The 288,358-nt window shown below is 39.8% G+C and overlaps 2 long non-coding RNA genes across 2 annotated transcripts; one reads left to right on the top strand and one right to left on the bottom strand.

Moving 5' to 3' along the window:
* The first annotated feature begins 125,823 nt into the window (after positions 1 to 125,823).
* LOC117886695 lies at positions 125,824 to 264,164 on the top strand. Its single transcript, XR_004648027.1, has 3 exons — positions 125,824 to 125,948; positions 236,160 to 236,338; positions 264,125 to 264,164. It is a non-coding gene; the product is annotated as an uncharacterized LOC117886695 (long non-coding RNA).
* LOC117886694 lies at positions 238,456 to 249,066 on the bottom strand. The gene is made up of 3 exons (XR_004648026.1): positions 248,789 to 249,066; positions 239,070 to 239,116; positions 238,456 to 238,553 (listed from the first exon to the last, which is right to left on the bottom strand). It is a non-coding gene; the product is annotated as an uncharacterized LOC117886694 (long non-coding RNA).
* Positions 264,165 to 288,358: the final 24,194 nt, after the last annotated feature.

Raw genomic sequence — 288,358 nt, 5'->3', positions numbered from 1 at the left:
TATGTTGGGAGGAAGTGGATAGTACTACCTACACTAACCACTCGCATATGTGAATTGTGTATAAGACTTTGGGACATGATGGCATGTTTAATCATTTACAGTGGCTTCCTTGATTTTAGAACATACTACTACTCCATGAGGATGGAGCATGGTCCAATAGATAGAAAACTGGACTGGGAGTCAAGAAGTCTGTGTTCTGTTCTCAGCTCCACCACTGACTTTCTGTATCACCTTGGGCAAGTCACTTTTACATTTACATTTATACATTTGTCACACTGTACTGATCACTTCCATGCTTGTTCGTGATTGTTTACTCACAATTGCTGTAATATAACTCTTTGATTACATTTGTATCAGTAAATAAATCATCTCAAAACTAAACACCTCCTTTCTTTTCTTCTTCCTTGTACACTTTTTTATTGACAGTGTAGAGAGTAAATAGACTCTGCCTCAAGGAGTATACAATTTCAATTAAACAGAGAATGAAGATAGGGATCTTTATCTGGTCCCTATATGTATTGATCATATGTTCCATCATTTCTGGATACATAATATGGTGTGGCAGTGATGGGTGCCATACAAGAAGCCTAAGCTAGATAATACAAATATGGTCTCAAGTGGCAGATTGCAAGATCAATGGGGCCATAATTAATATCCCCCAAGATAGATATGTGCTTAAAAGGCTAAAAGTGAAGGTAGGGGTGGGGAAGAAAGAGGGAGAGGGCACCACCATTTAGTTAAAATATAGAAAACCACGCACTTGGGAGCCAGGAACCTGTGCTAGAGGAAAACCAATGTTGTTTTGCACTGAAGGTAAGTGAGGTCATAATGTGCCCCCCCCCCCCTTTTTTTTTTTTAAACTTACTGGGATGGCTACTTGGTGAATAGCACTATGTTTACATGGTGAATTTTATATCTCTACCCTTCATAGGTCGAGGTGTCTGAAACAATATGAATAACATTTGAAGTACATTTTTATGCATTGATTTATGTTTAAGTTATGTGAAGATAAAAGTGAATTTTTTATTAAGGTAAGTAAGGTGAAATAATATATTAGGCTTTGTTAGCTGGGTTGCTGCATGCCTATGCCATATAATATAGTCCACAAATGAGTTTAAGGCTAACTATTACCTACTTTCTTTTTTTGGTTAAGCAGCAGTATTGTAGCTAGCCTGTCAGGTGCTGCTGTGCTGAATGGAATTCGATGTTAGGACTCATCAGGGAGCCTCTTGCACTGTATAATGTGCAGAACAGGAATTTTTCACATCAGCAGTCTATCCATACCAAACACAAAAAAGAGAGAACAAATCTTGCTGACTAGAATCTAGTAGAGGAGGGAAAGAAGGAATAGGAAGGAATAAGTATGAAATTGCATATGAAAGTATTTTTGAGGAGTGTAGTGAAGAGATACTGCTGTGATGTAGACTATCCAGGATAAGCATTTCATTTTAGGGCAAATCACCCTTCACACAGACACAAATATTAGAAAGTCTGAAATGGATGGCATGTCTGCTCCCCAACAGAATTACAACTGTGTGAGTTTTCATCAGTTACCCTCACATTTTTGTAATGTATGGGCACTAAAGATGGGAGAGTAATAAAGCAGATGAAACATTTGAGTATACAAATACACACTGATGTGGACAGGACAGCAAAATGAGGACAGACACATGCATGAAATTAAGTGGTGGCCACAACTCTTATTAAAGACTTGTGAGGGGTGCTACCTGCCCATCTCCCATACTCCTATACCAGGCATTTAACTGGTTCCAGTACTGGGGTTATAGGGCTCCTTGTCATGTATCCCCTAACTTGGGGTAGGCTCTCTTCAGCCTATGCCCAGGTCTCAGCTCTGAGTTTTAGCATCTTCCTCCCGTGAGGGGGACAGAGGGTGCAGAAGGGTGGGAACCTCAGCCTATGAGGGCCACAAGGTCTCATCCTATCCCATGACCCCAAGGCTCATCACCAAAATCCCAGGTCTTTTACCTCTGGGTCCCATTCATTTTATTCTCTTAAACACACTGGAAACCAGCCGCAACCTGCAATGAATAAACAGCTCAACTCAAGTACCTCAGTCAGGTACTAAATGCATTCCTACTTAACCCACTGTGGCTTGAAGGTGGTTTGTCCTTGAAGTCAAAAAACTCCCTGGTCTTCTGCCAATTGGCTAATGGGAGAAGTTGTTCCTTCCTGACATGCGAACAGCTAGACCTGAAGCATCTGTCATGCTGGATTCCCATTCCTGGTTTGGGGTGGGTAGGGCTGTGCTTCTGGAATGGAGCCATAAGAGACTCCACATGAGTTAAATGCTGGGAGCTGGGGAATGCTTGCCAATCAGCACTCTCCTCCCTCAGCTGGCCCCTGGAAGCCAGAGACTCCTGGGGGAAGGAGCTAACTACTGTCCCTTTAACGAGTGTCTCCCTCCCTTGCTGCTGGGACTGTTTCCGGTCACTACTGGCTTCATCAAGTTCCCCCACTCATTGAGGCAAGTTGCATATGTGCGATCTAGTAACATGACCTGATTGTAATCTCAATAAGGAAAGTCAAACTTTAAAAAATACACTACTCTACTGTAATGGTCGAATATCGCTATCAATTTATTGTGACCTGTAACGTTTCAGATCCTTAAAATAGGCTACTATAGTATTTCTTAGTATGGGCAGGTATCTATTAAGAATTTATCAAAAAATGGTCCAGTGACCTAGCAATTACTCTTTAGCTTTTACATTTGCTGACTTATTACTAGTGTTATTTAGACTTATTTCCAGAGTCACAATGGTTGTCTGAACCTTAGCGGAACTATTTGAACCTCCATGACAATGCAAAATTAAATTTAAAAAAATTGACAGTTTTTGTTTGTTTTTTGTTTTTTTCTTCTTCGCTCAGGACGGAAATAGGAAAAGTGAGTTCACATGAAATAATAAAAAGGGAGGGGGAAGGAGAGGAAATGGTAATCCATATATTTTAAAAAAACTCTAACAGTTGGAGGAATTTCAAGTCAGTTGTTCTATCTGTACTGGTTGAATCAGTCTTAATACATATCCTATGCTTTGCTTTTATATATACATCATTCGTAAAGGATAGCTAGTTAGAATAGATCATCGCAATATGGGCCATTATCTGGTAATAAGATCTGTGCAGGGATCCATGTGAACATATCTTGTTGCAGGATCAGGGCCACAGAGTTGAATTTAATTCAATAAATCATAAATTGCATATAGAACAAATGTCCGATATTCTTTAAAAGTGTTACTTATTTGACAGTTATTTGTAGTCCAAAAAAACCTTGGAATTCATTTTGAGTCCAATATGACAAGAAACAAATCCCTTCTGTTTGGTATTTTGAATGACAGTACATTGTGGAGTAGCAGTATGGGTTTGTCTTCTGTAAGATTTGTGACATGCAAGTGAAATGGAAGCTGTATGTGCCCAAACTTTCAAAAGTGAAGCGCATCAAGCCTATTTATTCAGATTATGATGTGGCAGAACAGTCATGTTCAATTTGTCCAACTTTCCTTAAGAAAACATTATATGAAGTGTTGTCATTTTTATCGACATGACAGATATGTTATAGGATTTCTTCATGTGCATCTTCTGAAGTCCTATGAATGTATGTGCTGATAACAATCTTGGGATTCCTGCCACAAGAGTTGGCAATCAAGGTGACTACTCTAAAAGCTTTGGGTTTGGTTTTGAACATTATGGGCCCTATATTAGGTTGGACAGTACTGTATTTTGGCAAATAGACTGGAATTTAGCCATTAGGCACAGTACCTTTCCTAGTTCTGTTGAATTCACAGGTATGTTTAATATAGCTTGTCCTATTGGTTTTATAATGGTTAGTTACGGAAATGTGTATTTCTTCTTTTGTGGAAAAATATATTTCTTACGTGTAAAGTACGATTCTACCATCTACAGCAGCTATATCAGTTGTATCAATAGAGTAATATGCATATGGACTACAATCATATCTAATGAAATAAAAATGATCTTAATACATATGATGTTTTATTAGTATTGATAAATGAACCACAAATGTGTCATACCATAAACTAACTTTGTCTTACTGGTTTGCATGAGTAAAGTAAAATAATTAGAGGGAATTGATATTACACATGTGAAAAACAGTCAAATCAATAAAAGACTCCAATCTTTCAGAATATAGACAGATTTTTCTTTACATATAACAATCTGTTTGATTCACACCAACCTAATCCTCATTAGCAGGTATGCATTAAATCTGAGAAATGGAAAAATATACTTAAGTGAAATGCTGATAAGGAGTTAAACTGGTTGGTGCATATATGGTAGCTCTTTTTAGTAAGCTAATTTTTACATGTAGGTTACTTTAGTAATGTGGTAAGTGTGAAAAATTGATGATGGGAATAGTATAAATATTTTGGGTAATATAATATAGCGTTTGTGTATTGGCTATATATTAGCTAATTTGTTAAATTGCTGCATTCTGGATAAGGGAAAAAAAGAAGACACTATAAATTTTTTACTTAAGCAGCACATGCTAGACAGAATCAATTAAAAATTGACTTCAAGCTCTGTCTCAGACATAGTTTAATTCATGTCTGAGTGCTTTAAAACCCCACTGACCAGTTTATAAATAATTAAAACACTTAGACCTCAGGTATGCCACAAGGTATTTACCATGATATCCATTTGACAGTTCAGTTGTATTGACAGGGTGGACTATTTTGAGAAGGGTAAATATCAAATGGCCTCCCATCAGTTGTGCTGCTATATAATGGAAAAATGAAACTTTGTTAATATCATTTTGTTTATATATGTAAGATAACCTTGGCCAATCACCACTAATTGGCTTGCTTCCTGTGAGATGTAATACTGAATCAAATGCGTCATCAGACATAAAATATCATAGATATTACTTTCGGACCATTCATAATTAACATTAACACTGGCTTGGATTCATCACCTGAAATAAATATAATTATAGGCTGATAGCTGTAATCCTTGCTCGCTATGCCATTTTACAATGAGCAAAAATAAAATAATTGTCTGAAAGAAGAATCATCATCATTGTGCCCAGTTCAGAATTTCTGTTAAACCAGGAATGTCCTAGAATCACAGAAATGTATGGCTGGAAGGGACCTCAGGAGGGCACCCAGTCCCTCTCCCCATAAGGAGGTGGCAACAAGTATACCATCCCTGATGGGTGTCTGTCTAATCTTTTCTTAAAAATCTCCAAGGATGAGGGTTACCTCCCTTGGTAACCTATTCCTATACTTACCTATCCTTAGAGTGACGTAAGCACTGTGGCCTGAAATCTTCTATTGTCCCCTGTTGGTGAAATGAGAAGATTGGCCAGAGCTGCTTGAGAACCACAGATGGAAGGGGCTTCAGTGCGGAGGGAACTCTGCCAGCATCTGTTGGAGTGCAAAGGGAATTGATGGAATGGCTCAGGCAATTGACAATTTGGAGCACTTTTGTTAAAAGACAGTTGAATTTTTGAGTTTGGGGGCAATAAAATGGTGTTGACCATTGTTGGGAAATGCAAAGGCAAGACACTGGTATCGAATATACCCGGGGTCGCCCTGACAGAGACTGCTGTCAGCACAGTTGGGTAAAGGAGCCTGACAGAGCTAAGAAGGGAAAGAGGTGCATATCTTCTAGGGCCTCTCTGGAGGTGAAGTCTCAGTTAAGGGTCTTTGCTACCACTGAGTTCACTCTAAAGCAGTGGTTCCCAAACTTGTTCTGCCGCTTGTGCAGGGAAAGCCCCTGGCGGTCCGGGCCGGTTTGTTTTCCTGCTGTGTCTGCAGGTTCGGCTGATCGCAGCTCCCAGTGACCGCAGTTCGCTGCTCCAGGCCAATGGGAGCCACTGGAAGCGGCGCTGGCTGAGGGACGTACTGGCCGCCGCTTCCAGCAGCTCCCATTGGCCTGGAGCAGTGAACCGCAGCCAGTGGGAGCCGAGATCGGCCGAACCTGCGGACGCGGCAGGTAAACAACCAGCCCGGCCCCGCCAGGGGCTTTCCCTGCACAAGTGGTAGAACAAATTTAGGAACTACTGCTCTAAAGAGCTGAGACTACTGCAAAGCAGCAAATAGTGCAGAATGGTGGCATCTTTGAGGCGATGGACAGCATAGAGGAGCAGTGACAGATGGCGCAGAGTGGCAGTGGCTGATGCAGAGCTAGGCAGCCTAGGCTGAAGCCACAGAGAGCAGCAGCTTACCTAAGGGACTCTGCTGTAGGCCACCCTACCCAGCAATTAAATCTGAAATTACCCTGGCTGGCCCAAGTGATAGAGTGCCCACAGCATCCTAGTCAGCACTGGCCAGTCAGCATCCTTGGCCTTCTCCAATGCAGGACAGCTAATTGTGAGTAGGGACGAGGGAAGTGACTAGAATGCACCAGCCACTCTCAATTTCCAGGAGTACTGAGGCTGGGACTATTGTTAAGTCCCCGTGTGGGGTGGGAGTCTTGTATCAAATTTGTTAATTGATCATTGTTTTTTTTTTTCTTCAAAATTCATTCTCTTTTTCCCCCCCCCCCCCTTCTGCCTCCCCAATAACATTCTCTTTGTTTAACCCCTGGATTCAGTGCTTGCAAGCGGGGAAGTATTGCCCATCAAGGGTGCCCAGGACAGTATATAGGGTTTCCCAGGTTTCTGGGTGGGAACTTGAGACAGTGTCTTTAGAAAGACCCCTAGAAAATTGAACCCGTCCCTTTTTGCTGCCAGCACCTGTCAGAAACGTTAGTTATAAAGGTTTTCCTAATATTTAACCTAAATCTCCCTTGCTGAAAATTAAGCCCATTAGTATTTTTCCCACTCTCAGTGGACCTGGGCAACAGTTGATCACTGTCATTTTCCATAATAACCCTTAACATATTTGGTCTGAAGACTAGTATGCGGTCTCCCTTCAGTCTTATTTTCTCAAGACTAAACACACCCAGTTGTTTTTTCCCCTCATAAATCAGGTTTTCTAAACCTTGTATCATTGTTGCTCTCCTCTGAATTCTCCCCAATTTGTCCACATCTTCCTTAAAGTGTGGCACCCAAAATTGGACAAGTACTTCAACGGAGGCCTCACCTGGGCCAAGTAGAGTGGATTAATTACCTCCAGTAATGTATTACGTAGGACACCCTTGTAGGCTCATGTTCAAACTGTGCTCCTCTGTAACCTCCAGATACTTTTCAGTAGTACCACTACTTAGCCAGTTTGATTTTTTTTCCTTCCTGATTGTAGTATTTTACACTTATCTTGCTTGAATTTCATCATGTTGATTTCAGACCAAATTTCCTATTTACCAAGGTTCTTTTTAATGCCAATCTTTTCTTCCAAAGTACTTGCAACTGCACCCAGCGTCATGCCGTCCCACATCTTATTAGTGTACCCTCCACTCCATTAACCAAGTGGTAATGAAAATATTTAATACCAGATCCAGGACAACACCTCCTGGGGATTCCTATTATATATATCCTCCCAGTTTGTCAATGAACTATTAATCACTATTCTTTGAGTATTTGTTTGTTTGTTTGTTTTTGTTTGTTTTCAAACAGTTGTGCACCCACTTTATAGTAATTTCATGACCACATTTGTCGTCTTCAGAGTACTTCAGCAGAAAACTTTGAAGGGTCAGAATAGTGTAAAACAGGTTCCAGATACCTCTTATTCCAAAAACTCTGTGTGTGTGTGTGTGTGTGTGTGTGTGTGTGTGTGTGAGGGATATTAAGGATGAGTTCATGCATTGATATGGGGAGGAGTGTTCAAGAGTAGGCTATAAATCAGGAGAGATTAACATTAAACTGAGTTCTGGGAAAGGTACTAAATATATAATATAAAAACATTGGTGTCATATAGTTCCACATTTGACCGTCCAATATTTGGCTATATTAACCCCTAGAAGAACGGTGGTGTAAACAAAGTTCATTATGTCATCTACTTCTTTCCCTCTACTCGGGTCTAATCTCTCTGATTTTATATCAGGTCACTTGATCCTCCCCTTACCATTGTGAGATTGCTTTCTATGGTATCTTCTCAAGAGCTAGGTTCCATTTAGTTTTCAGTTGGTGGCCCATCCTCCATGCTCACCCAGGAGAGTAAGGTGCTCCTGTGAGGTGGAGTTGGGGATTGGGTACAGTCTTCAAACTGTCCCCACAGCACTCTGAGTAGAGCAGCTGTGCTGGCACATTGGTATATGTATGTTGTGTCAGGTGTAGGGATTGCATAGGATGTCTCTCCCTGGAGCAGAGGGATACCAAGAGTCAAACTGTGATTCTAGGGCACATCCTGCTTCCTGGACTGCTCTTGGCATGTCATAGTGCATGGAACACTTGTGGCAAACACTTCCTTACATGGAACTTTGGCAAAGCCACAACTGAGCCCGCAGTTTGGATGTTTTTCTCCAATATGTTGCATAAAGTTACCTTTTCTTTATTTCATTCCATTACTCCTACTTTGCCTTCCATTTCCCTTCTGCTACTGTTTGCAGGCCAAGTACATTTCATGAAAAATACTATTCTCAATCAGAATATGTGCAAATACTAGGAAAAAATATTTCCGTTTACAAAAGAGGAATAAGGGAATGATTCCATAAACAGCAACTGAAACACCATCACTACCACAAACTGTTAGTGCACCATTTATGAGAGCAATTAAACATATGGATAGCTTAGCTTTTGTCGTCAGCCCAGAATGGGACAGCACTATCAAGGCAGATTCAGTCTAAATCTATAATGGTAAAATTGGTCTAAAATGTAACCCTTTATTATGCTTGAAAATGAGAACTTGTCTGAGTGTTGCTAGGTTTGGTAACATTTGCTAATTAAAGAATGCCAGTTAGTGCTGTTAGTAGAATTATCACTGACTAATAGACCTGCTCTATGAAAGACAGTAAATGCCTCTGATTTTATGAAAAATAATCTATGGGGGAAAAGGCAGCACTATACTTCTGATTGAATTACCCCTTGGAGGATGAAGCAGAAAAGGAAGGGAATAATTATGTTTACATGATTGGAACAAATTCTTCATCAACTGCATACATGGTAAATGTTGAATGGAGGGATTCCACTAAAAATATTGAGTGCATAAAATTAATAAATCAGCATTTGGTCCCTACAAGAGTTCTGTCCTTCCTTATGCCAATGCAACCAATTTGATCTCAAAATTTGAGTTGTTAAATACCGATAGCCCACATGAATTTTTAAAAAGAAAGCATTGTCTTTGAGGAAGGGCATAACAACAGAACATCTTCTGTATGCTAATGGTTAGTAATTTGTATCTTAAGGTATAAGTAAATAAATAGAACGCCTTTTCCACTCATTAACTGATTTCTTAATTCGCTTTTTCTTTTTTTAGTTAAAGGTCTTGTACTTTTGAATACTAGTACCTCATCTTGGCACCGTTATTGAAAAAGGCAAAGTTCACCTTGGATTAGCATGCATATTTAGCAACTTTAGTAACTGAGGATCTGCATCTGAAGAAGTGAAGTTTTTACCCACAAAAGCTTATGCCCAAATAAATCTGTTAGTCTTTAAGGTGCCACCAGACTCCTTGTTGTTTTTGAGGATCAGATTGTGTCAGAGAACATCTAAGGGGGTGGATCCCATAAAAATTAGCTGCTGGCTGGAGTAGAAAATTAGTATAATCAACAATAAGACTGTCAAATAGAGGCATGGGTTCAGTGGGTATTCTGTTATGACCACCATCCTTTGCAATAAATCTAGGGCAAAATGCCTTTCAGGAGCAGTATTTTCCAATCAGCAACATTGAAGTATTCCATATAAATAGATAATTTTGTGTTTGTTTGGTACTGTACCTCTAAAATTTCAGATCTATAAAGGCCAATGTTCAGTATAATAGTTAATAAATTCTCTGGTTGGTAGCCAAATTCGTTCAATTATCTCAATTACTCTTCAGCTAATTTTATTTTTTCTTGCCATTCATCCATGTCTCATTTGAATAAAAAATCATTCTGCTCAAATTCACTGCTCTCCCAGATACATATTTGAAAGCAGCAATGGACACATCTTATATATCAATATGAATAGGAACCATAGAGAGTCCAACTGGGTAGCAAAAACCAAAACCAAAAACCACATCAGTGGTTCATTAGATGACCAGATAATTTGTCAGAGGAATTCAGTAGATGTGACCAGAATAGAAATTCAGGCTTTAATAAAAAGACAGCCTGTTTCAGTGCTTCCCTTTCTGATTTTCATAGCATTATCACAAGAATCTATAAGATAATGAAACGCTTCTGGTTTCAACTAGCTTAATAATGTTGGAATCAACAATGCCATAATATTTAGGCAATGGTGAACTAGTTGAAATGGTGTATCAGTGCTTTAACCACAATGTACAGAATTACTTGTAAGAACAAAACAAACCTATTTAATCATAATTATAGGCCAGGTCTTCATTTTTTTTTTTATATATTTACATGTCAAAAATGACTTTGCTGTCTGAATGTGTACAGGTGGAATGTCTGCTTTTACTGTCAGCTTTTTTTTTTAGTAGTTTGCTCAAATTTCTGGAACTTTGTTTTCAGAATTGTCAAGTGTTTTGTACTTCTGAGTCATCAGTTATAACAGAGTCAAGAACTCAGCTTTGTCTGTGCAATGAATTAAGATGATTCATGGAAGCAAGGTGTTAATATTTTGTCTACACAGTGGAAGAATCATTGGGAATCTAGCTCAGTTGATATGAGAAGTTAGTCATAACATAAAATCGATGCATTCAAAGACCTTTTACATTTGCTGCAATTTTTAACTAATTAATTATAATTAATGCATGGGCAATAGATTAGATTTGAGTTGTAGGTTTGTGGTAAATTGTAAGTAGGATTACACCACAAGGAAATAGGGCTAATAATTAGATATCACTGATGAGTATGTATTAGATAGATATATAAGTAAAATAAGGCTGTAATGCAAGGTCTACAGGTTTTAGGTGTGTACGATATGTAGTTTGGCCATAGAAGGCCTCTGGCCTGAACAAGGTTGGCATGATTAGTTGACCAAGAGATAATCCTGTACCAATAAAGTATAAAATTACAGTAAAATATATGTTAAGTGCTGATGGGGAAACTGTGCAACAATAGACTGGAAAATATGCTGCAATGTACCAGTTCATACCACAAAATGCCAGATAGTAATATTCTGGGGGATTCTGTAATAACCTCAAGTTGCTATGGTAACTCATTAACATAGATGTTACTGAGAATATGGGAAACTAGGGCAGCCTATGAGAAATGGGGCACCCTAAAATTCATGGGGCGTGCAAGTGCAATTAAGGAAAAAGGGGCTAACACCCCTATGCGTATATGTGAGTCTTAGTAGGAATAAGTGTAATACAGGATAAAAGGTGTTGGCCAGCCTGTGTGCTGGGGAGAATGCATGAGGACATGCCAGGATGACAACCATGGATGATGATAATGACCGTCATCCCGTCCCGGGCCAATGGGGGAGGCGAGAAGTGGCACGGGCGAGGGATGTGCTAGCCACGGCTTCCCACCGCCCCCATTGGCCCTGGACGGTGAACCGTGGCCAGTGGGGGCCGCGATCGGCTGAACCTGTCGTGTCAGAAGGTAAATAAACTTGCCCGGCCTGCTAGGGTGCTTACCCTGGCGAGCCGCATGCCAAACATGGCCGACCCCTGCAATACACCGATTCATCAGTCAGACTACAGATTAGCAATGTTTTCTTGCTAAGGGCTTGTCTACGCATGGAGTTATTGCATATATATGTACATGGAGGTGTGTATAATATTGCATGGATTAAGTTAAACATGAACAAGACACTCTTATTGTGTCCACCCATGGAGTTATTCAGGAATAGCCATTGTGCTTTAAATTCATACCCTACCTCAATTCAAATTAAGTTTGATGTGTAGACAAGTCTGAAAGGAATCCCTTTTCCTCCCCAAATCCTATTATCTAGTTCACAAAACTATAGTTAGTTGTTGGTTGTTCATTCATTCTAAAGTCATTTAATTCAGAAAATAATTCATTAGCCATTTATAAGGACTGAGAGTTGACATAGTGAGAATTTTTTTAAAAAAAGAAATCACTAGCATTGCTCTTTCCCCAAACATAGGCATTATAGTTTTTTGCATTTCATAGGAAATCTGTAAGCTTGTGAGCCCAGTCCTATGGTCTATAGTCCAAGAACCAGATTTTCAAACTCAGGTCTTGTTTAGGAAAATGGCCAGATCTTCAAAAGTGTTCAGCAGTCAGCAGCTCCCACTGTTCTCAGTAGGAAGTGTTAGGTGCTGAGCATTTCATTTAGGCTCGTAAATGGGAGCTAATATTTTTGAAAATCTAGCTTTATTTTTAGGGGCCTAACTGGCAGCTGTATGTTTTTGGGTTTTTGACAATTTTGGCTACAGTATCGGGTCTGGTAAAGCAATGACTACCTGGTAGAGGTTGCTGCTATAATTGATTTAGTTGAAGTGCAACAATCCCTCTAGAGTGGATGCAACTATACCAGTATCAAGGTGCCTTGTACTAGTATAGCTTAGTCCTGCAGGAGAAGGGGACTAAGGCCTGGTGTAGTTAGACTGACATAAGTCACTTTGCATCGACCTGGCTGTGCATGTGTCTACACTTAAATTTGTCTCCCACTGATGTAAATGCCCTGTTACACTGACATAGTAACACAACCCCCCCAAGCAGCAGCGTTACTCATAGACTTTAAGGTCAGAAGAGACCATTATGTTTAGGCTTGAAATTAGACTAAGGTTTCTGACCGTCAGAGCGTTGAGCCATGATTGATGTATTGAGGTTGATGAAGTGAGAGTGTAGACACAGACCCTAACAGGCATCGCAGGACAGTTGCTGGAGGACTGACATGGACCACTCTGGTCACACTTGTGAACAAAGCTGTTCAGGTTTCAGGGAGACTGGAAGGCACCACTCCCTTTTAAAGCCCTGCACATTTAAAAAATGCCATTTCCTGAATTGTCCAACTTACTGAGCACACCTACCGATTTGTCATTTTTGTGCCCAGCTGGGCATGCCAGCTACACACTCCAGACATGCTCTGACTTAGAGTAGACAGGAGATATTGGATCCCCCGGGCCTGTGGGGATAAGAGGCTCTGTAGGCACAGTCGTGGACCAGATGTAGAAACATAGCCATCTACAAGCAGATTGGATGGGGGGGGGCTGCAGGAGAAGGGGCATGACAGGGACCAGCAGCAGTGAAGATGAAGGAACTGCATGCATCAGGCGTATCAGAAGGCCCAGGAGGCGAACAGTCCATCTGGTGTCAAGCCGCACCAAAGAGCTGCATGCCATGCTTCCTGGAGACCGTGGATATATCTCAGATCAAGTCACAAGCCCCTGGTTTGAAGGGGGGAGGAGAAGGAGGAGAAAGTGGATGAGGAGGATGGGAGACATGTGAGGGGGTCCAGCTGTGCCACAAACCAGGGCCTGTATGAGACTCCACCGCAGTCCAGTCAGTCCTGGCAACCAAGCACGGGTGAGCCCAATGCAGGGGAAGAAACCTTGGGTGGGTATGTAAATGCATTCCCATTACCATGATGTATTGATGATGTCCCCAGCTTAACAGGACACAGCTATTGACTTTTCATTTATTTACTCTTACTAGAAGAGCAGGAAGTACAACAAAGAGGTACAGTTAAGTGGGGGGAGGGCCATGCAGAGCAGTTTGTTCATGTACAGAGTGATGTCCCTTGAATCCTCCTGGCATCTAGGGATCACAGCCTTATTTTTCCCTCCACAGTACGACATTGCTCCACGCCAGTTGACAAAAACTTCAGCAGGCACCACTGCAGTACACAGGCTAGCAACATATGGGCCTGGGCAGCTTCAGGATGCCAGCAGCAGCGGTGCCCTGGTTAACCTCAGGAGTGAGATACCAGCTAACATAGCCACCGCCGGTGGAAAATCGTGCCGGTATTGAGTGGCATTGCCCTACACTCATAGTGTCATGCAACCAAGCAATTCCCTCGTCATTTTCCTCCCCCCGTCCCCCGACCATGGCTGGCACTGGGAGAGGTGCCATGCACAAGCACTCCAAAGCAGAAGTGTCACTAAGCATGTCTTGCTTAAAACTTTAGGGGAGTAAGTGACAGGAGTTCTGAATCTTAACTCCCACTTGCGGTTGTGACTGTACTGACAGGGGTAAGTCTGTGTTTTATCTGCAGGTGCTGACAGTAGCAGCCTTAAGGGGTTCCCCCTCCACACCTAAGTAATGTGTCTGAGCTATGTTCCATGCGATCCTGCAAGCCAGTGCTGCATCAGATCGTGAACAATCTGGAGGGTGGACACTGTAGACAGCCTGGAGAAGGAAAGAGAAGACAGGAGAAAGGCCCATTAGTCCCAGCAGGAAAAGAAGAGGGAGATGCACCAGGACATAATGGGGCTTCTCCAGCAGAAAACAAAGATACTGTAGACTCTTGTGGACATACAAGCTCAACAGGCCTGGGCTCAATCCCCTTTTCAGTCTATGGAGAACTCCATTACATCAGCGCCCTGCACCTTCCTTCAACATTCCAAGTGGCATCAGGGGCTGCATTCCTACCCCTACCACTCCACCCCAGGGAACACTAAGGACAAACACAGCTTCACATACCATACACTGACCTGTGAAAGCCACAGTTGCTGTATGTGTAGGTAAAATGGATGTGATTGTTCTTTCACTTTAAGTTCTTAATTTATTAAGTTCTGAAAGCACTGACTGACTTGTTACTGTACAGTGTGACACAACTCCTAGGATCAGTGACACACAATGTAATAATCATAAATGTACAGCAGGCACCACAAAATTACACACTTGGACAGTGTCATATTAATAGTTTTACACCAAAGCACCACAAAATTCCTAACAGACCCAACACAGCAGGGCCAGGTAGTGCAGAGAACACCACAATGCATTACTGTGGCTCACTGTTAAAGTCCTCTTTCAAAGTCTCCCTGAGCTAGGTAGCTCTGAGTTAAGCTCCTCTAATAGCCTATGCATCTGACTTTTCAAACTCAGCAGACAGCCACTCTACGTTTTGCCCTCCGCCCTGGCGGCAGCTTTTCCCCTTAACTTCACAGATATTATGCAGGACACAGCAGGCAGCTATAACCATTGTGATGTTTGTTTGTTTTTTCCATTGAGATCCAATCTTGTGAGTAAACAATGCCAGTATCCCTTCAATCTACCAAAAGCACATTCAGCTATCATTCTACATCTGCTGAGCCGGTAGTTGAATCTTTCCTTTGTGCTTCTGAAGTGGCTGGTGTACAGTTTCATGATCCAAGGGTCCCCCAGGATCACTGTTAGTATATCAATATTGCCTATGGTAAGTCCCAGCTTTCTGAACAGTCCTGTGTTCTTAAAGATGTGAGCACCATGTATCTTCCTTGACCAGACAATGCTTGCAGAACCATAGAAAAGTAGCCCTTTCTGTTGAGATACTCTGTGCCAAAGTGGTCTGGTGCTAAAATAGCGATATGTGAGACATCTATTGTTCCACCACAGTTCGGGAACCTCATTACTGCAAATCCATCCATTGCTTAGATACAGTCCTGCATAGCAGGAGACAATTAATGGACCTGCACATTTAAATGTCAGCAGCCACCACAGTGGATTTTACAACTTCAAAATGATTTCCCACTGACAGCATTGCCAGTTTCTACATTGTCGGAGCAGCTCTCATTTTGGTGTCCATGCACTGAAGGACTGGGGTGAGCTTGGTACACAGATCCAGAAATGTGGCCTTGCACATCCAAAAGTTCTTCAGCCACTGCTCATACCAAGCCTGTGTTACAATGCAATCCCATCAGTCATTGTTTTTTATCTTGGGCCCGGAAGCAGCACTCCACTATCTGCAGTTGTTCGTTGAATACCTTGAATTGGTTTTCACTATGTCCCACACCAATATGTCCTCCAAGAAATCATTGTGTTCCCCACTGATTGGGTTCCTCTTACAACTCTGCAAATACTGGAGGATTGTTCGTTCTGTGTTTGCAACACTTATAACAACAGCACAGAGCTGTGCAGGCTCTATCTTTTTGACAGACAGGGTTACAAGCAAGGAGGGGCAGGTGGATTTGTGGGATTTTTTTTTAAAAAGAAGGGAAAATTGTGGGATGTAGATGACATCATGGGATGGAGACAGTTGCATGTTGGGAAGATGACTCTTTCTTCTCAGTCACCCTGTGTGACTCATTTCTGTCCCACTGTGCATTAGCACCACACTGTACATTGACACAAGCATTCCTGGTGTGCATACACTGTGCCGACCCAAGGAGCCAACTATGTATGCACACAAGCAATATACTAAATGTAGCGGCCTTATATGGATGTAACTTGTCAACCAAAGTTTGTAGTGTAGACATGGCCTAAGCCCACTTGTACCAGTACAACTGCATCCACACTAGAAGGTTATTCTGATATTAACTATATTGGTTAAAAAATCATACTCCATATTTATGCCAGGACAAAAACTGTGTAGTCCAAGCCCTACTGTGCCAAACACCGTACTTAGCTATTGCAAAGCTCGCGATAATTCTACTACTCCTAGTTGCGTATGTGATTATCCTTTAGCTTTTCTGAAGTATGACTTCCTGAAATGCATCCTTTCCTTTTCCCTGGATGAATTACATGAGTGCCTTAAAGTTACCCTTTTTACCCATTGTAGAATACATATAACACCCATTAATGACAGCAGGGTACAAAAGGGTGACTAGTATCAATTCTTCCTGTTCCTTTTATACAGGTTGAGTAGGAAGTTAGAGACCAAGGGTCATTAATATTTCTCATTTTAATTTTATTCACTTTTTTAGCTTTCTAATTCTTCTGTCCACTTGCATGGTCTATGGTTTTATTGCTCACCCTTTAGAACTTCTACCAAAATAAAGCTGAGGAGCTAGACAAATAAATTAGGATAACGTTGCTACACTTTAAAAGGTTTGGGCTTAATTCTAGGTCTTAGTTTAGTTGCTCTAGATTTATTCTGGGGTAACTGTGTGTGGAATCTTCCCCTCACTTCCCCACCCCCCCAATTCCCTTCTTTGACTGGGCTCCTTCCTTCATTCTTGTAGTAGTGGGTTTGCTGATCACACATAGCCAGATTGATACCCTTACTCTCATTGAATGGCCTCTTACTCTACAAGCAGCCCTAGTCACTTCACTGGAACTACTTGTGGAATCAGGTGCTACTCAGAGTGAGTGAAGGTAGCAGAACCTGGTCATTAGATAGAATTTAAATGGAGATCAAATGAGCAAAAATAGAAGGCTGCCTTTTTCCCCTCTCATGTTTATCTAGCTGACCTGAGCCTAAATGGGACTTTTAAGCTACCCATGAAACTGACGAAAAGTGAAATGTCATCATTTTATGTGTGAACATTTTTGCACACCTTCACTGTGGGAATTTTTCCTAACGCTTTTTGCATTAGCACTTATGACAGGAGCTCTGCTTCCAGCAGCTTCAACTGGTTGAATTAATAATAAAAAATAATAATTTTTAAAAATATAATCCCCTCGGCCATCTGAACCTTCCATGTCCAGGATGCAGATTGTATGTACAAACAAATAATGGTAGGCATACATCATTTTTGATGATGAATCTCTTTATTGAAAATTTTAGTAAATAAATCTTCAGATATTTATCAGAGGGCAAAAGTATAATCACACACATGATGTGTGCCCATATGCTAGCAGTAATGATTCATTACCATTGATGAAAGGAGTACTACCAATGTAAATTGGCAGTTGATAATTTGACATATGCAGACGGGCAATACATATGTAGAGTGTGACTTTTTTGCACGATACCAGATAAATAAGAGTAAGTGTAAATAACTTGGTAATTGTACTGTTATCACAAAAGAATGGATTTAGAATAACAACTTGTCTACCTCAAATAATTAACTTATCAAACTCTGTAGAAAAAGTATGGTCCATTTCAAGGATTAGTGTCTCAGTTGACAGTAGATCGAACATGAATCAAGGGGCCAACAAAAAAGTGCTGTCTATGATTACAGCTGGATGGCTGGGGCCTAAATTCTCAGTTGGTATCCATAGTGTAGCTCCATAGAAGTCATTGGAAGCTACATAAGTTTACACCATTTGACTCTGGGATCCTATTTCCCACCCTTGTTTCTTCACAGAGCAGTAAAGTTGGGTTATTGGCACCTGAGTTAGCTTAGCTCCAGTGAGATCAGCCACACTGGATAGCCCTACCCAAGTAACTGTGTCCTCACTGGTGCTGCACTCACCTGTCTGTTTCTAGGACTTCTGGGGGTATATCCTATGGTTCTTTGTGCTTCGGTAAGCTGAGTTGCTCTCTGTTTCTTTCCCAGTGAATTGTAGGAGAACTTGTTTGCTCTTGTGATCACAAGGGGGTTTTGTTGGAAGGCATTGGAAGACTATCTGCACTCAAGTGATTTAGCTTGCATCCTCACTGCAAACTGGATGGGTTACCAGCCCAAGTGAAAGTAGCATTCAAGAGTTTGTCTAGACCTCCATCTGGGCCAGGGTTTAAGGCACTACCAAACTCAGGTGAGGGGGTTTTGTGTGTAGATGGGAGGGGGACAACACCATAGTAAGGGCATGAGTTAACTCTGCAGTGAAGACCTATATTCTATTGGTGACTTATATGATATAGGTCAAATCACTTGACCTCCCTGTGCTTCAGTTCCCCTGGGGTAGCATTGGATCTAAAGGGCTTTCAGATCATCTCATGAATGGATGTGTTCTAGTACAACAGCATTATTTGTTGTTGACATTTTTAAAAAATAAATCCCTTTGCAGTAATACTGCTGAGGAGATTTTGAATGCATTCAGTCCACACTTTGTTCTAAAAGATAAAGAAGACTGGCTTTTTAGATGTAGTCCCTACATGAAGATCACAGGTTAATGGGGCAGAGGGAGTCAGAAATAATTAAGGACAATGACAGAGTACAACACCCCAAAGTAGTACACCTTGTGTGAACATCTCCCAGTGGAGAGATGAAAATCAATCTCAGTCCATGTATTCCCAATCAGCTTCTGCCAACCTCAACACCTGCACTGAACTTAAAACAAGGAAATGTATAATCACGCCCACCTTTCTGATTCACTTTGTAGGGAATGGAGGCATTAGCTTATAATTCCATCCAAAGCCCAGTTCAGGCCCTTTCTCGTTGCATACATCTTTTCATTTTCTAATAAAGTAGGAGGTTAACTGGCTTTTCATCTTTGCCTTTATCAGTCAAATAAGTTTTCATTTTTATAGAAACTAGCAATCAGATTCCACCAAGGGAAAGTCAGTATATCATCTGCTTTCTATATCTCCTATATAGTCATGCATGGCTTTCTTCTGTTCAAGGAATTAGTCAAGCATATAATAAGTAGAGCTAACAGTTTAAAACTTTTTTTTTCTTTAAATGATGTATTGTCAGATTGTTGATTGGGGACAGCTCAATCTGGATTTATTCCATCTTGCCTGTGTTTAAAGCCGCCCTCGGGTTTAACACCCATATCTAATAAAAATGTTAGTGTTACTTTTCACATAGTAGTAATTTTATTGGTAAAGCACCTCCCCCACACATCCCCCAAGAGCTCAGGGTGCTGAACAACAATAGCAAAAACAATTTCTCATGGCATAAAAAGAACCCCAGGCTTGAGACAATTACAAACAAGGGGGTTTGACAAAATGATAAGAATAAAACAATGAGCCAGATTTAAAAGAGTAGTGAGTTCCACACTGTCAGGGCAAAGCTCCATCGCCTACTGGCTTCTAGCACAACAGGGGTGGCATGTGAGCACAAACACCTGTCAGGTGGGAGACTCTTGGAAGAGATCTCAAAGATCTCAGGGCCAGTCCGATTTACAGCTTTATAAACGATGAAAGCTAATTGAAAGTGAATCTGCCACTTCGTAGGCAACCAGTGTAAAGAGCACAAAGAGGGTGAATATGTAAAAGTGAAGAACCCAGTGTAAAAAAAAAAAACAACAACCCAAAGCAGATGGATATGTAAAGAACACAAAGCCTCTGAATATGATCACGATAGCTCAATCCCATAAGCAATCATGCAGCTCCATTCTGAACCAGCTGCGGATCAGCCTCACTGATAAACCAGCATGCAGGGAATGACAGTAATCAAGTCTCCAGGTCACCAGGATGTGCTGAAATAAATAAGGGCACGATAAATAATCTATGCAGATTGTGTAGCTGCCAATGCGCAGCATTCGTTCGGTAGGGCCTGGTCAAAAATGATGCTAAAACTTATCCCAGATTAAATAGTGCGTGAATGGTGGTATATGCATGTGACTCTTTTTAATGGACGTTTTATAGTTCCACCTTTACCTGATACAAGGTTAAAAAAGCAGAAAGAGACTGGGAAGTAACCATATAGAGGATTGTATCCCGTACTTTGGACTAGTGCACTAAAGTACATCTAACTTGGGCTTGTAAAGACTGCTCTGAGCCAGCATTACCCTGGCCTCTCTGGGGCTGGATTATCCCCAGGTGAGGTCCTAAGACCATCCCCGTGCTTCATCACTGGAATCCTGGGGCTATGATTTGGGACTGGACTACATAGATTTGATTCTCATATTGTAATTAGAGCTGTTTATAGTGTGATGGTGTCATGTCATTACGGGCGTGTTTGACTTTTTGATTCATGTACTGGTGGCACAGTAGCCCCACGTCCCTCATAAATTTTCCTAAATAAACTATCCATTTTCCCTTCATGTAAACATTGAATGGGAATGAAGAAATAAAGGGATATTGATGTATCCCACACAAGAGTATTCTGAGAGGAAGGAAGTCTTTTGGCTAAGGTCTTGGTTTGGGCTCAGGAGATCTGCATTCAATACCTGGCCCTAGCATAGACTCACTATGTGATCCTGAACAAGTCATTTATTACCTGATCCAGCAAAACACTTAAGTACGTGCATAACTTTAAGCATGTGAGTAGTTCAACTGATGCAACAGGACTACTTAGGTGGTTAAATTTACACAAATGATTAAGTTCTTATCCCTCATCATATACATAGACTAAAGCCCTTTGGGGCAGAAACTGTCTCTTCATTATATGTTTCTATAGTGCCTAGCACAAAGGGGGGCCCAATCCCTGTTTGGAACTTTCTGGTGTTACCATAATTCAAACAAATAATAATCTGTCTTGGATGGCATCAGAACATAAATAGGCATCGGAAACCAGAGAAATTGAATATTTTTCTTTCCTCTGAACATTAAAATAGTTAAATCACTTTTTATTTTTGATGACAGTAAAGTAACAAATCTATATGTATTGTTGACTTTGCCAAGTTCTGACAAACAGTAATTTTCGATGACTTGTAAACTTTTAAAAGCAGTGGAGCTATATGGATTTATACCAGCTGAGAATGTGGCTCAAAATGTTTAGGTGAAGACTGTATGGCTGCAAGATCAAGAGAGTAGGTTGGGGGGGGGGGGGGGGGGGGGGGGGGGGGGGGGGGGGGTGGTACATCTATAATTATTATGAAGTCATTGTTTTATGTAAAATTACCAAGCATGATAAAAAGAAAGTGGTACCATATACGTTTTCGCCAAAGGAACCTCTCATTTTACCATACTTTAATCTTTATTAAAATAGTTATCTGTAATTTTTATTATTTATCTGTTTTCTGAAAAGAAAAATGGATTTTCAGTGTTAAAATATAACTCACTGTTTCTCTCCTCCCACATGCAGAATCCTAAATATTCTCTTGTTCAGCCACTGTCTTAATATTTGAAAGAAAAACACACGCAGTGCAGTCAGACCTGGCTAATCTGAATTCCTTTGTAAAATCCACTCTTAACATCTATTAAATAAACACTTTGAAAGAACAAATTTATACTGACTGGTACTGCAAAATGGAACGTTCATCGGTTCCATATTGTTACAGTACAGGGCTCTGCTACCAAGCAAATGCAAAATTGCCATGCTTTTTTATAGCAAAGATAGCTATTTTCCATAACACAATTTTATTAAAACACCCCTGCAGTTCATGTTTAATGGTTTTGGCACTAATGAGGATCTCAAACATATAACACATTCAAGTAGATTAGTTCTCCTTAATAGCAAGGGATTACAATTCACACTCAAGCAGTATGTTTCAACTGTTGTGCATTACTGAGCCACTGGGGCATGCTTTGATGTGTTGAGAGCTAAATGGTAAAATTAATGGTGCTGGTCACTATTTGCAAAGCTCTAAATAGTCTAGAAAGTCTTTTAAGTAACTTGGACTATTAAGGATTTCCTTTGCAGAAATACAGTCTGCAACCCTAGCATACCATCTGAGTTGTTCACTGGATATACTTGAGCTATCTGTCCCAACTCCTGTGAGTTGGAGCCTGGACACTCCTGGCAACAGACCCAATCCCTTTAAAAATTCATCCTTTCAAGATATATCTAAGCCCCAGGGTGGCCACATCTAGAATGGGATCTGGGTTCAGCGTTTCTTTGTCCACTATTGGCTGTTTGATTTTCTTAATATCTTTGGGAGGCTACAAGACAGGCATATCTGTAAATTTTAATAGTTTCCAATACAAGCCATGTAAATAGCTCCCAGATACTGTTGTGATGGACATCCTATAAATGTGTGTGGCAGCACAGGGGGAACGCACACCCACCCTTTACTATGGCCTCCCAGCCTTGAACCTCTAAACAATTGGACTATCTGCCACCATAATGCAAATTGCCTTGTCTTTTCTTCTAATGGCGCTTTCTCTGTGTTCAGCCTGGCTTCCTCACTTATCCTTTCCTGACTGTTCTCCTACTCTTTAATGGAGCATCTCCTTCTAGGTTTGTTCTCCCTTAAGTCTCTGCCCTTATATTTCCCAGCAGGCCAGGTTTCTGGTCACATTCTGTCCCTTGCTATGTACCCAAACCCCTTAAAGGAACCATTGTCCCTGTGACACACAAATAAAAAAAGAAATTACTTCTGTCTGAACAGTTATTTGCTACGACTGTGTTCGGTGCGTACCTAACATCATGGAGCCAAAGAGTATTATTTCCTAGGAAAGAAAATAAATGAGCTCTTATAAGAAAGTAGTTCTGTGCAATGCAATGAGAGTGAGTGAGTGTGTGTGGTGTGTTCCACTAAAGAAAACGTAGGTAACTGGTGGTTTTTTAACTTCTCCTTGCAGTGCAAACTCTACCAAAAGTGACTGAAAAGTATAGCAGGGGTTGAAGTTACACTAAGGATTTCCAGTTTGATTTAAAAAATTTTCAGTGATGAGGCCCTTGCTGTGCAAAGTTGGAAATGCATGGTTGTGACATCACTAGTGAAATACATACAACCAATATAGGTTGGATACATGGCTTTGGACACGGGTTCAAATTTTGAATGGACCTTCTAAATTGCTCTGTCTGTATTTTCAGATGCCTATATCTACATACAGAAAACCCCACATCTATGCATGGAAGATGGTTAATAAGGAATGCAGGTACTTGGTTTGTGTAGACAAGTGTGAGGTTTTCTGCACATACGTAGATAGACCTGCAAATATTGTAGGCACCACCAGAGAAACCTGTTGAAAATTTTGCTCTTGTCCTCAGCTGTCTCTCAAATATCATATTCTATTAGGCAATACGTTGCTGTAAGCCATGTGATAGGCTGACTTTTCATTCTTAAGTACTAAAATATATTCTTAAATCAGACACTAGTTAGTAATATGCGACTGAATTTGAACTTAAATTTTAATGCAAACTTGATGGCCATATTTTTAAGATTTTGCTTATAGTCTGTTATTTGGAACTGAAATTTTTTTGGCTTCTCAGCACTAATACAATTTTCTTTATTCTGAATGATATTCATCCATCACTTTTTAAAAGTCTGAATATCGTGGAGCAAGGTTTCAAAATGGATTAATAACCTAATCTTTCCTCTGGATATGTAAGTTCAAACCTGTCACAAGCGACAATGGCAGTCAATATGATATATTAGTAGGCCAACTTGTAGGAATGGACAAACAAGAGGATGCTGTGATGTGATCCAGATGATACCTGTGTTCAGAAGTCCTCTTATTTGGAAAATGTTTGGCTAGGTCAGAAAAGTGCAATAGAAAAGAAAGGAGACTGGAGATGTCACATGCAGTATCTGTAACAGGGTTGTAAAATTGAGCCAAATCATCCCTAAGAATGTCACTCTGGTCATGTGTACTGATTTCAAAGGGATACCCTCCTCTCCCTCTTCCCCCCGGTTGAGATTGATGCATGGCTTTTGGTTAAACATAGGTTCAAATCTCAAAGTTTGGAAGTTTTACTCTCATCTGGATCTAAAATTTTGGTCCATAACCATATCGAATCTTTGTGATGGCACTGGGCAGAGAACTATAGTAACAGCACCATTGTAGTAGAAAGAAGAGGCAGTGAGTGCACAAGTGACAGTAACATGTGTGGGGAAATACTTAAAATACTCCAGTGGGTTTTCAAAGGATCCATGAAATTTGACTGAGCCACAAATGAGCGGTGCAGCAAAAGATCCACCCAACAGACTCCTTGGAGTCCTATTCTGACCAGAACACTGTTCAATAAAAGAGAACACTTTTTCACTCTCCTATTTAGATTATTAAAAAAATAAATCAATCAGGCATCTAAAGACTGTATCCTCCAGTATTGAGAAAGGTAGCAGTTAGATCCAGTGCCATGTCCCCTATTAATTAAATAACTGAATGTGAAAACGTGAGAAGTACATTTACTCCTGGCATCTGAAGACTGTGTGATGGGCGTTACTGCCATTGCCGGCTTGGCTTGGCTTTGTTTCTTTCTGTTTCTAGCCATGGCAAAGGAAAGAAAAGAAGACTTAAGTGCACAAGTGGTGCTCTCTTGAGAGGTGGGTGTCGCTACCAGTAGCTAGCGTAAGAGGCTGACACAGAGGAGCAGGAGGGACAATCCATGTCTGTGTCAGCCACTATTGCATGGGAACATGCATGGCATGAACCAAACGGAGGTATCTGTTACAGAGATGATTGAAAAGAGATGTGGGCCAACACATTTCAGGGGACTCTACCCCCCTCAGTACACTTCCATTGGGTGTGAATAGGGCCTCTGTGGTATCAACTGTGCAAAGCTGAACATGTGGTTTTGTTCTCAGCCCTCAACAATACAGTGGTATGAATGGACCATTTACTCTTTTTTTGTTTCTTCTGTATTCGTGTCTTCTTGCCCTGTATTATGTGTAGCTGTTATTGCTTGCTGTTGTGTGTTACCCCTCTCTATGGTAGGGCAAAGGGGGTGGGGGAGGGGCGGGCTGCAGGTTAGGTTGCTTGGGTTTTAATTACTAATTTATTTCTAATCAATTATTTATTTTTATTTCCAGAACATGTTTTCTTATTAGATGAGAAGGTCTCAGATTTGGTGGATAAGACATTACAGCAATTATAGGTTATGGAGTTAAAGTGTGTGTGTGTGTGTTTGTATTATTATTATTATTATTATTATTATAAAAATCATGTATATTGTTTTGATTTTCACTTCATCCCAGTTGGTCCATTTTTCCTCACACAGTTCAGTTATTGATCAAGACAACCAGTGAGTTGTTCCATTTCTCTTAATTCTTTTATTCTTGTTAAACTTATTTCTACAGCAAGGATTTATTTTTATTTTTACAACTGCAGTCACACAGGATTCTAAACAGGTATTGTCTTTATTTAATTTCAGAAAATCAGGATATTTCCCTAAAATTAGGGTAATAGAAAATTGGTGAATATCTGTCTGAAATAACTCTTGCTTCACCCTTCTAACCTCTGATAAGAAACTTTTCAGTATGGGACAATCCCAGAAGACATGACACGGATTCCTTATCCCATTGCATTCCCTCCAGCAGTTTGCTGTAAATTTTGCAACTATTTTACTTTGTAAGACCAATGTGTGAAAATATCTAATCATAACTCTCCTCTTGCATTCACTTCAGGAGAGGGAACTTGTGCCTACCATTATATCCTGCCAATCCTCTGGGGAGATTTGCTGATTCATCTTTTTTTCCCAAACAAGTTTCAGAATGCATTGCCCTGTACTGGTTTCCTGTTGGAAAAAAAATGTGAATACAATACATTTGGGTTTTTTTGTATTGTACATCTGATTATTTATAATTTTCTTACTGAGACCCCTGCCCAGCAAAGTACTTAAGCATGTGTGTAGCTTTATGCACATGATTAAGCCCTTAAAGTCAATGATTTTCATCATAGTCTTTCTCACAAATAGAATGGGTTCAGACAATGATAGGGTTGAGATTTTTTCAAAGCCATTTGGGGGATTTTGGCCAACAATTCCCATTCATTTTAATATGGTTTAATGATTAATTTTTTATGGAAATTAGGTGCACAGATTCTTATGCTTTTGAAAATTTCAACATAGGTGCCTGGTCCAAAGCCCAATGAAGTCATCCAAAAGACTCCCATTGACTTTGATGGCCTTTGGAAAAGGCTGTAGCACATTACTGGTAAAACAAAAGGGGAGGGGGAGAGCAAAATAGTTTATAACTTAATGCAGAAATTACTGTTGACTGGGTAAATTGATCCCTCCTATTTTCAATTTTAGGAAAAGTGTATTTCCCAGTAGAATGAATTAAAACCTCATATTGCAATCCTGAAACTTAAATCAGTATTAAAAGTTGTAGCTCAACTGTTGTGCTCTGAAAAGAGAAAACACACCAGATTTCTCCCCTTCCCTTCATCCTTTCTCCAGGACCACTGGTGGCCAGAAGCCTAAAGAATGAAAAATACTGGGGATAATGACAGAGGATCCCCTGCATGGGGGTGGTGATTTATTATGTATCTCCAAATCAAACCCAGAACTATTCAAAACAACAAATGCTTATGGCCAAATTTCTACCGGTGAGATAAACACAGAAACAGATACTGTATTAAGTTGCAGAAAACCAGAGGATATTATGGATATATTTTAATGCAATCAAAATTGGAAACAAATAGTGCTTAGAGTTTTCAGATGTGTGCCTAAACCAAAGCCTGAGACCTGATAAGAACATCTCTGAACTCTGGAGAAGTAAAGAGCTGGATGTTCATGGCTTTCACCTATCTCTAGGGCTTCCCCGCAAGAAGGAAGAGCAATAACCTCTGGTGGATGCCCTTTGTAGCATAAAAGAACCTGGTAAATTGGTAAATTGATCAAATGACAAAAGTATTCATCCTAGAGAAGACATGGTGATCTGAAAGATTGCTGCAATTCGGGTGTCTTTAATTATAATTATATCTTTGCACATATATCCCTCATTAACTCTCATGTGTTTCACATAGTCAGTGGGGGGAGAATATGCAGTTATACATATTAGTAATACTTACATAGCTCTTTAGAAAGGGAGAATAAGTGTCATTATCCACATTTGATATATGAGGAAACTGAGTCACGGATGGTAAGTGACTTGCCCAAGGCCTTACAGTGTATCAGTCCAAAATCAGGAAGAGAACCCAGGTTCCCTGGCTCCCAGTCCAGTGAATTGTACTGCTGTGCTTGCTCTTGTTCCTGTATGTGATGTTTTGGGGGCTGTTTTCTATATAATTTGACAATAACATAGCTAGATAGTGGCATGACCGAAAACATCCATCCATCTACCCCAATTTAGTTCTGGCAGGGCTCAACCTTTATTCCTATTTGCAGGTTCCTGGAACTCTTTTGACTGTGCTGGCATTTATGGTCTGGGAAAGAAGAATGCTTTATAAAGCTCTTAGTGGTTTAGAAAACAAACTTTTGCCAGGACTGTAAACAGTTTATTAACTGAACTCAACAGCAGGGGTGCATGTAATTGCTCACCTCTTCTTTGACCAGAGCTTGTGTTGCTGCCATGCAAGGAAATCGTTTTTAGAGGTGTTCCGAGGGAAGCTGATTTGCGCATAAACAAAGTGGCTAAAAATATTCAAGCAGAAATTAAACAGCAATACCTTAAATTATTTCCGCAGGTGAGCGGTGAGGGATTGCAATGTCGTGGCCAAATGCCTATTTCACTTTCCAGTGTAGAGGCAAAGACATGAACCTTAATGATGCAATTTTATTTTCAGGCTCAGTGGTCAGTCGATAGCCTTTCCAGGATATTGTGTTTCTTCCTTTTCTTCCTTTGCTTCTCCCATAGAGAAATTGTAGCTCAGAGCTGACCAAATATATATCTTTCAGAGCAGAGAGCATTAATATGCTCTAATGGGCTGCTTAAAACTGGGATGTGTAGCTTGTATGCCTATGCTGGTTAACCCAAAACAAAGATTGAATAAGGGTTCTGTATATAAGGGGAAAATAGAATGTGAAATTAAAATGTAAATCAAAAAGTAATTGGCTTTTTTGTGCATAGTTTAGATAAGATTTACTTTTGAAGAATGACTTTGTGCTTTAACACAGCAGGCCAGGCGCCATGTGGCACACTTGCACTTAATAATGGCAACCAATCTAGGCCATAAATATTGCAAACGATGCAATTTGAATGAGGAGCCCTATGAACCGTAATAAAACCCCCTGTGATTAATTCTAAAACTGCTCTGTTCATATTAGACCTGCAGTGGCCTCCCTGATGAGATCAATACAGCGTAGCAGAGTGATTCTAATAGAAGTGTTATTATCTTTTAATCTTCAGGAGAATGCCAACTTTTAGAATTCTTCAACATTCTGGCTGCTTATTTTCACGGCGCAACCTTGGAAGCAGTTGTTTTCTGGAATGAAGATATATTAGAGTTTTATCAATAATAGGACACGGTCACTGTTTGTGGAGCCAACAGGTAAAAGGCACATTTGTATGCTGGGACTTACAATTGGTCACAATGACCTTCCCTGTCAGCCTCTATTTTCTCAGCAGACAAATGCCTACAGTGAATGAGTAGCAAAGGACAGAGATTTGGAGAGGTGGGGGGGAGAGAAAACAATATAGTGTTTTTCAGGCAACCAAAAGCATCATCTTGTTAGAGCCTAGGTTGCATAAATTACATTTAGCCCCAGCTTTTCTGTACAAGTACTGTAAACAATACTAAATAGAATGAGATGTCAGTAACAATTTTTCATTATCAGCAGGATGATATAGAAGCAGCTTATGCTGGAATGAGGGATACTTGGAGTATCTGAAAAATATTTTAATTTGTAGACATTTCCAGAAGGAATCAAAAGGCAGTTTGTTTTTTGCTGTGTCTCATTCCTGTTTTTATATTAAAAATAACAAAAATGACCCCCTATCCATTGGTAAAGTAAATGCTGCAAGGTAGCATAAGGGAATCATTACATATCTGTGAGCTTTAAATCAGCAGTGAGAAGAGACAATACCAGCTTGCTAGATCTGAAAATAAACCTCCTTAACAATGAATTTGCTTGCAAGTATTTTACAAGATGTCTTTCCTGTTTGTTTACAGCATTGTCAAATATATATGGTTTGTCACTACTACATAATGCAACCTGCTGGGTAGTAATTGAATATCAATACAGGAATTGAGACAGAAAACACCAAATAATGAAAAGATGGAAGTCCTTGTAGCTGCTACTTTTTTTATTTAAAAAAAAAAGTGTTTTTAAAAAGAAGTTCAGCCTCTGGTTTTCAGGAATTTAAACTTCGATGTCACTTAATTTGAGGTACTGAATCTGGGTTGTAATTGTGGTTTCCACAGCCATCCCCTAGGAATAGGATATACACTATAAAGATTAAACAGGGCAGTAATAAAATGAAAAGGAGAGCTCGACTCCTGTGGTGTGTTCCTTGCATGCCCCAGGCCGCGTTTGACTCAGGGAAGTTATTAAAATCAAAGTGTGTTACGGTGTAGCTGTAAAGAGGAGTGTATGCATAAATAACCGTTTATTGAAGGTATGGTAAGCTGTTCAGAAGAAAATGGCTTGAATGAGGCTATCGTGCTTCTCATTTCAGATTTGTAACTGGGTTCATTTTTATTAAGGACGGAAAACAGGATAGTTGTTTTTCTATTGACCAGGCTTTTTCAACCCCTGGTTTCCCTTTGTAAAAAGCACATTGTTCACTTCAGTGCCTAGTAGTTGTAAAACTTATGCACACAGGTGTCTTTTTTTTTTTTTTTTTTATTTGGTATATACAGTAACTGGAAAATTCTGACAGGGTCATCTATTTTACAGCTGTTTTTGCTGTCTCTGCAGCTGCCTTTGCATACGTACACGAGCTGTTTCTCTGAAATTGGCACCAGTGTAAACTTTCAATCTCTTGCAAATAGCACAAATTCAGACACATGCTTCTGTATCTGAAATCATTGCTCTGCGATCTCAGGCTTTCTTCTGATTGTGCTTTGTGAGCTCATTTGCATGTAAATACCTAAAGTGCTCCTCTAGCTTACAGCTATTTCTTAGCTGTGCTGGTGACTGAGTTCTGGGAACAAACCAAATGGCTTGGGAGAACTTTTGTTTTCATAGAGTTCCTTTTTTCCTCTTTTTCCTCCTTCTTCAACAACCTCCCTCCCCCCCCTTTTTTTTTCTTTTCTAACCCTGGAATCAAATGGAAGTCTCAGTTACAAAATGCAGAGGAAGTAATAATCTTGTAAGCCTTGGAGCTTGTTCAGTGTCTGAATCTATGGCACCAAGCTCATTACAGCTGTATAAATTATACTCTGAGCCCCAAATTCAAAATGTAGGCCCCATTCACTACTTTTCTGATAATTTTAGCAATGAAAGTTTACAACATTTGTTGGGCTATTTTTGGATCAAGCTAATTTTGAGATTGCCAAAAGCAACAGCCATGGACGGGAGATCAATGACTCAATCACGTTATTTTTATAATTGCTTTAAAAACCTATATCCAATATGAATATTTTCATCAAATTCACTCTAAGAATTCTAGTGGAAACATAGGGACAGACTCTCAATTCTTATAAATTGGCCTAGTTCCAGTGAAGTCAATGTAACTAGGCAAATATACAAAAGTTGACTATTTGGTCCCATATTTTCTATAAATATAATAAATATAATAAATGTTTTCCTGCAGAATTTGTATCTTAAACATTGCAGCATTGTGCTAGAGTGCTGTAACTGGAAAGAAAAATAGCCCAAATTTGTAAAAATCCTGTGAAATACTGTGGATTTTCTTTTGAATACGAATAACTTTGGGTGAAAAGAAAGTTTCTTTCATTCATTTTTCACTCACTCTCACTCACTAAATTCTATTCTCCTGTTAAAAATTTGTCATCCAATCAAGGATCAGAAACATTAAAATATGACCAATCACGTACTGAATAACAAATAACTAACAGTGAGTACTGGAGTGAGCAGTGCCCTGATTCCGAGGCTGAAGCAGACCGTGCTCAAGGAAGGCTCTCCATCCAGAGTCTAAACATTATTAGACCAAAATATTTGGTGAATACTTAACAAATCCTGTATAAATTTACAGTTCATGGGTGTGATTAGCCAACGATTCACAAACCTAATAAAGTCAAAAGTCATCACATTTTATTGTGTAAGAAATACTAATTGACCCATGCTAGTGGTAATTTAAATGCTCCTCCTGCAATGAGCTCTGTATGGTTGTATTCCTGCACTTGTATGGAGCCACCTGGAGGTAAATGAGAATCCATATGGACACATGGGGCCATCCACACAGAGCTCAGTGTAGGCCTAGGACCTTAAATAAGGCATTTTTTATTTTATTTTTTATTGTTTATAATCTGATCCTATAATTCTGGCAAATCATCATATATATATAAAATACAACTAATGAGGAAACATCTGTCACCTTAACAAGAGAGAACCTCCGTATCATTGAATTCTAACTTTAACCCAAAGCAACAAATCCCTCTCCCATTGAAGTTGATGGGAAAACTACAATGAATTAAAACAGGAGCAAGATTTGTCTTTTAATGTTGGAGGGAGCCTTGCATGAGGTTTCTGCACAGAGTGAATTTCACCTTAAATTAACATAACCCAGAGTTAATTTCTGTAATCTTCATGCGTATTTATTATTTGATTAGCAGTGTGTTAAATTTCCATTGCTATGGGGGGAAAAAGGGTGGGTGGGAGAGGGAAAGATAATCAGTGCATTGCAGGGAGACTGAATTAAAGATCCTTGCATTCCTAGTGTTTCATTTTTCTTTCAGCAATGTGTGTGTTGTTGCTATTAAGGTAGAGCCAGGTATCTTTGTGGTTAAATTCTTCAGTAATGGAATTCATAAACTGTTTGTGGTTTGAAATGTTGCTTCATAGCTCTTCATTAGTCAGTTCTACGCTTTCTATTACAAAGACTGAAAGTTTGAAAGGCCATGCCCTTGTTTCTCCTAAAGAAATGCTTTCTGGCAGACACTGTTAACAATGCTAAATGCCTTTGCAAATGTAATCCCCATTTTAGTTTTGTTCTCATTTAATTGAATTAGGAAGGCATAACAAACCAAAAAGGTTACTTTCATGTCCTTAACTTTGCATCATCGTGAGGTTGTGGTATGTATTTCTCACATAATGATAATTTTTTGTATATGTTATGCTGTACTTGGCAAGGGACCATTTTTTTGTGCATAATAATTGTAGTTCATCTTCATGTTCTTACTTCACATCTTAAAATTTTAATCGGTGTTAATTAAAATATATTTTCAAGCGTCCCTTAATGTAACCTGCTAATATGCAAGCTGCAAGACAATAAGAGGTCCTTTTGAGAGATGTTGCTTGCAACCTCATGCTGAGTCTGAAAAATAGGAGCAAAGTATTGAACTGTCTTCTGAACCATGCTCAAGGGGTTAATGATTGTTGGCACCCATTAGGGTTAGGATCAGAGCATTGTCAGTATCCTCCATAATTCTTTCTCTAACTCTTGATTAACCACTCTTGAGAATTACACTGAAGAAAGGAAGTTTCACAGCTACTAAAACCAGATAGTTCCTTGAACAAAGGAAGCACTATATAGGGTACAACTAAAGCTATAAGCTCTATTAAAGGGAGTTCTTGGTCAGTGTTTCACTACACATCAAAATACCCTACCCAGGTAAAAGGTTTTTTTTTCTTTTACATTTTTTCCCCTTTTAAATTGTTTCAATAGGCACTTGAATCATTGTAGAATTCCTGGCAGTTTCCTCAAAAGGGACTGAAGGAAAAGTGTGTGTATAGTGTAAACAGAATCCAATGTTATCTGACAAATTGAATATCTTCAAGGTTAGATTTCTCAGAGCTGTTAAGTAGTCATTAATGTGCGTGTAAGTGTGTGCCCCCAGTTTCGAGTACAAAGTGGTTGCCGTTCTTTGTCAAATATTCTTTGCTTTCCATTTTACCAATGTGAAAAGACCTTTGTACTGCTGGCTAAAAGACAGAACTCCTCATGCCCCATTGCCAGTTTCCATCCCACTTATTGAAATTAATGGTAATTTTTAAATAAAAAGCCTTATTTCATATACTCTGCTTGTTGTACGTGTTTAAACTGGAAGTGTCTATGTGACAGGGTTGTTGGTATGGTAATACAAAATTATTGCCCTCCAGGGGAGTTTTGACAAATTCATGGGGCATTTGCTGCAGAGACAGACCATGTGAACAGCACCTGGCCTCTCTTTTTTTCCCTTTCCCTTTTATGCTTTGAACATCTGTATTTAACTGAGCACTACTTTCTCTTCAGAGAACTTTGATTCCTTTAGAGATTACCTAAATTTGTAGCTGAAAGAAAAGGTTATGTTTATAAGCTACAGGGGGAAAAGATCCTTTTTTAATGTGTTTTTTTATAATTTTTTTTTCAAATTATATAGCTCTTTAAAAGAAAGTATATGTGGCACTGCACAAGTAGAAGGTTGTAATTGTAAAGAGCACTGAAGTAGGCAAGGCGTTTCTCTGGAGACTGGATTGTTTCAGAGAGAAACGGCTTCAAACTAAGTGCCCAGGTTGATACCGAGATTAAACTCTCTTATTTCTCTATGAGCAAAAGCCGCTTTTAGAGGAAGCTGTGGCTGCAGAACAGGATTCAGGAGAGGTGTAGTAAATGTCCCCCTTCCTCCTCGACAATGTAAAAAAATCATCAGGGGAACAGCTCCAAAATGTTGAGTCTGCCTGTGGAATTCTGTTCCTCTCTCTTTCTGGAAAATAAATCCTGTCAAACTAACTTGAGATCTCTCTCTCTCTTTCTCTCTTTTTTTTTTTTTAAATGAGATACAAGTTTGGTTGATAAGGGCAATAGTGTTGAGCTAATGTACTTAGACATCTGTAAGGCATTTTGAATCATAGTCAGAGTTTTTAAGGCCAGAAGGGGCCACCAGATCATCTAATCAGACTTCCTGTATATCACAGGCCACCACCACCATCCAGCACTTGCACATTACCCCCAACAACCAGTATTAGACCAAAGTGTTAAAACCCTCAGGACACTAAACTATTGTGTGCCACAGGCAGAGAATAGGTGGGACTGAGGTGCACCAATGCCTGAGGCACCTGCAATGGCAGGAAATTGTTTGTGAGATATAGCCAAATGATCCCTACAAGTAACCTGCACCCCACGCTTCAGAAGGTGCAAAAGTCTGACATGGGGAAAAATCCCTTCCCGACCCCATATTAGTTATACCCAGAGAACCCAAGAGGTAGAATTCTTAGTATCCACCTATCTCCAGCTGTGGTCATTTCTGATGCTTCAGAGGAAGGAGACAAAATACCCACCACCACTAGAATGCATTGGGGTGGGGAGTGAGGCAATCCTTTACTAACCTCTGCAGGTTACTGACTGAAGTGCTGAAGCGTGAATTTTAGGAACATAAGACATTAACTGGAAGGGACCCCCAGGGCTGCAGAACCCTGCCCACTATAAACAATCCCATCATACAATCCCAATCATAAATTTGTCAAGCTCTCTTTTTAAAACTAATTAAGTTGTTTGACTATGACTCAAAATGCCTTACAGAAGTCTAAGTACATTAGCTCAACACTATTGCCCTTATTGGGAGGCTGATTCAGAATCATTCTGATGGTTAGAAACTCCTCCTAATTTCTACCCTAAACTTATTCATGGCGAGTTTATATCCATTTGTTCTTGTGTCAACATTGTCCTTTAGTGTAGCTCTGCACCCTCCTTGGTGTTTAGCCCTGATGTATTTATATGGAGCAGTCATGCCCCCTCTCGGCCTTCATTTTTTCTAGGCTAAACAACCCAACTATTTTAGTCTCCTCTCATAAGGTAGCCACTTCATTTGACATGGTACTATTGGATATTTTGATTAAAAAACTAAAATGATACAAAATGAACCAGGCACACGTTAAATGGATGAAAACTGGCTAACTGATAGGTCTCCAAATGTAATCATAAATGGGGAATCATCTCTGAGTGTGTTTCTAATAGGGGCCCATAGGGAATCATTCTAGGTGCCATGCTATTTAACGTTTTTATCAATAATCTAGAAGAAAACATAGAATCATCACTGATAAAGTTTGCAGCTGACCCAAAGATTGGGGAAGTGGTATATAATGAGGCAGACAGGTCACTGATACAGAACCATCTGGATTACTTATGCAGGCAAAAAATGTAAGTTAAATGTAAGGTTATACATCTAGGAACAAAGACTGCAGGCCATACTGACATAATGGGGGACTCTATCCTGGGAAACTATGACTCTAAAAAAGACTTGGGGACATGATGGATAACCAGATGAATATGAGCTTCCATTGCAGTGCTGTAGCCAAAAGGGCTAATGAAATCCCGGGAGGTGTGAAAAGGGGAAACTCAAATATGAGTAGGGAGGTCACGTTATCTCTGTATTTGGCACTGGTGCAACAGCTACTGGAATATTGCATCCAGGTCTGGTTTCCACAATTCAAGAGGGAAGTGGATAAGCTGGGAGGGTTCAGAGAAAAGCCACAAGAGTAACTAAAGGAGCAGAAAACATGCCTTATAGAGATGGACTCAAGCAGCTCAATGTATTTAGCCTAACAAAGGCTGGAAATAAGGCATAAATGTTTAACAGAGGGTAGTAAGCCATTGGGACAACTTTACATGTCTCCCCACAGAACTCAACAGGAACCTTTCCACTGACTGCAGTGAGAGCTGCCAGATCAGACCCTAAGTGCCGAGACTTCTCACCTATCAGAATTTATATCCAAGGTTCACAAAGTGATTTACCCTCTCAGGGGGTGGCAGGCCTTTCAACAGTCTGGCCTGTCGAGCCTGTAGAGAAGCTGATGGATTGGCAGCAGGGCACTTAATGATCACACAATGATTTCTGCAGTATTTGCTGTAGCTTTTAGGGTGGCTGAAATAATGGTTGTCTTTCTGAAGGCAAGATATAGGCATCTCATAGGATGGGAATATTAATGGGACTCTAATTAGGGTGCCAAACTCCATCAGGTTCCTTTGCAAATCCGAGCCAAATAGCTCATGGTATGCAAAAGCAATGTGTTATACTGGTCATTTCCAGGCAGTGCCTTTAATTTTCGGACATACATTTCAGAAGACAGGGATAGCCAATACAAATGTTTGGAATGTAAAACTTTCTAATGACTTGGAAAGATGCTTACCTGGCTATTACAGATGAGAAAAGACCTAAAGTATGGCCAGATCTACCTGGTTAATCAAAACAAAGCTGACTGTAATTTGGTAACCTGGCCTACTTGTTACCTAAAATAGTGTAAGTTGGGTGACTAATAGCTCAAGAAATTATATGAAAAAATGAGTGGTTGAGTTGCACCATGTTTTGTCTCCTCAGCATTGTGCTACTGTCTAAGCATGAAGGAGGAAAAAGTATTAGTAACATGAATAGATAAGAGAAACATGTTTCTTACTTGAGCTGAACAGAAAGAGGAGAATTATGTGGTTTGCAGCCAGGACTGGCTCTACCATTTTTGCCGCCCCAAGCGCGCAAAAAAAAAAAAAAAAAGCCACTAGGACTACCACCTGAACTGTTGAAGCGCAAAAAAAAAAAAAAAAGTTGCCTGGACTGTGCTGCCCCAAGAATGGACAGAATGACAGAATACCGCCCCTTAGCATGTGCCACCCCAGGCACGTGATTCCTCTGCTGGTGCCGGGACCGGTCCCTGTTTGCAGCCTCTTGTTTATGCTTTCCAAAACAATTTGCGTGCAAGTGAAAATTCGTATTTTGCCTGCTTGCAATTGCAAATGATAGTATTTTCACTAGTATTTACTGTATTTTCCCGAATTGTTGTTGTCAAAAACATATTTTCTTCCCCCGCCTGCACTGAAATGGGATACCTTGTGTATGTGTAAGTTGGAGGGACAGGCAGATGAAAGGCTTGGAACAGGCTATCAGTGTCTTGATCAGCATGTGGCCACGTCTAGCTGCTGCAGAGGTAGGTAATGAATGTCAAAGTAAAATATAAATGCACTGTATTAATTTTCCTCTGGAATATGCTCTTCCAGCAACTCATTCCTGGGGGGTAGAGCCATCTCCCTATAGCTCCCGTGAGCCAGCATGTGTCATAACACCCCCTGCAATGAATAACAGTGCTGCAGGGACAAGCAGAAGGACAAGGAGAAGTAGTGGCAGAACTGCTCTGTGGAAGCTGAATATAGGGTGCTGCTGCCAGGAAACACTGAGCTGCTGAATCAGTGAATGGGAAAGTGAAATAAGTTACAGTGATGGTATATACAGAGAAGGCAAATATCGGTGTTCAAAGCAAGCTGTTTGTGCTGAGCAGGGCTAAGGATCACAGAAGGAAAGTGGAGACTAAAGCAGTGACCAAGAGAGAGAAAAATCAGCATTCACTTGCAGGTCTGGGAAAGGGAAAGGTAGTTGTATGATACCAACTACATAGACTACAACGAAGCAGCCTGAAAGGAAACCCAGAACAATGCTGGCCGAGTGATGTTTCTCTAGATATTAAAGGATGGTAGTAGCCAGCCAGGCAATTTGTTGTTGACGAGAAAAGGTGTCAGCAGGAAGAAGGACAGTGCACATACGGATCATCTCTGAGGAATAGCTTCAGAAATAAGCTTAATACCGTGGGAGAAAAATATGCTTAGTGTGCAGAAGAGCTTCAGTACTGCACAAAAAGAATGAAGTGGGAGGAGGTGCATGAGTATGTTCAAGGTCTCTTGTACTGTACCTTTCTGCATGCCTACTCTCCTCTGTACAAGGGCAAAGGAAGCAGCAGCAGTGATGGAGCAATACTAATGGCAAGAAGGCATGTAGTCAAATTGCCCTTCAGTTGAAGTAACCTACTAATGAAGACAAATCGGAAACATTTGTGAAAGCAATAAAACAGAGCAAAAAATCATAGGCTTAAGCAGGTTTAAATATCAAATGGGCTAAAATGCTCTGAGTGCACTTAATGGAAGCCATTGCCCTTTTTCTCTTTCTTAGAGGCCAGAGATTTTTGGGAACTCAGGCAAGACTCGTTTCTGAAGTGGGTTCACCCGAACCTACTTGATGCCAAAGGAGGGACTCAGAAATAGATTGTATGTTCCAAACAACAGTGCCCAAAGCTTTGAAAGATTCTGAGCTGAGAGAGACCATTGCTGTAGCTAGCTTGGTGGTAAATGCAGTGGAGTTATGCAAAATGTTTCTTGTTAAACCATTTCAGGTTTAATCAATTCAGGCTAAGTTTGTGCATAGATTTTCAAGGTGAAGGTCTGAGTAAACCTAATTAGATTTTTGGTTTTGCATTGACGTTTTGTAAAATTCACATTTTTCTAATAGCTTTGATGTGAAAATCAGTGGAATCTCAGTAGTTTTCAACTGAGTACTGCATTGCTCAAATTCAGTTTTGGATGATTAACTACAAGAACTAGCAAATCTTGTAAAAGAATGAATGAAAATGATAGCTGTGAACATCTCACACAGCCAGATTGTATTACTGCACAGGGAGCAAGGGGCATCAGGTGCTTAATCCTATACATGGCTTACCCGTAATGAGCAGCCACCCTGGGACTACTACTCTCCCCCTTGCACTGGTGGACAGGGTTGGGTTGACAGGGGTGTGTGGTGAGCAGTGTCTTAACTTAGCCTCCTGACCAGTATTGCTCAGCTGGCACCAGGGTGGTGGGAAGTAATCTGCACCAGATATAGGACTGGCACAGATTACGCCCCCTTGAAGCAATGGGTCTGGTGTGGGGCAGGTGACCAGGCATCAAACCATGACTTGCTGAGACACCGATCTGATTCCTGGTCTGCTCCTGGACCAGCACAACTGTATACTCACTGCCTCTTAGTCAGGACTTGTGGCAAAACCACAACCTAACCCTTGTGTTGAGTGGAATCTTATGCTAGGACTCCTTATTCAATTATTTCATTCTTACTAATGGTATAGGCCAGGGGTCGGGAACATTTGGCACGCGGTTCGCCAGGGTAAGCACCCTAGCGGGCCGGGCCAGTTTATTTACTTGCTGACGCGGCAGGTTCGGCCGATCATGGCCCCCACTGGCCGCGGTTCGCCGTCCCGGGCCAATGGGGGCGGCGGGAAGCCGTGGCCAGCACATCCCTCACCCGTGCTGCTTCCCGCCACCCCCATTGGCCCGGGACGGCAAACCGCGGCCAGTGGGAGCTGTGATCGGCCGAACTTGCCGCATCAGCAGGTAAATAAACTGGCCCAGCCCGCTAGGGTGCCTAACCATGCGAGCCGCGTGCCAAACGTTGCCGACCCCTGGTATAGGCTACTACACTACATGGGTGAGGGTGACAGAACTGACTCAGTTTTATGACTCTCATTGCCATATGGTTGATATTTTTTTCAACAGAACTTTGACTGACTCTTGCAGCTGGCATAGAAGAGGAGTTAACTCAGTTCTACATTAGGGTGACCAGACAGCAAATGTGAAAAATCGGGACGGGGGTGGGGGGTAATAGGAGAAAAAGAAAAAGACCCAAAAATTGGGACTGTCCCTATAAAATCAGGACATCTGGTCACCCTATTCTACATACACACAGAATTTATGAAAAATTGAAATGACAAGGGTGTTGTTGAGATGCCATTTTCAAGTTGGTTTACTAAGGAAGAATAATTCAGGTGTTTTGTGAGCCAGTGAAATGAAGTTTGCCCCTCTAATCTAGTTGACACCACTGGTCCCTCCAGCACTGGGAGAGAAGGCCTGTCACATCTACAATATTCTTCACCTTCAACAGCTCAGGGAAGAGGACAAGGTTGCATTTAAACATGGTGATATTAGGCTCGCCTTCTCAATTCTTGCTCATACTATGAAATGCTAAATGTGGGTCTGAAACCCAACTATCTGGCACACGGTGTTGTCATTTACACATGGGCGAAGTTGGTGTGAAACGCTATCTCATTGGAATGGTAGCATTTTGCACTCCTGTGTAGAAGTGTGAGTGCCTGCTCCAAAGCCTGCTGAGGCCAATGGGAGTCTTTTAACTGACTTCAGTGGAACAGACCCTAATGATGATTGCCTGGAGTCTAAAGCAGTCAAGAGAGCCAGGCCGCTATGCCTAGTTAAGCTCATTTGCACAATTCAGATGCATGGTTTACCAGATCTTCGACTTATTCTTTGTGTTACCAATATTTTGTAGTGTGTGTGAACCTTGTTCAAATGTGACCATATGTAACTGTCTTCTCCCAGGAGAGCAAAATGTTTTTTTTTTTTTTAAGTGATATCAAGAGAAGCACATTATTCCTTTTGAAAATATAAGACTGATTTTCTTTTTCACTTCACCCAATTCTGTTTCATTACCCCTAGGATAATGTGTGAGCAGGGGCAAGGTCTCCCTCTGCTTTGGTATTCAACATTTATAAAATTAGAGCATTAACCTGCTGTAGTGTTATCCAAAAGCCATTTACCTCTGAATTTCTCGTTTTCAGAGGCTTTTGTAATTGTTCTGATCTTATATGCACATCCCTGCATACAGAATTGATTCCAAATTTATGATGCACACTCATATCTTTCATGACCGCAACATCAGGAATTTCATTAGGGCAGACCTGTAGCTGTTGTTGTAAATGTTTACATATCTATAAATTATTATTAAGCAAACAGTAAAACTGTCATCCTTAATCCTTAAAGGCACTTAGAGAATACTATATGCAGATTTCCAATTAGATCAAGAAATTGGTTGTAGATTAATTATATACTGATGGTGTGATATTGACAACAGAGATATGAAAGGGTCAGGTATCTTGACCAGGTAAAATTGTCTCAATTTTAATAATTGTCTTCAGGAGCGGTGCCAGGGTTTTTGCCACCCTAGGCAAAAAAAAAATGCTCCTCAGAGCATTTGACGGTGGGGGTCCTTCCACTCCACGTCTTCAGGGTGCTTTGGCGGTGGGTTCCGGAGCGAGTGAAGGACCCGCCGCTGAATTTCCACCGAAGACCCGGAGCGGAAGGACCCCCTGCCGCCGAATGCTGAATGCCGTCCCCCAAATCCTGCTGCCCTAGGTGACCGCCTAGGGTCGTCTAGTGGAAGCGCCAGCCCTGATTGTCTTGCAAGTAATGCAGTTCAAAACCATCATCAGAAACACCGTGACTAAGAATGTGGCCTCTGGTAACAAGGTAGACTGGTCCTTTAAGGCTGGTGAGGGCCAGAAGATCCTGTTCCAGGGTAGGCTGGAATAAACAAAGATCCTGGAAATGGCTTCGTGGCAGGAAGAGAGAAAGTGGTCCTGGAGAGTTTGCCATTGGATGGGAAAAACTAGGACACTGTCCCTTTAAGGGCCTGGACCAGGAGCCCTGTAGCGTAGCATGGGGCAGGGCTCCCCGTCTCACAACCAGTTGAGAGGAAGTCCTGAAGGAGGGCAGTATATATGCTGTCTTCTCCCTGAGAACAGGGAGCAAACTGACAGGGCAAAGGAAGTTAGAGCCAGAAGGCTGAGCTCCTGCAAGGAAGAATAGGACTGGCAGCTCTGGGAAGAACAGTCTGGAGCAGAATGAGAGCTCCATATGTGAGAGAAGAGCCAAAGAGGAGTATGAAATTTTGTTTTGCTGTAATGCAATTTGTTTTTGGGACATTGAGGGCTATTTTGAACTGCTTTTGGCTATTAACCCAGACCAACATAATGGCTGTTGGTAGTCCCAAGAAAGACCGAGGGAAGTTCCTTATCAGTCCTCAAGAGGAGCAACAGAATGAGGGTGCTACAGAAGCACCTCTGGCCATTATTGGCTGCTCAATAAATGGCAACCCTGTTACCCCTAGCTTTATTTTAAAAGGCTACACATTTACTGAAGTGCTTCTGATAGACATGCAAGTCCCTTTGCACCTCTATTTCATTTGCATTGAAAACATGAGATGTGATGGTTAATAGATGAGTTATAAAATGTTCCCTCATTAACTCCAAACCCCTCAAAAGAAAATAAATACATAAAAGGCAAAAACAGCCAAACCAACCACCAAACAAACGATATATCAAATAAACAAACATGACCTTTGCAGCCCATCAGTGTTCACTCACCATGTGTGTGATATCCCTTCTTCCCCTGCCCCTTATCTGTCTTCTTTATAAATTATTTGGGGGAAGGGACTGTCTCTCACTCTGTGCCTAGGTCAGAGAGATCCCACCCCAGTCTCAGTTGGTCTCTAGCATTACTGTTTATAAAGAATAAATAATAATTTTAGATGACTGAAGGAAATAATTTTTTCCTTATGGAATAAAATGAAAATGACAGATTACTATAAAATAATGCATTTGAAGCTGATTCTGAAAAGTACTTTAAAGTAATTTAGTACTAAATGTGGGTGTCTGGTGCTCAGAGTAAACAGTGTAAAATGTTATTTTCTATTTACCATTTGAAGAAGTCTCAATTTGAGGGTTTTTTTGGTCCTGTTCTCATAAACTAGTATGGCAATTTTGTTCCCATGAGGCTCTTTTTAAATGTATGAATTGCTAAAACTATAAGGCCTTTTCTCTCCTCTTGCTTTGCTTCTCCCAGTAGATAACTTTTCACCTGTGCAACCTGCATATGAAATCTTGTTTGGATATGGTAAGATCCTTGTGGGTGGCCCTGTGAACCTGTAATCAGGTTAACAGTCCTCTTTTTGGATGGTTTGTCCCCTGTCCAGTGCTGAGACAAAACCAGATGTGGTTTTGTCTGGTAAGGGGCAGGGGATGCCATTTTGAAGAACTCACCATTCCACCTCACTGGCGTGACTTCCAGTGGGGGCGGAGTGGCTTGCTCTTCAAAATGGCATCCTCAGTGCAGTGACCTTGTATGCACCAAATGTGCAAGTTTATGCCAGTGGGGGTGGGTCCATGCCATTCCTGGAAGTACCAGAGTAACTGATATTCTGGGAATGTGTGAGTGGCTATCCTAGTGTGAAGCTCATTATAGGATCAGGGTTTTAGTGAGACTACTCTAGAGCAGGGGTTGGCAACGTTTGGCACGCGGCTTGCCAGGGTAAGCACCCTGGTAGGCCAGGCCAGTTAATTTACCTGCTGACGCGGCAGGTTCGGCCGATCGCGGCCCCCACTGGCCGCAGTTCACTGTTCCAGGCCAATGGGAGCGACGAGAAGCCACGGCCAGCACATCGCTCGCCCACGCCACTTCCCGCCACCCCCATTGGCCCGGGATGGTGAACCGCGGCCAGTGGGGGCCGCGATCGGCCAAACCTGCCACGCCAGCAGGTAAATTAACTGGCCCGGCCCGCCAGGGTGCTTACCCTGGCGAACCACGTGCCAAACGTTGCCAACCCCTGCTCTAGAGTGTACTAAAGCTGGGATTTTCCACTACCTTATAGTTTAGTCATTTATACCTCTGTGCAAAGTAAGTGTTAAATGCTATCCAATCAGACCTGAGAATCCAGACCTACTGTCCATCTAAACACACAATTTGTATGGTTTTTACTCTACCAATCTAGCTAAAGCAGTACAACCCATCTAGTATGGATGCAGTTATATTAGTATAAAAATCTCTCTTGGTGGTATAGCTTATTCCTGTAAGTTTAGGGGAATAAATTATATTGGCATAGTTGATTCTGTTATAACTGCATCCACATTAGGGGTTGAACCAGTATAATTATTCTGGTTAAAAAATCACCCCTAATTGAAATAGTGAAATCAGTCCACAACTCTGTGAACCAAAACTTAGCTACACTAGCTCCCCTTTACACCACTCTGGCAATGTAAAGGAATCTTAAAGTGCATATAAATTATGTTTATGTCCATTTAAGGCCCCTTTATGCTGCCAGGGTAAATGAAAATCAGCCCAAATATGGTTTACGCTCATTTTACACTGGCATAAATGATTAGTTCAGTGTAGAATAAGACCCTTGAGACTGTCCAGAAAGAGGAAGATGGTAACCGAACATTTTCACAAACTCTGGGATGTCGTAGTAATTCTTCTGCACCCCAATATTGAATTAAACAATTTTTCACTGTTAATGTTTCTGATAAAATTAGTAAGTACGCAGGATACATAGTTCATTAAAATCTGATAGCTAAATCAAATATTTAGCAAAATGACTTTCAAACACAACATAAAACAGTCATTTTTTTTCATAGGTGGTTAATCTTCCCTAATAGCTATCTAAAAAATCTGTTTGTAATGTTAATAAATTTGTCCAAGAAATTTAGTAATGTCCATTTCAGAGGCTATTTTCTTCATACAAGTGAGATGGTTTTTAATGTACTCCTTTTTGTTCCTGTTAGAGCACATTGTAATTCATTTTTGTCCAGCCTATAAAAGCAGCTCCACATAAAAAACAAAAAATTTGCCTTTTTTTAAGGTTCTCTTAAAGAAAAAGCCTGAAGCAATCACCAGCTGAAAAGATGCATGGATTTTAATCCACTAGGAAGGAACACCTCCTACCTTAACATGATAATTTATTTTAACTCAGAGGTCCAGCCAAGCATAACAAATGATGCAGTGAAGTGTTAAAAGCTTCCAGAAGCGCTATCTTTTCTATAAGTTTATATTCTTTTACTTAAAGATTTGGACTGGAAATAAGTTGTATATAGTGCAAGTAATATTACTTACAGATAATCACAACGTTAGCACCATAAACCAGAGTGCTTTGTTCTTTTCAATAAAAAAAGACCTATTAAACTTTTCTCCAATTACTGTACAACAGTTTCCTGTACTGTCTAGACATTAGAATACCAGAGCAAACTGTTTATAGGTCTACACAGTCTAGATAAACATATACGTTTTCAGCAAAACAACAAAACCCCTCATGGACTCAAATAATTTGTTGGCGGCTATGGGGTAACCTTTACTCACATTTCAGAGTTTTAGATTTTAATAATTTCATTTTGTAAGTATGATGAGTTAGTGACTCGTGTCTCACCCTGCTCCCCATCTCGGGCTTCAGTCCTGTAACTTGTTCCGTGTGGGTGAACGTCTGCACCAATGCAAAACCCCTTTGGAATTAGTGGGGATGCATGCAAATAGGCTCCAAAGTCAGTACCTTACTTGGCTACCAAAAAAGCAAAGGAGTTTTTTTAGTCTATTTCTTGACCCTGTTCCTACGCATTTTCTATCAGAGAATTGTCTGACCACCATTACCAACAAACTAGCAAACCTCACAATGACACAAGCACTGCTAAAATCAAGCGTTTAGCTACCATGATGATGACGAGCATGTATAGATGTAGAAAGTTTCGGTATAGGGGAGTGTGAATACAAGTTCACTATTGCACCCTGGTGAAGGGAACCTGATGATTATCCTGGAAATCTGTTTCTGGAAATCAGACCAGCCCTTGAGTTATTTAAAACAAAAGGCTGCCAAAATCTTCTTAGAGATTTTGAGCCCATATTCTATGTGCATAGAGAGCTTCTTTATTCTGTTCAATAATGGCTCCTCCATCGTTTCTGGAGACCTTAGGCCAGATGCTTGATTCCCTCTTCTGGATGTCAGAGAGCTTCCCCTTGCATAGGGAAATCTCTAAAGTCGGCCTTTGCCGACCCTTGCTGCAGGCTTCCCCAGTGTAGTGAGCATACTAAGGAGGGCCAGGGGCTTAACTGGAAATTACCACAGTCAGGCCATGAGGTTGATCTAATTTGTTTTGGAGACTGATCAAGATCCCAGAATCCCTAAGATTGAGGGGGAATGCAAAAGTGTACAATAGCCACCGATGCCTCCGATTTGTGTCTGATGCTGATTTAAATGGGGAAAACCTGATCTTACCATGTGTTCTGTACTAATCATCACACACATCTGAAATCAAAGTCAAGCTTTCAAATAGATTATATATGGGTGCTCTTGTTAATATCTCATTCTCTGTCTTTATAGAACAGGGGTCGGCAATGTTCGGCACGCGGCTCGTCAGGGTAAGCACCCTAGCGAGCCGGGCCAGTTTATTTACCTGCTGACGCGGCAGGTTCGGCCGATCCATGGCCCCCACTCACTGCGGTTCACCGTCCCGGGCCAATGGGGGGCGGCGGGAAGCAGCGAGGGCCGAGGGATGTGCTGGCTGCGGCTTCCTGCCACCCCCATTGGCCCGGGACGGCGAACCGCGGCCAGTGGGAGCCACGATCAGCCAAACCTGCCGCATCAGCAGGTAAATAAACTGGCCCGGCCCGCTAGGGTGCTTACCCTGGCGAGCCGCCTGCCAAATGTTGCCGACCCCTGTGCTAGAACAATAAATATGTCAGTAACAGACCAAATATTGATTGACAGGAAGACTGTTATTGATTGTAAATCATTTACTATATAGCTTGATACTGATTTAGAAAAATAAACTAATGGACACTTGAAAAAGTACCATTGTTTAATCACCAGAAATTGAGGAACACTGTGTCCTTGTTTAGCTTAGATGTGCAATAAACACAACTATCAGATAAACAAACAATTTATTTCTAGCCTTTGGGCCCTTTCTGGTAAATCAATCATGCTCTATATATGAGTAATTTATATGTTGTAGAAAACTGTTACAATATGAACTTTGCTTGTAACATTGATATATATATATCAATCGGGTTGAATTCTGTCTTCATTTACTACCACTCAACTTCCATTATGACTTCATTGTGGTTGCACATGTGTGACTGAGGGCAGAAATAGTCCAAGATATGAAGGAAAATAGGTGTATCATGATAGTACAGTGGGCAAATTCAAAAGGAGGCAGTTAAGGAAAATAACACAAAACTTAGAAAGTTTCTGCAGCAATCAAGTGTGCTAGTTAAAATAATCTCCGTAGTGCCTTCCTTTTTTAGTATGGTGATGTATTCCAGTAGAATTTCAGGAAAATTATATCCAGTAATTCTAATGTGCATTATCATGACAGGTAAGAATGTGCCTTAAAAATTCCCTGTGAACACAGGGAAGTTCAGAGGTCCTGGGAGATTGGTCTAGTACAGGGGTCGGCAATGTTCGGCACATGGCTTGCCGGGGTAAGCACCCTAGCGGGCCGGGCCAGTTTATTTATCTGCTGACTCAGCAGGTTTGGCTGATCGCGGCCCCCGCTGGCCGCCGTCCCGTGCCAATGGGGGCAACGGGAAGCCGCGGCCAGCACATCCCTCGGCCCATGCCGCTTCCCACCACCCCCATTGGCCCGGGATGGTGAACCGCGGCAAGCGGGGGCCACGATCGGCCGAACCTGCCGCATCAGCAGGTAAATAAACTGGCCTGGCCCGCTAGGGTGCTTACCCTGGCGAGCCGCATGCCGAACGTTGCCGACTCCTGGTCTAGTACATATCCTGCACACTCACTCTCAGATTATTGATCCCAACATCATCTTGATTAGTATTTAGACATCTATGGCAGTACCTTCCTCAGATGCAGGATGTTTGCCCTCCCAAGAAATGAAAAGAAAGATGGCAGTCCCATCAGCTTCTGGAGCCTGATTCTCCATCGCCTCGCTTCTTGCATGGTCATTTTCATCTGTGCACATTGCAAATTGGGTGTAAAATGTTTCGGTTCTAATTTGGTAGCTTTATACAGCCTCTTGCATCTTGTAAAATTCTTTTCTCTTGTGAAAGTCACTGGAGGTTCAGTCTCCTCATCCTAATATTTTGGAGTATGCTCACAGCTACCAGCTGTTTTATGTTTCACCCACCTCTAGTTAGTAATTTACTAGTGAAATGAGAGGAAGATTTTGTTAGATCACCCAAGATTCCTTTTATTGAGAAATTTGTGCGTGTTGTTAATGCTTCCTTGAAATTAGAGAGCCCAGATTTAGACTAGAGCCATGCCAAGCCAAAAGATATATATCCTCAACCAGCAAAATCTCATGATTGAATGACAGCAGGACTCCTTTGACAATTTTTGTAAATCCTTATCATGGAGGTGCTCACCCCACACTTGCCCCAAAAGGGTTAAGGGAGGCTAGATGGACCAATGAACCTATTAGACTGCAAGATGGAAGAACTAAGGCTGCGAGGAAAGCCCTAAGGAAGGGAAGCTCACCTGTGTGGGAATGGGCAGGGCTTCTATAAAGCCAGGGAGCTGATAGCAGAGAGGGGCTCCAAAGAAGTAGGCTGCAGTCACTCCCTGGGAGAAGGGAGATGTGTTTTGAGGCTATAGAGGAAGGTAGTCTACAGTTAACTCCCAAGGAGGAGGGAAGTTGTGAGGCTGGCAAACCCAGAGAAGGGGGAGTGCCAGCTGGCAAGGAAGGGACTCAGGGAAAGGCAGTAAGGTCTAGGAAGGAACAGACCTTGGCTGCTGACTAGAGGGTTGCTAACCTGGAGTAGAGGGCGGGCCTTGGTTCCCCTGCCAGCCACGCAGGAAGTGGCAAGAGTGGGTGGTGAATGGAAAGACTGCCTAAGACTGAGGAAGTGGAAGTAGAAAATGCACATAATGACTGGAGGGCAAGTGAATAATGAATGTCTGGAGGGCAAGTCACAAAGAGGCGACAGCAGCTCCTGGAGTGAGAGAGGGGCTGCAGACTGAGAAAGTGATGGAGTGCAACTGCAGGAAGGGGCATTGGTCTTGCAGAGCAGATCCCCAGAGTGGCCAGGAGGATGCACCATTCTAGTGATGAGGGGAGCACCCTGGCGCACCTTAGTAAAGGACTTTTGAGTGATATTGAGAAAGGGTAGATAAGAGACACTGATTGGGGGCTGCGAGATTTTGTGTGAGAATAGGCTTACTTCAGATTCTTCTGTGTTCCTATCAGTGACTTTGTACTTTTGGAAGTGGTTTACTGATACTGAGAATTGTTTTTCACATACTCATTGGCAGGTTGTGAAGGACAAATAGCCTATCTTTGAAGATACATCCCCTGTTTCGACCCTGGTGTCCTTGCTGATTTTTATTAATTCATTTGCATAATAGTCCTTATGGGAGTATTTTTGAGTTTTTTCGGGAACTAGAAGATAACAATACAGTTGCTGATGGAGTCCATATTAAGCTTTCTTTAAACAGATACATACATACAGTTATTAAAATGCGTCTGTCACCAGCTGGCTGGCCAGCCTTTTAAGGCAAGTCAGGCTGCCTGATGGTGGAAGGACAACTTCATGATTAGTGACCCCAGCTACAAGGAATCAGGAAGACTATACAAACAGAGTGGAGAACTCAGAAAGGGAGTGAGAAATTGCAGAGATCCAGGAGGAAGTAGGACGGTTCCCTCCCCCTAGGAAAGATCTGAAGAAGGCAGGATTCTCTTGTAGGTAGGAAAACTCACAGGGAGCAGGGTTAGGCTCCAGTGAGAGATGCCCTGAGGCAGGGTCAATAAAAGCACTCCAGTGGAGACTGAGGGGGTGTGGGAAAAATTATTAGTTCAGCAGAGAAGGGAGAAGCCAGAGGCTGGAGGACCAAAGGGAGGCCATGTTAAGTACAGGCTGCAGGGATGTAGCACAAGGGACTTAGAGGTAGGGAGCAGACCAGAGAAATAGCAGCAGACCTAGTTGCTTAATACAGGGTTCCTGGGCCAGAGCCCAGAGTAGAGTGTGGGCCTAGGTTACTGCCCCCTGAGGAGTGGGCATGAAAGCCCAATAGTAGGAGCTGAGGGAGGTCAAATAAGAATGCTTCAGTGGAGCCTGAGAGGGGTGGAAGAATTATTATTTGACAGTTTAGCTTATACCAGGGGTAGGCAACCTATGGCTCGTGTGCCAAAGGCGGCATGCAAGCAGATTTTCAGTGGCACTCTCACTGCCTGGGTCCTGGCCACCGGTCCAGGGGGCTCTGCATTTTAATTTAATTTTAAATGAAGCTTCTTAAACATTTTAAAGATCTTATTTACTTTACATACAACAATAGTTTTGTTATATATTATAGACTTATAGAAAGAGACCTTCTAAAAACGTTAAAATGTATTACTGGCATGCGAAACCTTAAATTAGAGTGAAGAAATGAAGACTCGGCACACCACTTCTGAAAGGTTGCTGACCCCTGGCTTATATGTTCAGTTGGATATTTTGTTACCCTGGAATGGGACTGAACTTTACATGACTTTGCCAAAAGGCTGAGCCCCACAAGACCTGGGGAAAGACCATCAGGAAATGCTGGAGGCAAGGACCCCTTGCAGCATTGCACCCTGACACAAGAGGGTGCTATGGGTGGTGAGAGGCAGTGTAATGAGGCAGAATCTCTTTTGCAGAGGAGGAAGTTATTTCTTTGTTTCCACTTCAGGCATTGAAAAAGAGTAAAACAGTTTGTGATATATATACACTACTAAAATAGTAGGAGTGCTTTAACATTGTCCCACTTTACATTGTTGCTTAAAAATATAGGTTGCCGTACAAAAGATAACTGATTGATACACATGGATTAGTTTTATAATTCTGAGCACTCGTTGCAACAAAACACAAAATTTAGAAAATGAAATGAGGAATATGAAGAGTTTTTGGATCTACAGGGCCAAATATATTTTCTCTGAAATGGACTCACACCCCAGGGTAAGTTTTGATCCCTCCAGTCAAAAGCTGCTCCCATTCATACCTGTGAACCATCTCGGTCAAGGGAGATTCAGAAATTCAGGCCTCATTTACAGTACTTCCATTTTCTCTTGCAGCAGCATGACTCCAAATTTCAAAAGAGCTTTGCTCATCACAAAAAGCAGCGATTCATATTTATTTCTTAATCAAATGTGAAAAATAAAAGCAGCAGGAATGTAGCTGAAATCTGCGGATATCCTGATGCTAATAAAACCAAAAATCCTTTACAACAAATCCCTTGTCTTTCAGCATTTTTTGAAACTGATATGTAACAAACGTTTAAAAAGGATAAAACAATATGATTCTTTAAGCAATCAAGAGGTACTTAAAAGCTTATCAAAACCAAAAGTCTTCCAAATGAAAAATTAGAGAATTCTTCCAAAACCAAAGAGTAGTTGCTGACTTCCTGATTTTAGAGTACAAATCCATTAACAGGCTTCTGAAAATCTGAGACATTCAGATCACGTATATACACTCACATTCACACATGTAGCTAATGAATGGAAATAATAGCAGCCATGAATGGGAAGAGTGTGTGTGTGTGTGTGTGTGTGTGTGTGTATAAAGTGTAAACAAAGCAAATAGTTGGGAAAGAGATCTTGTTATTAACTATTTCTAGCTTTGCCATAGAATTCTTGTGTGGTCTTGAGCAAGTCATCTCTTTGCCTTCCTTTCTTCTGTAACGTGGAGATACTTACCTGCCTCACAGTGGCTAAAGGGACAGATTTACAAAATAATTCTGCTCCTCTTTAGGCATGACATGGCTAAATTGTCAAAAGTGCTCAGCACCTTGTTCTCAGTGGTTGCTCCTGGGTGCTGAGATCTTTTGAAAAACTGACTTGAAACTATTAGTGTTGCTAAAATGCTTTGAGATCTTCAGCTGGGATACTCAACTTGAATACAAAGTGCTACTGTATTTATTTTAAATATATTATACAGAAACCGAATGGAAAATATGGCACAATAGTCAAACTAAATTAGAATAATAAAACATTTTATGCTAAAACGTAAGTCTTATCTAGAAAACTTCCATTGTATGTAGATAGTCCGTGTGTGTGTGTGTGTGTATTAGGGGCGGGGTGGGGAGGTTAACTGAATGATATCTTGTATTCTGAGATGCAATTAAAATTTATTCAATTATCAGTTTGACAACTTTCCTATAATTTTGTCTGTATTATTTAGGCTGGATGCAGTAAGTCCACCTCCCCCCATGGAACACCCTTTGACTTCAACAAGATTTACTGGGATTTCTCTGGGAGTTCAGAGCTTGTAGGATTGGGCCCTTAAATGAAATCTAAGCTGAGCTATTAAAATTCCATTGCCTAGAGTTTTGATTTGTTATTAGAGCCAACCAAGTTTTTAGACAGCATCTTGCAATTTTTGAGGCTCTTTAGCCTCTGGAGAAGGGTTAAAAGTGCAGTAAAACAATCTACTAATCAAATTTAACATTTTGTGCCAGGGATTTCTAACCTATAACTGGAAGCAGAAAGTATTTAACTTGGTTTTGATCCAGACTGAACTGCGCTTTTTACCAGGAAATAGCAGCATCTGATTACTATTATAGAATTATCATGAGTAGAAGATGAACAATATTGTATTGTCAGGTGCACTTCTGTAATAAATGTGACTACCGTTACAAAGCAAATGGAGAAATCTGGAAAATTAGGTGCATCATAAAAACAGTAGGCACACACTTTACAAAGTAAAATGACATCAAGAAATCAAATGAATCTGTTTCCAGATTTTATTTTTTAAATGTAAGCCTCTACTTTCTATTCTAGAACGCACACGACACTAGATTTTTCTGCTTTATAGGTAAGCACTGAACAATTATTCTTCTATTACTGAGCTATGTGAAACAGCACTTTTAAAAAATATTTTTAGTGATCAAACTCCTTCATACATGCCCAGTTTATTTCATAAGAACAATCTTTGTACATTGTCTTGAAAATTAATTTAGATTTGTGAGCTAGAATGACCAACACTTCTTGAAAATGCTGGTGCTTCCATATATAAATAGATGTTTTAATGAGCCCATTCCTGAACTCCTTTCTTCAGTTAATGGGAATTTTTAGTGAGTAAGGAATTTGATATCAAGCTCTATAGATGTATGATGCATTCTACTCCAGCAAGGATTCAGTTACATGCATTACATCATTTACTGAGCCGAGATCTTGAGGGCAGCATGCTGAAGTCCAGCAACTCCTCAGTTTGTTTGTAAAAATAAAGGGCCTGATATTGCAGCCCTTACTCACACTAGTAGTCCCACTGGGGTAATGTGAATTAGCCACATAAGTAAATGTTGCAGGACTGGTATTTCTTATAGCTATTATGTTATATTACCTCCTCTTCCCCCCCGCCCCCAATACAATTCATTGCTTGTGTAATAGAACAGAGGAGGTACACAACTGAAAAGATCTATTTCTGTCAATTGTGTTTAGAATATTACTCAAAACCAAACTAAACTGGTTTCAGGTCTGGCAAAAATTTGGGTTTGGTTCATATGAACCTTATTGATATGAATGCAAAATGAAAAAAATCAAGAAAAAGATTACCTTAGGCCAGCAGGTTTATGAAACTGACCAAAATTTTCTGTCTTATTTCCAGTGAATTTGAATCTGAGGTTTTAGTTACAGATGAACCTGAAACTTAAAGCCAGGTCAGGGATTCTGAAAAGTCTTGGAATCAAAACTGCTGGGAAGGTTTGGTGTAAACTTATGCAAATGGCAAAAATAAGCTTTACATAGCTCCAATTATAAAACCAGATCCTGCAAAGTACTTTGCTGCCCCTGTTGAAGTCAGTGGGGGAGTAAAGGCTCCTCAGTCCGTTAAAATGGTGGTGTGAAAGCCAGCCTGAATTATTATTCTCATCTCAAGAAAGATCACCGTAATTTGTGTCAGAAAAGCAACATGCATAGACCTGCTTAATACAGGAACTACAGGATATTTGTGGCTGAGATATGAACTTGCTGGAAGCCCTTCACCCTTTTATCTGACATCGGTTCCTAGAGAGATTCTTCCCTTCAGCATTATAGTGAAAATCTTTTACTGAAAAAAAGCTCTGTCTAGAATTGTGTTCTTTATAGGATCAGCCTTTTCTACTCTTTTTTGCAAAGTTTCCAGAATGCTAATTCCAATAGGTTTCAGAAAAGAGGGAATTAGGACTGTTCTTTTCAATTTTGAACAAATGGGCCAACTATTTTTTTCATCACTAACAACTTCACACATTGTCATATCTAAAATCTAGTGATCATTTTTTAATGGAAAAGTTCCCCGTAAGCTCAGCAGCAGAGTCCACATGCAGAGCACAGTCAGGATGAGTCCCTAAGATTTCAAGAAACATTTACATACAGTAGATCACCATATTTAAAAAAAAAAAGGGCAAAAACTTCTTTTAAAGGTTATCTAAGTCCAGAAAAGCATATCTGCTAATGATATGGTCACTGAAAACCAAGTCCAGTTATTAAACTATCAGGCCGGGAACATAAGGTATCAAATTCCCAATGCACTCTGGGAGTAGAGCACACACAATAGTTAATAGAGTTCTGCCCTTTGAAGGCCAAACTTGATTTTCTGTAGCAGAGTCCACAACTTCTAACCTACTATGACACAGACATACTGATCTTCTCAATATTTCACAAAAGTGATAGTGCGTGGTCTCTACCACTGTCTCATTGTCATGATGTTTATATGGGATTTTTGTATTGAGTGATATTTGTATGGGAAATCATTTTAGAGTATGTGATATGTAGGATATGGGTTTCAAAACTGTTCAAGTGAAACTTGTCACCTGAGGCAAGGTGGGTCTCCAGGCTAACTCAATTAACATTGAGAATGATGGACCATCTGTGGAGCCAAGCTGTATGTTTACTGTCTTGACAGCACAGGCTTGATGATTTACAAAGGAAAAAGGACCCCCAGACAAATTTCTGAATTGGGGACCACCTGGGGTAAAAGACAATAGTCTGTATAAGAAATGAAGAAAGAACACAAGATTTTATCCATTATGGAGGATACATTCTTCCAGTGGGGTTGTCTTATAAAAGACGGATCCCAGCTTTCTGGATTGAACAAGCACTATAAGACCTAACCATTGGATGAGGAAAGTAACTTGTTAGTAAGTATAGCTATAGATCACATTTTGTTTTTACCTGTAGCTTTGTTTCCAAACCCTTAGACTTGCTTATTTGAATCTCTATCTCAAGCTCTTAAATAAACTTCAGTTTGGTTTTACCAAAGACACATCTAAGTGCCTCGTGCTAAGGAGGGTGTTGAACTGAGGTGAAGACAGTGAACTGGGGTGCACTGCTTCTGCAGGCAGTGGATCGGTGTGTATTGCACATGTCCAGAAGTTAAGGACCTGTGCACTCAAGAGCAGGGTCGGCTCCAGGCACCAGCTTAGCAAGCAGGTGCTTGGGGCAGCCATTCCGGAGTGGGGCGGCACGTCCAGCTATTCGGCGGCAATTCGGCGGAGGGTCCCGAAGTGCCACAGATCTTGATCGCAGCTTTTTTTTTTTTAAGCTGCTTGGGGTGGCAAAAACCCTGGAGCTGGCCCTGCTCAAGAGTAAAAAAGTGTAAATTGCTAGCCTGCATTGAGAGAGTGCGTTGTTGGGGAGGGTTTCCCCTCATCGGCATAGGCAAGGCTTTCTACCACTGTAAGCAGGTGGTAGTAATTCACCCTGGACACCTCCATTAAATGTCACACCTATTTGTAAAGTGTGTTTAGTATCCCCAACATCCTACAAATCAGAAGAAGGGGAAATTGTGGCCAGTTACAGAACTATCAGCCTCACCCACATGTTTATACTCTAAGTACCTAGTTTAAGATGTCTTGTTAAAAACTCTTCAGCTAGGGGAAAAATATGATTAAGTGGGGCTTTGCATGCTCTGAAAAGTATGTTGTTAGTCCATTATAAAGATGCAGATGGCTGTCCCCATGGTACAATGAAAGTTAAAGAAAACACTGTTTAGAAGCTATAGATAACACTTTATTTCCTTTTTTAACGGAACTGAGAGAATCAGCGACATATTTCATATTGTTTCAAGGGTTTAGATGAACAAATTAACATGAAAGTGTAAGTGCAGTATAAGTGTGGAGCTCTTACTCTAGAAATGGCTTTATTCAAGGATGCTCTGAAACCAGTGATGGTTTGAAAGTAAATTACACATTACACATTTCCTAAATAGTTCGGTAAAATAAAAATCAGTCCATCAGTTATGTCTGAACACACTGGAGACATAATAGAGAGAATGCGCTGCACTGGAGAGACTGCAGCTCCAGTCCTATGCTTAAAACAGATTAGAAATAACTTCCTGTGGGGTATGGAAAGAATTTGTGATGGAATGTTGTTTAAAAATCTAGGCCTTGTATCTGTTACACTAGGTTCCTTTCTGGGAGGCACTGCACTGTGAAAGTACACAGTATCCTTTTGTCTCAGACTAATTCACAGAAGTGCACAAGATATTCAGAAGTGAGAGTGTGTGTACATTTTTGCAGTGTACTCCAGATATCTTACATTTCAGTTTCTTGTAGAAAGGATGCATTATCACGGTTATGCAAGGTTTTTTTTTCATAGACATACAATTTTAATTCTTATATAAAAGTTGATTTTTACAAAATGTAAAGCACAGCAATGCCTCTAACAGTGTGCCACATACAAAAATGTTCACTTTCCATTGAGAAGAACATCTTGTGTCAATCCCCAGAAAACATTCACCTACGGTCAGATTTTTGGCCTTGCTTTAGTCACGTTGCCCCCCATGTCTGGAGAATTCCCCCTCCCTGCCTCCCATCTGATCATGGAAATTTTATGGTTCCCTGGCACCCACAGGGTGGCACAAAATGACTGTACTGACATGAGGATCTCATCCAATTTGGTGAGGTAATCAACCCTGGAGGTCATCGGGCTTCCCTTCTTTTACCTACCTCAAAAAGAAGAGGAGTACTTGTGGCACCTTAGAGACTAACAAATGTATTAGAGCATAAGCTTTCGTGGGCTACAGCCCACTTCTTCGGAAGAAGACCTCAGTCAGTCTTGCCTGAATTCCGTTTTAGCCAGGTGCTTTTCATAGGGGTGCTAAGCATTAAGGAAGCTGGTAGTTGGTGCTGTTTTTCTTTGGTGTAAGCAAGATATGGAGTTGGGTAGCATCTGTAGGCTGAATTGTCAGCAAAAGATGTTGTCTCACTAGTTCTTTCACAGCTCCTTGAATATCTGAACAGAAAAATAACACCAACACTTGTACTTACAGCTTTAATCTTGTTTTTTTTTGGGGGGGGGCAGGGGCAGGAGTGAATGAATTATGCCCCTGTAGGACTTTAAAAATATCTTCCTCCAAATTCTGAAGTCACTTACCCAAGGCAGCAAGTTCTTGGCAAATTTGTTCTAACCAATTAGTTCACATGACATTAGCTGAAGTTTTTAAAAACTTTCCCTATAAAACTAGCAAACTATATTTTTTGCTTTTCCCTGGCTTAAAAAAATACTCAGATACTGGCTGTCACCCAGAGAGCGTGACAACAGATCAAAGCTAGGTCTATGGCCGACATTTCAAGTCAACACAAGGTCATTGTATTTTAAACGTGGGTCAATTTGTAACTTGAAGTAGATGATAAAGAGAAATGAACTAACATGCAAAATAGCAAGACCTCAATTTGAGATGCTTCAGGACTGATTATGTCTTTAGTTCAACAAGATATCTAAGCACAAGCCGAACGTTAAGTACATTAATAGTAGAGCTGGGTAAAATTTTTCAGATGGAACATGTTTTCTCAAAAACTGCCTAGGTGGGGAGGCCCAAATAGTTTCACAAAGTCATCAAAATTTCTGGCTAAAAACAAATGAATCTTTGTTGTGCCATCTTTGAAATGAAGCATTTTGACTTTTCAATTCGAAATGACTTTAAAACTTGTGTAAAATTAAATAAACTTCAAATGAAAGCATACCTTACTGAAAAACCTGCTTTGGGTAAACCTGAAACAATTTTTTTTCCAGGTTGGTCACTGAATTGGAAAAATCCGACATACAGCTCTAATTAGTAGTCTACATGTTTGTGAAGTGTTCATTTACTATGATGATGATAGCCATATCATCTAGACACATTTCTGCCTGTTATATGAGGCAAATGTTTCCCCACTAAAACAAACAATCCCTGTTATATTCCAGGCTAATGCTTGACAAAAGAGATGAGTCTTGCACTAAATGTCAAGCAACTCAGCCTCATTTAGATCAGTTTAGGACCACTAGCACAAATTCCCCACATCAGTTCAAAGAACCATGGAAATGTAGGGCTGAAAGGGCCTTGAAAGGCCATCAGGCCTAGCCCCCTCTGCTGAGGTAGGGCCAAGTAAAGCTAGACCATCCCTGACAGGTGTTTGTCCAACCTGTTCTTAGAAATCCACAACCTCCCTTGGAAGCCCATGCCAGTGTTTAACAATCTTTTATAGTTAGAAAGTTTTTCCCAATATGTAACCTAAATCTCCCTTGCTGCAGGTTACTTCTTGTCTTACCTTCAGTGGACATGGAGAACAATTGATCCCTGTCCTCTTTATAGAACCCCTTAGTCTGTTTGAAGATTATCAGGTCCTCTGTAAGACTTTTTCTCCCAAGACTAAACATGACCAGGTTTTTTTACCTTTTTTTCAAAGGTCAGGTTTTCTAAACTTTTTATCATTTTTATTGTTCACCTCTGGCCTCTCTCCAATAGGTCTACATCTTCCCTAAAGTATGGCACCCAGTGGACACAGTACTCCAGCCGAGGCCTCACCAGTGCCATGTAGAGTGGGATAGTTACCTCCTGTGTCTTGCATGTGACACTCCCATTAATACACCCTAGAATATTTGCCTTTTTCACAACTGCATCACACTGTTGATTCACTCAATTTGTGCTCTACTATAACCCCAAATCTGTTTCAGCAGTACTATCACCTAGTCAATTATTCCCAATTTGTAGTTGTGCATTTGATTTTTCCTTCCTAAGTGTAGTACTTTGCATTTAATTTGTATTTAATTTCATCTTGTTTATTTCAGATCAATTTCCAATTCCAAAGGTCCTTTTGAATTCTAATCCTGTCTTCCAAAATGCTTGCCTCACAGCTTGGTGTCATCCACACATTTCATAAACATACTCTACACTCCATTATCCAAATCATTAATGAAAATATTGAATGGCACTGGACCCAAGATGGACCCCTAGAGGACACTACATGAAATGCCCTCCAAGTTTAACAGCAAACCATTGATAACTACTTTTAGAGTATCAGAGGGATAGCCGTGTTAGTCTGAATCTGTAAAAAGTAATAGAGAGTCCTGTGGCACCTTTAAGACTAACAGAAGTATAGGGAGCATAAGCTTTCGTGGGTAAGAACCTCACTTCTTCAGATGCAAGTACTTTTAGAGTACAGTCTCACAATCAATTGTGCACCCACTTTATAGTAACTTCCCTAGTTCTCTTATGAGATTGTCATATGGGGCTGTATTAAATTCATCTGTCATGGTGGATCACAGGAAGAAAAGGCAAAATCTCAGACACACACACAGTTTAGGAGACCAAAGTCAACATCCCAAACTGTATCCAGAAGCAGGTGGTGAACCACTACAGTCATTGATAAACTGGTGTAATGTGGCACTGCCTGGCAAGCAATTGCATTCTGTTCTAGTTTTATTATATCCTTTCGTTCCCCTTCTCAAGCCCCTTTCCTGGCTTTCTGAAGTTGATGTATGAAGACAAATTAAGGCTCTGCCCCTGCCTGCATCTCATTTCATTCACCCCTTGCACAGTCACAAACTTGTCTCAATGTTCTCAAATGAGGTCATGAAAGGAAGATACTGTAATGATTAGTGTAGACAGCACCTCCACCAACAGATGATGCTAAATCTTTATCTTACTGTTATGCTGTCTTGTATGTTATATTGTTGTGGTTCTGACCTGGAGGTAGGACTAGCAGGAAATTAAGCGTTCCAATAAATCCTTATTATTCTATTAGTGAGTATTACAATAGTCATAGGTATCAGTTTTTAGCAGAGTTTCTTGCAGCACTTTCTGTTAGAAAATCTCTGTAGATTCAACAGGAGCGGCGCCAGGGTTTTTGGCGCCCTAGGCGGGGGTCCTTACGCGCTCCCGGTCGTCGTTGGCAATTCTGCGGCGTGTGTGGGGGGGTCCTTCTGCGTACCCGGTCTTCGGGGCAATTTGGTGGTGGGTCCCGGAGTGAGTGAAGGACCCGCCGCAGAATTGCCGCCGAAGACCTGGAGCGTGGAAGGACCCCCCGCCGCCGAATTGCCGCCCCCCCCAAATCCTGGTGCCTAGGCAACCGCCTAGGTCGCCTAAAAGGAAGTGCAAGCCCTGAGAATCAATGATGAAAAGGGAGTGCAAGGTTCTTCCCACCATTGCTGAAACAGGAGAATGAAGCAAAGTGTGCAGTAACTGTAACAGGTATTTTTATTAGGCTACATAATAGCCTGCAGCAGAAAACCCACACAGGAGAGCTAGTGACATGGGAATTTCCATAGACCTGATTAATCCCAGGATCATCACCATTAGTATCATTTATTATTATTTGTACTGTGGTAGTACCCGGAGGCCCAAAACAAGTACAGCACTGTCTGAACACAAAAAAATATACAGGGTCCCTGCCATGAAGAGTCTAAAAACACATGCATTTTGTTTTATGACTTTCCACTTGTGGAATTTGCAAGGAATCAGGTTGATGGGGAATGGGGTTGGCCTATCTGGAAAGAGGGTCATGTCTTACAACCCCACAATGATTGCAAGATCTCTGGTGACAGCTGGGAGGGCTGGTACATCCACATGTAAATCCCACCTATGTTATTTCTTGAGGCCCTCTTCCCAACAGCCATGCTGCCAGTGCCTCCTCCCCAGACAAGAACTAATGAGGATTAATATTTGTAAGGTCAGCACTTTCCCCTTAAGGTATTTCCCTGCTGGGCTCCCCAATAACAGTGCTGTGAAGTAGCACTGGACCCCAGAAATTCTGCCTTCTCACTCTAAACCATGCACCTTAAATCTACAGAATCTTACTGTGTAGTGGTCACTTGGCCGGGCTTCCATGAGTTTGGAGGTTGAAGGGGGAAAGGGAATGCCACATCACTGGCTACTTCTGACAGAATTTAGGCCATATAGGAATGTAGAACTTGTCTCATTGGACCATACCCACATTCCATCTGAGTGAGTATTTGGTCTCTGACACTGGCCAGCACTAAATACTTCAGATGAAAGTACAAGAAATCCTGCTGTTGGCAGATGTGGGAAAATCTATCCCCCATGGAAGTCCCATCCTAATCCCTAATATTTAGAGATTGGCTTAAACTTTGAAACATGAGGCTTTACCGCTCTTACAATACTCTTTTTGTTAGCATGCTCTCTCTTATGGTCCTGTATCCCTTTGCACAGAGTGATTTGTAATTTAAACCCATACAGAATATTTTTAACAAGCATTTGCATTTGATTAGATATTCTGGAATTCATCTGAAAGGAGTTTATGCTGTACGTGCAGCAGTAAAGTGATACCTATATGATGGTGATAATCTTCACCAGAACATTGAGAAGTGCCTTGCATGATGTTAATTTCCCCTATTTAATGTAATGGGATCATTCATGTCATTTATTTGTGTTTGTTTTTAAAAAAGATGATATACAAAGAAAAAAAGTTGTCCCTTTATGCCTTTTTATCCTGTAGAAAGGTAGCCTGAAAGTTCATTTTAAAAGAAAGGTGTGTCCCCATCCCCTGCCGTTTTTTTTGGCATTAGAAATTCAAGCTAAAAAGCTTTATAATGAGCGGAAAGAATAAAATAATGGTATTACACAAATCAAGAGATTGAAAGCTGAGCAGATGAGAGAGGGATGGAGAGATTTTTAGTCAGGCTGTTCAAAACTTCAGTATTAATAAACAATTTGATAAGTGGCATCTTTGTTAAAGACTGAACTCCTTTACTCCTTCAGTTACGGCGCACAAGAATACCAGACACATGCCGTGAGACACCCAAGAAGACTTCTAGCAAAATCAGAGAAGAAAAGATGTGGCATTCCTGATATTTATAATATAAAAAATTAGAAAGAAAAAATGTGGGAGAACAAAAGCTTTAAAGACTTCTTTAAAAATTATAAGGAAGGAAAAAATGGCACAAGTCCCATTTAAAAGTAGTCTTCATAGACTTTTTAATATAGGTATTATTATTACACCTGTACCCCGATGTAACGCGACCCGATATAACACAAATTTGGATATAACGCAGCAAAGCAGTGCTCTGGGGGGGGTGGGGGCTGCACACTCCGGTGGATCAAAGCAAGTTCGATATAAGGCGGTTTCACTGATTACGCGGTAAGATTTTTTGGCTCCTGAGGACAGCGTTCTATCAAGGTAGAGGTGTATTTGTATTGTATTGTGTATTGATTCAGTCATATGTCAGGACCCCAGTGCAAAAGGTGCTGTACAAATAGAACAAAATGATGGTCCCTACCCCACAGAGCTTACAGTCTAAGTATCAGCTGTATTTGTATGTTTTGGGGCATCCTAACATAATAAGATATTCAAAATGTCATTACTATTTGGGCTTAATCTAATAGCAGCAGGGATACTCTGACTGTAAGATTTCTCTTGTGAATATGAACATAATGAATTTTATTTTTCTTTTTTTCATCACAGGTTTGTGATGGATTGCCCCCCCCCCTTAAGGTATCCCCTGATGTACTGGGATACCACTGAGCTCATCTATTCTGCCATCCTGGGCCCCTTTTACCCTGTCTTGTTGAGCCAGGCTTTTCTAGCACACACACAAGGAGGGCCACACCCAGCTGCAGAATGATGGAGACACTGAGATCAGCTCTGGGAAGACTCAGTTTAAGGGACTTGCCCCAGCACTCAGGTGCCCACCTCCCTTGGAGTGCAGACCCAAAGGTATATTGTCTTGTGCTGTATAGAAAATCTGCACAGCACAAGCTCATAAAAATTCGCCCTCTCCCTGAATGTGAAGAGAGATATGCACAGCTTCTTGTCCCCTCAGATATGGATTGCACAAACTGAGTTATGTTATAAACAAGAAATAAGTTTAACTACAAAAGACAGATTTTAAGTGATTATAAGAGAAAGCAAACAGAACAAAGCAGATTACTAAGCAAATAAAACAAAACACGCAAACTAAGCTTGATTCACTAAAGAAACAGGTTACAAAATGTAATTTCTCACCCTAAATATTGAATTAGGCAGGATGCAGTTTCTGTAGGATCCAGTTATCTCTTCTTATAGACTGGACCCCTGTCTCAGTCTGGACTCACTCTTGCCTTTTCCCTCAAGTACTTTCAGCAGTTTTTCTTCTTGGGTAGGCAATGGAGGAGAGTCCAGATTAACCCCCTGCTCAGCCTTAAAAAGGATTTACCTAAGGCGTGAAACCTTTGTTTGATCACCATCCCCCTATAGAGGAAAAGTACCAGCAGTGTCCAAGGTGGTATTTTGTATCAGGTGATCTTATCACTTGACCTGGTAGTGTCACAGCTACATCCTGGGACGCCTCTCAGGAAGGAGAGAGATTAGTATCTTCAGTCTTACTGTTTCTTCCGAATGGCCCATCCAGGCTGTGATGTCCAGTTGTCTGGTGGGTGTCTCGCAAATACACACACAGTTGTAATTGTTACATAGTCATTATTCCTAACTTTAGATACAGAAATGATACATGCCTACAAACAGGATAATCACATTCAGTAAATCATAACCTTCCCAATGATACCTTTCATGAGCCATCTTGCATAAAGTATATCTTAATTATGCCATATTCATATCATAACCATATTTCTGTGAAGAATATGGGGTGTAACATCACAAAATAAATACTTATGTTCTGTTAGTTAAATGGAAATAATCTGCAGAAGAAAGATGTGCTTGGAGAATCAACATGAAAAGTGAAAATTCCTTCCAGTCCTGTAGAAGAGATGTCTGGAGACAGTCTAACTGTTTTCTTCTCCTCACCGAAAACAATCTCTTACATTGGAATCCTCTGAGACTTTTCCATTATGAGAGCTCTATAAACAAACCAACTTTCAGACCCCTACCCCTATTCCTCCAGAATATCAGGTGTTAACTAAACAAACACTGACTGAAGATCAATGAAAACTCATCTGGTAAAACTCCAGATGGCACAACCCTATCTTTCTAGGGAGGGCCTTTTTTTTTTTTTTTTTTTAAATAAAACTGAAGGACATATAAATAAATCCAATAAGCTGGAGCTTCAGATGTAAAAAGAATCCAAACATTTGTTTAGCAGGAACATCATTAAAATAAATGAAAACTACAGTGTTTTCTTTATTTAATACAGTGTGGAGAAATAAGGATATAGGATATTTCCACAATGCAAATGCTAATATACTATACACATTGATCCTAAATTGCTACTTTCTTTGGCTTCTTTTCTCTATTTGTGATAGACCACTGAAACCAACAGTTATAAAGTTGTCATTTTCCTATGCATCATTTGAGTGTAGTCAAGATACTGTTCTTAGTGATAATCAAGGGCCTGTTGGAGTCAATAGAAAGTCTTCTCTTGATTCAATGCACATGTGCTTATATATGTATAATAGAGAAACATAAAAAATGATTCCTTTGAAAATGTATATTGCATTTTAGAATGAAGAAATGAAACTAAATTTGAAAATCTACAAATATTTGTCTTTGAACTTGAAAGTGCCTCTTTCCCGCCCACCTTCAGTCCTCTACTGCAAGCAGCTCTTAGGTTCAGACACTGACCTCCCTTGGCTTGTACCTTCGGTAGTTATTTACACCTATGCAAAGCAGGTGCAACATGGTACCATATCACAAATCTATTGCATTGAAAACTTTTTACTCACTTTGCAAAGATAAATGAGTACACAAGGTGCAAGGCAATAGTGAATCAGGCCACTAACATGGAGAGGATCCCTATAAACTGTAAGCAATTCAGGGTTTCATGTTTTCTGTGTTCAGATATTTAGGAGAAAAGCATGTGCATACAGTGTTGGATTCTTTAGCTCTTTAAGAATAAGATAGCTTATCTCAAGAACCAGCTTGTTGCACTACATAATGTACTGGGAAATGAAAGCTTTGGAGAGGAGTTGTTTAGAAAGGTGACCATGCCAAAAGCAGGAGAGTGGGGGGAACAGGTGTAAAATGGTAAATGTGAACTGGGTTACTGTGAACAAAAAAGAAAAGAGAAGATGCCATTGTTCAGAAAGAATGGGAGACGGTGCACTGAAAATTGTCTGAAAGGTTTTTGGTGCTGTGAGGGATTTCAAATATGGGTAAAGGGTGCAGTAGGTTTGAGGATCTGATTGGATGCAGGAGCTCTGTTTCTGTTCACTGGCAGGCAAATGGTTAACGCAAACCCACTTTTTTTGCACATGTGCTCAGGAGAGGATAATGAGGCAGGGCTGGAGATTGCTGCTCAAGCAGGTTCTTAGAAAGAAAGCACTACTCAACAATAGTGGCTGTTTGGGAAAGTGAAGGTGCTTGCTTTGAAGGAGGAGTTGCTATGGGGGAAAGTAAGAAGCCCAGGGTGAGTGTTTGCTCTTATTTTCTAACCATTTGAGATCAGTTTGGTTTGTTGCCTCTTGTGTAAATATTGTCCTCTGGACATAAAAAGGAATGTGGCTAGCTTGAAAGACAATGTCTGTGGGGTTCTTTGTGACTCTACCTGCTCACCAGGGGCAATGAGGGAACCTCCTTTCTATTTTTTAGAATAGATTGGCACTGTTATTTTCAGTAGAATAAATTGACACAGGCTCATTATTGTGATGCAACAACTGTTGATACGGACTTAGTGGAGAAGGACGGGTAGGCTTTGGATGAAACTAGAAAGGAGAAAATGGAGGGGCTAGAAGAGCAGTAGAACCATAATCATCATCATCATGAATGGTTATGTGGTTACAGTATTTGAAAGTGACTTTATAATGAATTTTTAATCCATTTGGTCAAGATGAAGAACTGATGAAAGCAGAAATAGGGACAAAGTTTTTTTTGTGGGGAAAAAAGCTTAGTAAGTGATCAGAACTTTAATTTGGGTTTGTGTAATTAGAGTCATAAAAGGAGGTTTGATTAAATCAAAAACCTTTTGAGATCAGTGACCTAGTGCAGGAAGAAGTGAAGGCCAAGGGCAGAGTGGCTTTTTTTGTGAGCATATCTGTGACTTTCCCAAAACGTGTGTGAATGACAGTCACAAAAACATCTGTGCATGTTCTCTGAGAGATGCTATGCTAGCAGCATTCTTATGAGTAATTTGCATAGCAAAATGTCCTGTAAGCTGAAAGCAGGAAAATGCGTCATGGCCAGCTGAGCACTCTGCAAAGTGTGTGTGTCAAGGCAGGCCATAGGGTGCAGAGCGTCCGTGTGTGACATCCAGGCTGTGGTTTTAGGCAAGCTGCATTTTCAAGCTGTTGTAGTCTTTGCAATTCTTGTGTCTCGACTTTATGAAGAGACACAGTTTTCTATACATGCACAGTCTACAAAGTGGCATGTTGGAAGGGCCAAAATTGTCAAAGAAGCTAGCTTTCACTTCTTGTTTCTGTGGGAGCGCTTCTGAGAGGTGAATGGGTTTATCATATTAAAAGCCACTCCATTCAGGATGGTTAGGCCTTGTAAATGACACTTGTCCATCTGGTTCTTCTTTCATCTTCTCTGATGCCTGAAAAGATCTTGCAGTGAGAATATAAAGTAACTTGATGAGCATCTTGAGAGACTTCCTTTAATTTTATTTCTGTTGCCTGCAAATGTTCACAGCAATTTTCAATAGCTCTTTATTCAGTCAGTAGAGAAAAAAGTATTTGAACTTCCTTTAATTTTATTTGAGTTTTACTTTGTATCTTTATTACCCTGCGAAGTGCTTAGCTCATTTAAACCCCGTGTTTTAAAAGTAGCCTTTAATTTTGAGTGCCTCTGTGTTGGGATGTCCCACTTTAGACAATTGGGTAGCCCAGATTTAGAGGCTACTTTAGAAAATATCTTTATAATTAATAAATTGTTGGTCACAGAGATCAGATCTGAGTCCATTGAAATCCATGGCAAAATTCCCCTAAGCTTCATTGGGAACAGGATTTGACACTTAATCCCCCGAGTGACATTTGAAGAATCAGTACCTGACCATAGAGCATTAGCCAATTCCTGAAAGGAAGAGGCCTATCAAATTCTCTTTTTGTTCCTCTCTTGCTCTCTTCATTTTGGTCTCAGTCCACACCTTTCTCCTTCAGCCACTCCCTCCTCTTCATCCTCCCCCTGCATCTTGTCCCCTTTCCCCCTCTCCCTTCCTGAGTCTCCATTAATCCCCTCCCAGAAAACCTGACCAAAAAAATGAAACCCATGGAAATAGCATGGCATTTGCAAACCATCACTTTGCTTGTGTGTTATACCTCTTTCCCTGTTTTGTCAGTTTAGATTGCAAGCTCTTCAGGACAGGAACTGTCTCTTGCTTTGTGTTTGTACAGTACCTAGCACAATGAGGCACCAATCTGAGTTGGTCCCCAGATACTACTATAACATAGTGAATAATAAAATAATTCAATTTTGATTCAGTAAGGTTTCTCCATTAGCTTTTAAACCCGAGTACTGGAAGTATTTCCCCCTCATTTGAGAGAGTCTACAAGGTCAGCCTTTCCATTTGGGATTGACTAACATAGAAAAAAATAATTTCCCCTCAGAATGCTCTACAATTTGAAGAATATTTTGAACGCATTTCAAAGCCTGACCAACACTGTTTGTAAGCCAGGAGTAATGTGTATGGTGTGGAATACACACAATACCTTGAACTGGGTGACTAATATGCACCTCTTTTTTTCAGTCACTATTTTCTACCTGTTTATAAGCTCACAAAAAAACAAAACCAAAATCATATCACTATGGCCCCTGCGCTGCAGGAACACAGGGTGTAAAGAAAACAAACACAATCAGCTTCATTATGTATAAGTAATTATCTCAATGAACCATTTCACACCAAGTTCTATATAAATTCTCCTGCAACAGGACGACAGAGAGAGGGACTGAAGAGGTCTCTACTCCCTGGTGAATATTTCTCCCGCATTAACTGGTAATGGAAAATATTATTCAATTTCCAGACTTCATCCATCCTTGAGTAGGAATGGCAAATCCCCCTCACTATAGATGTTGAAGCAGATTATGGAACCTTGTATTTAAAGTTGTGGATGGAAATCTCGACCTTTGGGCATACCACAGCTCCTGCTGCTGCTGACACTCGTGCATATGTGCTATCATGGCGCTGTGCTTAACCAAAAAAGTGGCATGCCAGTTTCAGTAGGGTACCGCTGCAAACCAGGGTGAGATTGAGAGGCGTTGTCTGCTTAATGACTTAAGATTAATGTTTCTCTCGCTGACAGAAGTTGATCCAATAAAAGATATTATTTCACCCACCTTGTGTCTCTAACGATTTAAGAGGTTTTTAGGCATTCTTCTAGAATAAATACACCACATTTATAACTTATGTTGTCATATTTGTTTTCCTTCCAGATAGCGTTCCTGCATCCCCACCATTGACTTCTGTTTTTAGTTTCTCTCAATGCTGAGATTTCTGTGTATTAAGGCAGAATAGCACAATACACTGTATGTACCTGGATGGCAAGGAAGATGTACAGAGCTTTATATATCATGTGTGCTGCTGAAAAGCTCTTCATTTAGTAAAAGGAAGAACGAATATTATAACATTACAATGTTTAACCACATCACCTATGAACTAGAGTCACTAATAAATTAGAAACCTTAACTCAAACTCAGGCACTCAGATGCTGTACTGATGGCAGTCACAAGTTCCTGGATGCACAGAACAAAGGCATTTTCCTCCCTCAAAGTAGGGCTAAGTGGATAACAAGTTTCCAAGTTGGCGGTAGTCTAAAAAAAGTGAGATTGTAAGATCTTCTGACCCTAGTTTTAAATCTTGTAGGAAAGGTGTATGAGGTAAGGAGATATTACAGGTACTGATTCTTTGGAACCATGGGACCAAATTACATGGCACCAACTCTTAAATTACATGGCACCATTGATATATTCTACTGTGTCTCCCTCTCCCCCTCCCCCCCCACAAACACTCAGCTATGACTCAGAGTTAAAAATGCTCATTGATGTCAATTCATCAATGATAATCACTGTCTGAACTTATTATTGAGGGTTACATTTTTTATTGTGTTTTTCCATTGTGCTTCCTGCCACTGGCCTGCTGTGTTGAAAATGGGGAGTTTCGGGCCCAACAAGAGAGAAGGTGTGGATTGAACCCTTGTCTACTGTTACCACGTTAAACAGTCAAGTGCAGTCTGGAGTTTTCTGTCAAGTTATCACTGGCTTACTACCATTGTAACAACCACTGTTCTCGTCCATCAAAGATACAGAAAAAGGCAGGGGGAGATTGAAATATTTGAAATTTAAAGTATTAAGTAAGACTTTCATGGGTACAAATCCTAATGTTTCAGGCCATAAACAAAATGCAAGAAACTTTTCATATGGGAGGGTTATTCCATAACTATTTATTATATGTAAACTCATATAGCATTTCTTGCTCCTTCTCCAAAGTATTGGGTCACCTAGAGATGGAACACTCCTCAGTGTGCCATTGGTCTGATTTCTTATGCAAATTCCTATGCTGGCCATGTGGCTTTGTACAAACCACTGAACCTTTCTGTGCCCCAGTTCACCCATCTGCAAAATGGGCTACTCCAGCCCAGAGGCTTGGCACTGGTTCTGTTCCTCTTAAGGCTTTCTGTAGCCCTGGGTTAGGTCAGAAGATTTAGCCTTAACTGAGAGAGATGATCATGCTACTAAATCCCAGATGGGTTTTTATTCATTGCTACTGTGCATTTGAGGGCATTGTTGTATGGAGAATGAAAATACATTAGGGAAAGGCTTTAAGAGGTCAGTAATGCGTTACCATTCTAGAGAATTACATTATATGTTTCTAGCTATTTGGCTTATGATAATAAATAAAACTAAATTTTGAAGTAGCTTTTTATTTCTGCCACTTAGAGAGCAGCTTGTCCCATGAGTGAATATTTTTTTCCAATAAGATTGATTTTTTTTTTTTTTTTTTTTTTTTTTAGGAGAACTTTTGCATTTTAAAGAAATGCAATGTAATTAAGCTGAAACATGATCTAATAAAAAATGGCAGGGGTTAGGAAAATATCAAATTCATCCCTGATTTAAGTGGATGCAACTCCCAGGGAGGCTGGTAGGCCTAATTTAGCTGATATGAAGTGTTGTAAATTGCAGTTGGGATGTATCTAGTAAAAGAGGATAACCTGTACTAGTCTGGCATTGAGTCAGTATGCCAGAGTGCAACCTGCATGTGCCAAGGAAGAAGAAGTAGAGGATGGATAGCAGGAACAGCATTTACAGTAAGAGAAAGGAGCAAGATAAATTGGTGGTGGCGATATCCCTGTGATGAGTTGCAGAGCCATGTGATAAACAGCATATATTATGCACTTATAATCACCTCATTTGCACTCTGCATGCTAATTCATCTCCCTGAGGATTTACTCTAAACTCCAAATCTCTGAGCAGATTCAAACAAACACTATTTTTGAAAAAGCTGATATACTGTTTCTTCTTTCTCAACAAGTGTCTGTGCGGGAGAGAGGGGGTTTGTATTCATTGTTGTTGTTGCTTTTTTCCCCCTCCCTAAAATCACACTGGGCCGGGCCCCAGGAGTGGGGCAATACTAAATCCTGCACTAGTGATAAATTTCAGATTTGACTTACCCTGACTATCCCCAGCCACAAAGAAATCCTTTACATCACTGAGAAGTGGAGATTCTCCCCTTTCTAATGAGAGATGCAGCACTTCTGTCCTTGGAAAAAACCCAAGTTCTCTGACTTTAAAATGTCACAATTGTAATATATAGAAATATTGTGGACTTGACATTGTTTAATTTTTCTGGCTCTCTGAGGCCTCAATCAAGTTGAACACATGGTGGTAAAAGGATACAAAAAGTTTTGTTTAAAAACTCTCAAATGTTTATATGTGCTACATATGGGGCATATGGAGAACACATGGTAGTGTGGTATAAAGGTGTATATAAGCAATTGTTTAGGAGGAACTGCATAACTCATAGTCTGGCTACTTCTCAGTAGGCAATATGTGTATCTGTGGATAAATGTTAAAATTTAGCTTCATTCAGTTAGGCTCCTAAATCTGTAATTTTAGGCACCCAAATTTGAAAACTGTGGCATATCTTTGCCTATGAACATATTTATAACTGATATAAATTATGGGAGGAGTACTATGATTTCATGGTAAATCACTTAGGTCTCCTAGTGGTAATTCTTAATGCAGGAAACCAATTGTTGAACTCCCTACATAAGAGGTGTGGCATGACTTTATTTGGAAAACAAAGCATGGTTGGTTGTTTGCAGCAAGCCTTCAAATCCTTTCCTTATTATTTAAAAAAAATATACACATGTAAATTATACCATATGACACCGTTTAAAGGACCTGAAATGCTTTGCAAAAAATGTCATACAAAACTGTTATGAGACAGTGTTATCCATATTCCACGTACAAGGGAAATGAGGCTCAGAGGATATAATTCTATCCTCATGTGTGCTGGCGTGAGTCCATTGAATTTGACACAATTACTCTTGATTTTACACCAGTTTAACTTAGAGCAGAACCAGGCACCGAATGGTTTGAGTGACTTTCCCAAAGTGACACACCAAGGCAGTTGCATAGCCCAGGATAGAGCTCCAATCTCCTGCATCCTGGCCCTATGCTAGGCCAAACATCTATTATCTATAATAATGAGCTAGCAAACATGTCGATTGCAAGCTAAATGTAATTAGCGTGGCTCAAATATCTGCTTATTGTTGTATGCCATCTCAAAATCTGGGCATTTCTGAAAAGCCATTGAATTTGGTTTTAATTACTAAGTCAGTTGCTGCCATGAATGACAATAAATGATTTATAAACCACACCAACTGAGACCACTTTCAGCAGGATTTTTCCATACAAGCTCTTCAATGCTCTGGGGGAAAGAAAGGCATAAAAATCAGAGCGGGACTACTACCAAAGGATTCTAATTAGAGCAACAGTTATATTGTACTTTCTGTAGCAGAAATATCTTGTGGCACCTTATACAGCCAACAACTTGTATTCAGAACTGTGATAGTAATGCTATTGCAAATTAATTACAAATATTTGGTTTAATGCTTGACTTTTACCGTTTCTCTGTGATACTGTGTATCAAATACTGCAAGAGGGAGAAAAAACATCTAAATTTCATGAGTGAAATATAATGCCACTTGCTGGAGCGGTATTATGTTTTTGAATTAAATTTTACTGAATATTGCTGTTTCAGAACAGGGAAGAGATTTTTGTTAGTGAGACAGATTTAGGGTCACTGTCAACACAGGGGCTACAGTTTGCAATTTTAAGGGTACATAAAACACTGGCCGTATTCCATAGCATGCACTACTAAACTGCAGACAACAGTAAAATTTCCCTGTTGCAGTATAAATATGGTATGAAAGTCGATTAACCAGTTTTATGTTATCTGAGCCTGCAATCCATCTGGACTCAAATTACAAAGATGAAAACTGAGTTTTAGCCACAGCAAAATAATAAAAACAGAATAGAAAAAGCAAAGAACTACACATTGAAACCTGTAGCAAACAAAACTGGTCCTTCACTGTGTATGATGCCCCGCTTAATTTCTGTGGAATAACTGTCATTCTCTAGCATGTAGGATTGAGAATGGTAGCATTAAAGAAGAAAGGCCTATTTGATTTCCCCACAGGCATGTATAAAGTATGTTGTTTTTACGCATTCTAGGCCTGGGTTTGTGTTAGCGTTTATCTGAAGGGGTGGGTGGGAAGACAGATTCTAACATCCAGGATGAGACCAAATAGGCCTGCATGTAAAATATCTTTGGATGACTATTCATAATGTTCTCCAAAGTGGGCCAAGTTCATGAATCAAGTTCTGCATAAAGTTTTCCACCTACTGTATGCTTTTTTTTCTGTACTTTTCATGGTGCCAGTGTATTTGTATTTTAATTTTGAATACCTTTATACTACTGCAGCTTTACAATCCAACCTGATATTGTTGTCTGAAGTGTTTAAAAAGGTGCAAACTAATAATGTCTAAAACTGCATATTATGTCAGGGAACTCCATATTTTAAAGTCTCCCTTTAAGCCCAAGTACAAAAGGGGAGTGGGAAACAAGATTACGTAAAACTGAATTTGCCTCCATTACCAGTGTTTTGAAAATGGGTGCAAACAGATCCACAGGAACAGAGCCACATCATAAAACACAAAATACATCTTTGTTTATAATTTATGTTGTATGGGCCTGATCCTGAAATCACACATGAACAATTTTGTCTACATGGGGGCTGAGTCAGCTCCCACTGAAGTCAACGGGAGTCTTTGCATTGTCTTGAGTGAGCTTTGGATCGAGGTCATGGGTAGTCCCACAGATTTACTTTACATGTTTGTCTGATAGGGATTCCAAGCTGAACCTTGTAAGGCTGTTTTGAAACACAGCTTTGTTACTGACTGAAAGTTTGGGGCTAACTCTGTTTTGAAATTTAAATATTCCATGAAATGCCAGGTCTTGACCAACATGTTCAAGTGCACACATACATTCTGTGGCACAGCTGGGAAGCTAGCACACATCATCTGCTTCCTGTCTTGTACCTTAAACACAAAATCTCCTTTCTCTCCAATACCTGAGCCATCTCTCTCTAGTCCAGTTGAGTGAGGCCTAAGACCCCCTAAATTAAACTTTCAGATATCAGTCACCTTGATTTGATAAGAAATACCACCTCCTATCTCTGATTAGATGCAACTGCTTCTGTGCTCTCCTGATGCATATGCCTACCAGCCAAAGCTTCACCTCTTCTGAGAAGTATGAGTTCTTTTTAATCAGTCAAATGGGATAAAACCCAAACCAAGAAATATTCTTTGTTCAGCACCACTTTCTCTGTAGCATGCCCACTACTTATGGAAAATAGGCACAGCAACACAGTGAAAGTGCCAACTTTAAAAGAGCATTCTCTTTTATAATGCAGACTCATTATCATGAGTATTAGCAGAATCCCCTGTTATCTACATTTATTGCTGAACTGCTTGGTAAATAATATGCTCTTGATTTCTTCTTACTCTCTGAAATTAAGCCTATTTATTGAAGATTGTTAAGTAATTATAGCTTATAATTCTACAAAATGCGAAAATAAAATTGCTTCTAACCGGGGTTCATATATCAGTAGAAACGGAGATTTAACTCATGCCAGCAGGAGTTTTTCCATGACATTCCAAAGAAAAAGAGCTTGGTCTAAAAATATGAGCGTGATTCTCTCTTCTTCCATAGTGACGCTGTGACTATTAATGGAGTACTTTAACAGACCAGTTTTGCACCGAGAACATAAAATCCCTATATCATTTAAAAAAAAAAAAAGATTGTCAACACAATGCTGGTTCAGTTAAATTACACACGTGGTTACATGCTCATGAAAATTGAAGTCCTAACAATGAGACTGTGTTAGACATTAGACATCTCAAGGTCACAAACTAAGCACATAGAAATAAAAAGATGCTATAATGATTTGTTATCATTAAACAGGCATCCTGATGGGTTTCTAAACAGAAGAATCTTAATCTTAATAAAAAGTATTTACATAAAAGCTTCATTTTTACTTTGCTGTTTGTCATTCTGTTAGACAAACTAAAAGCAATGCAGCCTTTGCAAGGCACACTAGAAATTGAACCTTGTATGCTTATTTAGGGAGAAAACAGTTTGTATGTCTAGTTACTGAATCAGTGCTGTTTTATGTGTGGAAGAAGGGAGGTGAATCTCTGATGGGGGTGAAAAATGTTTGCAGGTTGCTGTTTATTTTTTAGGGGAGTGGGAGACAAGATTACATATCACAAAGAAAAGGTATTTGCATCAAGGAAATTCTGATTCAAGTTTTAAAAACAAGCCAGTTGACACTAGCGATTGTGCACGTCATTATGCCATGCTATTAAAGTTATACAAAACGTCATTTCAAGAGTACTTAAAATGCACTGCGTGCTAATATTTCATTCAGGGGACTGGTTCTAAAGTGACTCTCTGAATCGAGAATCTATGGAATATTTGTAAAAGAGAACATTGTCTATAGCTCGTGAAGGGTGAAAAAAGACTATTTCCACTCCAAGAAGACAAGACACAGATGTCTGGAAGGAAGTTCAAATAAACAAAGTGCTGGAGGTCTTATTATCATTGCATCTTACTGCTGTTCTTTTTGTATCCTTCCACTCCAAAGTTTGAGTCCAGGGTATATGTCATTGCACAGAATATGAACTGCTAATTTCCATGTAAAATAAGATAGTCAAACATTAACAGACATATTAATAACAGTTTCAGAATAAAAACATACTAAATATATACATGCACACATTAGTTTGGAATTCAAAGAAGCACAGAAACAGCCCATTAATGTGACATGAGTTTATAGGTGTCCTGGATATTTTGGGAAGGCTTATCCAGACTAAGTTCATTGTGTAGTATGGACTTAGTTAAGATAATTGTATATTGCACAACACCCACACATACCACTTGGGTTATTCAGAACCAATAGGCTGGGAGTTTTGATTGACCTCTGCGCAGGTTGGAGTCACCTTCTTGGCTGTCATTATTTCCTCCTAACTCTGTGTATCCAGAAATGACATCCCACCCCAGGAAACACTTATTGCCCAATGTTGTGGCCTCACAGAGTTACTGTCTGTAACTTGTGAAACAAAGAAACACCTTTAATCATCTGAATTGCAGTAATTCAAGGGCCAGAGTCTTAACAAGTGGCTCATCTGACGCTTTTATAAGGTGTCCAATGCTACAAGTACTCATGTTTGCAATAACATAGGTGGTTTTTTGTTTTTGTTTTTGTTTTTTGTTTGAAGTCTTTTCTACAGAACACACTCTTCTTCAAGAAGGCAACATAAAGGAAAAACGGGAGATCTGGGGAACATCACATCAGAGGTCATTCCCCCCACTAGGCACTTATAATTTACAAGTCTGAGGGAATAATGAATTTATGAACTTACCATGAACTCTGAGTGGTATGTTGCAAAGAACTATTTTTGAGAGGAAGTGATGGATGAATATTTAATGGGATGAAATAATGTGTGTTATGTAAATGTAAGTGATCACATTGATCATGAAGACAATATCATATGTAGTGGTCTTGTAGCAGAAGAAGGAATTATGAAAGAATCTGATAGTTATCTAGCTTTTCCAACATTATCTATTGACCAAATGAGTATTCAATATTGGGCCAGATTTTATTTTATTTTATATTTTTTTGGGAAAAAGACTTCAGCACTCACAATTGGGGCCAATTTTGCACATTACCAGCTTCTCCTTAGTCACCTGACTGAAGTGGCCAATAGCGGTAGTCCGGACTTCTGACAAAATATTTCCTTATTGGAAAATCCCCATTGGTCAAAACTGAGACTTTTTGTGGTTTCTGTGAAACTTTCTCAAGTCCAGGATGGAATGTCTGGTCAGAGAGAGATTGATGTAGACCCACAGCTGAGTAGTTAGGTTACTCACCTGGGATGTCTGATTCAAGTTCCTACTCCGAATCAAGAAGAGCAGGGATTTGAACCTTGGTCTCTCTCATCTCAAGTGAGAGCCTAAGCACTGCGCAATTAGCTAGTTGTGTGTGTGCTTGCATGTGTATATTGGAAAGATCTAGTTTTTGTTCCAATGTGGCATGAAAAAGAATGTTGGAACCTCAATTTTTTTCCCAAAAGAGAATGTTCGCTTTCCAGATAACTTTGGAAGATCTGGCCACAAGTCTATCAGCACCCAGGAATTCCTATTTAGAACGGTGTGAACAAAAATTAAATATTTACAGTGGAGGAATGACCTCTCTTTTCTCCTGAGTCCCTTGTTCTTTCAGCATCTTGTCTTCTTAGGAAGATGTGTTCTGTGGTATTGACCTCAAACTATTTACAAGGGCTGATATTTATAGTTGAATGTGGTGTTTGAAATGCCACTGACTTCTTAAATTATTTGTGCTAAAACAAAAATCAATTTTTATTAATAAGGACATTGTTGGCTCATACCATACCCATACACTGGAATGTTCTTTATGAACATACAGAACACTCATCAGATTATAAATCTTCATGGCAAGCAGTGTCCCTGATACTGCATGTGCACTAAAATGAGGACAAGAGAGTTCTAATTTGCACATAAAGGCACCAAATGAATGGAAGTATTATTATGTGCAACAACACAAGAGGACAGTCTGCAACTGAACTTGCAAGTGTAATGGGATGAATTCTTGCAGTGCACAGGGTTGCAAAGGGTGTAAACCTAGTGCAAATTTCTATGAAAATATCAAAATAACAAGAAAAATGAGAGAAAATAAACAGATTGAGGAGGAGAAGAAGAGGAATAACACTGATTCCTGCTAATGTATGTCCCTTCATCACCACTCTAATTTAATACATAATCTGTCCTCTCATTTGCTAGCAATATCTGGTTCCAAGCAACCAAATGTTTAATAAAAATTTACTCTTGTTGGCCAGGAATCCTAGTTACTATCACATGAAAGCCAAGATTTTCATAAATGACGAGAAACATCTTAAAGAGGCCTGACATCCAGAAAGTGCTGAGCACCCACACTGGAAAGCTGGTCCCTAATTTGGTATCTCATGTTGGGCACCCAAAATCACAAGTTCCTCTTAAATCTTGTCTCAAATATTTATGGGAATGATCAATTAGCGTCCCCTCTTTTTTCCTTGCTCTTTTCTGAGGATATCCTCAATACTCCAGTCCTGTCATTTGCTAACTAAAGCTAATAACTTTCATTCAGTGATGTATTGGTACTGTTGCAAGATTTGTTGTGATTTCTTCTGGTTCAGCTATCTTCCACGCTTCATACAGATCAAAAGAAAGATGTACCGATGAAATTATAGTTAGTGATTGCTGTTTTAACACACTAATATGTCAAGGTTGCAGCAGGACAATGGATAAGAGACCTTGTAGGATTGTTTGATGGTGACTATAATTGATTTCTCTCAACTCCTAATGCCAGGCCCCTGACAAGGGAATAAGTTATGGTCAGCTCTTTCACATGATGAGACCTTTTTATCTGCTTGTATAAGAATCTGAATAGAATTGCAGCTTTTACAAGCATAAATAAGAGTATAATTTCATTATAATAAATGGCACCACTGACAAAATATATAATATATATTACTATTAACTATTTTTTTATTTATTATAATATTTCTAAATGTCAGATTTGTCTAACAAAAGGGAAACTGAAATTCTTGGCACTATTTATCTTCTTTTACTTCATAGTTTGTTTATTAACTGTAGGCTATCATCCATCACTGAGGGGCTGTTCCGTTAACTATCCAAAGAATGATACTGGTGGAAGGGAAAACAGATGGAGGACACTTGAAAGAGAGAAAAGAGCATGACAGGCTTGGGATGATAAGGAAGGGGATGCTATTTTTACAGGGATATTACTTTTCATCCCCAAAGACCTCAGGGCTTCACACACTACATACACCACCATTATTTCTTGGGCGGAGGATAGCAGCTAGCCAGCACCCAGCATGCTTCACAACACTGGTAGAGTAGCAAGAGAAAAAAAAAAGTAGAAAGAGGATATGTTATCTTTAAGGTGAATACAACAAGAGCAGACAGGACCTTGAGGTTCTTTTAAGCCTTCCAAGGGTATATCTACAGCACAGTTAAACAGCTGAGGCTGGCCTGTGTCAGCTGCCTCAGGCTTGCAGGCCTTGGGCTAAGGGGCTGTTTAGCTGCTCTGTAGATGTTTGGGCTCGGCTGGAGCCTGGCTCTGGAACCATGGAAGGGGAGAGGGCCCTACAATTTGGGTTCCAGCCTGAGCCCGAATGTCTACACCGCAACTATACAGCCTCTTAGCCCAAGTCCTGCAAATCCAAGTTACTGACATAGGCCAGCTGCGACTGTTTAATTGCACCATAGATATCCCTGCAGGTTAGCATTTAGGGTAACTTATTTTTTTCCCCCTCTTTTCAGGATGAAGGGCCTGCCTGCATTGCAAATTGTTTCATTTTGTTTGGGTATTCCAGATTTGGTCCTTGCAAAACTAAGCAATCACTTTGAATGAGGAAATATAAAGGGAAACGTCACACTTTAAAAAGGATGAAACCAAAATCTTAGAGGAGATTTAGAATAACAGAAGTAAATGTCATTTGCGTGATCCATTCCTTACCCCCATCATCTCTCTCCTCCCAGACTACTAGTATTCTTCTTCTCCTGTCCCTCAATCTTTATTCCAAACCTCAACTTTACCTAGGTTTCTCTCTTGTTGTCTCAGCTCTGCCTTCTGTGGTGTGTTCAGGGCCGGCTCCAGGCACCAGCCTGGCAAGCAGGTAATTGGGGCGGCCGCTCCGGAGAGGGGCGGCACATCCAGGTATTTGGCGGCAATTCGGCGGACGGTCCCTCATTCCCGCTGGGAGCAAAGGACCTCCCGCCGAATTGCCACCGCAGATCGCGATCGCGGCTTTTTTTTTTTTGTTTGTTTGTTTGTTTGGCTGCTTGGGGCGGCCAAAACCCTGAAGCCGGCCCTGGGTCTGTTGTTGCTGATCTTCTATTCCCTCCTCTTTGCAGTCAGTTGCTATCGATATTCTGATCCCAACTTCCCACAGCAAGGTCTACTTGACATGGTTATTTACAGCAGACTTTCACTTGTAAACATACAGAGTTTGTTATTCTTGTTTGGTACACTGCCTTTGGAACAGCACTGTTGTCTAGCTTTTAAGCCTAATGCCATGGTGCATTGGACAATAAATGTGAAGGGATGCTATTTAAAAAAAAAAAAAAAGTGTTTCGTTCAGAGTATAATATGTATTTGTTAAAAACTTTGAAGGGAAAGAGGTTTCTCTTATAATTTAAAGTCTTAGGAGATAGTGATAGCAATTAGCTTCTCTTATAAAAGGTGCAGTGTCTCAGGGTGGGGAGAGTTCTGCTATATGGAGAATTAACTCAATTTGTTCATAAAAATTCAGCAGCAGAATCTTCCTTTGAAAAGACTCAGTGGTCTAATTTTTCTTTTTTTACATGTAACGAATGAAACAGGGTAGCACTTGGGCTCTCATTTGTAGTGAACCATTGCCTTCAATGTGAGTTCCACCCATATAGTTAAATGACAATCTGCTCCAAAAGCTAGGAACAGAAACAAAGTGCCCACTTTCCTACTGCCGTCTTACAAATACTTGTATAACCACACTAGCCTTGTATGTATTGTCTCCCCACATGCGCTATGGGACATAGAGAATAGCAGCAAACTTTCCCCATTGACACCTACCATTTTCTCCTACAGCTAATGTGGAAGGGGTCTGAAGGCTGTGGGGTCACCCACTGTTAATGACCCATGTGAGTGTAGGGGAAAAATAGGTGTAGAAGTTAGTGATGGGGCCCTCAAGTTATTGTCAGTAATTTTGCTTCTTACCTGTTCTTTCCCAAATATATTATATGCTGCACTGAATAATTGATCAAATGTCTCATTTTTAAAAGGCTACAAATTAGTGTTGCTGGGGGAGGGGAGGTTTATATTTATTCCTCGGTGTCCTATCGATGACTAATGCCCCTAACATACAAATAGTTCTGTGCATGCTGGAGTCTAGGGCCTAGGGCAGAGTGACCAGATGTCCCGATTTTATAGGGACAGTCCTGATATTTGGGGCTTTGTCTTATATAGGTGCCTATTACCCCCCTACCCCCGTTCTGATTTTTCACACTTGCTGTCTGGTCACCCTAGCCTAGGGACACAGAGACATTGATGGTAAAGAGACAACTGAAGTTTCTCTTCTGATGTGAATGCTGGAGCCAGTAGAAGTTTTCCAACTTTTGGCAGAAAATTGAATCAAAATTTTGATGGAAAGGTCAGATACTGAGACCCTCTGGTGACTTCCCACTGAGCTCTAACATGTTGCACACAGAGCCGAGCTGAAGCTGGGAGTCTGTTTAAGCAAAGAAGTTCACCCATGTAGCTCCCAGGGCTGGGAAACAGATCACAGGAGACAGCTCTCATATAACCACAAGCAAGCTTTATTGCCACCTTAGTAACCCTTTTGCTGCTCCTCTCTTCCCTCATCAATCCTCTGAGCATCCCACAACAATGCTTTCATCCTCCAGGTCGCTGTTCTTCTCGACAATTCCCTCACTGGTCCCCATCACAATTCCCTTGGTGATCTCTCATTGATCCTGTCTCATCCCTCTCTGCTCTACAGTGAGCCCTTAACACTCATCTAGATTGTCTGCTTCCTGAGGCCAGAAAGTTACAGGACTGCTAGGCACCAGCTGAGCAAGAGATGCTTACATACCAGCAGTGGTGCATCGTCTCCTTTTATGGGGTTATGTGGGACATGAAGGGCTCCAGCTTGTTTCAGTTATTCCCTTTAGTGTCCCAGCTCTCATCACGTGTTGTTGATTGTGGTAGAGAGGGTAGTCTAATTGTTAGAGAAGGGGCCTGGGAATTGATGCTCTCAGATTCTATTCCAGCCTCTGCTGCTGTTCACTGTGCAGTCTTGAACAAATACCTTTTCCTCCTTGTTAGCCCCATTTACAGATGAGGAAAACAAATAATTCTGACCCAGCACCCTCAGTGAAGTGCTGTGAGCTGCTTTGGCCTGGTGCAGTCTAGAGCAGGGCAATATTGCTAACTGGCTCAGCTCTCATGGCTCCCTGTTGATGTTCTTTAGGCTACTCTCCTTCCTGTGGAGGAGTGAGCTGGTGAAAGATCTCGCCAGGCCCTTCATTGGACATTACAGCTTCATGAGGAAGCAGAAGGGTGCACTAAACTGCAAGCCTGGAGACCTTTATCATCTGGGGAGCATCACGGTCATCTTCTCTTCTGCTTTTTAAAACAGAATGACTGGGTCTGTCACAAGGCATTTGGTGAGACTTTTTTCACACAGCCACTAGGAAGCAGACTGGACTAGAGAATGGAGCCTACACAAAGCTATTTGTAAAATCTACAGCTCATTGAGGAATAAATATAACTTCCTTCCCCCAGCCAGACTAACTCATAGCCTATTAAAAATGCCACATTTTTTGTCAGCTATTCAGTGCAGTCTTTTTTGTTCCCTCTGTGGTAAACAGCAAAAGGAAACAAGTTACTGACAATCAGTCCAAGGTCCTATATTAACTTTGTGTGCATGTATGTATATTATTGATTATTCCCCTCCACTCCCCAAAATAAGTGAGAAAAGAAAAAAAATAACTCATGAAGGGATGGAAATAATTTCTCTCTGCAGTGTTTGAACCAACAACCTTCAGAAGCACAGTACAGACTTTCTCCCTTTCAGTTACAGGAGAATGGGGGAATGGGGTGTGGCAGCTAAAAAAAGTATTTGTCCTTAACATTTGTACTTGCTATAAAAAGGCCCATAAACTAAACATTTTACATCCCCTGACTTGGTCTCAATTCAAGAGTCATGAATGCATTAAAACCATCTTCATTCTTGATGAAACCTGACTGATCTCACCCTAAACTGGAGCTGCCCCTACTTGCAGCAGGTCTGAATTGTGCCCCTAATGTGTACGTTTTAATTGTACTGTAAACTCTGTATTTAAAGAGACATATTTAAACTATATAACATTTGGATACAAAGGCAGGTATTGAATTTAGCCAAATCATACATTTATATGCCAGTTCAGGACTTTAAACAAATGCACATGCATGAAGGAAAAAAAAATGGTACCCAGTATTTCAGAAATGTCATATATATTGATTACTCTTGCAGACAGCTGCTGTTTAAAAGTAAGATACAGTTTCACTGACCATTAAGATTGAATGTTACATTACATATTGAATAAGTATAGCACTCTAGAACAAGATCAGAAATCCATGTATGTATTTGGACCAAATCTTGGTCACTCTTATAATTCCCAATGATAAATATCAGAAAACACACACAGCTAGATGTGTAGGCGCTTCAAAGAGCCAGGGGGGGGGGGGTGGGGAAAACTTGGCTTGCATATATTAAATTTTCATTAAATTGTTTATCCTTCAATTACACCACAAGAGAAGATGAAGAGGAAAAAAAATCCTAATATATTCTTCTAAATTACACTCAATACTTAAAACCCTTCATATATAGCATCGTTTTATTGTGGATGACTCTTTTTTATTATGAATTTTTTTTGCCAAGTTGGCCAGGTCAGCAGTAGAGTAATCAAATGCAACCATAATACTATGATGGATTCAGATTTCTTTTGGGAAGAGAACAGAGGGCTTTTATGCTTCAGGAGTCTTTCAGTTAGTCCAATTTGAGTTCCTAATTTTGCTACTAAAGAGACGTTGAATTTCTTGCCCAGTATTTGCAGTAACTTGAACAGTAACCTTTTAAGTCCTCTTAATTGAATCGATTCACAGAAATATAATATTGGAATCTGCAATAGAATTTCCTGACAATGGGAAGGGCTTGCTTTTTAGAATCCCAAGATAAAATTAACATGACTGGCAATGAGTCATTCTAAAATTGTCACATCTTTGTGAAAATATGCATAACTCCCCTAAAATTAAAATTGGTTACCCTGTTAAGAGATGGGTAATCAAAGCTCACACTGGAGATATCAAGCTGATCGGTCTATGGATCAGAGAGGAATTTTTCACCAGCACCAGATACAACTTTGTGAAATGTCATGGATAGCAGTAACAGAATACCAGACAAAATGTATAAATGATCTGTGATAACACCTTAATTAACAGTATGCTTTAACAATCAGTTGGCAGTCAGGACTTCATTCTCCTCTCACTTATACTGATGTAGCTGACGGGCTTCGATGGAGTTACTCTTGATTTAAACTGGTATAAGTGAGATGAGAATCAGATCTTCACTTGGAGTCTGATTTTTTTCATCACCCGGTACCTTGCATAGTCACTCAAGTGAATATAGAACACCACTGTGCTGATTTTATTAGCATTTTGCATTCACTTTGCACTGGTGTAACTGATATACACAAGATGTAGAGCAATGGAGGATCAGACTCATTACATTTAAATCTAGATGGGGCCAGAACTGCAGAACCAAACACTTATAATTTTGAACATGTACAAATTTCCAGATCCAAAATTAATAGCTTAAGCCAAGGCAACTGTAGTCATATATTTCCAATTAGCTACATATACTCACATACTTCCATCTTAGGTCTATAATTATAATGCTTCTGGTGATCTAAATATAGACACACATTACTGTGTAGCTAGTTCAGGATATTTTATGTGTGTGTGTGTGTAAGAACTACAGGTTTCTTGAGACTAGTAAGCTTTATTGATTTTAAATGATTTAACTAGTGCCATGTTTTGTATACTGTCTGGGACGACATGCACTGTACGTCTGATCCTGAAGTCCATATTTTGAATTTTTCCCTGAGTAAGGATAGTATATTTTTACAGATCCAAAAGTAGGTGAGGTGTTTGACACCACTTGTAGAATGAGCTGGTGCCAAATCTTTGGTGTAAACTGGTGAAGCTCCACTGACACCAATGGCAATGCAATAATTTTCACCAACAGAGAATTTGACTTAGTCCTTGCTTATAATCTACTTTTAGACATGAAGCCATAAATGGGGCTACCAAACTGCTGAAATCCTTGTCCTTCCTCCTTCCAATGAGACTGCACTCAGTTTAAGGCATGTACATTTCTTAGAGAAGGAAATCTCTGTGGAGGAAATTATCTTAAAAATGGAAATAGGAAAGTGTAGTGGTTTGATTGATTAGCACAGGGGTTGGCAACGTTTGGCATGCGGCTCGCCAGGATAAGCACCCTGGCGAGCTGAGTGCCAAACGTTGCCGACCCCTGGATTAGCATCACAAGGGGCATACTAGGTGAAATCACAATCCTGTTGAAGTTAATGGTTGATCCCATTGAAGTCAATGGGAATTTTGGCTTTCACCTTCTATGTGTAGAGGTTGTCATGGCAAAAGGCATGGACAACATTGTAGGAGAGCTAGATGAAAGGAATATAGAGGTTGGAATCATTGACAGTTCAAAGAGGGTGATATGACAAGAGACTATCAGATATTTAGGTAAAATGGAGTTATATAGGGCTTACGTAGCTTCGTGATGAGGCTGTCTCATTTGTCTTCATGCCAAATACAATAACCCCTTCATAATAAAGGAACTTTCACACAAAAAAGAGAGACTTTAAAAAATCATCTGCACAAAATATAATTTACTCTACACTCCTCCCCCCCCCAAAAAGTCTGCTCCCTTTGCTAGTGCTACCATATTTGTTGAACATATTTGGGGCTGGGTGTGAGTTTTCTTTATAAATTAGCTTTCCTTTATCCTTGATCCTCCACAGAGGCCATAATCTTGTGTTTGATAGTCTGCTTCCATGGAAACATTTATGATGCCACAAATGCTGGGAAAAAAAAAATATGTTCACTGTGGGCTAGATCCTGTAATTTTTTACACAGACAAATTCTTATTGAATCCCACATGAGGCTTGCCTGCATGGAGACTGCACAACTGGACTCTATAGCACAACCCTGACTTCACTGGTTTTGCATGGGGCAAAGTGAGGCAGAATTTGGCTAAGTATATATGAAAAATTCTAGAGTTAAAATTTACCTAGTGTGGGCAAAATTCTACCCTTGCTTTTACTCCCTGTGCAATCCTCCTGAAGTACCTTAGGCGTATCTGAAGGCACAATTGGATTTTATAGCACTGTGAGAGACCTGTGAATGCCTGTCTGCTTCTGCAAACCCTACAACCTGGAATGTCCCCAAACAAAAACCTATTTCCTTTTAAAAGTTAAGATTATGCATTGAAAGTGCATTTTCAAAAGAGTCCTGAGTACTCCTACCCCTCAGAAATCACACACCTGAGAAATTGCACTTAACTTGCATTTTTAAGTGGAGAATTTTTGTAAGAATCTGAAATGAACCTTAAGGTTCATAGTCAGTTCCCTATTGCCATATACTTCTTCATTGCTCACTACCACCCTGTCCAGCTCCCCAGATGGAGCTTCCCTTAGGCCACTTCCACTGCCTCCCCTTTATATCCCAACTCTAATGAGTCCCTTTTTTGACCTCCTCCACTCTGAGGCTACATTCTTACAAATGCCTCCACCAGGGCAGATCCCTGCTCAGTCATTTGCAAGATTGCAGCCTTGTATATGCAGGAGGTATAAGGGGCATGTCTAAACAACCTCATTTTAAGGTCTTTTTTTTTCTGATTTTTCTCCAAACTTCAAGCAAAACTATGTCCTGGGGTGTGATGCCATGTTAAACTTCAGGGCAATTGATTTATTTTGGGGGAAGTTGGGGATGGGAGGAAGCCCCTTGAAAATTGGGTTTCAACATCAAATTATGGAGCAGCTAGCATCACTCCATAATAAATACATCTTAATAGTTATGTTGCTTTACAAATGTGGCTACTCATCTTGAGAATATAATACAAATAGGAGACGTATGAGCTTCGGCGATCTCATTTTTATCAACACACAGTATTTGCATTATGTGGCAAATTCATGAGGATGTTGCAAACTGAAATATGCTACTTTGAGAAAGATCACCATTTGCATTTGCACTCCATTTACTCTAAAACTCTGCTTAATGTTGTTATAAATTCCTCTGCCTCCAAAAAACACTTTAACATAGTAGCAAGAAAACTTTTTTTTTTATTACTTGTCACTAATATTCAGAGCATGGCTTTGTGAGAGAGGAAAGATGTTTATTACCACAAAATAGTCTATGGCTCTGATCCTGCAAATGCTTACTCATATGAGTAGTCTCTGCTCATTAACCTCACTGGGATTACTCTTGTGAGTAAAGACTACTTGTATAAGGGTTTGCAGAATCACATCTTCTATTTTTGAATAAAAGCCCACATCACCGTTAAATGGTAAGCCAGATTTCCAAGAATAGCGCAATAGTCCTACTGCAGTGCAGAAACAATGCAATTTACTTACTGCTCAATATTTCCATAGAAAAAGAAAAAAATACTGTTTTACATATAGGCCAAAGATAAAGATATACACACTGTCCTGTTATCTGCATCCATTAAGCATTTCTATTCAGTAAGCATTTCTCTTTAAAAGAATGCTCTACCAGCAATAATTATTTTGCTTAATATAGCATGAATACTGAAGGTGTGGGGGGGTGAGAGGAGGAGAGGAAGGAGGAGATAAACTCAAGGACATTTCATGGTGCTGTGCCATAGTCCAGAGCAAAGAATTAGCATTTATATTTTGAAACATGTTGGTTGAACAACTTAAAACTGAAAATATTGAGAAATAAAATAATTGTGGGTCATTCAGTTGACCAGCAATTATCCTGTGAACTTTGACTGTTACAAGGCAATGCAGACTCTAATCAAATCCAGTATAATTTGCTGGGAGCATTTTCTGTAGTTCAGTTTAAAAAGCATGTTATGGTTGAGAATTTTAACACACTAAAGTCAGGATATTGAAAATTACAGTTCTCTGTGTAAATAAAACTGACTTCTTGTTGTAGTCTATATTAATCTACACACTTTTTAAATGTCTCTATTACATGTTCAACTTGGCTGATTTGCAGTGGCTGTCATCTGTGTTACTGAGGTTTTGGGGGGTTGTATATTTGAATTCTCAGTCATAAGAATATAACCTTTTCTACTGAGTTTCCTTTTTTAAGGGATAGAATAAAAGCATTGAAAGATTAAACATTATCATGGTGAAACCTGTGCAGTTGGAAGGATAGAATAGAGGGCAGAATTTGTCCTTAAGTCCATTTCAAGGTCTTTTTTTTTTTTTTTTAAAGCTAGTTTTGAAATATGAGTGGTAGCAAGCCTCCTGAAAGCATGAACTGTGTTAAAAGCACACTCAGTCATGTCCAAGAATAATTTTATCAAACTGTCCACAAAAATTCACCTTTTTGTGCATGAGAAATTCATCTGCATAAGAAATCTTAGCTAATAGAGAGAAAAATCTTTAAAATAATAAATTGATGCTTGTTTAAGCTTATGCTTTTGGAGTCCAACAGATATCCTTTATTTTATCTATGGAGCAGGTACAGCACAAACAATGGTGAGTGAGAGCTTTCTGATGCCAACAGGGAAGTTTATTCTCCAGGTCTGTTCAGTCTGTGACCTCTGTATTATTGCTCTTGTTAATGAGGGTTCTGGTTAGTACCAGCTGCATTGGTGGTTTTGTGGAATGGCTTACTAGCACCTGGACAGAAAACATCTATTGACTAGAGACGGTTGAAATTTTTTCATTTGAGTGATTTTTTTTTTTAAATGAAAAATGCCCTTTTCACAAAACCAATTTTTTCTACAATAAAATTTTGATTTTGACTAAAAATATTGATTTTTTCCCCACCCCACACTCACCGTCTCCTGGGAAAAATTTAAAAATGACAGCTGACTGCCTGGATGGCTGACAGTTTAACAGTGAAACTGACAAACTTTGACGTTGGGCTCTGGAGATTGATCTTCCCACTCCCCTTCCCCATTCCTGCTCCAATCCCTATGCTCAAGGAGAAGGAGAGGCAGACAGCCCGGGTGCTCTGCATCTCCCAGAGTTGTCATGGAAGACTGGACAGCTGGGATTTCTGCCTCTCTGGCAGCTGGGTGGAAGGATAAGTTGACAGAGTCTTCTAGGTGCAAACCAGAAAAATCCCATTTTGGTTATCTGAAAACCAAATTTGCAAAATATGTGTCACCAAAAAAGTTTAAGCTAAAAAAATTCCTCACATCTCTATTTCTAACAGTGTCACTGATCTGGTTTTCATTAGAGATTACTTTTTAATAGTGAAGGGTTTCTTTTTATCCAATTACCAGTTCCATAAGACATCCACCATTTCATCACAGAATAGTTTTTTTTCCCCCCCAGAAAGATGAGTTCTGTAACAGTGGATTAAAATGAAAGTGCTTCCTCAACTTTAATTAGTGTGTTGTTAGAGTGATGCCATAATGAAGTTTATGGGAAACTTGAATATTTTGCTCCCATTTATGTATATCTAAGTTTACTCTGTCTCCCTGACATCTAATTAATGCTGCACTTAATGAGAATTGGCATTGTTTTTCATCAGCATTCAATACATTTTTAAAGTGAAGTTGTTTCTAATTGGCAGGAATGAGACAGTAGAATTTCTGTTGGATTAAGAAAAGACAGAAACCTACCAGAGCTTAATCAGTAATATTCTAGTCACAAAGTTTCATTGTTTCTGTTCAGATAACTGGCACTGCCTCACAGCCTGCCTCAGGTGGTAAATCTGATTGATTCACCTTCCTTCATGTCACTCCCAATAGTTAAGTACTCTGTAGCACATTAACTAGTGATATACCAGACCAGAAATAGTCATCATTTCTACACTTGCTATTTAAATGCTGTTTATTTCTTCTAAGTAACTTAACCAATTAATTAACCACAAAAGTTCATATTTGTTCTCTACACAAATTAACTATAAAAGAGGCAACATATGCCTGGATAGTCAGTATTCTGTGATTTCCTGATGAATTTATGAATTGTTATCTTATATCTTGATCGTATCAACTTTTACAAATGGTCTTGGGGGGAAGCAATGCAGGGTAGGGGCCTTAGTGAGATTTTTGGGACATATTTTCAGCTGCTATAAGTTCTCATATGACAATTTACAGCAACTGAGGATCTGTCACAATGACTTAATATCCTAGTATTTGGTCATTGCAGAAAGATGTGGGATAAAAATGGAACATGCAGGGCAGGGTTTAGACTAAAAACAAACAAAACTAGAAACACATTTTGTAGACATCTCTGTCAAAAACTAGGACCACCCTACTTCCCTATTTGGGGGGGAAATGTACAATAATAGACTAGACAGGAATGGACACTTTTAAAAGTACTCCTATTAATAACAATTGTTTTGATAAAATAATATTGTGGGAGGAGGAGGTGTGTGCATAGACTTAGGTTGGATTGGTATTTGTTTGAATATAATTTTCTGCATAACTTTTATCAAGGTTAATGGCATGCGTGATCAAATATTGTCAGTAAATAACAATGCAGAAAATTGTAGGCAATATCTTTTTTATATATATATTGAATAAAAAGTTTTCCCACACTCCTTGTGAAGCAAACAAAGTAGCAAAAAATTCTTAGTGAACCAAAATATTCTCCTCTGATTATACCTACTATACACTTGTCAAAAGTGAATACTTTCTCTATCTTGACTTTGGCTTTATGCTGTCTGAAGTGTTAACCACCAGGTAAGATCAACCTTCCTTTATCTGAGATTATAGACTTGCAATTGTAAGATTCTTTAGGGAGATCTGTCTTCTATATTTGTAAAGTGTATTCTGATGGAACTGTGTAAATAATGCTAAAGGAAGTATTCTTAAGAAGATGAAGGGAAGAGACAGAAGAATAGGTTATGGAGGTCATATGGTCTAGCCGTTCGAAAAATATTGAACTTCTCTCCCCCTAAGCAAATTCTTGCTCATCTTATTCACATAATTTCAGTATATACTTAATGGGAATTACTCACATGAGTACAATAAGTAGGATTTGGTCATGGATGTCACCTTTGGCAACTATTGACCACATTATGTCTCCGTTACCTTTATCTAAAATGCATAAACTCACTCTGAACAGGTGTCAGACCCAATCTTCTCTAAAAAGAGTCTACATTCACTATGTGGATCAGAAAAGGGGCAACAACTATCCTTTCCTAAGGTTTGGCTTGATAAAATAAACATATTGTACACAAATTTTAGCCCAAGTCTTTCATGCATACTTGACTGCTCCTAGGGTTCCTTCCTGAGGACTGAGATCTTATTCGGTCCCCGCTCGGAGAGCTAGCATGGGGTTAGTACATACCATCTGCTACTTTGGTGCATCATGAATCCATCAACCCCTTCCTACAGTGTTCCAGTCTCTGCTAACAAGATAGATCAACTGAAGATTTCTATCGACCTGTTACACCCACTACAAACACTTTTTTGAACTGAGCTTCAACACTAATAATTTATAGTGCAGCTACCTCTGGGTAAATTGGAAGCTGATGAACACTGCACAGTAAATTACACAATAGTTTACAGCAGGAAGTGAAGGCTATCAATAAAATTGCAGGAGGAATTTAGGTTAACAGAATCTAATTACCTGAAATTGAAGTCCATAATATGCTTACTCTTATAAAAAGTTCCAAGGATTTTTAATGATGATTGGCCAGGGCCTTGGTTTTATATCTCTTATGAAAGATGGCTCTGAAAGAACCCCCTACAATCAGGCTGGGACTTTCTCACTATAATGACTCAGAAGAGTGCCACTTCTTCTCCAATGCCAGTTCTTGTAGCATGAGTATCTGCAGACAAGGGTTCCCATCCAATTATGGATGTAGCCCCAATTTGCTAAATTGGTAAGATCTGACAGAAGCAGAACAGTAGGGATTATGGATTTAAGCCATGGGCGGTGTTTTTATTTTTTAATGGCATATGCTGCAGTACAAGAACATACTTCTATCAATCAGTACATGTACTGTATGCATAAAGAGGATTAGTTTCGTCCTTGCATCATGGGTCAAGCAATATTGGCAACATGTTACTTATTCTGCACTCCTAAAAATATCCTGCATGTGCCATAGCAATGGTGTCACCTTTGGTTTCAAACTTGAGTTCATGCATGCTATAAGCAGTATTTTGTGATGTAAGAGATAAAAGTTCTACATACAATAAGTGTGAGCAAAGTTAACTGGCAATAGGATTCCAGTGAGCTGAGGTCAGAGCAGCATCTACCTTGTCTAATTATTACTTGTCTGCATCAGCATGAACCGCTTTCTGCAATTTCCAGTTGGTAAGTTTTCAGTTCTTTAAATGCAGCTTGCTGCTAGTATTATTAAACCATGTGTTTGGAGATGATCATAATGGAGATGTCACACTGGTAAGAGACCTGATTCTGGCAGGCATATTTAACCAGCAGTTCAAAATAGCCTAGGTAATGTCTGTGAATCCCCCTTGGTTCTGTTCAGTTTATGCATGACTCCTGTCTGTCCAATTTTATAAAACTGTGAAATAGATTTTGCACAGAATAAAGTCCAAGAAACTACATGACAACGTGGCTCAGCGCCAACAAAATAAGTGGTCTCTCTTGAAAGACTGCAATGAAAAAGCAGCAAATAGGTGATTTGCCACCAATGGAGTTCTGAAATGCACCTTTATTTAAGGTGCTGTGTGATTTGACATTTGTTTTATAACTATCATAGTTATAGGTATTATCAAGTCCTTTTTCAGGCAGCGGTGGCCCCTGCCAGCCTATTGATTTAACAGATACTGTTAATGTGGAAGTACTTAATAACAAAACGAATATTATTGCTACCACATATCATTTCACATTTTTGCATAATATTCCTCATTCTCTCTGCATCTTGGATAATCTGTTCCTTCCTTTTCTGTGCCTTGTTGAAACGGATCTTTAATGGCCCATAGCTGGGCAGATCGTTATTGGTACCAGTGAAAATTCGGAAAACAATATGCTTAATTCATAGTAATTTATTTGAGAAAGAATCACACAGGCAGTAAACGTTATATAATACACATCCCCCTAATAAACCTCAATTCCCCAAGCATAAACCCTCTGTAATTATGTTGGCCTTACACAATATCCTGATTAGCAAACAAAGCAGGTATAGCTACCAATTCTAGATGGAGACTTCGTTTTCTTCTCTTCTTTACCCCTCTCAGATACTTGGTCTGTCAAATGTCCTCTGAAGCTGGGTCTTGGTTACCCGAGGCCTTCTGTCTCATGATGTCACGGACCCCTTCAGATGTTAATTGGGGAACTAACTTACTAACTAAATTACTCTGCTTAGCATTCATACCTTTTGTTCTCAAGGAGTCACATGTCCTAGAAATATGCCATGTGGGCGTTTCATTACTGGTTTTTCAAATTAATATTTTAGAAGGGGGCTGCAAAACAGACAGACCAAAGCTCAATCAACATTTACTCTCTCATCAATCATTCACTTGAGCTCTTAGCGTAATGCCATCCATAGGGGTCAGTCTGTACCAGCCCGAGTCAGCCTGTACCAAGCTCACTGATCGCATGTTTTTACGTTTTCTTTATTTTGTGAGCTGGTCCCCAGTGGATGTATTCCAAAGTTCGATGTCGAAACATACACACAAATAGAACCATTTTAGAACTTCCAGTAAATTTCCATCTATCTAATGCTAAGAGAACCCTGCTCCCAGAATCCTCTAGCAAATTAACATCCCAAGCCACACCAAACTCATGCTTACCACATTCATTCATATCAGTCATAGTAATTCATAATAATTTGGCACTGTCCCAGCATTGCCCATTTCTACTGATGCTTTTACTTTCTCTGAAAGGTCCCTAGATATCTGACCTCATGACTAGTATTAATTTTTATCCAGCAGACTAAGTGCATCACAAACATTCTGTAAATATGATGTGGGAGGGATGCCCAGATGTTACTGTTTCACATAAACTTGCTTGCAAAATAAGAGCACACAACCTGGAAGTTTTCAGCCTCAGGAAGACATGTTGTGTAATTATAAAGTTTTGTTAGCCAAATTTCTGTGTAGAGACAGAGGTCCTTGGTAGAGATAAACTATGTAAACAGCGAGAGAGTTTTCACTTTTGCCTTGGTTTCTGATTGGATTGGATTCAATTCTTGAGTCAGAGTTGCTCTCTGGGAACCTGGCATTGGATTTGGGCTGAGATTCTAGAAAGAAGAAATTGCTAACATGCTAGTTGACCACCTCTGTTCCAGGACTGGTGTATATTAAATAAAATAAAATCAAGTTACAGTTAGAATATATCCAGACTTCATGTCTCCTCCACTGGCAAGTCACCTGCAAAGCCATGAACATCTGCTACTGCTTGGCAGAAGGATGACACTCTCCAAACAGGACTCTGTTTAGATGAAGGGTCGATATGTTACCAAATCAACAACAACCCCCCAATACCACTGATGTGGTTCTGATGTGTCTGCTTGTTTGTCCACAACATTTTCCATGCTTGCTCCACATTGGTGGGAGGGCCATTGTAAACAAGATACTACCAATCCCCAGCATTTTAAACACTACGTTGTCTAGAGCAGTTCTGACCAAGATCACAATGATTAAAGCATCAGCAACCAGTCTATGCTTGTGTTCACACCTTCCCTACCGCTAGTGGAACAGCACCAGTCACAGCAATCCTGGGAAATCCTGGGAGAGTGCTCTAACCTCTGGGCTAAAGATCATAAGAGGGATACTGCCACCACCACTTTGCCTTCTCCTCCTCCTCCTCCTCATTTCTGACGGTGTGTGTGTGTGTGTGTGTGTGTGTGTGTGTGTGTGTGTGTGTTTCTTTTTCCTTTCAAGAAATATTTGGCATCTAATTCCAAGAGAGGCTTCATGGCTGTGAATCCCAGGCAGAGGACGGTGCATTCCTCTGGTCCTTGTTTAGGTCCCTAAACTTCTTTGAGGGGTGAGGATTAGGCCACATCCCTCTCCTTGGCATTTCCTTTTGGCTAGCTTAAGTGGCTCCCTGCTTAGCATGCTGGCTTTTTAGGCATCTAACTCCCCCAGGCATTGCATAGGGAGCTGAGCCTCTAACTCAGGGTTGTGGATTTGGCTTAATGGTAGAGTGCCCAGACGTTAGGCATTGCAATGCTGAGTCTAAGTCCCCATTGTGGGTCCTGCCCTAAACAAAATAAATAATAAAAAAAACCACCAGTTGCCACGCCTCCTTTCTTTACCTCTGTGACAGACCACAAATATGAGTAACCCATGGCAATAAATTAGGGAGATGATCATGATCACTTGACTGTGATAGTCTCAGATAAACAGAAATGTAACATGCTGATGTGCATAAGCCACATTTCTCTGACTTCCATTTTATGGACCTGATTATTTAATCATTCAATAGAGCCTGAGAGAGCAAAGCAGTCTCTCCTCTAGACTTGCCTTGCATAGGGGAAAATCCTACTATCTCTCCCTCACCTTCTCGGACTGGGTTTGCTATGGAGAAGCTGGAAAGGATACAGGGGACCTTCATCCTATGTGCTCTGTGGGTGCCTACTGCACCCCTGTACAGCAGGGTTTCCAGGATGGGTAGCAAAGGAGCTGGGATGGGGTTGGTAGGCCCAGCACTAACAGTGTGCATTAGCCTTCTTCCTTTCAGGGTGGATGCACGGGCATCTGTAGCCCTGTGACTGAAGTAGCTGTGGGTGGGAGGGGTCAGGTTTGAGGGAAGGACACTCTTCGTTTAACCCTCACCCCACACATAGAAAACCCCAGCTCATAATACTGTTACTAAGGGCTGAGCTACGGATTTGGCCTCACAACAGAGATAAAATTAAGAATTACTTTATCTTTATCTCCAGGTTTTTATATTATGTCTGAAACCTAAATCAACATGAGCCAGCATTGCAGGTTCTGTTGAATTTATTGGGACTAATTGTATGGGGAAAGTAAGCAGGATTTGACCCCTGGTTCAAATGAAATTGCCAATACTCAGACTAAAGAAGTGGGCGGCATTGTACAGACTTCCTACAGTAAGACATGCTTCTGCATTAAATTTAAAACTTAGCAGGGAAGATGTATTGACATTCCAGTAGCTACAAAATAGCTCTCTAATGTACCAAACATATTATTTATAAACCTTCTAATGGAAATAACTGTAGCCACTTTATTATTTCAATGAGCTCTTAAAATGTTGGAGAGGAGTATGGTGTTTCTACCACACAAAGTTAGCACTGAAAAATACTGCTTTTGTGTATATATTTGTGAAATGCATTTATTTGCCATTAGCGAGACAAGGTAGGCAAGGTCATATCTTTTACTGGACCAATTTCGGTTGGTGAGAGAGATGTTATAGTCGTTTAGCATTTTTTCAGAAGTTTAGAATAGGCTCTCTAGTTAAAGGGCAAGTTTTGGATCTTGATGACATAATCGTATAGCAAACTCAAAACTGCTTAGTTTGGATGCTGTTTGACTGAAAATAAAATTATAATTACAATAATTAAAGTTCTTATCATATGAAGAATCCTGCTAAATGATTTCTATCTGAAAGCAATCTTGAATTAATCAAAACACTTCAAGGCAGCTTAAAAGAGAACTGTGATAAATGTATTTCTTGTCTTGATATTAACCAAGCTCAAACTGAAGGAACAATCTATTAGTCCTTAGAATGACTGCTTTGGAAATATTTACTATTTAGACATTTTCACCTGTAGATCTCAAAGTACTTAACAAAGGTGGGTCAGTTTTTTAGATGTAGACTTGAAAAGTGATGTGGAATCAACAAGATAGAGAGAGGAAGATAATTTCTTATATCAGGAGCTGTAAAAATGACTCTGGCACTAGCACCTATGAGGTTTTGTGGAGGAACAGTGAAGAGGCCTGTTAAGGCTGTATCCCCACTCTGAACTATAGGGTACAAATGTGGGGGCCTGCATGAAAACTTTTAAGCTTAACTACCAGCTTAGATTTTGGTCCGCTGCCACCATTTTAAAAAACTAATTCCCTTCCCTGGGAAGCCTTGAGAAACCTTCACCAATTTCCTGGTGAATACAGATTCAAACCCCTTGGATTTTAAAACAAGGAGAAATTAACCATTCCCCCTTTTTTCTCCCACCAACTCCTGGTGAATACAGATCCAACCCTCTTGGATCTAAAACAAGGAAAAATTAATTAAGTTCTTAAAAAGAAGACTTTTTTAATTAAAGAAAAAGGTAAAAATCATCTCTGTAAAATCAGTATGGAAAATAACTTTACAGGGTAATCAAACTTAAAGACCTCAGAGGACCCCACCCCCCAGTCTCAGGTTCAAAGTACAGTAAACAAAGATAAACACTCTAGTAAAAGGTACATTTACAAGTTGAGAAAACAAAGTAAAACTAAGATGCCTTGCCTGGTTATTTACTTACAAGTTTGAAATAGGAGAGACTTGTTTAGAAAGATGTGGAGAACCTGGATTGATGTCTGGTCCCTCTCAGTCCCAAGAGCGAACGAACTCCCAAACAAAGAGCACAAACAAAAGCCTCCTCCCCCCGCCCCCAGATTTGAAGGTATCTTGTCCCCTTATTGGTCCTTTGGGTCAGATGCCAGCCAGGTTACCTGAGCTTCTTAACCCTTTACAGGGAAAAGAATTTTGGAGTCTCTGGCCAGGAGGGATTTTATAGTACTGTACACAGGACAGCTGTTACACCCTTCCCTTTATAGTTATAACAAGGCCAGAGACAGATGAATGGAGATAGCGGTAGGGCAGTAGAAAGTTAAGGTCCGCCACATGGGCAGGTGCAAGTCTGTGGAGGATTTTATGAGGAGGAGAAAAAAGGGGGTGGGGGAAGTCCTGAGGATTCTTGAGTTGAAGATATAGAGGTAAGCTCTCTCTGTCTTGCATCCCCTTCTCTTTTTACCTATGTGCACGTCGGTTACTTTCCAACAAGGTTAGAGTTTTTTTTGCCTCTTTTGAAAGGTAATTCAAAGCCACTAAAACTAGGCTTTCATTGGAATACATAGTGTTGGTTTCAGGAAATCAAAATCCATTAAATTTGGGCAAATGTGAATGTTTAGACCCAACTCGGCTAGGCTGAGTTTAAGATAAAGAGGCTTTCAAAAATCACTTTAAGAAAATATATTGTAATATTCTGAGTAGGGCATAGTTTTTAATATACTTTGCATTCATGTATAACAATAACCAGAAGCAAAGGGAAATGCAGGTAAAAGCTAAAGGGATAGAAAGCTATTGCTCTGCATTGGGGGTTGCTACAGATTCAGACTTTTTCAGGAGGCATAATGCAGCTGCTGTACTACACTTAAAGAGTAGCATAGATCCATAGATTTTTAAGGCCGGAAGGGCCATTATGATGATCTAGTCTAGCCTCCTGTATAACACAGGGCATAGAATTCCATCCAGTGATACCTCCATGTAGCCCAACAACTTGTGCTTGAACTACAGTATATATTTTAGAAAGATAGGATTTCTATTTAAAGACTCCATGTGATGTGGAAAATGATGGTCATGTCACTTGATAATCCGTTCCAATATTTAGTTAACCTCACTGTTAAAAATATGCATTTTTATTTCCAGTTTCAACTTTGCTGACTTCTACTTCCAGCCATTGGATCTTGTTGTTAGAGCTGGATGGGAAAAGGTTTTCCTGTCCCATGAAAGTGTTTGAGATTTCAGAAGTTTTCCTGTTCTGCATTGGCACTAAACCTAGACCTTTACAATTTTTTTCACAAAGCAGACCAACAGCCCTTCTCCCCTCTCCTCCCCCCCCCCCCAAATATTCCAATGGTTAGAGCACTCACCAAGGATGGAGGACACCCAGATTCAAAATGACTGCTCTGCCTGATTCAGACCAGGGTTTTGAACCTGGATCTTCCACATCCCACATGAGCATTATAACCAGGCTAGTGGCTGCTATCTGGTTGGGAAAGGTAATCAAAGAGCCACAGTTTTGTCAAAACTGGTACGTGCCCACAAAAAGTTTCATTTTTGACATGTTGCATTTTTGGATATTTTGTCAAAAAATTCCCAACCAGCTCTATTTGTTATGCCTTTATATGTTGGATTTAAAGAGCTCTCTTATGTTCAAAGATCTTCTCCCTGTGTGGGTAGTAATTATACCCAGTGATCAAGTTGCTTCTTAACTTTCTCCTCAATAAGCTAAATAGATTGAGCCCTTTAGAACACCTGTAATGTTTTCCATGGGTGGCTAGTGCATGCTTTGGGGGAGGGAGGGTGTCATGGCAATGTTTTGTTCTTTCACCTATTTTGGGTGTCCAGTGTCACTAATGTTATTTGTGTCAAGTATCAGGAGGGAGCCGTGTTAGTCTGTATCCACAAAAACAACAAGGAGTCTGGTGGCACTTTAAAGCCTAACAGATTTATTTGGGCTTAAGCTTCCATGGGTAAAATAACCTCACTTCTTCAGATGCATGGAGTGAAAATTACAGATGCAGGCATTATATAATGACGCATGAAGAGAAAAGAGTTACTTCACAAGTGGAGAACCAGTGTTGACAGGGCCAGTTCAATCAGGGTGGATGTAGTCTGCTCCCAATAATAGATGAGGAGGTGTCAATTCCAGGAGAGGAAAAGCTGCTTTTGTAATGAGCCAGCCACTCCCAGTCCCTATTCAAGCCCAAATTAATGGTGTTAAATTTGCAAATGAATTTTAGTTCTGCTGTTTCTCTTTGAAGTCTGTCTCTGATGGTTTTTTTTGTTCAAGAATAGTTTATTTTTAAATCTGTTATAGAATGACCAGGGAGATTGAAGTGTTCACCTACTGGCTTTTGTATGTTACCATTCCTGATGTCTGAGTGGCTGGCTCAGTACAAAAGCATCTTTGCCTCTCCTGGAATTGACACTTCCTCATCTATTATTGGGAGTGGACTACATCCACCCTGATTGAATTGGCCCTGTCAGCATTGGTTCTCCACTTGTGAGGTAACTCCCTTCTCTTCATGTGTCACTATATAATGCCTGCATCTGTAATTTTCACTCCATGCATCTGAAGAAGTGAGGTTATTTTACCCATTAAAGCTTATGCCCAAATAAATCTGTGAGTCTTTAAGATGCCACCAGATTCCTTGTTGTTAATGTTATTTCTGTTTGGGCCAGTTCGAAGATTATGGTTACCCCTTATGGGGCTGATCTGAAGACAATGGGTGCATTTCCATTAACTTCAGTGGGCTTTAGAACATCCTCTTTATAGCAGGGGGTCCTGAGGTGGGTGACAGAAGTATTCACACCCCTAAAGTCTCCCACAGCCGCTAGATAACCTCATGTGCAGTGCTCACCTGTGCAGAGGTTCGCCACTTTCTGGCCCCTATATTTTTGCTTAATTCTTTTAAGGGGAGACATTGTCAGTTCTTTCAGCATGTTCAGAGAAAATGACTCCAAACTTACTCCGTTCAAATTATTTTATAGTAGTTACCATATTTTATAACAACTACATGAGATTGTGTTATAGTGGGACATAGCATGTAATTTGTTTGTTTAAAATTACTGGTCTGCATTTGCTGAGATAAAGCATAACTCAATTAATTAGTTAATTAATTGCAGCATATCACAGCCATTTCCGTGTATAATAATATTTTATGCACTAAAAATGAATGGGGGGGAATAAAATATTGTGAACAGCACAAAAGGAATGGAAAGCCCTGGAACTCACTCAATGGCTTTAACAGATGTGCTGGAACACTATATTATAGTGCTAGGGAAAGCTTGACGAAGGCACAATGGCATCAAAAAGGGTATTATACAGCCCTCAAAGCTATGCCAAAGACATCACAAAATTAAAGATAATAGGAAAAGGTTACCGATGCTGCTCTGCAGAGACGACTTAATGCAAGGTGATTACATGTATGGAAAGAAACCAAGGTGAAAGACGTTGACCATAAAACCTTGTAAAATGAATTAAAATAAAATAGAGCCTACCAGTATTTAACTGTCAGACTGTTGCAACTAAGAAGGCTGCTATAAGGAGAATTCCAATCATATCTCGAGGTAATCCTGAAAGCACAACTTTGCACTGATTTGAATGATATGATGTTGTGAATTTGGAATGGATCCCATACAAAGGATTCTGTATTACTATCCACCTCTTTAAACACCCGGGGAGTGATTGGAGTGCTTGAGGGGGACTGCAGTAATATCCTCCACACCAAAAAGAAACTTAACATGTTCTGTTATTTCATAATTTTGAGTGGCAAATCACTGAAAGTCTGAATCATCCAATGGAGTTCTCTAACTTGAATTACCAACCACTCCCCTCCCCATCCCCCATTTAAAAAAGTTACAATAATGAAGCTAACCTCCTGGCTAATGCAATAATTGTACCTATTATGACATTTCAATGCTGGATCATGTGAACCTTTGATTACTAATTTCAGAAGTGCCTTGGGATCTGAACGGATAGGACATGGCTCACTGTGATCATACCAAATGGTCTAGTTTCTCATATAAACATTGTCTTCAGTGGGAGTCCAGTAAGAGCTCAGTGAAAACTGCAATGAACAAGGGCTGAATCCTGGTCTTAGTGCAGTCAATGGGAGTTTTTCTGTTGGCTTCAGTGGGACTCAGGTGTAGAACATGTACAGTTTGGGGGGTTACATAGATTTACCTGCTTAGCATGGAAATTTGACCCATGTCATTTTCTGTACAAAAAGCAGTATTTAACAATGTTCAAGAAGGCATAAAGCTAACATCTTCAGAAAGTATTTAGAGCAGATATTAGCTGCCCTCTTAGCAACATGCCAATGCTGCTGCTGATTCATTTCTAAGGAAAATTGTACATCCTGAATAAGTGGATGTTTAGAATAGGTGATAGAGATTAATGAAATGAACATTCTTCTATCAGTATAGCAATCTCTGGTGTAGAAACACTCAGGTATGTCAGGAAACTTGTTTAGGGCTAGATGTAGATGGCTGTATTGCAAGTGGCACCCACTTCAGTGGTCCTAAGATGCTGATGAACTCAATACGTTTTTTTTTTCTGGGGGTCGGGGTGGGGACACTATTTACCTGTCCATACACCAAATGAACATTTTTCTGTTGGGGGGAAAAAATGAGTTCCTTTATGGTCCATAGTACCATAAGGCTATTTTTAGCTTCCTGTCCTGAACTTTTGTGTAGTTTAAAAATGTTGACACTGCTTTTCACAAAGAACTGGGTAGAGCATGACTGCTGTGGTTTAAGGCTTTCATGAAAGTTTCTATTCCAACCCCCTGCTTTCACACTCATGTCACTTTCTGACAGTTGTTTTCTCCCTCAGGGCTGATGTATTCCAGGCTTGATCTCTGCCTAAACATGAATTGGGTTTTTTTTAGAAGTTTGAGCAAAAATTGTTCCACCGTGTTTGAGTATAATGAGAATGAAACAAATACATGTTTCCCAATTATAAAACAATTCACGTGACCTTTTTTGAACAGCTGTCAGCTGGAGTAGCAAGTATGAATTTGCCATGGAATAGCACACTCCAAGAGTGGTCTTTAAGAATTCAGATGAAATTTGGTTATCTGACCCTTCCTTCTATACAAGGAAGTAATATTTTCCACTGTTTTCGCTAAGCTAAGAAAAGACATAGCTAAGGAAGGGTGTCCCTTAACTCTATATAGCTGTGTAGTGAACCAAGGGTGTGAATGGACAATGCACTGCCCCTTGGCTCAGGCACCTCTGGACCTTAAATATGAAAAGATTTGGAAAGGCTGCTGAGTGCTTTGTAAGGTTCATAGAAGGCAACTGCACTCTGATTTGTCAGAGGAGCTCAGCAGTTACTTATGTTAAAATTCACTCCTCTGTGTAGTCCTTTTGCTGGTCCAATGCACAGGGATGCATTTTACCAAAGGTATGCAACAGAGGGGAACAAAGAGTCCTGTGGCACCTTATAGACTAACAGAGGTATTGGAGCATAAGTTTTCGTGGGTGAATACCCACTTCATCAGACGCAACAGAGGGGTTTGCTCCTGCAACCCCCTGAATGTGTGAGAGAGACCATGTTCCTGTTGTTATAGCCAAAGAGTTACAGATTTTGATACCTTCATGCACTATTGCCAGGTCTTTCTGCAGTCTTCGGGTGAAATCTGGATCCCACTAAACTCAACTCCCATTGACTTCAATAGAACTAGGTTTTGCCTTCCTGTCTTTTCACCTACCCTCTCCTCCCCCCTCCCCCCACAAAAAAAAAAAAACAAACAAAAACCCTAAGCCCACGGAATATATAAATTGCTAATACAATCAATTTTAATTACAGCAAGGACTATAATAATGATTGCTTGTCAGTCCTGTGATGCTCATATACACGTCATTTTCTGTTAGACATTCTATTGTAGCTAGAGATGGACCAAAACCAGAACTTTTTATCTAATTTTTGTTGGTTCTGATGAAAATCAAACCTGGAAAAAATTAGTTTTGCCAAAGTGTGATTGACAAGGCTTTGCAAAACAAAAACTGTCCCTGTCTGCCACTTTACTGAAGAGAATGAAACCAACATCAGATCCTTCCCAGCCTGAACTTTGGTTCAGCGAAAATATACCCTATATCCCACCAACACCAGGTTTTGGTTCAAAAAAGCATCTGCACAGTATCTAATTGCTAACTCAGCACTGTAGATATGTTCTGTGTTACTGATGTTTTGAGAAAACTATTGACTTTTGTGTATGTATTGCTAACATATGTCTATAAAGAAACATTGGGCTACACAACAGCATGAGAAGGAGAAACAAATATTTACACTTCAGTTGAATCTTTGAGTTGAGATTACAAACTTGCTGATAAAACAGCAACATAACCAAAGTTTTTTTTCTCTGATCTGTGGTGTCTGCACAGATATATTAAATTGTTTTTACCAACAATAAGTAGTACTTTGGTTAGCAAAGTCTGGAACCAAACCCCACTACCTGCCAGGAACAGTTTGTTATGCAAAGAGAAAGTAGCAAATAAAAGATTTGGAGTCAAAGATAAAATATTGTTTATTCTAAAAGTTACACACTCGTCTCTATTTACCTGTTAAAAAAAATGTCCGCTAAACTTTATTTTGCAGCTTATCTGGGAAACAGCAGGCTTCACACAGTGAGACCACCACAATCAAATTTTCTCTTATTGGTGAGTTCTTTTTATTGTTTCTTCCCCTGTGGTTTTTCTATTCACACTTCATGACAACTTTTCACTTCTCCTTGCTCTCAACGGCATCTTTTTTTACAATCTGATAACTGGTGGACTGAGCTGACATCAGGGTTTAGCAAATCACCATGTTAAAACATACGCACACACATGGACTTCTGTCACAGTTTCATGGCAACTGCTCCTGTATTCCCCCTAGTATGGTCCATCCAGTGCACCTACTTTTAAGTTTCCAGCTCCCCACCCATTGACTTTCTTGGGCAGAGACCCACATCTCGCTCCCTTCTGCCTGGAGATTTTTAAGGATGCACAGCTTCCTGCCTCTATTGTGATCGCAAGCCAGACTACCTAAAAGGCCAGTGTCTGTGCTTTTCTTTCTTTCTTTCTTTCTTTCTTTCTTTCTTTCTTTCTTTCTTTCTTTCTTTCTTTCTTTCTTTCTTTCTTTCTTTCTTTCTTTCTTTTTCTTTCACAGGCTATGACCAGTATTTTGCTCAGTTATAAGTTATCATAGATCTCCTTCTAAGTAAGCATATTTATTTTAAGGTAAAAGCATTACAAAGAAGACATCAAAACAATAAAAGTGCCTACATTCATACTAAACAGCTTACCAATCTAGGGCCCTGGTAGGTTTTAGTTCTTAAAAACCCACAACTGGGTTTTCCCTATGGTTACAAGTTCATAAGTCTTAGTTCCAGAACAAAGGCTGGGCAGTTTCTTTGTATAGCTTGGGTCTTTGATTTAGGGCTTCTGTAACAGATAATTGGAAGATGATAACCCTCTCCTCTTGGCAGATCTTTAAAAGGCTGCATTTATGCATATCCAGAGTGTAATGCCCAGAGGATCTCAAATTCAAGTCTGCCTAGCTACTACCAACGCAGCTATAACTGGCTCATACTCCACTACTCACAAGCCACGGCAAGTGCCACCTCAAAAGTTTTGCCAGGCAGCAGCCTGATTGCTTCTGATTGGCTCCCTGCCCTAAATAAACTCAAGGGGCAATTCAGGAAGTGTCCAGGCAACAGCATGGATCTCCTGTAGCTACCATGACTATTGTTGTTCCCTGTCATTGAACTCCTGCTTCAACCTTTGCTTGCTTTGGACCTTGTCTCCTGAAACGGACACTGAAATCTGACTTAGACTCTGATCTTTGGTATCGATCCCTGCCTGGAACTTGACTACAAACTGCTCTGCTACTCTCAGCCTCAAGTTTGACCCTGCTCTGACCCTCGGTCCTTGACTGCCCTGGTCAGGATCTTGACACAAAGTTGAGGGATTTGCATTAACTTCTGCCTAAATGGATTTCCTGGGGAATCCGTAATGCTGATTGTATTAGAAAAGTATGGTCTTTTGGGACATTTTTTAATATAATCTTTTGAACTCCCAGTGTCACATCTCCCCCATAGAGAGGTTATATACAATCCTGGCCCACAATGATACCTAAATGTAATACAATAAAGTCTTTAAAATATATTGCATGAAATTCCCATATCTGTCACACCTTCAAGTGGTCAAAATGCAAGAAATAAATTCTGCATGAAATCATTGAGTGAGAAGCTGTTTGGTTGGCAGAACAGTCAATTAACCTAATTGACTGTACACATGTTGCTAATGAGACACAAATAGACATGCAAATAAATTATTTTCATTAAATATCATTTGAAAATAATTAGTAAAATACAAACGAGTGTAATGATTGAATTCAACATCTGGAGAGCAATAGCTGTGACGCTGCTTGGCATGTAGGGCTTCTTGGTGTCTAGCAGAGTACACAATCTAGCTTTTGTAATTGATGTGAGTCTGCTCATGCCAGCTCAATATGTCATTTTATACATCTATCATAAATATCAGATGTGTAGGAGTAGAAGTCTAAGGGCCAGATTGCAAACCCATTACTCACCTGAGTATCCCATTGACTCCATTGGGCCTGTCCATGTAAGCAACTACTTCACAATCTTCCCCCAACGATTTAGCAAATCGAAACACTTAGGTATGTCTACAAGATAGTATATAAGAAATCAGGGGACACGTATGAAATCTGAGTGACCTACAGAGGATCCGTTTATCTCTATAGGGAAACTTATGCGCTAAATTTGTCTCATGCTGATGTAAATCAGTAAAATGAAATCATTTTAAAACTGGCATGTCAGGAGAATTGAGCTCTCAATCTCCTAATTTGGTTGCAAAATTCTGATGGTCTGAGACCAGGGTTTTAAATCACTTTGTTTAAATATAAAATGGGCTAGATAAATTTTACATAGTGTCAACATGATCTAATGGCCTGAGAATATGCCAGAAACTGCTGAGTTCTACCTCAATTTCCACCATTGATTCACTTTGTGGCATTGGGCAAATGGAGGCTCAATCAGTGGGTCTGGTCAAAAAAATTCCATTTTTTAAAATATAGAACTTTGGGCTTTCAACTAAACGAAAATTTTACAGAAAGCGTCTCCATCCCACATATACACACACACATTTTTCAATTGAAAATGTTGTGGTTTTGGCTTCCTGAACAGAAAGATATTCAATTTTATGACAAAAAGCTGAAATTTTCCATGAGATAATCTACCAATTATTTATCTAGGTCATTTTTCCATCTTGTACTCTAGAATCTAAGCTTTTGTTGTGGGGAAGGGAAAAAAAATATTCAATGCCTACCCCTTCTGGTTGCTGAGAAAAAATCTTCAAAAAGTCAACTGATGAAGCCACATCTGCCTGGATCTGCAGGCAGGCTAATACAATAGCAATAAGAATAGTGTGAACATCCTCTAGTCATTTGAAGGTGGTATGACTCCCGAGCCTCATGAGAATGGAAATGTCATCATTGTTAACCAAAGCTATAGAGAAAGAAGAGGGATAATCATATTGTGATAATATGTAGTCTGCTGTGAGTGTCAAATCATTTTATCATCATGAGTGGAGTGTCAGCTTATTTTTAACTGTCTGACCTCTGGGTGAGTGGGAGAGAAGCTCCTAAACTCTGTTCCTGCTTACACTAAAGTCAGAACTAAAATTCATTTGCAAATTCAACACTAAACTCAATGTGAGTTTTATCACTGATTTATCTCTATCAGTAAAATCAGGATAATACAGTATCCATATATCTCACATGGGTCAGAAGCGGATTGCTTGATATTTGTACAACTCTTTGAAGGTGAAAAGTGATGTCTCTACTTAGTGAGTAATAAATATGGCTAGATTTTTTTTATATATATATTTTTTGGTCTAGTCTGGCATGGTTCGGCAAGAGGTGGAGAGAATTCAATGAATCTTCTCTTCCACATCCCTTTTGAATACCTGTTTTACTCCATTCCTGAACTGATAGCAAACTCCTGAAAGGGAAAAGGGGGCAGGGCTATTTCCTCCTCCTATAGGAGCCAACAGAGCTGGGTCGTTCACCGTAGGTGGGCAGCACATCCTGCTCATTGTCAAAAGGTGAAGCTCAACCTGTGTCTCCCTTGCCTTGTGCTCATTATCTCTGGGGATGGCTGCCAGTACAAAGCCCTTCCTAGCTCTCTACCCCCATGACACACACTAACACAAACAGAAGCTTAAAGCCACAGTGTTGTCCTATTATGAGCCATTCATTATTCATTCATCTATTATGCAGCTTGTACCACGGGACTCTAGAGGTATTTAGAAGCTGTAGGTCCAGCTTTTCCAGCCAGGGCACAGCCAAATCCTGTTGAGATAACCAATAAAGGAGTTTGTTCATTCCAGAGGGTGACACAGATCCCAGTTCTGCACCCAGCCAACCTATCGATCAGAATTTTAGCTGAGACACAGGGTCATTTATGTTGTCACACAGGTTGGGCCAGAGAGATGAATGGAGGTGGAGGGCTGATGTAAATAAGTCTCTCTGTACCCCATTCATCTCTCACTTGATTCACGAGGGCTAAATGTCTGTTACTTGCTAGCTGCAGAAACAATTTTTAAAATAAGCAATGACAACAGCTCTCTGATGGATTAACTTCCTCTAAAGCCTTTGATCTCCAAAGTGAGATGCCGGTACCACGTTACTGGCAGCTAAAGTCATTCTACCTTTTTAATATACTACCTCCATGCTACGAAGGAGGCTTTAGCTCATCCAGCTGAGGGCATCATGTCCTCAATCTCAATCTGCATTTACAATCTACATGTTCTCTTCTGTTATGCTGCTTTTTTCTCCAGCCCTCCCCCCCACCCCAGCTGGTGGCATAGGATATAATTTTACAACACAAGAGGTGCTTACTGCTCACACAATGAGTCCCACAGAAGTTAATGGGACTTCTATTGTGAAAACTATTCAGGTTCTACAATCTGGTATTCAAAAAGTAGATGTCTGCAAACGAAGGACATGATCCCTGCTTTTTCTAAGCCCAGGGAAAACTTCCATGGGAACTGATTCAGGTCCATGACTCTCTGATTAGAGTAATTTCAGACTAATTTTTTTCCCATCACATAGAGGGACGGCCATAGTCCCTCAGGAGCACATGTGCTTTTAACTTCTGTAAGTGACAACTTGAAATGTTCAGCAATCTTTTCATGCATGCAGAAGCATTATGATAGAACTTAAAAGATCTTCATTGTGATTAGGTCCCGACGGTGCATATGTAGATCAATACTCATAACTATGACATTTCTAACACTTTGCTAACCAGTTAATGGCTTGCCAGAATATAAAATAATTAATGAAGTGTATTAATTCGAAGGACTTGAGATGCCCTGTTTTTTTGGTAAATGTTCTTGTATGACTTATCACAACTAAAACATAATAGTGAAAGCAATCAATTTCTGGTATTCAGCTACTCTCTCTCTCTCTCTCTCTCTAATGAACGACAGACCAAATTTCAACAGGGCAGATAACTTACCAGAGAATCTGCTGGAGTAAAAACTGTATCCTGCTTATGCTGGGTTGCAACAGTAATCAGGGAGATGTTACTGTGCCATGCTTTTCTTCCTGGTCCCAGTCCTCAGTGCAGGCCTTTGGCATCTATAATGACCTGCACCAACTGACTGTAGATTCTATGGTCCCACAGCACTCTGGTGATTGCTTCACTGCAACTCTACCTAAAGTGCTCCCACTGGCTTATTGAGCACTTGGCAGGATCAGATCTCCAGAGGGACAAGACTTTCAAAGCCCAGAAGTTTACAGCCAATCATGAAGTAAATTCATCACAAGCCTAAGTGCATCCATACTAGGCCTTGGATGAAGATGGAGCCTAAAAAGAAAAGCCTGAAATTATGCTCTCGTGCCACAAGGAAATTCAAACTGCTTAGAGTATAGGATTGAATTGAGATGCAGAGTTGAGTTAATCAGCGTAAGATCACTGCCACGTAATTTTTTGTTGTTGTTGCTTAATGTATTTGAGGTATTCCTCAGGCAGCCTACTGTGTGTTGCTGAGCAGGTGTAGAACCAGCATGTACTGAGCACCAAAAAGGCAGTTAGTTTTTTTTTTTTTTTTTAATGTCTCCTAGAGAACACAAGTGAGGAGGGCAGATTGAGTGATTACAATGTGAGTGATTGAACGTTAACAAAACAACCCCCTTAAAAATAATTGAATTTTTCATATTGTGATTCATTTCAGTTTCACGAGTCCCAAAACAGCACTTTCCAAGTGATTAATGTTTTCTTCATTGATTGTAACTATGCTTGAATTAAGGCCATGTTTCTTAGCTTCAAACAAAGAAACACTTTTTGAGTCACAGTATTAATGGACTGATCTAGCCACTCTTTTTATAGCTATCCAGTGTGCCAAGTAAATCCTAACAGGAAATAATACCACAATGAATGCTATAAAAATCAATCTGGTGATCCACTTTTGGATATAAAACTCTATCTCAGACCATGATGTTCTTAAATGATTTTTGCATCCTTGCATTGGTATCACTTTCTCTCTCACTAAGCTTTTTTTTTTTTTCTGAATTCTCTCATTGTCTTTCTTTAGACTTGCCCACCATCATAATATTGAAAATAGCCAATTTGAGGTGTTTTGTAAGGTGATATAAATTGCATAATGATAACTGGTTGTTAAGGTATGAGACCAAGTTAGCAAATTTCTCTTCGCATTTACACTGTGCAACCAAGAGCAGAATTTGACCCCCATTGCCTAAGTGTAAGGGAATCTCTGTTGGTTTAACTTAGATATCCAGGACTTTTAAGGAAACAACTTATGATTATTATCCCCTCTCAGACTTCTGTTAATTGCTTTTCCTTCTGTTTTCATTCATTTCAATCCATTGGTATATTAAGACCAGGAGTTAAGATCAATTTAGGCTCCTTTTTGAATTGGCCCAAACTTTTGTCAAGGGTAGGGCAAGGGATGGTTAGCAAGAATTGTCTAGTGGGTAGAACTCTGAATTGGAATGTGATAGACCTGGGTTCTGTTCCTGGCCCAGGCACTGGCTTCTAATGTGTGACCTTGGGAAGGTCACTTAATCTACCCTGTGCCTTAATACCCCTATCTTTCTTACTTATCTCACAGGGAGTTGGGAAGATAAAAGTCTATTAATCGTCCTGAGGTGTTCAGGTACTATGGATAAATGTGAGGCTGTATTGTTGCATTTTGTACTTTATACTCCAATTGTTGCTTATGTAGGCTCGATTGATGGAATATTTAACTGAAATGTTATTTAAAACAAGTTGGGAGGGGAGGAAGAGGTCTTGTAGGCATTGCGACTATATGAGAATGGTTTATCATTTGTGAAAATATTAAATAAGTCAGCATTGGGCTCAGAGGAAATGAAATCTAGAACTAGAAGTTGGGAAGCCAAACACATGGTGTGTGAGATAATGGGATGAGAGCAGAAGAATGAGTTTATTTACCAGCAAGTATTAAAAGCTTTCCCACAACTCCTATAATTTGGTAGGGGTTTGATTATCTGATCACAACCACACGACATGGAGACGTTTATTTAGAAGACTTTCATTCTTCTGGGCCAAGATCCTGGGCAGTAAGTTTCTGTGTGGTTTCTCATACATTTATTTTTCATCTTAGAATCTTCATCAAAGCTTTCTTCACGGAACAGTTTTATAGCAGACAATAAGTTGTACCCGGCATTTACAAGTTAAGAAAAATTGCCATTAGAATGGGAGATGAGAGAGATGTACTGAAGGCATAATGTTGATACCCATGGCAGCCTTCTCTTTCCTTTGCCCTTAAGAAAGTGTAGCACAAAGTGGTGAGAGAGCTATTGTTTTTGTACCTCTCCTGTAATGCCAGGCACTCTAGCTACTTCAAGACCAACTGTACATGACTGAGCAGGAGACAAAAAAAATCCTCTTACATAACCTAAAATAGCTTTTGTTTATGTAACAATATCATGATTTTAAAGTCTAATGGCTCAGGTATGTGGAAACTGGAAACCTCTCTTTTTCCAATGGTATAAAGGTCTCACTTCCAGTCATGAAGGACCATGAGACAACAGACCTTACACTGGTCACTTGATCCAGAACTGGATAAAATCTATTGTTAGAAGAAATTCCATGACTGGAAGGAAAAGGGGAAACGCTTTTGTGGTATATTCAATTTTTATTTTAATGGGAGCTATTTGAAAATTCTCATGGAAGTTGGGGTGAGTGCGTGTGTGTGTATGTATGTATATAAATGAGAGAGAATTATCTGAGGTAGGCCCTGAGTCAGGTAAACACAAGTTTAAGTTCTTGTTTTTTGATGGGACAGATGCATGTGCTTAACTTTATGCACATGTTTAAGTGCCTTTCTGAATAACATCCTATGTTGTGCATATCCCTCACTAATATACAATCTGTAATGGATTTTGGTCCTTCACAAAGAAATGCACTGTATAAATTATGCAAAATGCTGTTTTTGCATTCTAGTGAAGCTACCTAAAGAGCCAAATTTCAATACTTTATTTTGTGTATAGTTCAGTTCACTAATGTGCAAATACATTTATTTTATTATCTAGTGCTGTAAGTTTGCAGTCTCCAAATATGGTCATTAACCAAGCCAAGTACACTTTGAAGTACCTAACCTCAGTTATGATTTTTTAAAAGTATTTTTGCATGATTTCCATATTTTTTGTATGATGTGTTAATGGAGATAATTGGAAATAAGAATTTAAACCTTTCATTTACATTAAAAAAATAAAGCTAGACAAAGAGTCTCAAATGCAAACTTTATAAAAATGAAAACAGACTATAAGCTTTTCTTACTATAAGGTTTTCTTTTTTTAAAAAAAAAAACCAAACAAACAAAAACAAAACACAAACAAAAACAACCTGAGAGTGACATTTTGTTTTTTATACAGTAACTTTGATTTATGCTTCAGAACTCGAGCCTGTTAGATCTTTGACAGTGTCTTCAATTCACATGTTGAATTCAAACAGAGAATGCTATTGTTTTACTGCAATTAGCAGTGGTGCTTAGTAGAGATGGCAACATGCTGAAAAAATTAATTGAGAATTTAACCTTCAAATGAAAAATACGTAATCCTTAGATTTCATTATAATCAGCTTATGTAGTCACACGTGAATTTAAAAGAATAATTTAAATTTTTGCTATTTTACTTCTGATTAATAAAACAATGCCATTTTTGCATAGGCTACATAATAAATATTATTCATACAATATCTACTATCTTCCTTGAATAGCAGGATTTTCAAGGATCCTTGTTTCCATTTGCTAAGTGGATGCATAACAAGATTAACAGCTAAGTCTTTTCTTTTGAGACTTTCAGAACAAAAGCCAATCATCACTTCCACAAAAGTTTAAGATTTTTATATTCTTTCATTTTACATATTGTTAGCTGCAAGCTGATTCCTAATGTTTGTTTTATTTCCATCTGTCAGAACCAATGCCAAAATATATTTTGTTTGACTTGAATTGGCTCAATTAATCCTTAGCTGGAACAGTTTCTGTCATTTTTTGTTTGGTTAAGGGATTTGACCCTGAAATGAATATACCCCAGCTTTCTTCATGAGAAAAATCTGAACTATATATTATAATAAACCTGTTCAAGTAGGATCCAGTTGACTTAGAAAAAAAAATCAGTAGATGTTTTTTTTGGGAGCACAAGTAAAGAATAATAGAATATGTTGTCATGGGGTTTGCTACTCAGCACTGAGGCACCTTGTTGTGGCTCATATCGGGGGTTAGCTCTCAACTTGTATGACGCTCTTGCCTTTAGTTGCTCACCCCATGGCATGACTCTCTCTCTCTCTCTCAACTCAATTGCTCCCTCTTGTAACTCAGAATGCTCCCTCTTTGTGGCTTGGCTCTCCAATCAGGTCACTGTAGTTTTCCCCCTCCACGGTATTAAAGTCTGACTGGACCGATTTGCCTCAGGCAAATCTTTCATTCTATTGCCCGGACTGTGTCACTTCTCCAGTGGCTGGTAGGGGAACCTGGGCCCATCTGCTACTCTGGGTTCCAGTTCAGGGACCCTCAAATCAGCAGCATAGGTCTGCACCATCCGAAACTTTGAGGCCATTTCCCTGAGCCTTGTTCTACTCCACCTCTGTCTGGCTTCTGCTCCACCACCCTTCTGAGTAAACCCTTCCTTCAGGCCTGGGATACCAAGGCTTCTTCTTACCTCATGGGTTTCCTCCTTTACCTTTCTAAGCCCAGAGAGTGAGTGTCAGCTTCTATGTTGCTGCTCTTTTCTGTTCTCTCTTCTTGGCTTTATACCCTGCCTGCCTGTTCCTGCTCAGGTGGGCTCTGTCCTCAGTTAGAGATTGCTCATCAAGCCTAATTCTTCCTCAGGCATGACCTATCAGGTTGATTGGTCCTTTCTGCGACACGGTAAACCTTTTCAGGCTAGTGTGGGGGTGAACACCCCACCACTTATGTATACATGGAAAATATAATGTGCTGTCAAACGTTTGTCTTTATTGGGTTTTTGGAGTGTGTGTATAGAATTAAAAACATACATTTACTTTAAAGCCTTTTTAAGCATGTTATAATCAACAAAAAGTAAATCCATGCAATTAAAATTAAAAAAAAAAACATAGCACATATGGATATGATATGGAATCTGTTGGATTTAAAAACACCTAGTATATCACCTTAACTTCCACTAGTGCAACCAGTAATAAAGATCAGTCTGCCTTTCCATTATAGATCCAGTTGTGAGTGGAGGTGAACCCACTCTTCAAAGCTGATATCTGGTGCTGGATCCAAAGTTCTCTAAAATTCATTGGGTTTTGGACCTGCAGGATGTGGGTCTCAGGCCTTTATTTAAGGGGCATCTGTAAAATTTACATCCTGCAACCCTTCCAAAGTTGAGGGCTGATCAGATCTGAGATCCTGGTTTAGGCCTATTGCTCATGTTGAAATGTTTATAACTCCTCGATAAAAATGTGCAATAAACAGAAAGTTAGAATTCTCAGACAACATTTTTGTTCTAATTTCTAGTGTTGCAGCAACAAAGTCTCCACTTGAACCTTTCTTTCAGAGCAAAGCTTTCTATTAGAGATGAGCAAGAAACAGAATTTTCATCTGATGAGAAATTCCAGTATTTTGAAATTGTGGTTTTGTTCCAAATCAGGAAGAAAAGTTGAAATGTCAGGTTTTTTTTTCTGGAAAATGTTTGATTTGGAGTTGCCAAAACAGTTCTGGTCAACACATACTGTCATTTGCTTAGTCAGTTTGATATTAAACTGCATCTGCTTTAGCTTCTGCATTGCCTTGGGGGAATTGTAGTTCAGATACCTCATGTTCTTGTTCTCCTCTATGGGCTAGGCTTCCTGGCCAGACTGCATCTCCCATGATACACCATAATAGCATTGCCTATAAAATCAGCTTTGTGAACAGAGGCTGCTAATGGGGAGTTTCAAGAGGGAGTTTGGAAGGGGAGTGGGAAGGGGGCAAGGTACACTTGCCATTCTTTAAAACCTTTAAACTAAACTATAATCAAAACTTCTTGATTTAAACAAAAACCTATCAGTACCCTAGGTAGCTGTAGGAGAGAATGCAGGCAGAAGCCCAGCAGCAGAGTGGGGCTATTCTGTTTATTGCGCTCAGTGAAGCATGTATGATTACCTGCCCTGTGGGTGGATGGCGTATGTGAGCATTCGGTGCAAGGAGGTCCTGGCCCTCAGAGGCCGCGTATGGGCTTTGGAGGCCAGGGTGGCAGAACTGGAGGAGCTAAGAGAGGCAGAGGGGTATACTGATGAGGCTTTCTGGGACACTATAGATTTGTCCCACCTCTGGTCAGACAGTCCCTGCACTGTTAAGAAGGATGAAAGGCTCAGGGAAGGAGAGAAGTCAACGGGAGCAGAGGGAAACCTTTCCATAGTTGGGACCCTCCTTCCAGATGATAATGGGGTATCTTCTCACACTGAGGTTACCTCTCCAGGGGAGGGAACTCAAGTCATTAGGAAAAGGCAGGTGTTAGTAATGGGAGATTTGATCATTAGAAACATAGATAGCTGGGTTTGTGATGACCGGGAAAACAGTATGGTGACTCGCCTGTCTGGTGCGAAGGTTACAGATCTCTTGAGGCATCTAGATAGATTTATGTGTAGTACTGGGGAGGAGCCGGTGATCGTGGTATATGTAGGTACCAATGACATAGGGAAGGGTAGGAGAGAGGTCCGGGAGGCCAAATTTAGGCTGCTAGGAAAGAGACTGAAATCCAGGACCTCTATGGTGGCATTCTCAGAAATGCTTCCAGTTCCACGCGCAGGGCCAGGTAGCCAGGGAGAGTTTCAGAGTCTCAATGCGCGGATGAGATGATGGTGTAGGGAGAAGGGGGTTAGATTTATTAGGAACTAGGGAAACATTTGGAATGGGAGGAGCCTATACAGGAAGGATGGCCTCCACCTAAAGCAAAGTGTATCCAGACTGCTGGCACTTAACATTAAAAAGGTTGCAGAGCAGTTTTTAAGAGATGGGGGAAAGCCAATTGCTGCAGAGGAGCACGTGGATCGGACAGAGACTTCTCTTAGAGGAGAGTCTATTGATAGAGATTCTCTAGGTTTTAGTCAGGAGGAGAGGATGGAAGAGAATATAGTATGGGCCAGATCAGATGAGAAACATTCACATAAAAAAGAATTTGACACCTCAGAAAAGGGCAGACAAATATACAGTGACAAGTTTTTAAAGTGCTTGTACACAAATGCTAGAAGTCTAAATAATAAGATGGGTGAACTAGAGTGCCTCATGTTAAAGGAGGATATTGATATAATAGGCATCACTGAAACCTGGTGGAGTGAGGACAATCAATGGGACACAATCATTCATAGGGTACAAAATATATCAGAAGGACAGAACAGGTCATGCCGGAGGTGAGGAGGGATGTGGGGTGAGAAGGGGAGAGTGGCATTATATGTGAAAGAAAATGTAGTATCAAATGAAGTAAAAATCTTAAATGAATCCACATGTTCCATAGAATCTCTATGGATAGTAATTCCATGCTCTAACAAGAATATAACAGTAGGGATCTATTATCGACCACCTGACCAGGACAGTGATAGTGACTATGAAATGCTAAGAGAGATTAAAGAGGCTATCAAAATAAAGAACTCAATAATAGTGGGGGATTTCAATTATCCCCATATTGACTGGGTACATGTCACCTTAAGATGAAATGCAGAGACAAAATTTCTTGATACTTTAAATGACTGCTTCTTGGAGCAGCTGGTACAGGAACCCACAAGGGGAGAGGCAATTCTCATTTTAGTCCTGAGTAGAGCACAGGATCTGGTCCAAGAGGTAACTATAACAGGACCGCTTGGAAATAGTGACCATAATATAATAACATTTAAATTCATGTGGTGGGAAGAACACCTCAGCAGCCCAACACTGTGGCATTTAATTTCAGAAAGGGGAACTATGAGGAGGTTAGTTAAATAGAAATTAAAGGGTACAGTGACTAAAGTGAAATCCCTGCAAGCTGCATGGACACTTTTCAAAGACACCATAATAGAGGCCCAACTTAAATGTATACCCCAAATTAAAAAAACACAGTAAAATAACTAAAAAAGAGCCACCGTGGCTTAACAACCATGTAAAAGAAGCAGTAAGAGATTAAAAAAAGGCATCTTTTAAAAAGTAGAAGTCAAATCCTAGTGAGGTAAATAGAAAGGAGCATAAACGCTGCCAAGTTAAGTGTAAAAATGTAATAAGAAAAGCCAAAAAGGAGTTTGAAGAACAGCCAGCCAAAAACTCAAAAGGTAATAATGAAATGTTTTTTAAGTACATCAGAAGCTGGAAGCCTGCTAAACAACCAGTGGGGCCACTGGACGATCGAGATACAAAAGGAGCACTTAAAGATGATAAAGTCATTGTGGAGAAACTAAATGAATACTTTGCTTCAGTCTTCACGGATGAGGATGTTACGGAGATTCCCAAACCTGAGCCATTCTTTGTAGGTGACAAATCTGAGGAATTGTCACAGATTGAAGTGTCACTAGAGGAGGTTTTGGAATTAATTGATAAACTTAACAGTAACAAGTCCCCGGGACCAGATGGCATTCACCCAAGAGTTTTGAAAGAACTCAAATGTGAAATTGCGGAAATATTAACTATGATTTGTAACAGCTTCTGTACCCAATGACTGGAATATAGCTAATGTAACTCAATATTTTTAAAAGAGCTCTAGAGGTGATCCTGGCAATTACAGACCGGTAAGTCTAACGTCAGTACCGGGCAAATTAGTTGAAACAATAGTAAAGAATAAAATTGTCAGACACATAGAAGAACATAAATTGTTGGGCACAAGTCAACATAGTTTCTGTAAAGAGAAATCATGTCTTACTAATCTATTAGAGTTCTTTGAAGGGGTCAACAAACATATGGACAAGGGGGAGCCAGTGGACATAATGTACTTAGATTTCCAGAAAGCCATTGACAAGGTCCCTCATCAAAGGCTCTTATGTAAATTAAGTTGTCATGGGATGAGAGGGAAGATCCTTTCATGGATTGAGACCTGGTTAAAAGACAGGGAACAAAGGGTAGGAATAAATCGTAAATTTTCAGAATGGAGAGGGATTACTAGTGGTGTTCCCCAAGGGTCAGTCCTAGGACCAATCCTATTCAGCTTATTAATAAATGATCTGGAGAAAGGGGTAAACAGTGAGGTGGCAAAGTTTGCGGATGATACTAAACTGCTCAAGATAGTTAAGACCAAAGCAAACTGTGAAGAAAAAGATCTCACAAAACTAAGTGATTGGGCAACAAAATGGCAAATGAATTTTAATGTGGATAAATGTAAAGTAATGCACATTGGAAAAAATAACCCCAACTATACATACAATATGATAGGGGCTAATTTAGCTACAACTAATCAGGAAAGAGATTTTGGAGTCATCGTGCACAGTTCTCTGAAGATGTCCACGCAGTGTGCAATGGCAGTCAAAAAAGCAAACAGGATGTTAGGAATCATTAAAAAAGGGATAGAGAATAAGAGGGAGAATATCTTATTGCCCATATATAAATCTATGGTACGCCCACATCTTGAATACTGCGTACAGATGTAGTCTCATCTCAAAAAAGATATACTGGCATTAGGAAAAAGTTCAGAAAAGGGCAACTAAAATGATTAGGGGTTTGGAACGAGTCCCATATGAGGAGAGATTAAAGACTTTCAGCTTGGAAAAGAGGAGACTAAGGGGGGATATGATAGACGTATATAAAAACATGAGTGGTGTGGAGAAAGTGAATAAGGGAAAGTTATTTACTTGTTCCCATAATATAAGAACTAGGGGCCACCAAAAGAAACTAATGGGCAGCAAGTTTAAAACAAATAAAAGGAAGTTCTTCTTCACCCAGCACAAAGTCAGCCTGTGGAACTCCTTGCCTGAGGAGGTTGTGAAGGCTAGGACTATAACAGGGTTTAAAATAGAACTATATACATTCATGGAAGTTAAGTCCATTAATGGCTATTAGACAGGATGGGTAAGGAATGTGTTTCTCGCTTCTGTTTGTCAGAGGGTGGAGATGGATAGCAGGAGAGCGATCACTTGATCATTACCTGTTAGGTTCACTCCCTCTGGGGCACCTGGCATTGGCCACTGCCGGCAGACCGTTGGATGGACCTTTGGTCTAACTCATTATGGCCATTCTTACGTTCTTAATGCACCACATGGTTCAATCAGAGGAGCAACTGTGATGCATAATAGGAGATGCAGTCCAGCTGGGATGCCCAGCCCATAGAGGAGAATGGGGTTTGAACTATTTAGCCCAAGCTATTTCAGAGTTATTACTGAACAAAAAAATAGTAGTATACTGTTCAAATAGTAGAAGGATAGCAGTTTTTCTAAATCCTCAAATTCAAATTACTTTTTCAATTAACCTCAAGTTACTCTCTGCTAATCCCCCCCCCCCCCCCCCCGACACACACCTATTCAATTTGGGCCTAAGGCTAAATATACAAAAGATCAGGACAATAGGAGTAGACCAGTCCCAGTCTGGAGTAACCCCATTAGCTGCAATGGAGTTGTTCCAGGTTGACACTAGTGTAATTGCATACAGAATTTAGCCTATCTATACAACACTTTCCAGTCTCCACTGTGTGTTCTGTGCATAGTAGAAGAGATTGGCAGTGTTGTTACATGCTGATTTTTCTTAGTGTAATTTTTTTTTCAAAATGAAAGAGCAGTCTTTTTCATCTCTTGCAAGAGTGGTTGTTAACTATAGGAAAATTGTCTCAAATAGTAGGTCAATTAATTACTGCATTTTTATGCTCCCCCTTGTAAAACAGCAATTAATTTAACTACATTTCAGTGGATTTCTTCCTCTAGACTTATCAGTTTGAAATCACTAACTCTAGGCAGATAACGCTGCTTTATTATAGGTGACAGCTTTTCAGAAGATCATATTTTCTTCTTTAATGAATGTTGGGATTGAGTTTGTCTTTAATTATCTGTGGCACCTTTTTATTATTAATAGAATAAAAAGGCAGCAAAAGCAGGGAATATGAACTGAAAGGGGACTAGCAACCCCTACTAAAAGTGGCTGTTAAATTGAATGGATCTAAAAATCCAAATATTATGTGACAAGATAAAAATTATAAACATTTGCAGTTGAAATACAACTTGCCTTCAAGGACTTTAGCAGCTTTTTTTTTTTTTAAGCTGCCTTTTGTACATTTCCATTCCAGATGGATATGACTGCTGTGCTATTTAACTCAGTTGTTCAGTACCGTGCAGACTTGTTGAATAAGGCAGAACTGACAGCATTGTGCTGTAATATCTCATTGGGCATTAAGATAGACATTCTTGATTTTTTTTCATGGTCTGGGGCTGCTCTTTGACCCACTTAAATACGTTTTTTTCCATCATATAGTTAGCAGCATGTAAGAAGTATGAAAAGCACCAGTTCCAGTCAGTTATATGTTGGATTAAGATGGGTCAGATTTCCGTGCTAGTGGGAGGGAAGTGGAGTGTCTCTTCTCTAGTACAGTGGGCCTGGGAAAGGAAATCTTCATGAGGTTCCCCTGGATCATTCCATGGGCCCAGCCGACCAGCCTCCGAACTCCAGGGATCTCTTAAGATCTTCTAGAGTCACAGGTCCCTCTACACAGAAGTGCTGTGCCTCTGTCCCCTGCATCCCCATTCTTTCTCTCCAACAGTGCAGCTCTTTTGGAGCCATCCATGTCCCTCACTCCCATGAGTGGGAGGTGAGGAGTTGCCCCATTATGGACAAAGGATGCAGGCTACTGCATTAACTTCTTAGCAGATTTAGTGCTGATGGGAATGTACTGCATCCAACTCCTCTCCACCCACGGCTTCACTCACTCGCCCTTTTCTTGCACACACATGCCTGGACCATGAAGGGCTTGCCACAGTTTGGGGATGGATGGAGGTAAGAGACAATGCTGTAGAGGTGGCTGACTCTTCTTTGAGTAGAGGCTGCGTTGGCATAATGGGGGACCCCTGCATGAGATTATTTACATTTCATTTGCACCCCCAATGCATTAGTAAAGAACAATGTAAGAGGCAAAAAAATAGATGAGGATGAGGGAATGTGATAAAAACATACAAGCTAGCTGACCAGGCTGATGGCACAAGTGCAATTAGTTCAGTGGACTTTTGTTTGTTTGCTTGTTTTTTTTCTGGATGTATAAATTATCCCCACCCACTCTTCTTTCTAAGATTGTTACTTGGGTAACTTTTTGCAGGCCTTGCAGGAAACATTGGGAGGGATGCAGCTGATGAGGTTAGTCCAAGGAGGGCTTTCCATGCACAGGGAGTGTGGAAAGAAGCACAAAGAGGGCTGTGGGAGAAATGGACAAGATAAGAGATGAAGGTGGATACATAGGAAGAGGGCTGAGTTCTGCAAGGCGTTAAGGGCAAGGATGACAAACATAAATTTGATGCGGAGGAGCTGGTGGAGAGATTCAAAGAGAATGTCTGAAGTGATCAGATTGATGGGCAGGAAGATAATATAGAGAGCTGTGTTTTGTACAGTTTATCGAGGGGGGATATCAAGGAAGAGGTTACAGTAATCTACTCTGGAGATGACAAGTGGCAAAATCAGAGATTTTGCTGTGTGGAGAGAGAGAGAGAAAAGGTCACATCTTACAGGTGCTGAAGACAAATAAGCAGTGGGATTTGGACTCAGGTTGGAGAGTTAGTTTTGGTAGCACATTATATCCAAGGCAGTAATCTGTCTCAGTCACATCTGGGATGCAGTATTAAAGTATGGTTCAGACTCGAGTGCAGAGTAAATGGGACATTATCCTTTTGAGTTGCCAAATGTAGGGCACCAAATGTTTGCTTGCATTGAGGCAAGCTGATCAATGGAGTAACTTTTTTGACTTCAGGGGAATTATGCCAGGGATAAACTTGGCCCAGTGACCCTAATCAAACTGAATAAGATGAAAGGGTTGGGGGAAAAGAGCTCAATCTATCCATAATAAGATCTTTATAAAGTATTATGGGATTAGGCCTTTCAGGAAAGAAAAAAAATATAGCAGAGTTTTAATCAGGCACATCATGGTTGAAGGAGACATACAACATCTCATTTAATGAAAGGATTTTCATACTCATCCTAGACTACTGATAAGACTAGGCAGGATGAAATATGTCACACACGTTTAGACTATAATATGATTTGCAAGGGAGGTGTATCTGATACCCCAGCTTTAGATAAATTATACCTCTCTATTTCCATTAGCCTATTCCTTTTATATTGATTTTGAATTATAATGAAACCTATACTGGAAACCACCCTTATTAGGCAGCATCCTGTGTTAAAAAGGCTACCCCAAACATACTTGCTACAATATTTCTTCTCCTTTATTAGAAGGCTACATCTGCTAAACAAGTGATAATTGTCAGTCTCTTGACCACTTACTACAGTCTCCTGTACATTTTTCCATTCAAATTAGGAATGGCATGTTGTGTATCCATCTCAGTGCCGAGGGTGCAATTCCCAGTGTGAACAGACATACCTCCGCTAGCTCTTATTGAGCTAGTCTACTGAAAATAGCAGTGTGGCTGTGGTAGCATGGTCAGTGACTAGTGGTGGCATGAGCTAGCTGCCGCAAGTATAAACCCACCTAGACCTTGTTGGTAAATACGTGGGGTGGCTAGCCCATGCTACAACAGCTACACTTCTAGTTTTAGCATGCTAGATCAATGGGAGCTAGTGTATGTCTACTCAAGCTGAAAATCACATCCCCGGTTCTAAGTGTGAATGTACCATTGAGAGATTAGTAGCAAATGCCTTGTTACATTGTGGGGTTCATGCTTATGTAATCCACATGTCTGGGAATTAGGTAATTTATCTAATATGGAACAGGTAGGAAAATATTATAAGGGCAGTGGATGGAATTTTGTCTTTCTGACTAGACATTTTTGTCCTTCCCCCTTCCTTGGATAGTGGGGTCCTTATTATTAAAGAGGACCACACACAGCTGGGTCAATATCCTGTTTGCCAAGTGTGCTGAGCTGATATACAGGATTGGGTTGTGCCTGTCCCTCCCCCTCTTTTAGCTATCTTAAGGAAGACAGGAATAGTAATATTAAGAATAGCTGATGATTCATTTTGAAAAGTATCACATATAATTAAATCATGAATTTAGTTTTAACTGTGGTCAGTCCTTTCATATTATAATCTTTGTTTCATAGTGTTGTTCTTTGACTCTCTCTGACTCTCTCTCTCTCTCTCTCTCTCTCTCTCAGAAATTCTGACAAGGGAACAAATACTCTTTTGTTTTTGGTCTGCCTGTGGAGTGGCGTTAGAGGTGGAACCCCACACAGGACAGGAGATGCTGAGTTTTCTCTGCTTACATCTTTCTCATCTGCCTGCACACAAGATTGAAAAGAAACCTGAGAACCCTGCATTAAGAAGAGAAGAGTCGTCCTCATTGAAAGGGGAGGATAGAAGGAAGTGCTGATCCTCTACTTGGAGGAGAATATTTGGGGTGGAGTGAGTGGTTCATGATGCACAGACTGATTATGAGGAGCAGTTCACACCCAGGGATCATGTCAGCATGGTAGCGGTGAGCAGCCAGAGGTTAGTGCAGGGGTTGGCAACATTTGGCATGCGGCTCGCCAGGGTAAGCACCCTAGTGGGCTGGGCTAGTTTATTTACCTGCTGACATGGCAGGTTTGGCCGACTGCGGCCCCCACTGGCCGCGGTTCGCTGTCCTGGGCCAATGGGGGCTGCGGGAAGCTGTAGCCAGCACATCCCTTGCCCGCGCCGCTTCTCGCCGCCCCCACTGGCCCGGGACGGCAAACCGCGGCGAGTGAGGGCTGCGATCAGCCGAACCTGCTGCGTCAGCAGGTAAATAATCTGGCCCGGCCCGCCAGGGTGCTTACCCTGGTGAGCTGCGTGCCGAACCTTGCTGACCCCTGGGTTAGTGGGTCTCCTTCAGACTAACAAGGTCTGATGTGCTGGGTTATGAGAGTAATTGCTCTTGCCATTTCTGACAGAAAATCACATAGGAAGAAGAGCACCTATATGAGCTGGAGACATATTTTAGCAGCATCACGCTTTTTCTCTAACCATATCCTCTTGTTCTCTGTATATTTAGCCATGTGGAACAGAAACTGAGAGCCCTAGGTGCATTAGCTCAGAAGGCATCACAGATTAATTGGACACCATGTCCTCTGTGCAGATTTCCTGTTGTTGGCACACTTCAACAGGGCACAGGTGCCAAAAGGATTTAGCTCCTAAGTCAGTACAATGTTTCTGTACTACGAGGCCTTGGGTGTTGGGCAGACCACCTTGTTACCTCTAAGGCCAAGAGGCCTTGGCCCAGTCAGCCCTGTTCAATTAGCGCTTCCCTGCTACACCTGTGCATGGTTGGCCAGATAGGAAGGCCTAGGAGTTACTGATCAAGAAAGAGTAGGGGGCAACACAAAAGAGTCAAGGAAAGGCTTTGAGAAGAGACAGAAAGGAGCCCAGAAAGGGTGAAAACAGGCCAGAGGGTAGGCAGAAGAGTGTCTGAAATTAGAGGAGAGGCAATGGCCCCCTTGGGAAGGAGGTACTGAGCCCCGTTGGTGTTTGGGGCAAAGATTTTTGTTTGGTTTGTACTTAGATGCCATGGAAATGGTGGGATTTTGTAAGTAGCTTGGCCAGAGGGCCAAGTCATATCTTTGGCAGAAAGTCATCACTATAGCAGGAATAGACCAAAGACTGACAAAAGGGAAACCAAGGCAGAATACAGCAGAGCCACCTTATGCAACAAGGAGGTGCTCTGGAGGCAGCAACCCCGTTACACTATTTTGAATCAACTCAGAAATGCTGCATGCCAGCAACTGAGGGACAGGTGCTGAGTCTGTGAATAACAAGAAGGTGGATGGAGCCCTGGGTTTGGAAGTTAAATGAATGAAGTCAAGATAGAGAGATGGTTTGGTGGCAAAGTCTGTCTCTAGCTGGAAAACTCTTAGTGATCTGCAGGTCCCAAAGGGGAGTCCAGGTAACTGCTAGATTCTGTAAACAGGAATTAACAGGACTCATCTCATTAGCCATGTTTCTACCATCCAGTGCAAGGGTACAAAAATGTGGGAAAAGAGCCATTTTACTCTACCAGGCAAATTCTATTGGGTCCCTCATTCAGTGCTCTCTGTGCAATGTATATATAACAGAGCTTTTGTTATCCTTTGGCTTCTGTAAGATTCGCTTGGTTTGCTGCAGTGTTACTAAAATTGACATTAAGGAATGAGAGTAAATTACTAATTACTAAGAGAAAATATTGGGTGTTTGGGGGCAGAGAAGGGAAGGTTGATGCTGAAAGAAACGAGTGTTTATTTACTGGCAATCAGCTGAAATCACCTTTATTTTAGAGCATGGGGAGGAACAATGTTTCCAATGACAATTGTCCTGACACGTCTCCTTTATACCACAGGGATCATTTCATATAATTGATTATTCTAATCAGCACCAGCTAGGGGGTTTATTATTAGCCTTGCTAGAGAACAGCCTGGGTTCTAAAAAGACTCTCCTATTTCTCTGGCACATCAGGAAAGGCTCTAGGGGGAGTAAAGCAGCCACTAATGGTGTTTGTCATCATTCTGCTCATTTGCAGTCAGAGACGTACACAAGGGCCCATGAAGCTTTTACATTCTCTGCCTTAATGTGCCTTTTTCTAAAGGAAACTGAAGTTTTTCATCTTCCATGTGACCGTTTAGCTGAAATGAGACTGATTGGACAACTCTAGTGATAGACTAGAAACAAAACCAGAAAGAAATTCACACTCTGCCCACCCATTAAAGTTTCCAGCAGTCAATTCTTCACAATGCACAGAGCTATAGACTGTTTTAGTTAGGGAGGCCTGGGAGGTATTCTCAGTGCAAGACTTCCAGCAACAGAAACATTTTGATTTATATTAAAAAAAGCAGAGCAAAGAAACCAGTATTAAAGTGAGTGGGGTGAGAGGAGATCTTGTAAATCAACCTTTAAACAGCAGCCCCTCAAGACTTACTATCTTTAGAAGGACTTGCCAGAATCACAGGGGGACGAGGGGGGTTCTTACAATAGTGCTTAATGTGCTCTGGGCACTTTCCAAACACTCAAGGAGGATAGCACTCAGAGCAGGGACTATCAGTCTAAGGACAAACAGACAAGTGGACAGAGGTTAAGGGAAGGAAAATAATTTATATACAAGTCAAGTGGATTTGCTGTACGCAGGAGGGGTGGGGGTTTGTGGATGAGCTGGGAGAGATTGTGCCATGCATTGGGGATGGGAGGACTGCTTGGAAGAAGGCATGGAGGTGATTGTGCAATAAACTGACACGTGGGAGGACAGTGCTGAGACCATAGGAATATCCTCCCAAATGCTTAATCACTGGGTTGATTCTCATGAGCATATTGCACTGTAGAAATATTCATACACATTATTAAGTTCTCAAGTTTGTAGAAGTTAACTATGTAAAGTAAAGAAATGTTAAAATAGCATATGTATTAATATAGATATTCTATTTTTTATGGTCACTAATAAAAAAAAATGCGAGTCTAACAGAAAATACCAAGAAAAGAAAAGAAGTGGTCCCATGGATCATAGCTGGTCATAAGTATCATGTGGGATCTTAATAAGGAGAAAAGTTCATGAAGTGTTGCCATTTAATCCTGCACCAAGATTCAGCATGAGTGATAAAAGGCATCCATGTGTTCAGATATCTGTTGTATGAATTGATCTTAGGGCTAGTACTTTTTCTATGGCTAAGACTTTGCAGATTTGTATAAACCATCTGTGAAATTAAGAGAATTTTAGATTCAGACATTTGTTTTCCAAGCTCTGTAAAATGTTAGTTAATTAACTCTCACTTTACTTATCTCATCAGGGTGTTTTTAAATGAAAATTGTTCTTCTTGTTTTACAGATGAGGAAGCTGAGGGGATGAAGATGGAAGACTCGGTCCAAGCCATGCAGCATGACTATATGTGGGGTTAGAACACAGGAATTCCTGACTCCCAGCCCTGTGGTTATGGCACTGAAAATCACCCTTCCCCATACATAAAGGTAAGAGGAAGCTTTGATTCTGCTGATCAATCATTAAAGTAGATTGAAATAAGAGAAGGAGTTCTCTTACTAGCTGGGGGCAGGGGGTGCTGCAGAACGCTCTGCTTACTTTAACTGCAAAGACTAGAGGCAGAGGTGTGCTCCCCTCACTGCTCCTACTGTTCAGCTGTCTATCACAATCGCATAGGATGAATTATTGCATTTTGGCTGGGAATCTTTCTCTTGCACTGATTTGTTCAAAAAAGTTTGCTAAAAACTCGGCAATATTGAGAATGTTTAATAAATGCAGTGAACAAGGTAGAGGGTTACAATTTGCCTTGAAAACCACAATTGGTTAGTTATAATTTCTCAGTGCTTCCAAAGTCAGTCAAAGCTTTCTAAAAACTGGGTTGCACCAGCCTTGTCTAGTGTTTCAATTCCTTTTGCTAAGGAGCTGGAAAACAAAACTTTGTTTTGTTTGTTTAAAGACAGTGGTGATAATATAGTGGAAATGGCAGCCTCAGGAGGGGGCAGTCGGGGACAAAGATAAGAGAGGCGCTTAGATAGGGGGTGGGGTCCTGGGGGTTGGTTAGGAGCAGGGGTCCCGGAAGGGGGCGATCAGGGGACAAGGAGCTGGGGGGGGGGGGGGGTTGTATGGGTTGGGGGTCCTGTGGGGGGCAGTCAGGTGACGGGAAGGGGGAGGGAGTGGCCAGGGGGCGGGGCTACCCCCCCCCCCAGAGTGTCCTCTTTTTTTGAAAGTTCAAATATGGTAACCCTAGCTTTCCAGTAAAATCAGAGCCTGATCAAATAAGTGCTACTGGTGTGATAATGGCTACAGTAGTGCCTAGAGACCCAATCTGAGATCAGGGCCCATTGTGCTTGACACTTTACATGCACATATAGTGAAAGCCAGTCCTTGTTCAATTTTGATTGATCCTGTAGGCTTAGCCCTGAGTGAGAGGCAGCAACCCTCATAGAGCAGTAACTCCTGCCTGGTCCCCTCTTTCTCCAAAGGGGAAAGCTAAGTTGCTGTAGCGCTTGAGAAAGTGCATTTTACTTCCCATACTTCATCAGGCCAGCTACTCTGCCCAGGAAGTAAGGGAGTGGTTAGCGCTAAGAGACTGTTCCTTTTTGCCCTCTCTTCACCCATTCATTGGGTGCTGTCTCCAGAGAACAGCAGCTTTGTTCCATGCAAAGCCTGGACCATGATCCAGAAAGGGCAAGGAGGGGGTTGACTCCCTTGTTTCTCTGCATAAGACAATCTAGCCTAATATAATAGCTTAGATTTATAAAACATAAAGAAGCACCCAGCCCATGTTCTGGGGGCCCTTATCTAAAATAACTGTCACACATAAATATTAGTACACTGTTCATCCCCACACAAAGAAATGCATACAAGTAGTGGCAGGTGTAATGGTAAAAACAGAGAAACACATTGCCAGTGAGATGTGCTGGTAATACATTGGGCTAGACAATGCCAGCAGTTATGCCCTGTTATAATGGGGTAGCAGGATCTTTTCCTCTATCCTCTGTTAACAGGTGTTAGAGTTTTTTGCATGTAATTGCTGGTTCACTGGGACAGGTACAACTCATTCATTCCACCCGGGATATAAGGAAGTGGGGAGTGACTATAGAGAGCGGGAACTGGAGGTTCTGGGATAGTGAGGTCTGTCAGGTTCCACAGCCTTGCTGGGTCTTCTGTAGCTTCCCCTCTGGTCCTACTTTGCTGGGGCACCAAGACTGGGAGCTGGAGGAGATGGTAATAGAAATGGGGCCCTAGTTGCTGTTGTGGTTGCTGCCTGTTCAGCAACAATCACAGATGCCTCTGCCTGCCCCAGTTGGAAGCCAGCTATCCTCTGGCTGTCCTGGGCCTACCTCTTCTTCCATCACAAATAGGGCTCCCAGTACAGCACCACTGGACCAGTGACCAGTCAGGAAGATCCTTGGAGCTACCACTGCAGCCCCAGCCTGGGTCACCAGCATGCTGCACTAGGTGTGGCAAGAGGACAGGAGCTGAATGCTTCCCTGCTTTGGCTATAAAAGACAGGCCACCTCCTTGGGGCTAGTGTGCTGGAGGGTTAATGGAGAACTAGTGACATTCAAATCTGCCAGCCTAAACTCACCGAGGACAACACCCCCTAACTACAGCAATGTTAGGGGTGTCTCAATTCCTTCCTGGGGAGGACCTGCCAAACCCTTCCCCAAGGAGTTGTTGTGTAGTAACAATGATGAGCTGCATCATTATTTTTGGCATATTGTACAAGAACCCCACGCTGCAAATGTCCTTGGTTGTCATCAGCTATTGCAAAATGCGGTAAATCATCTCTATTTTACTTTATGAATTGTAAAATCTATCCTACATTTCACAGATATCTCAAGGTATGCTGGTAAATTTCAGTTTTTCCATGAATTTATAGCAAAGTATAGAAAAAAACAGCTGCTTATACAACTGGCAAAAAAAAAAAAATCACCTCAACTCTAAAGGGTCATACATTATCTTCAATTTGTGTGCACAACTCCCACTGACATCAAGGGCAGTGTGTGGCCCATGAAGTACATTTTTAGTGGCATGTGGAAGGAAGTATACAGGAGAATTTTTGTAAATGGAATAAACTATTTTGAGCATTTAGAAACGTCTTTTCCCCCCTCGTGATAGTTGTTGTTCACTTAATATATTTACATACAGAAACGTCACCAGAAATCACAGTTGCCATATTTTTACAATAATGCTCTCTTGTTAAAGGTTTTCTCTCAACTTGCTCAAAATCAATTACATTAATCCTCCTTGTAACTTTACTTTGCTGAGTTTTAAGGCCTGATTTAAAAACAAACAAAAAAAAAAACAACAAAAAAAAACCCTGTTTCCACAATTGTTTGTGCACAAATTTCATGTACAAGTGTATGTTTAACTTATGCGTGCACGCGCACAGTCACAATTAGATACCTAACTGTTAGCATAATTTTGAAAATTAAGCCCTTATTATAGAATTTCCAAAAATAAAATGTAAGTTATACTAATATACAATAAAAGTAGCAAGTACATAAATCAACCTTCTTTTTGTTCAAGATATCTATGGTGTTCTACCAAGTCAGATGTTTTACCAAAAAGCACAAACTCATTCCCTTACAAAGAAGCTAAATGCTGCCTCTGATGTGTGCACATCTTCATTTAAAGTAAATGAGTATTTCTCACACATTTCCAGACAGAATCTGACCCCAAAGTAGCAAGTAAAACAAGAAGAAAGTATAAAATAAAACACCCTAAGCATGTGTTAGCAATTGAGAGTCTGTATGATAGTTAATCTTTCTCCAAATTGCAATCTGATCTTACTTGACTAGGTTCTGGGACAAAACACTGAGGCATTGTTATTCTATATGGGACCAGATGGCACTAGGTATTTGCTCATTTCAAAATTTAAAATGTTTCCAGCTTTACAATGAAAATGAACCCTGTTGTTAACTCTCGCTTTAAAACTTCTCTTGCTCTTAGATTCATCATATTAAAATAAATTTTAGGACTCACCTATTATTTCCAAAAGAGATTAGGCAAATAAAAACTTTTAAGATCTGCATGCCATCTCAGTGTAGGGATGCGGGGGAGGGTGGGAAGAGGGAGGCGAGGCAGCAAAGCAAATGTTAGTCGTCTTTTCTGTGACAATCCTAAATCATTTTTGTGTGAATTTTTCCACCTTTTGTCTTTTTTATGTGATCCATGATCTTTACATTTTGCTCACAGTCATGGAAAGTAATAGCATAATTTTCATGCAGGGACACAGGCTTGTCAGCTGACAGTGGTTAGCAATTCATATTACAAATATGCCTTCTAATTCTCTTGCTATAACTGTAAAGCATTTTTATAGTGACATTGAACTAAAATATCTAAATTGTTCTGATCTTTACACAAAGAAAGCAAAGGTTTGCCAAGCAGTTTTCAAATAATGTACAGTATCTAGAGTACAGATAGCTAGCACTTTCCTTTTACTACAGATCACAGAGTAGCTTGTTGATGAATACTAAAATTGAATATTTCAAATAAAAAATGAACTGAACTAGAAGAAGAGCATTTTTAAGAACTTCCTAGGTGGTTTCTGTTAAGGATGTGCTGGTGTCTACTTGCAGCATAGCCCCTGGCAGTTAAAAATAGAAGCAAATGCATTTTGTTTCCTTAAATGTTCAAAGTTGAAAGCCTGTTTTCATTCATAACTGCAGACTTTGGCAGCACCGTAGCAAAGGGTGTACATGAAATTTTATTTTTAGATGAAAGACCTAATAAAATATACAACTCAATTAGGGAAGATTAATCTATGAAAACAATGAGCGCAGCCAGCAGATGTTAACAGAGGAGATCCAGAAGCACATCCTCTGCTGAGGCTTCACTGCATACTGCTGCAGCCTTCTGTCAATTTCAAAGGATGTTTCATTCCCGGAGTAGTGATCAAGGAAAAGAAATCCAATAAAAATACACATTTTTTTTAAAAGGGTCCAAACGTTAATTCAACATCATCGTGGAAGAGAACAATGAAACCTTTGGCGTTGGATACAATGCAGGAGGGAGAATGTGGAAAAAGAGAACAACACTTCCCTGCAGCATCAGCTGAAACAGTCTTTAATCAGAGCCCCTTAGAAAGTCCCATAAAAGGCACCAGGGGCCTGATGAGGCACAGCTGAACCCAATGCTTGTATTAAAATAATATTCAGAAAGACAGGGATAAGTGGCTGAAAGGATTGATAATACACCATCCAGTTGGTTTGAGAAAAAAGATTAATGTATTAAAAGCAAAACAACAACAACAAAAGAGCCCGCACTTGGATTGTGAAACCACATCTTCTCATGGGGTTTCCAAAAAAGAGAAAAACATCTCATAGCTCTGCACAACTCCCAGCACTCCTCTAGATCAAAGATAAGCCATGTTTAACATCTGAAAGATAGATGGGGAAATGCATACTCCTCTCCTAGAGAAATTGGCTCATGACACTGAGCAATAGAAGGAGAAATACTGTATATCACAAAAAAGCTGAACGGCCCCATTCCTTTGACAATTTTTTAACTAACTTGGATAGAGTCCCAGATTCAAGTACGAGAGGTCCTATCATGACTATGCCGCATGCCCGCCCCCCCCCCATTCCCTCCCACTTTTGCTCCTTCACACATTGGTGCTGGCATTGTGCCTACCCCCTTGTCAGAGTTTGTACTGAGAAGTGTAAAAGGATCTCCCCTCCCTGCACCGAGTAAAGATTCCCAGAATGCTGTTTCAGCAGAATAGGGATGACCGAGATAAAATACTTATGGTCTCTGTGAGAAATAGGACTGATACTTCTCCCTAATCTATCTCCTGGTTCTGATGTGAACTGAGAGCAATCTATGGCCCTACATTTACAAAACCTGGACAATCCTGGAGCAAGGCCCCCTACCAAAAAATCTAAAGATTTTGTTCAAGAGTTATCACTTGTGGCAAACTACTTACTATAACACTGCTCACCTTGCCTTACCCTGTAGTAGAAAGTAGTCCAAACCCTGACTCCATTTTTGAAGATCAATTTGTCTTTGATGTCTTCCCTCCCCAGCAACATATTTTCATTCATTCACTGAACAGCCATTAGCTTTTGGCAGCATTTCATCTGAACCAGGAATTAATGCAGTATCCTCTAATACTTCCTCTAACAACAGGGTACAAATCACAGACAAAATGCAAACAGTCCAGTACTTTTTTTTTTTTTTAAAATAAGGATCCAATAAATCAGATACTTCTTTCCAAGTTTTCTAATGCAGACCTATACTTTTCAACTTTCAATTTGTTGTCATTAGGCATTTTCCATGTTCACAAAGAAATAGCTTAAATGAGAGCTTTTTTTTCAAATCACAGATCCAATTTTAGGCAAATAGTTAATAATGCAAATTACTTTGCCACCCTTGACCCAAATTTTGCCTACAAATTCCATGTGGCAAAGCTTGTTAAAAGCAAGCATGAAGGAACAATGTGCTACTGGCGCCTCAGTGTATTCTAATACTATAGTTGGAAGCAGCCTAGAGAGTTTCTGGCAAACTTTAGTTGAAACCTACCCATCTGTAGCAGCACTTTTGCAACTGAGTAATTGACCATAATAAGAAATCCATGATTAGCTTTGCAAAGAAACACAAAAGAGAATATACTATCGTGTGTGTCTTGAATATAGACTCCTGAGCTGATATACTCCTTGCCTGGAGTGCTGTACACAACCTATTAATCCTCCCTCACTATTCCTTTAATCCATAGTGTCTTGGCTAAATATATTTAGCGTTTCTTTCTCCAATCAGCATATCATATATAAAAGTGTGGTACATGTTGCTAGGCAAAGAAATATACCATGATAGTCAATTTTATTTTGCAGATTATGGTTATAAATTCACTGTGACCCCTCTGTCAAGTTGGTTGTTGCCCCTCATTATCTTTCTCTTTTAAAATACATTTCAAACATCTTCCCATCCTCTGATCACTGATGTTTGGAAAAAAGTGTTTCTCCTTGGTAGTGCAGAAGGGTGTTTCTGCACATTGCAATCAATTATCAACTCCCTACATTAAGAGGTAATTATAAATCAAGCCTGTTTGCTTTAGTACCTAGTGGAAGCCATTTCCAAACCTGTCTGATGAATAGCATTGTTTTTGCCAAATTTCCCTTATGTTACCTCTACTGTATTTATCCCAGTAGAAGTATATTGAGATTATAATCTCCCCTGCAAAGGTGACCTGGACAGTAATGGCTTTACAAGATTTTTAGCAACACATGGCATTCCTTCAAGTGGACTGCCTTAATAATGCTGACATTTCTGTTCCTATTGTGTGTTACATTGGTTCAGCTGTTTTAAGCTTGCGTACTGTTTCACATGCCCATCTCTCTGAAGAAGAAAAAATCAAGAACTTCTTGTATCATCATTGTTTGAGCCCAAGTCCTGTTGCATACACCTGAAAACCTCATTTAGGTTTTTTCAACGTGATTTAAGTGCTCATGGAAGGTGTTTGACAGTCTTAGAGACACATGCTCTCTCTTCATCTGCAGAACATGCACAGCACAGTATCAGAGGGGTAGCCGTGTTAGTCTGCATCTGTAAAAAGCAACGAAGAGTCCTGTGGCACCTTTAAGACTAACAGACGTATTGGAGGATAAGCTTTTGTGGGTGAATACCCACTTCGTCAGACGCATGTAATGGAAATTTCCAGAGACAGGTATAAAAAAAGGTCCCAATCAATCTTTGGAGCATAAGGAGACATAAAGCCTGTGGAGGATGTTGCAGAAGTTTGCCAAAACTCTCTTCCTCTGTTTTTTCAGTAAAGCTAGGGCTTAATTTCTGCAGATTTTGGACTACTTTCTACTACAGGGGTAGGCAATCTGTGGAACGTGTGCCAAAGGCGGCACGGGAGCTGATTTTCAGTGGCACTCACTCTGCCCGGGTCCTGGGGGCTCTGCATTTTAATTTAATTTTAAATGAAGCTTCTTAAACATTTTAAAAACACTGCACAGCACAGACTGCATAAGCTTGATCATATCAACCCCTCAAAGCTGATCTGATTGAACTCTTTAAAACCCATGCTAGTGCTAGTTTAGTAACATGGTAGCAGTTGCTCCACAGACTAGTGGTGGTGGCTAGTAACATAAAACAGTGGGTTGGCTTCCAGGGTGTGAGGCCTGCTCATGCTACTAGGTCAGTGCTCCTGAATTGTGAAATTTTTTTGGCAACAGTTTCAGAAAAACCCAAATGATAAACTTTGCTAGCAAATGTAAGATGCCATGTGAACAGTGCTTATGGGACAAAATGCAGATTACAAAAACAGGTGAAAATATGGGGACAGATTTTTTTGAAATTATGAAATGTTGGCCAAAATTTTCTCCCATTGAAATTGATGGTAAAACTCCTATTGTTGTAACTGGTAGCAGAGTTAGGCCAGTACTGAGCACTTTTGCAACTGAGCAGGTAGTTTGGAATTTTCAAAAGTGTGTGTGTGTGTGTGTGTGTGTGTGTGTGTGTAAAATTAGAGCACATACGTAAAACTAAAGTACTTACCATGACTGCGTGCGCTTATTGCTTGTGTAAATTAGAAATTTTTGTTCATGATGACAACCCTAGAGCAACAAGGAAACTGGGCAAATGAAGAAGAGCTTATGCTCTGATAGCCAGTCCCTTAACATTGATCCAGTCCTAAATGAAAAAAATCCTCAATTCACTCACATTATTAACAACACAGTTTACATTTAATGGAGCTATGGCGGACAACAGTGGTGTTTAAAAAGCAATAAAATCAACTAATGCTTTCATTATAATAATGATAACTACATCAAAGGGAGATATGTACTCAGCAAAAATGTCTCCTGTAGCGCATAAACATCACCACCACAGGAGATGTTTATTGCTTTAGACATGCTCCCTTTGATGTATTTATCAGTTAAATGTATTAGTTCTACTTCACAGTTGTGTGCAGAAATAGTGCTAAGGAAGATCATATTTTATATAGAGGGGTATATATAACATCACATTCTCTGGATACCAGAAGCAATAAATAAAATTTGGTCAAAATAATTACCTACTATTGTTGGATATTTTAACTTGGAAATAAGATCTTGGGTTTTGCACCTATCTGGAACACTGGTGGAACTCCAGTGGGTATTTTCTGTGTCAACTCCAACAAACACAAGAACTTTAGCAGTGTCCAAGGATAACAATATTTTATTGCACTGAGATGTTTTCTCTTACTGGAACAATAAACAGTCAGCCAACAGAAGAGTATTTTGCATCATAAAGATGGCCACCAACTTGGGTCTTCTCGTCTGGTGGAAAGAACTATGAGTCATGGTTCTGAACTATGAGTCATGGCTAGCCAAATGAGTGTATAAACTTAGACCATATTTTACTCTGGTGTTCACATGAGATGTGTGGAATATTGACTGCTTTGCAGTAGAACTTAATAGAACAGTGGATTTGTTCTTTAATTGTATTGCAGTCTTAGTAGTTTTGTGTATGTGTATGTTTTATAATCATGGCAGTTGTATCATGTATCATATACTCGGTAATAGAATGAGAGGACTCATGGTTTCTGAAACTAAACTGGGGTCTTTATTAGGACAACTGTTTGCAAAGGTGCTGAAATTGCAGCCAGCATTCTAGTCATATGTATACAGACTACCTTCCTTGTGCTCCCTCCAAACTCTTCCCTCCTGCAATCTGTGCTCCTCCCTCCAAGTTCCATGCAGATTGCTACAGACTTTTTTTTTTGGATAGAACTTGTGCTATAAGCTCACTTACTTTTGCACCTATTTGATAGCCTCTTTTGGATCAAATGATGAGTGTATATTTTTGAAATGGCTGAGCCCAAGTTCTATTCCCAGTTTAACTGTGAATTCCTGGCATAGAATCTGTTTCCCTCCCACCTCACATGCCTGTTGCCAAGGGATAAATTGTGGCCATTGTCAGTAGGAATGATTCCACTTGCCCAGTCTGTGTGGGTTCACCGTGAAGTGGCAATGGCATGGCATGGGAATGATGATGCTAGCTGGAGCTACAATGGTAAACTGGAGCTAGGGGAATAACAAAATGCTACATGGGAATTATTTTGGGGAAGCTCTCTGGCCTGTGCTATACAGGAAGTCAGACTAGATGATCACAATGGTCCCTTCTGGCCTTAAAAGCTTTGATTTCTATGATTAGCCAGAATTTGTATGTTATTGCCCCATCATTTCTGACTTAATACCATCAGTTATGCTGGTGTTCCCCTTGGACTCATATTTGTGCTAAAACCTGTATTCTGCCTGGCCCTGTATGGGAGTGCAAGTGGATAGAAGGTCACAGGAAGAGTGTCAATTTGACCTTCTATGGAGTATAGATGGTAGGGATTACTCAGCCACATGTGAAATGCATCTATGTCTGGAATGGAGTGGCAACCTAATTTTGCACCAGTGATACCACACAACAGTTTTTAGATGGGGGAAGAGAAAACTAGCACAACTTCATCTTAGCTACAGGGGGAATTTAGTAGGCAGGATGTATTGTAATTAATTGTACAGGTTGGAATTTGGTCAGGACATCAGGGTTAACTTACTATCCCTTTCACATGACATTTTTGCAAGGATGTTTAATTACTGGAAAGGTCATTGACCTGCTCATACTTCTCATCTGGAAATGGTGCCTCTTCTAGCACAGTACTCTAGCACCATGCTAAGGTATTGATTTCAGTTTATTTCAGGAGGAAAAAGTGAGCTATAATAGCACTTTGCCTTTTCTGAGAACTTTTACTAATTACATCTGTATCTACAATACAATATTGCAATAGCCTTCTTTGGTAGGGAAATAAGTATTATCTCTATTTTACAGATGAGGCCAGCGAAAGAATCCATGTCAGAGCGAGGATTAGAATTCCTGGCATACTGTATTCCGTGTAGAACACTACATAATACTATCCATTATTACTACTTCCTAAAACAGTACTCGAGCTGATCAGAAATTGAGGGTGGATAATTTCAATATTGGGGGGGGGAGGGGAGTTTTTTTTTAATCTTGTTTTAATTTAAAAGCTTCCATCTTCCTATAAGCAGCACTTTTGGGGTACTACCATGGAGCTGCTGACTAGGCCCAGACTTGCTTAGTATGTGAGATCTGATCACATCCAACAGTGGTACGGCTGCATTTCTGAGTATCCTTCTATTCTGAAGTGTGAATTTGTGAAAAGTCCTGTCAGCAAATAATAACAGCTTAAACAAACAAAAAAAGTTTGTGAAATTAATTAAATCATTTACTTAATATTTACGCATTAAGAAAATTAATTATCTCTGATCTGCTTTTTTAACCAACACCTTTTTCACCTACATTCCAAATTACATGCCTTTTACTCTGTGCTAATAGATATGCTAAAGTTATTCTCCTCCCCCGCCCCGATATCAGGTGACCTTTGACTGTTCCATTCTATGTGATACAATGTACTAACCATTGTGTATGCAATGATTGATGGAGTTTTCTCCACGTTGTATTCCATTGAAACAAACTGTTGCCTGCTGGACTATTTCTTGAGTATCTAGTGATACATAATTAACAACATGCTAAAGTGCCACTATACGGAACAGTTTTATGACCAGCAATGAAGGAATATTTAAAATACCTTTAGCCCATCTGTCAAATAGTATTTATTCAGGAAAACATGTCAGTGCTCTTGGTATTATTGTGACAAGCACAATTAATTAAAAATGGTACCATTTACATTACTGGATACTAGTCTCATACTGAGATGGCTATTCTACAGTGCATTATCTTTGTGGAAGGATTTTGATGATGCTAATAACTTGACACTTATTATCATGCTGATTTTCACATCAGTATGCAATCATTTTGGCCAAACAACAATTTCTTGTATAGGAATGAACTGTGTGATTTACAAGGCATATACAACAGAAGATACAATATGCTATCCAGGGACAACCTCCTTAATTATACCCCTTTCAATAAACCCTTATTTGCTATTTTTTACACTCTTATTTATTTATTTAATGTTATACATTGAGTAATTACTGGGTAATGTTGATAATTAATTAAACGTGATTCTTAATCTTGTCTTGATGATCAGTTATTTATGCCTAATTAGAAATTTAAATTTTATGGGTGTATGTTTGTTTTTTCATGACTAATTATTCAGTGTAGGACTTCTACCCTTGGATAGAGAAAACTCTTCTCTGAGAAATCAAACATGCAGGACAGTCTTTTGTCAAAAGCATGGATAATTTGGAAGATAGCAATGCTGTTCTTGGATCAGTTCATTTGTTTCTTGCAAGGTATTATTCTAGTTCAGACTTTCTATAAAACATTCAAGCAAAATACTGGTCTCATGAGATCTCTGGATGCTTTTTACAAGGCAGAGAGAGAGCTCTGTAGGTCACTTACTGAGAAATTTTCAGGGGCATTGTTCTCATTATTCTATTGATATAAATATAATGGGTGTTCTCTTCTGGTTATGAATCACTGTAAAAATCACTGTAAGCTGCACATATTGATTTGGGCTTTATAATACAAAAATTTATAACCCTAAGTGCACATCACCTACTTTTTTCAGTTGCATCTTTCAGGGAAACTAGTCTATATTTTGTGTAAAGCTTTTTCTATAGCTTGTTTGTTGTCACTCAGAATAATCCTTTATAGTCTTGAAAAACCATGTCCAAAAGTGAATTAGAGGTGATCCTTCTATAAATGCTTAGAATCAGGGTGAAATCCTGGCCCTATTGAGGTCAATAGCAAGACATCCGTTGATTTCAATAGGGTCAGGATTTCACCATGAGAGCGCACAGAAATTTATTGGAAATGTCATGAACAGGGCAGTGAAGCCCAGTAACCGAGTTAAGACAACTTGTAGTGGATGTGCTAAAAAGTTGTTCTGTTTCTTCCTATGATTCTATCTTGTTGCTTAATGCTGTAGCACTGCATGTGGTATAAGGGAAAAGAATTTCAGAAATGCATTTCTATGTTGTTCTTTCCACTGCCATTCAACTTTTGTGCACCAGGTAGCAGGACTAATGCCATTTCATACATATCCCTCCCTTTCATACATATCCCCCCAGCATCTGGGCAACCTGCATTTCAGATGCAAATGCAACTGGTTGTGGTGGTATTCCCTTCAGCTAAGCATCCAATCAAATGTGACCAGATGCTAGACAAGAAGGACTTCGTGTAAATCACTTTGAGTGGAGAAAATACACACAGGCCTGCTTGGTCACAATTAAACTAGAGAGGGGTAGGTTTAAAAGCTCAAAGGCACAATTTTCAAAGCCATCTAAGGGAGATCTCCACCTGAGTCCCACTGACCTTCATGGGCACTTGGGCACCTCGTTCCTTTAGCCCTGGTCTTCACTACAAATGTATGCTGGCATAACTACAGTGAGGATTTTCCACATCCCTGACTGATGTAGTTATATCAACCTACCACCCAGTATGTTGATAGGAGGGCTTCTCCTGTTGACATAGCTACTGCCTCTCGAAGGTGGAGTACCTACACTGGCAGGAGAAACTGCTTTGGGATGTTCAACAACTGGGAGGCATTCACGGACAAAGGACTGTTTTCATGAGATGGACTCCATGTAAGAAGGGAGGGAAATAGACTTCTGGGATGGAGGTTGGCACAACTGATTAAAAGAGCTTTAAAGTAGGAACTCTGTGGAGATGGTTGGGAGATGCTCATGTAATCTCCACTCCTGATTCTAATACAGAGTGTGAGGAAAATCAAGGAAGAGAGAACACAGCAATGGAGAAAGGAACATCAGTGGATAGGAGAAGGGACATTATGAGGAAAGATGGTGCCAGTACCAATGAAGCCAACAGTCAGCAGTGCAGCTGCAGCGCTGTAAGTGTAGACCAAGCTTTGAAATAAATAGTGTAAATGCTCATGACTTGAGGGAGGCATCCAGATTTTCAGAGGCCGCTATTGTTGTAGTGTTGAATTTTCTGAATGTTCCCTCCCATCTTAAGAAACATTTAATTCTCTGTATCTCCTCTCACTCTCTTTCAGTCAGTCTCCTGACTGGTGGTAAATTGAGGCATGGGGAGAATTTCTAGCACCACATTTTGGATTCCTATCTATCATTTATTAAACCTTTTGGTTTTCAGGCAACAGAATGTTCACTCTCTCTGGCCCAGTTAATATTTAATTAGTTATACAAAATTGAACAGCTTCATCAGGAGAAATTGAGAGATCCCTATAAGATTATCTCATAGCCCAGTGATTGATCAAATCCCTTCTTATCATATGTATGGGTGGGAACTGAACCAGTGCCTCCTACATCAGTGCTTATTAAAGTCGGGCCACCGCTTGTGCAGGGAAAGCCCCTGGCAGGCCGGGCCGGTTTGTTTACCTGCCGCGTCCACAGGTTCGGCCAATCGCAGCTCCCACTGGCTGCGGTTCGCTGCTCCAGGCCAATGGGGGCTGCAGGAATGGCGGCCAGCCCGTCCCTCGGCCCGTGCCACTTCCTGCAGCCCCCATTGGCCTGGAGCGGCGAATAACCTACCTTAACCACTGGGTTCAAGGTTATAAGGGAGGTTGCCTACCCCACCTCCAGCCATTTTGTGTAGAGTTGGGCATAATATAGTCCTGCCGTGAGTGCAGGGGATTGGACTAGATGACCTCTCGAGTCTCCTTCCAATCCTATGATTCTGTGCTCTGACCATGCCTACTGGATTGGGTCCTGCAGGTGAAATAGCCATTTCCCCACCTATCTTCCCCAGAGATTTAAGTAGGAAATAGGCATCCAGGGCCAGACCAAGACAGCAGTGTGTATGCCCAGAGCCAGAAACTTAGGGTACACCTACAGTGGAGCTGGCAATTAGCGTTGAATGAGCTAGTGCAAAATAGAAATGTGAACACAGGTGCTGGGATGGCCAATGCTGCCCAGGACCTTAGGTGCTTATTTGGGCAGCTAGCCCTGTCTACTGCATATGCCACAGTGTCTACACTTCTATTTTTAGCACACTAACTAGTGAATGTATATCTAGCCAATCTGGAAATTACACCCCCAACTCAAAGTGTAGATGTACCTTTTGGTGTCTAGGGGAATTTTACAGCAAATATTTGGTTGCTGAATGAGTTTAGGTACCTACAAGGCTAGGTGGCAGTTGAGCAGGGGTTTTGTAGATCATAGGAGTGGTCAAGGAGACACTAACACAGGCTCCAGTGGTATTAACTTTCTCCCCATCTTTTCCCACAGTGCTTGGGGGCAGATGAATGATACACTTTATTGACAGTCCACCCCTCCCCAATCACAAGTTGCAGACTTGTAAAAGGTTCTTGGTAGAGTGTGGGCAGGGAGGATAGTAGCTGCGTATCTGATCAGGCTCTAGGAAAGAGTCACAGAGCCAAGGGAGATGCAGGAGATGGTGAGGGTAGCTGAGAGAATCACAATGTCTGGGGGAGTCTTGAGGGTTAATACAGGGGAAACTGGGGGGCTTTGAATTCAGAAGCAAACTTTCCCAGACCCTGATCTGAAGTAGGAAATTTCCAATACAGAGTTGCATACTGAAGGTGAGGGCCTGTGCACATCCTCCAATTAACTGAAAAGAGCAGCCTGTCCCTTTGTTTTAATTGGCAAAGAACCCAAGCTTTGCATTCCCATCACTCCTGAAATGCGAGATCTGATTCAGATTAGTATCAGAGCTTGATAAAGCAGCTTAAGAGCTCAAATCTCATTTAGAGTTTGCTTCCATGCTCTCAAAAAATGTCATATCACTAAATTGTTATGTTTTTTCCCAGGTGTTAGAGACTATAAAACACGTTAGACGTCTTTTCAGTAATGTGAAAAGTGATTTTTTCCAAGATTATACTGCAAAGGGAAAACATTGGAGTTGAAAAGAATTTTTAGCTGGCGTACACGAGTCTGCTACAAATGGGATGAAGGGAAATAAAACAAAATGGATTTATAAGCCATAAAAGAACTGTCAGGTTTTAAAAATGTGAGTGCTCCACATTTAAAGTTGTACAGTGCATTTTCTTAGTACTTCTTGAATCTGTGGTGCTGTTCAGGTTCCTGACAATATTTTGCAACACTTTTCAAGGCTTGTGCTCATTGTCATGCATACCTGTGGGTGTTTTGATACATGTGTCTGGGCCTCTTCAGCGGGTTTCTGGGGGGCTTGTGCTTAAAGCGTAATTTGGGGATTAGTAATGGGAGACACGTCTGTCACCTATTCAAATCTAATCTAGGACACAGAATACATTATCATTGCACTGCCTATATGGAATGAGTTGGGGTGAGTCCATTTCTTATTGGAAACACCCTATAGCCCTCAGCCCTAATTAGAATCCTTAACAGCATTCATTCAAGGGTTAATGTGCCCAGAAACTGAACTGACCCTTGTTTTCTTCTCAAGAGGAAAAATGCTCATGATGGGGAGTTAGTAACAGAATTCACCAAGAAACTGAGAGGCAGCTGGTAAGATGATTTCCCCCTTTCCCCACAGCCCTTTGTGATGTCAGTAGGAATTCTTGTTTCCCCACGCTCTAATTCTGGCCTGTTCCTGAACTTCCTTCTGCACCCTCTACCCCAAAGGCATAAAGCTGCCCCCGGCCACTGAGCTACTGGCTTTTCACCCTGAGCCTCTGCTGAAGGGAACAGCAGAGTATGTAAAACTAGTTAACGCCAGCCACAGTTGTTTTTGTGTTGAATAATTTAAACTTCAAGGGATCCACTTAGCATGTCACCTTCTACTCCCAGTCTCTGGTCCCATCCTCTTTCCATAATGCCTGGCTGCTGCATGGATTTCCTGTGGAAGGCAATGAAGGCAGTCGGGAGGTGGAGGGAGAGCAGGGGGGCAGAGTTGCCTCTCCCCCCCCCATGGACCACATCCCCATTGCAGTCTTGCTTTTCTCCACGCTGCACAGCTGCAGAAGCTATAAGGGACAATGTATCTGTGTAATCCACACTTAAATCTTATCGATCTTAATACTGGGTGTAGGCCCATCTGCTGCAGGATCTGATAAGGTTCATCTCCGACAGAGGGAGACTAGTACTGTGGTTCAAAGATATAAGATGGGTCAGATCTTCTTCCTTGTTTTCCTGTACATTAGCGAATAACATCTTTTCTTTCTTTACTGCAACCTCCCTTTTTCCTGCACACCTTGGGAGTCTCAGTTCACTGTGCTGGTGACACTTGACATGCTTAGAAACATATGGAAATAATGAATGGTCCTTAAGTACAGCATTTTCTACCTTTCTATCCCCAGAAGGCTGCTGAAAGCAACACAGCTCATTGCCTGTCTTGACTACAGGTAGTGTATGCAAACATTAAAATTCACATCACTGATCAGAAATGATCATTATGGACAATGATGGATTTAACACTGGTTTAATAAATAACATTATGTTGTGTTGTCCTCTTTAGCAGAGTAACTGAGGAGTCACATTACTCTTCAATGCAAAAAAAAAAAAAAAAAAAAGGATATCCATTAGTAGTACAATTCTTGGTTCTTTTGAACCTAAACTGAAAATAGAATACTTCTAAACCAAGTTGATACTAACATGGACTCTACACACCAATGACATGAGTTTGCAATAAATGAAACATTTCACAGTTTATAAGATATACTGCCCTCCAAAAAATCCTTTTCCTCCTCTCTAGATTGTTAGGAAGGTCTATGTCATCTCTATTTCTTCTAAATGTCTTCCTGGAGAATTCACTTTCCCCTTTAGTGCGCATTTAGATTTTGATAGTTACCCATTTTTAGTCTTCTTTTTTAATAACACTAAATATGGCACTGCACCAAGCAAATCCTTACTCTTGTATTACATAAGTTTGCCATATTTTATATATCTAGGATAAGTTTTCCTTAACTTGACACTTAATAGCAAAGGAAGGGAGTAATCACACACTCATTAGCTTCAAAGAAAAATACAGATTCCCCCTTCCCCCCATTGGCTGGAGATTTAATTTAGCTTAAAGGTAACACAGTTGACATTTAATGAGACGGTGATGTCTTAGTTTGCATATTAGATGAGATAAATATTGTGCTAATTAACACCTAAGATGAATTTTCATTGGCGTCTACACATTCCACAGTAATATTCAATCTACATTAGAAACCTTAAGTGTGTCCAATTTGAGGGAAAATTCTGAAAATAAATAAAGCATTTAGGTAAGGGGAGGGAAATAGGGTCTGATTTGTGTGTGTGTGTGTGTGCGGTAGTTAGGTTTGCATTTGTGTGAGAAAGCGTAGGCACACTTCGTAGTCACGTGTTCCTAATTTGTGAATGTCAGGGCTAGATAAATGAATATATAGTAATCACATTTAAAACTGGGAATATGTGACTGCCCAAATCAGTGTGCAAATGTGTGCCTACAGGGACTCGAGGTCAGTCATAGGATCATAGAAATGTATGGCTGGAATAGACCTTGAGGAGTAATCTAGTCCAGCCCCTATGCTGAGGCAGGCTCAAGTAAACCTAGAGCGTCCCAGATAGCTGTTTGTCCAACCTATTCTACAAGGATGGGGATTCCAAAACCTCCAATGGAAGCCTATTCCAGAGCTTATCTACCTTTATAGTTAGAAAGTTTTTCCTAATATCTAACCTAAATCTCCCTTGCTGCAGATTAATCCCATTACTTCTTGTCCTATCTTCCGTGGACATGGAGAACAATTGATCATAGTCCTCTTAATATCAGTCCCTAACATATTTGAAGACTCTTTTCAAGTCTCCCCTCACTCTTCTTTTTCTCATGACAACATATGTAGAGTGTTTTTTAACCTTTCCTCATAGATCAGGTTATCTAAACCATTATCATTTTTGTTGCTCTCCTCTGGACTCTCTAAAATTTGTCCACATCTTTCCTAAAGTGTGGTGCCCAGAACTGGACACAGAGCTCCGGCTGAGGCCTCACCAGTGCTGAGTAGAGAAGGACAATTACCTCCCATTTCTTACATATGACGCCACATATGGTGTGGTATGTAGTTGTTGGTGAGTATTTACTGAGAGAGTAAACCTCACCAGCACATCATCAATGATCTACAACCTATCCTGGAAAACAGTCCCTCATTCTCACAGACCTTGGGAGGCAGGCCAGTCCTCTCTTACAGACAGCGCCCCAACCTGAAGCAAATACTCACCAGCAACTATACACCACAGAAACACTAACCCAGGAACCAATCCCTGTAACAAACCTTGTTGTCTACTCAGTCCCCATATCTACTCTAGCAACACCATCAGGGGACTCAACTACATCAGCCCATACCATCAGGGACTCATTCACCTGCACAACTAATGTTATATATGCCATCATGTGCTAGCAATGTCCCTCTGCCATGTACTTTGACCAAACCGGACAGTCTCTATGTAAAAGAATAAATGGACACAAATTGGACATCAGGAATGGTAACATACAAAAGCCAGTAGGAGAACACTTCAATTTTCCTGGACATTCTATAACAGATTTAAAAGTACCTATACTTGAACAAAAAAACTTCAGAAATAGCCTTCAAAGAAAAACTGCAGAACTAAAATTCATTTGCAAATTTAACACCATTAATTTGGGCTTGAATAGGGACTGGGAGTGGCTGGCTCATTACAAAAGCAACTTTGCCTCTCCTGGAATTGACACTTCCTCATCAATTGTTGGGAGTGGACTACATACACCCAGATTGAATTGGACCTGCCGACACTGGTTCTCCACTTGTGAGGTAACTCCCTTCTCTTCATGTGTCAGTTTAATAATGCCTGCATCTGTAATTTTCACTCCATGCATCTGAAGAAGTGAGTTTTTTACCCACGAAAGCTTATGCCCAAATAAATGTTAGTCTTTAACATGCCACCGGACTTCTTGTTGTTTTTGTGGATACAGACTAACACGACTACCGCCCTGATACTGGCTACTTAGCTAGTTATTCTTCATTTTGTAGTTGTGAATTTGATTTTTCCTTTCCAAGTGTAGTACTTTGCGCTTATATTTACTGAATTTCATCTTGTTGAATACAGACCAGTTCTCCAATTTGTCAAGATCCTTTTTGGTGCTAATCCTGTCCTCTAAAATGCATGCAACCTCTCTTGATGTCATCTGAAAATTTTATAAGCATATTCTCCACTTCATTATCATTATGACAATATTGAATTGTACTGGAACCTGGACTGACCCACTAGATATGCCTTCCCAGTTTGGCAGCAAACCATTGATAGCTACTTTTTGAATACAGACTTTCAACCAGTTTTGCACCCACTTTATAGTAAATTCACCTAGACCACATTTCCCTAGCTTGCTTCTGAGTATGTCATATTGAGTATGTCAAAATATATCATGTGTACTGCATCCCCTCATTCACTAGGCCAGCAACCCTGTCAAAGAAGGAAATTAGGTTGGTTTTGCATGATTTGTTCTTGACAACTTAATGCTGGCTATTCCTTATAATCCTATTATCCTCTAGGTGCTTACAGATTGATTGTTTAATAATTTGCAGTATCTTTCCAGGTACTGACTGGTCTATAATTCCCGGGGTCCTCTTTGTTCCCCCCTTTTAAAGATAGGTACTATGTTTACCCTTCTCCAGACATCTGGGCCCTCACTCATCCTCTATGCGTTCTCAAAGATAATTGCTAACAATTCTGCAATTGCTTTAGTTTGTTCCTTAAGTACCTTGGGATGAATTTTATCAGACCTTGCTGAATACAACAAATCTAATTTATCTAAATATTTTTAATCTGTTCTTCCCCTATTTTGGCCTATTTCTCCCCCCCGCCCACTGTTAATTTTAATTGTGTTCAGTATCTGGTCACCATTAACCTTTTTTAGTGAAGAATGAAGCAAAATAGACATTAAACACTTCAGCCTTCTCGACGTTAACAGTTATTAACTCTCCAGTCCCACTAAGTAGTGGACCTATCCTTTCTTTTGTCTTTCTCTTGCTCCTAATGTATTTAAAGAACCTCTTATTATTCGCCTTTATGTTGCTAGTTAGGTGTAACTCATTTTGTCTTAGCCTTTCTGGTTTTGTCCCTACATGCTTGTGCTATGCTTTTGTACTCCTCCTTAGCAATTTGTCCATGTTTCCAATTTTGTAGGATTTCTTTTTAATTTTCAGGTCATTAAAGAGTTCCTGATGGAGTCATACTAGCCTCTTACTGTTCTTCATGTCTTTCCTTCACATTGGGAAGGGATAGTTCTCAGTTGTGTCTTTAATATTGTGTCCTTGAGAAACTGCCTGCTTTCCTAAACTCCTTTTTTTCCCTTAGATTTTCTTCCCATAGGAGCTTATCCACCAGTTCTCAGACTTTGTTAAAGTCTGGCCATCGGGCAAAGTCTCAGGGTGGGAGGGGAAGATGCCAAACTTTCCCCAGTGCCTCCCTATTGGCAGAGCCTTTCACTGCTGCATGTAGCTACACACTGCAGTGTGGATAGAGCCTGCTTTTCACTCCAGCGTGTAGGTACGCGTACCCCATATGCTGCTGACAGTGTAGACAAGACCTATGTGTTTGTCGAGTATAAGGGGGGGACTAATTTAAATTGGGGCCTCTATGTGTTACAATAAATGATAATGTTTTCCAAAGGAATTTGAAAAGAATTAGAAGAGAATAAAATGGCAAGGAAGAAGCAGATGGTTCTAGCCAGCAGGATGCAGAGAAGATGGTTCTTACACCAACAGTTGTCAAATACAAAGAAAGAAGGAAATAAGGAAACAGCCATCCTAAAGCAGTGAGACAGGCTGTTTTGTATATTTTGTAAGCTCTTTACTGTTCTTTAAAGACTTCAATATCTACATTAGTTCAAATGGTTTAAATATTTTAAGTGTGCTCTCTGTCTTCTATTTCAATTACATTTTGAAGTTTTTAGGACTATGTGTCTTATAAGCCCTGCATCCATGTGAGTGATGAACTGAAATAAACAAAACAACTTTTATATGCTGCAAAACTGGCAACTGTAGATGAGTTTTTTCGATGGCTCACAGAAGGAGTGCAATCTTTGTTCCTCTTGGGGTTTGATCCTGCATTCCTTGCACATCTCGGGCTCCCAGACATCAATGCAGGAGTGGAGCCATCGTCCATTAACTATTCAATTTCACTCTTTAATAGCTGAGCAGATTTTTCCATGGGGAATACAAAATTCCGAATGGTAACAGCTTTCAGGGATACGATGCCTGCACCCCTCGGGGCCTCGCCAGACAGAATCCTGACATGGAGGCTTCCACCCAGGCACTGGCCTTGACTTAGTGGGCATGAGTACTGCATGTCCCCACTGACAAAAGCCAGGCAGGAGGAACCACCGAGTGTGAGAGGTGTCTGTTGGTGGAGTCCCTCAGGAAGTAGGTAAGGAAGCTGCAGGAGGTGGCTCATCTGCTTTGCACCCTGGAGCATGGCGATTTCATTGACAGGATGCATACGGAAACATCTGGAATGGAGGATGCTAGTCGCCTCCTAAAACAAACACATTTGAATTTGGGAATGAGAAAGTGACAATATGTAAAACAAGTCAGGTAAAAAGGTCACAACAACACACAGCTCCCATCATAAAAGATTCACAAAGCTATCAAATTGGTTGGGACAAAAACTAAACAAACATAAATCACCCTGCTTAAATTAATACTGCTTTATTTCCCTACTCACTAATATTCACTGAGAAAAAGCATCAAGTTGAAGAGGGACATAGGGAATTTTTCCAGGCTACACCACAGATGTCGCAGATGTCACAGACTATCAGGGACAGCTGAGAGTGATGATAGAAAGCATGGTAATGGCTTTATGTTGCTTTTATGTTGCCTCCCATTCCCTAATGTACTTACTTTCTGTTCTAGAACAAAACTGGCCATTGCCTTAACAATTCTGCATCAGTTAACACAAATGTTACTCCAGTAATTAAATGGATTATTGCACACTAATGTTTGTGGCAAGCTGCAGAATCTGAAACCTTATAAAATCACTGTACGCTATTTAGAAATAAATACAGCAATTATATGGGTAGAAGTAGAATCAGAATTTCAGATAGACTTCTTTTCTAAATTAAATATTAAAATATAAAGATTAGTGGCCAGATTGTCAGCTAGTGTAAATCAATGCCTTTCCATTGTAGACAGTGGAACTACACCAGTTTGCAACTCCTGAGGCTCTGGCCCTTTGACATTATCAATGGAAAGTCAATGCAAAATCTGTTGAGGTGAATTTCACACTCCTGTAGAGAATCTGCAAAAGACCTTATGCTCCAAAACCCTTAGGGTAAAGTCGTGGTTCCACTGAAGTCGATGGAGCTTTTAGCATAGAAGTCAGTGGAATCAGGGTTTTTCCCATAGTGAAGAAATTACACTCTGGCCTAACTTTGCTCTCCAAGACGTTGCAAGGAGGTCTGGTGTTGATTCCAATGGAAGCAGCGATAGGCCAGCACTAACTACTGTTGAAAATCCCACACTTGATGTTTATAGCTTCAGATATAGCATCTACAATTGCAAATACTCTTCATCCACTCTGTCAGTTAATCTATGCATCCTGAAATGTATTTGCGCAATTGCATGACAAAGTTGCAGCGAACAAAAGTAGCGGGTTTGTTAATGCAGGAGGTGTTTATGCACGTAGGTGTGCACAGGACCAAATTCTGCTCTCAGATCCTGTTTTCTAGATCTGGGTCAGTCAGGAGTAGAATTTGTTCCATTGAGTGGAAACAATAGTGAAGTTAAAAATATTCCAGGATGTTCTAATGTGTTGAGTATGACTATGGGAGCTTGATTTGAGATTTAATCCTGGCTCTGACTGGGTAAGTTATTTAAGCCTGATTTTTTTTTTTTTTTCCCCAGAGGTGGTAAATGCACACAGCTTCCATTAGAAATCAGGCTATTCATCTATATGTACTTTGTAAGGACATATAAAAAGCCATTACAATGGGAATGAGCTCAACTAATTTTATGGGGTGTTGTGAGGGTGAATTAATTAATGTTTGTACAGTACTTTGAACAGCATGTAAGTGGTAATTGTTACTCTTATTACTTGGGCATGGTACCCGTGACACAGAAAATTGTTTAAGAGAATAGTGTGTGTTTGGGGAGGGGGGATGCACAAACACATGCTCTTCCCTGTATGCCTTAAATAAACAAAAACAAAACAAACACCCTCCACCAAAAGGAACATCTGGGTTAAATGAGACATTACCGCAGAGATAAAAGTTATCAAAGAAGGCAATAAAGACTATTGAAGGATATATATATATTTTTAAATTAGTAAGAGAGAGATTCAAGAGGAAATTCAAACATTTCCATTTGGCAGGAAGTAATGCAACTCATGTTGCAGGGTATAAAATGAAATGGTCATGGAGAAAAGGCTCATTTTAAGCACCTGAGCCAAAACATTGAGGGATAATTATATATTAATTATCCACGTGATTCTAAAATGGCAATCTAAAACATGGGAAATAGTATTGGACGAATGACTACATCATCTTTCTGTGTCACCTTTGTTTAAAAAAAAAAAGGTTTAAAAAGCTTGTGAAGTTTTTCAACAAAGCATATGGCAAGATCTTCTAAAATTCACCTTTTAGCAGAATAAAGAAACCCCTGATGATTCAGGACAGAAAGCTTCCATATATATATATTTTTTGTGAGCTGCATAACTTGGCCTTGTGAAGAAAAATGAATCTAGGCACTTAACATGATATAATACCTTAGTTTTTTAGCCTATCCATTGGGAAGGTTAATAATTGTAATGATGTACATATTTACAGCAAACTGAAGTGCTTTTAATTAAGGTGTCTTTGATTATTTGGCTTTCAATATAATTAATGACTATTTTATACCTTCTGAATCATGCTAGTTATAGCTCCTATGCTTTGTCACTGCTCTCTTGAAACCTATATTTCCAGTTTTGTTTCTTGCTTTACAAAGATCTCAGGGCCTGAAGCAGCAGACGAGGAAAAAGTTGCACAGTAATATATGTGGAAGTTCTAGCGTTTCTGTCTCTATTTTACATTTTAAAAGTTAGAGATAACAAAGCCCCCCTCAGCCAGAAGAAATGGGGGGGGGGGGAGGGGGGCGAAGTCCTCCTTCATTAACCACTTAACTTTCGTCATTCTTTGAGACTCAAATAGAAATAGGGACTGAGTCTCCGCTTTATTTTCTTGTGGCTGTTTCACCTGATGAGATCCATGCATTTTGATACTATCCTAATGTTTTATTATCTTGAGCTTGCACTGATCTATTTGCAAGATTTTCAGTAACCATGATTGTACAATTGTTTTAGGCCTTGTCTACACTGGAAAGTTTTCCCCCCCCCAGTTATACAGATGTAACTATACCAGTATAACACCATCTGACCTTCATGTGGACACTTAAATATAAAAATGGTTTTCTTTTGTATTGCTTAAGTCCCTTCCCAAATTACATAAGTTAAAACAAAAAAGTCACTTTTATACCAGAGTAAGTGTGTTCACACAGGATAGTTATACCAGTATAAATTCACACGTTAGATTACATGAAAAGTCTTTTCTGTGTAGACGAGGCATTATTTAATTGGTGGGTCCATGGGGAGATGGGTGGAGATATCTTACCCTTAAAATTTATGAGTGTACTGGTCAGGGAAGGGGTCAGAGTGATATCCATGGAAAATTAATTTCTCATTTTATTCGCAGAAGTAAATGTAAAACATTGGCTGTAGTAGAGAAACTCCATCACAAAACCCTGTCAATATGCTGGAACCCTTTGTCTATTTGGACCAGAGGTCGGCAACGTTTGGTACGCGGCTCGCCAGGGTAAGCACTCTAGCAGGCCGGGACAGTTTATTTACCTGCTGACGCAGCAGGTTCGGCCAATCGCGGCCCCCACTGGCCGCGGTTCGCCATCCCGGTCCAATGGGGGCGGCGGGAAGCGGCGCGGGCCGAGGGATGTGCCGGCCACAGCTTCCTGCCGAACGTTGCTGACCCCTGATTTGGACCACTTTTAGGAGTGAGCTGTTCTGTCTTCATGCCCACTCATACTGGCCCTTACTTCTGACATGGCTAACAAGGTTTCCAGTTAATTCCAGTGATGATACTGCTTTTTGTGATATGGACAACCCTCACAAGGACTTGGTTCTGAAAACACATACTCATTTAACGTTGAATAGTCACCCGCTGGAAATCCTTATGGGTAGATAAGGGCAAAGTATGAACCAGTGACTAGAACTGTGCCAAATGTTTCTAACAAACTTTGAATTCTCTTAAATTCATCCTGGGAACAAAGTTAGATGAGGATGTGAACCTTGACTGTTGGTTTTGAAAAACTCCCAACCATTTGATGAAGTTCACACTTGGGCTTCCACTAGCCTGTTTTCCCAGTTAGTGTGCCAACTTCTCTGAATACATTTGGCTTTCTGCTACCACAAACCCTACCAACCTCTCCTTGACTTTTGAGGTCCTTGAGGTTCCTGATCCTGGTGCAGGTGTTCTCATCTGTCCTCCTCCATCTTCAGAAACCTTCCTTCAATACAATCAACCATGAAGTGGTGGTTGCTCTCCTGAATACCCTTTGGGCTAGATGGGATTGCTTTTTAATGGCATGGGGTAGGATTTTCAAAAGCATTGTATTCAAAAGCCCATGGGATTCTTTTGAAAATCCCCTAATTCTCCCCTACCCTTAATTATTATTTTTTTCTGTGAGATCCCAAAAGGTAGTTTGGGGTAAGTGCTTTTCTATCCCATGGGCTCTCACATGTGCTGTTCTGCGAGGCTCCTCCACTCTAGTTGCAGTGTGTCTATGTTGGGGGGTTTATTGAGGAGACGGGTTTAAGTGTTGACAGTATGCCGCCAATACTGAGTTCTAGCTCTTCCCTTCTTTCGTCCATCCTTGAGGGTGTGGTTAAGTCTTTCTGATGGAGATTGGATCATGGATGAATGTCAGCTGGCTCACTCTAGAGAAGACTGAAATAGTGCTTGTTCCTTCCAGCAGGCTATGAAATTATTTGACAAAGGTGGTGTAATTCCTTCTGACTGAGGGTGAATGTCCACCATTTGTAAACAGAGCTTTAGTCTAGCATCAGCAGCAGCAGAGTTGGGAGTCTATAACAGTACCATTTGCCAAATGGCTTTTTCTCCATGTAGATCTAGCACATGACCATTTCTCTCTGATGTGGGCCTCACAATCCTCATTCATGCTTTTGTATTTTGAGATTTGACTGTCACAATTCACTCTACCTGAAATCAAATTGAAAAATGTAGGCTGATGAAACCTGCTTTTTCACATGGTCTATCTCATCATTATTACATGACACCAGTGCTCCAGACTCTGCATTGGCTATTTAAGTTTGAAGAGGCGTTTAAAGTGCTCGTTCTGATCTCTTATATAAAATTGTAAATGGCTTAAAACCAGCTGATCTATGAGATCATCCTTTTCCCATAATGCTCCAACTAAGTTCAATCTGGTCTCTTGGTATTTTGGGAAACAATGCTGATGGCAGAGTGCTTTAATGTTGAGGGACCCTCACACAGAACTCTCTCTTCCCTCTTCCCCTAGGACAGAGATGGCTCTGATTTGTTTACCTTAAGGGCACACTGCACAGAAAGTTGTGATTTGATTTGCACAGGTGTTTGAGAAAGGCTGAGTTTAGAGGGCTGTTATGGGAGTGTGGATTTTTATTTATCAATGTTCTGCAGAGGGGAAATTTCAGTTAAATAGACTGGATTATTTTGTGTGAACAAAGGTTATTGGTTTGGCCTTTGTTGGATTTTACCTTTTAATTATTTGCCAAGGGCACTAGAGTCGGGGACAGCTGTTCTTTTATATGCTGAAATGGAAATAAATAAAAATAATTAAATTAAGCACATGGTACTAGGGTTGTGCCATTTGTTCGGCATGTAGCGGTGTGATTATTTTCTTTGGAGGTTTGAGTTTACAGGACTTCAGCTTCTAAGTAAATATGGATGGAGTGGTTTGCTAGGATCTCTGCAGATAAACTTTAAAAGGTTCAGTTCACAATCCCTACAGTGTTCGTACAGCTCAACCAATGACCAGAGATAACAGGTTTGCTATGCTGTTTCCATCTTTCAGAGCCATCTAATCACTCCCCAAAATTTAATATATTTGAATCACCTAAAAAAAAAAACCTGTCTCATTAGTAGCAACTGGGAATTTAAATACGTTCTAGAGCTAAGGTTTTTTTTTCCCCTCTACGCTTTCAAATAAGGAAATGACTCTGGCTATAAAAATACTGGCTCCCCTTGGTGCTAGTAGGTTCATCATGGGTGGCAGCTAAAGCCTCAGAAAGCATGATCAGATCAAGGAAACTGTGGCATATAGTTTGTGGTACTCTCTGCAGTTGCACAAGGAAACTTGTTTTTTTGTTTGTATATTGAAAACAATTAATGACAAGAGGGATGAAAAAAGCAAACGCTCTCTTTGGAAGACTCACTTGATAGGTTAGCTAAGCTTTATGCTGGTCTACCTACGTTCTCAATTTAAACCATCATTATGAACCATTTGTTTCATCCTTATATTGTGCTGATGTCCTGAAACCAAGAGCTTGTTGATATAAAGCTTATTTGTTTACAGATATCCCCAAACTCCTGCTGCTGTTTTTTTTTTCTGATGCAGTAAAGTGAGAGGCTAGGGATTCACTCATCATGTTTAACTTCTGGAGAAGTGTTTCCTTTAGGTCTCATGTCATTGTCAGCAAATAAGGAGCTCTGTATTTCCTCTCTGCACTGCAACATCTGTAGCAGACAAAACTCTAAACCCCTCAATTCCCAGTCATGAATGTACTATAAAAACAATGTGGCAGAAATGAAAATTGTTCCATCATAATTTTTCACAGTTCTTTTTGACAAAAGCCAAACAGCTCTCATGAATACACATTTTTCTATAACCTTATACATAATGCATTAGGCTATACTAGGAGACTTGGGAATTACTTGTCCCTAGTAAAGGGCCTTTGAAAGTGCACATTTGGTAAACAAACCAAACCCTGTGAGTGATGTGTACTATTAACATACTATATTAACAACTGGAGAGTGTGAGCAGAGGGCAGGCACAACATTCTTTAACTATATAACATCTTCTAATGTAACACTATGAGGTAGATCACTTTCTCTTTGTATTCTGCTCTCTAATTTCACACTCTCCAAGCTGTCACTCTAAGAGAGCTGAATAAATTCCTACAGGAGAATGCACCAAGGGCTGGTTTCACAAGAGGACTTTGCAGGTATCTGCCACCTTAGGCACCTAAATTCCAGAATCAGGTCCGGCTGGGATTCACAAAACCCCTGTTCAGCTGCCACTTAACCCTGTAGGTGCTCAAACTCGCTCAGTGCCTACCTTCCTGCAGTCAAAGTTCCCTAGGCACCTATGTTTCTGCCTCTGGAATGTATGTGCTGCAGCCCCATGCCACACATCTAAGCCTCAGAGTGATACAGGAACTACGGAAAGATAGGCCTTCTTCCATCTAACTTGCCTGTAGGGCTTGATCTGGTAGGCATGCTCAGAGCTTGCTTACTGGATCGGGCCTCTGTCTGCTTGCACAAAGTGACTGGGGGTGGGGAGAATTTCCTCCCTCACAACTTTTAACCTAGTGGTTATGGTACTCACCTGGGATATGGGAGATCCTTTGTTCCAGGCCCTGCTCCACCTGAAGAAAATAAGAGATTTGACAGTGATCTACTCCCTCTGAGGTAACTGCTCCACCCACTGAACTACAGGCTATTCTGGCGTAGGGCTCTCTCAGTCCCTCCTGGTGTTATACTGTGGGTAAATAAAGAAATAATTCTGGGGTGGCGGTGCAGAGAGAGAGTGCACAAGTATGAGACTGACTCTGAGGCTTGGTGTCAGAGCACTCACAGGGGAGGCCCAGGCTTCCTGTGCTAATGACTTTTAAAAATTATTTATCCATAGAGGAATAGCTTCAACAGGAGAGAGCCCCATATCAGAAGATTCCCTTGCCTAGTGGTTAGAGCACTCCCCTGGGAGGAAGTAGATCCTTGTTCCAATCTTCTTCCTCCCCTCAGGTGGAGAGGGGATTTAAACCTGGGATCTCCCATATCCCTGGTGAGAGTTCTACCTATTAGAGTAAGAATTATGAGGGAGGCCCTTCCTCTTGCCAAAATGGCATAGGCACCTAACTCCAAGAGAGGATTTGCAGCTGAGCATCATGAGCAGAGGGCACCCCCTCCCAGAGATGGGGTTTAGGAACCTATCTGAGAATGTGAGGTGGAGGGGTTAGGTTAGGCAAGGAGCTGCTTAGCCCACTGGCTTTTCTGAATCCCATTCGGAGGCTCTTCCCTCTCCTCATTCATTGTCTAGGGAGCCCAGGTGCTGAAACCAGGCTTTGTGAATCCCAGTATTTTCTAGGTGCCTAAAGTTAGGCGTGGTGACACTCAGCATTGCCACACCTAACTTCCTTTATGAATCTAGCCCACCATATTGCTGGAATATGATGTCAACCAATGTTAAACGGTAGCATTTATGGCTGGTTGTTCTACAGATTACTTGGTGCTTTTCAAGTGGCAAACTTCTGAACCCAGATTAATGTTTTACTGCTTTTATTTGGTATTGGGTAGTGAGTAGTTTTGCAATCTCTATCTGAAAGCTTTTCAAACAGATTGATTTATAGTATGAAGATATTAGACATCTTGTGGAAAGAATTATTATTAATCTTTTGTGCGTAGTTTGTGTTCTACCTGTACATAAACATTAACAGAGATACTAACAGGATGATTGATTTCCCAGGAATGGGAAATAAGCAACCCAAACAATGTTTATCTTAGACATCTGCAGCACTATGCTTCATGTCAAGAGGTTATAAAGAGTCCAGGGTAAGGATCAATTAAAAGAAGTTGCAGGAAATTCCTCATCATTGTTAGTCAATGAAGATTTATGGTGTTTGCCTCTGTAATAATTTACTGATTGGTACTGCTTGACTAATGCAGGCACATACCAGCTGAGCTCTAAGTTTATTTGAAATGATAAGGCAGTTTGTAACTGCTCTTCAGTCTCACTGGATAATTTACTTACGTGATTATGATTTAAGCTTTCTCCCCACTGTCCTCAACCCGGCAGGAACTGAGAACATTATGGAAGTGAAAACATGAATTAGCTGCAGACAAACTGCATTTGTCTCTACAATACGGTATAGTGAGACACCGATGGATTGTACTTCCCTGAAAAATAAGAACTTGTTGATATCTACTTGACTGTGGAAAATACACTTCAGTCAGTAAACACAGAGCTGCAGATTCTACTCCCACTGAAGACAATGGCAATTTTGCCACTGACTATTGTCAGAGCAGAATTGGATTAAGAGCTCTGAGCAGAGAACAACACTGTACAGAAATTAGAATTTCTATTACAAATAATAGGAAATAAAAGAAATGTTGATTAAATGTCTCTATCTGCTTTTAAAAACATGAGGAGTTCCATTCTTTTTATATGAAAGTCATTTTGCCTATACATATTTCACTGGAATATGGGCTAAAAAATGTGTACCTTGGCCAAAAAAAAAGGGGGGGAGGGGGCAAAAATCTCGAATGAGTCATAATGCATTCCTTTGCAAATAGTTTGCTCACATATAAGTAAGAATGATCTGCGTAAAGCAACGAATATTCACAGTTTATTATAATCCTTGTATATCCATGGGAGTTTAGCAATTGACTTCAATAGAGTCAGGATCTTTCCACATTCATTTAAGAGTAATGGCAAAGATGGTTATGATTAAAAATTAGATGCTAGGATACCACATAGGGTGACCAAATATGCCAATTTTATAGGGACAGTCACGATTTTTGGGTCTCTCTCTTATAGGCTCCTATTATCCCCTGTCCCGATTTTTCACACTTGCTGGTCACCCTATACCACAAAGACAGGCACCTTAAAATGTTTAAGGCAGATAAGTGTTTGGTAGATCTGGTTTTGTTGCACAACAGAATGCTATATTTGTATATTCTTGTATCAAGTAGATAATAGACCCATTTTGCTTAGAAAACATGCCTGGTTTTGTGAAATTTTCCATCAAAATGTATTCATTCTTTAGTTCATATTGAAAATCCTGGAATTTGGAGTAGTTTCACATTTTCTTAAGAATATTTTACATCTCCCTGATGACAGTCTAGAAATGAAACTAACATGTCTTAAAACAAAGTAGCTGTCTCTGAGAGGTAGTGTGGTCCAGTGGTTAGTGCACTGGAGTTGGCGTCAGGAGACCTGGATTCAATTCCCAGCACTATTAGTGATCTCTTGAGGAGTATTACTAGCTGAGCTTTAACAAATAACATTATCCGTTTCCCACCCTTTGTCTATTTTATTTATTTAGATTATGAACTCTTTAGGGCAGGAACTACCTTTTGTTATGTATTTGTTCAGTGACAAATGTGATAGAACCCCAATCTCTATTCGGGCTGCTAGGCACTACCATAATATGACTAAAACACTTTACAAATAACTGTTACTAAACATGGAAAGCATAATATAAATGGTAAAGGCCGGATTGTGAACCCCTGGCTTGTACTAGAGAGCAGTTACCCTAATGTTCCCATTAAAATGAATAGTATAGTCAGCTGAATAAGTACTCACCAGTATAAGTGAAGGGCACACAAATTGGTCCTAAAAAATTACTACTATTGTTCCTAGAGGTAAAATCAGCTTTCTAATAGTACACGCTGCCTATTTACAACACTACCGGTGCTGAAAGATCTGTGTGTTTGCAAATTCACATTGTTTTAAAATAGACTTAAAATAGTAATGTAACCTGTGTACCAATGAGAAGCAGGGAGAAGATTAATATCTATCTTTGTTATGTGCCAGACTGCTCCTACAACTTACTGAAGACTTGCAGTACTGACTGTTCAGTGCCAAAGCCATCAAAGCAGTAGGAAGGACCCAGAAAGTGAACCTTTAACTTTCTATAGCTGCAGATATTTCAGAGGTGAAGGGAGGGGGGAGGAGGTAGAGAAACCAACAGGGATTTAACTGAAGGGTGTGAAGAGAGTATGAGTGATGTATGTCTTCCAGCAACTCACAAAAGTGGCAGGAGCATAACCAATAATTTTATTTATCTTTGGCAAAAGGTATTTGGCCTGCCACTGTAGATTTTTCATTCTGCCAGAGCACATGTGTCAGATATAGAAAGTTCATCCTTTTATACACTAAGGAGTAAGAAAACAAAAAGTGCAGCAAGCTCATGTTCTCAAGGCAAACTACGACAAACAATAAAGAGGGCATCTGAGTACAGTCATATTCATTCAGTTGCCCAAAGGTACAGGTAGTACTGATAAAAATGATTGTGGAAGACAAGTTCTTCTATTTTTCTATCAAACAAAGGCATTGGGTGATTTATGTGGAGTGAGTAGCAACAACACAGCAGGGCATGCTTTTGTACTTAAGCAAAGCCAAAATTGCATCATGCCCTGTGGGCCTGAATGACCCAGGTCTTGCAAGAGGCTGGGGAAAAACAGAAGCACTGGGTAACCTCACAGATTTGCACAGGTGGTCAACCCCAAATTGCACCATTTTTATCTGGCAAAGGAAATATTTTAGATCACTTTCTTTTACCTCTGCCAGCATCAGTCATTTCTCACTTTCCATCAACAACCTGCACTAGTATTTTTATTGTTGTTATTTATTATTTTATTAAAAAAAACAATGCAACACGATCTTTTACTGATTTTATATATAATTGGTCATCATGTACAATTCTTCAGCCTCCTTGTCTGAGTTAGTTTGAGGAGATCATGGAGGCATGGTAGATAGATTAAGGAGGAAAATTATAGGCATAGGGACAGGATGGAAGGAGGAGGGGATGGAAGAACACCAAGGGAATGGACGACAGGGGATGGATCACTTGATTATTTCTTATTCTGTTCATTCCCTCTGGGGCACTTGGCATTGGCCACTGTCGGAAGACAAGATACAGGGCTAGATGGACCTTTGGTCTGACCCAGTATGGCCGTTCTTATGTTCTGTAGGCCTCTCTGGCAAGTGGCGTGGACTAACTGAAGTGGAAGTAACAGGAAACAAGAATCATTAGGTAACAAGGAGCTAAGCTGCAGAGGCTGTGACAAGCTGTACAGAACTTTAGAGAACTTCACAGCCCACACCCTACCCCATTGATGATTCTAGGGGGAAGACCCTACTGAGGTAGAGTATGGCCTGCTATATATTTATGGAGACTAGTGATCAGCCAAGGTTCAGAGTCAATCTAGACACTCCATCTGGGGGCTCATTTTGCAGCTTAGTTTATAAGCTAATGCTATAAGGCAGAAATGTAAGTGGAGACCTGTGCCAAGTTTGGATGATTTTGGTCAAAGGATAGATGGAAATTCAAAGGCCCAGTAAGGATCATTTTTTATTATTTGTATTTTGCGAATGAACCCTATGTACTAGATGCTTTCCAAACACATTCAAAGACACACATACACTTCTAAGAGTTTCATCCTGAGTCTTCTGGGAACCCAGTGCCAGATTATCAGCTTTTGTGAACTGGGATAGCTCCATTGACTTCTATGGAGCTAACCTGATTCAAACTAATATAACTCTAATTTTTTTTCTTACCACTCAGACAAAGGCTCCAAAACTGAGAATGGGAACTCTGGATAAATGTGGACTTTTAAAATTGATAACATTCTTTATCAGAATAATAGTAAGTAATATTAAAATACATATTTGAGATCATATATCAACTACTATGATGATGGTTCTCCTGTTACATTCCAGGCACATGTAATGTATATAAAATCGATGAGATACTTATCTGTAAATATCAAATATACACATCATGTCCACATGGGTAAAAGTAGAATGATTTATTTTCATAATATTTTGAAGTAGCATATTTTTATTCTTAGACACATCAACCAGACAAAAAGGGTGTGCGGAACTTTTACTTGGCATCAGTAATGGACACCTGATATTTTCTACTTACCTAATCTGACAAAAATGATAGAAATCACCTTGTTGCAGGGGGAAAATATTGAAAAACTCCTGGACTTCCGTGGAAAAATCTACATGCCTTTTGGACACTTAATAAATATTGGAGTTGCTGATTTAAGGCATTTGGGGGAAGGTCGTAGGTCTGGTAGCTCTTACAGAATATCCTATGTAAGAGAACACAGCAGAATGGAAATTGACAGTACGAAAATAATTCAATACCTCTTGGTCAAGTGATTTAAATTTATTGAATCTGTGCCTATGGTGATTATAACAGTCATGGATAAGCAAGAAGAGATGGAGGAAATGCTTTCTGTGTTGTGTGTTTTGGATATACATATGTCAGTTAAGCTGCTAGGATTTGTCTGTTTTAAGCTGAGGCTTAACCCTCAAAACAGACACATTGGCATGGATGTCAGTGACATTTTGCCTTCCTGTGCAGCACTGATCAGTCATGATGTATTAGAATCTGCTGGGCAAACCCATATGATTGATTTATTAAAGTTACAGAGAGGCTGGAGATAGGCAGACAGATCCCAGAAATGTAGGGATGGAAGAGATTTAGAGAGGTCATCTAGTCCAGCCCCCTGTGCTGAGGCAGGACTAAGTAAACTTAGACCATCCTTCATAGGTGTTTTTAAGAACACGTTAGACAAATCGCCAAGGATGGGGATTCCACCATCTCCTTTGGAAGCTTATTCCAGTGCTTAACAATCCTTATAGCTAGAAAGTTTTTCTTAATATCTAACTTAAGTGTCTCTTGCTGCAGTTTAAGCAGATTTCTTCTTGTCCAAACTTCAGTGACATGGAGAACAATTGCTCAGAGTTCTCTTTTTATAACAGCCCTTAACGTATTGAAGACTTTTATTAGGTCCCCAGTGTCTTCTTTTCTCAAGACTAAATGTGCCCAGTTTTGTTTAACCTTTCCTCATTAATCGGGTCCAGCCTCAATCCAGTTTGTCTACATCTTTTCAAAAGTCTGGTGCCCAGAACTGGACACAGTACTCTACCTGAGGCCTCACAAGGGCTGAGTAGAGCAGGAAAAATACCTCTCATGTTTGACATATTGCACCCTTGTTAATACACCCTAGAATGATATTAGCCTTTTTGCACATTGTTGACTCATATTCAATTTGTCATCCACTGTAAAAGTAAATCCCCAAGTTCTTTTCAGCAGTGCTACTGCTTAGGTAGTTATTCCTAAATTATTCCTATTTTGTAGTTGTGCATTTGATTTTTCCTTCCTAATTGTATTACTCTGCCCTTGTCTATACTAAATTTCATCTTGTTGTTTTCGGACCAATTCTCCAATTTGTCAAGACCCTTTTGAATTCTGATCCTGTCGTCCAAAGTATTCTCAATCTCTCCCAGCTTGGTGTCATCCATATATTTTATAAGTATATTCTCCACTCCATCATCAAGCCATTAATGAAAATATTCAATAGTAACATGAGACCAGGACAGATCACTGCAGGACCCCACTAGATACACCCTCCCAGTTTGACAGAGCACCATTGATAACTACTTTTTAAGTGCAATCTTTCAAACAGTTTTGCATCACCTTATAGTAATTTCATTAGGTGGTTCACTAACTGTGATTTTTATCACTATTATACTCATCCTCCTTTCCCCCCTTTACTTTGTATTGTTATACCCATTTTTTAATCTGGTCTTTAATTACATTGTATATTCTTCTAGAAAGGATTGTGTTTTACTTTGCATTTTCACAGCAACTAGCAAAACAGGCCCTCAGATACTGGACGTGGAAAGGACCAATCCATGCCTATGTAATTTATACATTTCTGAAATATCCATCACTGTGGCATTTATAAATTAATAGATTTTAAGGCAAGAAGGAGCATTAGATCACAAATATTAGATTAGATTATAACACGAGCCAGAGAATACCCAGATACCCCACATTGTGTTTGACTAACACACATCTTCCTTTTAAAGCATCCAGTCTCCACTAAGAGATGGTAATCTTCCACTTCTCTTGCTAATCTGTTCCATGTGTGCCTGTATCTAGGATGCAAATAGAGAAGGGATAGTTGACAAGACCATTTTGGGTTGGGTAGGTAGAACGAGGTTCCATGGAACATAGAAAAAAATCTGCCCTCAACTATCTCAATTTATAGCAAGGTCAAGGGTTCCAGCAGGCCTGAAAACAATGACTGAGCCATCCTTAACAAAGCCAACCTCTTACTGCATTGAAAGGTTATGCTGGCAAACTGAAGAATCCATCTGGTTCAAGCTGCAACTCAACCTTCCAGCATCACTTCTAAGTATTTTAAAGTTTAGTTTCCAAGCAGATGTAATCTGTTTTTAATTTTTAAGTGTTTCATCACGTGGATAAGAATAGGATCCATTTGTAAGAAGGTTTCTTGGGGTACAGCTCTGTGGGTTTAAAATACAATTTTAATCATTTCTGAGAATTATGCAGTGTGAAACAAGTATTCAATTTCTTAAAGCTCTTATCTTTCTGTTTACCACTTTACCAAGGACACTGAACTGAATTCCAATCCTCTGACTTAACTCTCAGTGAGAGAAAAATGCTGGAATTTATGTAAATTTACCACGTGTATTTAACAACTGAATGTTATCTTATTATAGCTTTCAAAAAGGTCTTTACTTTTATTATTTTATTTCAATAAACCTTGGAATTGTAGACAAAACCTGGTCACATTTATGGCACCATTCTGCAGGAACCTGCTATTTTCATTTTAGTGGTCTATTGAAGATAAACTTTTTTATTACAACTTTATTAAAAACTCTGATAGACCACACAGTTCCAACAAGACCTTAATCACTTTTCACTTATGCTCTAAAATGAAATGTTAAGTAGATTAATTCCACCTCCCAGCCTTGCCCCTGCTTTGTTCCATATCATTCCTGAATACCCTGAGCTTGGTTGGCATGAATCAGAACATAAGCAAGTTGGTGTGGCTATAGACCAGGGGTCGGTAACGTTTGGCACGCGGCTCGCCAGGGTAAGAACCCTAGCGGGCCGGGCCAGTTTATTTACCTGCTGAAGCGGCAGGTTTGGCCGATCGCGTTCCCCACTCGCCGCGGTTCGCTGTCCCGGGCCAATGGGGGCGGCGGGAAGCCGCGGCCTGCACATCCCGAGTGGGGGCCGTGATCGGCCGAACCTGTCGCGTCAGCAGGTAAATAAACTGGCCCAGCCCACTAGGGTGCTTACCCTGGCGAGCCGCGTGCCAAACGTTGCCGACCCCCGCTATAGACTAATCATTTTGTTGTGCACTCCAGTGTGTACAGAGGGTAATTGGTAATTACATGGTATGTCTGCATATACAAAATAGAAAGGAACCACATGTCTATAGTTCCTGCCTCTGAGATTCTTTCTAGATCCTAAGAGACTTCACTCTCCCCTTGTGAAGCCTCATCTGAGGTATTCAAACTAACATTACCCTCCTGATGATTGTTGGTCTGCCTTTTAGTTTTAAGTATGTATAATTCCACTGAAGTCATAAGTACAGTTCATGTGACTAAAGTTGCATACCTGCTTATGAGTTTGCAGGATCAGGACCTTAACTTTCAATATATGTCTCTCGCCCTCCCCCCCCCCCAACAGCGAAGAACTGCTGGGGAACGTGGTTTTTACATTAATTAAACATCTGTTCCATCTGTATTTACAAGTCTGAAACTTTGTTTAATTTTGGCACAGGTGTATAGCTTTCCATGCTGAAATAATCAGACAATTGCATAGTAAAGCTAATTATTTTAGCCCCATAATTCTTTTAAATGGAATAAAATTTTAAGTTACCATCTGTTGGCTGTTCAGAAAAGTAGTTAGTGTTTCAGTCCATCTAGCTATGCTGGAGAACCATTGCCATATTTGCCACTAATTGACAGCAGAGAGGGCATAGATTGAATGGCCATAGGCCATAAAGTATCTTCTTCCCCTCTAATGGGGTGGGGCACACTGTGGGGACAGAATGGGGAAGCTTGTACTTTTTGCAACTCCAGTGTACCTATGCTGTAGTGAACAGGTGTTTTCAGGACTTTCAATCCTGTATCCTTCACCAGCTCTAAATTTACACTAAAAACTCTGAAGGGGTTGTCGTACTGAATTGACAACTGTCAAGACTTGTTACATGATGTGAAATACAGATTTCATTTGGCAGTAGGGCCTTTAGTATATAGCATCTTGCCATACAGTAACAACCTTTTAATGCAACACCGCATATTACCAGAAAAAAAGAACACAGCTTTCGCTGATTAGCAGGCAAATTTGTAGTGTGTATAATGAAGCAATTAAGTGAGCTGTAAGATTGCTCACAAAATGCCCGAACAAAAAATGTTCTAGCTATAGTTTGTCTATTAACATGAACCAAACCAGGTGATTAACCATGGTGTAGCTAAGAGTGCTCCAAAAGTGTTGCAGAGCAAATCTGCTGCATTAATTGTACATCTTATCCAGACACTTTAACATTCTGAACACACATTTAGTGCTGCTAAAGCAACTGTGTCTGATAGAAGGAAATTCTCTGTCTACAGATCATGTAAAGCTGCTAATGATCATCTTAATTAACCCCCAAAACTTTATGCATGACTAGTATTCAGCCAACCTTTTGATACTAGGCAGGAACCTATTAGAGGCAGTTTGGATGATGAATAATTTGATAAAAGCTTCTACATCAATAGATGTTAAAACACGTTAAAGCTTAGTTGGTTTAATTGTTACAATATTTGTAGTGATCTATTATTCAATAGCAGTATTACTATTACTAAAGCTGAGTTAAGTTGCGGCCAAAAATTGGTGCTTACATGGAAACACAAGAAACACTAAAGTGAGACAAGCGTGCTTGATGGTGCTTAGGTCTGATACAATAATAGCGGGGCACAGCAATTAACTTGATTACATTTTCATTCATTGTCATCCTGCAAGTAAACAAAATGGGAACACGAACATAGGTTTATTTCTCAGTGTAGGGAACCTTTATTACATAGCAGCACATATTTTTCTGCTGTTGATTTAAAGAAATGCACACTCGTTGTTCAGGGTCTTGGCTTACTCGATTTATTTTGAAGGGGTGATTATCCATAAATGTCTGTGTTCAAGGTTTTTGTTTTTTGCTTTTATAACAAAGGATCAATTATTTTGTGTAGATTTAATACCAGAGAACTAATAGTTTTTTCAATATATACCCTGCTGTATATCTAAAGTTATTGAGCCTGGGACTGCAGAAGAGTTATTGTCTGAGCAGTGCTATGAGGACTCTGCTAAACTTCTAATTGCTTACCTCCTCGCTCTCTACTATTTCCTTCAGGGGTGCAATCAATTATTCTAACGAGTGGTGTTTCTCATTTCTTTCCAGGCATGTCTTATACCTTACCTAATCCAGCCTCCTTTCAAAACTATGCTAGAAATCTTCTCAGACAGATCTGACATTCTGTAAATTCAGAATGGATATTTACATTGATAATTAGTTCCTTGAACATCATAACCTCATAGACAGACTGGGCTTGGAGGATGAGAAAACTTGAGTACTCTGATCATGAGAATATAGAATGCTTGAACGGTAAAACATCTCCAGCATACTGCCATAATTTACGCCACATAGTACAAATTAAAAGTCTGTGATGACTCATTTTTATTGCAAAGATCATAAAAAGGACAGAAAGTGGGACAGATTAATCAACGGTTTAATGAGGATGGAAAATGGTATGAAATTAATCCATTCTCAATATACTATTAAAATTGTAATCTCCATATCCTTTGTCGAATGAGGAGGTTTTTTTTTAAAGCAGCAGCACTTTAAAATATCAAATCTATCTATAAGAGCAAAGTGATGGTACAATCGCAGCACTGCAATGACCTTATTTCACTCTTTTTTTTCCCTTCCTGCAATAAAAAGCAAACCTTCTTCGGGGAAATTTACTCTAAATATATCAGGAGCTAGTTAAACAAATACTGTTCAAATTGGTGTATTGTCAAGCCTGTTAGAGGCCTCTGTTTTGATTTTGGTTCAGTGGCCAAACCGATTCCATCCCCCTCCTCCCTCCACACCCTCAAATATTGTTTTGATAGAATTAAATACTTCATTCAACTTAAAACTAAACATTTAGTTTTTGGTGGGTTTTTTTGTTACTTTTGAAGGTTAAATCAAGCTAAATTTCAAAACAAAATGTTATTTTGAATCAAAGTTGAAACATTTTCATTCTGAAAATATCAAAGCAAAGCATTATAACTTTTTTTACAAAATAAATTTTCACCATTTAATTTTTTTGGCCAAAGCTATTTTTTACCCAAATTCACAAACAGTTTTGGTCAACCCAAAACTGCCTTTTTTTGGCAAATAAATTATTCACTGAAAAAATTCACCCCACTCTAATTCTGAAACTGTTTGGCCTGGATTGAGGTGGCATGGTACTATGCCATCTCTGGAGTACCCCAGGAAAGGAGCTGTAAGGCTCACTTGTTCTGGGGGGGAACTAATCTGCTATGTCCCTTGACCAGAAGGGGGAAACTATTCACCTTTCCACTAGCTCAGTTCCACAACTAGCTGGCATTGGAGTTGACCTTTCAAAATTGAATCAGAGATGATAGAAAGGGTGGAGTTAAGCCATGAAGGGCCTTGAAGGTGGGCACAAGCAGCTTATGTTTGGTGAGGTAGGGAAGGGGGAGCCAGTGGAGGGATGCTAAGAGGAGGGCCGACATGGGCAGAGGTATGGGGTAGGAAAATGATCTTTCCAGCAGCATTCTGAATGGATGAGAGTGGGGCAAGATTGCATTTGTCAGAGAAAAAGATGTTGCAGTAATCGAGACATGAGATAAGAGACTGGGAAGAATTTTAGCGGTGTGAATGGTTAGGAAAGGCCATATCTCAGAATTGTTATGCAGAAAGAATCTGGAAGACTTAGTCATAGCCTGGATGTGAGGACCTACAGAGAAGTCTGAGCTGAAGATGATGCCAAGTTTATGGTGAGAGTGACAAGCAGGATAGTGGTGTTGTCCACAGCGATCGAGGAAACTACCAATAATACTAGCTTTCTACATAAAGTCTTTTTATCTTGATTTTAAGGCTGTACATGGCTCAACCCCAGCCAAAATTTCATCTACCATCACTCCTCACCTTTCCCTCTCCTTCCTTTCCACACTGCTGGGCTGATTCCAAATAGGTTAAAGTTTTATCCTGGGAGAATTTTTGTGTCCCAGTTATGATCCCAAGAGAAGCAGGATTTATTATAAACAGAACTATAATTTTAACTAATGAAGCCCTACCATGATTTTTAAATTCAGAACTTCTTTTGTTAAATGCTTTCACTTACGTGTTCCTATACATTTTTTGTCTTGCTGTACCTGCTTAAATTTACTAAGAGGTTGCCAAGCAAATGGTTGTTCTGTTGTCAGCAATAAAATTATGCTTAAGATACCCTTGGTATACACATGTAATTTAAAGAATGACATCTGTCATTAGTATCCACTTAAACAGTTATAATGTTATCAGATTATTGAGAAGTGGCATTAGTTTGTACATTTTTCTGTCTTTATCTGTTTAGTAACATTATTTAAGTCTGCAAGAGATGTTGGCCTTTTAGATATGAATGCATTTCTGCTATCTGACATGATGTGACTAATGACATTTTACATCATACTAAAGAAACAGTGCTGCAGATCAGTAATCAGCAAAATATTGTCTAATATACAGAGACAATATATATTGTATAATTGAAAACTTCAGTGAAAGAGGCAGGAAATTAGAGACAGTCAGCCCAATACTATCCTTAGTTACTTGAATTGCTTCTGATTTTTAAATATTTAATGAAAGCACAGTTCTTGTCCAATTAAAGAAATAAACTGCTTATTTTATTATTGTATAATACTTAATTCAACTGAAGTTTTAGTAAAATAAAGCTGACCTAATTCTTTTCAAAGTGTCCATGCCTTCAAGTATGTGAGATACTGCTACCAGTCTGACTGTAGAGGAGGTATTTATTACATAACACTTTACTGGCAAAATGTCAGATACAATAGTTTGGACTGTATCCAAACAGCCCCCAGAGACATTCAACTTAAATAAAGGCTTTCCTTGACTCTGAAGTGACTTCCTCGAGTCATATGATCTTTCTGCGTCCTCTTAGCAGTGCTGTTGGCAAACATTGCTTACTGAGTTATCGTGTTGTAACACTAAAATTCTTGGATTACGATGCATTGGCTCTAGGAAATAGCCTGCGAATCCTCAGTGAGTAGGACAAAGGTAGAGTTTAGTTTCATTGCTGGTAGCAGCTGATAGTGTGCCTCCTACAACACAAAACAAAAAATGTGATGCGTTGTACAGTTTGGCTATTTCTATTGTAGCTGGGCTTGGAAAAGGCCCTGATTATCTCACTGAAACTCCTATTTGAACCTAGCAGAGACAGTTTGGTGTTTGTAGAAGCACTAAAATCAAAAGGAAAGCTCTGCAGTAAAAAGTAATGGAAAGAAGCTCTGGAGAAAGTCTGGCAGAGACTTCAGTTGCTGGAAGATTCCAGCTGCTACAACAATCACATCCAGGAGGTGCTTATTATTTGTTTAAACTTAAAAATCCAGAGAAGAAAATTCTGTCTTTTTACCACCCGGATGATGTTCACTTCCCTCTCAAATTCCACACAATTGTTCTGCTAATCCTCACTGGGCTAGTGTTAATCCCTGATAAAACTGGCTATGCCAGTATCTGGATACTGCCCACCTCAGTCTGTTTTGGATCTCTGGAACAACCCATTTCTCAAAGTTTTCAATTTTGGTAGTGTTCCAATTCTCCATTGCTACAATTGGTACAGATCCAAGCCTTTTAACATGAGAAATAGCAAGGAGAGGACAGGAAGCTTAGGTATGAAGTAATGGAAAAGGGAAAATCAGTGGAGGGATTCAGATGGGTTATGTGGTTACGATGAAGTATATGCTGTATTAGTCTGCCATGAAAAATAGTTCCTAATACAATAATAAGAGAAAATAATAGGGAAAGATTAAATATAGCTTTTCCCTGATGCAATAAGTATTTTGTTAATTTTTTCCCTATTTTCCTTGTTAAAATTTCTTCTACTATTTGGACTTCTCCCTCATCTATCCCCTTATAATCCCAAATATTATTTTAGTATCATATTAACTCACTTTATTAAAGCTAAAGTCTCAAAGACCATTGGTTTCAGCAGTTGTTGGATCAGGTACTATACAGTTGTCAGTTCAGTTTTTACAACACAGAGTGAGTTAAAAGGTGGGTTGAGACATTATGCACTGCTGCTGAAATGGCCACATGGCACTCTGAAAGGAGAGATGCAATTTAATAATTTCTTCTCTCTCCCTCCCCTCTTTATTTTTTAGCTTCCTTAAATCTATATACAATCCAAATCACCTGTGTGAAGTATCCATATTTTCACATACACTGCTTTTGGTTCCTGATCATCTCATTAGCTATGTGCATGCATCTTCTATTGACTTCAGCGATCAGAAACAATGAAAAGTAGAAAGGAACTGACTTCAACAGAAGTTGCACACAAGCAACTACATGAGAACATAGCATGTACCGTGTTGAACAGTATAGCGATAGTTGAGCAAGGGAGAGTGAACAAGTCCTCACAACTAGTAAGAAGAGTTTTATTTTTCATTGCTCTTCATCTAACCCATTTCCTTTTTCTCTTTCTGAGCATTTTCCTTTGTTGTATCACAGCCATGAAATCAGGGGTGGCAAAGATATTAGCTTCTCTAGTGCCTGCCAAGTCGTCAGTGCAGAACTGTTCTCTCCAGTATATTTTTCTAATGCATTGTCTACTCCAGTTTAAAATTCCACAAGAGATGAAATTCTGATGCTTAAGTTTGTTGAATCTTGCGGGTTTGGAATTCATTTTTTCAATCACGTCTCTTAATATGAAGCATCTGATGTGCATTTTTCCGCATGTGTCAGACCAAAGTCAGATTACCCTGTTACAGTTATTGTGAGAGTTCTGGCTGTTACCTCAGCAGGCTGGGTATTTTGGTTGGCTGTGTCTGGTCTTATTTTCATGCTGAAAGTATTTGGTATTAAACACAATAACAAAAACATAAAAAAAACATCATGGTCCTGTGATAAAAATATTGTTTTAAGTAAAAAAGAATAGGCATTCAGAAGAAACCAGACCGAATGGCAATTCCACTCCCAAGCTTTTCTGTTCCATTTGTAAGCCTTCAAGGCTGGGGTTTTATAAACAGTTTGAAAACCAACATAAACATCTCTGAAATATTAGGTACTGGGACATGAAAACGTCAGCACAAACAGCAGATTTTTATGTCTACGGGAGAGAATGTCTGCGCTCCACACCTCATCTGCGAGTGCTGAATTTTATGTTATACCCCCCGCAGCAGCTAGTTTTACTTTATACAGTAAAAGAATGAAGCATGCTTTACCTCTCAGCTCTAGGAACAAAGCATAAATATCCTTTGTATCATTCCTTGATAAATCTAAACAGTGAGGTATGGGGAAAGACACATAACTGGTCTCATTTAGAGTCAACAGAACTCCAAAGTGACCTTTCTTTTAAATTGTTGGAATTTATAGAAAGACTGCACACAGTGGTATCACATTCTGAACATGTCTAAATAAAGGTCTGAGGATCATTAAGCAAACCTGAATTCAAATGAACCTCAAACTTATAGTGAAACTCTGCTTAAACTTCCAAATTTGGAGTGATTAGGGGGGCGGGGGGAAGGGCTGAAAACCCTAAATTCCGGTGCTGAAACTCTAAGTTCACTCGAAACTCACCACAGATTTGCCAAACCTGATGAAACCCAAACCTGCATTATAAATAAAACCAAGACAGATGGCTCTATCCAGGCTAAATTCACTCTTGTGGCTGCTGGTCTGCAGACTTTTAGGAACTACCTGATAGTGAGGTGATTAGTTCTTCCCTGACTCTAGGATGTGGCAATAAAAGTTTGTGTGAATGTGTGGGGGAAGGTGGGAACATGAAATTTGAGGGTGAAATCCTGGCTTCTTTGAAGTTAATGGGAGTTTTGGCATTGAATGGAGCCTGAATTTCACCCGCGGACTTCAATAGCAAAAGAGATCTTTCAGACTTTGGCCAGGAAAATCATAAAGGCCCTGTAAGCTAAAGATGTTGGTGAAAGTTTTCTTTCCCCCATAATTCAGGCAATTGAGTTCCTTGAGTCCCCTCATGTTGACATCTTCATTAACTATTTGTTCCTACTGCAACATGACAGCCTGATGTTACTTTTCTAGTCTCCAAATGTCTTATTGCAAGTTATCTCCATAATTATTCTTCATCACTGATGACACATTCAATTTTACTTACCCTATAGAAGGTCCCTGAAGTTATGTCTACACTACACACACCTGGTGGCATGGTGTAGAATGTGCATAGCCATATATGCATCAGTAAAAAGCAGGCTGTGTCCACACTGTGTTGCGTAGCTACATGCAGCAGTGAAAGGCTCTGGCAGGGGGATGCAGCAGTAGGGTTAGTCTAGGGGAGGCACTGTTTGGGCATATATAAAAACCCTTGTAGGGTATATACCCTCAGGGTTCAGTCATTATCTTTAGTCACCTGAGCAGTCTTTCACTGTCTACACTGCAATTTATACTTGTGCTATGGGGATGTGCAGTTTATACAAGCTCCACAATGGTGTAAGGTGGGGGTCGGCAACGTTCGGCACACGGCTCACCAGGGTAAGCACCCGAGCGGACCAGGCCAGTTTATTTACCTGCTGACGCGGCAGGTTCGGCCGATCGCGACCCCCACTGGCCGCGGTTCGCCGTCCCGGGCCAATGGGGCGGCGGGAAGCCGCAGCCAGCATATCCCTCAGCCCGCGCTGCCCCCATTTGGCCCGGGACGGCGAACTGCGGCCAGTGGGGGCCGCGATTGGCCGAACCTTCCACATCAGCAGGTAAATAAACTGGCCCAGCCCGCTAGGGTGCTTACCCTGGCGAGCTGCGTGCCGAACGTTGCCGACCCCTGGTGCAAGGAGTGTGCAGGGTAGATGTACCGATGGTGTTGTCTTCCCAATAGCTGAAGTGCACAAGCAGAAAACTCTACAGAATTCTTCAGATCTCTTTCTGGCCTTTGCTATGTCAATAATTCAAATGGAGATCAATGGATCTATTTGTGGGGGCTGTTATGGAAGGCAAGACTTGATGGAGTTTAGGTTTGCATGTGGGAAGCTTTGTTTTTTATATTTATAAGGAATTAAGTTCTGCTTGTCAGAGGAAAGCTGCTATTTAATTGTAGTTTTTTTTTCTTGTGATTTGAGTCAGGACCCCCTTTTCTTTTTGTGACAATTCAAATAAGTGAAAATATTTGAGTGTAGCAGTTATGTGACTTTCTTTGCTCATCTCTCTCCTTTTCTTTTTAAACTTAAACATAGTTCTTCTTAACAGCCACTCTAATCCATATTCTTATTTTCATCCTCAGTTTGGCAAACTTTATTTCTGACATTTCAATCTCTCATTTGTTTGTTTTGTCTCTTCAGATATGTGTTCAAAATTGTCCAGTTTCCTCAGCTTTCTCATTATTTTTTTCCAAAACCGCATGAAATGTCACATAATAAAAGGACAAACAACTCTAACATTTCATACAAGGAGACTTGATGGATTGGGTGATTCTAGTAATGATATCCAACATATGAAATCAATAAAAGATCAATAGAACATAACATACGATAAATATAGCACATATACATAGCTAATACGGGGTGAGATTAGGTAGTCCTTACCAAAAGAACTCCAGGATTGATCCCAAAATAAATTACTGCTGGAAATCACGTTTTTTTCCAGTTTTCCATCTCAGTACAGACAAAACAAATCAAAACCTATTTAAAATAAAATAAACTCACCTCAAGTACAGAAGGAGCTATCAAGCAAATTGTCTTATAAATGAATGCTTGTACGTTGTTAGCTCCCAGGAAGCTCTAGCAAAAGTGGGAATCATATGTGGCAGATATAAATTCTTCATTCTTACTACTTATGTAAGTCCTATATTCACAGTTGGGCACTACTATGAAGTTTTCAGTCCTCCATTATGATTTCTTTCCCCACATTGGGCTCCATCCCACAAACTTTCCAGGATCTAATTTAAGATAACAAACCAAAGAGTGCTCTTGGAAATTCAGAGCAAACCCATTAAAAGTTATTTCATTGGAGTAACTGACACCTGAGTTTGGCACAATGAATTCTGAGCATATTAGGCTTGCAACATAGCCTTTTAGTGGCCCATGTAGATTTGGGTGACTACTGCAAAAAAGTATTTGTGAATGTGGGATGTGTCATTTCATATTCTTTATGAAAATATGCTTATGATATAAATGACATAACTGAGATATACTTTATGCATTATGGCGCATGTGAAATATCATTGGAAAGGTTATGATTTATGAATGTGATTATCCTATTTGTATGCACATATCATTCTGTATCCAAAATTAGGAATATTGACTATGTATCTATATTTCGATTGAGACACCCCCTGCTAACACTTCAGGTATAACAATGAAAAAGCCAGACACTGCTGATGGCCCGTCAGCAAGAAACAATGGACTGTAAAAGAGCTTAGTCTTCCTGTGAACATGTGGGTCAGCCTGTGAAGAATGGCTACAGGGGCCCTACAGAGGCATGTGACCATGTCACCTGATACTGGAATCCATCTTGAATTCTGTACTTTTCCATGAGAAGCTGGGGGTGGAGGGCAAACTAGGAAACAAAGGACTCCCACCTTATGCAAATCCTGTTTAAGGGTGGGGAGCGAGGTCATCCAGGTCATCAGTTCTCCCCTGTCACCCCACCCAAGAGGACTGCTGGAAACAACTAAGACTGAACTGGCGGAAAGAAATGGACCCAGGCTGGAAGGGCATCTGGCCTGTGAAGAAGATTATTAAAACCACATTTAGGGTGAGAACTTACATGTAACCAGTTTCTTTAGTGTATTAAGCTTAGTTTGCATGTTCTGTTTTATTTTCTTAGTAATTTTCTTTGATCTTTCTGCTACCTTCTTAACTACTTAAAATACACCCGTTATAGTTAATATCTTTATTTCTGGTTTACAATATAACCCAGTTTATGTGATTTCTAACTGGGGGGGTAAAGGGAGGCGAGAAGTTGTGCATACCCTCCTCCATATTGAGGGCAAAGGTGAATATCATATAATTTTGGATTTGTACTCCAAGGGGGGGTGGACATCTGGATGCTGTGATAAGCCCCGTAAGCTGAGCCTTCTCAGAGTGTATCTCTGTCTCTCTGTGCAGCTGGGTGTGGCCCTGCGGTATGCTTGGTTGGAAAAGGCTGGGGAGCTAGCCCCGCAAGACCAGGTAGAAAGGGGCCCAGGCTGGCAGAATGGTCTGCCTCAGTGGCATCCCAGCACCCCAGGTGTTATCCGAGGGGATCCAACCCAACATAGAATGTTTGTATAAAAGTTTCAAATTCACACCAGTGGTTTCTGTGCCCCTTTTACTTTGTCTTTTGAAAACATTTATGCAACAATTTTTTAGTAGAACAAATGTTTTGCAAATGCTTGAGAATGCTCAGTGTTCAGTCACCTGAAGTCTTTTTTGATTTGTTTATTTCTCTCACAAAACTTTCAACCATCCAATCAGGGAGCCAAAAAGTCCATGTGACTAAGGTGACATGGCAAATAGTGAATATTCCATGAACAAACCTTGGCTGAAGTATGTTTGAGTAAAGGGTTTGTGGAACAGTTTTGAATAATAACCAACACCATAAAATTGAAGACTCCTTGTGAATAGCTAGTGTGGAGGCAAAAAAAGTCAAAATTGACTGAATAAATTATTCGGTTTGATTAGCTCACCCTGTCCTAGTTCCACAGATGGATTGAATTCTACAGACTGGTAAGATTGCAATGTGTTTCAATGACAAAATAATAATAAAAATGGGCTAATGGCTTCAAAGTGTTTAGGCACAATCTCGTCAAGATTTTCTAAAGTCACTAGTGACACTGAATGCCTCAGTTTTAGGGTGCTCAGTTTGAGACATGTTTAAGCAGCAGCATTTTATAATAATTAGGCCCATTTAATGAGTCTCAGGTTTCACTACTCACTTTTGAAAAATATCGTTTTTTCCCTTTCTAGTAATATATTAATGTTACTGTTAATTAATATAGCCCTAATTTTGTAGAATATTACCTGAAATGTCAACTTCAGGGAATTTAGGGGGGAAATAAAATGGTGATGGTTATATATGCATATATTTGTTTTCTAGTGCACTGATATTTTTCATATTAAGGTTCATAGGACTTGTACTCTTTAACATAAGAACATAAGAATGGTCATACTTGGTCAGACCAAAGGTCCAACTAGCCCAGTATTCTGTCTTCTGATAGTGGCCAATGCCAGGTGCCCCAGAGGAACTGCACAGAACAGGTAATCATCAAGTGATCCTTGTCACCCATTGCCAGCTCCTGGCAAACATGTTAACCTCAAAGGCCTCTATCTTTATTAATGCACTAACATTTTTTTAAAAGTATCTAAAAGCAGATTTACATGATATATTAGAATACCTCCTTTGTAGAAGCTGAAACATATCTATTAAACAACATGATTCTGGAAAAAGTCCTTAGCTAGGTAATTATGCTATAGACCTAATATCTTCTCTGTGTCCTATCTTATTTGCACACATTTCTACATTAATTTTTTTTAAAATAAAAGTGTACAGACAAAACATATGTCTCAGTAATTTTATAGGCTTGGCTTCCACCCAGACATCTAACTTACAACTGAGAGTGGACACTCAGCACATGAGTAATCCCACTGGCTTCAGTATAACTGTTTCCATGTTTAGTGCTCAAGTCCCTCCCTGAATAAAGGTCCTAGTGCAGATTTACACGTCTTCTCTATCATTTCTTGCCAGCTGGTATAAATTGGCATCATTCCACGGAAGTTAATGGAGAGGCACAGATTTATATTAGCTGAGGATCTGGCCCATTGTCTGAATAGATATTATTTATAATATTTTAATGTGTTCATGTTAATAGACCAGTATTCAAATGTGGGAACCTCTAATAAATGGTTTGATTCTTTCAGAGGTGCTGAGTATCTTCAGCTTCCATTGAAGTCAGAGAGAGTTGTGGGTACTCATCCCTCTGAAAATCAGGCTAGTCATTGAAGTCAATGAGAGTATTCACTGTGCGTAAAGTTAAACATGTCTCTACATCTTTACAGACCAGAGTCCTACTTAACTAAACAACAATTTAAAGCTCCAACCTTGCAGTTAATTCACTGCAGGCAGACACTGCAGTGTGGACATGTGAAGCCCAGTTGATGTCAATGGGCTCCATGCTGGCTCAGCTGTTTGCCCACAGAGAGTGAACTGAAGGATCAGAATTTTTGTGCTTAGCTCTAGACACCCAAGTTTAAATCCATTGGCTATACATTTTCAGTAGTGAACAACTGTGGAAGTGTTTTTTGTGTTGGTAGAGAAAAGTCTAGTGTTATATTTTATATAGTTGATGGAGTAGCATGCAGTATGAGATTTAGAAAATCTGCATTGCAATAATAGGAGCTAGAAACACAGCAAAAGATGTGTAAAGATTTAGTAGATGATGCAAAGGAAACCTTAATCTGTTAGGATCCAAATTGCATCTGATCTTCTGCAGTCTTTTACACAAGCAAGGTAAGGTCAGAAAAGTATACACAAAAAGTATACAATTGCATTCCACTGTTTAAGAACTATTCCCACAGGCTTTCACTGGACAAGGCACAATCTGAGCCTAGGAGCAGAATTTGGCCCTAAAGTAACTAATTAGGAAATGTTAAAAGCGGAAAAGGAAAAACAAAACAACTTGGAACAGGGTTTTTGTTTTTAATTGTCTAGCCAAAGAGGCTGAGTAGCACTGCAGTGAAATCAACAAAGGAGTCTAAAAGCCTGGGCTTGCGCCCATGGTGCCAAGGAAAAACAGTGTGTGACCTGTATAATGAAATCTGCAGCTTAAGAAGTGGAGACTGTTGGCTCCATAAAATCAGATGTGCTCATAATTGCAAATATTAATGCCATAACTTAGAATTTTATACATTGGGATCTTTCAATTCAAATTATTTATCTGGATTCAGTGGGGTTGTGAGGATTTTTGTTTGTGTTTTTGTATGTGTGCAGAAGTATGATTTATTGTCACTGAACTTTTTATATGTTATAATAATTCTTCAAAGTCTATAACACAATAATTAGATGCCTTCAATTTTTCAAAATGTATTCTGTGTATGACAGACTTCTCAGTTTATTGTTATGTCAGACAAAAAACACACATTCATAATGTTATTGCATGCCCTCTGGCATTATTTATGTACTAAAAATTCAAAAGGAATTGTGTTACCGGAAAATGTCTGACAATGGTATATCTCAAACCTACATCTACTTTTAGGTAACTTTCTTTTCAGTGGTTTAAATTTTAATACTTCAAGACATAGAAAGTGCAAATGTATCAAAATATTGCACAGGCTTCTTTGGTGCAAAAATTAAGGAGGAATAAAATATATTTTCTGTTGATTTCCTGTATCCTGAGCTAAAATTTACGCATATGAGTAATCCTACTGATTTCACTATATGACCTCTCTAATTTGTGACGCAGTAAGGAAGCCCTGCACAAAATGAGGCACGATCTCACTCCCCAGTATTTGTCTGAATTAACTGCAAGCTTTTAGGCCCTAATCCTGCAATCACATATGCGCGTGAGTAACTTTCTAGATGTCAGTAGTCCCACTGAATTTAATGGGACTATGTCTGTGTATAAAATGAATCACATATGTAAGTGCTTGCACAATTAGGGTTGTCTCCTGTAATGTTTCACAGCTGTTTTCTGGAAAAATCTTTAGCCCTCATTGACCTGATGCAGGAATTAAATTGAAATGGATGATCTTTTTAAAATTAAATATTACTGAGTATGCTATATTATGGCGCCCCCCAAAACCCCACAGTTTAAAAACAATCTATTCCATTGAGAATTGTGACTGAATCTTACTAAAACCCTATTAAACGCTGAGGATTTTCAGGCATATAGGAGGCTTTTGTTTCTGTTTATATGCACATGTCTGCCACCTTTTTAAATTGTTGCTTTTACAATGTGTAGAGTGAAGTGCCCTAGTGTCCTTGTCCACCTTAAAAATAACAGAAACCAGGTGGCTTAAGTTCAGAGAGGAAACTCAAAGGATTCCATTGCAAGTGATACATGGCAATAAATTAGAAACAACTGGATCCAGACAAAAGACAAATAAACACCAAAACTTTGACTGGATTTGATATCATAAAATAAACTGATAAGGAATGTATTTGCTTAAGATGAATTTCACAACAAAGAGGTTAACAAAAGAAATTAAAGCTGGAAATCTGGGTTTCACTCCATACTGAACACTCTAGACTTTTAAGTAGCATTCCTCGATCTCTCTCATATGAAAAACTTCAGGGATTCAAGCATTGTTCTTGTGAATGGTGAGATTTTTGAAACTAGTTCTTGACAAACTAAGGAAAGTATCCCATTAATATTCATTTACATTTCTATACAAAATAACATAACTATATAAGATATATAACAGGGGTCGGCAACGTTTGCACGCGGCTCGCCAGGGTAAGCACCCTGGCGGGCCGGGCCAGTTTATTTACCTGCTGACGCGGCAGGTTCGGCCGATCGCGGCCCCCACTGGCCGCGGTTCGCTGTCCCGGGCCAATGGGGGTGGCGGGAAGCCGCAGCCAGCACATCCCTTGCCCGCGCCACTTCTCGCCGCCCCCATTGGCCTGGGACGGCGAACCAGAGGGGGCCGCAATTGGCCGAACCTGCCATGTCAGGAGGTAAATAAACTGGCCCGGCCCGCCAGGGTGCTTACTCTGGCGAGCCACGTGCCAAATGTTGCTGACCCCTGAAACCATTAAAGATCTAAAATAGAGTGCTCCATCTTCATGAAAGTCAAACTTCAGATGAATTATCAGTTGCATATGACATGAGGCTAGCTTCTACTAGCCTTAAACAAGTTCTAACAGAAGGCCAGTTTAAATATGTGTCTCAGTATAAAGGAATGTTCATGAATTGGTTAAGGTCCTTTTGTGCCTTTCTGACCTATTTAAAATTGTAAATGATATTTCTCATACTACAGGCTGCCACTATAAAAGAGAGATGTTTCCACATTGAGGAGCACTGGATTGTGCAGAATCCCCTAGGGAGCACATGAAACATGGATTCAAAATGGCAAGAGGTGTCCTTGAACTGGCCTCTGTTGCCTTTTAAAAATGTCTGGTTTCGCCTTTTACAGAAAGGCATATTTGAACCTATGCCTCCATGTGTGTATGTTCAAAACAAAACAACACCTTTTAAAAGTGGGCACTCGCTTTTTGATGGTGCAATTTCAAAAATAGCCATTCAGGCCAACTGACAACATTAGGGGTCAGATTATGCATTGCTTACAAGGACAAAACTCCCATGGATGTAATTTTAATATCAGGGCATTTGTCTTCAAGCAGAATTCCCAGAAAGAAGTTGTCTTTTATACACTGTTTTTCAAGTGGAAAAAACCCTTTCTTTTTATCCACCTCTGAATTTCTTTCAAACAAAGTAAACATTTTAATACAACCCAGAAAACAGGAGGCTGTCTCATGTGAAATGATGAAACATTGTAACTGCCCTGATCAGAGAACTCCTCAGATCTCATTGCATTTCTGAATGGTGCTCCGATACCACAATGATGGGCAGAGGCCCAGCATGAGAACCTGAACAGAATATACAAATCCTCAGCTAAATTTTCTGGCATCATTGAATGTCTAGTCGCAGTTTACAGAGGTTAGCATTTTCAGTGATATACTTAGGGAGATTATCATATTCCTACACTTCCCATTTCTATTTTGGTATCTTACTGTGGCATCAGTGTTAAGAATCACTATTGAACAATCAATAATACAGGGACAATGGAATAACTTATTGGAAATCTAGCACTGTATATTCCATACTTTCTGATGCGAGAACAGTATAAATTGAAACCAGATGATTTAAATCCTTCAGACATGTATCCTCTTTCTTGGGAATGGCCAGAAGTGGCTAAATAAATTATAACAAACCCTCTTTAAAGAAGTAACAAAGAGTCCTGTGGCACCTTATAGACTAACAGACGTATTGGAGCATAAGCTTTCATGGGTGAATACCCACTTCTTCAGACGCAGAAGTGTTTTTTTTACCATTTGAATTCAGTCTGTATCCCGCATATCTAAATAAATAGTAGGTGTAGGTTTCAGTGAAAGAAAAACAGTTCAAAAGTTTGAATCTGATTCACATACCACTGGGTAGGCTGGAATCTGAGGCTTGAATTTAATATGTCCATGTAAGGCATTTCCTGATCTACGCCTTGTAGACAGAGGAGTGCTGAGGGAGGTAATCATCTCTGTAGCCAGAGTGCAAGAGGATTTGAAGCCTTTCCTTAATGTAAAACAGATGCTTAACAATAATAACCTGAGGAATGGGGCATTCACAAGGAGGACAGTGCATTTGGCAATCTTTATCGTTCAACAAGCAACAATAAGACTGGAAGTGTGGAACTAACAACTCTACAGATTCATGGAATAAAGTGCAGGTATAGATAGGCCCTGATTCTGCAATAAACTCTGTGACCTCATCATTGAAGTTTCTCCCACATGCATCACATTGAAGGATTGGGGCCATAGTTTTTGAAAATACAAATTCAGTATTTACCAGTAATAGAGCTAGGTGATTACCTAATAATATTCTGTGAATATTTGCCTGAAGAAAAAACGTAGCAACTGGCATCTCTTGTGTGTTTGCTGTCTATGAACTTTCTAGTAAATGAATGTCTGGCTGGAATGTTCACATAGCCTGTACATTTTTATCAAATAGCAAATTGCTCTTATCTGAGGGTTTTGTACTGCTGCTCATCACCATTTTGTGCCCCTTCCACACACAATAAATTGGCAGTAGGGAAGGACTTTGTGGAGTTTCTGGTTCTTCTTCTTTTTCATATTTACATAAAATGAACCTGAAACTCTTAAAGATGAATGTTCATACTGTAAGCTTGATCCTGGAAGTTGTTTCTCTAGTCAGGAAACAAACAATGTGACATAAGTGTGCAATCAAAGCTAAATCACACTGCCCACATTTTGAATATTGACTACTCATAATTAATTTGCAAAAATTCTGTAATCCAAGAATAAACATGGCTAGAATTTATTCAATTAATAACCTTGAAGAATGAATATATATATATTAAACTGTAAGATGCTTGCATATGTCACCACACAATGATATTGATACATTCAGTACTGCCAATTTTTCACAATTTTATGGTGGCACAATTGATTTTAGGGTGTCTATTACCTATCTCATGATGAAAGGCTGTCAATTCACGAATTTACCCTTATTCAACATGGCCACCATTCCCTATTACAGTCAATGGGACTAAAGCCTGCAAGATGGCTGCCATTTCCCTCCTGTCTGTCTGCATGTGGAAGTGAGGCTGCTCTTAATAAAGTTGATTGCTACCTCCCACTGTTTTCAAAGAGGCTGAAGACATGCCCACAAGCAAAATGGCTGCCATTCTATGGTTTAGGGGTAAGACAGGAGCACTGTGAGGCTCAGCAGAGACACTGAATATTTTGGAATATTTTTAATTACTATTATTTTTGTATTTCTCCATTTGGACACAGCCACCGTAGGGCCCTGATCTTGCAAACACACTGGTGCACATGCGTACCTTTACCCAGAAAAGTAGTCCCCGTCAAAGTCAGTGGTCTACTTATGTGCTTAAAGTTAAGCATATGTGTAAGTGTTAATAGGACTGAAGCCTAAAAATTTAGGCCTCTAGAAAGAGAATGTTAACTAATACATTTTAGAACTCTTTAAAATGATCTTCAATCATATTGTTTTCAGGTAGTATATATGGGAAAATAACTGTATCAGGGTAGTCTGTCCTTTTAAGGGCAGGGAATCTGGGGCTAGTCAGCACTTTTCAATTTAGCAGACCCAGCTGGGAAGGGGTTAGTGAATTCCTATAAAAGGCTGAGAGCATGTTCTGCTCAGAATGATCTGGACTAGTGCAGTAGACTCTGAAGCAGGAGAATTGAAAGGGGCAAAGGGAAAAGCCTCTGGGTTCTGAAGCCCAAGGTGGGTGTAAAAACAGTTCTTTGTGTTAGATGTTTTTGCCCAACTTCTATATTGGAAGAATAAAAATGTTCCTAGAAAGAGACTGTGTGGCAGCGAGTCCTTCCTGGGCTGAGGGAAATGAGGTGAGGAGCCCACGTGTGATGCAGGATGTGAGTAGGCAATTGACCATGGAACTGAGAGAGGATCTGAGGCAGCGGCTGAGCTGAAAACAGACTAGGTTTGTGGCACTGCAGAATTAGTTTTTAATGTTTGCTATTTGGTTTGTTGCGAGGAGGACACCCATAAAATATGAGGTTAGGTTTAAAAGTAATAAAACCCAATCACATTCAATATTGCTAAAACCGTACAGAAAAAAAATAACTTGGGGGAGCTTCAAAATTATTTGTTTCAAGCATAGAAAAGAAAGAGGATATGCTGTGTGTTTACGAGGGATGAGAGCTGTTGGCAAGTCTGATTTAGTGCAAGGTACAAACACATTTCCATGCTCCTGTTCGTTCTTTACTGAAGCCCAGTGAGTGAGATGATCAGCTATTTAATTAATTTTACTTTGTTGCTCAACTGCTGTAAGGAAATAGCCAGCAGGGTGGGAGACCAGCTGAATTCTGTCACAGTTAGAGAAATGTAATCAAGTTGAGTGTAGGACCTTGCTTTGCTTGCCCGAAAATGTCAACACAAATTGTGAGGAATTGACTAAATAAAATAGTGCAAAACTGCAAGGTGTAAAGTAAAGTTGCACATGTTCTTCATAGTGTGCCATAAAAGGTAAGAAATATCTGAGGATCTGGTAAGATAAGAGGAAAAGTACATATGATGAGGGAGGAGTGTGGGATAATGTTTTTATTGGGGTGGGCCTCATTACCTCTGAAGGCTGAAGCCATAAATGAGTTATCCCAAATGAGGGAAATCCCAGATGAGTGTTCTTTCACACTGGGAATCAACCCCTTCCTGTGGTCTGAAATTTCTATTTCTAGCCCTGCTTTTCAGAGCAGAACATAGGAAATATTTATCTGCCAGCTCAATATTTTTAAAAAATGATGGTGGTTTATTTGGGGGATGGGAGGAGGTTTTTTTTGGTTTTGCTCAGTGGTTTGGAATATTGGAGGTAGTCCCACTTACATCAGGAGTCAGAGTGCTGGTGAAGTCATCACTGTTACCTGACAAACATAATTCATCACATGACTCTGCAGTTTTTCATTTGGAGGTCACCATACTTAGCCCAATGCAAATTATATAAAATATTTGTTTTCTATATATGTTTACCATTGCAGTTAATATGACTTAAACTGTGCACACCGAGAGGGCGGTATATACCAGTGTGTATGGTAAGATTCGCACATCATCACAAATTATTCCATAACACTTTTTTACGCTTTCTTTGAATCCACAAGGTCAGAACATTCGGCATTGTTCTACTATCAAAGAGAAATAAGATTTTGTTCTCTTTTGGAAACTTGCTCACAGATTTTGTTTTCACTGCAGACAGTTCAAAAGACTATAACTAGTGAAGTAAAAATGAAATATATTTTGCATTTTTTTAAAAAGTTCTCTCTAGAGAACCAGAGGCACTTCACAAATCTAATTGTATACATCAGCACTCCCAACAAAATCTGTTTGCACAGCAGTCAAGGCTATTCTTGCCTGTATCCTCAGCTGTAGACTGACAGTACTCTGCAGCAGGGAAACTGCTATTTCTTTCTGATCTTTTTATGAATTCTGTGCATTTCCCCTTCATGTTGTCTTAGAAAATGATTGTTTCTTCTGGTAGCATCTAGAAGCCCAAATAATGACTGAGGATCTGTGCTAGACATTGTGTAAGAGTAGAAAGTGATGTTGACAAAGACAGATGGTATGAGCCCAAGAAGGGTCTAGAAACTCCTGAGTTCTAATCCTGCCTTTGATACCAACATGCTCTGTGGTCTTTAGTAAATTACTTAGGGCCTTACCCTCTTTGCATTGTTGAAGTGAATAAAAGTTTTATCCTGATTTCAATATGAGCTAGATTTGACACCAAACCTCTTTGTCTCAATTGCCCCACCTATACAAATGGGCTAATACTTACCTCACAGGAATGTTGTAAGGATTAATATTTAGTGCTCTGAAGATTTTTTTTTTTTTTTTTAAACCTTGATTTTAGGATGTTTGGGGTTGGCTAATGACCGTTACATGATGGCTGTCATGGTACCTTTGCATGTCATTAGCTGCCTCTTTATCACAGTGTTTTGCTCTGATACTTGCCTTTTACGGCTGCTGAAATCTTCATGTATATTGGTAGACTGCACCTCTAACTGCTGCTGGAAATACTATGACTTTCCACTGACTTCTATGGACTATAAATAGAAAACAGGGCAGCACAGCACTGAAAAGGGAGGACCAGCAGCAAAGATTTAAATACACTGTTGCTGCTCGGATTTGATGTTAGCTTGCTCTAGGACTGTGCCGTGGAGTTGAGGTGAGAGACAGACATACTGGAAAACACGTAGGATCTGAGCTATTATGTAACATACATACTTGTGCTGAAAAACTGATATTTTTAGAAAGTTTGTCTGACCTCCTTAAGTTCAGGTAAAGTTTCTGTGTCTGGATCATAGTATATACATTCTAAGGGAGAAAAACCCACACGTTCTTCTTCTTTCCGGTGTAATGAAGACATTCCACTCTGTTTTGGTACAATTATATTGTCAAATGGAGGACTGTTCAAGTAATTAGTAACATAATTAGGAAAGCTTTTTCTGCTCACTCTGGCTTCAGTTGAAATACAATCCTTATTTCTCATGCTCTTTAGAGCAGGGCAGATTTCTTAAAGAAGAAAAGCCTTAATGAACAAGGGAGCCATGGGAATCTGATACATTATATTTTTATAACTGTCTCAGACAGTCTTAACTTGCCATCTTTAGCAAATAAAAGCCAGGTTATAACAGAAGATACATTTTGTGATTGTATCTTCCCTCCCATCCCCCTCCCCCCCACCCCGCTCCCTAGTACTTGCAGTTTCCAATGCCTGGTACATGTCCTTATTTGCTGACAAATGTTACATCAGGAATACACACTGCGGGGGAAATCTCCTCTGGAATTATACTGGTATGACTGGAGAGTTTTGAAATAAGCAGACAGATGCTGAAGCTGTGTTAGGAATGAAACACTCATTGCACCAGGGAATTCCATGGCATTTCCTTAACTTTGATATAATACAACACTCCGCTTTAATATGTAGACTCTGATAGCCTTTATACAGAAAATCTAGTTATCTAGAGCTGCTGGTGACCCAAGTGGTGGTAGGACTGGGGGTCAGAAACAGGAGAGTTTACAGATGGTACATCTCTAACAAATAATATATTTAAGATTTTGCCGTGCTGGGAAGAAACATGAATATAAAACTCCTCATTAAACATATTTGCCATGGATTTGCAAACATAGGGCTCAACACTGCCGAGTGCTGGGCCCTCCCCGGGAAAAGCTAGGCATACCACTTCAATCGGATTTGAGGGTACTCTTTACTTGACCAGAAGCTCTTGGCACCTTGGAGGACTGGGGCCCTTGGGCCTCTCCAGTGTGATTCTGTATCTCCCAATTAAATGAATGAATTGGATATTCTAAGCACCTCTCAGGGTCCCAGTCATGCAGTTTACTGAGCGCTTTGTGCAAGGGGTAAGTCACCTTGCTGTGCTTGAAGAGTAATGTTCTTGAAGTAGTGCCCTTTAAATCGGTGGCTTAACTCAAGGAGTAAGGCTAGGGCTACCATTTGTCCGGATTCTCCCGGACATGTCCGGCTTTTTTGAGTTAAAAATAGAGTCCGGGGGGGGGGGGGGGGGGGGGTAATTTGAAAACGCCCGGCCTTCCCCCCCCCCCCATGCAGAGCACGCGCGGCTGACAGGGCAGCCAGCCAGATCCTGCCACTCAAACGGGGCTCTGGCAGCCAGAGCCCCTCCTCCGCTTCCCCCTCCTCTCCCCTGCAGCTTGAAATCACTCCCCTCCCTCCCCCTCCCTGCATTCGCAGATCGCCGTTCGCATTGGGCCTCCGGCAGTCTGGAGCTCCTCCCCCTGCTCGCCCTCCCCTGCTGCCCAGCGCGCCACCCCGCAACGCTCTGAGCGGCACGGTAAGGGGGCCAGGAGGTCAGAGAAGGGGCAGGGAGGTTCTGGAGGGGGCAGTCAAGAGACAGGGAGCAGGGTTGGATGGGTTGGGAGTTCGGGGGGGGGGTCTGTCTGGGGGTGTGGATAAGGTTTTGGGCAGTCAGGGTACAGGTAGGGGGTAGGGTCCTAGGAGGGCAGTTAGGGTGGGGGGGTCTCAGGAGGGGGCAGTTAGGGGACAAGGAGTGGGGAGACTTAGATAGGGGGTGGAGTCCTAGGGGGCAGTTAGTGGCAGGGGTCCCAGGAGGGGGCAGTCAAGGGACAAGGAATGGGGAGGCTTAGATAGGGGATGGGGTCCTAGGGGGCAGTTAGTGGCAGAGGTCCCAGGAGGGGACAGTCAGGGGACAAGGAGTGGGGGGGGGGGTTGGGGGTTCTGAGGGGGGCAGTCAGGGGGTGGGAAGTGGGAGGGAGTGGATGGGGGTGGGGCTAGAGTGTCTCTCCCCCCTCCCCCCCTAGTGTCCTCTTTTTTGATTGTGGAAATATGGTAACCCTAAGTAAGGCACGACTTAATATGGATAAAAGTAATAGAATCTGGCTGAAGATCAGGTCCCATATTGAGTAGCAATTCATTTGTGAAGGAGAGTAAGGAGAATCCCAATGTATGCTATACTCACTCTGGTCCCAAACCTGTGCCTTATGCAGGACTAGCACAAAGGCCAGTTGCTTTATGTAAATTAAGTAGCCACTCCAAAGACTGATGATGACAGGGTAAAGAAATGCTGTTTCAGGCCCTGATTCAACAAGGTACTTAAGCATGTGCCTAAGCTTAAACACATTAATAGTCCCACTGAAGTCATGCTTAAAGTTAGGTATATGCTTAAGTGCTTTGCTAAATTGAAATCTCAAACTGTTCTGCTAGATTGTCTTACAAATTCTTTCCTCTTACAATTGAGAGTGGTAAATTATTGCTTTTAAGAGAGTGCTGAACTTTGTCCTGTTACTATTTTTAAATGGGAAAAGTCTCTTAAATGTATTGATGTTCATATGGTGAATAGCTGTTTTTGAACGTGCAAGAAAAAAAGAACAACCCTCCCTATTATATTTTTATAGCATGTTGCAGAAATTTTATAACAGCTCATCATAAATTTTCATTGTCTTCTACCTTTATCAAGACAAGCAGATTCATCATCTTCACTGTTTTCTTTTATCTTAGCACTCTATAAATATCTATGTATTGGCGGGTGCGGTGGTGGAAAACAACTGGTTCTTCCAAAATGGCAATTAGGTGTATCAGTTTGAAAGACTCTGTTGAGATCCATTTGGAATAAGAACCAGGTTTACCTGAACACACACCACTTGTTGGTGAATTTCCGTTCAAAATCTTTTGACAAGGCTGGCACCAGCATAGAAGAATTAGTCTTTGAGGTAATTTGTCCGCTAAATATGGATTAGAAATAGTATCTGATATGCAACTATGCTGCATATTTTGTATTGTATAACTTTACTCAAGTTCAAGCAGGTAAATTGTCAGAGCTGTAAACAGGGAAATAAAACACAACTCCCACTATACAAGTTAATGTTTGGTGCATTAAGCTCCTGACTGTACTGATATTTCCATCCCTGTCATAAACAGAACTGATCAAAATTATCTGTACCTAATATTTTTCTTTGAAAAATAGTTTTCTCAAAATCAAATGTTTCACAAAAAATACAATTTCAATAACACTTTCACTGAAAAAAGTTTGAAATTAAAGTTTTGTCTTCATGAAAATGTCAATTCAAATAATCTGTTTTTTGAAAAACAAAAGAATCTAAATGTCAACTTGAAATTAAACAATGTTTTGTTTTATTTTAGAATATCCTTGTCAATTTTCTTTTTAACTTTCCATGAAAATAAAGAACAAAATCATTTTCTTGGAAACATTTCACAAATATAAAATTTGATTTTTCTACCAGGTTTAGTCATAAACTAGAAATGTGGAGGTTCCAGGTGTAATACTTATGAACATCAAGTACAGTTTGGGTAGTTTGTACACACACTGAGCTAGATATTCACAAGAGTTCAGCACGTTGGATACAGGACTCTTAAAAAAAATTATCCTTATTTAAGTGCCTAAATAGGAGCTGAGGTCTTCTGAAAATCTAGCCCACAATGCTTCTAAAATTAATTGGTTTCTCTAGTCATACATTTGCTGAATTACATAGCAAGAGAGGCAATTTGCAACACATCAGCCAAAAATTTAAAGCTGACTACTCGGGTTGGTTTCATAATCTTTAACTATATCCAAAACCTTTAGTGTTTATCCAGTACCTCATCACAAAGCTGCCATTTAGGTTGTGTGTCTAGCCAGGTAGAATGAATATTGGCATAAGCCACCCATGGGAATGCAGGAATGCACAGAAGCAGCATATGTGCTCCCACAGGGAGGTCAGCAGCAATGTGTGGCATGATTCCTAACAGAAAACTTACGTGGCATTGCTGCTTTCATTTTACTGCACTCATGAGTCAGGGTGACCAGAGTTTATTTTTATTGATGAGTAACTGAATTAATAAAACTTTATAGACCCATTTAGTAAAATGAGTTGGCTTCTTGTGGGGGTTGAACAAGGAAGAAGTCCTCAACTTACAGAAACAAGATTGGGGCTTGAGGTGCTAATCAATTTAGATAGTGCCAGCCATTTAATACCTGTCAGTATTAGGTGCCCATATGGCTTCAGCCTGGTGCTGGACAGCTCTTCCTCTTGCTGCACTAGATAACAAAATAACAGCTGAAAAAATATAGTTACATTAACATCTTCCATCTTAAATTCCCATATCTGCTCAGAAAAAAAAAACTGTTTCACAAATGCAAAAAAATGGGAAACATAACATGAAATGTGACAAACATTGAACCATCTCTGGAGCTGCAATCACAGTGGCAGCTGTGAGAAACGATAAAGTAGCAATATGTACTGCAATCAGATTTTCTGTCAGGAAATAGTAGCAAAATCTTTTTTTATTATTTAAAGAGTCAGACAGGCACAAACCAGTGTGCAGGCTTAAGCTATATAGTTTTGATTAACAGCCATTTTCTTACAATAGGAAGAATTTTAAAGTGAGTAAAATCTTTTTCCAAAATGTGTCCAAACCCATGTAGGGTCAATTCTAAACCTGGAGATTGGCCAAAGAATCAGAATCTCTGCTAAACTTTTCCATGCAGTGCTGTGTAAAAGTCAAAAAGTCTGAAAGAGATTTTCATTTCTTTGACACACATGGCGTACTTTTTCTTAAATGCAAAAGAAAAATAGACATACATGATCAAAATGGCCTAGTTCTTCACAAAACTAATAAGGTTTTCCTGTAGCTAAATCACCTTTATATAGCATATGAATTATCCATCCATATATTTGTGACGGTGTCATTTCACTTATGCAGTATCTATGGTTGTCTACATCCACAGTGAATGTACAAGGCAATCTAATATACCATGCATGGTAATCCCTTAAACTTAGTGCTTCAGGAAGATCTGCAGGAAATGATTCTTTTGGTGACTTGAAGTCTCCTATATGTAATAGTTATATTCATTGCCCATACTGCAGTAGAGTTGTTTAGGCCTCAGCTCAGTTTCCAGTTACAAAATCCATTTATAGTGTACTTTTGTACTCTCAAATGCACATGTGCAGCTCTCATTACAGTCAAGGGCACAATTTGGCTCGGGATATTTTTGGAAGGTCAATGCTAACCTCAAGACCAATTCTAGGTTTAACTAGCAAGGATGACAGAAACCAGAAAATCAAAGGGTTTCAGAAATGTTTTAGGACTTCTTAAATTCATCACTTGACCAGCTACTGAAGTCTATGATGCAACTTATAATTACTTTGCTGCTTTTCCTTCTGCTCTTTACCCTTCTGCCCATTCCTTATAATTTAATTGACTAGCAGGGGGAAGGAAAAAACATTACTCAAAATCACTTGTACTCCAACCAGTTTTTAAGAGACCAAGTGAGAATGAGGTTGTGTGTTTGTCTGGAAACGTAAAATCACTCTTCTAGAAGCTTCATAATTTCCTAAAGCCTGTTCTAAACAGCTAGAAAGTGTTGAGGCTTAGAACACATAAGCATTCTGTTTGGAGATGGGGGAAGCATAACAGATAGATATGTCAAGAGTATTTGCGAATACCTATTTCACCATGGGTGGCTGCAAACAACCAGTGTGTTTTTGTTAATTTTGTTTTGTATTTACCAAATTCATGTTCATATATAGTTAAATTCTGCCCTTGGATACTCGTGCTTGGTGCCCATTTAAGTCATTAAAAAATTGTATCTGTCTAGCTGACCTGAATAATTTTTTTTTCTTAATCTCAGATTAGGAGTTATAGTGATGTCACAAAAAGTGATATGAAGGGGTCATTTTAATGTGGAGTTCTCCCTGAAGAAAACATGGTTTTGGAAAGGAAGGTCATTTGAGTAGGATGACAACCTTGATCTAGCATGCAGGTCATGTCTAAATACAACTTGACAAATGAAATGTTATGGAGCACCAGTCACCACGCCATAGTAAAGGTTGAAGATATCAGACTTTAATGGGAAGCTTTTTCAATCCTCCTAACTTCTTAAAAATACATCAATCCCCTTGAGATGTGATATGTGAAATTTCATCCTGCTAGGTTTTTTTCCCTGGGAAATTTAGAAAAACTCAGAAAAGGTCTCTCTCTCTCTCTCTCTCTCTCATAATCTCTAATGCACCTTCTGGCTTATCCTATCTCCGAACTTGTTTGACCTACAAACATCTTTTTTTTTTTCATCTTCTCTTCCTGGCTAGTGCCTTCTAGTGTGTGTGTTTTCTGGAGTTAGTGGGAGATTTAGAAAGCAATGCAAGTATTGTGAGATGAGGAATATCATACCTGTGCCACAATAAGCATTCAGAGAAAAAGTTAAATAGGGCTCATTAGCGCAGGAGTATCCTGTAAAGAGAAGATGCCTGAAGGCTGAGGGAGAGACACTCTACAGAAGAAGAAGCGTGCTCCTTCCTTACTCCCGAATGGAGAAATGGGAAACAGACCATCCAATATGTTGCTTAAGAGATTTTATAAGTTAAGGATTTATTCCCTCCCTGCCCGGGCTGAAAAAAGGTTGCCTACAGTACAACTGCTCACTGCTGCCAAACATAAGTTCTGTGCCAACGTCACCTACTCAGCAGTACCAACACATTCTCTGCGCTGTGGTAATGCTGCACCACTACTCTTGGTGCATATCACTGTTTCAGCTCCATGGTATGATTGTGCTCCATTGCTGTCAGTCTTTGGCTCTTGAGTATCACAGCAACTCCCATCACCCTATACTGGAAACCTACTGACAACTGTACTTACCTACATGCCTCCAGCTTTCATCCAGACCACATCACACGATCCATTGTCTACAGCCAAGCCCTAAGATACAACCTCATTTGCTCCAATCCCTTAGAGACAAACACTTACAGGATCTCTATCAAGCATTCTTAAAAGTACAATACCCACCTGGTGAAGGAGGAAGAAACAGATTGGCAGAGCCAGGAGGGTACCCAGAAATCACCTACTACAAGACAGGCCCAACAAAGAAAGTAACAGAATGCTACTAGCTGTCACCTACGCCCCCAACTAAAACCTCTCCAGTGCATCATCAAGGATCTACAACCTATCTTGAAGGATGATCCATCACTCTCACAGACCTTGGGAGACAGGCCAGTCTTTGCTTACAGACAGCCCCCAAACCTGAAGCCAATACTCACCACACAACAAAAACATCAACCCAGGAACCAAACCCTACTACAAACCCCGGTGCCAACTCTGTCCACATTCAAGGGACAGCATCATAAGACCTAACCACACCATCAGGGGCTCGTTCACCTGCACATTTATCAATGTGATATATGCCATCATGTGCCAACAATGCCCCTCTGCCATGTACATTGGCCAAACCGGATGATCTCTATGTAAAAGAATAAATGGACATAAATCTGACATCAGGAATTGTAACATTCAAAAGCCAGTAGGAGAACATTTCAATCTCCCTGGTCACTCAATAGCAGACATAAAAGTGGCAATTCTTCAACCAGAAACCTTCAAAAACAGACTCCAACGTGAAACTGCAGAACTGGAATTAATTTTCAAACTGGACACCATTAAATTAGGCTTGATTAAAGACTGGGAGTGGATGGGTCATTACTACAACTAATTTCCCCCTACTGTTACTCACATCTTCTTGTCAACTGTTTGAAATGGGCCACCCTCATTACCACTACAAAAGTGATTTTTTCCCCCCCTCCCTTCTACTGTTAATTGAATTGTATCATTAGACTGACCCCCCACTTGGTAACGCAACTCCCCTCGTTTCATGTACTGTGTGTGTGTGTATGTATATGTATATACATACACACACACACACACACACACCTGCTACTGTATTTTCCATTCCATGCATCTGATGAAGTGGGTTCTAGCCCACAAAAGTTTATGCCCAAATAAATTTGTTAGTCTCTAGCATGCCACAAGGACTCCTTGTTGTTTTCACTGACATTCTGACATATATTACACTTCATAGAGACTTGAGCTCATTGACACTTGGGTTTCCTGTTGTGTCACTACCGTTTACTTTAAGCTCTATAGCCTCGCTCAGTCTTGCACTGAAAAACTACCATACCTCTCCTGTGGAACTGGTGGTCTGAGGGACAATTATGCACTAATGTTGCTTTAGTTGATTCTAGTAGAGAAGAAACCAAAGCATAGGAAAAGAAACTCCATGTGAAGAGACAGAGGGGTAGCCGTGTTAGTCTGGAGCTGTAAAAAGCAACAAAGGTGCCACAGGACTCTTTGTCACTTTTTACATGTGAAGAGAAGGGGTCTGCAGGGATGACTGACTGAGATGGTAAAGGTGGATACTTCATCAAAGCATATCACACTGACGGGAAGCTGATGCTATCAGTGAAGTGTCAAGAATGCACTAAACACCGAGAAAATATCAACAGCCCAGGGAAAAGAGGCAGAGATGTGCCAAAATTGACACATGACTACCAGCATGCCCTAAATTCCTCCTTGACTCTCAGATGCCAACTCAAAGGTGACTAATTCTATGATGAAAGCATCAAGGGAGAGGTCAGCATTACCAGGAGCCGCTATGGGGGGCCAGGGAATCAACATGAAAAAAGGCAAATCAATAAAAGTGAATACCACTTTAAACTGAAAGCTGTGGGGTAGTAGACAACAGGGCAAGAAAAGCTGAGTGCTGGTGGAAGGAACTGAAGTGGGATGTTCTCGAGTGAGGCCCTAAGGCTCTGGCCATTGGTCTCAGAATGGGGCTGAACTCCACAACCTCAAAAACGTTTTGAGTTCTAAGAGAGTTTCAGCTTTTCTCGTGCTAAGTACCAAGGTCTGAGAATAGGGATCCAGTCAACATAGGGCCAAAGCTCACAACCCAGCAGCTCTAGTTGTCAGTGGAAGATGCTGAGTGCTGAGCCCATCTGAAAATCTGGTTGCTTCATTTAGGTGCCTAAATGAGAACACAGCTGAAAATGTAGCCTTGTTTGGGGTGCTGAGCACTTGTAACAAATTGGCCTGTGCTGTCTTTAGAGAAGACAACTTCCTGACTTCAGTGAGTTTGCTTTTGTGGGAAAGTCAGGTCAGACTTTGGTACTGCCTTTGTAATATTGTAATTGAAAAGCTGAGAAACATATAGTTGGCTAGACCTGTAAGCTTTTTGAAATACAAAATATCTTTCTTTTCATGAAACATCTCTCAGATGATCAATTTTTAAATGTGCTTTACAAATGACATTAATTAAAAGCTTTTAACTCTCACATATTAAATGATCACTTCTCCAATGAACAATGCAGGACAAAAATGGCTATTTTGTTATATGTAAGTCAAATATCTTCTATGCTTTTTTTAATGTTAAGGAACTCTTTGAATTTGTTTTTAAAGCAAGCACACAATTGCTTGTTCCACTAGGTACTATGTATCTACCCCAATGAGACTGTGATCTGCTGTACGGGGATGAGGGTTTTCTTTTCATTTGTTTTGTAGAATCTAAGGCTACAACTACAACAGATCTTTCGGAAATGCCACAAGTCAGTTGTATCACCTTCACAGTTCTAAATAAAGACCCAATGCTCATTCAGGAGAGGAAAAAAACATTCTGTTGTACAACAGTATAATACTACTATTTTTTTTTCTGGATGGCTGAGTCTAAAATCTCAATTTGAAACCCCACTGAGATGAAAAGTCCTGCAATGTTTATGTATAGTCTTTTTTTCTCTCCCCCCCCCACCTCCTGAGTAGAGTTTAAAGCAGATATATTTTTAATCAGTGGATTTATTTTCTTTTCAAACTCTGATACACAAAATGATGTACTTGGGCTTTTTAAAAGCACAAAAATTTCTTTGGGGTAAGGCATCACACTTTTTTTTTTTTTCCCAAATCACTGGCGTTCCTGCGGAGGAAGCTATTATTTACATGGACTAACATTAGCTTTCTTGGGATAATTCAGGATTTCAGTATCTTCCTCTGGAGTAGTGATGAACTCTCTTATTTTTACTAAGACCCAAGTTGGTGAACTACTAGAAGATATGCATCCGAAGAAGTGGGCTGTAGTCCACGAAAGCTTATGCTCTAATAAATTTGTTAGTCTCTAAGGTGCCACAAGTACTCCTGTTCTTCTTTTTGCGGATACAGACTAACCCAGCTGCTACTCTGAAACCTACTAGAAGATTGAGGGCTTCACCTCCTAGTGGGAATAGGTAGGTAGGAAGGACTCCACTCAGTCTACTCTTAGGGAGCAAAAGTTTTGTCCTCTGCCTCCTCTTATGAAGCACTGAAATGCATTGCTTTATTAAAGGTTAACTGTTGCATTTCTTAGTTGGGCAAAACATCTGTTGACTTTGATGTTTGGGCTGTTAAAGGCCTTCAGGATTTAACTTGTATCCAATCCTGCAAGGTGCTCCAGGTTGGCAAACTCCTGCATGACGTCTACAAGTCCATGTGAGTCTGCGTGAGCATAGGCTTTCACAAGCATGGAGCAGCTTGCATAATCAGGGCTTTAATTTGCAAGGCAGGTTTGGGAGGTGGCTCGGGGTGGGAGAAACTTCCCTTTTCCCTCCAACTGCTGGCTGGGAATGGGACTCCCTCTTCTGCCTTCTGAAAGTATGGAGATGCAGTCTCATACTATGTTTTTTTTCCCCCAAGAGGCAGAAGTTCCTACCCTATTTGATCCACTGTTGTAGTATAATAGAGCAAGATCTCTGTGTATATATAGGTCAATGGCGAGGTCTTGAAGCAAATGTCAACAGTAAATTAGAGACCATTAAAGTATCACGTTGGTAATGACATGGGGCTAGATTATTACTAGGTGTAAATCAGAATATTTCCATTGCTGTCAATGATCTATCTCAATTTACATGAGCTGACAATCTGGCCCATAGCTTTGAGGACTACAGACAGTTTCTTTACACCGTATAATAAAGCATGTGCATCCTCTGGGCTGCCAGTTATCTAACACCTTTTTCTTAGAACTTCAAAGTAGCATTGCCACTCACGCTGTAAACAAGTGACAGCACACTTTTATTGCACTTCTCATGTGTCAAAACAGACCTGAAGTTTCTGTAGAGCAACTGCAGTATTTTGACACCAAAAAGCGTATTGCTAAAATATATTTCCTTATTTAAAATATTTTAAACATGCTTAAATGTTAAATTACTAAGTAAGTAGATCTGAATGTTAAAAAGAAAAAGGAGCAATTTCTCTCTGTCCAACATGTTTTTATTACTTGTACAAAACCAATATTGCTTCGAAACACCATGTGAAAAAAAATAACTCACTATCAAAGAATTGATTGAAAGACAAGTAGGTGTTTGAGTTGGTCAACCTCAGGGAAGTTTTGGGCCCATGATGACATTCAACCCACTTGAGATTGTTTTAGATACTTGCAGGTCCTAAGGCATGTTGGCTAGTTAAGTCCAGTCCCATCTGTAGTAGAGAGAAGGTGTGGTGGGGGAGACAGTTAATGGTTTTTTGCAGCAGTCAGAATGTGTGGTGCAGCTATTTTCTTTTGTGCAGGCAACTCTTGTAACAGAACGCAGCTCAGCTTGGACAATCAACACTTCTGTAACATTGAATAGTGAGCAATATATTATAGGTCTGAACATGAGGTCAATCTCTGGCCCTGAACACTGGCAAAAAATGTATTCCTGAGGCTCCCATTTATTTTATTTTTTCCCTGAACATATACCTGCTCATCTGATCTTGCCAGCATATAAAATCCCTATAAGCAATGTGGAGTTAGCTTTTCACACCCTATTCCTTGGAGAACGTGGGGTAAACTGTAGGTTGTAGATTCCTTACAGTATTTAGCTTTCTTTTATGAGTCACTCCACCTACCCCAGAAAGCATTGTGGGGTTTATGCAATGTGGAAGCCTTGCATGGGTCCTCCCTCTGCCAGGGGATTAATTTCACCCAATAGGTTAATTCAAAATCAAAGAATATGTTTCAGACTTGTTTGTTGTTTTTCAACAATCTTCACTATTAAGGCTTGCTTTGCAACCGAGTCTGTGAGGTATGCTTCTACCCATCCCATTTCATGATAGGGTAAGCATCTCACCATGGTCTCCCATAACATAACCTAATATATTTGCTAAGATGCTCCTGTTGTACACACATGTTAAAATGTGTTTGAGGATAGTGCATCATTTTCCTTCAGTGAAACCAATCCTGTTCTATAGATACAGGCAAACTTTATTTGCTTCATTGTATCCCCTTCAACAGCATATTTCCCTATCTAAACCTTCAAAGAAGTTAAAATTAGCAAGGGTTTGAAGTGGAAGATGAGGACAATGAAGCATGCTCACTAAGAATAAAAATAAAAATAGTGAGCGTGGTAAGAAGAATATAAATGGATTATAAAGAATTGTAAAGCGTACTAAATCTATGGTTTTTTTTATTTTCTCTTGAGCATTGTGGAGACTCCCAACCTCTACTCTAATGGACGCTAAACTGGCAAGACTACTTCTGAGTAGCAGTGAAGGGCTATATTTTCTTTTTGGCCCATTTCAATCCACACTACAATTAGTTTTTGGCTAACCACCTAGAGCAGGGGTCGGCAACGTTTGGTACGCGGCTCACCAGGGTAAGCACCCTAGCGGGCCGGGCCAGTTTATTTACCTGCTGATGCAGCAGGTTCGGCCGATCGCGGCCCCCACTCGCCGCGGTTCGCCGTCCCAGGCCAATGGGGGTGGCGGGAAGCCACGGCCAGCACATCCCTCGGCCCTGTTTGCTGTTTTCTTTGTTGTTGTTAGAGGAAGTTTTCTCCCAGCAAACATTTAATTTGTGCAATCCATTGCATTTTGTGTTTGGGAAAGCCATTATAAATAATGATAGTGGCTTTCCATGCAGTATACCACTTAAATTTTTCAGCTGCGTGCTAGGATTTTAACTTTTAGATGTATCACAGTAATGGCATGTCATCCCTAAATAATAAAATGCCAACTGCCTGCTGAAAGTAGTATACACCTATTTTCAGCCTGAAAACCATCATCCGTTCTTATAGTAGCTTAATTTCTGGTATAGTACATCTACTGAGGACTATACAACAATGAATACAATAAATGTGATGGAGGGACAGGGCCATTTTTATCAGAAGCCAAATTATTAATTGCAACTCCCCGCCAAAAAAAAATCACAGTAAGTAAATTTAAACTTTTTTTCATTTGCTGTTAGATTATTTTATAATAGACCAATTGTTAATCACAAAAATCTTAAGGGTTTTTTTCAGAATGAGTTAAATCACCAGGCACAAAGTCATTGATTCCGAAGTCCTGCAATTACTCTAAACAATTCCAAAATTGTGTGGGAAATGGTGGCAGTTCCTGAGTGTAGATTATTTGAAGCCCAGCTTGTCTCCATGCATGGACAGAAATTTAAATGTCTAAGATAATTTAAGAATAAACACAAATAAAAGTCCTACCCTAATTATATATCTGCTAATATCCACCACAAATCACCTTTTTTCTTTTTGTTGCATTCTGTCTTCAATTCCTCTATCTTTGGTTGAACTTCAAAGGGGCCTAAATAGACTTCACTTAAGTATGGTCTATTGACATCAAAGGGATTTACATTGTAGCCCAATCTATAGATTATGTACAGTATTAATTGTATTGATTACTTAACCTTCAAAGTGATAACTGGGAATTCTTAACAGGATTTTGTACCAAGATCAGGCCCAGTATTATTAAAATTACTATACCATTGGAAACCCCATTGTGCACGATTACAACACTCTCACTCTTCTCTATTCACATATAATTTATTAATACATTTTATAATGTCACAAACACTCTAATTCAGTAAGATAGAGAGACTGCAGAATGTAAATCTGAACGTACATATACTCACACCATCCCTTGCAGAGCAACCTGAAATGTGAGTCCTCATCTTCCTCATCACCTTCTCCCTCATCCCCAGTGGCCATCATTCTGACACCTGCCACTATGATGCATATACAGTAGGTGTTTCTCCCCTCTTCCTTATTTGTATTTTCTCACCCTAATAATGTTAAGTGCCCTTCACCTATAGGTTGGTATATTAATGATCTCAACTTATTATCATATACAATGATTTGATGCCATGGTACTCTTGTGGTTGGATGTTCTTTCCAAAGCTGGTGTTACCTCATGTTTCTGTGGTTGGCTAATGTCATTATGGACAAAATTTTGCCTGACACTCTATTTCCAGACCCCCCCAATTTAGGAGTTACCACTGGGCTGTTTATCTACGCCAAAGCTCATAAACCTCAAGCATTATGCTAAGTGATGAAGCTAATGTCTTACAGGATACAGGCCTGTATGTATTTTGCATTACTGCTGAATATAATAAAGACAGAATATAATTAAGGAAAGACAATTAATATAATAAAGGCAAGCTAGCCCTATGGTCTTCAAGATGCATGCTTTTCTTGTTCTTCAGGACAGAGACTTTGTCGTCTTACTGTCTGTAGAGACCGTACTGAGACAGTCTTTGTACTAAATAAATATTGGGTGTGGGTGTGGAGGGGTTGTTTTACACATAACATGTTTGTGTGATTAGCTAAAATGAAAGAAACCCAAAAGCTAGTGGATGTTTTTATATAACAAACACATTCTACCTGCTGTTGAGCAGCATTGGCCTAGTCTGTGTACTTTAATTTCCTACATAGTTTATGTAATACAGCTGTAGAATGATGCATTTAATCTTGTGGGAGTTCAGAAAAATCTTTAATATGAAAGCTTAATTCAGGCTGGGTTGGTATTCCTCATCTAGGTAAAAATAAAAAGCTTTCCTTGCTTGACTTTAGGCACATTTAGCTTTGATTTCAAACAAATATCTGCAGCTCTATCTGCTCTCTTTGAAATTACTTATTTATTGGGGAGATTCACTCACTCACTCCTTCCTCCCATCCTGATCAAATAGGATACACTACATAATTGTGTTGCATAGGACTGGTTCTACAGTGGAGATGAGGTTTAATGATACTATCATTAACCTATCCAGCCTGAGTCATCATGGCTACAGCCATTGCTTCAAAGGTAAACAATGGCTAACAATAATGTGCCCTGTCACAAGGTCTGGCAAGGATAGATAACTTATTGATGTTGCTTACTGCAGTATGTCTTAGAGTGCTTCACATTTTCCAGCAAAATTATGTCAGCTACCAAGGCTGTTGGATAAAGCAGGATTAACTGTATAAATATCTAGGAGTCTCTGCTATTGCTGGAAGTTATTATGGAGGGAGCAGTTGAATGGCCTGAGCTTATAAAGGCTAAAGTTATTTTATCCTTTCACAGACTGGTCTCTATTAGCCTCTAGAAACACCATTGTATTGATTCTTTTTTTTAAAGAAGGCACCTATGACGTAATAAAAATAATACTTTGGATTTATGTAGCTTTCTTCATCTGAGTATCTCAATTTCTCAAAGCGCTATATAAACATTAGTTAATTAAGTCTCCCAACACCCGGAGGGGTAATGAATGGATACACAGAGATCACTTCCGTCACCTCCTGAGGTGCTCAGTAGCTTTTTAACTGCACATCAATATCATAAAACAGTTTAGGACAGGAAGCAAAGAAGAATAACTCAGGTGGAGTTAGAGCAGGCATAATATAATAACCCAAGATGGAATTTGTTCAAGATTCTGGGCGAACACCCTTTATCAATTTTGGGATAAGATAATTAAACAACAAATGGTTCATGTCAGCTCAGTAAGATGGCAAATCCGAAGGCAAAAATCCCCCTGCTACATACTGAGGCATTGGTTCAAAACTGAGTCGGTGGGAATAATGTGTCAAATCACTCACCAATGCCATATCCTATAGCAGCTGCACAATATAGCCTGAATGTTTCCCATTAAAACTGTTTTTGAATTTAAAACTGTTGTTTTTTAATATCGGGGGAAAAAAACCTGAAAAGAAAAATATTTAGTTTTTGGATGATTTTTTTTTAAATACCTATGTAGTGCCTCAGGGGAGTTGTAGTTCCCCATTCTCTATGGGACAAGCTCCCCCTCTAGACTTTATCTTCCATGATACATCATGGCCATGCAATTTCCATAATACACCACCCCCAACTGAAAGAGAAGACTGTGATGCATTACAACTCCAATGAGGCTTTGAAGTGAATCAAAATTAAAATAATTTGATTTTCAGCTGAAATATTTTTGGATTACAACTCATTTTCCAGTGAGCGCTAATAATACCGTTCCTTGGTCACTGAAGACATGTATTTCTCAACTATACTAGCCAGTATTTCAGAAGCATTTATGCAATTACAATTTTGGGTAAATGCTGGGAGCTGAACACTGTAAAAACAAAAACAAACAACCCTGCATTATGCTATCTGTGCAACTATATGAAAACGTACCCCTCTTAGTAAAAAGTACTAGGCTAAATCTTATAGCTCACTGTAGAAGTCTACTACTGAAAATAACAGTTCTGCTTTCAATCCTGTAGAATTTGATAGGGATTTAGATTGGAATTGTCAAAGGAGACCTAAGTGACTTAGGCACTCAAACTCTCATTGAATTTCAATGGGAGTTGGGTCTCCGAACCTAGACAAGGTCTTACCTTCCTTTTGAAAATTCCAGCTTTATCCAATAGAATTCTATAGAAATTTAATAGCAAGTGAGAGTAATCTAAAATCCATTAGAATCCAATAAAGAAATGAGACCTTTCCTAAACATTTTTCCCTGTTTGAGCAGGTTATAGAATTCTATGAGATGGTCCAAAAATGGTATAATTTTCTATTAAAGTGTACAGAACGCTTCTATAAGGGGCAGTATTCTAATATTACTGTTTATGCAGTACTACGCGTAAGCAGCGCTAAACATATTAGAATAAAGTGTATATCCTGGCACACCGTTCTTATCATCTAATCCTGAAATGGTACTGATCTCACTTACTTCCGTGTAAATTAGGAGGGACTGTGCTCAGGTCAATGGAAATATACTTGTGGAAGCAAGGAAAGAATACGAAACATTGTGATCAGAACAAGAAATAGTACAAAGTGCAGCGATGCTTACCACTGTAATCTGCTCCTCCTCTGGTTGTTACAGGTAAATGGGGTGAGAGGGTTCGGTGTGGGGGAGAGAGGGGAGTTTTTCTTCAGTAAATGGGTATCTAGCTCCTGCTTCAAAAATATTCACAAAGTACTTGGCTCCAATTAGAAATCAATAGTGCCTGAATAAGCAACACATCAGCATCTACATGTGCATTCTTGCGGCATAAGCAGGAATTCACAAACAGAGGTGAGGTTACACTAAATTGTCGACCCTGACTGGTGGGAATGGATTTGTCAGTAATAGATACTGAAAGAGTTTAGTCAGATTAAAGGACCTATTGTCACATTCCTCAGAAATTCATCTTTTGAGAAAATTGGTTACTAATTAGTCAGGTAATGTGCATTATTCGGTCATTAGCTGAACTTGATGATAATGTCATAAGTTTAAAAATGACAGGCACTTTCAATGTTTTCCTAGTAAAAAAGGCCCAAATTAACGGATGCTGTAAAGGCCATATGTTTCAAAACTTAAGCTGCTCTGCTGACTCTCCAGACTATCAAATCTGTATAGTCAGTCATGATGACCATGTGAATCTTTCATTTCTGTTTGCTAAGCTGATGAAATCCTCCTCTTCCCCCCTCCGTGAGAAGGCCTGAGAAAGGGACAGTCTAGTAATTCCCACTGTCAAATATGGATAAATGATAGCACTATCTTTATCTGTGAAATGTGAAGTATCCTGGAATGACTGCTCAGTTGGTGTAAATTGCTTTGGCTCCAGAGATCTCCATGACACTGCACTGATTAACCGCAACAGATGATCCTGGCCCCTCATTTCTCAGGAATCATATACTGTATAGTGCTTCAGATGAATGATTATGAACAGTGATGGATGAATAGAGTACCCAGTCAGTGGAATGAGTAGCAGTCTTGGTAGCCATTAGAAAGTCAGCAGTTGCCAATACTTTCCACACAGTGGTGGTGTTTGGGGTACAATGTTTTTCCTTATAGCTAGAATAAGAAACAACAGTACTTACGGTATGGTAGTTGTTGGCAAATGTTTAATTTTTGGTGGTTCCTGCGGTGTGTCATCTTGTTTGTGACTGATATTCCAGGGTCCTCCTATCTAACTGAATGATGAGCCTCTGTGTTGAATGTTTATATGCTGCCACTACCTGCCTTCAGCCATGCGCTCGGTAGCCTGAAGGGGGCAGCCCAGCTCTGTCTTTATCTGGTGTTCCCCATCTCCTAGGGGCTGTCCTGTTTACCTTAGGCCATAAGACTAAAGGGATCTGCTTAAATAACTAGAATGCAAAATTTAACGTGGCTTGAGAATAGCGAAGGTTTGATTCTCAACTGCTTTGCATTTTGTTTAGTCATTTTCATCTGTGCACCGTGAATGTAAAATGTTACTGGTTTGGAGATGATTGTTTTATGTAATGTGCTTCAGTAGAGAATAGGGCACTAGGCAGAGACAGGGATTTCTATTTCCAGGTCTCCAAAGAGACTGCTTTGTGACACTGGGTGGATCATTTCACCTCCCTTTAGAGAGGAAAGATGGTCCCATGCGTAGGGTGCTCGGACCTTGAGACTGGTTCAGTTTTCTGCTCTGCCATGGACTTCCTGTGTGACGTTGGAAATATCCCTTTGTGTCTCTGACTGTAAAATGGAAATAATGGTACTCCCGTTCCTCCCAGGGGTATTGTAGATGTTAGACAGTAGAGACTGGGCCCATAACTTTTCTTGCTACATTATTTGGCTGTTGTCATGCGCTTCACAGTTCCCACAATAACTTGGTTAAATAGTGGAAATGATCAGATACAATAGAAGGTCTAAAGCTGAATATGGAATTTACTCTTGTACACAGAGATGAATTGGGAAGCTGACACAGGTTTGTAAATCTTTCCCTTTTCATTTCATTTTCTCTTTCATGTTGACCTGTGTTTTTCAGGGACCAGGCAGGTCACATTACTGCAGGGCATCAGGATGGATTGGGAATAGCAATACTTGTCTGTCTCTATTCTAGAGTCATTCATTCTGAGATATGTGGGCTTTATTTACCCCCCCCCCTTCTACCTCTACCCCTTACATTTCTCATGCAATGCACTGCACTTTTGCCAGACAGCTGGAGCTAGCTTGCCATTGTATAACTATGCTTGACATTTAATTTAAAATCAAAGGTACCATTGTGTAATAGTTTGTTAAGCTCTATCTCCATCCTGGCTAACATAAATAACATTCTCCTCAATGAAAGAGGTAATTCAGTGTCTGGGATATATTTTCAGACTGATTCCTTCTCATGGTAGGAAAATTGGAAAGGTAAGACACCATTCTGCACTGGCTAAACAAGCTCCAGTTGAGGACATATAGTCTATAGCCATTGCCAGCACAATGTAAATCCAAATGCCCTAATTTCTTGTTGGTGAACATGCTGTATGGAAGGAGGAAAGCAAGGAATCACAAGAGATGCCGAGGTTGATAGAAAACATCTCTGCATAATCACCCCTTCTTTTCATCTATATATGCCGTGTTTGCTATATTCAGTTATAGTTTTTCAGAGCAAGGATAAGGGAGCATGGTGGGAAGAAAAGAACATGTAAAATATGACATGTACATACACAGAAGCCAGTTTCTTAATGCATTTTAACAAAGGGCCAAATCCTGAACTGCTTGTTTTCACGTTAACCTCACTCAGACAAACAGCAGTTTGGAATCAAGCCTGTTTCCTCTGTTGTATTTTAGTCATAAAGCTCTAGGATGATATATTATTAAATATATCAAGCTCTCATTCATTTGAAGCATCTGTTCCAAGTGAGCAAAACCATAATTCTTAAGTCCCATCCTACTATTTTGTTTTTATCTGCCCTAATTCACTCAAAATCCATGGATGGATTATTCAAACTCTGTATTACAGGAGCATGGTGAGATATTCTAGGGATCAGGGTGTAGTCTCTGTGCGACCCCCTGCTCTGACATAGGTCAGTTGCTTTGTTTCCCGCTGGAGATTATTAGTACTTGTAGCAAGAACTCTCTGTGCAAGGGCCTCTTGTCAGTTAGAATATGGGTTGCATGTATTATTTTGTGGGTATTTTATGGGAAGACAATCTGTCCTATAATTTGTGCATTTGCTGTTTTAAAGGCACCTTCCTCTAAGCACCAGTAATGTATGAAGGGCAGTGTTGGAGACCTAGCACTTGAAACTATGACAGATATTTTGCGGGCATACTGCCTATTTTAGAACTAAAGAATCATTACATCTAAATAACATGCATGCATCATTATAAATAACTGTAAGAGTCACTGAAGCATAGTTTCAGTTATTGCAAGCTCCAACAGTGGATAACAGCCTGCGACGTGATGCATGATGCATGATGACTGGAAGATGAGGGAGAGTAATAGCAATCATGATTCATAATCTCCTATTGCATCCTGCAGGGAACGGGCATTTGCTTTTGAAGATATTGCTATTTAAACACTGAACACAAGAGCTAATAAATGTATTAAGGTTATTATTTAAAATGGGAGCATTGTTCTGAAGGTGTGTATGGCACTTTATATAGATGAAAATGAAACATGCTCGCTATCCTGAAAGATCCATGAGCTAAATGGAATTTGACAAGAAATATTATTATTAGTTTTGTGACCGGGTCATTTGCTGGAGGGATTTGAAGTAGTCTGAAGGAAGATGGGAGGGAATGCCCTCGAAAATGGGAGAGATTCTAAGGTTGGGGGCAGTCTGAGGGAAAGTATGGCGACGCTTGTTGCCTCTGCCCACAAATGGAGTGTGAAGAAAATTTGACGCCGGCTGAGTGAAAGGCTCAAGCAGGGAAGATCAGGGAATGCTGAGTGATAACATGAGGAGTCTGTGGTGATGTGGCCCCTTCCTCCTGCAACAAGCCACCTCACAACTAGGCATCACCAGGAAGTGAGGCTATGGCCTCATTTTCTCCTTTGTTGATTCTGATAAATAGTCCAAACAACCTTTGAGTATAAACAGCCCTTGTGGAGTTAATGTTTTATAAAAGAAAACCCTTTGACTATAAACCATAATGAATCAATTCCCCAATTGTCCATCAACATACAGCCCTAGGCCTGGTCTACAGTGGGGGGCGGGGTCGATCTAAGTTACGCAACTTCAGCTACGTGAATAACATAGCTGAAGTCAACGTACTTAGATCTACTTACCGCGGTGTCTTCACTATGGTGAGTCGACTGCTGCCGCTCCCCCGTCGACTCTGCCTGTGCCTCTCTCCAAGCTGGAGTACTGGAGTCGACGGGAGAGCTCTTGGGGAGCCCCGCTAGATCGACTGCTGCCCGCTGATTCGGACGGTAGTGAAGACATACCGCTAGTGTCTCTTACCATGCTCATCTCCCAAGTATTGCTCCTTTGTCTCTGACCATGTCTCAGGCCAGCCTTCAGCCCTCTCTAGCCATCTGTCTTAAGCTCTCCAATTCAGAGAGCCAGCAGGCATCTATCTCTGCTGCACTCTGCCTTCTCTGGCCACAACTCTCTGGCTCAGGAAGGTCGGCAGGCATCTCCCTCTGCCAGGTTTCTGGCAATTCCTCCCTCTTTCCCAGGGATGGCCTACAGAACTTTCTGCTCTCTGCAGGCTTCTCCCAGGTAATTCTCTGTTGCTCCTTCTGTCTCTCCTGTGGGCTCAGGCAGCTCTTACCAGCCCCTTCCTCTCATACTTCAGGGAGCCCTCCACTAGGGCCCAGGTGCTTTCTCTAAGCCTATTTGGGGGGCGAGGTCACCTGATCAGTCATTGGTTTCTTCCCTCTTAAAGAGCCAGTGTCCCTTTGTGACAGGGTCATATTGCAGTTGAGCCTCACAGTGGTGACTCCTCCACAGTTTCTTCTGGAGCTCGGAGGAATGAACTCTCTAGGGTCAGCTCCAGCACGTTTTTTCAGTGCCAGGTTTTCTTTGCTCATGGGGAGGGAATGAGTGGTTCTACTCTTCGCAGCTGTTTCCAGGAGGCTAGTGTCACCAGTGGAACTAATCAGGGGGAGTGCCTGAACTCCTGCATATCTCCTGAACTTCGGCCCTGTGCAAAGGAGGGTGGTGAACGGGGGCAGCTGCTCATTTTGCCCTGTTCCTGCCTTGGGCATTAGGGTACAATCTAGCCCTAAGCTTTCTAAATTAGTAAATTTCTCTGCATAGAGTATATTCTCTCTTTATATAGATATATTAATTTTTACAACCCAAAGGACCATGTGGAATCTGAGTCAGAGAAACCAGAGTTGTGTGAAATGTCTCCAGAAGCCTCTGCAATTCACCTTGTTTTATGTTTTATTACAAACTCAAATCTCCGGCTGTGTTCATTGATTCGCTAAGGTCCACGAATCTTACGAGGGAACCTTGCCCAAATTATAGTTTGTGTCAAAAATTTGTGCAATTTATCACTTCAGTTGGAAACCAGTCGAAGTTCTGCCATTGTGGTAGTATTTTGCTTTGTGGCTTTCTTTTAAATTGATCCAAATACTCAAAGGAAGATGCTGTGGGAGGGGCCTGAAATCTTATGACTCACAACTGAAGAGTTTTGGCACAAGCCCTTGTGAAGTGCTAATGCCATCTTCAACTCACTTCCGCTGTAAACCCAATTGGCAGGTTTTCATAGAAAGGGTTTAAATATTTTTTTGATTCTTTTCTTAGTTGGATAAATAGGAGACATCCTTTGAAGGTGCTGCCCCTCGGTGTAACTTGGCCTGGTTTGAATGGCTACACTGAACTTTCCTAGCACCTCACTTACATTTGACTCTTATAAGGTAAAGCTGTGCCACTCTCCACAAAAAGTAAACATGGTGGATTCTTTGAAATGCAAAGTGTGTGGGGGATGAGGAATGATGGGTATGGCTAGAGCAAAGGTGGCCAATTAGTCATTCTCTTCTCACTGATCAGTCTAGAAATCACGCTTTCAATCCTCTCACCATGTTTCCCACCTCTCACCCTACCTTATTGTTTTGATCTCTCTCTCTTTATTTCATCTTATACCAAACACATTGCATCTCCATCTTATAATAGTGCAAAAACGGTCCTACGACAGGATGATAACCTGCTGAGTGTGACTGTGAAAGATTAGAGGCGATAGAAAAAATCACAAATAAAAGGACAAATTCTAGCTATCCTTTTCACATGGGGTGGGGGAAACACTCTACTGGAAGGAAATGGTGGGGACCATTGCTTATGTCTGAGACCTAGATCTTCCTCCTCCACATGAAGCTGACAGGCTGTGGGTGAAATTCTGACCTCATTAAAGTAAATAAGGCCATCAGATCACCCAGTAGCTTCTCTTCACATACAACCATTGAGAGGCATTCTATGATAGGGATTAAGGATCTGGGTGTATGGGTCCAGTGTTTCCTCCCTGTGGCCTATTCTCTGGGATTGCAGTTATATTTGACACGGAGTGTTCTGCATGGGTGACCATATAGGACAGAGAGAGGATGCATGCATGGCTGGACAGTAAATGAATGTAAAATAATGCTGTTTAAGTAGTCGTTATGTCATTTGCACCCATTTGGGGACTAATGTCAAAGAGCCAGAATTTGACTCTAACAGCCAAATATGTTTTATAAATGTGGGTGGAAAGGTTTATTTTGCCTCTTGAGAGCGAGAATAAACAGAATAAATATCCAACTATTGCTTAATAGAGTAAAAGGCTAAATATTTTCAATTGGAGCTGAGCAGTAGCTACTTAATATAATGCATCACCACAATTTTTTAGCTTCCTGCTAATGAATGGAGATTGTTACAGCTGGTTCCCATCCCACCCCCAATAAGAATTACTTCCTTTGTATTGCAATAGGAAGCTTTCAGAAGACTTCAGGAAATTATTTTTTACTGCATTGCTGGCACTTACCGTACCAAAGTGATCTCATAGCCATCATTTAAAAGAAACATTGTTTTTTCACAGCAATTAATTCATGGAGACTTGATTTTTTTTTTTATGATGATGTATGGAAAATCAGTGTAGTAAGAATCTAGCACAAGGAGTTTTTTTCCCAATGTATATTATTAGCCCTGGTTCTGCAAAGGGACCCGCAAGGACAGACCTTTTCAGCTCAGTCTATCTCTCTTTATTTCATGGAACTTTTGTCACGACACATGCTCATCTCCTCCCTCTCCCAACAACACACACACACACACACCCCTACCTCCACTGGCAAAATTTTGAATAGTGATGGGTGAACCACAAATGGGTTACAGGTTTGGTTAATTTCAAATATACATCCAACATTTCAAGTCTTATGTTTAACTTCTTTGGTCTGCAATTTATACTGAAAATATGACCAGGTTTTCTAGTAAATGTTTCTGGATGCAGTCACATAGGCTACCCTCATGAGATTTTCTTTCTTGCATTTCCATTTGCAGTCCCAGCAGACACCAGGAGATGCAGCAGCATGCATGCAGATGTTACTTTTAGACTGAGATTTTAAATGCAATCTAAATTATTTGGACACTTAATTCCTGTTAATTTTCATCAAATGTTTGGGCAGCTTTGAAAATCTGAGTCTTAAAAGTCCAGTAAACTTTTCAAATGTCAAGGTGATTGGATGTGAAAATGCCAGCTGGTTCTGTTCTGATTTTTTTTTTTTAAACCAGACCATTTCAAGCATCCTTAATTTAGGTCCATGTAATGGTCTATGTACACACCCTATTGAGGGGTGTGTATATGTGAAAACTTGGTAACTTCTTACAAAAGCAACTGCACTCTTTTAAATAAACATTTTAATTTGTAGAAGAACAATAAAAAGCTTCTGAGACGTGTAAACATATTTTTTGCATACTTGCAAAATGAGCCAACACACTTTATTTTTTTGAAATTTCAGCAGCAAACAAAATTCACTTTTGCATTTACCACGTACAGAATATTAATGTCAAGATCCAAAGCATAGGAAATAATATAATACATACTGGAAATGCTGGGTGACCTTGACTTTAGAAGTGTTAGTGGATGTCTCTAGATAACTGTAAGTAGAATGAAAATCTTTTCGATTTATCATTAAAATACTGTATAGTCAGATAATGTTGTATTAGGTTATATTGCCTAGAATGTAAACTGAAATGTCACTATTGTTTTCCCAACCTATTAAAACTTAATATTAATGTTCCAAAGAAATCTAATATAGCAATCATGGAGTTTTGGTGGATTGTGTGACATTTGAAGATGATGTCTGGAATTTGTCATACCTAAACAGTTATCATGTTTTTATACTCAACAGTGGATAGACTCATAAATGGTGGAGGTTTAATGCATTTTTTTCATTGTTAGTATTAGTGCAGCTGTTGTCTGACCAAGTTCCCACAGGGAATATAAAGAGATTGGGCAAAGGGAGCTGGGGGATTCCAACTATATTCCAATTATGATACAAACATAATTGTAAATGAGGGATCTGTTAACTTTTAAAAAGGATTCTACCCTATGCAGCAGTTATGGTGTGACTCACCACTTTTAGTCATGGTGAGCTCTTGCCAAACCTTTTATGGTGAATCAGAGCGCTTCTTTAACTCTTCCCAGTTATAGGGCTTTAGGGGTAGGTATTCCTGTGCAAGTATTTCTAAAACTGCTAATAAAAATGATTTTAATAGTGCATTCATATTTTAGATGCATAGTAGTGCACATTTTAGATGAAGTGTCTGATTACAAAATCTGGGCAAAGATCAAACTCCCCACTAGGAGCAAAGGGCCTAATTACAACAGGATTGGTTATTAAATGTGGCATATTTACAGACTCATATCTCTTATAAACCAGGTGTGGTGTACATCTTTGGCTGTGTTCTTTGCTTGTTTATATGTTTACTTGCAAGGGTATTTAGTGCTCCTCAATGTGCCAGATTAACAACCTTGTTCAGTGATTGTTAATTCATGGAGACTTGATTTTTTTGATGATGATGTACAGCAAATCATTCTGGTAAGAATCTTGCATGAAGAAGTTTTTTGCAGTCTAAATTATTAACCCTGATTCTGCATGGACAACCATGGAACAAGCTTCCTAATCTCCACAATGTCCCACCAGGATACTTCATGCCTTTTTTAGGACCTCAGCTTCTAGGAATGAGAGGTTAATTTAGATACCTTACCTATAATTACTTGGCCTTCTGGTGAGATCACCAACCAAGGAGACAAATGTGTTGGCGGACTTCTACCGTTTATACCTGATCTCTAAGAACTGGATCTACTAGTTGCCAATGTTTGGGCCCTACTAACTTGGGAAAATTTAACTGGTATTTTAGAGTAAAAAGCCTCCATAATCTAATATTAAACTTCTGAACCCTCTGGTTTCCAGCTTTATTTTAATGCTCCTGTTAGTAGCACAGGAGACACTACACATCAGCAAAAACCTTTCATCTTTCTCACATGAAAGGTTTCCTCTTAAACTTCAAGTGTGACATTATTTCAGTGAGAGATGGGTTACTTGAATTTGCATGTTAATATTTGGAATGCTCTGCCAGTTCATGGTACTTCATAGTACTGCTAGATGGGACTTTTGGAAACCAAGAATGCTTGGAGAGGGGTGCCAGTTACTTTGCAAGACTCATACAAAAAGACATTTATATATATTAAATAAAAGACAGTTTCATTTTAACTTAATTTTAATAAAATAATCTTTAGAAAGGCAGTGCCCAAGCAATGCAAACTTTTCTGAAGGTAGATCCTACTCCCATCCCAACAATGTGTAAATCTTCAAAGGCACTCCATCAATATGTAAATCTTCAAAGAGGGAATTACACAATAACATGAAAACTCTCAAAGGGAGAGCAGTTACCCAGTGATGTAAAAATCTTAGTTGGGGACAGCTCCTCTATGATTTCAAAGTTCTTCAAAGTGGAAATCACCTAAAGCAATGCAAATTCTCCTAGTGCATGGGAAATCATTGAATAAGAACACTTCCATGATGTGTAATCTTTAAAGTAGCAGGAAGTGTTCACTTAAAAGTATAAACTGTACAGACTTTTGAAGAGATGGTAGAGTATAATTACATTACTGACAGGATGCCTTGAGGGCCCACCACAAGGGTGGCAGGGTTGTAAAAGTTTCATTTGACCAGCTCTGGCTATATTGATAGCAGTAAGAAATGAAGGTACCAAATAGTTCTTTGATATGGGAGTTACTTAGAGTTACTCTTGTGTTACCCATGATCCCAGATCACAACTGATTTCTGAAACATTTCTCACTTGTAACAGCTACAGGTGCATTGTCAAGGCTTGTATTAGGAGCAACTAAAACCTCAGTAACTCTTCTGTTTTGGAATAAATATGGATAATGCAACTGTAGTGTAGGCATGTCAGTAGCAGCACCAGCTGGAGTTAGCCAGAGACATGAAGAGTTAACTCCAGCTCCACTTTCCCCTCTTCTCTCCCAGGTGCTCAGGGAGAGAAACAGGGAGATAGGAACTGATGGGGGAGGCCAGGGCTCCATGCTCAGCTCTGAGGTCTGTCTGATGCTCCCAGATGACAGGGATGTTGTATATGTTTCTACTTATGGGTGCTGTTGGGGTTTTTTGATTATAAAGATTTGCTACTTAAGGAAAGCTCTGTTGGCTACATCTAATTGGTGTGGAGTCAATAACCCATTTTACAGTAACAGGTGCGCTTTGGGAACACTCGATTTTTGACACAGCACCAAATACACATTCCATTCCTTCTATTTCAGGAGAGTTACTTACTGCTTTCACTCCATCGGTAGCTGGCCTATCGTGAAAGTGTATGAGATATCAGCCCTGTAGGAGAAGGGCTGAACAACTGAGTCTTTTTGGGGGAAAGAAAAGGAAGAACATTGCTGGAGGACTAGGCGTTGGTTCCAAAGACAAACAAACACTGCCTGGGAACTGTGTCAGGAGAACCCATACGCATAGAGACAACAGCTGTGCCACACATATAGTTACAGACTGGGTGCAATCCGGGCCCCACTGAAGTCAAGGAGAGTTTTGCCTTCCAATAGCCTTGCTTAGTTTTTTTCAGTTCTGTTAATCACAATAATAAAAGCCTCTAACCTTTAAGATTGCTGCAGATGTTCCTAATTTGAGCTTAAATTTTGATTATTATTAGTATTCAGTTTTAGCTATCCACTGAAAGTATATAAAGGAAAGTATGCTGCTAGTCCTTTCAGACCAGATAGAGACTCCTTCACTTTTTCTATAAACCCAGGAGGGCAGCCTTCTTTCAAGAGAAAGCAAAGGTTGTAACTTTTCAAAAGTAGCTCGCATACATTTGCCAATGAATAGCTGAAAGGGAAAGTACATTGAAAAACTCCTACAAAATCCCTTTTATTTTATTAAGTCAGAAAACAAAGTCTTAAAGGTAATTAAAAAGGGACCATTATCTTCCAAACTAAAGTGTGTTTCTGCAAAAAATATTAAATATTTCACCAAAACTAAGGGCAGTGTGAGATGTTCTTAAGTTGCACTTATTTTATTTCATTGTGTTGCCTATGTTGAATACACATCTGTTCAAGCACATTTTTATTATTTTAGTAAGCTATTTATGCATTATACATATGTAAAAAGACCTTGACATTAGCAAGTATTACAATTTCTTATTAAAGACTAGAGTTGACTTCTATTAAAAGAAGCTATCATTCTAAACAGGAAATATGGGGCTTTAGCATCGCCATGCCCAAGCAATGAACCAGCAATTTCCCTAAACCAAACTCTGACATGATGATTTTATCCCTATGTGGCTATATAATTTCTTCTTTTCTCTGAAGAACAGTACTCATTGTGTGTACAATGTTTTTATATTATAACTAAGTGTTCTGTGAAGTGGTTTGAGAATATTTCTTCAATGGGTGTTTAGGAGAGAAAAAAGACTCTCAAGAATCTGAGGGATACTCCACATCAGGTTATAACTATATAGGGCACAGGGGTTGAAAGGTTGGGTGAAGCTGTTTAGCAATATATAATATATATCTTTTTTTAAAAAAATCTAGCATGCTATTGTGTCTCCAGGGAACTATGGTGGATTTGTGGTGGTGGAAGGGAGGGGGAGTAGTCATGAATACGACACCAACTGAGTAAGGTGTTCTTAGAATTCTCTTGGTTTTCCTAAACCTTTGTTTAAAAAAAGTCCAGAAATTAAGAAGGAAGAAAGAAAAGCAACTAAATAAAAATATAACCTTGTAACAATATTATCCCTAGACGAGCAGGATCTTGAGATTTTTTTTTTTAAATGAAGACAGTTTAACTGACTTGAGTCCTGCATCCTAGAGAGGTGCAGGAGTCTCTTATAGCATATGGCCACAGTTGTGGAGGTGCTTAAGCTGGATTCCCTTCATGTTATATATAAGAGCTGGGACAGCAGCAAGACATTCTGTGTGGGGGCCTCAGAACCCAGGAACATTGTGCTCCCCTTGGCTCCAAAATAGCCTGAATCCGATGCCCTTCAGGCTTGCTGTAAAATGCCATTTATCTGATAAGTGATTTTGTTGGTGGTGGTGGTGTGTTTTTTGGAGTGGGGGTGGGGAAATGTTGAAAGGTGAAAGAGGCTTTTGTATTGGTTAGATTTAAATTGTTCCACTGGTATGGGTTTATTTGTTTTAGTAAGCTGCTGGGTACTTGCCACTGAGTCATCATTTTCTTAAATCATGGGTATTATTTCTTTGAAATCCAAAGAAAGGTAGGTTCGTAGTGAAATATATCTGAAGCAGTTTTATTTGAGTAACTTTTGAATATTAAGAAAACTCAAATAGAACTAAATAAACCAGAATCCTTTACTACTGTATTACTTAATAGGTCACTTTTGGGCTTCACCCCTACATAATACTGATACTCTTAGATATGAGTATTTTCATCTCCTTATTACCACCTCAAGAACTGGCCCCTTTAAAGCAGAATGCACTCACATAGAACAGATTGCAGATTCGGAGAGGAAAAATTGATGTACAGGGTGCATTCTTGACTTGTGATATCCTATAGTATAAAAATGAAATTAGTCTTCTTATAGAAAAGAAAACAGTCAGACTAATATGATTTTTGTATTTAAAATTGATTTTATAAGTTGTATTAGCATGTTCTGAATTAAATGCAAAGGTGGTAGTCATGCTGAGCAAGCTGTTTTGGCCAAAGCACTCCCACCTCCACCAGCATTGTAGAAATACAGACAGCATTTTCCATATGCAATTTGTTGCTAAATAGATAAAAATAGTTTTGTTGCTCAAGATGTGGCAAAACCCCTGGCAAAAAATCTCCCATTCAGTGGGGAAAAAATGCTCATTTCCTTTTAACTTACTCTACAATTAGTACTTTAGAGGTAGAAGGAAAATTATTCTTGCTTTTGTTTGTTCCAGCCACAATGGGAAAAGGAGAAATTAGGACATGGCTTTTAAGAGGCTTTTCTATTTGGTCAAATAGTCATATGACACTAGATTACTTGCAGACTTCTAGAATCTGAGGAAAATCCTATCCCTGCTTCGCGTCCTTCAACTTGGACAAGAACCCAAAAGTGCCGCAGAAAAGGTCTCCTTACAGGTGGGTATGGCTAGACCAGGGGTCGGCAACGTTCGGCACGCAGCTCACCAGGGTAAGCACCCTAGCGGGCCGGGCTAGTTTATTTATCTGCTGACGCGGCAGGTTCGGCCGATCGCGGCCCCCTCTGGCCGCGGTTCGCCGTCCCGGGCCAATGGGGGTGGCGGGAAGCGGCGCGGGCCGAGGGATGTGCTGGGGATGTGGGATGTGCTTATCCTGGCGAGCTGTGTACCGAACGTTGCCAACCCCTGGACTAGACAGTAGAATCCCTTCAGAGTATGCCTGAACCTCCAGTAGGCAATGCTACACAGCTCCTTTGGTGGCTCTGCACTGTTCACTGCATGTGGAGAACATGAGAGGGACAGGGCCTCTGTTGTCTTGTATGCCCTGTGGACAGTCTGGTCCCTTGATTGTAGGGAGCAGTGGATCATATCTGCTATTCCTTCCCATTTCCAGGAGCATTGGCCACCCTGCTGCACATACACCTCAATTATTATTATTTGACATTTGTAAGAGGATTCACAAAACAGCCCTGAATCTGCAGGGTGCAGAGGAGGGTGAAAAGAGCACCAGTAGGGCTGCTGGGTGTTACATTTAGTGGAACATGAATAAGAGGAGGAGAACAAGTGCTGCAGGCTGGTGGGTTGTTAAGAACACCATCCCCAGTATGTGTCACAAAGCCGTGGCTGCCTGTGTTGGGCAATGCCTTATCAACCTTCTGATCTATTTCTGTGTCAATGGTTGGCGATCATGACTGCTCCCATCTCTATAACAGTTAAGTGTAGCTTTTAAATACACTGAATTAAACTATTAATCTTGTAACAGGCGATCATTCAAAAGGTCACTGTGCACTTCATTTGCTCTAGGACATGGCCAGGACTACGGGTATTTTATCTCCACTCCTCTTTCAGACCAGTGTTTGCCACTCAACTCACCAGTTCTAAGCTCAATGTGGGGAAAGAGGTTTATTCACTTAGCTCAGCATTTCTCTGCTCTGTAGAGAAGCCTCTGCATAGGAGATTAGAGCTGACTGCTAGCACTTTCCCTCTTCTGCAGCCTGCATGATCAAGCTTGCAGGAACTGCAGGCTAAGCCATTGTTCTATAGCTTGGGGGGTTGGCGTTGACCCTTAAACAATGTATGAATGCCAAACCTTTATCATTTTAGGGATGCACATAATCTTTATTGTCTCAAGACAGACTTTCTTTAGGTGTACCTGGAGGTTCTCAGAAGTTAGCAGAAACTACCTTTGGGTCCATATTCACATATTTTGTGATCTAATATGTTGCTGATATACAGACAAATGTTCAGAAAGTAGAACATATTAAAATCATAGGCTTTTTTTAAAATATATGAATAAAAAGTATTGCCTATTCCAAAATTATATTGTATGAAAAATATTTATTGCAAATCAGGCTAAATTCTTTGTAAGGATCAGTTTAACATAATATAGAGTCCCTGGAACATTTAGTTAATGGTGTCTTCAGAAATTCCATGCATATTTTGAATGGTTTAATGTGGTGTTAGACTATAAACATGATATTAAAATATGAATAGAATTCTAAAATGTAAGATTCTATAATTCATTCAAAGTTTAAAAGAAGCATCCTGATCTGTGCTGATTACTTTGTGGTGTTGCAGGGTTTTTGTTCAGTTTGGCTTTCAGGAAGATATTTTGAACGAATACTTTTGAGATTTTTCCAAAAGTATAAGCTAAAGAAAACTACCGATGGTTATTTTTTCCCAACAGAAGATTATAGTGTAAGTGCTTTGTTGTAACAAATTTGACTGAAAGCTTAGTATAATGCTTCAGAAGGAAGGAGAGTCAAGCAAGGGCAAAGTATAGGTGTAAAGAATTTTCCTTTCTTTTAAATTTCATATTAGCTTCCCAACTGCTATACAGAGCTAATGGGGAATCCACATTTGATCAGTACCGTAACAGCAAAAACATCCTTTTGTGGGCTTAAAATAGTTCTGCAGAAAAGGAAAAGCAAGTTGTTTGCACTAACAAATGGTAGTTCTCAGTGTGTTAGTAAATAAGAATCTATTAATTTTGTGTGCTGTATGTACAACTGTTACATAATTAAATATTCCCCGTCCCACTTGAAAAAGATGGATCCTACCAGTTTAACATTAAAAATGTCTTTCTTGAGGGCTTTTTTTCTAGAAAACCACTCCTATTGTATAAAAACCTGGTCAATTACTTCATGTGGCATATATGCATATATTTGTATTGACAGTATAGTCAATTGACAAAAATCAGATTGACAATATAGTACATAATATAGGTGCAGTGGGAAGAACCAAATCCGTGTATGTCCTCTGGAACACAGAACATCGATGTATGCTAACTTTCCCCTTCTAATATGTAAATTAATCTATCAAATATTTGCTCTGGACGGTTTCACTGTCGTTTATAGTACTGACATCAATCAGTGCATGGCAAGGTTATTAATTTAAGATGATAGAGAATCATTTTATTGTAATACATAGCATTAGCACCTTACAGTTGGTGGGTCTGGAGCATCCTAATTTTAGCAATATAAGATATTTATTAAAGAGTTATTTGTGAAAATCAGTTCAGTCTCTGCCTTCAACTACTTTACTTTAATCTCAGTTATTAGTACAGCTAATAAAAGGATTGCAATGGAGAAAATCATGAATCATGTAAATAATCATTTAGTCTTTTTTTTTATTTTCTAAATTCTCTGGTTCCCTCTCCTCCCTCTTCCTTTGTGAGGGTGGAAATGACAAGTGCCTGGACTTCAGATGAATATTTTCTTTCTTAGATTACCTGTTCAGATAAGAGGTTAGTGTTAAAGTGGTTGCAACTAGACTTTGAAGGCAACAAAGAGTGGGCTTTTGAAAAGCGCCCAGTGTTGGCTCAACCCTGCTCTCATTGAAGTCAATGGGAACAGAATTAGGTCAGTGCTGGGTGCTTATGAAAATCCCATCCAAGGTATTTAGGGTGCTGCATGGCAGAGCTCTCAGCTCCTTCTGAGTAAGGATGTAGCAGGAAATAGGGCTTAGGTTACTGTTGCTACTGGAGACCTTATACTGCAAGGAGGGAGGAGCACATTGGTTAGCATTATGAAGGTTATTTCTACAATGGACAAGGGTAGTTGTGTTTTTGAATTGAGGTTTGATTTATAGAAAACAGATACATAAAAATACTAATTTTAAAAAGATCTCGGCAAATACTTGATTCTTATGAACCGTTTCCATTCAAATATGAAACACAGGAACATATCACATTTGGAAATCCTGATTCTCACTGCAGATCATTTAGCATTGGGTAGGGCTATGATAAGGAAAAGCTGACTACTACTGAGACAAACTAAACTTAATATGTGGTAAAAGACAAAAATATTTATCAACACACTTTCTATGAGAATGTCCTATAAATCATACTCTTACTTGAAGTCTGAGGACACTGTGGGCATAGGGCTGGAAATGTACTGACTGCAGTTATTGACTTGTTGTGTTAATGATATGATAGCTTGTTATAAATTACCAGAGGTTAATGGGGTAAATAATTGGTCTAAAAACACTCTCACTTAGGAATTGACAGTGCATTATTTCTTTAACTTTCTTTCATGAATATGTATTGGGAACAGTCTGGATATAAGCTGAGAGTATAATACTTCACAGATACAAGCCAAGACAACATCTATACTACCCTCAAACAAGAAATAAAGATCTTGGCTCTTAATTTTCAGGGGATCAAACACTGTTTTATATGGCATATTTGTTTTGGAAATCAGTTTGAAGCCTCTAATCTGCTGCTAATGATACATTTCAAGATGTGTTACTTGATATGGAAATTCAGCTGTACTACCTTGGGCAGTGCACCTGTTAAATCTTGTAAGTTAAGCAGGGTTTTGTCAGCTCAATATTTGGATGACAGACTTCCAAGGGCACCCGAGTGCTTTAGGAAGTTATATTAGTGGTCAGTCTTCTAGTGGAGACAGTGCTGATTGTGGGGAAAATCTTCCGCTATTTCACTTCACTCACTTTTGAGCACTTGGGGGGAGAGAGAGAGAGAGAGTGTGTGTGTGTGTTTGTGTGTGTGTATGACATTATGACCCAGTTCTACACAGCCATGCAGGGGCCTAATAGGAATAAGACATCATGATGACAGGCTTTGGAGGCAGGTGTTGTGACAATTGGGCCTACAAATTTACTTGAATTGTGAGCTCAAATGTTAAAAATATGAGAAAGTTCTTAAAATTTTACAGTAGCCTATAATAACAAATGTTGATTGGGAAAAGGTATGCAAGGGAGACAGAATAACTAAGGCTATGATTACTTCATGGAGATCATGGAAGTCACGGAATCCGTGACTTCCAGACACCTCGTGACACTTTCTATGCCAGACCTGGAGCTGTCAGCCAGCAACCCTGCAGATCTCACCGGCAGCAGGGGTCCCTCGGAGCTCCCAGCCCCTGCTGGTGGTGGTGGGACCCTGCAGTTCCCAGACGCCAAGGGCAGCAGCAGGACCCCGGAGCTCCCAGCCCTTCTGGGTGATGGCAGGACCCAGCTGCCAAGGGCAGCAGGGGGACTCTGGAGCTCCCACTCGCTGTGGGTGGTGGGGTTCCTCACAGCTGCCCAGCCACAGAGAGGGTCCCCATGCAGCTGCCCAGCCATGGGACGGAGAGCAGACCCCTCAGCATTTCATTGGCAGCAAGGGGACCCCAAAGCACCCAGCTGCTGCAGGGAGGCCAGGGGACTCTAGACCCCCCAGTCGCTGTGGGTGCTGGACCCTCCTCCCTCCCCATTTTGTTAGGAATATTTTTAGTAAAAATCATGGCCAGTCACGGGCTTAAAAATCACGGACATGGGCTTCTGTGAATTTTTGTTTATTGCCCATAACCTATCTGTGATTTTTACTAAAAATATCCACAACAAAATCTGAGCCTTAAGAATAATTAAATTAGAAGTGAGACATAACTAAATTAATCTGAACAAAAAGGCCAAGCTAATATAATTCAAGGACTGTGTTGAAATTATGCTTCTTAAAAACAGGCGATGTGAAGCCAGAAGTTAATGAGCTGAAATTGCTTTGTTGGACGTTAGGCCCAATTGGTAAACAAAATAATGAGGGGATGGGCTATTCCACCCATTACTCTTTTTGTGGTGGGTCCTTTGAGAGAGAGAGAGAGAGAGAGAGAGTTTGTGGGAAAAGTTTAAAAAAAAAAAAAGAAAAAACCGACAAAACAGAGGGAGGCTACTAGAGAAAGTGTCACCATCATGGTTATGAGCCCCATCTTTTCTTGGAGCCCCAGGATTATCTTAGCCCTGAGTGGTGTGCTGGCCAGAAAGAGAGGGACCCAGATGACATCACTACCCCTGGCAGGTCCAGCTGAATCTCAAACTCCATTGGGATGACAGTTATTTTATACTGTCTGAGAGAGACTCAAACAACAGGGGTGGGGGAGAGTTTCCTTCTAAAAACTGTCTATAGCTAAAGGGAAAGGAAACCAGGAAGAATGTTAAAATAAAAGCCTTATTGAATCATTTACATTTCAAATGCTTTAACTGTTTTTCCTTCTTCTCTGTATCTTTAGTACACGGTTAAAAAAATTAATGGTGTTTTTGCCATGGTGCTAAGCGAGCATGAGGTCTCTGCATAACCAGCCCCAGAAATTGTTTAACATAGTTTAATGTTGGACAGTGACTGGGTTCTATTAATACCTTTAGCCAATTTATTCCATCAAAATTAACACAACAGAGGGCAAAGCCTAGGCACCTAGTCATCACCCCACCACCCTCTGCACAGAAGGGGAAGTGTAAGTGGGAGTATTGGATAGCAAGGGGCGGGGAATGTGTGGAGCTGACATTGTGTGGGGGAGGTAGTGGTAAAAATCTATCAGCCAAGGATAGAAATAAAGACAGCAAAGAGGAGAGAAGAAATGCGACTCCGAGATTGCTAGCCTCATTCCATGGTTACATTAGAGGACTGATTTTCAGTATACTGTATAAATGCAAAATCTGCATATTTGTGTTCAGTTCAGAGATTTGTCTTCTATGTCTGTGTGCAGATCCTGGAGTTCTGCAAACACAACTTTAAGAAAATCCATTCCTAAATCCCCATCTTGAGGTGGGAGGGAAACAGGACTCAACATAGATATGTGCAGGCCAGATAGAATGAAATTCTTCTGCATTTTTAATACTTAACTGATTTGTTTAAAGCAATAAATATCCATCTGTATGTGTAATGGTGACAAATAACTAGAGTAATTATTGCAAGATTACCCAATGAATCTAGGGAGTGGTGATTAATACTCTGTATCCCATATTAAATTCCAAACAAAATCTAATTAGGGCCCAAATATTTTAATAATATCATCTTCTTTGTTCCTCATGCTAGAGCCTTTGGTTAATACAACCTAGCATCTTGTTGCAACACCAGTTTTCCATAAAGATTATTTTAAATTATTCCCATGATGGTCTGCACATCTCTGATGAATGCATTTTGTGACAGATACTATAACTATTCCTGGTCGTGGTTGGAAATCTTTTAACAAAATATAATAGAAATCATGACAAATTTCTTCAAGATTAGGACATCTGAAAATTTTATACACCGCAAATAGTGTTTATAAGTTGAACAGCAGCACTGAACCGGATGAAATATTTTTGCAGGGCTTGGGATGTAAGAGTAGTATAAAAATAGCCAAGTAATATAAGGCTCACTTCGTTTGAAATTAGACAAATGATGGCATCTGAAAGTTATGAGATAATTATAGTAATAAAGTTGAAAGAATCTCACAAATTCAGAAAAATATCCATAATATAACTAATCTGTTACATAAAGGAAAAAAATCACAGGTTGTGTTCAAAACCATGAGGCAAATGGGAAAAAATTGAACCTGTTTCTGTTTGCTAGTACAGTCATTGAGGGAAGATTTGAGTTGTGATTAGGTGCTCCTTTTCAAAGAGTAAACAAGAACAGCTTTGGAAAAGGTGTTGAATGTAAAATAAATTGTTTTCAGAACTGTGTGTAACACTGATGGTTTTAATGTAGGTGAGATGGAGCAGTAAAATATCAAGACTGGTAGCTCCCAGACACACAAACCATCCCTGCAAATTGTTGAACATAGTATGATTTGAGGCTTAGTTCTTGAAGTCTGCTCACCAAAGTTAGCACATTGTTCCTTTTAGCAGTGAAATTTGTGGGATCACATTCAGACTTGGTGTAAGGTGACTGAACTCTGGATTAAATCCAACAATGACATAACCAGGAGTGTTACATGGCAGACGTACGCTGTTCAGAAAACGGTTGTAAGTGGTAAAAGACTACACAGCAACTTGCTGTTTGGTGCTAGATTGGAGCTAATGTCCCTTGCACATCTAAGGAGATGGCATTGTATGTGTTGAGACTGGACATGGAACAAAATATCTTTTGCCTTTGAGGTGCACTCATGAAAACTAACAGCTTTGAATCGAGGGATAAGGACATTGTTGGTATCCTGAAAGTCTCCAGACCTGCTAGCAGAAAGAGCTGCTTAGAAGAGATGGCAGAACCCCTGTCCAAACTGGTGATGAAGTTTCCAAGAATTGTCTAAGGAGATTGCCAACATCTCCAATGCTCCAGCACGAAGTTGTTTGTCAACTATGTGTTTCAAAAAGATAACGGAATCCCCATATAATTGATCATACCCTAGATCTGATCTTTAAACTGAATGTAGACATAAGGGGGTATGAGAATATACATACTGTTTCATTAAATCAGGGCAGAAAGATTGGCTGAGGAAGGTTTGAGGCAGGAGCCCAATAATGAAGCAGAGAGCATGAGTGAGTAGCTTTAGAGATGATTCTGTTTTCCTTACTGTGATCAAATTCCTTCTTCAGAGCTAGAAGAATATAGGAACACAGGACTGGACGGGACTTTTGGGGTTATTGAGTCCAGTCCACTGCAATCACAGGTAGCCATATCACATAATAACATTCATAAATTTATCAGCTCCATTTTAGAGCTAATTAGGATTTTGAAGCTAGTTAGGTTATACACCCCCCAATACTCCCATACCACTCCTCTGATAGTTAAAAATCTTCTAATTTGAGGTCTAAATTTATTCATGGCCAGTTTATACCCATTTGTTCTTCTGCCAAAGGTGTTCTTTAACCTTTAAACAGCTCTTCTCCTGCCCTAGTGTTTAGCTCAGGATATATAAATCTAGAGCAATTGTATCCCCCTCATCCTTTGTTTTGCTTGACTAAACAAGACAAGATCTTACAGTCTCATCTCATAAGTTAGGCTCTTTATTCCCTTGGTCATTGAAGTAGCCTTTCTCTGCACCTATTCAAGTTTGAATTCATCTTTTTTGAACATAGATTTTATTAAGGCACAGGACAGCTTTGAAGATCCAAGCACTGTAAACATAGGCTCAGGAAAAATTTGTCCTATAAACTTTTTATAAGAGTCAAAAACTGTCAAATCCTGGATTTGTACTATATTCCTGCTTGGCATCTAATGATAATTGTTGTTGCAGCTACATAATAACATCCTTGCCATTGCTGAGTCTTAAAAACACATGCATCCAAGGGATTTTTATGGTGAATTAGTGCAATACAATGCATACTCAAGTAAAACTTTCAATGTTATAGTGTGTGACATGGTTGATAGCTGAGTCCTATTCCTTGTGATATCAAATGTATTAAATATGGTTGAGTAGGTAATAAAACTTGAGGTGTTAAAGAATAATCAGAGCAGATACTGTAAATTACCTATAAAAACAAGACAGGTTTACACAAAAACTAATAAACTGAAAGCTCCCAGGTATTTCAGGACAAAAAGTTACTAAATAAGCAGAAATGTGAATGCAATTGTTTGTAGTAACCAACATATGTATGAGAGAGAGAGATTTACTATTGAAAATGATTTAGTAAAGATTGTATGTAATGTTGAAAGGACATTGATACAGACCTGACAAGCCATACCCATGAACTGTGAATTCACATAAAATCCTGTCATATTCTTCTGTGTGCCATGAAAATTTTCAAATACTTTGATGTAAGCCCTTGTCTTTCAGGTCAAGTAGGTGTTTCTAAACTAAAGCCTCACTTTATAGGCAGCTGCTTCAGATCGTTTTTTATGTTCTGTATTTTTATTCAGATTTCATGAGCCAAGGAAATACAGTTGGGAGTCTGGTAACACCAGAGAGAGGCATTTTGCTTAAGAGCTAATAGCAGGAGATTTCAGCTTGCTTATCCATCTATTTCATCTAGATACTCAGACTGCAATGTTTGTTTGTGAGGTGGTAAATACTGAATTTACAAAGGGAAAGGCATCTTCAGTAGCTGTGCTCAGAACCGTAAAAGTACAACCTAACATGCAGTGAACCCAGGGATTGTGATAGTGATGATCTGTATGTGGAGTAAGTGACCACATGGTTAGCATAGTCATTTCTGGAAGGAATACTTGCAAATTAAAAAACATGCCAGACAAACTGATCTCAGGGAAGCTTTTGTCTTTTCTGGAGGTACTATTATCATGAGACACTATATAGAAAGCAACTCTGGGTAGATACAGAGGTTGTGATATATAAAACAAAAATTAAAAAGTACAAACTTTCAAAAGACTTCCATTGTAAAACATCTCCACCACTTTGGCAAAAACCAAATGGATAAAGAAACTAAACATAAGAAAGTTCTCTTTCAAAGGGGAGAGGAGATGGAGAGGTCAGAGATGAACTGATATGAACAAAATATCTACATATACAAACAGGACATAACCTGGGAGGAAATTCCCTAAAAGGCCTTTCTGCTAATGGGATGAGATCTTGACAGACTTATCCACCTGTTGAGCTATACCGACATTAAATGTTTGTGGGAAAGTAAGAAGTACTGGTTTTACAATATGCAGGGAACAGCCATCTTTAGCAATTGTACAGTCATGTCCTTACCTCAAGCCTTTATATAATGTTCCCACTGACAGTCAACATACAGTTCAGTATATCAATTTTAAATTGACGTACAGAGCACTATCAAGCTTTGGTGGTCTCTGTATTTTTAATATATCCTGTTTCATGTAAGTATTTTCTTGAGTTCTAGTTATTCAGATCAATCTGGAACAAAAAAGAAAGTAATATGGAAACAGGACTGGTTGGTAGAAATATGGGAAATTATATAGTACAACAATGGCAATGTAATACCTTTTCTATGCTGATAATGTACTACATTTCCAGAGAGAGAGAGAATCACTTGTATGATGTATGTCCAAGCTTTTCAGTCATGAGGGTCTATCCTAAACCTGGATTTTCCAAATGTTTACTCACTAAACCATCTAAATAGCTCTCCAGTTGTCTTTGAAACATGCTGAGTGCTGAGTATTTCATTTTGTTGGAGAATTCTACATCTGAAAGGAGAGCATATTCTGAAGACCTCCATGCTGGAGAAATCTCTAGGAAAACACAGCAGGCAAGCTATCAAGTTTTTGAAGTAGATTTCCCTTTGGGGAAATAAACTGTTCCACAAGATGTACTAAGAATACTTACTCTTAAAGCTGAATATATCAAGAGTGTTATCACCACCCCTTTAAAATGCTGTAGTTAGACTGAAAAGTGTTTTCATTTCCAATGTGATTTTTTTTAGTTAAGTAGTTTAATTAAAAAAAAAAACAAAAAACGTAAGGCCTTACAATCCATCAGGATACACTTGACACCACTCTATTTAAATATTTCTGAATCCAAGAGAAAGACTTAGGATGTCACAGACAGAATGAACTATTGCACTCCCCTACTTGGCTTTCCTTTTGACAGATTAAATCTTTATGTACTTGTTTTATGATTCTCCATCAGCAACAGCTGATTAGAATTCCATAAACTGATCAAATCAATCCAGAGGCATTGTTCTGTACAACAACACTGGAAATGGAATGAAATTTTTTCTTTCATAAACAATCTCTAATATTTTCTTCCTAGATTGACATCAACCTTATTATTAACACACTCCATCCCTCACCCTTACTTGGGAAATTCTTCTTGCCTTGAGCTTGCTTTAGGCCAGTAGAGGTGAACAAAGAGTGAGATCAGATCTTCAGACAGGAAAATGTGACTTTATAGTCTATTTTTCTGACTGGCTAAATCCTGGAAGAACCTATTAAAATTTGTAGTTATTTTTCACATTTTCAGGATTATACAATCTATAATGAGGAACAATAAATATCTTCATACAAAAGATGTGTTTCTCATTTCAAGATACCTCCCAGTTGGTGATGATTCTCGCAAACTTAGAAGCAACAGTAGGCTTATTCCTTAATGGAAGTTTTTCTCAACATTTTTTGAGATCGCTGGGGAACATATAAAATAATGAGGGCTGGACAATTGCAGCTGTGATGCCATAAATACAGATATAGGCAACAGTCTTACAAACAGCCCTATAAGAAGGGGTACCTGTGCAGATCCCATTGAATTTAGTATTGTTTAATGCAGAATGGCGTTCTAAGAAGGTGCATTTTGTATGATGTGTTTCTTACCTGGTTCAATATCTGCAGGTTTCCATTTCCTACCTTCACTCCCTCTCTGCCAAATTTCATGATACTGGGATTTTACATTGAACAATGTGTATATTCTGAATTTGCATATTTCAGTATGTATGTTGATATTTGTTTGAACACAGTTCTGAAACTTAGTTTTGAAGTAGAGGTTTGAAATTAGCCAGTCTTAGAGGGGAATGGGCTAATTTTCATTCACAAATGATCTACAAATAGAAAAGTTAAATTTTTTTCAACAAAATCCATAAACCTTAAATGTTAAGGTTCTTGCATGTAACAATCTCCTGCCTTACTTCTCATCCACGTTACAAACCTGAAAATCATCCCCCACTGCTCGCTTCCCTATCAATCTTGTACTGAATATTACCTTACAACTCCTCACTTGGAGTCATTTGAATGTTTCTGGTTTTGTGGCCTAGACTACATCAGCAATTTCATATTCATGGGGGAAAAAAGAAGCTTTGGTGAACAGCTCAATGCTGCTCTAATAAGTGCTTATTAAGTCTGCAGACATGACCAGCATTTTGATTATTATAACATTATTAAAGATACATTTTTTAGTTTTCTAACTTAGCTGTATTTGTAGTATTAACTGACACTTTCTTTAACACCCTACTGCACAGCAGTACCAAAATGAAATGCATGATCTAATAGTGTTCATGGGCCTTGGTTGTATATTGTATTATCATGCAATTAGCATAACAGCAGGAGATTCTGCAAGCAGAATATTTGCGAGTGACCTATTATGAAGCCGATTACATTTTACATGGAAACTAAATGAATGCTGCTAGAATTTTGGGGCCAGGGAGGGGAAAAAGTCTCATTATTCAATTTGCATGGCTTGAAAGATAGCATGTAGAGGAAAAAAAGAACTGTGTTTGTGCAAACAAGGCGTGGTCTTCCTGTTGGAAAAAATGCAATTCTTACACGTGTTAGAAACAGGAAGTATGAGTTGGCAGAAACAATGAGGAAGAGCAAACAAACCATTACTGTGTGTCTGTGTAATATATTAGGACACTTTCCTGAAAACGAAGGGCCTAAAGCTTCAACTAACAATAACATTTCATTGGGTCATTGGGGAGGGGATGTACTTGTGCACAAATGAACTATCAAACCACCTGCTGTGTACACCGGTGCTCTTAAATTTGTGTATGTGCACATTCATTTTAGCATAATTTAGAGTTGTGGATGAGGAAAAATGTCTCAATAATGAGGATAATTATAAATAATGATGAACAGGGATGGTGAGGGGGAGAATGGCAAAGCAAAATGCCATAGGTTCTGCAGATTGGTACAGATTCATAGATTCCAAGGCCATAAAGCAACACTGGAATCGTCTAGTGTGACTCCTATATAACACAGGCCATAGAACTTCGCCCAAATAATTCCTAAAGCATTAGACGCATTTAGAAAATATCCCATATTGATTTATAAACTGTCAGTGATGGAGAATCCACCATGAACCTTAACAAATTGCTAATAGTAGTAAATGGTTAATTACTTACTCTGTTGAAAACATGGAATACATGGTTCATTCCATTTTCAGAAGAATCTTGCTCACCAATAGAACAGGTTTATTCATAAATGTAATTTTAAATGGTTTAGCAGTATGAAAAAATATTTTGTTTTTTAGATCATATTTCATCCAAGAATTTGAAAGGACTTCACAACCATTAATTTATAAACCCTTGTACCCCGTCAAAAATAGAAAATTCCCAGGTAGGGATTATAGCAGGCCAAAATCCAATAAATATTTTGGTGAAAATTGTTAAGTTTTCCCATTTTTTCCATTGAAATCTTGATGGTTGTAAAACTGTACAAAATTTTCACACACTTTTTTCTTTTGTCATTGTTGTAAATTACATTTTAATAAATTTGAAATATTTCTGCTAGCTTTAATAAGGAATGAACTATCCACCTTTACTGTGGAATATAATGGCTATTTAATAGCACACTAACACAACACAATGGTTTAAGACAGGAAGAGTACCATATCCAGTTGAAACTGCATGAATTTAAATTTATCCAGTCCCTGAAAGGAAACACTCTTACTCTGGAAAAAAAAGGGATTATGGGATTATAAATGGCTACATATTTCCTAGGCAAATAATAATATAGCTTGGCTCTGCTTAGTTACGAGATCTAGCAGGGCTCATTCACAGTATGCCCTAGTTGGAGACTAAACAATAACAAGAAAAATGCTTACCAAAATGTCATAGTATGAATACACTCTTGTGGGTAGGACATATGTTATTCTTAGTGTGCTTTGGCGACAGTTACCATTTATAGTATTTCTTGTAATGCATATTAAGAATGGACTAAGAATTTATTTGTGTATGTTTTAAGCTGAAGGGGGATTTCTCGGGGAACACCCAAATAAATGAAAAGTTTCAAAGCACATACCAAACTAGTTCTTTCTGAGCCTCCTATGAAGTTATTTACCAGTGGGTTTAGAGGATTGCTAATGTGCAATGCTTTGTACAATTCCTTGGCTCAGAACAACCCTTAATGCAGACCTACTCATGGGAGGAGTTTGGGGTGTGGGGACCTCCCCTGAAGTTGTGATCTCTTCTCTGATAGTTCTTGGGCACATTCTGTCAGGGGAAGGAGGCTGCCTGCCGGCATTGCAGTCAGAACTCACGGATCTCTGGCTGAGGCACAATAGGATTTTCCCGAGTTGCCCCTACTCCAAGAATTCCCTTTAAAGCACACACATACATCTCAACAGGAAGGGGTAATATGTGCGGAGAGTCCTCTCCACACAGCTAATACCAAGCAAAGGGTCTATCTCCTCTTAGTCGACTCTCTGGGTGAAATCTTGGCCCTACTGACTTCAGTAGAAAAACTCCCATTTACTTCAGTGGGGCTAGGATTTCAGTGGACAGGTGAGTTTGGATTCATGCTGGGACGGAGAACAATTGCTGACATGTTTGTGCTATGAATCCTCATGGAGAAGTTCAGAGAAAAGAGATGGCAACTGGGTATGGTCTCTGTAGACCTGGCAAAGGCATATGATTGGGTACCATGAAAACTAGTTTGGTGCCATGTGTGACCAAGAAGTGTGCTAAAAGGGTATGTCAGTTTTATCCAGGATATGTATTAGGGAGTGACTATCATAGTCAACACTAAATGGGGGCTACAGTACCGAATTTACAGTAGATAGCCTGCATCAGGTGATCAGCAAGAGTCCCTTTTGTTTCTGGTTATCATAGATTTGATAAGTGCGAATATATGAAGGGAGCCACTTTGGAACATACTGTTTATTGATGGCTTAGTGCAGGGGTGGGCAAACATTTTGGGCTGAGGGCCACATCTGGGTGGGGAAATTGTATGCAGGGCCGGGGCAGGGGGTTGGGGTGCGAGGTTTGGGAGGGGGTGTGGTGTGCAGGAAGGTGCTCAGGGCAAGGGATTGAGGCAGAGGAGGGGTGCAGGGAGTATGAGGGGGCTCAGGGAAGGGGTTGGGGTACAGGAGGGGTGCAGAGTGCAGGAGGAGGCTCGGCATGGGTACAGGGGGGGTACGGACTGCGGGAGGGGCCTCAGGGCAAGGGATTTGGGTGCAGGGTGCAGCAGGGGACTCAGGGCAGGGGATTTGGGTGCAGGGTGCAGCAGGGGACTCAGGGCAGGGGATTGGGGTGCACAGGGGTGCAGCAGGGAGCTCAGGGCAAGGGTGTGGGGTGTACGAGGGGGCTCGGGCAGGGTGCAGGCGGGGTTTGGGCGCTGGCCCGGTGCCGCTTACCTAAAGTGGCTCCAGAGTGGCAGCGGCGCGCACTGGGGCCAGAACTAGCTCTCTGCATGCCTGCCCTGTCCCCAGTCCCGTGCCGCACCGCGCTGCTCCAGGAAGCGCTGTGGTCCCTGCGGGAGGGGAAGAGGAGGGCTCCGCATACGCTGCTCTTGCCGCGCCTCCAGGTACCTCCCCCGAAGCTCCCATTGGCAATCCCACGGCCCGGATCCAAAGCCCTGAGGGGATAGATTCGGCCTGTGGGCCATAGTTTGCCCACCCCTGGCTTAGTGCTATGTGTGAAAGATTGTGAGACTGTGCAAGTCAATTCTGAACAGTTGCAACATAGTTTCAGAAGGCCTTAGAGTTAACATAGATAAAACTCAAGTATCAGAGGGGTAGCCATGTTAGTCTGAATCTGTAAAAAGCAACAGAGGGTCCTGTGGCACCTTTAAGACTAACAGAAGTATTGGGAGCATAAACTTTCGTGGGTAAGAACCTCACTTCTTGCATCTGAACCCACGAAAGCTTATGCTCCCAGTACTTCTGTTAGTCTCAAAGGTGCCACAGGACCCTCTGTTGCTTTTTATAGATAAAACTGAGACTGGAATAACTGGAGCATTCCCCTTAAAAGGATATCACAGGAAGAGACTTTTGAGTGAAAGAATTTAAATACCTACGATTAATGGTTGCTGATGTTAGTGCCTTTATGAGTGATGCATCACACTAAAGCTGCTTGTAGCAAATAGCAGGAGCTGACTCCAGTTCTCTGTGACAAAAAGATGCCAATATAGTAAAAAGGTAGAATGTATAAAACTTTAATTTGACCCATCTTCAAGTATGGAGCAGAGACTTGGCCAGCCACAAGAAAGGAAATCAACATGCTTCCTTTGTGGAAATTAGGATGTTGAGATGGTCAAATAGTTGGACACTCAGTGATAGGACACAAAATGAGGTTATAAAGGGACTACAGTGGGTTGCTCCAGCTGAAGACAAGTTGAGGGAAGCTAGGCTACTTTGTTAAAATGAGAACATCGTGTTTATCGTTGAGATGACTCTTGCAATGATTCTGGATGGACAACCAAGGGGGAGACCAAAGACTTATGGATCTGACATCAGAGGACCTCAGAGAGACCAATCTGCATGACAGCCTGGCATATGCTCATGAGTTTTGGAAGAAGAGTATAAAAAATCACCAAACCCAAATAGCGAAGTGGCAAGGAAGAAGAAGAATTCATAGATTTATTATAGTTTTCATAAGCACGACAATGACAGCCATCTCTGTATGATAGCAAATAGCCATCTTTGGCCACAAAATACAATAGTAATAGTCCATTCCCAGTTTGTCTTAACTCAGCTTTTTTCACTCTTTGTACCAATTATGTCTGTGATTCCCTCAAGAACTGTGCTAAATAATTTTTACAATTTAGAATCATGGGATGTTTTTTGCTGCTGTTCTTGTGGCAATCTACAGCTATGGTACTGTGATGGGTGCCTCCCTTTCAGGTGCCACCTGATGTGTTGAGATACCACTGAGCCCGTCTTTTCTGCCACTATGGACCCCCTTTAACTTGTCTTGCTGAACCAGGCTCTTAAGTCTCCTCTAGCACACGCACACAGGCAGGGCCACGCCCAGCTGCAGAAAGACAGAGACACTGAGATCAGCTCTGGGAAGACTTAGCTTAAGGCACTTAGGTGCCCACCTCCCTTGGAGTGCAGACCCAAAGGTATGTTGTCTTGTGCTGTACAGAAAAAACTGCACAGCACAAGCTCATAAATATTCACCCATATGTACATCTTCTTGCCCCCCCCCCATTAGAAAATGCACAAACTGGGTTTAATAATAAACAAAACAATTTGATTAACTATAAAAGGCAGATTTTAAGTGGTTAAAGGGATAGCAAACAACAAAGCAGATTATTAAGCAAATAAAACAAAACATGCAAACTAAGCTTATTTCACTAAAGAAATTGGCTACAAATCGTAATTTCTCACCCTAAAAGTTGTTTCAGGCAGATTAGAGATTCTTGAAAGCCAGCTGCATTGGCCTGCAGCTTGAAACTTCAGGTATTATTACTCACAGGCTAGACAACCTTTCAGCCTTGGCTCAACTCTTCTCCCCTCAGCTGAGTTCTTCTTTTCAGGTGTTTCCCAGTGTCTCTTTTGGTGGGGAGGCTGAGGAGGACCACGATGATGTTACTCCCCTGCCTTATATAGCTTTTGTGTATGGTGGGAACCCTTTGTCTTCCAATGGAAAAATACTGGCATTCCAAGGGGTGTAGGGGAGGGCGGGTCCAGTACCAGGTGACTCAAACCCATGTCTCTGCAGGGTTGTAGCAGCCATTACTCTCAGGCTGTCTGGAGTGTCCACAGGAAGACTAAACTCTTTCACAGTCCATTGTCTTTACTAATGGGCCATCAGCCCTGTCTGGCTTTTCATTGTTGTACCTGAAGGGCTAGTTGTGGGTGTCACCCAAAGTAGCACATTTGAAATACAGATACATGGTCAATATTCCTAACTTCAGATACAGAAATGATACAGGCATACAAATTGGATTATCACATTCAGTAAATGACAATGTTTCTAATTATATCTTACATGAGCTGTCTTGCATAAAGTATATCTCAATTATGCCATATCCATATCATAAGCATATTTCCATGAAGAATATGAAGTGTAAGGTCACAGGTACCCTCTGCACTAAACTTTACAAAGTCTTTCTTACATTAAGAAAATCTTGTTTTCTACTGTGTTACAGCAATACATATATTTTGTCCATTTCCCAAATGGAAAGAAGAAAACACTGTGGTTACATTATAAGATGGTACAACTAGTTTCCACCATTACATAAGACTTGGTATAAATCCTAATAAATCAATAATCATTTTCAAATGGTGTAATTTGTCATCTTTGCCTTAAACTGTATCTGCATTAAACTTTTAATAAAGTCTTTCGTATGTGGCTAAAAGAAAATGTTTGTCTCTTCAAACTCTGTGCATGACCTATATTCTTGCAACCTTCCTCATTCTGTGATTCAGAGAAACAAAAAAGATGTGTGACTGACTAATAATGCAGTTAATCATCAAACACTTTGGGCTAGATCCTTCTCTCAGTTACATTGACATAAATCTGTATTAACTCCACACATGTCAGTGGAACTGCTCTGGATTTTCACTGATGCAACTGTGAACAGAATTTGGACTCACTTTTGTAAAACTGCAAACAAAACAGTGCACATCAGTGAGGTTAGAGAATGTAAAGGAATCTGAAAACAACGTTTCACATACTCAGTGATTCTGATTTTCCTTTAATTTATGTTGGCTTCACACCACGATAATTCTATTGACTTCAGTGTGATTATTCATTACTTTCTTTTAATTGGTATATCTCAAAGTAAATATATGAGGTATTATTATTATTTATTACACTAGGACACTTTGTTTCTGATTATTTCAGTATGACTCTAAACTTGTGTTCTTGGAGACCATCCAGTATTGTAAAGAACAATCAAATATGCCCTGTGGATGAGATCAAGATGGCCACTGTTATCTTCTACCAGCTGGTGTTGCCACCAGAATCTTCTAATTGCTACAAGTTTTTCCCCTTTCTTGTTGGCTTTTTCCCAATAAATAGAATGCTTCTGTGACTGCCAAGCCAGTTATACCGGTTTCAGATCTGTGCACGTGAACAAAGATAGTGCTCATTAGGCATAACTTCAATGAAAACGCTGGGGCCTAAGTTCATTGTTTACAGTACAAAACATTTTTTTGAGGGAGAGGGCCATTTCTGAAATGGTACATCAATGATTGTGGGTCAGAGTAAGGGCATCAGGGAGTGACTTATTGCGCTCATTCCTTTTTCATATTAATGCTGCAGAATCAGGACATTGTGTACGGGACATAAAATACAAAAAACAACAAAAATAATGTATAGACAGTGCATAGTGAATAACATTTATTGTACTACGGTATATGCAACTAAAGGATCAGCTCTGAACCCCACTGAAGTTAATCAATGTCTTTCTATTGACTATTAAGTGTTTTAGATTAGCCCTGATATTGATTTATTCAGACTGGGCATACAAATTCCCAGTAACAATATGTAGTAAAATCAGGAGTCCAACAGTCATCAGTATGATATTCATGAGTTCTTAGGAAGGAGCCTTTGACAAAGCTGAGGGAGATAGTTCTTTATTAGAAGTAAGTCCGGGACCATCTGCTCAGTCAGACTAGGTAGTGCCAACTCCCAAGCATGGTTCTTTTAAGGAGAGACCCTCACATCTCACCTTTACAAATAAACATGAACACACATAATACACAACATTATATGTACACATAAATAAAATAACTCACAAAGAATTTTCTATTAGTCTTTGAGGTGCCCTTCTCAGTCTTGTGGATCTGGGTATCATCCCTTCATTCTCTGCATAGTGATTCTCAGTTCCACACATGCTCATTAGGGCAGTCTGCTCTGTGGAATCAAAAACTGAACAACCTGATATCTGCACCTAAATATTATAATTTAAAACAAAACAAAATGTCCAACTTGTATCCCCACTCCCTGGAATGAAATTTCTGACAGCTTTGTCCCCTCCCACCATGAGCTCATTTGCTGTATTCCAGGGGTTGGCAACGTTCGGCACGCGGCTCGCCAGGGTAAGCACCCTAGCGGGCCGGGCCAGTTTATTTACCTGCTGACGCGGCAGGTTCGGCAGATCGCGGCCCCCACTCGCCGCGGTTCACCATCCCGGGCCAATGGGGGCGGCGGGAAGCGACACAGGCCGAGGGATGTGCTGGCCGCGGCTTCCTGCCGCCCCCATTGGCCTGGGACAGCGAATTGCGGCCAGTGGGGGCTGCAATCGGCCAAACCTGCCGCGTCAGCAGGTAAATAAACTGGCCCGGCCCGCTAGGGTGCTTACCCTGGCGAGCCGCATGCCGAACGTTGCCAACCCCTGCTGTATTCTGAGCATTTGACATCAACAAATCCTCGTTACAATACCCAATACTTCTCTTTTGCAATCCACATCTTATCTGGAAGGAATATCTGTTTTTAATTTGCTCTTGATACCAATGAATTGTTTACATTTACTTTACTGTAGGAAAAAAACTCTAGCCCAGGGGTAGGCAACGTATGGCACGCAAGCTGGTTTTCAGTGGCACTCATACTGCCCAGGTCCTGGCCACCGGTCTGGGGGGCTCTGCATTTTAATTTCATTTTAAATGAAGCTTCTTAAACATTTTTAAAACCTTATTTACTTTACATACAACAATAGTTTAGTTATATATTATAGACTTATAGAAAGAGACCTTCTAAAAATGTTAAAATGTATTACTGGCACACAAAACCTTAAATTAGAGTGAATAAATGAAGATTCGGCACACCACTTCTGAAAGGTTGCCAACCCCTGCTCTAGCCCTTGTTCTGTTTTATCATCTTAACTTTAAAAGATAACATTGTAGCATTATTTCCCAGGCTTATGTTTGTTGTCCTCTTGAATCAACCAAAATGTAACCGTACCATAAATCTGACTTTCACCTCTTCTAGATCCACTTTTGGACAGGAATTGGAGAAGACTATGGTTATTTCTGTATTGGGAGGACCTAAAGAATTTCACCAGATGAAAGGAAGACCAAAAGCTAGTAAAACAAAGAGCGGCCATATGACACAAATCAGCAACCCAAGACTGAGACAACAAAGGATGGCAAGGCCTTTCCATTTCAAAGGTATGAGTTGTAGCCTGCCTGACTATCCTTGTTCACTTTTCTTTAGACATGTTTTTGTTTTGGAACAAAAAGATCAGTGTTTTCTTTGATTAGAAACACTCTGTTTTCATTTGATGCAAAAGCTGCCAAGTGAGATGCTAATCCTATAAAGCTGTGATTCTCAGCCTTCAGGTTATCACCCCAAAGTGGGTTGTGAAGTTGTTTTCTGGATGTCATCAAAGTTCCTATGGAAACCATTCAAAATTATATTTTAGTCCTTTAGTTGTGAAGAAAATAGATTCAGTAATTAGGCTGACTGATTGTATAACATTTGGAAGGAATAGGCAATTCATTAAACTTTCAGTAACAGTATATACATTATACTTTAAAATATATATTTTAATAGCATAATAATGTGCTAATTTCAATGTAAATACTATGATGATCACTTTAGAAAAGCCTGTGGATAATAGATACTTCACTCTTACATCATCCTGAAGCTTTAAAAATGAACAAATTATTGTTCATTATGGCATTTTGGTTCAATTTTGTTGGCTAAAACATCACAAAAGAATCTGGGATAGATCAAAAATGAATTTGGTATATGGCATCACTGGAGAAAAAGTAGGTGGGAGGGTTGGGTTGTGGGAGGAGCTGAATAAACTTGATCTACAGCTGTGACCATCTGCTCAGAAGAGGTTATGTGAAATAAGCTAATGCCTCACAAATAGGAGTGGCAATATTGTATGTATGTTTTTTGTTGGGTTGTTTGTTTTTTCACATTGCTTCAATGAGATTATCTTTGGTTCCCAGCCATTGTCAATGGGATTTTAATTAATCAGTTGTGTGATTTCTCGAGTGCTTGTATATGGAAGCAGAGTCTGAATGAGCTCTCCCCTGACATCTAGTGGTGAGCTGTGGAAAAGGACTTCAGGAGCAGATCTCATTAGCATGGGCACGCCCACCGTTCCTAGGTGCTCAGTATGATGGGATTGCTTGCCCAAATGGTCACTTTTGGCTGGTGTGGGATCCCCAGTCTCCTTGTTATTGGGGCAGGAGTAATAAAGGGTTGTTATCCTTGTTGTGTGAATCAAGGGAAGCAGAACTGTACTTGGCATACCCCGATGGAGAGACTCACCCTTAACTAAACGGCACTCGCTAGACAGGGGACATGGGTTCCAAAGCCCAGTGAGTTGAGAAAGTGTGGGGATAGGTACTTGTACCTGGTGGTGTGGGCCCTGTTTTAAGGACCCTAGACATCATTTTATCCGTACTCTCTTGACAGTATAATAAAAGAGCTAATTTAGACTCAGTTGAGAGTCTTGTTACATGCTGAAGAACTGAAATCACTGATACCTAGGTCTAAGTATTAGACCTACTTTGGGACTGTGTCTCTATTGCAAGAGACTGCACAGTGCGCACCAGCAGTGAGGTTCTCCCACTAATAGCTGAAATCACTGAGAGTTGTGTTAAGTGGGGGGTCCTGAAGACATCTTGGCGAGTGGCTAGCCAGGTGGCTAGTGGAGAGGCGTGGCAAGCGGACAGCAGGTCCAGCAACTATGAGTGAGGGACAGAGAAGGGACAGGCACATTAAAGGGGCTTTTGGGTTGCTGGATTTAAGGACCTGAGGGAAAAAGGACACTGCACAACTTACTTGGTGGTGGGTCTTTTGATCATGGTTTGTTTATAAACCCTGTTTGCGATGTTTCCCCAAATTAATGCCGCATTATTTCCCTCCTTTTATTAAAAGTTTTTGCTACACTCAGACTTTGTGCTTGTGAGAGGTGGAGTATTGCCTGTTAGAGGTGCCCAGGGGGTCGTGTGTAATTGTCCCAGGTCACTGGGTGGGGGCTCGAGCCAGTTTTGTGTTGTATTATTGAAATGGAACCCCTAGATACTGAACCCAGACCTTGTTGCTACCAACTCTGACTGGTAGAAGGGTTACATGTACATGAACGTTTTGTCATGAAATTTTGAAAGTAGTCTTTGAAAGCGTACCTGCAAGATTTGTAAACTCCACTCAGATTTACACCTATAAACATATATTTGTATATGCTAATGAACATTTAGGCATAAAGGTTACCCATAAGCATGTCTAAGTGTCTACTTGCATGTGGTATTTCAACTCAATGTGGAAAGGTGGGTTTCTTCTCTGCATGCAAACAGGTGCGGTCCTGTTGGTCTCAACAAATGCTTGACTTCTTGTTCAACAAATGCTGAGCACCAAGAACTCCCTCTGAAATCAAACCAAGTTGTAGAGGCTCAGTATTCCACTAGGTCAGGCTCTTTTATGAGTGACACACAACAATTAGGATGATTTTCACAATCCAGAAGATGACACACTTCTTGGACACATTACTCCAGTATATTTTAGCTATCAGTATATTTTGATAGATGCCTTGAAGCCTTTACTTTCTCATCTTCCATTGTGATATGATTAGTCAATGTATACACAGCCAGTTGATCACAGGATGACCGATTCCACCATTGTGATATCCTAAGAAAACCATCAGGGCAAATTCAAGGACCCAAGAGGGAGACCTTTTTAAACAACAATAATCATAATTTCAAAGTACTCTCAACATTTTTACTAGCATATATTAAGTATTTTTCATAAAGAATGAACTGTAAAAGTGACACACAAGCATCGGACAGCTTAAAAAAGGCAGTTTTGATTAATGAACATTGCAAATTATAGCACAGCACTATTGAAAGGAGAAGGGGAAGGGGAATAAAGTACTGTGTAACTTACTTCATCTTTGAGCTCAACACCCTGATCTGGGCCATTTCATCAAGCAGCTGTGGTGGTGGGGACAAAGCATAAAAGAATGTTATAAATTATATGAATACTGTAATTAAGTTAATATATTCAAAAACTGCAAAAGACATATTCAGGATACAATACAGCAAACGTCTACAATCTTAATAAATATCACTTGTCTGAGGTTTTTATTACCGTATGTTCATAACTTCATCTATGTAGAAAGCATTGTCATAGAACTATGAATGAAAAATGTTATGCACGCAAGTGCCACACACACATAATAATTTACTCCTGGCGGAATTCTGCGCTACTGCACAATGCAGAATTTTGCAGAAATTAATGCTTTTTTGTGCAGAATTTCCTTTCCACAACAGAAATGGACTGCAGTGCAGCTGGCCACCACAAGGGGCCGCTAGACCTGGCAGTTCGCACATAGAAGACACGGCTGCGGGGAGGGGAAGAGAGCAACCCCGGGCCTGGCAACTCGGTTGTTTCCCCCCTTGGATTCCTGGGCTCTGAGAGGTAGGGGGGGGTGGGTGTCTGGGCTGGGGGGACCATAGCTGGGATCTCAGAGGGAGTGAGGCCCTGCGGCTAGGCTCAGGGGAAGGGGGTGCAGGTATCTGGGCTAAAGGGCACCCTGCAGTTGTGTTCTGGGGTTTAGGGGGATTGGGTACATTGGCTGCGGGGGCACGGCTGGGCTCTGTGAGGAAGGGGGTGTGAGTGTCTGGCCCCCCCAGCTGGGCTCTGGGAGTGAGGGGGCAGAGAAACAGGAACTGGATTGTCATAGGGGGTTTCTTTAATTCTCTACTCCTGGGGGAATTTTTATGTGTGTCTGTATTGTTACAGACATACTTGCTGACAGGCATTTTGAAATAAATTACCAACATAATTGAAACTGGTGTGATTATATAGTGTGATTTTTGACAAATTAAATTTGCAGAATTTTAAAATATTGTGTGCAAAATGTTTAAAATTGGTGCAGAATCCCCCCAGGAGTAATAATTGGATGTAGGTATATAAAACATATGTGCAGAGCAATAGACAGAGACAAAAAGGTTTCCTTTACCATTTTAATAGTATGTACGATATTACTGGCTTAAACTGATGTTTCCTATGCTCGTCATGGGGAATTGTTTCTAGTCTGGAGTATAGCATACATGGATATTTATAAGGTGCACAGTTACACATGTGTAGCTAGGCAAAATAGTTCAGGAGGAAATTCTAATAACATCACTGCATTAGGATCTGTCAAAATGGACATGAACATGGTGGACCTGATTCTCCGTAATACTTTTTTTTGGCTGATGTGCCTCCACCGATTTCCTATAAGGCCCTGTAAATATGAAAAACCTGCACCAGTTTAACTTAAATCAGAACAACCCCCTTGTACGAACACATGTATTTAGGTTTTAAGAATGGCTTATTTTAGTTTAGTCAAGTGAAACCGCTTGACTTCTTGTTCTGAAATATTTCATTTCAAAATTTATTTATGATTTAAAAAAACGTAACACCAAAAAAAATGAAATCATGTGTTTTGTTTTGGGTCAAACAAAATGTTTTTGTTCTACCTGAAATAAATATTTCTGGTTTTATGTTTCAGTGAGGAAAAACCAAAACATTTCCATTTCATGTCTACTCCAACCAAAGTTTGGGGAGGGATTTTTCAGTTCAGCAACCAAACTAGAACATCAGTTGTTTGTTGAGCTCTAATTATGGGCTGTTTCACTGAAAAGACCATTTCTGGAATGTGATCAGCAGGAGGAATTAAGCTACTTCCTCACAGCTGGACTAGAAGAGTCCACTGTTGGAGCCTAGTGGCAGTAGAAACTCCAAAGAATCCTGTGTTCTTTAAAGTATGAGTTAGGATTCAGTTTGCTCAACTCTTCTGAGTTGAGGTTGGCATTAAAATCCAAATGTCTCCTGCTGTGCTCACCCCTGCTGAGCAGTTAATGAAAAATTAGTTAAGTGTTAGCAAAGGCTACATGTGGCCAGCTAAACTAGTCTGCTTTCTGAAGGTAGGACTGAGATAAAATAATTTGCACATACGTTTTCCCCTTTCCCTGTTCTCCTTGCTGTATCCCATTAGTAACATATTTTGTTTACAGCAAGTCTCCATCTCTTCATCTTGTATTTTACATATTCTTATTGTTCTGCCCAGTAGTATGTAGCAGTTTGACTAGTTGTATTCTCCATTGAGAGTTGTCAGACACAACAGATGAGAACTGAAGTTCGACTGCTGGCAAGTTTTGTTGTTTTTTTTTTACATTGTAAATCCTAAACAACAATTGCTTTGTTTGTCAGCAAGGAATACTTTGAAATGAAACACAAGAAAAACTTGAAAAGGAAATCTTGTGAATGCTGGGGGAAAAAAAAGAAAAGAAAAAGAAAAAAAAGGGCCAGAAAAAAAAGGGTGTATTTCTTTTTCTCTCTCCCTTTCACCAGATTCCCATATGATTTAATACTAAAATGTTTTATGTTGTATGTCATTTGGGTTTGTGTAAATGTTGTTGGCAAGGCTTCTGCTGACTTAGTTCTAGAAATTTTAACCTCTCATTAGTCTTTAAGTACCAAGCCAGGAAAACAAAAAGCAGTCATTACTTATTCACAGGGTCTGGCTGTACCACATCAGACATGGAGCAATTTCCAACTCCTGAGTCAACTGTATCCTGTTGTTGGGAGGGACAACATTGGGTTAAATCTCCCCCAAAGCCTTTCCCAAACCATAAGAACTAAACAAGAAGCAGACTTTAAATGTTTAAGTATGGGTTATAGTTAACTATAAACAGCTGTTGCAAGATAACAGCCTTTCCATTGGTAAATGAGTCCATTTCTCCCCCCCGTTACGATGAAACCATTCTGAAAGCAGCATTCAGAGAGGGGCTGATTCTCTGTCTGGTAATAATCAGAATTAAGAGGTGGGGGATGGGGAGTGAATTGCTGGATCTCTCAGCTCAGGCTGACATTTATATAGCAATTCCTATTTCTGCTACTGACAGCCAAAACATACAAATGCATCTTATCTGGACTACTAAGAAAAAGAGAACAAACTTGCCTTCCATTACCCCTTCTCTGCTACCACTGCTTTGCATTAAAGTTTATTTTGGATAATGAGGAAAGAGTGATATTAACTAAGCTCCATCTATCTTTCCCCATTGGGGAACATCACATTTGAATTAAATCCAAACAATACCTGGTGGTAAAATACTTCTGCAGAGCTACTGCTCGTTTGTGAAAGTCAAACAGTAAAACATTAGAATTTCCTTTTGTTGTGCTGAAGTTTTAAAACCCTGTGAAATTTTAAATGAAACGTCATTTTGAAAAGAAACCTGAAAGCCAGTTGGTTCTGGTCCAAATTAGATGTGGGAAGGTTATCAAAATGAAACATCTATGTTGGGCACTTGTGGCAGACAGTGTTTTGTTAAATGGTTTAAAATATTAATGATTTTCAAAATTGAAAGAGAGAATTCCTTGTAATTTATGTTAAAAAAAAATGTGGAAAATCAGGCTGTTAATGTTAGACATTTATAGAGTGACTCACATGATCTCTACTACAGTACATATGGCAAAAAGAGAGACAAAGAAACAGATGTGCAAACTTCCTACTGGTAAAATCTCAGCAATTTTGTTAACAGGCGGACTGGTTCTTTGTTTCTCAGCTAGAAAATACTAGGTAACAACTTTGTAGAGAGATGTGGAATGGTCCCACAGAAAAGTGCATTGCCATCTGCTGAAGCTTTCTTAATCCCCTGAATTGTTTTAACCAGTAAAGCAATTTTCATAAAGTTGGTGGGGGGAGAAGGGAGTGAAAAGAAAATCTGTGGCACAGTTACAGCAATGTGGATGGGAACCTAAATGAAGATCTCCTAGATGTGGGCCTTGCTATCTCTATGGCATCATCATCACTTATGCCAGACCAACAGAGTCCTCTGATGGATCAGGGATCTCTACAGCTGGGGAAACGATATGGCCCTCACTGAAAAAGCCCAGCAAAAGGTTTATGAATCCTGAGGCTTGGCTAATTGTTCGGCAGCCACCTCTCTGCTGGGGGAAACTCCCTGGAGTGTATGTGAATGGGGTAGATGACAGGCTTCCAGTGGCAGCAATGGCTAGAAAAGGTCCTGGCAGCACAACTGCAACTGAGCTATGATGGCTGGTGGAGGGCAAACGGGTCTAGAGGGTCCAAAGCTGATGCAGATGCCCAGGGCCTCTGTGCAGACTGAACTGTCTTTTGTTTATCCAGGATCTATGACATTTGGGGGCAGAGCTGCTGCCCATGGTGTAGGGTGAGCAAAACGCCTTGCTCCTCCCACACCACATGATGACCTCAGAGTTTCTCTGTGTACTCCACCTGTGATCCAGGCCTACACTGCCACAGACAGGTAGTTGTTCCTTTCGTTTGCCTACTGAAAGTCTAAGAATGACAGGTGGTTAAACTAAGGACTTCATGCTCCCCGTGCTACCTTGTTGAAACAAGACCCTGCACCTACAGTTACAATGAGTAGAAGCAAGTATTTCCTATGCGGCATGTCCCTCCCCCCCCCCCCCCCCGGTGGAAACTCCTCAGCCAGACCTCTGCAGGGCAGATATGGAAGGGCCACCCAAGGTATACCAGATAAGTCACTGCATATAGCCTCATTTTAGTGTCCATTAGCCATACGTGAGTAATGGCCACTCAAGCCCATGTGGATAAAACTCTTATGCCATTCTATTGAGTATTCCCTGGCATAATATGAAAAGAGCAGCATGGCCTTCCCTCATATTCATCAGCTGACTTGTAAGCAAACCACTTACTGCAAAATAAACTTAGTTGAAATTAGATCTAACATAATTGTTTCCCAATATTATTTCTTTTTCATCTTGAGGTGGTTTTTGTGAAGTCTTAAAAATTTGCATTGCAATTTTAAACGGGTTAAATTCGGAAACAAAGGAAAACAAAAGCCATGCCCTAACTTTTAGATGGAGTGCAAATAATAACGTGAGTCTTGAGCCATTTTAGACACAGGATACGCTATCCTTGTAATAACTGAAAGGCAATAATGAGCAATATGAAAAGTTTTGGAATAGCTTGGATTTTTGAATATATCAGCACAAGGTTTTCACTTGTTTATGTAGTTATCATAGATTGAGGCGGAATTCTGTTCAGTGGCTGCAAATCACAATGATTTCAGTAGCTATATGGCCAACAATAAACAAAAATACTGTAAAACACAAAAAAATCTTAAGCTACGTTGTATGGCAGCTTGTACTTTTAGATCTCAACCTCAAGAACTCAGCTGATCTTTAGAGCTTTTTCTAATATGCACTAGCTTAAAAATATTGAAAATAAAAGCCAAACTGATTTACACCCCGGTGATAAAAGTGAGAACAACTTTCCTATTGACTTAAGCCATGTCCTGAACTGCTGTTAGTGTTTCACATCACAGCTCTGCAATCATGAATCATTTAATCATCACAAAACAAAGAGCCCTTTTCATAGAAAACAGTTTCACATGCACACATGCAAGATCATTCATTTTTACAGCAGAGGCTGTATACTGTTCACTTTCACTAAGAAATATACAAGTCACACACCTTTTCAAGGCTGAGTTTTAGGCTCACTTACAAGAAAACAAACATTGATTGTATTGATATATTCACATGGAAAGCCATGGAACTGCACCAGTTTATACCAGAGGAGCGCTTGGCCTGGAGTTTACAGGCAGTTTTCCAAGCACGTGTACTGAGTTACCAGCTATTGCATAATTTGTAGCATAAACAATATGTCATCAAATAGGGCAATTGTTTCGGCAGGGCATGTGCTGTTTCTGGCTTGCTTGGACAGGATTACAGCTCCTGCACCATACCAAATCCCTAGGTATCCTGAATCTCAAAAAACTACTCTTTCAAAATTGCTGGGTTTTTCTATACAGCAGCTCAGTAGGGTCCTCGCTACTACTCTTTCTGAAATAGTGTCATGTGACAAACTTGTCAGATCAATCCTGCTGCAATAAATGATTTAATCTATAATGGAAAATTTTTGTAAATAAAATTTGGTAAACTGCACACTAATACTTTTGGTTCCAGATTATCATGTCCTATATGGGATACAAAGATTTCTATCGAAATGTTATGATTTCATATATGTGTTAGACAAAAAAATTACAAATGTGATAATGACTGTTAATATGAAAAATACAGAAAATAAAAAAAAAAACTTTACTCCATCAAATACAAATATTAGATTTCAAAGCCACAGGTTTTTTGCAAAATTTCACTGGAAGTCTTGTGAACAAAGATTCAAAACTCAGAGCAAAGGAAGGCCACTTAAACTCTCCTTAGTTATGAGACAGAGGGCCAGATTCTCAGCTGGTCTAAATCAATAGCGCTGAATCAGGTCCTGAATGTTTGAAAAATGTTTCTTTACTTTGTTTTTGGTCATATAAGTTACAGATGTAAGACTGGTTGGCAGATCTAGTACATTTCCCTGTAATTACAGAGTGGTTACCTATGATACGCTTTTCTAGTGTTTGGTCTAACCTATATTAACTGTGCCAAACAAAGGGATTTCTTCATGATAGAGACTGTATCTTAGCCTGATGCAACACACAAAGTTCACTCTACTTGTAGAATAAGTCTACACTGAAAAAAGAAATCATCTGATATCTTTAATTCGGGTTAGCTAACTTTCATTAGGTAACTGAGGTTTAAATAGCAGTGAAGACAATTCTGCTTTTAACTCAAATTAGTGGATTGAATTCAACCCCTAGCTGCCCTAGAAGCTTGAATGTGAGCTGTGAATCCTGATTAAAGTTCGAGTTGCCATGTCATTACATTATTTTAACCTGAGTTTAGTTAATGCGGGAAACTAACCTGAGTTACAAATACCTTTTTGTTGTCCCAGTGTATATGCCCTTAGAGAGATTATTGGTCCCAGAATATATACAATGGAGACTATTAATAATAATTCTTCAATAATATTTCTAGAAGCAGAATGTAGTAGTATGAGCACACATACAAACATCTCACTGTGAGAAAATTCTTCCTGATATCCACTTTAAATCTTCCTTAATGTTGTCTCATATTTCCTAGTTATATCCCCCATGTTCATATCCCACAATAAAACATTCCTCTACATTCTTGTGTTTATACCATATCTGTAGGCTAGTATCTTTCCTTTAGTCACTGCTTAACCAAAAGTACATATATAGCCTTAAATGTCACTTCCTTCTGCTCTGATAACATACTGCTCTTGATTAGGTTAGGCTGCTCTCTCCTTTTCTGGACTATATCCTTCACTACAGTCTACCAGTGCTCAGCTTTGTATGTGTAGGGATGTTTATGGATTTTGAGAGGACTTCTCAAGATACTTGAAAGCAGAAAACGTTAGGGCTGGAGGATAGACCTTGCTGAATGGCTTCTTCTGTCTTCTTGCTTAAATACCAGTGGAACTTGTGAACCTAAATCTCGTTGGTGTGTTTGAGACCCCCCCCCTTGACATATTTACTCTTTTCCTACATTTTTTCAATAGAAACTTCCAAAGTCCACGTATGTTGTACATTTCCTTCAATTATAGCTGTCCTCAGATAGAAGTCATTACAGCCATCTCTGTTTGGAACCTTTCGGCTATATTAATATGCATAATAGAAGAACAACAAGCTAGAGAGGATAAACTGAAGAGAAGTGAAAGAGAGAGCTGTTCTTCACATAGGTCATCTCCCTACCTCTTGGGAGGTTGGTTGTTTGTAAGTCCCAGTTGCCATAGTGACAACACAGACTTCCAAGGACTTTGTTAGTAATAAAATAATCAAGAATATATTTGAAGCAGTTCTGATGCCATATTCAGGATGTCTTCGAGCTCACTTTCACATTCTTTTGTCTTAGTGATTTTAGGCAGCCATCTTGCAGTGAGCCATTATTTACATCAAGGCTTTTGAAAGATAAAATTTCCGATCCCACATCTGCCTTTCACACACATGCACATACACTGTTTCTGTATCATCTCTCTGTGTGTGTGAGAGAGATATGTTTGTATCTGTATATAATTAGTATGTGTTAAAATTAACACACAATATTCCAGATAGCCTTTTGTGAACAAATTATTCAACTGTGTGAGTGTACACTCAAGTAATGTACTGCCAGACAGAAGATAGTGAGTACAGAAATAAAAAAGAGGAAAAGACTACTTAAGACTTTGGAAAAAGACCTTTATTATTTGTAGGTGGAGAGTGGAAAGTTTTTTAGCAAGTGGGAACTATTTCCATAACATAAAATCATAAGGGTATAAGCCATACTGTAAGTACCTGGCAGCAGAATAATCTTGTAAATTAAACAAAATATTCAAATGTATTTGATAGCTACACAGTTCAACAAATTGTTGCTACATGTGTTCATAATTTATTTACTTTATTTTACATACTTGGCAAACTTTATAAGGATGTTGCACAATTGGTTATATCTGGAGATCTGTCTGCTTTGTACATAGCGAGGATAAGAATTTTGGCAGTTAAAGTAGACCTAAGAAGCCACTGTTTTCTTTTCACAACCATTGAAGCCAGCTAGTTGAGTTCTATCTCCAAAATAGCTGTTGCAGAGACTGGCTAAAGATGCTGAGGAAGACTATATGACTCTCTGTACAAACTGCATCCCAGAAAGAGCATATTTGTAAGTAAAGACCTTCTGTTAAGGCTCTTGAAACAGCTATCTGTTAAAAAGATAACTAATCTTCCCGAAGAGTTGTAGGAATCCAGTGAGATTTTTGTTCCAAAACTCAATGCCATGGAGGGTTTATGCACATTAATTTCTTTCCTCATGTCTTGTTCCAGGACATTTTAAGTTAAATGTTTGAGTGTATTTCTGTGTAATAAGGAGTTAATATATATTTGAGATAGATATATATTTGATCATAGAGATAGATGGTCTATGTTAGAATCAGAGAAATGTAGGACTGGAAAGGTCCTCAATAGATCCAGTCCCTTGGGCCCACTCAACAAGAAATTTCACAGTGTATCCTTTCAACTTGCCCCCCCATTTGGAGGAATATAGTTCATTCTAGTCTGAGCTAATGATGTTCCACACAAATTTAGCATCTTTTTTATTATTTAAAATCAAGTATATCAGAAATAAGAGACATGAAAGTGAGGTGGTACAAAGAATTATTAACACAAAATGCTGGGGGATTCATTCCTGCAAAATTTCACGCATGAATCATTTTGTGTGGCTCTCAGTTTTGGTCTTTGTTCACACATTGATTCACTACAGTGTGTGGCCGGTTGAAAGTATGTTTTTGGAGGGCAAATCTCAAACGTCCTTATTTCTTCTCTGATGTATTTTTTTTAAGGTGAAAATACTTCCAGATCTTATGTCCTAGGTAATTCAACTTTATTTGGGATTTGTGGGAAGTTTTAAACATAATATATACTAATAAGGCTTTTGTGTGTTTTTATTTCCTTGTCCTTCTCCTTTAGACAATACAAAACATACAGTGAACGTTGGCATATACCACTACACAAACCAGAACAGATACATCCCAAAATTTCTAGGACTTTATTTCCAGAATGCCTGACCATTGAATATTACTTTGATGTCAAATGGTCAGAATGTCTGACCATTTGAATGTCACTTTGACCCCTTTATTTTGCCCAGATCTGAAGAAGAGCTTTGTGTAAGCCCAAAAGCTTGTCTCTCTCACTAATAGAAATTAGTTCAATAAAAGATATTACCTCACCCACCTTGACACTTTGACCGTAGACATATGTGATGGGAATTCTGTCAGTAGACTTGTTGATGATGATTACCAGTCATATTTGTTTTAGGGGTGGAGTTTGTCATCCTATAATTGCTGTTGTGAATCTGTATGAATTCTGACCTTCCTTGCCCTCAGACTGCTCCACAACTCTTTGGCTGCTGTGCAAGATTCCATGTGGGCATCTGCAACATGTAACCTATACTCAATAAATTGGCTCTTTGCTGAGACAACATAGACAGCGTTCCTCAGCTTCTCTGTCCCAGAAGGCCACAGATATTTTGTGCTGGATTGGCCCAAAATTTCTGATGTTTTGGATGTAATATAATGCTTAATGTTTCAAGGCTAAGATTAAACATAATAAAAAGTGGGACGAGTTGCTATTTTCTCAAGAGTTATTTAGGCTGGTAGATACCATGTGACTCCATGAAAATATTATTAATATTATTAATAGTCACAAAAAAGACTGTGTGAAACTATTTTTTTTTTCACGCTACAGTCACCAAACATCTTTTTGTGTTTGTTGAGGTTTCTGCAAAATTTACAACAGGACTTTTCAAGTATTACCAGCTGAAATAACAAAGCTATTTCTGCTGTGCTGGATGAAATGCAAAGTAAAGGAAATGGGGGAGACAAAAGAGAACTTTTTCAGAAGATTTTTATCAAACCAGTAAATGTCTGAAATATTTTACTCCGTTGACTTCTTAGCATTTAATGCTTGTTGGAAAGAAAAGCTCAACTGGCTGTTTTGTGGGAAAATATCTAGGGCTTATTTAAAATTGAGGCCATGTTTTTCATTTCATACAATGTATATTATGTAGATACAAGTCTCCAGTGTGCTTTTTCTGTCTACAGTGTATCATAAAATTATACTTTTTTTTTTTTTTTTTGCTGTCATGTGAGCCCCCAGAAGTTTTTTTCCCCCCCGGGTCCACTGGAAGCTTTGTATAATGCACTGTTGATAGTGTATTATTTTGATACTTCAGAGAACTGACTCATCTGAATGACATGATCTTGAAGTCCTTTATGCACTATTTCTAAAGATGCAAACCTTGTAGATTTTGCACCAGGCTACATTAAAATCTTCATGCCAGTTCCTAGGAATTGGTGTTATAAAACCAATGAAAACTCAAGATTTTGTTCCTTATCATATTGGCAACGATATTGCCAGAATAATGGGCCAGATGTTCTCAGCTGGTGGAAATTGATGTAGCTCTGTGGATTTCAAAGAAACTATTCCGATTTATGCCAATTGGGAAGCTTGCCCTGGATTTTTAGGGAATTGTCTATATTTGCCTTAATGATTTAAGTCTCAACATCTCAGGAAGTCATTGTCATATCTCTGCAGTGAGTCACAAACCACACATTTTAGCTGTGCTTTCTTCCTGAAGCTATTCAAGAACTACATGTTCACTTTTTAAACACCATAGGAGTAGAGGAGCAACATGCATAGGAGAATGGACATGATAGTGTTTCCAATGTTGGAAAATTTACAGTAGCAAAGAAAGAAGCACATGATAATGATAAAATGTGGTATTTGGTAACTAACAATGCATATTTCTATTTATTTTTTTAAATAGTTTTTATTTTAAACAAGAGACAATCATTTTCCTCCAAAAGAGAGATCTATATCCATAGGGCCTAACTGATCAAATTTATACTGGTTCAATTGTTGGATTTAATCCCATGCAGGTGGTGTTAGACAAACATTGGGCCGGTAATGAATCAAGGGATTCCTGTGCATAGTTTAAAGGCACTGTATTAGAAATATTTATAGTATGAGAGATGGGTTTAGTCATATAGCTTTGAATCCAGATAATTTTTTTTTTTTTTTTTTTAACAAATCTCAGGTATGTTTGGATCACTGTCTATCTCTGCAGGTTCATCTCTGGGTGATGATGTGATTTCCACTATCTCATAAGTGTGTGTGTGTGGGGGGGGGAGCTACCCTTTTTTCCTAATCATTCCCAATTGTGTTAGTGAATCACAGGTTCAATGTTCATTTCCTTGGACTAGGAGTAAAAATGGAAAGTGACAGAAAAAACACCACAGTAAATGAACATATACATCTGATCATAGGAAGATAAACCAAAATGGGAATGAAGGCTCATTCGCATAAACATTTAGTTTGCAACAAGCTAGGGTGTGGATCTGCTTCAACTAACCTGCTGCAGACTGTGTGGATCCTGCTGACATGCATTAACTGTTCATTACTGTGCTTTGACCTAGTCCTCTTTGACATGAGACTAGATCAAAATGCATTAGCAAACTGCTTGTCCGACGGGTCTACATGGATAGCTAGTGTGCAGCAGGCTATTGGGCGGGGGGAAGTAGTACCACCTTGTCTTGCTGCAAATTAATGTCTACACTACTACTTATGTCAGTATAACTTATGTCTCTCAGGAGCGTGAATAAGTTACCCCCCTGAGCAACACAAGTTACACCAACCTCAGTGCTGATGTGGACAGTATTATATCAGTGGGAGAGTTTCTCCTGCTGACATAGATACAGCCTCTCATTGGGGGTGGATTAATTAAGTCAACGGAAAAGCTCTCCTGTTGTCTTAGAGCTGCAGTTGCACTGCTGTAAGCTATCTAGTGTAGCCATAGTCTGTCTCTCTCTAAAGAGAAAAACTCTTATGGTCCCTGTTAGTTCCTCCATGAATTTACCCAGCACTTGGACTGACAAATCAGGGCAGGTGGTTGACTCAGTATATGATCCTTATGAAATTACATACACTTGAAAAGTCAGGAATAATCTTATTCAGAAATGGCCCTAAATATTTGGGTCCCAGCTCTGCAAACCAAAGTGATGCAAGTTGTCCTTCTTCACATTGATATCACTGGGATTGCTATGCTCGTATGAGCAAAGACATCAGTGCAGCTTTACGCAAGTGAGTCCTTGGATATTATTAAAGTGCGTAGCAATGAAAACCGTATTGTCAGGCCATGGACTGATATATTATTGGAGTAAAACACTTCATTCCTTGAGGCAGACAAACATTTAAATAGCAAGAGTCATATTAATATGCAACAGTAATTTGAAGTACGTTTCAACTAAGCATTGATAAATCCATTTGACAAATGTTCAATAACATTTTTTTTAAATTTAAAGTGCTTAATGTGTTGTATGCATCAAAACTGATGAGTCAAGATAAATGCATTTTAGTTATCTCAGTGGTTTGAGCATTGGCCTGCTAAACCCAGGGTTGTGAGTTCAATCCTTGAGGGGGCCACTGAGGGATCTGGGGCAAAATCAGTACTTGGTCCTGCTAGTGAAGGCAGGGGGCTGGACTCGATGACCTTTCAAGGTCCCTTCCAGTTCTAGGAGATGGGATATCTCCATTAATTTAAATTTATTTAAAAATTTAATTTAAAATTTAAATTTATTTTTCCTTGCTTACCATCACTGACTAGAAGAATAAAAGACTGTTATAATTTCCTATCTCCTATAGTTCTATTTTGTTTTATTGTGACATCAATCATGTAACTATTCTATCTTCTTAGATGTCTTTCAAAGAACTTCCATTTCATGATGAGTTTAGTTGTTGATCATGACATCTGGTACAAGGTTCATCTTTGATGCCGTGTATTTTTCTTTAAAACTGAAGTGCTGTTTGAAGGTGTTTTCTAGTGTACAGAACTTTTGGGAAAGGGACGTTGTGGATTTGGGGTGAGGAGGGCAGTGAGATACAAAGAGCAACTGCACTATATGCTGCAAGTCACCATAACTTCTATTTTACATTAATGGAAACAAAACAAGGATGAAGGGGCAGGGGAAGTAAAATCTCCACAAATGAGACATTGTGTGTCTCCTTTGTTACATGCTTCATTGACTTTGTCTCACAAAATGGCAGCTGCCCCTGCACCCAGGCTTCATAAAAATGCTACTTACGCCACTCTGGAAGTTGTAGGGCTTGTGTAATGGATGCAGTTCCACTGAAATACATGAAGCTTTACCATTTTACACCGGCAGTGAATTCGGTCCATATTGTGCTCCCCTCCTGGGCCATTTGTTGTGACTCAAAAAGTTTTGTGTTTGTGTTCTGTTTGAATTAGAATCCAGAAGACAGGTTGATTGCTTACTTGAACCACTTGAGGAAGCAAAATTGGACTGGAAATCATTTATATGACTAACCAGTCTTTTAAATTCCAGAACTTCCACTTACATCACAAATTCATCAAGAACTTTTTTTTTTTTTTTTTTTACACAATATTGCTACTTCACTTCTGTTCTCAGCCAGAACGCTGAAGTGCAAAATGGCAGGTGAAATGAAAACAAACAAACAAACAAAAACTTCTCCAAACATCTCAGAACATTAGAGGAGAAACAGTTTGGGTTCACTTTTGAAAACAGACATGTGGGATAGGGATGGCAAGAGTGGGTTCTCATATTTTTCCAAATTGGGCCACCTGTAGTCTGAAACCTAGTAAATAAATCCACCAGGAATTAGTCAGCTGGAAGCAACATAGAAAATTTCCAAATGATTTTACAAGGGAAAAACAATGTTTTAAAAAAACTAAAATTAAACTACTTTGATCAGTGTATTTGACTAGCACAAGCTGATACTACTTTAAGGGAGGAAGGTGATGATAATGGAGATGATGCATCATTTGAATCATAATAGGAAAGTTACAACCATTGCACACAGTTCTCATGTGTTCCCCTCTGTCTATCAAATTATATTTTTTGTCACTCGGGTCACTTAAGCTGTATATGCAGTATATTATCTGAGAGAAAGGGAGAACTCTTAATCTTTAGTGAGGTTCCCAATCCAGTTATACATTTTCTACTCAAATGCTCACTACTTTTTATTAGTGATGAGCAAAATCCCTGGATAGGTAACCTCACAGCCCCTTGTTAACATTCTGTCTGAAGGAGTTCTGCTTTCTGGGGAGAATGAGGGACCTGCTTCACAGCAGTTCAGTGCAAATAGATGCAGGCTTTTTATTAATCCAGAAACCCAGTTATGTTAAATAAACAAAGACTCAAATGCAGTGTGTGACAAACCTGTTGACAGAGCCCTCTTCTTTCATGCTTCACATGGTAGCAGTGTGTGTCATGCAGAAATGTGAATTTGATACTTTGAATTTTAGGAAAGATTTTGCAATTACAAAGCCATCTGTCCTAATTAAGAGCAGTGTTCTGCCTTCTTTATGAGAGAAGTACACAAGAGAAGGAAATCTGACAGATCACTATTGGCTTTAAAGACATTGGAATTTATCCTGAGTTCTCTCCTTTTTCTCAAGGATACTGTAACTGGGAACACTGGTCCTTGAAGGCCAGAAGGTGAAGTCTAGGATGGCAGACTACCCCGTTCCAGGAATTCTAGAGCACACAGGGGCCTAGGAAATGACAGAGGCAGGTACTAGGAAAGAGAAAGTGGTCCTGAGCCGATAGATGGTGTCTGGGGAAACCCAGACACCATCTCTTTAAGATCCTGAGCTCAGAGAGCCTTGCAGTGTGGGACAAAGCTCCCTTCTCTCTATCAACCAGGATAAGTTCTGGGAAAGAGGGCAGCATATGACTTGCCTCTTCCCTCATAATAAGAGACATTAGCAAGGGAAGGACTGCATGCCTGCTTGCTGACTTCCCTAAGACCAGGGGGAAAAGGGCTGAGGTCTGAGCTGGCCTCCAACCCATGGAGGGAGGTTGGAAGACAGCACCCCATCAGGGAAGAAACGGTTTTGTTCTGTGTGGTGCTGGGTTCTATTTTTTTTTTTTTTTTCCATTTTAGATATTGCTGTCAGCTCAGGTAAAACTGGTTGAGGACAATTTAAAGTGGTCAGCTGGTAGAGGCCACCTTACGGGTTACAGCCTGCTAGAGACACTTATTTTGGTCTAGGTTCTGCCTAACACTTATGTAGGTGCACAGTAGGTGAGAATAGAAGAAGGAGCCTTCCTCATATGACTTCACAAGGGCATGGAGGATGACAACAGGAATGCTCCCTAACAGCTGAGAGTAGGCAGTCCTGTGGTTTCACCCACCCTATGTGCTTGCTTGCCATAGGAGATTGGCAGCATTTGGTTGGGGGGTGGCCTGGCAACGGTTGGCCACACCTGTTAAAGGGATGTAGCCGTGTGTGTGGTGCTCCAGAAGGCATTCCGTTTTCAGTGCTCCCTATGGGGTGGTACAACTATGCAGCATTCTCAACTCAGGGTTCAACCTACTTGGCACAATCTAGCTGCTGCTTTCTTTCTCTTATTTTTTTTTCTTAAATGCAAACCTTTGCCTTGCTATGTTTTTGCTGAGTGACCACGTCATCTTATTGCTGTAACTCTTGGCTTTTCTCTGCCCAATCTCTTCCTATTGTTTAGTGATTTGATTCTGCACTATTAAAAGAAAGTTTTCCTATAGACTTAAATAGGAGTAGGATCAAATCCTTAGTAGGAAATTTTATTTTGCATGCTACTCAGGGCAATGCCCATGTCATCTTTTTGTACTGGGAAGCACCTAATATGCTCTTGGTGCTGTAAAAATAATAGATGAAGCCACAAATGGTGGTTCTATCTTTCTGTTCTACTCTAGAACTTTGCTCAACTCAACAATGTCAGAACTGTTCAATTCCATTCGACATTCAGATATCCTTGCAGTTTTATCCATGCATGACTAACTTTCACTCAGGTGTAAATAGTGCAATTGCTTTAGTACTACGGACCTGGTTTGTGATGGCTTTGTCGCCTAAATCTAAAATGTTTTGGAACCCCATAAATGGATATTGCTATTTGAAGCTGTGGTGTTTTACTAGTGAGTTCTTGTTAATGCCAGCAACCTGGGGTCTTACAGGAATGGCCTCAAATAACCTTTGTACAAACCAATTTTCACAATAGGATCCTTGACAGGATGACCTCTTTCCAAATAATTATGAAACTTTGGGTTTTTTTTTTTCTGTTTTCTGTCATAATGTCCCAAGAGAGTTGGTTCAAAGAAAAATGTAAAGACCGTCTGGCATTTGTGCACATAAACTTAAGCAGCTATTATCAAACAGAAACTAGAAATGTGTCCCGGTTTAAAAAAAACAAAAACAGTAGGTTAGTAAACTACCAGATCTATTTCTGGATTCCCACAAATATGCAGTTTAAATCAAATACCGTAAATCATTTGGGGCCTGAATCCCCATAGACCTATATATTGTGTAGTCATTTGTATTAGAACAGACCAAATACAAAATAGTGTAAAATACTACTTTGTTTTGGTGTAAATGACTGTGCAAAGTGTAGAGCAATGGAATTAGGCGTTTTGTTCTTCTGTCACTGTAAGAATAAAACTCATGTTGTGGGAAAATCACTTTCTTTATGAGGGTTCTCATTCCAAACTGACATTTTTGCAAGCAGTAGAGAAACTTTCAGAGAGAATTCAAGCTGAAAACCAAAAAAGATTTTACTTTTTAAATTGTGAAAAATATAGTTTTTCTCTGGATTTATTATTGTTGTGGACTTTTCCCTCTGTCAAAGAAGTTCCCAGGAAGCAGCTAAATATGCAATAGCCAGTGAGTGTTTTGCTGTCAGCCTTGAAGCCATTTAGTTGCTGTTTCTGTGTGTGTCTTTCCAAGAAAGAAAAGTTAAAGATCATGGTGGCTATTCCTTTGAAAGTAAAGATTAGAGAGAAGCAAAATATACATACTTTTCAAGGATTTCTAAACAGTCCTGTGTTCTAAAGGTAGCAGAAAGATTGTCTAACTAATTTGACCCATTTCTATTTTTTTCTGCATAGGGAATTTCTTACACACACATTTATTTAGAACCTCAGTTTGTCTTGCATTGTGATAATATATTAACTCTGTTTATTGGGCATTACGGTAAGATTTTGGAAGTCATAGAAAGTTCAGAGTTTTATCCTTGTAATAATATGACTTTCAGAGTGTTCCAAAAATTGTTTAATATTAACTTCATTACCTTCCTGCTCTGTCATAACAGTTGAACAAGGATTTCTTCATGAGCAGTATTCAAATCAGTTTTTAATGAGCTATTTAATTAAAGGCTAATTGAGGTGAATTCATTAAAGATTTCTAAATTATGCTTATCAGAGTAGCTAGGTTTTAAGATAAGTTTTAAATATTTGTTTTATAATACATTGTTTGATCATAAAAGTATGTATAAAATTACTTTTAAAATGCCTAATTAGACTTTATAAGTAGTTTTCTTCCTTAATACCCTATTAGGGCAGTTAACATATGTGAATATAATATATATTGAGTGTTGGGCTTACAAGATAAGAAGTGACAAAACTGCTAAAGCATATTTTTTGAGTCTTAATATCTAAGAATTCAAGAATCTATGGGGATCTGGTGATTTCATGGGGATCTTATTAGTCTTTCATTCTTATTCCTTGATGGATAATGACTATTTTTTGTTTATGCATTTCCTTCTAACCTGAGTGCCTATCCTAGACTGCAGGGTAATACTACTGGGAACATTGCTACATGAGGACAGTAGCAATCAGTCAGTTAACGAATGAGTAATTAATTACATGAATTTCTCTTTCTGGGAGTAGTCATATCATCTTGTGTCTGACAGGATCAAAGCGAGTTTGGAAAGTAGGTAGTGTACTTTAATCTTGTTGTGTAAACTGAAATACCTCAACTGTTGCTTTAGTGATAGGGCAAAAAAGCAAATAGATACAATAAGAAATCTGAAAAAAATGGCAAGCCATAGAATCTACATTTCTACAACTCCCAATGGTTTGTGGGATCAGGAAAAAGAAAGCCTTATAAGAGAAGTGTTATAATGGGTCAAAGACCATATTAAAGCAAACCCAAATCCCTTTCCCCCGCCCTTCCCCTTCACATTTTTCATCTTTCTTCCATTCATTCAAACAGCAGAAGTTGACGGCTCAACTGGCCTTCCCTTGTATTTGATATAGTTGTGCTTCAACAGTACCTCATTAAATGCAGGGCATTCCTGCAGCTGATGTGAGGGGAGGAGCTGATCAGTGCAGCAGTGGCAGCAGGAGCTAAAACTGAGTAAAATATTATTGGTTATAGATTCATCAATTTCATCCTGCACTGGATTCGTCTCAAGATTGATAGCTCTGCATTTCAGGCCTCCATGATATAACTGCATCTGATTATTACATGTCTTCAGCTACTTGTGAGGTTTCTGTAGATTGGTGAATAGAGAAGCTGAAACTTTGTCATGCTAAGAATGGAGAAGGTCTCATTAAGACTGAGATTACACCTATTATAAAAGGGGGAAGGAACACGAGACATAAGAGGGGAAGAAAAGATTAAAGAACATTTAGGTCTGTTAAATGTATTGAAGTTGTCAAGCCTGATGAAGTTCATCCTGGGGTACTTAGGGAACTAGATGACACAATTTGGAACCATTAAGCATTACCTTTGAGAACTCATGGAGAACAGGTAGAACCCAGAGGACTAGAGAAATTCAAACATAATATCAATCTTTGAAAATGGGAACGAAGAGGATCCAAGGAATTCTCCATCAGGCAGCTTAACTTTGATATCTGGTAAGATACTGGGCCAAATTATTAAACATTCAGTTTGTAAAATATAGGATAATAGGGTAATAAGTAACATCCAACATGGGGTTATCAAAAACAAATTATGCCAAACCAAACTAATTTCCTTCTTTAAAATGGATACTGGCCTAATTGATGGGAGGAAGCAGTAGTCATGAAACACCTTGATTTTTGGTAAGATTTTTGACACAGTCCCATATGACATTTTCATAAGTGAACTAGGGAAATGTGGTCTAAATGAAATTACTAAAAAGTGGGTGTATAACTAGCTGAAAGACTATACTCCAAAGAGTACTTATCAATAGTTCATTGTCAATCCATGAGCATGTATCTGAGAAGGGGTTAGTCCTGGGGCTGGTACTAGTCAATATTTGGTTAATGACTTGTATAATGGAGTGTAGAGTATGCTTATAAAATTTGCTTCTGATGATAAACTGGGAGGGCTTGCAAGCACTTTGGGGGACAGGGTTAGAATTCAAAATGACACTGACAAATTGGAAAATTGGTCTGAAATCAATAAGATGAAATTCAATAAAGACAAGTGCAAAGTACTGTACTTAAGAAGGAAAAAGTCAAATGCAAAGCAACAAAATGGGTAATAACTGGTTGCAGAAAAGGATCTGGACGTTTATAGTGGATCAAAAGTTGATTCTGAGCCAACAATAGGATGCGGTTACAAAAAAGGCTAATATAATTCCGGCGTGTATTAATAATAGTGTCATGTCCTGCTTTACTTGGCACTGGTGACAGCTTTGCTGGAGGATTGCGTCTAGTCTGTGAGAGATGTGGCCATATTGAAGAGAGTCCAGAGGATAGCAATACTAATTTTTTTTAGAAAACCTGATCTATGCAGAAAGGTTTTAAAAAAAAATTGATTATGTATAATCTTGAGGAAAAAAAAACTGAGGGGGGAACTTGATACCAATCTTCAAATGTATTAAGGGCTGTTATAAAGAAGTTTGCAATCAATTGTCCACTGAAGGTAGGACAAGAAGTAATGGCTTAATCCGCAGCAAGAGAGATTTAGGTTAGATATTAGGAAAAAATGTCTATCTCCAAGTAGGGGTGCTAAAACTAGGGGTGCTGAGGGTGTGGCAGCACTCCCTGGCTTGAAGTGGTTTCTGACATATACAGCGTTTACAGTTTTGTTCAATGGCTTTCAGCACCGCCACTGACTCTAAGGGTAGATAAGCTCTGGAACAGGCTTCCAAGAGAGGTGGTGGAGTATCCATCATTGCAGGTTTTTAAGAAATGGATTAGACCCAAACCTGTCTGAGATGGTCTAGACACACTCAGTCCTGCCTCAATGTGGGGGTGTGGACTAGGTGATTTATCAAGGCTCCTTCCAGACCTACATGTCTATTATTCGATGATAATGCAGGTTTCCATGTTGCACTCATGTTTGATGGAGGGCAGGTCCTGTGTTATTTTCTAGTGTTTGAACTTTTTTTTTTTTTTTTTATGGAGATATCCCATCTCCTAGCACTGGAAGGGACCTTGAAAGGTCATCAAGTCCAGCCCCCTGCCTTCACTAGCAGGACCAAGTACTGATTTTTGCCCCAGCTCCCCAAGTGACCCCCTTAAGGATTGAACTCACAACCCTGAGTTTAGCAGGCCAATGCTCAAACCATTGAGCTATCCCTCCCCCCCAAACTCTTTTTGCTCGAGTTATAAAAGTTTCTTACTTATCGTGAATATAGATATTCTGGTAACAACATTCTAAAACTTTCCACTGAAATGCTGAAACTCATTATTGAATGAAGCAGTTTTCTCTTAAATAAACTGAAACTATTGTATCTAGTGTGGCAATGTAAACACTTTCAAAAATACTTGTTAATGTGATTACATTTGCTTTTTCAATCATTTTTATTTATGTGCTGACAAAAGTCTTCCGGAATGTCTTATTTTGCTATTGGATGACAAATCACTTGGGTTTATATCAGGGGTCGGCAACGTTTGGCACGTGGCTCGCCGGGGTAAGCACCCTGGCGGGCCGGGCCAGTTTTATTTATCTGCACATCGCTCGCCGCCCCCATTGGCCCGGGACGGAGAACCACGGCCAGTGGGGGCCGCGATCGGCCGAACCAGCAGGTAAATAAAATTGGCCCGGCCCGCCAGGGTGCTTACCCTGGCGAGCAGCGTGCCGAACGTTGCCAAGCCCTGGTTTATAGTTTTAAGTTTATACTCTGCCATTGTCAGACTTTGACTTCAATTACATCTGACCAAATAAGGTAACTACTCAGTAGTAATATGTTTTTGAAGCACTAAGAAAAATCTAATTTAGCTCTGAAAACATTTGCATGTGATAATTGTTTTATTTTGCAATTAAAGTTATCTTTCAACTTCTTGGAAGTAACAAAGTATAAAATACCATTATGAAATTGTAAAGACCATTACATATTTTCTTCCCCTTGAAGAAAATATGTAATGTGACCTTCTTAATAATTTATTTTCATTGCTTTTCTATAAAAGTATTGCAGAAAACTGAATTACAGGAAGATTATATCAACTTAGCATTTTTCAATTTTGAGGTATTTTTTTTTAAACTGATACCTCTTTACAGAGTGTTTTTATGCACTTGGAAAACAGAACCACTTGAAACTGAATGTGGTTCCTAATTGACTAAATTCTAATGATTTTTACATTGTACATATAATGCCACAGCTGCAGTCAATTTCTTGGTCTCAGCAGCTCAGAAACTGGAACACTTTCCTTAGAGTTGCATCCCCCATGTTGTGACATATTAGACCAGCTCTTGTTCACATCAAATTTAATAGCAAAGTGTGTTTTTCTAGCGTACTTTTATTATTTCATTAGAATAGTTAGGGTTACCATATGTCTGGATTTCCCCGGACATGTCCGGCTTTTTTTGGTACTCAAATCCCCGTCCGGGGGGAATTGCCAAAAAGCCAAACATGTCTGGGGAAATAGAGAGACAGCATAAGCCAGGGTCCGCCTGGCCCCAGCACGATCCGCAGGGTCCGCAGCGCAGCCCAGCCACCCGGTTACATTGTAGCGAGCTTGGGCGGGGGAAGTGGGTGGCGCAGCCGCAGAAGGCGGTGAAGGGGCTGCTGTTGCCCCTGGATGCCGGGCGGACCATGCGCCCCAGCCAAGCCCGCAGGACCACGGGGAGGCCGGGCCCAGCCAGCGGCTTGGGCTTCCCTTGTGGGTGGGGACTCCCCGGCCACTGGGGGACCCTTCCTGCGGCCCCTTCACCCCGCGCGGCAGGAAGGAGGCTGCGGCGCGGGGTGGGGAGTGCGGTGTGTGCCGGGGCTGCAGGGACCCGCGCTGCCCTAGTTGCCGCTGAGCGTCTGAAGCCCCCACCAGGCAGAGGCTGCCAGGTGAGCAGGGCAGGCAGGGGGGTGCAGAGGCTGCAGGGCGAGGAGGAGCAGAGCAGGCAAGGGCATAGAGGCTGCAGGGCGAGTGGGGAGCAGGGAAGCACTTAGCAACCCCCAACCAAGATCAGAGCGGCAGAGAGGTGGGGGAATGCGGGTTGCTCAGAGGAGGGGGCAGAGTTGGGGCAGGGACATTGGGGAAGGGGTAGGAATGGGGGCGGGGAAGGGGTGGGGAAGGGGCGGAATTGGGGAAGGACTGGGGCCTCGTGGTGTGTCCCCTTTTTTAAATGTTTGAATATGGTAACCCTATAATAGTGAATCAACCTAAGATCAAGGTCCCCCCCATACTAGATGGAGAGCTGAGGTCCAGAGAGACTATCATTTACCAAAGGCCAAACAAGAAATCTGTGGCAGAACCAGGAATTAAACCTGCATTTCCTGAGTCCTAGTCCCACATCCTAACACAAGTCCATGCTTTTTCTAATATCCTCTATTGGGGATTACTCTCATATGTTCTACACAGGCTACATCAGAGAAAATTAGCGCAAAATATGGTGGTACTAAGCAATATTTCTATAGGGAGTATATTATACCTCTGATCCCCAGTCTTCACTGCATTTCAGTTGATACCAGGCAGAATTAACTGTGCTGGTTTTGACTTGTTAAGTCCTATGTTGCCTGTGTTCACTAGAGCTGGTTGAAACATGGCAAAAAATTGCAAACATTTTTTTTCCACATATTTGTATATACAGTTAAAAAATTACTAGCACTGTAGCTGGGGAGGTGGGAGTGAAGAAGAAATTTCACAAAAAAATCTCAAATTTCATTTTTTCTTAAGCAGCTCTAGTATTGAGTATCGTGAACAACACAAGTCAGATTGTCTCATGCAGCCAAGCTTTGCTCAGCAACAAGAGACAGTAGGGAATGTCAAGGAGCCAGTTACTGTTTCCTGTTTGTGAGGGTCAGTGTGAGTGCCAGTCTCAGTTCCAATAATAGATAAGCAGCTAAGGGGCTTCTCTAAGTTATGTCACTAGTGTAGGATGTCTAATGCATCATATCGCCAATATACTCTATCCCTCCCCTCAACATGTGCCTTTTGCCAGAGAGGATTATGGGGAGTGACTGGGGTGGGATTTGGCTGTGACAGCATTACTTCAACAGGGATTTGCTATACAGCAGGGGAATTCTCTGCTGCGCATTTTCAGTCAAATTCTGGCCTTTTTGAGCTGTCTGACATCTCAAAGCAGATAAATTTCAGTTGAGAAACTGCCCCTTCCTCTCGGTGAGATACTACAAGAGAAGAGACCAATTAATCTTCCAGAAGGGACTGGTGGCATGAAATTTTTAGCAAAGGGGACATGTCTCTGGAATTAATGTCTGTGATAAATTGCTATCCTAATGGAGCCAGTTGTGGGGGGTGGGGGTGGAGAGAGTTTTAGACCCAGATTTTCATTAAAACACCGCACTCAAGAGCTTCCATTAAGCAGGAATTGCTGGGTGCTGAGGCCTCTTGAAAATCTCACCTGATTTGTGGGTATTGACCACTTTTGAAAATAATGGGCCTTACTATTTACTATATTAATCTGATTTTTGTTAATTTATTAACTGTTCATGTGCCTTAAGACATGGATTGGGGCAAAAGAAGGCTGTTCCCCATCCAACTATACCAGGTACTCTCCTAGTACTTCTGGGAGCTCTTCTGGTTGCAGGGAATCCTCTCTAGAAGCAATCTAGAACACCGCTCCATACAGTATCTTTTGTGAGGGAGGTGGCTAGAGAGGGGAAGACTGGAGTCCTGTAAAGTATGAGGAAGTTACGATTCAGGTATCCAGCACATAGAGGGCACTACCATTGTTGCTGTGTTCTTCTGTCTTCAACAGTCAGGGCTAGCACAGTAAACTTGCTGATCATAAGAAAGTAAAGGTGTTTAATTTTATAGATATTAAAGAGCTGCATCTATTTTTAGTACAGTTACTGCACCACATTAAGATCCCCTTATCCTGTGATTACTAATGCAGTGATATACCAGCTGAAAATTCCTTGCAATGCCTTTCTTTCAGTTGATTCGTTGCAATTCTTTGTTTGGTTTTCCCCCACCCCTCCCACATTAATATTGAAGGTTTAACCTATGATCAACACTGTAATGAAATACCATAGAAATATATATACCCCATTTGGCACTTTGCTGCTGGTCTTTCATTGAAGCCACCCCGCAACATTTGTAGGAAACAGAAGGATTTAAATGCATTTGTGGCCACAATATTATTTAGGTGGAAGAGAGATGTTTGTGACTCTGTGTGAGAGGAAGATCAATACCGTAATCTGTAAGTTTCTAAGTGTGTTTTACTGCTTATTGTCTGGAATGTTTTATAAAGGGCTGGGGGATAGAGTGAGCTACAGTTAGTAATTACCTATCACTCTGCCTCCTGTGATATGTTAAAGCTTTGAAAACGCAGCTGAGGGACAGCAGGTTTTAAAACACAACACTGTTTTGTTTTTTTTCCTGTAGGTGGCTGAGCCAGTCAAAAGCAATAACCCTGTGTCTTAAGTTTTGATGCATGGCCCCTTCAACCTCTGTTTTAATGGTAAATTAATCTTGCATAACACCATGAAAGTCTTACATGTACATTACAATCAGTACACTAAATACAACTAGAAATTTGCTTTTGTTACCACCAGTATACATTCCCTTCATACTCTGCAGGCTACCAGCACAGTGGGAAAATGCAGGCAATCAGATCTATCTTGCAGTTCACCGAAAGTTAAAATGTACTTTGTTCAGAGATCAGTCATAGGAACAACTGTGTTAATGAAAATATATAGATTTTCATTATTTGCTTAATTTGTGCAATTCAATTGTAATTGAATAGGGTTCAGTAGCACACAAAGCCAGTTGTAGCATTGTGACTGTAACCTTATAATTACCATAAATCATCAACGTTTTGTGTTCACGATTGGGAAGCTAGAGAACTTAATATAACTTAGCATTTAGGCTTAGAAATCTGGAAATCGAAGTAGCTGTAAGGTGTTTTTTGTTTGTTTAAGAAATACATGTAATGGAAATTTGGACCTGTTATGCAAAAGAGTCCTAATATGTAGTACATCTTGCATGGAATTTGTCAGATCTAGTAATTTGAGGAAAGGGGAATACTGAACCCTTTGTAAGTTACAGATCATTCAGCTCTTGCTTCTAAAATGCATTGCTCCATTAAGAATCAGTCCTTCTAGTATTATCCTCTGAGAAGCTGCTATAGTACTTAAGTTCAGTAATAACATTCTGCCTGAGAAAATGTGAACTGTGTGATATACAGAGCAGTTTGCCTTATGAAGAAAATGTTGGATATACAATTTATCAATTATTCAGATGAATCTTAACATTCAGGAATTCAGCCATCAAACTATAACTGTTTCCAATAAACAAGTCCAGATAATAGCCCTCAAAAATGTGCCTGCTTTGGGACAGATAACATAGACATCCATTTCCCACAGGCAAGAAAAAGGAATAGAGAAAAAACTGGAGCTCTCTCTAGACAGATGAACTCCAAAGCTTGAAGTAAATTCACTCTATGATTCAGAAAATATTGACAACATATGTAGCGAAAACCTTAGCAGAATTACTTTCACCTCTTTGGAAACAGCAGAGGCACCAGTAGATGAAAGAAAATACCTAATGTAGCACCTTTAATAGTCAAGAGAGGTTCTAGAAGCACCTGGAGAAACTGTAGCTCATTTAGGGATGGTCAACGTACATTTACAAATAGTAGTTTTAGACATTTTTATTTTTCAATTGAAACAGGGCAATAAAGCACAGTGACAATAGAAGAGCTCATACACTGTTATAATAAAACTTACAGTACCAAAAGATAAGACATCAAAATAATATATGCAAGGCATGCAATCCTCCTACAACTCAGTCACATCCCTTCTATTCTGTGAACAAATAGTACAATTTTATAAGGCATGGCAAAAAGAAATAAGTATCTTAAACAAGCACAGGAGGGACAATAGTCATGCTTTCCATAAGAATGGCTATACTAGGTCTGACCAAAGGTCCATCCAGCCCAGTATCCTGTCTACCAACAGTGGCCAATGCCAGGTGCCCCAGAGGAGTGAACTTAACAGGTAATGATCAAATGATCTCTCTCCTGCTATCCATCTCCACCTTCTGACAAACAGAGGCTAGGGACACCATTCCTTACCCATCCTGGCTAATAGCCATTAATGGACTTAACCTCCATGAATTCTAGTTCTCTTTTAAACCCTGTTAAAGTCCCAGCCTTCACAACCTCCTCAGGCAAGGAGTTCCACAGGTTGACTGTGCGCTGTGTGAAGAACTACTTCCTTTTATTTGTTTTAAACCTGCTGCCTATTAATTTCATTTGGTGGCCCCTAGTTCTTATATTATGGGAACAAGTAAATAACTTTTCCTTATTCACTTTCTCCACACCACTCACGATTTTATATATCTCTATCATATCTCCCCACCCCCAATCTCCTCTTTTCCAAGCTGAAAAGTCCTAGCCTCTTTAATCTCTCCTTATATGGGACCCGTTCCAAACCCCTAATCATTTTAGTTGCCCTTTTCTGAACCTTTTCTAGTGCCAGTATACCTTTTTTGAGATGAGGAGACCACATCTGTATGCAGTATTCAAGATGTGAGCATACCATGGATTTATATAAGGGCAATAAGATATTCTCCATCTTATTCTCTATCCCTTTTTGAATGGTTCCTAACATCCTGTTTGCTTTTTTGACTGCCGCTGCATGGACATTTTCAGAGAACTATCCAGGATGACTCCAAGATCTCTTTCCTGATTAGTTGTATCTAAATTAGCCCCCATCATATTGTATGTATAGTTGGGATTATTTTTTTCAGTGTGCATTGCTTTACATTTATCCACATTAAATTTCATTTGCCATTTTGTTGCCCAGTTGCTTAGTTTTGTGAGATCTTTTTGAAGCTCTTCACAGTCTGCTTTAGTGTTAACTATCTTGGCAAATTTTGCCACCTCACTGTTTTCCCTTTTGTCCAGATCATTTATGAATAAGTTGAATAGGATTGGTCCTAGGACTGACCCTTGGGGAACACCACTAGTTACCCCTCTCCATTCTGAAAATTTACGATTTATTCCTACCCTTTGTTCCCTGTCTTTTAACCAGGTCTCAATCCATGAAAGGATCTTCCCTCTTAACCCATGACAACTTAATTTACATAGGAGCCTTTGGTGAGGGACCTTGTCAAAGGCTTTCTGGAAATCCAAGTACACTATGTCCACTGGATCCCGCTTGTCCACATATTTGTCGACCCCTTCGAAGAACTCTAATAGATTAGTAAGACATGATTTCCCTTTACAGAAACCATGTTGACTTGTGCCCAACAATTTATGTTCTTCTCTGTGTCTGACAATTTTATTCTTTACTATTGTTTCAACTAATTTGCCCAGTACTGACGTTAGACTTACCAGTCTGTAATTGCGGGATCACCTCTAGAGCCCTTTTTAAATATTAGCATTATATTAGCTATCTTCCAGTCATTGGGTACTGTGTTCACCTGTACCAATTGGTGAGGATATTATTCTCAAGCCCTCCCCAGGAAAGGGGGTGTAGGACTTGGGGGAATATTTTGGGGGAATAGGACTCCAAGTGGTCCTTTCCCTGATTCTTTGTCTAAATCACTTGGTGATGTCAGAATACTGTTCAAGGACAAGGTGGAATTTGTGCCTTGGGAAAGTTTTTAACCTAAACTGGTAAAAAATATGCGTAGGGGGTCTTTCATGTGGATGGTGAGTATAGTGTCCACTATCTTGTCTATAGTGACTTAGGGAGGCAATTTTAACACACAAAACAAAACAGAGAAATTTAAATTTAATACCTGGACTTTATTTCATGTATTACAAATAAATATGTTTTTAAGCGATAACTTATTAAAATGGCCATTTTGTTTTTTGAAGGAACAATAAGCAAACTCTTTCTAAATCCCCCTCTCCCAAGTAATTAATTGTGCATAACAGATGGTTATAGGGTGAGATATGCTTTGGACTTCATTGGAAGATCTGTTTTGCTTTAACATGTTATGCACAATGACATAAAATATGCAGCTATTGTCCCAGAATATCCAAACTTAATATTTCCCATGTGGACAAAGGGTTTTTTATTAGAGGAGAAATTAACCCATACAGAGGTCCAGGAAATTCCTATGCTTTGCATTAGAGAGACAAGGTGGGTGATGTAATATCTTTTATTAAACCAATTTCTGGTGCTTAGGCCTTAGTATATTATGCTGTCCCTTGCCATGGGGTGAATTTCACTCTGAGAGATCAGAACTCACTTTTCCCTTTTGACATTATTACACATTTGTTGGCTTGATGACTCATTTTTGGATATACTGATTTGTTTAAATAACCAAACCATATTATCAGCAAGGGCATGTTGCCCGAGCCCATTACCTTCCTTTGCTCTTAAAGTATTATCAGCAGGATTCTCAATCCTAAAAGCTTGACTACACAATGAAATAGAGATCTCTAGCCACTTATGCCTTTTTTTCTGGTTGCCTAATTAGCATTCAAGTTATACTGCCATAGGAGTATGTTCTCTGCCCAATCTCTTCTGATTGCTTTTATGGCTTTTTTTACATCCTGTAGGAATGAGTTGAAACTCACATTGTCTTCATATTATACTTTAAGATTACTGATCATCACCCAGCCAACAATCTGTACTTTATGCCCCAAACCCTCTAGCAGCATCCACGTTGCTATCTTATCATAAATGGAAACATGAAAGAGTGAGAGAATTCGACTGTGTCATTTTTAGTAGCAAGTATTCGTTGCTGAAGGCAGCGAAACATCAGTTCTACTTTCAGGTCAACAGGTTCCCCTTCTATTTACTTTAGAAGAATAATGATGAGTAGCTCATTACATCCATTCTTTGGAAGGAATCTGGAACTGTAGAAAGCTGATCTGTAGTTGATTTAAGGAATGAGACTGTCCACTTCATTTGTTTTTTTCTTAAAGGTGACAGCAATTATCTTTGTCCAGACATAGGTCTTGACAGCTATGAACTATTTAATTTTATTTAGAATGGTTAAGCATTTACAGCAGCCTCTGACTCCACAGTTTAATTATAATACGTTGGGGCAGCTTGCCTCTTTGTCTGAAGCTAGGGTATGGGAAAGATTTTGCAGAGGCAGTTTTTGTTTTAGTTTTTGGTTCCTAGATTATTTTAAGACTTTGTGGCTCATGGCGTTACACTTACAAAGCAATGTCTGGAGCATCACTTAGCTCTTTATATAGCTGCTGACAATAGTCTCTCTTCCTGTTCAAGTGGCATTTTGCCATCTGTTACTTAGATGACATTACAATATGAAGTGAAAATTTTAGTATATTCGTCTGTTGTGATAAAAAGATTGTTTTCCTGGCTGTGCCATTCCAATTCTGTTCAATGCCTGTTGATGTATTCCTATTTGTCTTCTCTGAGTAGCTATTTTATTTGTCTATTATGTTCTCTTATTCAGCTCGCGCCGTCCTCATTAATTTGAGCTCTTGTCTTCCCTTCATTAACAGCAATACCTCATCTGTTACTCAATCCTCAAATTTTTCCTACTATATTTTAATTTTATAATCTGGCGTAGACTTCTAAAACAAGAGAACTCTTATATAACTCAGTTTGTATAATTTTCACAAGGTTTGATGGCATACAACGACACTAAAGAACATCTGCAAACTGTCTTCTATAAATCAATTGTTTTTAGTGAGTCAAAATTGTTTTCTGATGCACTAAAATAGCTATGCAGATTTGCATTAGACAGCAATGTTGACTTGAAACTTGATTGACATTTTGGCAAATAATATTGAATTCGAGCTTGTCATTTATAATTTGAGCAATTCGTGTTTTATTTCAGCACAACCTGATATTTACACAAAAGTTTTGCAGTTCTGACAAACAGCAAAGGATACAGTGAATGCTTAGATTATATATGTATGGAATTCACAGCTAATCTTGGCATGGAGTATTGTTTTGTGCAAAAAAAAACCAAAACCAAAAAAAACCATGGTTTGCTCTTGACTCACAAAAAGTGAAAAAAAAAACACCCACCACAACATAAATATATATGGGATAATTTTTAAAAATATGCATTGTGTGTACTAATAAATATTTTACAGATATAAATTATATGTATTGTTTATTGCCATATCACACACATGCTGAACTTTGGTAATTGAATTAAGTCAGGTTTGTTTTTCTCTATAAAAGACCCCCCCCAAGAGATATGTTAGATTCAATTCTGATTATATTCTTTTTAATCTGAAGTTCCATTTATCAAAATTTGCCAGAGCAGACAAGCATTTCCATAGTACAAGGATAACTATTATAGGGTGGTGAATGATACAGTACATGGAGTATCGTGGCATGGAATTAATAGGCACTGAATTTCAGAGGAATCTCCTGACTTAAATGCCTTCTTATCAAACTTGAAGGGGACAAAGAGAGATGGGGAACATAGCCATCTGTGTACATTGTCATCGCCATAAATGACATCTGCTTTGGCATTTTGTGGTCTCCATACTATTAAATGCCTATCTGTATTATGCATAGGATTCATTAGTACAAATTAGGTTCTGTTCGCATTACAGGCTGTAATCAATTATATTAGATACAAAATGTCTTCTTCATAAATCTGAATTATAATTTCCTTGGAGCACAGAACAGGTCCTCAGCTGGTATAAATTGTTGAAGCTCCACTGAAGCAAATAGAACTTGCAGATTTACGTTAGCTGGTGATCTAGCCCTATGTTGTCTTCCGTGCCTTGTGCAGTGCCGAGCACACTGTCTGCTTTCAAATTAGCTCAAATGGTACAGTGCTCACGTAGCCCGTGAGAGATAATAGGGTTGATGCCTGCCTTCTTCAACAACAGTGATTGTTTGAGAGGCAGTGTGGTCTAGTGGGTAGGGCACTGAACTGGGACCTGGGTTCTAATTCAGGCCCTGGCTAACCTATTTGACCTTTGGCAAGTCATTTCACCTGTCTCTACTTCTGTTTATCTTCCCACCCTCTGTTTGTCTTGTTTATTTAGATTGCAAGCTCCATGGGGCACTGTGTCATTGTATAGCCCATAGCGCAATAGAGCCCTTAATCTTGGTTGGGACCTCTCAGTACTATTGCACAGTGCTGACCAATCATAATAATAAACAAATAACTGCCCTATAATGTGAACATATTAAGTATTTAAAATGAAAAATATGCCACCGTTTTAGATTAATAATAGTAATTCTGAAGTAAGTCACTATGTCAGTATTTAGCCATATGCAATGTGGATGTTTATTAGTGATGGCCGAGTCTGATAAGGCTTGTTGGTCCAGTTTCTTCACGTAGCTATTACTTGCCTAATCAAATATATCTCTCAATCTATTTACTTGGGGAACAAGTCTGGAAGAATTTTGAGATCCCGTTTCCTTCTGTAATTTCCAGTATTTCCTCAGCATTCTGGCTGGGCCAGAAATAATAATTTATGCTACATAAAAAAAGTTACAATTGGATGGCTCTTTAGAGACCTCTACAAATGAGTGGGATAGTCCCAGTTCACAATCGTACAAACCATCAAAAATTTGCATGAATTGGCAAGCTTGTAGAGAACCTGAGCATGGTCACCAAAAACTGAATTGTCGTGGAGAATGAATCCCCTCTCATTCCTAAAGGTGGAGGATGGGAAAAGCTTAAATTGTTACTCTCTGTGCCAAATGTCTTCTGAAGACAAAACGTATTCAATGAAAGTTTTTACATTTTAAAAAAGGGGTGAAGTTTATTGTGAGGATTTGTTTCATTCATTTATTTTTTCTTCATCCTGTCATACCCCTCTGTTCTGGAACAGACTGGCTATTGAGCGTGCTCATACACACCAGATGTTTTTATCATAAGAGCCGTTAATACTCTGCCAGAGCGCCAGACATAGCTAAGGTTAGCTTTAAATAAGGTGTTTTACACACAGCACCACCTAGTGGCTGAACAGTATAATGGTTTAGCCATTCCATTATATCTCCTCCTTTAGGCTCTACATTCTTATCATTTACAAAATATACACTATTATGCTATCTTTGAAGTCCAGTTAAGCTCAGTCTGTTAAATGTCTCTGAATTGTGCTGTTTCTAATTACATGACCCAAATGCATAACAGCTTAGTCATCTGACTGTCCATTAGTTGCACTGACTGGCTGTTGTAGGTCTGTGTTGTGCTTCATCTGCCATCTGTAGAGTTTGCTCTGTTGATTGCTGTCTCTGAGGAACAAATTGTAGATGTCAACTTTTTCTGCTGAACTCTCCACTGTCACTCTCGATCACGTATGACCTGGGTGTTAAGTTCTTTTTCTTAATGACAGCTGGGTTGTGTCTCTCTTTTCCATCCAATTTGTTATTAACATGGTCACCAGGTTCTAGACCCAGTAGTTGTTCAACTCAGTGACATCTGTTGTAAAAATGTTCATAAACTCTTTTTAGCAGCCTTATCCAATTTGGCTGCTTTCTTCATGTCTGGCCACTTTGGAAATGGATTCTTTTCCAAAGTTGGAACAGTAGTTCTGAGTTATCTTCCCTTCAGGACATGTGCTGGACCAGATCCAGTAGCTCTGAAGAGAGCAGAATGAATCTTTGGACTGGAGGATTTTCTTGGCTGTGTGTACAGCTCTCTCAGCCTCTCCATTAGCTTGTGCGTAACAAGGGCTGTTAGTAATATGATCAAAATCCTATTTCATTCAGAATGGCTTAAAATTCTGCTGCAGTGAATTGTGGTCCATTGTCCATCACTAATTGTTCTGGAATACCAAAATGAGCAAAAGCACACTTCACTTTCTTGATAACACTGTGGCATGTTATGTCTTTCAAGTATGCTATTTCTATATAACTGCAAAAATAGTCCAGGACGAGCAGGTAATGATGTCCTCAGAATTTGCATAAATCTGCAGCTGATCTCTGTCAGAGGCAAGTCCCGCTGGCAGAGGCATTGTTATTAAAAATTCTTGGTGTTGTGTTGGTCTGTTAGTTCCGCAATGTTCACATGCAGATTCTTTATTCTTTATGTCCTTGCTGATGCCTGGCAACCACTCTGGTTTCTCCTCTCATTTTGTTTGGAATTATGATGCAATTGCCTTTAATCATGAGTCCACTTGATTTGTTTATTTGTGCATGTACCGCAAAGTAGTCTCTTGTCACTTACTTGGTGTCCTTTAGATTCTTGGGCCAGCTGTTCCTAAGGTAACTTAGAACTTCCTGAAGTTGAATATCTGTCAGGGTTGCTTTTTGCAGCCGGAAGAGTCTCTTTTCTGACACTGGTCTGAATGCATCCACAGCATCCACGTACACCGTTGTCATCTTCAAGCTCATGAATAGTTGAGTGTGATACTAGGCTCTGTGACGGAGTGTTTGCTACTGTCAGATTTTTCGCGGGAATATATTTAGCAATTGGGTTAAATTACATTAATTTTAGCAGCAGATATTAGCATCCCAGTGGTTCTTGATCCGTGTCTTTTCCATTGATGAGGGTTACAAGCAGTTTATGGTCTATCGGTGTAAATGTATCTAGTCCACACTGGATATCTATACAATTTCTCACATGCCCATAAACTTGCCAGGCACTCCTTTTCAATCGATGCATATGATTGTTCTGCTTCTGTGCGTGTGTGAGAGCAAAATGCATCTGTCTTGCACTCAGAGCCAGGTTGTTGCAACAGTGCACCACCTAGATCATACCTGCTTATACCCACACTGACCACTGTGGGTTTGTTCACCATGTAGTACTTGGGAACTGGAGCTGTTGAGATAATTTATTTTATCTTTTTTGAAGGCAATTTCTTGATTTGGCCCCCATAGCCAAGATATGTTGGACTTTAACAGTTCATTCAGTGGCTTTGTCACTGTGTAATGTTTTGTAGACATCAACCAAGGTACTTAAAATCCCCAGTATGCATCTCTGTTCTGGTACATTAGTTGGTGCATTCAGTTCTTGAATTACTTTTACTTTCTCAGGGCTAGGACTGTCCCAACAACTTAATTTGGGGTATGCAGAACATGCCTTTTTCCCTTGTATAGCTTCAGTCCAGACTGATTGAATAGGCTTAGGACTTCATTGAGAGTTTTGTTGTATTCTTCCATCCAAGATCCATATATCAAAATACCATCCATGAAAACTAAAACTACATTTGTGTTTACCAATAGTTCTGCAATCTTTCTTTGGAAAATTTCAGGTGTAGTGATAATCCCGAGAGGTAGTCTTCTAAAGCAAAATCTCCCAAAGGGTGGGATGATATGTAATCAGTTTAGTACTTTATTTGGCTAAAGGAATTTGCCAGAATTTGCATGAGGCCTTGTTAAATCTTTTAAGATTCACACAGATTTGTATTGTTCCATTTTTCTTTATAACTGGTACCATTGGGGCACAGAGATTTTTTTTTTTAATTTATGCCAACCTACTCCATTCCCTTGAACTCAGTTTCCACTTTATGAAGTACAGGGGTAGGAATCCTGCAAAGTATAAGAACAATATATCGTTCAGCATTGTCTCTTAAAGTTATTTATACTGAATCTCCTTTAAATATTCCATCAAGCTTTTCTACCTTTCACACCAGGCCCATCATGGACGCCATGCTGTGGCTGGGAAGGCTGTTGGTCGTTTGATCACATACACTTTTGTCTTTATAAGTGGTTTCTGTGGTGAACAGGTTCATGCAGTTCAGAATACGTCCAGGACTAGTCAGAGCTGTGTCAGCAGCTTTCAGCTCTGGGAGGGATTGAAGGTGATTGTAAGTCCCATCTGAGATAACTGTGATGTCAGCTCCTGAGTCAATTTTAAAGTAAATAGTCTTGCTGTGAATATTTCACTCTCTAGCCAGGCTCTATGTCATCACAAGTGATAGATCCCAGCAGGGCCGGTGCTACCATTAAGGTGAACTAGGCGGTTGCCTAGAGTGCCAAGATTTGGGGGCGCCAAAAAGCGGTGCCCCCAATTTTTTTTTTACAGCGTTCCTCCCTGAGCGTGCGGTTGCTGCTCCACTTCTCCCATCTCCCAGGCTTGCAGCTCCAATCAGCTGTTTGGCGCCGCAAGCCTGGGAGGAGAATTAGAGCGGCGGCAGCGTGCTCGGGGAGGAGGCAGAGTAGAGGTGAGCTGGGGTGGGGAGCTGCCGCACGGCTCCCGGGGGAGGGGTACTGCCGCGGGGGGGGGTGCCTCAGGGCGGGTGGGGGGAGCTGCCATGGGGGTGCACCTCAGGGTAGGGGGGGCCAGGAGCTGCCGCAGGGCGGGGGGGGGGCGCAAGGTGAAAGTTTCGCCTAGGGCACGGAACTTCCTTGGACCAGCCCTTGATCCCAGAAAAAAATGGCACTTGACTGTCCGTAATATGAGTAAATTCCTGACTGCTTTGGTATGGTAAACAGCTGGAAAATGTCCATATTTCATGCATTTATTATACTGTGTGCTTAAGGCTGGACATGCATCATCCCTTGGACTATGACTTTTTCCATACCATGTATAGAAGGCTGGAATTTGTTTCTCTTAGCCTTGGAGTCCTCTCTCCTTCCCTCTTCCATAAACCACTTTTTATGAGGTACAAAGTATGCATCAAACATAGCCAGAACCCCTTTATAATCAGAACCCCTTCATAATCATCATCTTCAAGTAAAAGGATTTAAAGATGCTCTGCCTGCTTATCTATAGTATAAATTGATGATGATACCTCCGGTTTCTTTGTGGAGTTTTTTTGCAATTTGCAATCTTGTAAAATATTGTTTCCTATGTGTCCATTGTGAAGGTTTGTCAAAGCTGAAGTTCTCTGGGGCATTGAACAGTGGCATGTTGATGACATCCTACAATCTTTGTTGCTTTGTTCCTTCTTTTCTGTTCTTAATTTATTCCTGATGCCATGCCATGCTCCTCTATATCACATATGGACTGGCTACAGATCTTGCTTATATATGCCAGATGTGTTCATCATAAGATCCTTTAATATTCTGCCTGGTACGGCTAAGGTTAGCTTTAAATAAGGTATTTTACACACAACATCACCTAGTGGCTGAACAATATAATACAATTTAGTATTCCATTACACACCCATCTCTTAAAATAAGAAGTCTCCAAAAATTGATTTCCAATGAAAAATTCAACTCAGCATTGAGTATCATGGTACTGTGTGAATTATACTGCTGCTATACATTCTTTTAGAGCTTCTGTGCATTTGTATTACATTCTTTGTGCTTGCATTGCATCTGGAATAAAGAACTGAATGCAGGGTAATTATTTGCAGTGCTGTTTTGGGGAGACAAAGGCCAGGGTAATTTGATCTCAGTACTGTATTTTCTGAAAAAAGCCACCCCACTAACACAGGTCTTTGATGTCCAGCAGTTAGCAAGTGAGGCAGCTAATAGCAAGCTTGAGGTTATTTTTGACTCAGCCTTCAAAATTCACATATCTAAAGTCTCTGAGGTTTCTCATTACCATCTGAGAAGCATAACTAGTAGGTTGCAGCATTTTATGTCTCCTGCTGATACTCTAGTTCGGATTCAAATCTTTTTTTCTTCTTTGGGATTGATGACTGCAATTCCCTGTTTCCTTGTTTACCCTCTACTGTTAGAAATCGACTTCAGCCGGTGCAGAGATGTGCTTACCTGACTGAGTCTAGTCAGCACATTTCTCCTGTATTTGCTACTCCACAATGGCTTTACGTTAAATGTTATATTGATTTGAAGGTTTTGTTACTCAGATACAAAGTTTCGAACTGCCATGCACCTGAATGCATTGGCAACACTTGGAAAATGAAGATCATGATGATTGCATCCCTGTCCTCAGTATGTTCTAAAGAATGGCTACTTATTTGTTTTAGGATTTGAGGGCCACCACTGCACCATTAAGCCAGCTGTTAAGAATGCAGAGTATGTACTCTTATGATACTTGTTCATACCTCATTCTTGAATTCACTTATACATAGGACCCAAGGGGAAGAGACTGTAATTAGCTATAGTACCTATTGAGCTACAAAGGATAGCAAAATTTTGTCAAACATTAAATTTATGTGCAAGGTCTATTTATTTATTTTGGGGGAGAGAGGGCTGTCTACCTGATTTTCTGTTTCTTGCAATTATTCTCACAATCCTATTTGATCCAGAATTCCTTTTATGAAACTACAAAAGTGGAAAACAGAATACATTTTCTGCCAGATTTCAGATAATAGCTCTAGGAAGAAGGATTCTTGACTTCCATAACAATAAGCTTGTGTTATCCTACCGAATCCTCTGAAGATGATTTCATGGGATCCACCTGAGCATCACATACTTTCCCATAAGCATCGGTTATTTTTGTCACGGATAGAAATGTACCAATATAATCAGTGTATGAATAATTAACTACTCTGTAAAAAGCCATGTGCCTCAAGTTTTGTGATGCACTCCTACTAGTATTTTAGCAGAACATTAGAGAACTTGGTGACCAGATCAGATATGTATAAAGAAACAGATATTTGAAATTCTATCTCCTTTCTTTTTCTTGCTCCAAAACATATTTGTATTGTTGTTACATGTCTTTCATTTGGTTTCTCCAATCTGCACTTCATTGTCTAATGCTGTGGAGCCAAAGAAGCTACCAGTGAGATTAGGCAAAGGTGTTTGTTGGAACAATTATAGCTGGAAATCACTGCTAATGAGATATTGAGCATTTTATTTCTAGGTCGCTGGTTTGAATCCAGCCTAGGTTGGGAATAATCAAAAGTCCTGATCAAATAATAGAAGTAGTAATGAGCAGATGATGAGTAGATTAAATTAGATTAGTAAAAAAAACAACCCATTTTTCTAAATTTATAATCAATAAAATAGATACCAGTTCTATTGTAGTGTGGGGACCAGTATGAGTACTTCATCTCTTGCATTTAACATAAATATGTTTTTAAAAATGAAGTGTATTCTACTAAGCTTATTTCCAGTTGATTGAAATAAGGTATATTTATACAGCTGTTTTTGTAATGCAACTTTTTTCCCCTCCCATATTAAAGGAAAGTGATCTATAAGTCACTAATACCTTGGATTGCTTTTTGGGAATGGCATGCCTTTTTAACCTTGCTCTCTTAAACTATTTACTTATTTTAGAAAAAATATATACAGTGTTCTATAGTAATATTTAACTACAGCCTGATTTGTATACATCCTTGCATTGTATAGTGCCACAATTATTTGCAAGTAGTCCCATTGAAATCAAAGAGGGGACTTGTTCAGAGAGGAAGGGTGACCCACTACTTAGGCCACCAACCTAGGACATGGAAAAGCCTGTATTCAAATCTCTGCTCTGTTGCAGAATTCTTGTGTGACCACTCTGTGCCATCTGTAGAATGTGATAAGAGTCTATCCCTGCTCTCACAGGGCTGCGTTACAGTTTCCCAAGCAGGGGACAGTTTAGCAGTTTATCCTCTCTTATTCTGTGCATGTTTTGTCTGTCTTGTTAGAACTGTTCTTTCAGTAAAGATGGCAGCTTATATCTGTGTGTGTGTGTGTGTGTGTGTGTGTGTGTGTGTTTGAACACAATGTCTTGTGATATACTTTGTGGCTTTGGACAAGCCACTCAAAACTCAGTAACAAAAGATGTATGAAAATCATGTGTGGTAGATATTTTACCCCATTTTAAAGTTGGAGAAACTGTGTTTAACAGAGGCATCACTGCTGTTGACAGGGAAGTTCAGAGTTCAAAGCATGTGTAGTGATGACCGTTTACTGAACATTGCTGAACAATGTGACTTTAGCTGTTTGCAGGTAATACACATCTGGGGCCTGGTTTCAAACAGGTTTGACAAGTAATGGGCTAAAATTCATTTTTGTTTTGAGATATTATCCCTGTTCTTGAAGAGGTTGGGGTGGAAAAGAAAGAAGAGAATATTAGTTATATTAAGTATTTCCAGAGCAACATTATAGAGAAAGAATCGAAATAAAGAATTGGAGAACTTCTGGAAACTCTATATACATTGGAGGCTCCTATGACTTAATCATGTCAAAATAAAGCCATGTACTACATGACAAGTGTCATAACCTGTGTTCTACCTTTCCATTATAATTTTGGATTGATTCTGAGACACTTTCAGTGTATTAATTGTAAACATACAAAACATATATTTTGCTCTCGCCATATGAAGACTTAGAGGGAGACTTTCAAAGGCTCAGGTGGGAGTTAGGTGCTCAACTGCCATTGAGAGTCAATGAGTTAGATGCTTATTTCGCCTTTGTTCCTTTGAAAATCTCCCCTCAGCCATTTGGATACAGCAAAGGGATAGTACCACACTTTAGAAGTGTCCTGAACCTTGCCTCTCAAATTTACACTTACAAGACTTGTACATAGAAATCCTATTTTTTATACTACCAACTGAGTAGTTAGATGGTTAGCAGATCAATCCAGAGGCATAGATATAGAGTTTCTACCTGTAAACAATTGTGCACCCAAAACTTGTGGATGCTAAATTGGGAGGCTGCTCTTGAGAATCCATCCCATTGTGTTTCAGTCTGTACAATACAGTACTTCTTCCTTAACATTCATTTGGCTGGCTGGCTGGCTGGAAAATGACAGCAATCTAAGAAGATTAAATTTTTCTTCCACTACTACTTTATTTGATGACTGTCATGCCTTAGAATCTCCAAGTGCTTTGTGCTGGTTGTCACAGATTCATGATGAATGCTATGAAGCTGCTAGGTAAATACTGACAATTCTATAAACCTTAATTACTGAACAGTCCCCACTCAGGACTTTCTTAGGAAAAGCTCCCTTTAGCTGCCGTGGGAGTTTTTCTGAGTAAGGACCAAAAATTAAAGTATCAGGCCCATAGAGTATATTGATATATTTTTAGACCTTTTAATTGTTAAGACTTTCACAAAGCAGTTTTGAATATATTTGAGAGTATATTTGGTGTTGTATCATGCCTGCCCTGCAGTGGCGTGCTAGGAGAATTAAGTACAGGAAATATCACTCCTCTCCCCTACAGATAAGCAAGGCATAAATTGGTTCCCAGCGCTAGAGGTGTGGAAAAAGCTAGCATTGCTGGCAATACTAGGTGCTCTAGAGAGGGCATTTTATGGATGCGGTGAGAGATGGACTATAACCTTAGAACTCCCGCACATCATGTACTGGGATAGCTGAGTGTTGGTAGAACTCTGGTTACACCTCAAACAGTTGTTGCAAGGGGCATCTCTTCCCATCCTACCTCCCTTTAAAAGGCCAAGACGACTTGGGCAGTGCAAACCCACATCCTCCCTGGAGCTACTAAGATTCTATGAGCCATAATTGATCTCTTGGTTTCTTCTCACAAGATGATACTCCTAAAGCTTTTGAAATACTTCTGAATCTAGTTAAAGTAGGAATAGGACAAATATAATTGATATTCAGATATATTGTCACCTTGAAGCACTCAACAGATGCAAATTGTATAAAGAACAATTTTGAATTCTTGGTCATGTCACGAATCTTTAGCTGCTGTAATAAATTTTGTTGTCACGTTATATAGGTTAAATGACTAATGATGGAAGTGTGTTCTTATTCATGAAAGCAGCTGCTGAGAAGTGTGTTGTCCTAAGATATACCTTCCTGTCTGTTGAGCTGACAACCATGAAATGATGAAATCAAGTTCCTGTCCTTCAGTGTTGCTTACAGTTAAAACTGTCACACACTTTTTAAAAAAGGCTGTCAAAGAAAGAGCCATAGTTCTGACATAATGTGGAGAACAAGCACTTTGAAATCTTAAACTATAGACAGTGTTAAATGCTGCAGTTCAGAGCATTTTTCACTTCCTGTTTCATTTTTCACCCTTCTTGGCTTTTTTTAAGCCCCTCTCTTGTACATTTTATGCCACCTTAAAAAAAATCAATAAGCCAAGGTATTATAGCAATGAATTTAATGCAGCTTGCCTTCCTGAAATATGCCTCAGGGATTAAAAGATGCATCACTTTTAACTACTCAGTTTTTAAAATAAAAATTCAAAGTAGATTGGACTAACACTGGTTTGGGACATCTTTGGTCCTCGTTGGAATTTTTTGGAGGTCTGAAAGGCAAGGTGCCTTGCTGACCCTGGCAAACACCAAAACTAAACTTGTTAATTTCATGTTGTTCTAATGCTGTTGTGCTGCAGTACAAGTACATGAACCTTTGCATCACTAAAGCACTTCTCCTGCAATCTTATCAATACATGTGAGCCTCTGTGCACATGCAAAGCCTATCAATTCCAGTGTTGCTCCAGGCAGATGTAAAGGTCCATTGTTGTCTATCAGATTGCAGGGTCAGACTTCAATAAGCATATGAAAGATTTAAAGATGAAGTACTGTAAAACCAAAGTCTGCAGTAGAGTTTAATCTCTCACAGTATTATTTTGTTCGTGTGCCACCACAATTCTCTATATACAGTAGTTATTTAAGGATTGATGCTGCAAACAGATCCCCATGGGCTCATCCATGCACTTGCAGAGTGCCCCATCACAGTCAGCGGGACTCTATATGGTGCAGGAGTAAGCTTGTGTCACACACAGCCACTTGAAGAACCTAGTCCTTAATGGTCATTAACAGAGCAACAAGAACCACACAAACATGTCAGAAGTGATGGTCCCTGCCCCAGTGAACTTACAGGTTAGAACAGACCTGAACAAAACAAGCTGTGATGTAGTTGGAGCAGCTACTTTAGCTGATGGAATGGAGAGAGAGCCATTTTTAAAAGAGGGATATGAAAGTGTGATCACCTGAAACAACAGTGGATACAACTGGTTGCTTGTTAATGGCAAAAACATGGGGAAAGTTATGCTATGGTTATATTACAAAAGCAAAAGTTTGGGGGAGAGGAAAGTTTAGTTTGAAAAGATAAGAAAAAAGCTGTAGCATACAACATTGCCAGAATTATGATTATTTCACATGTAAAATGGTAAAAATAGGTGCCATGGTTATAAAGTCTGTTAAAAGCATGCGTCAGTAAAGCTTGTGAAACATTGTTAAATTGTCATCTCTAAACAGATCTTTATAGGCAGAGAAGAGATGACAATGGACTTTGCTATGTCTCAGCATGAAACAGCACAGTTTGGAGTGGTAGGAGTTTCAATCCTCACCCCAGTTTATGCCAGACTGGTTCCCTAGTGCAATTTACAGGAGTGAGTCCTTAACAATTGATAGTCTCTCCATAATACAATACAGCTCTATGGCCTGATCTTGAGAACTACTGATCACCTGGTACTCCCATTGATTTCAGCACCTCTCAGGATCTGTCTCCAGCACCTATATTTTGAAACATGTACGTCAGTGAGGTTAAGTGGGTATTTTTTATTTGTACAATATCTTAAAAAACCATAAGGCGTAAGACCTGGTTGGTACACAGTTGACCTTATGTATATCACTAATAATAATGCAATGACTTTAATATGTAATTGGTTGTTAATTTACATTAAATGTTTATCTGGATATTTATAAAACTTGAAAGCTATGTTTATAAAGCTATATTTTTATAGCTTCAGAGATATTGGAAATTAGATTACTCAGTTAATTGGATTACTTAAGAAATATTGATTAGCATTTTTAGGAATCAACATTAAAAACATTTAATATATCATTATCTTTTAAATTTTAATTAATTGTTTAAACATTGCTTCAAAGTTTAAAGTTGCCAAGACTATAATTACATTATGGCCTGTGCAGTTTTGAACTAATTATACAACATTCCTATAGACTTGATAAACCGCAACATGTATCCTCTTAACAATCAATTGCTATTAAATTACTTTCAATTAGTTTTTGTTAAAACCAAATTAGTTTAATTTGAGATACCATAAGCGAGGTACACAAATCCTTCCATACAATAGTGATTCTGTTCCTGCTGCACATAGTGATTTCCAGATGTCTAGCTGGGCAGACAGTAGAAAAGACTTTAAAACTAACATAATGATGAGCCCTAAAAAAACCAAGTCACTTGAGTTGCTGGCCTACAGACATTGAGGCCTGATCTAAATTCCGTTTGAAATTAATGTAAAAAGACTTGAATGTACCAGATCATCAGCTGGTGTAAAGTGTCGTAGCTTCATTGATTTGAACTGCACTGTAGGGGTTGCCAGCACTGTGGAGGACAGGATTAGAATTCAAAATGATTTTGAAAAATTGGAGTATGGGTCTGAAATCAACAAGATGAAATTCAGTAAAGTCAAATTCAAAGTACTACACTTGTGCATTTGATTTTTGCTCCTAACTACAAAATGGGGACTAACTGGCCTAGTCAATACTATTGCAGAACAGAATCTGGAGGAACAGTGGATCACAAATTGAATATGAGTCAACAATATAATGCAGTTGTGGAAAAAAAGCTAATATTAACATTATATATTATATTATATAAAAGTCGCAGAAGGTAATTGTACCACTAGACACTAATGAGGCCTCAGTTGGAGAATTGTGTCCAGTTTTGAGCACCATTCTTTCAAGAAAGAAGTGGACAGAGGAGAGAACAATAAAAATTAGTTTTTTTGTTTGTTTGTTTGTTTTTACAAAATCTGACATAAGGAAAGGTTGAAAAATAATCCCTGTGTATGCACAGTCTTCAGAAATAAATATTTGGGGGAGGGGAGGCTGATAACATGTTCAAATATATTAAAGACTGTTATGAAGAGGAGGAGGATTAATTGTTCTCCATGTCCACTGAAGGTAGGAAAAGAAATAATCAGCTTAATCTGATGGGAGATTTAGTTAGATATTAGGAAACCCTTTCTAATGATAAGGATAATTAAGTACTGGAATAGGTTACTAAGGGAGGTTATGCAATCCCTGTCATTGGTGGTGTTTAAGAACAGGTTAGACAAAACCAGTCTGGGATGAGCTGGTCTTTTCCTCAGTGTGTAGTGGGATGGACTATATGTGCTTTCTAAGTCCCTTTTACAGTTCTATGATTCTGTTTTACTCTGAATTTCATATACATTGTTCTTCTGAAGCCTTTTCTTTTCCTTTCAGTAAAAATGAATTATGTAATATGATTTAACCCAGAGGAAACAATTGATCAGATTTCCAAGTAAGAATGACCTTAAATTGTGGATATTTCTACAAAGTGCATAGGGAAAGGAATAGTTTTTTTTTTCTTTAGTGTCATAATAAGATGATTGATGATAATGTACACTTGCACAGTTGATGAAAGTTAAAACTAATCTTGCTCAGGGATTTACAGAAGATTTCCTTTGGCTAGAGATTCCCAGATTACTTTGGGGTTAAATCATTAAAAGCTCTAATATTTTATAATAAAATACATTTAATCCAACATTGGAAAAAAATATAGTGCACTACATTTCTATAGTGTTGTTACATAATTTATAAAGATTCCTAAATAAATGTGTGTGGGTTTTGTTGTTGTTTTATTTAATTACTGGCTTACAAAAGTTGACCTGTTGACTTCATTTGAGTTGGTATGAGTCAGATTTTCAAAGACATTGAAGTACCTAAGGTTGAGATTGGTGCCTAGTGGGATTTGCAAAAGTTCCTAAGCAAGTTAGACACCTATCTGCATCTGAAACCAATGAGACCTAGGAATCTAACTCACTTGGACACTTTTGAAAATACCACTAGACATTGATCTCCATCTTTAGGTGTCTACATACTTTTGAAAATCTGGCTACTTATCTGAATTCAGAGATCTTTCTTCAGACTCTTACTTTGAAGTACCTTGGCCTTGATATTTCATGGTGAAAGCCATTTTTCCTAAATCCTTAGAAATTATCTGCCAAAATTATTCACATGAATTCTTTGGTGCATTTCTTAGATGTACCAAATATAAAACTGGCATTCTAGCTGAGAAGTACAAATTGTCAAATGGAAGATAGATAATAAGATTGCGGATGCCAACCTGCACACATTGTCTTGAGAAGCTGTGTGTCTAGCAGCAAAAGCTGGAGAGTGGGAGACAAGTTCTCTTCTTTTATTTTATTTTACTTAGTTAATTGCAGTAATGCCCAATCAGGACCTCATTTTACTAGGCACTGTACAAACCTAGAACAAAAAGAGAGCTTTTTGAGGTAGGGACTAACAATCTACGTATTCTTTATTATTTTCCTTGCTCTGCCTCTGTTATACTGTTTAGCCACGGGCAAGTCATTTAACCTCTCTCTAGCTCAGTTTTGTGATAATTATCTATTTTACAGGAGTATGTGAAGTTTAATTAATTACTTTTTATAGGTTCTTGGATGAAATGCATGATATGTGAAACATTGTTGTAGCACTACAAACAGGTTCAGTAGATCTATGCCTGGTTAACTGTATTCAAATCTCTAGCTTTGTACGAAATTATCTAGCACATTACTTTATTTTCTGTGGTTAACTAGAAATAATATTCATGTTTAAAGTGATATGCACGGAGACTCTGCAAAGACATTTCTTAGGCTGCAAGAGCACTGTGTGAAGTATTAACAATGAAAATATTATAGTGTAAGAGAGAGTAAACTAAAAATGGTCCCAATAGGTACATTTCACTTCAATCATTAAGAAGAAAATGACTACATTCCTTACTTGGAATAATGAGTTATACTGATTGTCATTATAGTATGCTACAGGAAAATGATAAGAGGCAGCTTGAGAATACAATACTAATGCAATGTTTTCTTAATCAAATATTTTGTAATTGATTGCCTGTGGCAAAAGAAGCAAAATCTTTAATAAGATATGATGCATTTTGTACCTGTCTCCGAGGACAGATGTTAGTTATCCCAGCTTCATAACCTTCCCTTTGGATGAAAAAATATGACAAATATTCTATCATAGTCATTAGCAATTTTATTCTGAATAGACACCAGGACATGCTGAGTTTATTAATATGCAGACTATGGTATTACCCATAAGATAACATTTCAGTTATTGTATTCTTATATCTAGAATGTATGACTAGATTATTCATAATCAGTCACAATTTGGTAGCCCAAATCAAATGAAAAATCATTTACAGTGGTCACTGTTAAGAAGTCAGCATTTACCTGGAGTCACACACTGGGGTATACCACATTATTTTCTTCTACTTGGCCCCTATATATTTATTTCTTGTTCAATCTAAAAACACAAACATGTAGGAAAGTAATTTTGATATATACATATAAACTGTTCCCTCCCTATCAGCTCCAGCTCTGACGCTGTTGAATGGTTTATTACCATACATAGGATTTCTCCTACGCTCAATAGAAAGCAGCAAGGTTTTACCTGAGTGCAATACTGGGTGCTAAGATACCTCTCATTAAAGATTTTTACTTGGGATGAGATATAGGGAAGAATTAGCTTGCCTCTTTCATTGGCAGACGCACAGAACTGAGAGGAAAGGGAAATAAAACTCATTTCAATATGTACAGAGGGAACATTTCTTATTTCTGCTGATGGCTGCCACATCTTTTCAGTGGGAACAGCTGGTATCTAAATGGCTTCTTCAGCTAAAACAATGTCTATCTCGCTTTAAAATTTCAGCAGGAAGCTGCTGTTTCATCATTTAGTCATGTCACATATTTATAGTGTTGTGTTTGTTGTTGTGTTTGAGAAACAAAAATGAAAGAAAATTGATGCACTGTATGTCTTGATGCCAGTGAATATATAGTTATGGTTAGTCATAAACTTGGAATGCATTGTAAATGATACAAACAAAATCCCGAACATCATTTTAAAACTCTTTAAATTAGAACAATTAGAAAGTCTACAGCAAATATGTCCCAGTGCAGCAGAGCATTTATACACATGCCTATCTTTAAGCTCATTAACAGTCCCGTTGAAATCATTGGAAGTGCTCCTGTGCTTAAACTTATTCGGGCACTTGCTCAAAAATTTTGCTGAATCAGGGCCTATAAGGCTGCATGTATTTTACAGTAACTTTTGATCTAGATGCTAGGATATTTCTGCTTGAAAATTTGAAATTGAAAATGAAATGTGAAAAACAGAAGCAATATCTTGTTCAGAGCCACAAGGGAATTGAGTGATGAAAATTAAACACAGGACAAAGGTCAGATTAAAACAAGGGCATAATATTATACCCTTCACTTAATGACTATGTGAGTACAACAGGATTTCTTAACCTAAGTGCCTGGTTTTCCTTGCCATACTTTTTCTACTTGGAAGTCAATATTAATATTTAATAAAAACCTATGCTGTGCTTTTGAAATGGAAAGTACCAAAATAAGTTTATTAATATAAGCTGAATAAAAGTTACAATCTACAAAAAGGGGAAACATTCCTTCTCACTTGGAGCTCAGACTCCCCTTCCCATGGGGACTTTAATTCATCAGACTGTGTTTGGACATATCCAAGCCTTGCATTAGTCATGCAAGTGTCATGTGTTTGCTACAAACATTGTTTTCAAGGAGTCTCCTAAAATAGAGAGAGAGACAGAGAGAGACAGAGAGAGAATTAGGAGCACAGTTCTTAGCAGATCATATGGCCAAAATGTAGCTTCCACCACTTCAGTTCTTTAAAGGGTGGTGTCACTCCCTTATTTTCTTTGACCCACATTTATAGAAAAGCCAGTGTCCGGGATATTTATACCCCAGTATGGATTTACTTAAAAATAATAACTAGGGCTGGGTGAAGAAATCTAGGGACCCCCGAAAAAGAACCTCTTGTAACAAGAGTAAGTCCTGTCCATGCTCATGACATCTCAGAGGAAATTTAGGTCATTTTCATCCAATAGCAGGATCACCTGAGTTGCTGAATTGGGCTGTAGATACTTTCAGTGAACCCGAGGTTGGGAAGAGTCAGGGTCAAGTAAGTCCACACCCCAGAAACCAATAGTAATGACAGTGGGACAGTAGACTAACTGGCCCTCCAGGTATTTGTGACTAGCAACTCCTCCCTCCTAAGAGACAACCAACTGGTGGTAGTGGTGGTTGGGTGGCTGGAGACAAATCACAACTTCCAAAGAGCCATAGCTATGTATGTTTTGAAGGCTGGGGATACGTGATTGCCAGTGGAAGCTGGTCAATTATACTCTGATCTTCTCCCTTCCCTCCCATGCTCCCAGTGCTGCAGCTGGACTCTCTTCCCCCACTCTAAGGTGCCACAAGTACTCCTCTTCTTTCCCCCACTCTGTCGCTACCCAGAGTAAAGAGGGACTCAGGTCTATCTTGCTGTCTCTCTCCTCATCCATGCCTTCTTGGACCTCCATGGGTTGGCACTCATTGCTTTCTGTACTGTATTATATGGCCATCCAACATCTTGACAGATGAAAGTAGATGCGACAAAGTCAGTCGGTCAATGGTGCTTAGCAATAGTATGGGGAAAGAGCCCGATGCGCGAGCAGCAAACCTTCCCACAGTGGCTACAGGTCCACTCACCAGATGGAAGTTGAAGCATACTCCGCTTCTTGGTTCACCTGCGGGCCTCAGCCTGGGTTCTCTGGTGGCTTTCAATGGTGAGTGCACCAGTCCTAACTTGGCTTCTCTCAATTGAATGATTGTGGGCAGGATTTTCCCAGTTGTCAGAGGGAATATTGAATTTCTTCAGGCCCTAATTGACCTTGTCGCTGTATTGGAGCTTTGGCCTTCCTCTACGTTATGGGCAGTTAAGTTGGCCGTAGAGCATAGCGTTCCACAGATGATCTTGAGGCATGCGCTCCACGTGTCCCAACCAGCGAAGCCTGCGAACATCCAGGATAGTCTGCATAGACTGTAGGTCAGTTCTCTCAAGGATCTCATTATTGTTGATCCATTGCTACCAAGTAACTCCAAGTATTTCTCTAAGACTGCAAAGATGGAAACTGTTCAATCTCTGCCCCTGC

The sequence above is a fragment of the Trachemys scripta genome, chromosome 13 (genome assembly GCF_013100865.1).
Source record: "Trachemys scripta elegans isolate TJP31775 chromosome 13, CAS_Tse_1.0, whole genome shotgun sequence".
In the NCBI taxonomy this organism is placed as follows: Eukaryota; Metazoa; Chordata; order Testudines; family Emydidae; genus Trachemys; species Trachemys scripta.
The sequence above is the reverse complement of the archived record's forward strand: the minus strand, read 5'-3'. Positions and strand labels throughout refer to the sequence as shown.